The 264,254-nt window shown below is 33.1% G+C and overlaps 5 protein-coding genes across 12 annotated transcripts; all 5 read right to left on the reverse strand.

Annotated features, from left to right (window-relative positions):
• Positions 1-51,372: 51,372 nt before the first annotated feature.
• On the reverse strand, positions 51,373-101,116 carry LOC127723515 (neurocan core protein-like). 7 transcript variants are annotated; one of them, XM_052230149.1, is made up of 9 exons: positions 100,591-101,116; positions 58,037-58,144; positions 57,373-57,480; positions 56,709-56,816; positions 56,049-56,156; positions 55,273-55,361; positions 54,486-54,579; positions 52,617-52,833; positions 51,373-51,899 (listed from the first exon to the last, which is right to left on the reverse strand). In XM_052230149.1, exons 1-9 carry the CDS (start codon positions 101,045-101,047, stop codon positions 51,890-51,892), a joined length of 1,299 nt encoding a protein of 432 aa, XP_052086109.1. In that variant the 5' UTR covers positions 101,048-101,116; the 3' UTR covers positions 51,373-51,889. The 7 variants fall into 7 exon arrangements, with proteins under 7 accessions (XP_052086109.1, XP_052086110.1, XP_052086111.1 ...); XM_052230150.1 differs by lacking the exon at positions 57,373-57,480; XM_052230151.1 differs by lacking the exon at positions 56,709-56,816.
• Positions 101,117-116,014: 14,898 nt separating this feature from the next.
• LOC127723517 (IgGFc-binding protein-like) lies at positions 116,015-132,100 on the reverse strand. The gene is made up of 2 exons (XM_052230156.1): positions 131,451-132,100; positions 116,015-118,606 (listed from the first exon to the last, which is right to left on the reverse strand). The coding sequence occupies exons 1-2, from the start codon at positions 131,959-131,961 to the stop codon at positions 117,366-117,368; spliced, it is 1,752 nt and encodes a 583-aa protein (XP_052086116.1). The 5' UTR covers positions 131,962-132,100; the 3' UTR covers positions 116,015-117,365.
• Positions 132,101-142,224: 10,124 nt separating this feature from the next.
• On the reverse strand, positions 142,225-203,707 carry LOC127723518 (DNA mismatch repair protein Msh6-like). Its single transcript, XM_052230157.1, has 35 exons — positions 203,453-203,707; positions 201,268-201,436; positions 197,818-198,011; positions 197,200-197,276; positions 189,190-189,307; positions 184,054-184,169; positions 183,130-183,282; positions 182,576-182,658; positions 181,573-181,660; positions 177,164-177,223; positions 176,534-176,608; positions 175,831-175,966; positions 174,111-174,253; positions 172,269-172,337; positions 170,013-170,084; positions 168,368-168,572; positions 166,890-166,959; positions 166,542-166,665; positions 164,803-164,911; positions 161,357-161,519; positions 160,409-160,486; positions 159,370-159,465; positions 158,849-158,942; positions 155,612-155,666; positions 154,137-154,237; positions 152,576-152,805; positions 151,632-151,764; positions 150,283-150,381; positions 149,054-149,182; positions 148,440-148,527; positions 147,764-147,853; positions 147,055-147,209; positions 146,290-146,421; positions 144,954-145,021; positions 142,225-143,211 (listed from the first exon to the last, which is right to left on the reverse strand). The coding sequence occupies exons 1-35, from the start codon at positions 203,664-203,666 to the stop codon at positions 143,145-143,147; spliced, it is 4,053 nt and encodes a 1,350-aa protein (XP_052086117.1). The 5' UTR covers positions 203,667-203,707; the 3' UTR covers positions 142,225-143,144.
• An 18,363-nt stretch (positions 203,708-222,070) lies between these two features.
• Positions 222,071-226,414, reverse strand: LOC127723522 (uncharacterized). Of its 2 annotated transcripts, none has more exons than XM_052230161.1 (2): positions 223,587-226,414; positions 222,071-223,452 (listed from the first exon to the last, which is right to left on the reverse strand). In XM_052230161.1, exon 1 carries the CDS (start codon positions 226,333-226,335, stop codon positions 225,265-225,267), a length of 1,071 nt encoding a protein of 356 aa, XP_052086121.1. In that variant the 5' UTR covers positions 226,336-226,414; the 3' UTR covers positions 222,071-223,452; positions 223,587-225,264. The 2 variants fall into 2 exon arrangements, with proteins under 2 accessions (XP_052086121.1, XP_052086120.1); XM_052230160.1 differs by having other exon boundaries at positions 222,071-223,519.
• Positions 226,415-256,620: 30,206 nt separating this feature from the next.
• LOC127723519 (uncharacterized) lies at positions 256,621-259,060 on the reverse strand. The gene is made up of 2 exons (XM_052230158.1): positions 257,546-259,060; positions 256,621-256,824 (listed from the first exon to the last, which is right to left on the reverse strand). Exons 1-2 carry the CDS (start codon positions 258,999-259,001, stop codon positions 256,817-256,819), a joined length of 1,464 nt encoding a protein of 487 aa, XP_052086118.1. The 5' UTR covers positions 259,002-259,060; the 3' UTR covers positions 256,621-256,816.
• Between the last annotated feature and the right edge of the window lie 5,194 nt (positions 259,061-264,254).

The following is a 264,254-nucleotide window of genomic DNA, read 5'->3' on the forward strand; positions in this document are numbered from 1 at the left end:
AATACAGATATGACATTTTGATTGGATAACAATTATTTTGAATTTTACAATATGTCTTAGAAAATATTCAAATATTTCAAATATTCGGCTTTCAGCGCTTCGGACGCATGAAGTAATAAAGTGGTGGTGTTTTCATTTTTTATACTCAGACTTAGAGATTAGAAATAACAAAATGACCTTTAAATTGGAAGATGCAAAAAGAATGAATATATCCAACTTCTATCACGTGACTGTTTCAAAGGCTTAAAATATCCTATCTATCAGATCAGAAGGGTATATTACACTATCAAAAATGAAATCATACCATGACATGAGCTGCAGTCCACAATATATCATTAACACAATAGAAGATACCACAAGAGTTATAATTTTATACATTCCACCCGTATTTAATCGAACTGAAACTTTCAGTTGCCCTTGTTTCGAAAAAGTTAGATGATCAAGTCATTTATGAAGTTGAAAAGCATTGAAAACCAAAATTTACAAAAGTAGCGCCAAATCTGTCAAATGCCATCCCTGCAGGTTTAACATTGTATCGATCAGAACAGTTTGTATCAAGAGATAATGTTTGTTAAATAAAATAACATTATATACATTTGTTGACTTCAATTTAAGGAGTTACTATTTCTGCAGTAGTAGAAAATAATATTAATATGACTGTACATGCTGTACTATTACGTCCTTCTATGTACTTTCAATATTTTCAAGCTATAAATTTATTACTCTCTAAAGATGTACAGTCCAATCCAACAGAATTTAAATACGGATTAAACACATAATTTCATTCTTGAATTACACGTAACATACTCGAATTGATATAAATGTTAAAATTCTGGACGCAAAAATTTCAAAAAGCAGTATTCAAATAATCTTTGCCAACACTTCTATTCGACAAACACAATTTTGTATTTGTATGTTGTGAATGTTAAATTGTAATCTCGCCTATGAGGAGAAAAGTGATCGTTTCAGTCATAACAACGTTTTGTAGATTAATGATTGTTTCGGAAGTTTAAATTATCTAATTTTAAAATTTTGCATATTTTTAAGACAATTGGTTAAACCTTGAAGAGAGCAAAGGATACCAAAGGGACATTTAAATTAAAAAAAAGTCAATTCAAGACGCGCAAGTCAATATTTCTCTAAATGAGCCAACTATTGGTTTCAGTAATTGAATCAGTTTATTCAGGTCTTGTACCGATGATCATTTTTGCTATAAAATAGCTAAATAAATAACGACGTCAACAGTTTCTGGTCATCAATAGTCTCAAAGACAATAAATAAAAAAAGCATTACATGGCAAATACTCCCATAAGGAGACGTCTAATAATTTTGAAGGGTTAAATGGATAGATACTTCGCAAAAAAATGAAAAATTTATATTGTGTTCATTAAATAAAGAAGCACAAATTCATAAATATTAACATGTTTTTCTCCTAAATAAGATATCATCATCGATTTTATATTGAGAATATCAATTCTCTATATGTAGCCACAGCTTCACGTATCCTAAATAAAAAAATTATATTGGACATGGTTGTGATGCCTATCGGCAAACTATTTTTTAACTAACTTGATACGGAACAGTGTTTAAAAAAGGTTTAAGAGTCGGAAAAGTCTGCCGATTGAATATCTATTTTTTTAAATAACTATAGTCTGTTGTTTTTATACTGTTCTTTTAATAAGTTTATGAAACTAGTAAATATAGGAGAATTAGTTTAGAGCGATTACTTTTATGGATTCTCTCATAGTTTAAAGTCAAAACTAACTAGCGGTGTTTCGTGTAAAATTGTTTTCAAAAATCTAATTTGTTCATGACTCTTTTATGTTAAATATTTATTTAATTCGGTCCTTCCCTAATTTGATCATCAGCATGGCTTAAGGAATTATTGCCAGAGGTATTTGAGATGACACGTCCAGGAATTCAAGCGATTTCCTGTCGGGCTTTAAAACTCTTATTACACACTTTCGTAATGCAGGTTCATGCATCGCTTCACTGCTGAGCGTATCGATCAGTGTACACGGCCGGTGATTTGGAACTTTTCATTTAAAAACTATCTTGTGTAATATACATCATGTGTACATTTTTTTGTAGAGTCCGACAGTGATACACTAGACATAACTAAACTCATACGTGTAGTAAATTTTACTACCACTTGTTTATGAATGACATTTCTGGTGTAATAAATGATATTTATGAAAAATTCCAACTAAAGGTTTTATGAAGTAAAAATCTATTTAGATATTTTCCAATGGTAAAATTTGGAAAATGTAAGTATGTACTCGTTGTCACTTATTATGGACATTTTGAAGCATATGAATATTTATTTCACAAAAATGTACGCATTTGTCGATCATTGGTTTATACAGATAGAAAGTTACAGAAAGTTACGGATCTATAAATAGTCAAAATTTAAAATATGTGTATTATAAATAAGAAAGAAACCTCCAGAACCAACCGGATTTAAATTCAGATCTATATCTTACTTGGTTTGCTTCGTCGAAGTTATTAACAGAGTAAAATCAAAGATTTATTTTTCAATTAGATTGTTCTAGAACAGTCAAAGAAATTTGTCATCACAATTGTTAGTTATATTGTATAATAATGTGAACCTTGTGATTTAGCACGTGAAATTCCGACAACGTGTGACTACCATGTAAAAAGAAGGATTCTTTAAAATACCTATTGTCAATTTCAAGTTTCTGTTCCGACATGCATGTAATAAATGTCACTGGACGTTAAAAGTTCCAAACCATTATTATCATCTTCGTCAAATATTGCTGTTGTTTTTTAGATGTACATGTATACATTCCAAGTTATCCCTATACTACCTCATTTACATAAAAGGTTATATATATATATATATAACATAGATATTTTTAAAATGCAAAGGGAATTCTAAAGATGTAAGTCCATAAGGCTGACATAGTTCGGTAATGCTTCGAATTATATACAAACTGAGCATATATAATAACTGCCATATTTCGAATTCCTGTGTTCAGAAGTTCATTTGTGAAATCAAAGAAAAGAGAACCATCGTTATCTGAGTGAATCTACGTCTCGATCAAGCTTCATCAATTGATTACAGAATATTCAAGATTTACGACTTTCTTGATTGAAAAGATGTCGGCTATGATTGCCAATGAGATAAACTATGCAGCAGAGACCAAATCAGCCCAATTAATTTTTGTGTGTACTATAACAACTCAAGCCGTAATTCTGATGTATTGCAAGTCGATCACATCTGTTATAACAGATAGGTGCATGGAAACAATACCACCTAACTAAGTTTAAGAAGATTTAACAACCCTATTTTGTGCATTATTCGCTAGGGAATATACTATTTCGCAAGGATTATAAGCAAATGCTATATTTCAATTCTAGTCCTAAGCAAAAGCGCTTTTTTTTGTCTGACAAGCTTAATTTTTGGTTAAATGATCATACAAGTAAGGGGCAAGGATTTATGATTTACAATTCGGGTAGGCTTTGGCTGACTTCGTGTCATACCCTTGCCCTGTACTCGTTATTTTTCACATAAGTCATTTAAATTTCAGATCCTTCAATTTGCATATAAATATAATTATTCAAATTTCGTTTAAAAACTTACACACCAGAGACGCATAGTCACGTATTTCTTAGTACAACATGCAGGAATTAACCTTTTGTCGACAGAGATATGACAACGAGACATTTTTAGATGGTGACGTTCCCTTGTCACCATCGTATGGTGTTTATATATCTCAACTTGTTCGATTCATTCGTGTAAGTAACAACGTATTTGATTTTAACGTAAGGAATCTCCGTATTACTGAAAAATTATTACACCAGGGTTTTCGATATCACAAACTTTGCCAAAACACTTACTAAATTTTATCATCGGTACGATGACATCATTCGTAAATATGAATCAACGTGCAGACATCTTATACGTTCAGGTATTTCACATCAAATCTTTTATGGTAATATTCTATACAAAGCACACAAATGTCGTCATTCACCTGAAAAGCAAACCAAACCTTTAAAGAGACTTATTCAGAAAGGATCTAGTTACGATGCTGTTGTCAGGTCATTAAAGATGGCATTTTTTTTGGAATTAATATTGATTCACTCATAGGGTCTTTGCATCGGAAATAAACACATTTATTCTAAAACCAGTTGTTGGCATGATACGGGTTATGTTCTTCTCGTATATTTTATGATAGAATGATACTAAACCCCGTACGGGAGGGATTGTGCTTGATTTTCATATGATGAAGACATAATCTTTCAAACAGTTTAATTGTGGTCTGGAGCTGGCATGTCAGTAACTGCTAGTAGTCCTTTGTTAATTTATGTATCATTGTAATTTTCCCTTGTTCCTTCTGTTACCTATTTTGACATCGGACTCGGACTTCTTTTGAACCGAGTTTTACTGTGCGTATCATTTTTAACCCCGCCGCATTTTTGCGCCTGTCCCAAGTCAGGAGCCTCTGGCCTTTTTAAGTCTTGTATGTTTTTTTTTAATTTTGGTTCATTTATTAGTTTTGGAGTTTAGTGTGACGTTTATTTTTGCTGAACTTGTACACATTTTTGTTAAGGGGCCAGCTTAAGCCAGCCTACGGGTGCGGGGTTTTCTCACTGTGTTGAAGACCAATTGGTGGCCTTTGGCTGTTTTTTGCTCTTTGGTCGGGTTGTTGTCTCTTTGACACAATCCCCATTTCCATTCTCAATTTTATTGATACTACAGATTCCCAAAAATCCTTCGGTTTGCATACAAAAATATATTATTATTTGAACAACAATTTTGAATTTACACCCACCAAACCAATAAAAACGTATAGCTGAGCATACTTTGCAGGCATTTAGATATATTGAGGGACCATTTATAACAACTCATATAAAAACAAACACGCTCTTTTCATAAGAAAACAAATATGTGAATAAAAGTTTATTTGATGAGGAAAATTAGTCTCCTTTGACCTCTAATTAACCTGTTAATAAATACTAAAACTAATTGATTAGCTTAATTTTCTAATGAATGCCAATCCTTTGATGTAATAAATGATACTTGACATTCTATTCAAAAAATAATTCCCAGAGAAATTATCTCCAGGTGACTGCTATTTGAATTTTATTGCGTATACATCGACAGAATAAAGAATTCCGGTTTACTAAATTAAACACATGTACAATGGTATCTCTCTAATAATTTGGGGAAAATATAGCATTAAAATGATTATTCTTTTATTCTTTATATCTAAATCTTTATGATAATTGCAAAAAACGTAATCGAAAATTGTTCCTTTTTTTAGTAAAACACTGCTGGAATTAAAAATTTGAATTCTATTTTCAATGAATTCATACAATTATTTTGATGTTCATTGTCATCGGATATTTAATCTTGGTGTACTAAACTCGCCATTCTCTTTCTGTTCATCCATTCAAAATGATAACATTCACACCTGTAACAGTGTACGCTTGAGGCTAAGTTGCTTCCAGGTGAAGTGGAAACGAATTGTTTTACAAAATGCTTATCTATTCGAGAAATAAACAATGCCTTTCCGAAATAATAGCTATTCACACAGACTTTGCGTTGACATGGATGTCGACATTATTAAGGTAAATAAAAACAAAAAAAATATTTTCAGTTCAATATCAGTAAATAATTTGTGTTCAATAAATATTTCCGGAAAAAATCGCAACTGTTACTAAATAAAATTAAATCGAAAATATATACCGAAACCATAGGATACTTTATTTAATCAATGAAAACGTTACAGGTGTGTTTATTTTCTTTCATTCTTATTGTGTCATTATTAGTTACGAGAAACGGTCATCTGCGCGCTTTTAATTACGGAAAAATTCGACAAGCGATTAAGATTTTAACTGATTTTTAATTTCATACCAAGCATTCAAAATCAGGCAAAAACGTCACAACCCGATGACCTATTGGAGGGAAAAGAAATTTAAAACTTTGTGAATGTGTTTTCTAAAAATTATAATGAGTATATTTAGATGATAAGTAAAAATTCGTGAATTTTCTCTTTAACATCCTGACATTCAGAAGATTTTCAACCCTGTAAGATTTCATCTACCAATTGTGTTGTTCAAGACATTTATTGTATTACTTATCGTTCTTTAAAACATCTTAAAAATAAGTCCAAGTGTGGTAGAACGAGATTTTCAAATTGAGCAATCGGTTATACTTTTTATATAGAGAGTATTCCAAACCAAGTTCTTTCAAACTCGGAATGCTTTTGGTAATGTCGATTTTACTGATCATTATTGGTATATATGAATATGTATATTAAACTCAATTATTGATTGATTGATTGATTGAATGGTGTTTAACGCCATTTTCAGCACTGTTGTGCTATTTCGTGGCGGTCAGTTTTTATTCGTGAATAATATTATCCATAATTTACAAAATAAGACATATTCGAACTTATTTCTAAGTATATATGATAAGTACTAGAACACACTCACATTTAGAGCGTGGTTGAAAGTATGTAAACTGTTGGAGGATGAATTTTTGTAAAAGATTTTATGACTGGAGAATTTCAGGAAAGGTATCAAAAGTCACAGGTACTTGTTGACAGGACAATTTTTTTAGCCCTCCCTTTTTTTTTCCAAAGTCTGTTATTTTTTGTTTTCTGTTTTTCTGTATACTATGAACATACATATGGTATGATTAAAGTGTATTTGCTATTTACTACCAATTCCAAGTTTACTATCCACCGCGGTCACTGATATATTATATTTGAATTGATAGTAAATAGCAAATTCACTTTATTTATAGTATATGTATGATCATAGTATACAAAAAAACGCGAATATAATTGTCCTGTCCCCAAGTGCTTATGAAAATTATATGTTATTTTAAAACAGTCCTAAACGGAAGTCTTGTCTATGACTTAAAAGTCTGTCCGATGACGGAAACAATATCCGGACGCCTTTATGTTCGTTTTCCTCCCAAAATAACCCGAACTGAATAATCATAAGCGAGGATGACAAAGGCGACTATGCATGGTACTTATAGGACACAGAGGCATGATGATTCATTTATTGTGGAAGGAAGAGAAGCGACACACAAAATGGGGTCTTCTTATTTAATAGTATAGATGATACCGAAATTTCTAGCAAGAAGTCTAATTCTAGGCACATCACGATCTACTCGCAAAGGGATTTGCGAATAAACGTTTGTAAAGATATATAGTAAAACAGATGAAATCATACTATATTTATAAAACTAAAAAGTACAAATTGAATGTAATCATTTTCTTTTCAAATATATGAAATAGCCAATAATTATCCAAAAAGAAACGGGAAAACCCGTTATTATTACAAAAACATCCACAATAACATACAAAATAAGAAAAACGGACAACTAAAGAATAGAGACAAAACAACGGTTCAAACCTAAACCGACAGGTCTCTACGTTTAACTTGACTGTTTAACTCATTGATCTTAACCATGTTAACCTTGCGTCTTTCAACTTATACTATACGATTGCCTATTATGTATATATAAAGGTACAAGCCATGTGTGTCCGTTGTACCGATGTGTATCATATGTTCATTTATATATATAAAATAGACATCTAAATTGCAACACATTGGTAGCCGAGAGGTAAGTCGATGTGTTGATGTCAGTCACACATAACAGATTTCAAGGAGGGGTTCGATTCCCAGTGAAGGCATATATAATTACAAAAATGGATGTAAGTTTTTAAATTAATTCCATTTGTGAACAGAAATCAGTCAATTTGCCAATTTAAACTTAATGAAATAATACACACATAGGAAACAATTGAATATAATTTGGTGAGCTCATTTCAGCGACAGCTTTAGGGAGTGTTGATTATAGAAAAAGAATCCACGGCAAATGAAAAGGCTGACGTCACGACAATGGTTTAAAGAAAAAGAAACCACGGTAAATGAATAGGCTGACGCCATGGCAATTGTGTAAGTATATTTACTGTAAGATTATTATATTTATTAGGTTATTTGGAAGCATGATTGAAGTTATCTCTTCGTCAGATCTAGAGTAAATATTGTAACAAAATAACCCAACTCACTAGGTTAACTGTATTCCAACAATTTTTCGCGAGCAATTTATCTATGCGACCTTCGCGGGTATAAACAAAATGCGAAAACATATTGTTGCTTATATCTCAAACTTGGATATTCATTAATTTGAATACAACAACAAAGTTTTAAAAATTCGCAAAAGAAATATCCGTCAAAATTGTAAATTAGTTTACAATATGTTTACTCTGCTTGAAATACAGAATTTCGCTATCATAAATGGCCACTATTTTATGTTAAATTAAGGTTGATGAAATCTGATAAACATGAAGGGTGATGTAATAATTGTAAAAGATGCGCACCATGCCGACGCGACTGGTGTCAATATTTTTGGAATTCTTGCGATTGTAGCTTTTTGTGCTCCCTCAATTGCATATTTATATCTGGATTAGCAAATATGATATTTAAACTGGCATTAATAGTATATCATCTTCACTTTTAAACCTCCATTGAGGTATTTTCTTTCAGAACGATAGGTCATTTTTTTAAAGAATCAACCCGGACGATACTAAGTTTCAATGAAAAGTGCTTCAAGGGATAAAATAATTACCTGTGTCAAATAATTATTTAACCCGCTTATAATGCAAACTACAGTTTGCTAAAACATCATTCGATAGTATTTTTTCCGCGATTTTCTATACCATTTTCCTTCTTGAATGTTTCATTGTATTTCTAAAGGTTTTATACAGATAAAATCCTTTACTTCATTTATTAGATTGAAATACTAGTACCAGAACACGGGTTTCACGCACAATTATGGGAGATACAATTATATGATATGAGACGAAATTATATAATGTTCTATCCAGATTCTCAATTTTTAAGAAAAATTATATTGCTAGGAAAAAAAAAGAAGAAAACAACAATCATTCTGAATAAGTACCCTTTAAATTGTTGAAAAAATTATTTGTATTTCGAGGTAAACATGTCATAAAACCAGAAAAAAACAAACCAACTCCTTTTATAAAGTTAATATAATAAATTACCACGACTTGTATTTTCATACTTAATACTTGCTTCGTGCAAAAAAGTAAAATTTTGATTTCACTGGATACTGATTACTAAAGTTTATATCTGAACTAGTGAGTTTTATTTCACATAATAATCGAGCAGTGGGGCGTTGTCTTACCTAAACGCATTAGAAAAGAATATTTCACTTTAATGTGATTGGTAAAAATCGGGGACAATTTCCCGCAAATCTTTATAGAAAATAAGATTTTGTGACGGTATATAAGTCAGATAATGCATATTTTAATCCTGACCACCTTGGTGTGTTATACGAGAAGAAAACCTTAAAATTTTTTGTTATCTTTAACATAAAATTGCATAGCTGAACCGATAAATACTGTAAACGAACTAACTTTCGCGAGTAGAAAAATATCGCGAATGTAAATCGTCTTTAAATAGTAAAACATGAATCTTCCTTATATAAATACACCAAGAAAAAAGAAAATAAGTCGCCGCGAAGTCGGCTAGATAGGACTGATCGCGGAATTAAATATCCTCATAACAAAGTTGGTTGACAGTTAAAAAACATTACAAGAACTCCACAATCTTACAACCTCTTGAAATACTCCATGGACAAATGCATCAATTCTAATTTTTAATTAACAATATCGTGAATAATAATTTGTTAAACACATTATTGTCGTCTAACATTCCTATGCACTAAATTAAACGTAATCCATTACTTGAATTCATAATAGTCATGCCATTGCATTGATGTACAATACAAAGATAGACTTTTTATTGGGCAAGCTAAGGGACTATGTAAGGTTAAATCTTATGCAAAGTTACCTGACCGCTATTTCATATATATGTTTATGAATGCTACATTTCTGCCCACCAAGATTAGCTTCAATAAGCAATACATAACTTATGATAACATAACAGATTTGTTTCTAAAAAAAAACAACTTAACTTCAATTTGAAATATACGACAGAAAACTGTAAAAAAATATATATACCTACGAGATTTGAGTTACTTTTAGTAGTTATTGATTTTGTTCTTTTATTATGCTATGTATATCTTTTAGTATTTCAATTAGTTTGATGTGTTGAAGATATATGAATACGTATAGTAATTATTTACATAAGTAGTTACGACCTTTACCCAATTTTATTTTTTATCATACAAGATTATTTCAATCTTATACATTGTTTCAATATAGGTCAATTGTCTTTCTATTTGCTAATACAAATAATTCATAGGTTTGCACAGGTAAGATACCTTTTTGATTTTGTTCAAGTGTTTAACAAGCAAAACTATACACAGCAATGGAATGATCAAACGTTATTACTAAATTTATTTATCCATCAATTGTCACGAGTGAAGCAGTGTAGCAGGATCAGTTTATCCATCCGGAGCACCTAAGATCACCCTTGTTTTTGGTGGGGTTCGTGTTGCTCAATATTTACTTTTTATGCAATGTTTTGTTGACTTGTTTAATCTTTTATTGTTTTTTTTTTGTGCCATGGATTTGTCAGTTTCTCTTCGACTAAGAAGTTTTGAATGTCCCCTTTATATCTTTCGTCACTTTATATGCCTGTGTCTCTTATAGCTGACTATTTACGTTATGGTTTTTGCTAATTATTCAAAGCAGCACGACCTATAGGCCTCATTTTCATGGAACATTGCATAATGTTAAATTTTCATGGTTTTGTCAGTTAATCAGATACTATAAGCAGTAGGTCAACCATATGTGGTGTATGAAATGATTGTAAGGTGTACATGTCTTTCTGGCATGGTTCATCTTACCTTGACCTCATTTTCATGGTTAATTGGTCAATGTGAATGGTTTTGTCAGTTTATCAGGTATATTAAGCAATGTGTCATCTGAATTTGGGAAATGGAATGATTGTAAAGTGAACATGTCTGTCTAGCAGGGATCATTTGACCATGGCCTTATCATGTTTATTCAATTGTGATTGAAAAATAATCAGGCAAGACATTTCAGCGTGTGCACTCTTGTTTAAAGTTTCTTTTACTATTTTTTAAGTCAAGTTGAAAGAGTTAAACTCAATGCGGCTATCTGAAAGATTATTTCATACTTTGCAATCAGTCTTAAATGAATTAATTGCATTTTCGAAGGTTATTAAATCATATGTTAATGTTAAGCACATAAATTGAAAAGAGTGGTGACATTGGTCTAGATCAGTTATTTAAAAAAAAACAAGCACAAAAACAGTATCATTAAAAAGGAAAGACAAACAGGTCAGATATCTGCCAGACGTATTGATAAATTGTTGGTTACTTTACATTCAGCTCCGTATACTGTTTGCATCTTTAAGTCATAGACAGTGCAAAGTATAATTAACGTTGATATATATAGGTCCGTTGGTTAGAAGTCAACCAGAGATTAAAATCTAGTGCTAAGCCTACATAAAGAAGACGTCCCCTTTTATCAAGGAAGTTACAGGTCAATTTCTGGGTATGGGTTTTTATTGCACAACTCGAATTTTAGGTTTTTAAAAGGCTTCAAGTTTGTAATTGATTTTTCTTTAGGACAAGCGCCACTGTTGAGTCTTTTATAGACACAACACATATACTGCGTAAAATAGTATAGAATCAATCTTTCATCAGTTTTTACAACCATTCTTGAGTTCAGTAATTGTGTGCTGAAATGGAATATCATTGCTTAGGTCTTTTTCTGTTTATGTACAATGCATAAATTGTTTAATTGTTAGATAGATTTGAAACATCTCTTGGGAGTTTTTGTTTTTTTAATGCACAACAAATTTGTAATTGATGTGACCTTCCTATGACCTTTCAACACTGTTCTGGCTCGACCGTCACTGATGAGTATTTTGATATTCAAATAATAATTGGGTTGCATATTTGGAATGAAAGAATATATGTGATATTCATAGTCCCATTATTGATACACGAACCTGGTACAAACGAAAAGAGGGCTTTTTGATGTTATTTTTCTTTTTAAAACTACATTAAATTTTTGAATACGGATAAAAAACACATATCTCACTGCAAGTATGAAATACTGAATAAAGAATGTTCTTTGAGATTGTTAATATACGTGAGGTGCTGCGGTAATCTTTTCAGCGTATAAAAAATGAAAACAACACGTTATAAATTTCATGCGTCCGAGTTGTGTTCAAAACATTCAAGTAATGCAGCATTTGTTCCTTTAATTTCTATTCACAACTCAACACATACGATACGATTTTTCGGAATTGTGAACCATAAGTATTATTTGGCACATTTGAAGGAGTTTTCACCCTTGAGTTGGAATTCATATAAGAGAAATTGAAACATAACTCTATTAAATCATTTCACCTGTAGGCTCAATCAATAATATTCATAAAGATATAATATGCAAAATATTCATTTTCTTTTCCAGTTTATAAGCTGGAATCATATATAACATGACAAGTTTGTTCGTTTTTGTTTTTATTTTTATGCTTCCGCATAACGCTAAATTATTGTTATTGATCCAGTATCAGTATAGCCATTTGATGGAGACTTTTTGTCAGACCATCAAATTATGATATTCGTAATAATTTAAGTTCTATGACTTGCAGTGTCATTACATAATTTGAAAAAGTATGGGATAGTCTGCTTATTTTACTGATTGTTTATTCGTTAAATCAATACAATAATCTTTTCATTGTAAGTTTAGTTTAGTTTGTGAAAGATTACTATAAACGTAATACACAGTCAAATTATTATATAAACATGCATATACAACTAATTACAACATTCTTTTTTTTTTTATATTTTCCAGCACGTTTCTCGCAAATAAACTTGTAAGTTTCATGACAGTTACAATCACCCCAGAATCCACCAGTACCCATTTCTACACAATCTTTTTGTAGATTATTAGATTATGATGAATCCCAGTTGGTATAGACCATGTCTGACTTATCAGACCATCTCAAATGTCCAGTAGAATCTCTTGATAATCCGATCCAGTACGGACCTATTTTAAAAAATAAAAAAAAAAAACACCAAAGAACTGGATGAAATTCAGCATGTGCTCATTGTAATATGATCATTCATATATGCGATTATCTTTTTATTCTTTATTGTCATGTTGAATGAAAATGGAATAGACAGCAAGGGATGTTTTTTCATAAATAAAATTTAGACACCAAATCCCTACACACAATTGAAAAAAGAAACAGCGCATTTATCATTGCAGTTTTTCATCTTAGAGAAGTTTCTTCATTGTATGTGTCTTTTTTATGTTAATATTTTGACACAAAAAAAAAATCGAAAAAAAAATCGTAAATTTCCATTACAAAAAAAAGTAACAAAAATATCGAACTCCAAGCAAATTTCAAATTGGAAAGTCCCTTATCAAATGGCAAAACCAAAAGCTCAAACACATCAAACGAATGGTAAACAACTGTCATATTCCGGACTTTGAACAGGCATTTCCTTATGTAGAAAATGGTACATTTTTGAGAGGGAATGTTTGTTTAAGAGCATTTCGTTAACAAGCTTGTGCTGAAGCATTCACTTTCAGGTACATGAAGTACCATGCTGTATAAATGAAAATCATAATTCTATTCATTTAACAATGAATGTACGTTTGAAAAATTTATCAGAATATACAAGCATTGGGACGAATCGGTTAAGATTACACTCGTGATACTTTCTTAGAAAAATATAAATACAGAAAAAGAAAAGTCCTCCACAGTTATTCTTGGTCCTTTTTGTCGCTGGAATATAAATGTGAATCAAATGTTTAAACTGTGTTTCGAATGACAGAAATCCAATTTTGAAACTTTGTTTATGAATAAGTATTTACAATTGAACATTGGTATGTGACATGGTTTTGCATATAATTTACTTATCAAGTAACAAACATAATTCTAGGATCTTGGTTACTCTACAACGGTTTGAATATTTGAAGTATTTAAATGTTAAGATCCACCAGACGGGAAAAGCGCATCCAACCACTGGCTTAATGCATCTGCTGGTGGATGTTTCATCGACGAATGTATCATCAACCAAGTAGTCAGCATTCACTGTGAAATATCATTTTTAAGGTCTTTGTTGTAAATGTACTGTTCATAAAACGTAAAATGATTGAAAAAACAAAAGTTTTCTACCCCAGGCACAGATGGTCTTAGCTAGATTGGCCACAAGGTTTGGGTTTTGTTTTACAAATGTTTAATGGTCTCAACTTCGTTATTGGTTTGGCCTTCCTATTGTTTTCATCCGTGAGATTAAGACGGCCTCATATTTTGACTAACATCTAGAAATTAAGAATGAGGTTTGATTAAACACTTAACATTACGATAAAAAAGATGCTTTCCTATTGTTAATTTTCATTTCCATCTAATAGTAATAGCATTCCAGAAGTGCTGCATATATAGTATACATCTCCCAGCTGCATATCTCTGTGTTAACGTTTAAAAAACCCTAGCAATTATGTTGATATATTTGTTGTGTTATTGTATGGTTTGATCATTAAATAACATAATTTAAAAAAAAAAAATACCAATAGCGCCTTGTGTTTTCAGCCATTCATTTTCTGTTGCATCTTCCACTTTCACTAAATTACTGTCAGCAGATGAACAAAATTCCTACCAAAATATATAATGTTTTGTCAAGTCTAATGAACGTCTTGTTCTTTAGTATCTTAAGTCGCACACACCTGTGGCTTAAAGATGTTCGCTACTCTGTTTCAAAATAACAAATTTAACTTTTTAAAAGACTGTTTTAAATTAATAGTATATCAATAAAGGAAGTTAAAAAGCAAAAATAAAAACATAGGTCTGTGTTCTTATTTTTGAGATATAATCAATTGAAAATTTGGCGGGAAATGATGTCTCTAGATTTTTCATAAATTTAACATTGGCATCTTTTTTCTTTCAAAAACTATGAAAAAAACAAGGATTCTGTAAGATTTTCAAAAATGACTTTTCAAATTGTATGTAATAAGGTTATGAAAAGAAAAGTAGGGGTTAGTGGGCAAAATTTGTATTGACCCTACATGGATAAAACTAGAGGATTCCAAATATCTGACAAAAAGTCAAAAACAAGAGTAGCGAACATCCTTAACGAACAACAGTAAAAATAGCCGCAACAGATACCAATGCTGATACAGAAGATTTGTAAAGCGACAGAGAATTTGCAAAAAAATGAATCCTAAGTATGAAAATAAAACGTTCAAATTTACATATTTATTAGATGCCACTGGACGATAACAAACAACAATATATCAATCAATTATATCTATTAGAACATCGAGATTCCTTAACGCTTCTGTGGTCTCGTTATAGCGTACGTACTTCAATTGCGGAAGACCCCAACAAGTTCCAACCAAAAGCTTCAACATTAGTGTTTGCCACTTCCCCTTGTGATACAGAGCACTAAGGCGTTAAACCAAAGGCTGGCCACCTCGAAGTGAGAGTAATATGTTCTTCTGTGTAATGTTACATTTTGAACATAGCATAATAGTCCTGCTTAACATGTCGCTGTAGAACATAGCAGATTTATATTCATTTAACATTAACATGTTCCCGTCCTGATATGCTTGTAATATTTGCCACTGGACATTAAACTCCAAAACACCCATCCTTCAAACGCCCTTAAACAAGAAGTACTGGGAAATATCATAAGATATTATAAAGCATCACCTCAGAAATACCAAATGTGAAAATTGTAATAAATGAATATGAATATCCATAAGTAGCTTTGTGTAGCAGGATCTTCTTACCCTTTCGGAGCACTTGGTATTACCCCCGGTTTATGGCGGGTTTCGTGTTGCTCAGTCTTTATTTTTCTATGTTGTGTTTTGTGTACTGTTGTTTTTTCTTGTCGTTTTTTCGTTTTTTGTCATGACATTGTCAATTCGTTTTCCCTTTTTGTATCCTTCGCCTCTCTTTTTGAATTATTCAATAATCATCTTACACCTGGTTAATATAAAAAGTTAGATGTTTAAATATGCAATTATCTTGAAAATAATTTTTAAAAGAGAAGATCGTAAATTTGTTTTCTAGTACTTAAAGTAAAAATTACGTGAAAATAATTTTTTTTCAATTGAAAATTGAAATCGATTGAAATACCCTAGTTAATACACAGAGCAGCTTAATACATTTTGTAATTCGATTTGAGTTTTCTGGTTTAATTGTATTGTTTAAATGACGCATAGTGTAATGTAGAGAACTTTAGGGAGTCATAATGGAAAATTAAACAATTAAATAATAAGATTATGTCAGTACTGGTCCTTGTCAAAACAGGCGATTCCATATGAAAAAAGTTTTAAACTATTATTACCAGGCATAAATGAATCTATTTCCTTAAAATACACTTAAGATTTCAAATTAAAAAAATGTTAGTTATGCTAGCACAATATTTTTTCAATTTTTTTTCCAATTGTACCAGCCATTTGCCGTTGCATCTTTATTTAAAAGACTACCCTGCTAAAGAAACCTAAAGTTTACGCCTTTTCTGTATCAAATTGAATTATGTATATAAACAAACTTCTGATCAAGATTTTTATCTAACATTAAACATTTTTCATTTATTGCATTCATTATCATTTTCACTCATTTTCGTATATATCACATATTTGGTTGTTGTAAATATCTTATTCAGTCAGAGGTAGTGGATCATTAACTGATTTCTACTTCTGAAGCACATGAAATCATCATCCGATTGTTTTGGTTGGATTTGTTTTGTTTTTTGTTTTTATTTTTATTTTTTAGATTTTCTTCTTGTCCATGGAGTTTTCTGAGCGATTTATAATTTTGAACGAACGCTGATTAATATATAATTTATCATCCTACTTAAATAAGTAAATATTGTTATGATTGTTTAGCATTCATCATAAACTGTCTTATGATGTTTAATCGTTTTCGTAATTATTTTCATATTGTGTTTGTAGTTCTGCTGTTTAATAAGATACCTTTGATTCATCCCATGTCTTTTTAGAGACAGAAAATAGACAACAGCTTTCATGATGGTATAGCCAGTCTGTTGGGCATTTGCTATCTATAAGTATATACATATTAAATCGTAAACGTTCTTGTGTAACACTACCTTTGGACTTTTCGGAAGGGAGAAATAATACATTGTAAAAAAAACAATATGAGTAAAAAAAAAAAAAAAATTTAAACCTGACACCATCAAGATGCTTCATATTTTTATTGACAACATATTTGCTACGATGTGAAGACGTGTTAAAAAAGAAAACCAATCGACATCCCTATGGAAACCAACTGTACCCCTAGCACTTTTTGTGGACTTTATTTACACGAGGCAGACTTCAAACAGGAGCTTCGTAGAAAGAATGAAAAGAGCTAGCGTGATTCTCTAACTTCACGTTTCTCTATACAGACGATGTACTTTTGATGAATTATTAAAATTTTGGTGACTATGTGGAACACACCTATCCCATTGAACTCGAAATAAAGGATACCACAGATAAAGTTAAGTCGTCTCCCTCATATCAAAGCTTTTATCTAGAAAATGACAATGTTGGTCGGTTGAAAACAAAACTTCACGGCAGAAAGGATAACTTCTAGTTTCCCAGTTTAAAACTATTTTCCAAAGCTTGCGTTTCCTTTTAAGATTTACCTTGATAGAGGGTTGCTGCTAACACGGACGTTATTGAATCCAGGTTTCCAATGATGAAGTTGAAGTCATCCCTTCGGAAGTTTTACGGACGCCATCACGAGTTGAATGACCGTCATAGAATATATATTTCGCAGATGACGACGTGTATGTTCCAATTGTCGTTACCACAATTCCGACCCCTTTTCCTCGACTATGACATCACCAAATGAGAATTTACACCGAATTTGTACTAACAATGAGCAACATGACAGGTGGCAATAGTGGGGTAGGATCTGCGTACCTTTCCAGAGCGCCTGAAATCACCCGTGTTTTTTGTTTTTTGTGGGGTTCCTGGGGGCTCAGTCTTTAGTTTTTATGTTGTATTTTGTTATATTTTTGTTTTTTCTTCGTCTTTCGTATTTTTTTGCCATGGCGTTGGCAGTCTATCTTCAACCGATTAGTTTAAAATGATCTTTTGGTATCTTCTGTCTCTTTTTAAGGTTCGTTTGGTTCATTTATTTAAAGAAATTTACTATATAATTATACTTGCTTATGTTAAAAAACATGTAGTATATTTTCTTATATTGCTCCTATTTTCTATTTAACATGAGCCAGCTAAGTGAGATATATAGATTCCATCACTGCAACAAATGTGTTACGATATTTCTCCACTCGAGACAGTTAAATTTTAATATGTGAAGCACGAGGCTTGCCGAGCTTTTTAAATAATTAAAATTATCTGTTGAGAGTGGAAAAATATCGTAGTACACGAGTTATAGTGATGGAATCTGTTTCTCTAAGATTTTTATCCTTCCTTTTCAAAGATTTCCAGTAAATTGTGTTCTTTATATGTGACGTCACCAGATATGGTCACAATAGGAGTTTCAGGAGAAATCAAGAAAATGTAACGTCATAGTTAAATTTCGACTAATCATTTGCTGAGAGCAGCTATTTCAATAATGAGGAGAAATATTTTTCTCACACCGCTCAGGAAATGTAAAAATAGCATTTCAGGTGAGATATTAGATAATAAAAACAATATCCTTTCTCCGTGTAATCCAAAATTAAAGTATTCAACGTTTTATGTCGCTTGAGTATAACAATGATACAAAATTATTTAACACGCTATTTTATTCTTCTTGCAATCCAGAATTGAGTAATTTCATTTAGATATTAGACGTTTTGTGTCATTTGAATATAACACTAGTACATACATTTAGTCAAAATGAAACATTAATGATTTCTTTTATCACTGAATAGTTATGTATAATATATCTTACATTATCTTCAAAAGAACAAGTTGCAACATTTAACAAAAAATAACGTGTTGTAATTTTAAAATACACATAGAAACGGGAAGACGGAGAAACATTTCAAAAGAGGAAAAAAAATATGCCACTTATGTCATTGGTAGTGGTACCGAGTATCATTACCTTTTAGTTGTAGGTATATGTTTAAAAAAGGTCGGCGGCGTACGAAATGAATACATCGATATACACAAGACTCGGTATTCTCAAAAATACTAGGCTTATCAACACTATGTAATGTAAAAGTTTAAAAAATATATATCATTGTTTATGAGTATACTCGTAAACATTTTGAAAATTGATTGTAGAATTATGTATTCCTTTTGTCATGCCCATCATTGTATTGTATTGTTTACATTTCATGTAATTGTTCTATTCCTCTTGTTATACATTGTTAAATGCAAGAGTGGTCAATAAAGTTGATTGTTGAAGGTAAATCATTTCACTGCAGGCAGATGACACTTTATGGCCCGGACGGACATTTCCCAAAATATATAGACGGATATTTCCATTTCTGACAGTAAAGAATATACATTGAAAGTCAGTGATGATATTTACGAAATTTTATAACAAGTATAGCGGTTGGTTGTGGAAGTGTGAATCCATTTGCCGGAATGAAATAAAACTCGATATAGCACACTTTTGTGAAGAAAAGTTTTAATAAGTTCACTAAAGCCGATTTTGCTAAGTCGTAATATAACAACGCATAACACGTGTAATTTTTTTTTCAAATATTATATTAAAGAGAGTTTCAGACTCATTGACACATTATTCCAAACAAAGATCCTTTTGCATGCAATATGCATAATTTATGGAAAAGATCTCTAAACACAAGTCTGCAAATAACTGCTCAGACTATGCATTTGCACTTGAGAAATACAAAATTAGGTAATACTGTGATGATATTACCAACAATATATTTATCAACATGAAATACTCAAAATGTATATCTTGTTTCAAACAAACGTGATTAGCATTAAGACCTCCGATAGCGACACATTTCTTTTGTTTTCCACAGGTTTTCTGCTAGCATGGATCGTCTTCCTGCGAGAGAAAAAGAAGCAAGAAAAATAAACACTATCCTATAAAGCTTATTCTAAAAATATACAAAGGTAAACTATAAGTTCAACTGATAAAAACAAACTTTGTATTCAAAATAACACAATTTAAGTAACATTACTTCATCAAGTTGACCTAGTCCGAGTTGTTATCTAAATATATGTTACCATCCTTTTAATTCAGTTTTCTAATTTTTTTTAACTATTCTATCCACACAAATATGTTCATTATTGTAACATAATGTAGCTAGGACCCTGAGCTACGAACTTAAAGCTGTGATTTTATAAATAGTTAAACAATTGTAATAAACTTCAAGGTAAATTCTATTTTCCATATGTGAGGGTCTGGATGGAATCGCAGAATGGAGAATAATGGGCAAAAATAAGCTAATAAAGGGAAAAAAGATAAAGAATACAGAAAAAAATAGGCATACAAAAATCAAGAATAGAGAAGAATGGGTGCTAAAATATAAAGAATAGATAATAATGGTAACAGAGAAATAAAGAATAGAGAAAATTGATCTTTAAAATTAACGAATACAGAAAAGAAGACACCCATCCACCCTCATATGTATACTGGCTATATTTTGGGAAATTCTCTTTAAAAACCATTTTCATAGGAAAAAATTTGAATTTGAATGCCATAGTCCAGAAATACTGCGGGTACTTTCGAGGGAAGTTATTGTTACTTCTTCTTGTTGTGGAAAAGTATAGAGCGCACACAAAAATCAAAATAAATAATAATTATAAAGGAAAATATACGTTTAAGAAAAAAAAAACCCAAACAAATGAACAAATAACACACACAAATAATGTTCAGGTATCAAATTGATCACAGGAAACGCCAGAAATTAAGTATTTGCCAGTTTGAAAACTTGTAATTATGGAAATGTTCATTTCCCAAATAGTGGTTTTGTCATATCTACTGATATTGTACTGTTTATATATGGACAGGGTGGTTATATAGAGCAATTAAATATCGGAGTAACAAGTGTTTTATACATTTTTTGTATTAATTCAAACTCTTTGGCAGATGATTCCTTGTGAAAAATGTAGAAACAACTACTAATATTGATACAATCTTGATGGATAACTTAAAAATCATTTTTCTCTGTTCTTATTTTTTAATAGAAAAGAAAGGATATGGGGTATCCATCCATGACACAAAATCAGTATATGCACAGCAAAAAACACAAAAAGCAAAGGAATCGCTGTTCGTCATCTCAAAGTCACAGTGCGACCTTCAACACGGAACAAAACAAACTCTGACCTCACTGCAAGTTTAAGACAGCTCATAACATTTGTTTGAGCGGAATTCTTTGCAAACTGACGAGCACGTTACAACTGTGAATTGAAGAACAAAGCGATGGAGTAATATCAATAAAATAAATCTGCCAGAGAAATCAAACATGTTCGGTTATAATTTGGCCAGACAATCATACTGAAGCGTGAAAAAAACAATACAAACATTAAGGCAACCACGGGGCACATCGAGATATATGTTAGATAACTTGACAGGAAATACGGTGTGTATAGGGGAAATAATTCGAGAAGACTATGTAAGATATAACACTTGCCCATTTGTCACGATTGTTTATATTTCAGACTCAATTATTAAGTCTTACGTTTGTTTTTAACAGTTTTTATGGACTTCCCCTTTTTGAATTTACCTTGGAGTTTGGTATTTTTGTTAGACTTTTTTTCTTCAATTGTCAATTTTTCTCTCTTCTTATATTCTTTGCAACTTTTGTCTACTATAGTATTCTTTATTTTTCTTTGACCAAATTTTCTCTATTTCTTATCTTTTGACCCATTATTATTCATTCTGTTAAATCAATACCACTCATACCCTCCTTAAAAAGTCGTAAACTATTACTGCATATAATTCAACATCCTAAATAATGAAAATCTACAATAAGCCTATTAGAAAAAAATCGTGCTGAGGAAAGAAAGCATACCATTATCCATGATTTCATATCTGTATATCTGAATCCTGATTTGTCCTCCAGTTGATTGGAAAAGTATGAAACAAGTTCACAAGACAAATGATGAACATCAAAGTTAATAGCATCACATCCACTAAGTACCAAGCACTGTTTTACACATATTTTTGGTCCAATATTAAATTTTTTGCTAAAACTCCTTTCATGTATTTATTAGCAGAAAATGACCCACCATAAACGTTCCCATTTATAACGTCAAAATATGTTACGAATAAACTGTTCAAAATGATTAGAAATGCACTTTGTTTTTGCGCTTGACTTTTTTGTACCATTGTTACCATTGTTATCATACTATCCTTAATATAAGTTTTTTGCCTTTTTTATGACAATCATCTTTCCGTTGTATTCGATAATAACTTTAACGTAAGTCTTATGCTTTCTCAAAATATCATTAAAATTGAAAATTCTGTTAATTACTCTGTTGTTTTTTATTACTGTTATCTATGATTGCATATTTACAACGAGTCCCTTGAGCTACTTGAGTTTAAAGAAACAAACTTCGACCTACTTAGTCTCATTCTAATAATTCAGAAGTGATTATTCATATTGATTTTGCTAATATGATAACCTTTCTTAAGACAAGGCGTGAAAAGTTAACTTGCCGCTTTAATCCGAAATTATAAAAACAACAATGAACAACAATACACTGAACAGAACAATTATTATCACTGATACCACGGCTGAGTAAAGTCCCATGTTACATACAAAGAATTTACAGGTTATCTCCCTTACTACTACTTGTTACGTGTACTTTGTGCTGTAAAAGAGAGGCGATAGATACCAAAAGGACATTCAAACTCATAAGTCAAAAATAACCTGACAACGCCATGGTACTTTTTGTCGGTAGACAATTTTAATAGCTGATGATTGTTCGTTTTGCCTTATTTAGTTTCTTATATGATGATAAAGAATATATTATCAGTACATCAGGTTTATGTATGATATACTACAACTAACTATGTAATTCTGGCAGGTAGACACAGTATAATACAACCAATATATTTTGCAATTAAAAATTGATTATAATTGGCAACATACTCACTCAACTGAGTCCTTGGTTACCAGGATTCAACGTTATGTTACTAAATGAGATTCACTTGACAGGGAATGACTTAAATATCTTTTATGTAACTATAACATGCTCTGTAATATTTGTCAAAGGTACAAAGATGGAAAAAGAAAGAAAAAAAAAACAACAAAAAAGAACAAAGAAAAATAAAGAAAACTAGGAACTCATAAAAAAAATCCAAAAAAAAAACTACAATATGTTTTGTAATTTGTGTAAAGACAGAACAAGAAAAAAAGAAGACAAAGAAAATGAAAAAGCAACAGGAACTCATCCAAATCATGGAGTTGACTACACTGCTAAGGAAGGATCAATGGCTCCTGCTCCACTATGAACACCCGTCTTGTTACTCATCTGACAAAAAGCCATACTCATTGCTAACCATTTTTTTATTGCATACGAGTCCGGTATGAACCAATCATGCTTGTATAATTGATCAAATATCCGTGTCGCTGTTTTTTCATAACAAAAATACAATTTCTGTATAAATGTATTATAAAACATTGACCAATTCTTTCACTTTAATTAATCAATAACTGTCGTTGCATGGTTATTAAAATTGTTTGACAAATCAACAGCTGTGTCTACCTTATCTAGCTCCCTGTAGAAGCGAAAATATTTTGACACTGCTATTTAAATTTTGTGTGATTATTTTGTTTTCTTGGTCCGACTTGTCTTGTTCTACCACTCTGCAGTTTTTATGTTGCGGTTTTTAATTTTACTACACATGGTCTAGAAAACTCATTAAACTCCATTCAATCATGTACATGTACCAAGTAAGGCTGTCTAGACCATGTGTTGTCTTCTTGGTGCTTTTTCTTTGTTTTTCTTGGTGTTATTGATTTTCTTTGAATTATGCTGTTTATTAATCTCTTTCTTTGGTATCGTGACCACATTTTAAAACAAGATGTAAGATTTAAGTAACAAAAAAGACAAGAATACATTGTGTCCATATATTTTGCATAAATGATACTCTAGAATACGGTGAGATGCTACTTACAAATACAAACTCTCCGCTAGGCAACATGATGTAACTGTCAATCTCAAATCGCTCTCTATGCACAGGACTGTCTGTTATTACGTGAAAAATATTTAATAATTATTGTTACACAGGTTTCATTGGTGAATTATTAAATCTCGTTACCACAACATACTTAAAACCTTTACTTAATTCTTTTACATATACTTAGATTTGAACTGGAAGGTCGGCTGTACATTCAGGACATTCACATCTTTATTTATACGGTGATGTTGTTTTTTGAGCTTGCAAATTAATATACTATCCATATACACTCATCGATCCTATGAATAAACTTATTCGCAAAGTTTATCAATTGAATACTGTAAAAAGGTATAAGAAAATTGTATTTAATCAGTCCAATCATTGATTTTGTTATCGAGAAATTGGAACACAACAATATATATATACGTTAGCTAGTGTGGTATCAAATAAGAAGAATATCTTTAGATTATTTTATTTAATCAACGTGTTATTTGTTTGATCTAAGTTCTTCATTGGTCAAAAAACAATTTTGACCTCAATTTTTCTAACTTTCCTTTGAATTTTCTGTTGTGACGTTACGAAACACCAGCAAATGTACAGGGATCTGAAAACGCTAGGTTCTACATTTGTTTTAAAGAACTTTTCGGATAAATACACGCCTTCAAAAATTTGAAGACTGAATTTTCATTGGCCGATGTAATAATAACCAGAATAGAAAGTAAATGAAGTGCTGTCAGATGTCTGTAAGCAAAGAATAAAAACAGGATCTGCAATTTAATCTGAGATTCTGCCCCACCAAATCGCATGTGATACGCTAATTTTCTACTTTCAAAAGTTTAACATATTCATATGTGAAAAATTAACTCTCTCAAGTGGAGAAATATCGTATCACACTCGATGCAGTATATATAGATTTAAAAAAAATGACATTCCATGAGGACCTTATATCATCCCATCCTACATAAATGGATTTGGTGTAGCCTAACGCATGTTTCGTCTTCATTAGTCCATTCAGGGGTACTCGAATTAAAACAATTTGAAGGCTAAACCAACTTCGAAGTTGAAGAGCAAATGTGTAAGCAACTTCACGAAGGCAATTGTGGCCTTGAAAAGTTATCTACAAAGGAAAATTTGGCTGACAAATGTGGAGAGTACCCTTACAAACTTCCTGAGACAATCCTCGGTTAAGTTAGCATTGGTCAATCATTAGTTGTGTTTAAGAAGTATTTTGTAGATGTTCTTGTTTGTCGTCGTTCATTTGTTGGCCATAGTATTGTCAGTTACCTGGAGAATCATTGAAGAAAAATTGATTGTCCAAATGCGCATCTCGACTTACCAGTTTTGAATGTTCTTTGGGTATCTACTTGTTTTTGCTGTTCCAAAATTCATCCCAGAAACAGAAATGTCTTATCACCTTTTTTCAATAGATTGGAGTGACATGGAATGGATGATTGCATCTAGTACATGATGGAAAATTATGAAAATGAAGGTAAGTTGTTTCAATAAATACCTAGGTATCACAATTGGTTCTAATATAACATTATTGACAAGGATCAGCAATAGTTTTTATTGCTTTTGAAATGCATCACAGGCACGGGACTAAAATAATATTTTAGGCACAATCAAAATATTTTTTTACAATACGGGAGCCACAAGTGCATCAGAATCTGCTTACCCTTGAGGAGTGCCTGAGATCAGCTCCAATATTTGGTGGGGCTAGTGTTTCTCAGTCTATAGTTTTTTATGTTGTGTTTTGTATGCTGTTGTTTGTCTTCTTGTCTTTCTTGCCATGGAGATGTCAGTTTATTTTCGATTTATTAGTTTGAATGTCCCTTTTGTATCTTTCGCCTCTCTTTTGCACGAGACACTGAAAAAGCACATGACATTGACTTAAGAAGGCATTACTTTGTACGAAAAAAAATTATATTGTTAAATTGTAAGTCAACACTGCACATACAAGACATATTCATTCCATTAGCATTCAATTCTACAGGAATAGCTGACAATGCAAGGGAAATAACACACATCGTACGAGCATATGATATAGTGTACACTAATATGTGACCATTAATTAGCAGCTGGTCACTAAAACAATAAAATAAATGCACTATAGTTTGTTTAAGAAATGTATGAATTGCTGTATTTTAATGCACACTAACAAATCATAGGATAGTGTTTTTCTAAAAAGGGGAGAGGGTCAAACATCTTAAAAACAAACTGATTCAATTATGAAGCTATGAAGCAAATACTGATTGCTCCTTATAAAAAATGGATCACATGCATGTCGTGAAGCCAAAAAGGGGAAGCATTTCTCTTTTTTGTGATTATATTTTCAAGAATTTGATTTTTTTTCTCACAATTTTAAAAAAATGTATTTTAAATGAAATGATAATACATCCTGAATTGATTTTTGTGTTATTTCAGTTTCAGACTATCGTTCCAGTTTAAGCCAGACGGCAAATAAGAGGTTTTAAAAAAGTTCTCAATTACTGATAAGCATTTTTTGATTTTAAGCAAGCTCTTAATTGTATAATTATGGTATTTATGCAATTAACATTACAGACATTTTAAGTTAAACCATGAGGCAACTGTTGGTTATGTAACACTTCAATCTGTGCTTAGCAGTATTTTAATCAGTTGTTATATGATGACATCTAAATACGTGTGATGTCATCACATTTATTTAAAACCAAATTCGCAATTTTCACTGAAATACATTAAAAACATCGTTTTTAAGTAGAATTGTGTAGAAGGAAAAGATTCATAATTTTCATTTCATTTCGCTTTTAACATGTTTAATTGTATAATACAAATTATATACATAGCTGTTTAGAGTGGTTTATAAGGTTGCAAATACGCGATTTCGCGTGTTGGGGATTTTGATAAAAAAAAAATCTACATTTTTGCAAAACTTCTTTAAAAAAACACTTTTTTACATCGGAAAATGTTATAAAATGCTTATACAAGGTCCGTATATTGTAATTGAAAGTTACTACTAGATGTTTATCCATATTTAGACATAGGAAGGTATACTGTAAGAAATCAATTATACACGCTGTATTCAGAATCAATTGATATAGCAATATTAGGGTCGATGCCTTGTTGTGCTGAAACAGGCTTATTTTCTTAGAGAATTCGACAAAAATAGTACACAGATTTATTCAGAAAGTCATACCAAAGAAGATCACACAAAATATTTGGAAAAATCAGACATTAGGATTTCAATATGTGTCAATATCCTTAATACGCATCGAGGAACACAAGAATGGTACGTAAACAAAAAACTCTGTGCAGGGATATAGGGCATGTTTTATTGTTTAACAAGTGACCGAGCTTAACTATTTGTGGTGATTTGAAGAGCAGATGACCATATAATAAAAGTGTAAAACCTATAGAGTTCAATGAATACAAAGAACTAAATTTTCAAAGAACTTGTGTGAATAAAAAGAGATTGTTTAGGTCAAGACGACTCACAACAAAGGTTTTTTTTTCGGGGTATGCTAAATTACAGGAAAATGAACCATACTTCGTACACTGAAAATATAAACATTTATGTGAAAATGTCTCAAAATGGTTTCAAAACGAGCCATCATACATATCCAAGTTTACGATGTGGGCAGAGGAATTGCAGAAAAGTCTACAATTAACGCCTACCTTAAATAAATTGCACATATTGACCCAATTTCACATTAAAAGTAATTTAAAAACATTCTGACATATTTTGTTTAGGATAAAATTTAGATTTTGAGTTACCTTATGTGTATCATAGAACAACTAGATACATTCTCTTGAATTATGAAAAACAATGCAAGAACAGCTGTTTTCCACTTGCAATTTAAAACTGTTTCTTCAGGCTTTATAGAATATAAGTTTTATAAGTCGGTTCTTGCGTATGTACATTGTATGCATATATATATATATATATATATATACAAGTCTAAATTAAAAACAACGTTCAAACCAATGATTGCGTTGGATAAAAACCGCAATTTTTATACGTGTGCATGCAAAACAAATTTCTAGGTAGAGGGGTCTAAATACAGCACAAACAACATTTTCCAAAAGACCAAATGAGTGAAAAAGTATATTTTAACAAAACGCATTTGACTAGCAGGTCGAACAACTGATGTTCTTAAACCCTGTTGTGACTGCCATTGGCGATTGCCAAATAAACGGATCACCGATGTAATAAATGGATCTTAATTATAAATTTAATACTTAACAGAAAACAGTAAACTTGCGGAAAAGATGGTATACCGCAAACAAAAGGTGCAAAGGTTTTTGTACACCATATCCGGATTTCGACAATTAATGTCTCTTCAGTGATGTTAGGAATCGAAACGGTATTTGGAAGGCCATATAATTTACCTCAATTTAGGATAGACTCTTAAATTTTGAAAGAGTCAAAATAGGATGAACGGATCATATAAACCCGAAGGCAAATATAAAACAAGCCCAAACGAAAAAATATAAACAAGTCTAAATTAAAAACAACGTTCAAACCTATGATTGCGTTGGATAAAAACCGCAATTTTTATACGTGTGCATGCAAAACAAATTTCTAGGTAGAGGGGTCTAAATACAGCACAAACAACATTTTCCAAAAGACCAAATGAGTGAAAAAGTATATTTTAACAAAACGCATTTGACTAGCAGGTCGAACAACTGATGTTCTTAAACCCTGCTGACTGCCATTGGCGATTGCCAAATAAACGGATCACCGATGTAATAAATGGATCTTAATTATAAATTTAATACTAAATAGAAAACAGTAAACTTGCGGAAAAGATGGTATACCGCAAACAAAAGGTGCAAAGGTTTTTGTACACCATATCCGGATTTCGACAATTAATGTCTCTTCAGTGATGTTAGGAATCGAAACGGTATTTGGAAGGCCATTTAATTTACCTCAATTTAGGATAGACTCTTAAATTTTGAAAGAGTCAAAATAGGATGAACGGATCATATAAACCCGAAGGCAAATATAATACAAGCCCAAACGAAAAAATATAAACAAGTCTAAATTGAAAACAACGTTCAAACCTATGATTGCGTTGGATAAAAACCGCAATTTTTATACGTGTGCATGCAAAACAAATTTCTAGGTAGAGGGGTCTAAATACAGCACAAACAACATTTTCCAAAAGACCAAATGAGTGAAAAAGTATATTTTAACAAAACGCATTTGACTAGCAGGTCGAACAACTGATGTTCTTAAACCCTGCTGACTGCCATTGGCGATTGCCAAATAAACGGATCACCGATGTAATAAATGGATCTTAATTATAAATTTAATACTAAACAGAAAACAGTAAACTTGCGGAAAAGATGGTATACCGCTAACAAAAGGTGCAAAGGTTTTTGTACACCATATCCGGATTTCGACAATTAATGTCTCTTCAGTGATGTTAGGAATCGAAACGGTATTTGGAAGGCCATATAATTTATCTCAATTTAGGACAGACTCTTAAATTTTGAAAGAGTCAAAATAGGATGAACGGATCATATAAACCCGAAGGCAAATATAAAACAAGCCCAAACGAAAAAATATAAACAAGTCTAAATTAAAAACAACGTTCAAACCTATGATTGCGTTGGATAAAAACCGCAATTTTTATACGTGTGCATGCAAAACAAATTTCTAGGTAGAGGGGTCTAAATACAGCACAAACAACATTTTCCAAAAGACCAAATGAGTGAAAAAGTATATTTTAACAAAACGCATTTGACTAGCAGGTCGAACAACTGATGTTCTTAAACCCTGCTGACTGCCATTGGCGATTGCCAAATAAACGGATCACCGATGTAATAAATGGATCTTAATTATAAATTTAATACTAAATAGAAAACAGTAAACTTGCGGAAAAGATGGTATACCGCAAACAAAAGGTGCAAAGGTTTTTGTACACCATATCCGGATTTCGACAATTAATGTCTCTTCAGTGATGTTAGGAATCGAAACGGTATTTGGAAGGCCATTTAATTTACCTCAATTTAGGATAGACTCTTAAATTTTGAAAGAGTCAAAATAGGATGAACGGATCATATAAACCCGAAGGCAAATATAATACAAGCCCAAACGAAAAAATATAAACAAGTCTAAATTGAAAACAACGTTCAAACCTATGATTGCGTTGGATAAAAACCGCAATTTTTATACGTGTGCATGCAAAACAAATTTCTAGGTAGAGGGGTCTAAATACAGCACAAACAACATTTTCCAAAAGACCAAAATGAGTGAAAAAGTATATTTTAACAAAACGCATTTGACTAGCAGGTCGAACAACTGATGTTCTTAAACCCTGCTGACTGGCATTGGCGATTGCCAAATAAACGGATCACCGATGTAATAAATGGATCTTAATTATAAATTTAATACTAAACAGAAAACAGTAAACTTGCGGAAAAGATGGTATACCGCAAACAAAAGGTGCAAAGGTTTTTGTACACCATATCCGGATTTCGACAATTAATGTCTCTTCAGTGATGTTAGGAATCGAAACGGTATTTGGAAGGCCATATAATTTACCTCAATTTAGGATAGACTCTTAAATTTTGAAACGAATCAAAATAGGATGAATGGATCATATAAACCCGAAGGCAAATATAATACAAGCCCAAACGAAAAAATATAAGCAAGTCTAAATTGAAAACAACGTTCAAACCTATGATTGCGTTGAATAAAAACCGCAATTTTTATACGTGTGCATGCAAAACAAATTTCTAGGTAGAGGGGTCTAAATACAGCACAAACAACATTTTCCAAAAGACCAAATGAGTATAAAAGTATATTTTAACAAAACGCATTTGACTAGCAGGTCGAATAACTGATGTTCTTAAACCCTGCTGACTGCCATTGGCGATTGTCAAATAAACGGATCACCGATGTAATAAATGGATCTTAATTATAAATTTAATACTAAACAGAAAACAGTAAACTTGTGGAAAAGATGGTATACCGCAAACAAAAGGTGCAAAGGTTTTTGTACACCATATCCGAATTTGGACAATTAATGTCTCTTCAGTGATGTTAGGAATCGAAACGGTATTTGGAAGGCCATATAATTTACCTCAATTTAGGATAGACTCTTAAATTTTGAAAGAGTCAAAATAGGATGAACGGATCATATAAACCCGAAGGCAAATATAATACAAGCCCAAACGAAAAAATATAAACAAGTCTAAATTGAAAACAACGTTCAAACCTATGATTGCGTTGGATAAAAACCGCAATTTTTATACGTGTGCATGCAAAACAAATTTCTAGGTAGAGGGTCTATATACAGCACAAACAACATTTTCCAAAAGACCAAATGAGTGAAAAAGTATATTTTAACAAAACGCATTTGACTAGCAGGTCGAACAACTGATGTTCTTAAACCCTGCTGACTGCCATTGGCGATTGCCAAATAAACGGATCACCGATGTAATAAATGGATCTTAATTATAAATTTAATACTAAACAGAAAAGAGTAAACTTGCGGAAAAGATGGTATACCGCTAACAAAAGGTGCAAAGGTTTTTGTACACCATATCCGGATTTCGACAATTAATGTCTCTTCAGTGATGTTAGGAATCGAAACGGTATTTGGAAGGCCATATAATTTATCTCAATTTAGGACAGACTCTTAAATTTTGAAAGAGTCAAAATAGGATGAACGGATCATATAAACCCGAAGGCAAATATAAAACAAGCCCAAACGAAAAAATATAAACAAGTCTAAATTAAAAACAACGTTCAAACCTATGATTGCGTTGGATAAAAACCGCAATTTTTATACGTGTGCATGCAAAACAAATTTCTAGGTAGAGGGGTCTAAATACAGCACAAACAACATTTTCCAAAAGACCAAATGAGTGAAAAAGTATATTTTAACAAAACGCATTTGACTAGCAGGTCGAACAACTGATGTTCTTAAACCCTGCTGACTGCCATTGGCGATTGCCAAATAAACGGATCACCGATGTAATAAATGGATCTTAATTATAAATTTAATACTAAATAGAAAACAGTAAACTTGCGGAAAAGATGGTATACCGCAAACAAAAGGTGCAAAGGTTTTTGTACACCATATCCGGATTTCGACAATTAATGTCTCTTCAGTGATGTTAGGAATCGAAACGGTATTTGGAAGGCCATTTAATTTACCTCAATTTAGGATAGACTCTTAAATTTTGAAAGAGTCAAAATAGGATGAACGGATCATATAAACCCGAAGGCAAATATAATACAAGCCCAAACGAAAAAATATAAACAAGTCTAAATTGAAAACAACGTTCAAACCTATGATTGCGTTGGATAAAAACCGCAATTTTTATACGTGTGCATGCAAAACAAATTTCTAGGTAGAGGGGTCTAAATACAGCACAAACAACATTTTCCAAAAGACCAAAATGAGTGAAAAAGTATATTTTAACAAAACGCATTTGACTAGCAGGTCGAACAACTGATGTTCTTAAACCCTGCTGACTGCCATTGGCGATTGCCAAATAAACGGATCACCGATGTAATAAATGGATCTTAATTATAAATTTAATACTAAACAGAAAACAGTAAACTTGCGGAAAAGAAGGTATACCGCAAACAAAAGGTGCAAAGGTTTTTGTACACCATATCCGGATTTCGACAATTAATGTCTCTTCAGTGATGTTAGGAATCGAAACGGTATTTGGAAGGCCATATAATTTACCTCAATTTAGGATAGACTCTTAAATTTTGAAACGAATCAAAATAGGATGAATGGATCATATAAACCCGAAGGCAAATATAATACAAGCCCAAACGAAAAAATATAAGCAAGTCTAAATTGAAAACAACGTTCAAACCTATGATTGCGTTGAATAAAAACCGCAATTTTTATACGTGTGCATGCAAAACAAATTTCTAGGTAGAGGGGTCTAAATACAGCACAAACAACATTTTCCAAAAGACCAAATGAGTATAAAAGTATATTTTAACAAAACGCATTTAACTAGCAGGTCGAATAACTGATGTTCTTAAACCCTGCTGACTGCCATTGGCGATTGTCAAATAAACGGATCACCGATGTAATAAATGGATCTTAATTATAAATTTAATACTAAACAGAAAACAGTAAACTTGTGGAAAAGATGGTATACCGCAAACAAAAGGTGCAAAGGTTTTTGTACACCATATCCGAATTTGGACAATTAATGTCTCTTCAGTGATGTTAGGAATCGAAACGGTATTTGGAAGGCCATATAATTTACCTCAATTTAGGATAGACTCTTAAATTTTGAAAGAGTCAAAATAGGATGAACGGATCATATAAACCCGAAGGCAAATATAATACAAGCCCAAACGAAAAAATATAAACAAGTCTAAATTGAAAACAACGTTCAAACCTATGATTGCGTTGGATAAAAACCGCAATTTTTATACGTGTGCATGCAAAACAAATTTCTAGGTAGAGGGTCTATATACAGCACAAACAACATTTTCCAAAAGACCAAATGAGTGAAAAAGTATATTTTAACAAAACGCATTTGACTAGCAGGTCGAACAACTGATGTTCTTAAACCCTGCTGACTGCCATTGGCGATTGCCAAATAAACGGATCACCGATGTAATAAATGGATCTTAATTATAAATTTAATACTAAACAGAAAAGAGTAAACTTGCGGAAAAGATGGTATACCGCTAACAAAAGGTGCAAAGGTTTTTGTACACCATATCCGGATTTCGACAATTAATGTCTCTTCAGTGATGTTAGGAATCGAAACGGTATTTGGAAGGCCATATAATTTATCTTAATTTAGGACAGACTCTTAAATTTTGAAAGAGTCAAAATAGGATGAACGGATCATATAAACCCGAAGGCAAATATAAAACAAGCCCAAACGAAAAAATATAAACAAGTCTAAATTAAAAACAACGTTCAAACCTATGATTGCGTTGGATAAAAACCGCAATTTTTATACGTGTGCATGCAAAACAAATTTCTAGGTAGAGGGGTCTAAATACAGCACAAACAACATTTTCCAAAAGACCAAATGAGTGAAAAAGTATATTTTAACAAAACGCATTTGACTAGCAGGTCGAACAACTGATGTTCTTAAACCCTGCTGACTGCCATTGGCGATTGCCAAATAAACGGATCACCGATGTAATAAATGGATCTTAATTATAAATTTAATACTAAATAGAAAACAGTAAACTTGCGGAAAAGATGGTATACCGCAAACAAAAGGTGCAAAGGTTTTTGTACACCATATCCGGATTTCGACAATTAATGTCTCTTCAGTGATGTTAGGAATCGAAACGGTATTTGGAAGGCCATTTAATTTACCTCAATTTAGGATAGACTCTTAAATTTTGAAAGAGTCAAAATAGGATGAACGGATCATATAAACCCGAAGGCAAATATAATACAAGCCCAAACGAAAAAATATAAACAAGTCTAAATTGAAAACAACGTTCAAACCTATGATTGCGTTGGAAAAAAACCGCAATTTTCATACGTGTGCATGCAAACCAAATTTCTAGGTAGAGGGGTCTAAATACAGCACAAACAACATTTTCCAAAAGACCAAATGAGTGAAAAAGTATATTTTAACAAAACGCATTTGACTAGCAGGTCGAACAACTGATGTTCTTAAACCCTGCTGACTGCCATTGGCGATTGCCAAATAAACGGATCACCGATGTAATAAATGGATCTTAATTATAAATTTAATACTAAACAGAAAACAGTAAATTTGCGGAAAAGACGGTATACCGCAAACAAAAGGTGCAAAGGTTTTTGTACACCATATCCGGATTTCGACAATTAATGTCTCTTCAGTGATGTTAGGAATCGAAACGGTATTTGGAAGGCCATATAATTTATCTCAATTTAGGACAGACTCTTAAATTTTGAAAGAGTCAAAATAGGATGAACGGATCATATAAACCCGAAGGCAAATATAATACAAGCCCAAACGAAAAAATATAAACAAGTCTAAATTGAAACAAACGTTCAAACCTATGATTGCGTTGGATAAAAACCGCAATTTTTATACGTGTGCATGCAAAACAAATTTCTAGGTAGAGGGGTCTAAATACAGCACAAACAACATTTTCCAAAAGACCAAATGAGTGAAAAATTATATTTTAACAAAACGCATTTGACTAGCAGGTCGAACAACTGATGTTCTTAAACCCTGCTGACTGCCATTGGCGATTGCCAAATAAACGGATCACCGATGTAATAAATGGATCTTAATTATAAATTTAATACTAAACAGAAAACAGTAAATTTGCGGAAAAGATGGTATACCGCAAACAAAAGGTGCAAAGGTTTTTGTACACCATATCCGGATTTCGACAATTAATGTCTCTTCAGTGATGTTAGGAATCGAAACGGTATTTGGAAGGCCATATAATTTATCTCAATTTAGGACAGACTCTTAAATTTTGAAAGAGTCAAAATAGGATGAACGGATCATATAAACCCGAAGGCAAATATAAAACAAGCCCAAACGAAAAAATATAAACAAGTCTAAATTGAAAACAACGTTCAAACCTATGATTGCGTTGGATAAAAACCGCAATTTTTATACGTGTGCATGCAAAACAAATTTCTAGGTAGAGGGGTCTAAATACAGCACAAACAACATTTTCCAAAAGACCAAATGAGTGAAAAAGTATATTTTAACAACACGCATTTGACTAGCAGGTCGAACAACTGATGTTCTTAAACCCTGCTGACTGCCATTGGCGATTGCCAAATAAACGGATCACCGATGTAATAAATGGATCTTAATTATAAATTTAATACTAAATAGAAAACAGTAAACTTGCGGAAAAGATGGTATACCGCAAACAAAAGGTGCAAAGGTTTTTGTACACCATATCCGGATTTCGACAATTAATGTCTCTTCAGTGATGTTAGGAATCGAAACGGTATTTAGAAGGCCATTTAATTTACCTCAATTTAGGATAGACTCTTAAATTTTGAAAGAGTCAAAATAGGATGAACGGATCATATAAACCCGAAGGCAAATATAATACAAGCCCAAACGAAAAAATATAAACAAGTCTAAATTGAAAACAACGTTCAAACCTATGATTGCGTTGGATAAAAACCGCAATTTTTATACGTGTGCATGCAAAACAAATTTCTAGGTAGAGGGGTCTAAATACAGCACAAACAACATTTTCCAAAAGACCAAATGAGTGAAAAAGTATATTTTAACAAAACGCATTTGACTAGCAGGTCGAACAACTGATGTTCTTAAACCCTGCTGACTGCCATTGGCGATTGCCAAATAAACGGATCACCGATGTAATAAATGGATCTTAATTATAAATTTAATACTAAACAGAAAAGAGTAAACTTGCGGAAAAGATGGTATACCGCTAACAAAAGGTGCAAAGGTTTTTGTACACCATATCCGGATTTCGACAATTAATGTCTCTTCAGTGATGTTAGGAATCGAAACGGTATTTGGAAGGCCATATAATTTATCTCAATTTAGGACAGACTCTTAAATTTTGAAAGAGTCAAAATAGGATGAACGGATCATATAAACCCGAAGGCAAATATAAAACAAGCCCAAACGAAATAATATAAACAAGTCTAAATTAAAAACAACGTTCAAACCTATGATTGCGTTGGATAAAAACCGCAATTTTTATACGTGTGCATGCAAAACAAATTTCTAGGTAGAGGGGTCTAAATACAGCACAAACAACATTTTCCAAAAGACCAAATGAGTGAAAAAGTATATTTTAACAAAACGCATTTGACTAGCAGGTCGAACAACTGATGTTCTTAAACCCTGCTGACTGCCATTGGCGATTGCCAAATAAACGGATCACCGATGTAATAAATGGATCTTAATTATAAATTTAATACTAAATAGAAAACAGTAAACTTGCGGAAAAGATGGTATACCGCAAACAAAAGGTGCAAAGGTTTTTGTACACCATATCCGGATTTCGACAATTAATGTCTCTTCAGTGATGTTAGGAATCGAAACGGTATTTGGAAGGCCATTTAATTTACCTCAATTTAGGATAGACTCTTAAATTTTGAAAGAGTCAAAATAGGATGAACGGATCATATAAACCCGAAGGCAAATATAATACAAGCCCAAACGAAAAAATATAAACAAGTCTAAATTGAAAACAACGTTCAAACCTATGATTGCGTTGGAAAAAAACCGCAATTTTTATACGTGTGCATGCAAAACAAATTTCTAGGTAGAGGGGTCTAAATACAGCACAAACAACATTTTCCAAAAGACCAAATGAGTGAAAAAGTATATTTTAACAAAACGCATTTGACTAGCAGGTCGAACAACTGATGTTCTTAAACCCTGCTGACTGCCATTGGCGATTGCCAAATAAACGGATCACCGATGTAATAAATGGATCTTAATTATAAATTTAATACTAAACAGAAAACAGTAAATTTGCGGAAAAGATGGTATACCGCAAACAAAAGGTGCAAAGGTTTTTGTACACCATATCCGGATTTCGACAATTAATGTCTCTTCAGTGATGTTAGGAATCGAAACGGTATTTGGAAGGCCATATAATTTATCTCAATTTAGGACAGACTCTTAAATTTTGAAAGAGTCAAAATAGGATGAACGGATCATATAAACCCGAAGGCAAATATAAAACAAGCCCAAACGAAAAAATATAAACAAGTCTAAATTGAAAACAACGTTCAAACCTATGATTGCGTTGGATAAAAACCGCAATTTTTATACGTGTGCATGCAAAACAAATTTCTAGGTAGAGGGGTCTAAATACAGCACAAACAACATTTTCCAAAAGACCAAATGAGTGAAAAAGTATATTTTAACAACACGCATTTGACTAGCAGGTCGAACAACTGATGTTCTTAAACCCTGCTGACTGCCATTGGCGATTGCCAAATAAACGGATCACCGATGTAATAAATGGATCTTAATTATAAATTTAATACTAAATAAAAAACAGTAAACTTGCGGAAAAGATGGTATACCGCAAACAAAAGGTGCAAAGGTTTTTGTACACCATATCCGGATTTCGACAATTAATGTCTCTTCAGTGATGTTAGGAATCGAAACGGTATTTGGAAGGCCATTTAATTTACCTCAATTTAGGATAGACTCTTAAATTTTGAAAGAGTCAAAATAGGATGAACGGATCATATAAACCCGAAGGCAAATATAATACAAGCCCAAACGAAAAAATATAAACAAGTCTAAATTGAAAACAACGTTCAAACCTATGATTGCGTTGGATAAAAACCGCAATTTTTATACGTGTGCATGCAAAACAAATTTCTAGGTAGAGGGGTCTAAATACAGCACAAACAACATTTTCCAAAAGACCAAATGAGTGAAAAAGTATATTTTAACAAAACGCATTTGACTAGCAGGTCGAACAACTGATGTTCTTAAACCCTGCTGACTGCCATTGGCGATTGCCAAATAAACGGATCACCGATGTAATAAATGGATCTTAATTATAAATTTAATACTAAACAGAAAACAGTAAACTTGCAGAAAAGATGGTATACCGCAAACAAAAGGTGCAAAGGTTTTTGTACACCATATCCGGATTTCGACAATTAATGTCTCTTCAGTGATGTTAGGAATCGAAACGGTATTTGGAAGGCCATATAATTTACCTCAATTTAGGATAGACTCTTAAATTTTGAAAGAGTCAAATTAGGATGAACGGATCATATAAACCCGAAGGCAAATATAATACAAGCCCAAACGAAAAAATATAAACAAGTCTAAATTGAAAACAACGTTCAAACCTATGATTGCGTTGGATAAAAACCGCAATTTTTATACGTGTGCATGCAAAACAAATTTCTAGGTAGAGGGGTCTAAATACAGCACAAACAACATTTTCCAAAAGACCAAATGAGTGAAAAAGTATATTTTAACAACACGCATTTGACTAGCAGGTCGAACAACTGATGTTCTTAAACCCTGCTGACTGCCATTGGCGATTGCCAAATAAACGGATCACCGATGTAATAAATGGATCTTAATTATAAATTTAATACTAAATAGAAAACAGTAAACTTGCGGAAAAGATGGTATACCGCAAACAAAAGGTGCAAAGGTTTTTGTACACCATATCCGGATTTCGACAATTAATGTCTCTTCAGTGATGTTAGGAATCGAAACGGTATTTGGAAGGCCATTTAATTTACCTCAATTTAGGATAGACTCTTAAATTTTGAAAGGGTCAAAATAGGATGAACGGATCATATAAACCCGAAGGCAAATATAATACAAGCCCAAACGAAAAAATATAAACAAGTCTAAATTGAAAACAACGTTCAAACCTATGATTGCGTTGGATAAAAACCGCAATTTTTATACGTGTGCATGCAAAACAAATTTCTAGGTAGAGGGGTCTAAATACAGCACAAACAACATTTTCCAAAAGACCAAATGAGTGAAAAAGTATATTTTAACAAAACGCATTTGACTAGCAGGTCGAACAACTGATGTTCTTAAACCCTGCTGACTGCCATTGGCGATTGCCAAATAAACGGATCACCGATGTAATAAATGGATCTTAATTATAAATTTAATACTAAACAGAAAACAGTAAACTTGCAGAAAAGATGGTATACCGCAAACAAAAGGTGCAAAGGTTTTTGTACACCATATCCGGATTTCGACAATTAATGTCTCTTCAGTGATGTTAGGAATCGAAACGGTATTTGGAAGGCCATATAATTTACCTCAATTTAGGATAGACTCTTAAATTTTGAAAGAGTCAAATTAGGATGAACGGATCATATAAACCCGAAGGCAAATATAATACAAGCCCAAACGAAAAAATATAAACAAGTCTAAATTGAAAACAACGTTCAAACCTATGATTGCGTTGGATAAAAACCGCAATTTTTATACGTGTGCATGCAAAACAAATTTCTAGGTAGAGGGGTCTAAATACAGCACAAACAACATTTTCCAAAAGACCAAATGAGTGAAAAGGTATATTTTAACAAAACGCAATTGACTAGCAGGTCGAACAAATGATGTTCTTAAACCCTGCTAACTGCCATTGGCGATTGCCAAATAAACGGATCACCGATGTAATAAATGGATCTTAATTATAAATTTAATACTAAACAGAAAACAGTAAACTTGCGGAAAAGATGGTATACCGCAAACAAAAGGTGCAAAGGTTTTTGTACACCATATCCGGATTTCGACAATTAATGTCTCTTCAGTGATGTTAGGAATCGAAACGGTATTTGGAAGGCCATATAATTCATCTCAATTTAGGACAGACTCTTAAATTTTGAAAGAGTCAAAATAGGATGAACGAATCATATAAACCCGAAGGCAAATATAAAACAAGCCCAAACGAAAAAATATAAACAAGTCTAAATTGAAAACAACGTTCAAACCTATGATTGCGTTGGATAAAAACCGCAATTTTTATACGTTTGCATGCAAAACAAATTTCTAGGTAGAGGGGTCTAAATACAGCACAAACAACATTTTCCAAAAGACCAAATGAGTGAAAAAGTATATTTTAACAAAACGCATTTGACTAGCAGGTCGAACAACTGATGTTCTTAAACCCTGCTGACTGCCATTGGCGATTGCCAAATAAACGGATCACCGATGTAATAAATGGATCTTAATTATAAATTAAATACTAAACAGAAAACAGTAAACTTGCGGAAAAGATGGTATACCGCAAACAAAAGGTGCAAAGGTTTTTGTACACCATATCCGGATTTCGACAATTAATGTCTCTTCAGTGATGTTAGGAATCGAAACGGTATTTGGAAGGCCATATAATTTACCTCAATTTAGGATAGACTCTTAAATTTTGAAAGAGTCAAATTAGGATGAACGGATCATATAAACCCGAAGGCAAATATAATACAAGCCCAAACGAAAAAATATAAACAAGTCTAAATTGAAAACAACGTTCAAACCTATGATTGCGTTGGATAAAAACCGCAATTTTTATACGTGTGCATGCAAAACAAATTTCTAGGTAGAGGGGTCTAAATACAGCACAAACAACATTTTCCAAAAGACCAAATGAGTGAAAAGGTATATTTTAACAAAACGCAATTGACTAGCAGGTCGAACAAATGATGTTCTTAAACCCTGCTAACTGCCATTGGCGATTGCCAAATAAACGGATCACCGATGTAATAAATGGATCTTAATTATAAATTTAATACTAAACAGAAAACAGTAAACTTGCGGAAAAGATGGTATACCGCAAACAAAAGGTGCAAAGGTTTTTGTACACCATATCCGGATTTCGACAATTAATGTCTCTTCAGTGATGTTAGGAATCGAAACGGTATTTGGAAGGCCATATAATTTATCTCAATTTAGGACAGACTCTTAAATTTTGAAAGAGTCAAAACAGGATGAACGGATCATATAAACCCGAAGGCAAATATAAAACAAGCCCAAACGAAAAAATATAAACAAGTCTAAATTGAAAACAACGTTCAAACCTATGATTGCGTTGGATAAAAACCGCAATTTTTATACGTGTGCATGCAAAACAAATTTCTAGGTAGAGGGGTCTAAATACAGCACAAACAACATTTTCCAAAAGACCAAAATGAGTGAAAAAGTATATTTTAACAAAACGCATTTGACTAGCAGGTCGAACAACTGATGTTCTTAAACCCTGCTGACTGCCATTGGGGATTGCCAAATAAACGGATCACCGATGTAATAAATGGATCTTAATTATAAATTTAATACTAAACAGAAAACAGTAAACTTGCGGAAAAGATGGTATACCGCAAACAAAAGGTGCAAAGGTTTTTGTACACCATATCCGGATTTCGACAATTAATGTCTCTTCAGTGATGTTAGGAATCGAAACGGTATTTGGAAGGCCATATAATTTACCTCAATTTAGGATAGACTCTTAAATTTTGAAAGAGTCAAAATAGGATGAACGGATCATATAAACCCGAAGGCAAATATAATACAAGCCCCAACGAAAAAATATAAACAAGTCTAAATTGAAAACAACGTTCAAACCTATGATTGCGTTGGATAAAAACCGCAATTTTTATACGTGTGCATGCAAAACAAATTTCTAGGTAGAGGGGTCTAAATACAGCACAAACAACATTTTCCAAAAGACCAAATGAGTGAAAAAGTATATTTTAACAAAACGCATTTGACTAGCCGGTCGAATAACTGATGTTCTTAAACCCTGCTGACTGCCATTGGCGATTGCCAAATAAACGGATCACCGATGTAATAAATGGATCTTAATTATAAATTTAATACTAAACAGAAAACAGTAAACTTGCGGAAAAGATGGTATACCGCAAACAAAAGGTGCAAAGGTTTTTGTACACCATATCCGGATTTCGATAATTAATGTCTCTTCAGTGATGTTAGGAATCGAAACGGTATTTGGAAGGCCATATAATTTACCTCAATTTAGGATAGACTCTTAAATTTTAAAACGAATCAAAATAGGATGAATGGATCATATAAACCCGAAGGCAAATATAATACAAGCCCAAACGAAAAAATATAAGCAAGTCTAAATTGAAAACAACGTTCAAACCTATGATTGCGTTGAATAAAAACCGCAATTTTTATACGTGTGCATGCAAAACAAATTTCTAGGTAGAGGGGTCTAAATACAGCACAAACAACATTTTCCAAAAGACCAAATGAGTATAAAAGTATATTTTAACAAAACGCATTTGACTAGCAGGTCGAATAACTGATGTTCTTAAACCCTGCTGACTGCCATTGGCGATTGTCAAATAAACGGATCACCGATGTAATAAATGGATCTTAATTATAAATTTAATACTAAACAGAAAACAGTAAACTTGCGGAAAAGATGGTATACCGCAAACAAAAGGTGCAAAGGTTTTTGTACACCATATCCGAATTTGGACAATTAATGTCTCTTCAGTGATGTTAGGAATCGAAACGGTATTTGGAAGGCCATATAATTTACCTCAATTTAGGATAGACTCTTAAATTTTGAAAGAGTCAAAATAGGATGAACGGATCATATAAACCCGAAGGCAAATATAATACAAGCCCAAACGAAAAAATATAAACAAGTCTAAATTGAAAACAACGTTCAAACCTATGATTGCGTTGGATAAAAACCGCAATTTTTATACGTGTGCATGCAAAACAAATTTCTAGGTAGAGGGTCTATATACAGCACAAACAACATTTTTCCAAAAGACCAAATGAGTGAAAAAGTATATTTTAACAAAACGCATTTGACTAGCAGGTCGAACAACTGATGTTCTTAAACCCTGCTGACTGCCATTGGCGATTGCCAAATAAACGGATCACCGATGTAATAAATGGATCTTAATTATAAATTTAATACTAAACAGAAAACAGTAAACTTGCGGAAAAGATGGTATACCGCAAACAAAAGGTGCAAAGGTTTTTGTACACCATATCCGGATTTCGACAAATAATGTCTCTTCAGTGATGTTAGGAATCGAATATATATATATATATATATACTTCTTCACTTTTTTGGTCTTTTGGAAAATGTTGTTTATTTATATATATATATATATATATATATATATATATATATATATATATATATATATATAAATAAACAACATTTTCCAAAAGACCAAAAAAGTGAAAAAGTATATTTAAACAAAACGCATTTGACTAGCACGTCGAACAACTGATGTTCTTAAACCCTGCTGACTGCCATAGGCGATTGGCAAATAAAGGGATCACCAGATGTAACAAAATGGATCTTAACTATAAATTTAATACCAAACAGAAAACAATAAACTTGCGGAAAAGATGGTTTACCGCAAACAAAAGGTGAAAAATTAGTACACCATATCCGGATTTCGACAATTAATGTCTCTTCAGTGATGTTAGGAATCGAAACGGTATTTGGAAGGCCATATAATTTACCTCAATTTAGGATATACTCTTGAATTTTGAAGAGTCGAAATAGGATGAACGGATCATATAAACCCAAAGGCAAAAATAATAGCGTTGGATAAATATATATATAGAATAATGATATTTTTATTTTTGATACTGACTTTATGAGCAAGACTATCAAGCGAGCCCAGTGGGCGAGCTGATATTCGAGTCAAAAAATAAAATGCCATTATTCTTTTTATCGGCAATAGGTCTTAGCTGTAAGTTTTTTGGTTGAAAATATGAAATCAAATGAAATAGTAATTAACACTATTTTTACGCGTACAAAACGTTGTGATAATTGTTCGGTTGTATAAATGAAGTCGCGTGAATTTCACTGATAAGTTGACCCAAATGGACATGAATATGTGAAGTTGCTGCACTGATACATGACGTCATTGCCTAATATTTTCGAGTAAAAAGTCCTGTCTGTGATCTTGAAAATATAAGACAGAAAGATCAAAAGGAAAATATACAAACTGCCGATTGAAACATATATTATACAGTTTACTGTTCTTTTGATAAGTTGTTTGTCTTAAAAATTTACGTACACATAAAATCTAGAAGGCCAGTGTCGATTTACTTTTCATTTGTGCGCATTTTAATCTTGCCACATATCCATAGCCTGAGCCATTGCTTTTATTTGTTTTACTTGTTCGACCATAAACAATAAGTCCAAAGGGAATATCATCCTTCTGAAAAATTTCATGCACACCTTTTGTCATTTCTACCGCCAGTATAGAGTACGTGTCGTTGTCTAAGGTGATATTTGATAGGCCTATAAAACTTATATCCGTAGATTGACTCAAAGTTATACCAGCGACCGCACTTGACTTGATTATTATTGTGATATACAGTTTCGTAATTGAATACCTGTACTTAAATTCTGAAACGACTGGAAATTTATATCTGCTTTTAAACTGATTGACACTTGGAATTGTTACCATGAATGCATCGAACTTAGTAGATTCCAATACATTACAATAGATCTGCACCTGAATTGGAGTTGACGCTTCCAATGTAAATATTTTGTAATTTTCAATTTCCACAAAGTTTCTTGGTTGGACAGTTTTATACCGTACAGATATGTTGTTGTATGTGCGTACGCGGGTTTGTTTTGATGCCAATATTCTCAAATTGCACTGAGAATCATAAAATTTTGGCACAATAAATTTGCGACCAAGTTGGTAATTTGGTAAAATCATTTCTTCCATATGGTTCCTCCAGCCGTTTCGGAGGAAACTTGTACGAACTCCAGACATAACCGCAACTGGACTTGATGCAATTATTATTGTTCCACTTAGATCATTATCATGTGATATGTAATACGTATCTAATCGATTCAAATGCGTACTCAAAATGTCATTATTTCTGTATTGTTTATTTTCATAATTGATACTTCCACCGGTCATCCGAAAATGAATTGTAATATTTGTTTCTTTAAATACCCCGACAATGCCAAAACTACTGTGTTTAGTTGGACTAATGTAATTTGGCCTTGGTGTAAATGATGCAACAATGTAGTCTTTTCCTAAGACTTGAGTAGGCAATACAAGAAATCCATCAACTTCTTTGCCAGTGAAGGTAAGACCATAAAGAGATACAGCTATATCACATTTGACGTGAATGGCATTTCGGTGTTTCCCCTGTTGGTCCATGAACACTACTGGATTGATCTTTTACGAATTCAAATTTCTGCTACCCACTTTCAATGTTGAATTGTGACTCAGTCTAGGGATGTGTATATGGCATACACCATCGGATTGTGACACCATATACAGATATAAGTATCCATCTTTGTTGTGGCTGTTTAGAAATCCAAGATGAAATTCTCTTCCAGTCGTCTCTACAAGTGACAATAGAAAATAATACCAGAAGGTTAAAGTATGATCTTCGTATAAGTTTGATTATCGTATACATTTGTACACCATCAATGTGTTCCCTATACTATTTCCCAATCATTTATGTGACATTGTCTTGTATTAACAAATTGGGGATCACATTTTGATGTTTGAAATCTGCGTCAAATTGTCATTAGTTTTTATAAAACACATAAAATACTTAACGTGAAAATAGGAAACTAGGATACAAAAAAAAATAAAAAAAAGAATACATGTACGTGGATGGGCGATACCATCGAGTTTAAACAATTTTGTAAGCAAACACAGAATGCAGAATGTCAATAAAATGATTTATGTCCTTTAGCATATAACTTGCGGATAACCAAATTGCACCCATTTTGACAGTTTTTTTCACGTACGTTTATTTGTGATTCAGAAAAATGTTTCCATTCTGTATTTATTTTGTAGATGTATCACTATATAGTTCTACCAATTTGATTTTTGAATCCATATTGAATCATAGAAAAATGGGTTTGAACCGACTTCCAAACGACCCATGATTCAGTAATGAAAGTACCCAAATTGCATCCATGATTTAATTCACGTCCGTAATAATAGAATAATTTATGTTTTGTTTTATTTGTCCAAATATTTATAACAATATCTGAATATTCCATGCTTACTATTTATTTTTTAAAAAATGGATGCCTGTGACATATTCTAATTGCTGATTTTTAAAAGTTGACCTTGGTGGACGTCGCATGGCGACGTTTCCGTAGATTTTACTTTTCCTCTGAATACTTCATATGTTGGTACATACTGTGGCCGTTTTGTCTATGTTTAGATATATTGAGCTATGTTAAATGACGTGCATAATGTTAAATCATAAAAATACAAATATCTTAGTCTCTAAGAAAACGTCCGAAAGATTTCCAAAGCTATTTTTGCTAAATGGGTGCAATCTGGGTACTCGGTTCAATATGAGTACTGTTACGTTATACGGGTGTTCAATAAATACTGTGGCAAATAAATACATGCAACAAACCTTTAGCATGGTATTTGCGCTAAATTGTTTCTCTATTTGTCATAAGATTTAATCACGATACCGTATATTTTTTAACACACCTTTTTTTTTATAAAGTATACTATTTTGTTGAGACATTTTCTTAAAAGTGCGAGTAAAAATAACCATTGGTTTTAAATGTTCATTTCAGTTACATTTATATCAAAACAAATATTTTATATAATTCTATTGTCTTTAGAAAAGGCAAACAGAAACCGATTTTCATATCTTTTGGTGAATTTCTTTTCGTGATAACTATTTTGATTGAAGAAAAAAGTGAATATTTGAATTCATGGATTTGGATTTTATACAAAAAAAGTTTTTTTTTAATTAATATTCAACTATAGTTTATTTATACTGACGGAATACACAAATATTTGTACCCAAAAATAAATAATGAATCCTGAATTTACGGAACAATTTCTGTATTTCCGGTATTAATTAATGTACATAAATAAATATATTTAACTAAATAGTTCGCCGTACGAAACATCTAGTTGGTGACATGCTTATTTGGCCGGTTGCATAATTGAACATAACTTGAAGCGTTTCCTTTTTACGGATATACGTTACCTAATAAAAAAAAGAAAAAAAAACTGTCAACCAGAAAATGAATCGACAGCGTGGTAGAAATTAATGCATCACAGCAATTTTGAAAAATCCTTGAAAGAGTAGAACACAAATTTAAAGAATTACTAGACATTTAAAAGACTAGATGACTTAAACTGAGAGTTTTAGAAAATAATTAAATTTTGTAAACATATAAATTCAATATTAAATATAAATTTAAATAAACATAGTGAATAATTGCCATGGCAAAACATAAAATCCATTATAAAATTATTAATAGCATTAACATCGACTATGTGAGTTCAAAAATGCGCTTTAATAAGAAAAAAATCAGGTTCTGAAAATTAATAATATAACTGCCTTTATCTAGATAGTACATAGTTTGAAATTTCGTTGTTTAATTGGAACTCAATATTATAGTTATTATTTGTTTGTAATAACATAAGCAACACGACGGGTGCCACATGTGGAGCAGGATCTGCTTACAATTCCGGAGCTCCTGAGATCACCCCCAGTTTTTGGCGGGGTTTGTGTTGCTTAGTCTTTAGTTTTCTATGTTGTGTCATCTGTACTATTATTTGTCTGTTTGTCTTTTTATTTTTAGCCATGGCGTTGTCAGTTTGTTTTCGATCTGTGAGTTTGACCGTCCCTCTGGTATCTTTCGTCTCTCTTGTATCATTCTTGTTATTAATTTGATCATTATTATTAGTATTAGTAGTAGTAAAATAGGAAGTAGTAGTTACAGTATTTGTCTGTAAAAAATATAAAAAGCTTACCATATCTATCATCAACTTGAACTGTAGTTTCTGCTAAATTTTGCTTCCTCTGCTTTATTAATTCTTCCTTCGCTGTCATTAACGAAAGGTCGTGTAATGTAACATTTCGTATACAATCCATTGTAGAGTTTCCTTCCAAAGTTTCTAAAACGATGTTTTGTATCAGGTCTCTTAAATTGGTCTGTATCATTCCAGACATAAGTGTTTTAATAATTTTCTATTAATCTTAGACGTATCCAGCATATCAACCAGTGGGGCACCACCATCATCTATCAATGGTATTGATAAATCAGTGTCATCTACTTTTATTTCTTTCTCTGAGAACGTTATAACTTCATTTTGCAAAACTGAAAACAATATAACAGTTAACACAAAATTCATTTTGGATTGTTTCTCACACACAAATCTACTACAGACTACACGTTTCTCTTCATCTTAATTCAGTAATTTGTGTATGAATTATTTTGCAAACGAAGGACTCTTTTAAAATTAATTGGCTTTTGAAATACCAAGTATGATACTGTGGAGTATCACTAATTAACCGTATTGAGTGAATTTATTATAAAAGACAGTTAATGAGCTGACGGTTCAATTATTATACAACATTGCATTTGACTTTAAGTAGGAAAAGTAACTTAGGACTAGCATGTATCAAACTTCTTTAAGACTTGCATCCTGTTTCACTAAGTTTCATCTGTTGAATATAACTTTTGGTTATTTTTACAATATTATTATCATATGAATGCTGATATATGCACTTCTGCTTGAGTTTCATTGAACCCTTCCGCGGCACATGTTGATCTAAGCTGAGTCGATACTCTCCATGATTTTACGTTTTACTGTGCGAAAACATCTTTTCCCAAATACATCTTTATAATTGCTTTATCTATTTTCTCTATCCATGTATTGTCTACAAATTTGAATAAGAATTGCCTGTTACTTTTCTTAAAAAGGATATGTGGTAAGATTGCTAATGACTCAACAATCCATCAGAAACCAAAGGGCGTGGATTAAACGGAACTACTGAATTCCGACTGACCTTCATTAACAATACCAATATGGTATAACGGCAGGTAAGCCATAAAAGGGTCCGACATGAAAAATTAAAAAAAAAAATCATACTAGTAAATCAAACGGCTTTATTAATGAAAAAAAAGAACGAAAAAAAAATATATAGCCAGCAACCAACGACAACCACTGAAGTCAGAAATCTGACCTAGGACAGGGATATTAGGAATGTCATGATGTTGAACGTGTAATAAGGACCTTTTTGAGGACATCGATATTAGGCCTTTATTTTTGCGGTAATTCGGGATCGGGCCTTTATTTTCGCGGGAATTCGGGATTTACACTTATCGGGCCTCGGGAATTAATGATTAATTTTCAGGATCCGGGAAATAATGCTTTATTTTGTCGGGAAATCGGGATGACGGCCCTCTGTAAATAACCGCCAGTCTTCTCTTAACCAGGAACAGTGGTTACATCGTCATTTGCTTGTAAAAAAACCTCAGCCTAAAGAGAATAACCATATACAAGCTAAGGTCATCGATAAGCTTATGTGAATCTAATATAAATGATATTGATAATGACACTGAGCAGTATTTTTTTATTATTTAAGTTTAACGTTAACAAAATCTGAATGTCTAAGGGATATAATTCTACATCCAAAATAATTTAACTGTGCCTATAGTTTTCATTATTTGCTTATGACACCCGCCATGGTATGTCAGCTTTTTTTGGAAATTGTATGCGATAATTTATCATATTATAGCAGATTTACATATGTTTCTGGTCTTTATCTTGATATCAGGAAATTCCAAAACCGTCCTAATATTCTCTATCTTAAAACTTTACCAGATTCAAAAGTTTGCAGTGAAAACACTTCAAAAGACAAAATATAAAACTAATTCATAGAAAACCGGAAAAGCAACGTATAGCCTTTTAACAAAAAAAATATAAAAACAGGGGTAGACTCGGGTGTTTAGAATGGACTCACAGTTTCTGCTTAATTCGCCTTCTGAATACTAGTCATGTTCCTCTTTACATTCAATACTCCGACATGCGCATCGCATTTTTGTCAACAATTACCAAGGTATCAATGTTATGTGAATGTTTAAAAAATCAAAATTTGCACAACAGTATTTAAAAATGAATACAAACAATTCATTTCAATTTAATTCAATATTTTATTAAAGTCTCCTCTCTCAACAAGTACAATATATATATAAATAGTAAAACAATACCACATATTTTGAGAGTCATTCTATACAGAATTGTAAGAGATATTTAACATGCATAGATAAACTATATCATACATTATAAAATGAAGTACTATTTATACATATATAAAATGTCTGCGTCTTCTAAAAGTTAGATAGGAGGCTTTGACAAACACAAACGTATCATATACAGGTATACCTATAAATAGACTTATTAAGAAAGGATATAGTTACGATACTGTTGTCAGGTCATTAAAGATTGCATATTTTGGCGTTAATATTGATTCACTTATAGGATCTTTGCATCGGCACTAAACACATTTATTTAAAAACCAGTTGTTGGCATGACACGGGTTATGTTCTTCTCATATATGTTATGATGGTACGATACTAAACCCCTAACGGGAAGGATTGTGCCTGATATTCATATGATGAAGACATAATCTTTCAATCAGTTTAATTGAAGGCTGGAGCTGGCATGTCAGTTAACTGCTAGTAGTCTGATGTTATTTATGTATTATTGTCATTTTGTTTATTTTCTTTGGTTACATCTTCTGACATCAGACTCGGACTTCTCTTGAACTGAATTTTAATGTGCGTATTGTTATGCGTTTACTTTTCTACATTGGCTAGAGGTATAGGGGGAGGGTTGAGATCTCATAAACATGTTTAACCCCGCCGCATTTTTGCGCCTGTCCCAAGTCAGGAGCCTCTAGCCTTTGTTAGTCTTGTATTATTTTTAATTTTAGTTTCTTGTGTACAATTTGGAGTTTAGTATGGCGTTCATTATCACTGAACTAGTATATATATTTGTTTAGGGGCCAGCTGAAGGACGACTCCGGGTGCGGGAATTTCTCGCTGCATTGAAGACCTGTTGGTGACCTTCTGCTGTTGTCTGTTCTATTGTCGGGTTGTTGTCTCTTTGACACATTCCCCATTTCCATTCTCAATTTTATAAGCGTTTTAAAAGATCAATAATCTACGAGGAAACTCAAACCATGTATTTCCGACTTCATAATTTGACTAGTAATTTTATATTGGTTACAGAAATTTAGAAGAACTGGACGACACAATGAACAGAGTGATAAGGCTTTTATTGCTTAGGCTATGAGGGCAAAGGACCACAATTTTATGAACTTATTTTGGTTATCATAAATACAGTCCCATTTGATTATAGTGTAAGTTTTCTTTTTGTTATTTCTCGTGATCATTAATTTATAAATATGTATGGGGATGAAATGAGAAAATGAGACGAACTAATTTTTTGAATATATTATTTCATCTGTTCAATTTGAATGAGTGATTAGGCCAGGTAAAAAAACGTTAACTTTTTCGGAACATCTGTCCATACCAGAGAGGATGTGTACTGGCTTAATCTATCAGTGTCATTTTACCTAAATTTTAGATATATTTTCGGACTTTGTAGTTTTTATATCTAATGTTAGCTAGTGGTCTGTTCTTTCTTTGTTGCAAATCTCACATCAATCTGAAATAGAAATATATACATTTTTTATCTAATCATTTAAACATATATTCTGGTGTTTTCAAGTAAAATTATTATTTGAAAGATTCTAGGAGAGACAGTAGATGCTTTGTGTAAAAACGGTGTTAATGTCATGATGCTACAAAGTGTACCTTCGAATTATTTTGCGAACCAGTGATGTTCAAATGATCAGATATATTGCTCTTGAATGAGAACGAACAATATGCAGCCCAAGTAAAACTCCTTGTAGAAAGAAGCAAAGGAATAGGTAAATGTCATTTTATGCAATGAGATCGACTGACATCTATCTTCCTATAGCGAGAAATCAGATAAACGACCGTCCCCAGAAAATAGAAATTCAATGATAAGCACACACGATACGTGCTTTTCTATCATTAAAAAAAATGGTGTAAACATATCACGCTTACAAAAGCGTAAACACATAGCAAAACGGAAAAAAAACAAATCAAAAACAAAAGACCCTACATTACCTTGTATAAAAACCTGCTCATAAAAAAGGTGGGCCTAGCTTTAGGTTGGATAAAAATAAAATACTGTGTGTCATAACTCCATATACAAATTTTCCGAATTCGTGTTTTAAATTCTATAAAAAATAAAATCTCTAGCTTCTTCTTATTTTGCTCCGCTAAGTCATTACAAACAAATGACGAGAGAACGTTTCCCAATATGATAAGGAATTAGGATTTAGGAAATACTTACGTTTTTTTACATATATACCTATGCCTTGTTAAACAGTTGTCATCATTCCATTCAAAATCATGTTTGTTATATATTTGCAGACAATTCTCGTTTCCGTTCATATTATTTGGTTCTTGTGAAGTACGTGTAAACCAATTAGTAACTGAGAACTTCTGTCCACTACTTGTCCATACCCACACACCCTCTATGGCCCGATCTGATCCATCAAGCCAAAAAGCTGAAACATATTTGAAAAATCTAGAAAGAAGTTTTTTCTATATTTAATTTACAACCTTCCTTTTAATATTATTTGTTTTGACAATTAACAATCGTATATTTTTGTAATCTATATTTTGTATATATTGATTATACATGTACCTATATGTTGTAAAACATTTGTTTAATAAAGAATTAATTATTGAATTATATGATTACCTTAAATAACTGAAATTTGTTTAAATGAAGAAATCGTATTCATCAACTGATTATTCAATATGAAAACGTCTCATTAAAGTCGTGACAATCCGAAACACTGGCTACTATGTGTACAGTACACAAAAGAATTAACAATACACCAGCTTTGGTACCAAACTACTGATAGTGATATCATCATACAATAACGACTACCCAGTGCAAGACATCTTATTCTTGAAGATGTGCGATAATTCTCAACTAGAGGACTGCACTGTATTTGGGAAGAAGAAGAACAACAACAACAACAACAACAACAACAACAACAACAACAACAACAACAAACAAAAGGCGTAAAAACGAAGAAAGTATGAAAAAGGAAATGTTCATGTTCTGTCTAGAATAAAAACAAATGGGATGTTGATTGCTTGGCAACCCATCAGAGAACAATAACGGAATATGTAGACGAGTATAAGGAACTGTACGACCTCCATCAATGAGAAATGCTCCGGCTTGAAAATAAAGAAAACAATTCAAACGAGAAAACAAATACAAAAAACAATAACTAACTACAACCACAGCATCACAAGCTACTGATTTGAGACAAACACTTACTTAATCAGGAGGGGGTTTAGAGGTATATAAACGCTCGATCATCCTTTTCCTTTGGACAAAACGTAATATCAAACTATTAAAATTAGTTTGAAGCCATTGTCTATTCAGATAGTTACAAACCATGCATATATGTACACAGTCATTTTTGATAGTCTTAAAACGCCATAAACAGTCCTAGAAATATTGACCTTGTGCAATCTAACAATATATCGTAGGACAAAAAGTGTCCGTAAATGTATAGTCATACATATTTAGTTATATTCTGATTTGTGAAATAAAATCACATTCAATGTTAGCATAGATAAAAAATATGTTCAAAGATTTGTTTACATGATTGAAAGGGTACCCTCTTAGAATAAGTGAAATCAAGGAATCAATAAATTTGAAACATATCAAATAGAAAAGTGACAAGATTTTGAGGTAGCACCAATGTTACACTATTTTCACTAAACATTATTACATGATTCAAATGTAACAACATTCACGTTATTGTTGTTCTTGCAAAACACTTAAACAATTATGCATATGCAGTTAAACAGGTATTTCAGAGCATGTTTAACGATAGAATTTTATTTCACTCTTGAAAGATAGTTTTATTAACGTCTATAGATTACATAATTTGACAGAAATGAATAAGTACACGGAATGGTGTTACATATAAATAGGCTCAACAATTACCATAAACAATATGTCAATGAAAATAATGGAAGAAACAAAGTTTGAAAAATGGACTTTATTTAAGCTTTATCCTTATCAGAAAATCGAGGTCATGATCTTATATGACTTTGAATTATAAACCCTTATTGATAGGCAAAATATTTCAGTCTTATAACGTAGACAACTTCTTCGGATTCCAATACATACTTTTTTGAAACTTTTTCGCATTTGTTCTAAGAAAATTAATCTCACTCATTGATGTTGCGTCTGTCAGCATGCTATTTTGCATTTTACAAGCTTTCTAAAATAAAATAAAAACTAAAGTACACAAAAGGTAAAATAATAGATCAGATCAAACGACTATACAGTTATCTAGAGACGGCAATAACCTGTCGCTGGTGAGTTAGGACACCGATACATCGTATCAGTCAACAAATTTGTGACGGTGACCGTAAAGCTTATTTAGTGACGATTCCAGTCGTTCTTCCTCATATATCTGTTGGGAGCAAACCCTGTTAACGAAGTCCATATAGTATAAATGTACAGTAGCATACTGTTTTAATTGAGATAATTATATAAACGCCATAGGACGTAGCAGATAGCATGTTACTGTTTATAAATGAGTATTTTACAATAAGAAAGTTGAAATCATCGTGTTTGTCAGAAATTCTAGTTTAAAGAAATGAATACTTTCTTTTTCCTAACCATACATTTTATCTATTTTTTTTTTTGCTGTCCTGACATAATTTAAATTGATTTCTCTTTAAGAAACTTTTAATTTCATACTTTTCAGACCATTGGGAATTGATGAATGTTTTTGTTTAACCTTAAGCACTCTGCTTACGATTGTGTTACATTGACGATAGCAGCTATAACTAATTTTAAGTTGTTTATAATCAACTGAAATAAAGATTTGTTTACCTTAGGCTTCAACATAAGGGTATTTGAGTCAGAGTTAAACAAATAAAGGAAAGGGAACCAGTCTATGTTTTACCTTTGCATCATTCCAATTTTTATCAAGACTGCTGAAGTAGTAACAGTTGTTATCATGCATCTTCCAACCATTGTCACAGGACGGTTTAACTGAAAACAAACATTTCATAAACAAACAAAAAATGCACTTGCATTAATCGCAAGAGGTAAAAACTATCTCTCTATAACCACAATGTAACTGAAAAATTGTTTTTAGGTATATAAAATACTACCAAATGGTTACATGTACGTTAATATTACCGCATTTAAAACGATGATAACGACATCTTCTAGAAATTAAGCAAGACAAACAAACGCACCTTGACATCCCTGGTTTTCAGTAGAGGTTATATAGCTTACCTATGTTTTATGAGTAATATGTTATTGCTGTTGTAATTCTGTTTGTCTTCATTATTGTTTTACCTTGTGTTTTCTGTGTATCTGATATTATAATTGTGTTTGCCGACGTGATATCGTCATTGCTTTTCGTGTTTAATTTTAGAAGAAAAACGGATAGTCTTGAAGTAAGCACTATAGGTCATGCTCTGTTTAATGTTTAATGTGTTCTAACCACTAACATCGGGAAACAGATGTCAAATATGTGTGATATGACCTTTATTAATTTATAATAAATTTCTTTTACACCATGACATGTGTGTAACATTAACACGATTAGCGCTTGTTAAGTTTTGAGTGTTATAAATTTGTTATCCCTATTTTAAGCAATCATTTATTTGTAAAAGCTCAATGCAAACGTTTTAATGCATGAAATATGTAATATTTTAAAACGTTAATAACCTTGACACTGGTTTCCATTATATCCAGTCGGACATACACAAACGTAAATACTTCCAGTAGGTGTGCATGTTCCACCATTTACACAGGGTGAACTGCTGCATGGTGTGACTGGAAAAAAAATAGCATATATATATACAAACATATTGTCATAAATAGAGGCAACAGTAGAAACCGGTGTTCAAAGTCATACATCGATTGAGAGAAAACAAATCCGGGTTACAAACCAAAACTGAGGGAAACACATCAACCATAAGAGGAAAACTGAAGTGCAGCAAACACCAAATAATAAACTCCTGTTTATCTGATATTATAATTTTGTTTTGCAGACGTGATATCGTCATTGCTTTTCGTGTTTAGTTTCAGAAGAAAAAACGGATAGTCTTGAAGTAAGCAGTATCGGTCATGCAATGTTTAATGTTAAATGTGTTCTAACCACACACACGGGGTTCCAGATGTCAAATATGTGTGATATGACCTTTATTAATTCAAAATAAACTTCTTTTACGCTATGACATGTGTGTACAACTAAAATTATTAGGTCTTGTTTAGTTTTGTTTCTTTATAGATTTGTCATTCCTTTTTATGCAATCTTTTATTTGTAAAAGCTCAATGCAAACGTGTTAATGCATGAAATATGTAATATTTTAAAACGTTTATAACCTTGACACTGGTTTCCATCATATCCAGTCGGACATACACAAACGTAAATACTTCCGGTAGGTGTGCATGTTCCACCATTTACACAGGGTGAACTGCTGCATGGTGTGACTGGAAAAAAGATAGCATATATATACAAACATATTGTCATAAATAGAGGCAACAGTAGTATACCGGTGTTCAAAAGTCATACATCGATTGAGAGAAAACAAATCCGGGTTACAAACCAAAACAGAGGGAAACACATCAACCATAAGAGGAAAACTGAAGTGCAACAAACACCAATATAATAAACTCCTGTTTATCTGATATTATAATTGTATTTGCCGACGTGATGTCGTCATTGCATTTCGTGTTTAGTTTCAGAAGAAAAACGAATAGTCTTGAAGTAAGCAGTATCGGTCATGCAATGTTTATTGTTAAATGTGTTCTTACCACAAACATCGTGTTCCAGATGTCAAACATGTGTGATATGACCTTTATTAATTCAAAATAAACTTCTCTTACGCTATGACATGTGTGTTCAACTAAAATTATTAAGGCTTGTTTAGTTTAGTTTTTTTTTTGTATAGATTTGTCATCCCTTTTTATGCAATCTTTTATTTGTAAAAGCTCAATGCAAACTTATTAATGCATGAAATATGTAATATTTTAAAACGTTAATAACCTTGACACTGGTTTCCATTATATCCAGTCGGACATACACAAACGTAAATACTTCCGGTAGGTGTGCATGTTCCACCATTCACACAGGGTGAACTGCTGCATGGTGTGACTGGAAAAAAGATAGCATATATATACAAACATATTGTCATAAATAGAGGCAACAGTAGTATACCGGTGTTCAAAAGTCATACATCGATTGAGAGAAAACAAATCCGGGTTACAAACCAAAACAGAGGGAAACACATCAACTATAAGAGGAAAACTGAAGTGCAACAAACACCAATATAATAAACTCCTGTTTATCTGATATTATAATTGTATTTGCCGACGTGATGTCGTCATTGCTTTTCGTGTTTAGTTTCAGAAGAAAAACGAATAGTCTTGAAGTAAGCAGTATCGGTCATGCAATGTTTATTGTTAAATGTGTTCTTACCACAAACATCGTGTTCCAGATGTCAAACATGTGTGATATGACCTTTATTAATTCAAAATAAACTTCTCTTACGCTATGACATGTGTGTTCAACTAAAATTATTAAGGCTTGTTTAGTTTAGTTTTTTTTTTGTATAGATTTGTCATCCCTTTTTATGCAATCTTTTATTTGTAAAAGCTCAATGCAAACTTATTAATGCATGAAATATGTAATATTTTAAAACGTTAATAACCTTGACACTGGTTTCCATTATATCCAGTCGGACATAAACAAACGTAAATACTTCCGGTAGGTGTGCATGTTCCACCATTTACACAAGGTGAACTGCTGCATGGTGTGACTAAAAAGAAATTAGCATATATATATACAAACATAATGTCATAACACCAAGAAGAGATCTAAAAAGAAAGTCTAAATTGAAAACAACGTTCAAACCTATGATTGCGTTGGAAAAAAACCGCAATTATTATACGTGTGTATGCAAAACAATTTCTTGGTAGAGGGGTCTAAATACAGCACAAACAACATTTTCCAAAAGACCAAAAAAGTGAAAAAGTATATTTTAACAAAACGCATTTGACTAGCAGGTCGAACAACGGATGTGCTTAAACCCTGCTGACTGCCATTTGCAATTGCCAAATAAACGGTTCACCAGATGTAACAAAATGGATCCTAACCATTAATTTAATACCAAACAGAAAACAATAAACTTGCGGAAAAGATGATATACCGCAAACAAAAGGTGTAAAAATTAGTACACCATATCCGGATTTCGACATGTAATGTCGTCAGTGATGTTAGGAATCGAAACGGTATTTGGAAGGCCATATAATTTACTTCAATTTAGGATAGACTCTTGAATTTTGAAGAGTCGAAATAGGATGAACGGATCATATAGACCCGAAGGCAAATATAATACAAGCCCAAACGGAAAAAATATAAACAAGTTTAAATTAAAAACAACGTTCAAACCTATGATTGCGTTGGATAAAAACCGCAATTTTTACACATGTGCATGCAAATTTCTTGGTAGAGGGGTCTAAATACAGCACAAACAACATTTTCCAAAAGACCAAAAAAGTGTATATATATACGTATTTGCGCCTGGCTTTCGGTCTACAATAAAAGCGAAAGATTTCGAAAGCCTATTAAAGTCAAAAACAAACTGACAATGTGATGGCAAAAACGACAAACGATCAAAAGACAAAAAGCAGTACACAAAACACAACTTAAAACACTAAAGCCTGAGCAACAAAAACCTCACCAAAAATCGAGGTAGTATTTTCTTTGTACTCGTTGTACAAAAATTTGCCTCGAAACACTTAAACAGAGATTTTGGATAGTTGATTTCTAAGTCTGAATTCGATCATAGTACTAAACAATTGTTTGACTGAGAGGCCTGTGATTTTTCAATAGAAAGAAAAACCCAAGGTGAAAGGACATAAGATATGTCAACGATTCGTTTGTAGCGAAACATAATTCAGAAATGGGCGTTAAATCCAAGATACACCTTAAAAGAATATTATGATGTTTGCTGAATAAAAGAAAACAAACATTTTGGGGAGTTTCCATGGTTGAATTCTTGAAGCTGATTAATATTAAATTATCTGTGTATTATCCAGGTCATTCCATTTTTTACCATTTCATTTATTCTATTTTCACCTGAAATATGCAGAAAACTTTTCCCCACTGTAGGTTAAACAAACAATCAACAATCACAATTCCGCGCATATATACATGTAGAGACATTCAAAACTAGGTAATCCATCAGAAGGAGTTAATTCATGGTATTTTCATTTGAAGGGTATGCAGTCAGGAATAAAAACTAAACATTGATGGTTGACATAAATTGTACTAATTTCTTTATCATACAGCTAAAAGCTCTTGATGATTGCAATTATAAATAGTTTTCAGGGAGTATGTTCGTCAGGTAGGAATGTCTACATTATTAGAAAGAATGTCTGTCAGAATATACATGTATATAATATGTTTTCCGTCTGATTTGTGCCATCTTTTATCAGCATACAATGCATATGAATCAACAAATAACTAAAACGTTCATAATCCGTTACGCGTGACTGAATTTCAACGTATCCAGTCGGACATGAAAAATTGATATGAACACCATACTGTCTGTGTTAAAACACAATCAGTCCGATCGAATTCATAATACAATCATGCATTGTTGCACTGTATCTTAATATAAAACAGAATACTCTATAGTTACCTTACTACTGCAATCATTTTTACTTTAGGCAGACGTTATATCGAAAACAAAAATAAGATACTGGTTGTTGCCAAAAAAAAATACCTGTTACCTCGGTGTTATCTATAAATAAACATTTACATGTTCAATATTTTGGTTGTCATATATTTGGTAAAATAAATGGAGCATTTTTGTTGGCAAGTAAAACTTAGATATTGGTAAAACAAATGTTCCGAAAGCATGGTAAGGTAGCATAAACAATCTGAGTAATAACTTCTTTTACAAACTATTAAGTTCAAATTTAAATGTGAAAATTATACAAAAAAGAAAGTTGACTCCAAAAATAATAACAAAATAATTCGTTGAATAATTGTTTGTTGATTTATGCACCCAGCAGCTAATTGTTGAACATGTAAATATCTCGAATGATATATTTATTGTGTAGTTTCAATACGAACAAAAAGAATTAGTTCCGGTAAATAAAAATGTTTACAACCTTCACATCTTAATCCGTTATAGCCATCTTCACATGCACAATTGATTGAACTTTCAAACACTGTACACGTTCCATTGTGGTAACAAGGGTACTGAGAACACAGTGTTTCTTAAAAATAAAATATTTAAGTGTTTCATTTGATAATAAACATGATAAACGCTTTCATAAGAAAAATACAAGCATATCAAAAGATACTTCAGCAAAGAGTATGTTTTGCTCGAATATGCTGTAGTTTCCTCGCGGACATATTTCTTTGCACGTTTCCTATTAGCAGAACCGGGTATTTTCATTTGAGTGTAATATGTGCTTAGGAATATTTCAGAAGTTTTTACTACTTCTTTACTACGTGTCCGTCTGTCAAATTAAAGCTGAACTCGAAGTGACTTGAAAAAATCATTTTACAAAAAATTGGTTCATTGATAGTTTTTCTATTTTTTTTACGGATCGGCAACTTGTCATTTTAAATATATTAAATACAAATATTTATATCAAACATTTATATACAATTTCGGTCGTCTAAGTATTCAAAACCTTCATTCTACAGGTAATCATGTAACAAATAGTTAACCCATATTCGTTCTACAAAAAGTGCTACAGAGTGTGTTCGTCATATAAACCATATTATTTACTTTACAGGGGGACAATAGGTGGGCATCCATCTTGACGTCACTTTACCAGCAGGACAACTGTATCAAAATATTTTATTATATATTTTTCATCCCTCATTATGTGTCTACCACAACATTTGAAATCCGTATGATAAGCAAGACAACCGCAGTAAAGAGAGGCAAAATGCACCAAAGGAATATTCACACTCATGTCGGAAAAAAGAAGAAAAAACGACAAACTGACAAACAACAGTATACAAAACACAACATATAAAACTAAAGACCGGAATTACGAACCCCACCAAAAACCGGGAACAATCTCAGGTGCTCCGGAAGGATGAGCAGATCATGCTTCACATTTGGCACCCGTCAAGTTGCCTATGTAAGTACAACCCAATAAGTCTAATTCGGTAGGTCACTTTCGAGAAGAGGACGGGATTGTGGTTACAACAATTGGAACATATTCGTCGTCATCTGTGAAACAGATATTTTATAACGGTCAACCAACTTGTGATTGCGTTACTTGTAACTGTTGGTTTGCTAGCTTCCTTGTTAGCATCAATCCTCTATCAGGGATTCCATGATAGTAATTCCAAGCTCTAGAATATCGTGTCAACAGGGATATATATACTCTATGTGTAGGCGCAGCTAGATTTTTGCTACAAAGTAATGAAAAGTTTGCAATCGGGAAGATGAAATGATCTCTTTTTTCGTGAAGTATTGTTCTCAAAATACCTTTTATTGTGAATTTCCAGAAGTAAGTCAAGATATGAGTAAGACTTAACTGTATCTGTTGTGTTTTTTTCATTCACCATTGTCTTGAATTGTTTAGTAAGAGGTCATCAGAGAGGAACGTAAAGTTAAGGATAATGTTAGCACAGTTGGTTCCTTTTGGGATGCCAATTGTTTGTTGACAAGCACATCCTCAAAACATAAAAAAAGCATGAAATATGTTGTCAATCAAGATATCTAGCAAGTGAGTTTCAGAGAATATTTTGTTTGAATCAGAGTGATTTTTTACGATTTATCCCTACCTAAAACAAGATATTTGTTTCTATGTTGGCCATATCTATTTAATGAAACGCAGCAGAAACAGTTCTTTCAATTTGTCTTTTAATTTGGAATAAGGAAAACTTATGTAAAAGGTAGAAAAGTCACATGTTTTAATATTATTGCTAGAGGAAATAAACTTAGATTGGACGCTAACATATCTTTGGATTTGGTTTCCGCATCTGATTCAAGCCACCCCTAGAATAGATGATTTCAAAATAACTTTGAAGTCCGGCTTTGATTAATGATGAGACATTTAGAAAGTGATTTCCTGGCGCACCTTGAAGACCAGCAATATAACTTTTTTGTACAGACACTAATGTGATTTAGGTATCCATTACAGTGAATGAAGATAAATTTCTTCATCTTTTGTTGAAATTCCAATGGAACATACAATAGATGTCGGATTATGCAGGATTTCCTTCTTAATAAGTTTTGCGGGTGTATATGTACTTAATCAAGCAGTTTCTGTGATGTAATTAACGCACAAAAACGATGTTGTTTGGAGCGTAATCTGCAGGGACAACAACATACTTGTCATGGCGATAGGACCGTGCTTAGCAACATTTGGGTCTGTAACAATCGATGCAGTATGTGTATTCATAGACCCATTCAGTTTGTTTTAATTTTAATTTGTATGAATTACCTCACAGCCCAGCCTTTACGGAAAGAGCATCAACGTCTTTTTTTCGTGTTTGCCTGGCATAATCCTCGACTGTATCCATCAGCATTTTGAAGTTGTGATTCCAATTGATGACTCAACACATTTTGCATATGAGTTTTATTGATAATGTTCATGTCACTAGTGGCAAACCGGATTATATATGAACGGGGATCATGCACAGGTGCAACGAGGAGGTTTAAACTTGAAGTTTTCAATATTTAGATCATGCAACACGTTTTTGAAGATTTTGATTGCAACGTTCTGTATGAAATATGATGTTGCTTTACAATAAAAGGTTTTTTTTATTTTTTATGCTACCTTTTGATATACCCAAAACCTACTTTGATATCAAAATTATATAAAATAAACAGAATGATTATCTATTTGCAATCCCTTAATTGGTCCACAGTTGGAGATTCATTGGAAGAATCGTTTCCTTAGAAAGCGTATACATTTTTATTGCCAAAAAAGAGCGAACAAAAAAAGCAAATTAAATTGGTCTCATCGTGTGTAATTCTAAGTTTTTCAATCCTTTTACCTACATTTAATCTTTTATTAAGAATTTTGTTTTTCACATTAACAATTATTTAAAAAAAATAGATTATTAGACTTATTTATCACTTTAAACTTCACAGTTTTGCACGGGATGCTTTCCAGGTTGTCGGTTTAGAAATAGTTTACAATTTTTTATAAAGAAACGTTTGTTAAAAACATTTAAGAACAAAATAAAATTGGTAATTTGCAAATGAACTTCTTCGGGCCTTTGGATAACACATTTCGCAGAGAAGTGTTATTTGCAATGGTCATAAGTAATAACATAGACAACCGGATTATATATGTATTGGGAACTCTAGCACAGGTGCAAATAAGTATTATGTTAGATCTTCTTAATTTCATGCATTTTATGCTATAGGGCAAATGATGTCCTGGGCATAAAATGTCCACGTGCAGAGACATCGAGCAATTAGTTGCAAACGAGAGGCGAAAGACACCAAAGGTGTATACAATAATATAGGATTATTGAAGGAATATTAATGTATATTTTTTCAAAAAATATATATTCCAGGAAGGACAAATATTCACCAATTTTTAGTCAGTAATCCTTAATTGTAAAACCAAGCCTTGACACTGTTAAGACATATATTTGTAACTGATGACGTCACTCACTAATTTGAAGATTTGTATGTTATGGACATATATTCCTTGCATAAGTGTAAACAATGTTTACGAAAGCCTAAAATTAATTTTAGAAATGTTGTTATATAACAATAAAAAAATTGTGGTAAAACTACTAATAAGACAACACTCCACTAGAAACCAAATGACATAGAATTTAACAGCTACAGGTCACCGTATGGCCTTGAACAGTTAGCAAAACCCATACGTATGCACAGTTTCAGAGTAAATGACAGCCATTTCAAGTAAAAGAAAAAGATACGATTACAAAGATTGATTTATTGCCGCAAGCTAACTTCTGGTAACGTTCTGTGTGAAACATGTGAAATATGATGTTGCTATACAATTCAAGGTTTCATTTTTATTTTTCCTTTCGATATACCCAAAAATACTTTGATTTTTGAATTATATAAAATAAACAGGATCATTCTTTATTTGCAATTCCGTAATTGATCCTCTAATAAGACATTCATTGAAGGTTGCTCTTCTGTAAATATAGACAATGCAATTTCCCATAGGAACTCGATCCTTTTACGGCTAAAGCTGTGCCACTTTTACTATGAAGTTTCGTAAAAAATTATATCCTAAAATGGGGAGTTCATATGTGCTACATTTTTCTCAAAGGTCAAAATATAGGTCTGTGCGGCATATTTTCAACATGTATATGCCCCGAACTTCTAAGAGTTTAAACTTATACTAAAATTCTGTACTACCCCTGCCTTCACTTTTAGTCCTCCTCAGAATTCAATTTCGCCGCTATACATGTGTATTTATACTGGTAACATTCCCAAGTTATGGCTCTATGAGATGAAACATAGAGATCATATCTGGGAACCAGTACGTAAACAAAACAAAATAACTATGATTTTTATATATCTCCCCAAAAGAGGAGTGGTTTGTGAAACAGCTGTATTTATAAAGTGTAACCTATACCAACATTTATTCTAATAGAAAAATTTTGAAAAACTTTTTTTCTCACAACAACATTTATTTATCAGAATAATAGCATAAAAGAAATCACTGCATATACTCTAACTTTTCTTTTACAGTACATTTTATACCCCCACCCCTGTTTCAATTTTTAAAGATATTGAAAACAAGACTTTGATTATTGTCAGCTTATCCTATGTGCATGTTTTCTGACAAGAATTGCTTAAACCTGTATAAAATCATTCTGATATCAAATTGAAATCCTTTCAGAATACTAATGTTAATTTTAGTAGTTAATCATTCTAACATTCAAAATTATATAAAGTATCCAATCCTGCCTCTTTCTCCAGTCCACATCTTACTGTATGCCTATTTATTTGTAAAAGTATACAATTTCTGCCTCAAATGGTCAGTTTAGTTTAGAAATTTTATCGCAATAATATCATCTCTAACCATATATCTAAGATAGTTTGGCTAATATATGAACTAGAAGTGTTTAAACAAAGCCATATTTGCAAAAGTTGTATGTATGTAGTTACCAGTCTGATATATAAATTCACTAAAAGTTTTATAGAACTGACTGCTAAAATCTGTTTTTTGCTTAACTTCAAAGCACAGTTATCATGGTTATTGTTTTCTATACACAAGACCTTTATAATAATAAAATCAAAGCCTTTATAAGTTAAATTATCTGTTTTATGACGCGGGAGTCAGGGATTTTTCTTTTTTGTTTTGCCACTGGGGCCTCAAATTTGCTAAATAATTCTGCTGTTTCTGTAAATATGGAATATCTAGTACATTTTTAGGATAGAACACACTATTGCTACTTTTATTGAGAAATATTTGTATTTGTAGCTTGTATTTTTTTTATGCCGCTGTCACAAGAAAGCATATTCAGGTGTTACGGCTTACTTATGGGTTTTCGACAGGACAAAACACCCCAACAACAATATTTATCAAGAATCTATGAGTTTCAATGACAGCGAAGAGTTAACATAGGCACTTCTTAACAATTGAAAATACAATTATGCAAATATTATGAATTTACCTTGCATATAGGGCTTTAGGTAAACTATATATACTGTAAACTGTTAATTTATGCTGAGTTATCACAGTTAAGGCCCAGGATTTTCTCAATCTTTATGAAATATTTATAAAACTTTATATTTGAGTTAATTTCATTTAAACTCTCTGAAGATAAACTAGAATTGGTGAAATTCTACATGTTCTCTTTATTCACCCAATAAAGGTCGCACATCTGTAAATATAGACAATGCAATTTCCCATAGGAACTCGATCCGTTTACGGCTAAAACTTTTACAATGAAGATTCGTAAAAAATTATATCCTAGAATGGAAAGTTCATATGAGCCACAATGTTTTTGAACGGTCAAAATATAGGGTTGTGCGGCATATTTTCAACATGTATATGCCCCGAACTCCTAAGAGTTTAGACTTATACTAAAATACTAAAATTCTGTACTACTCCTGCCTTCACTTTTGGTCCTCCTCAGAATTCAATTTCGCCGCTATACATGTGTATTTATACTGATAACATTCCCAAGTTACGTCTATGAGATGAAACATAGAGATCATATCTGGGAACCAGTACGCTAACAAAACAAAATATATACGAATATCATATATCTCCCCAAAAGAGGCGTGGTTTGTCAAACAGCTGTATTTACATGTGCAACCTGTACAAGTTGTTTACCTTAGAAGGGATATACATTTTTATTGCAAATGAAGAGCAAGCGAAACGAGCAAATTTAACTTGTCTTATTGTTTGCAAGTTTTTTTAAACCTTTTAATTACGTTTAATCTTTTGTTACGCTAATAAATTTTGATATCAATAAGTATATTAAAACAAATTTGTTATTAGACCTATATATAACTTTCAACTTCTCAGTTTATCGATTTAGAACCAATGCACAATTTTCAGAAAGAAAATTTGTTAATTGAATGTAAGAACAAATCAAATTGGTAATTTACAGATATACTATTAAAGTACCATATTTCATTGTGTTTGTACCTTGACACTCCGATCCAAAATAGCCAGCAGGACAATCGCAGTTATATGTATCATTTTGTATATTACATTCTCCGTTGTTTATACAGGGTGAACTGGTGCATGGTGTCACTGCAATCTTAACATAAACTATTGTAGAATTCTAATGAAATCCAGTCGTCTGGAATATGATTGCGTTGAAATTTCAAGGGGCATTAGATGTCAAATTCATGTTCACCGACTCTAATCGCCGATTGGTAACATACTAAACTATATATCCATAGGGGGGGGGGCGGAGTGTTAATTTACCAAATTCCGCTTTTTTGGTAATGTTTCTCTACTTCCTACCCTTTTTCCTTCTTTTTCCAAGATCCCATTTTTTTAATCTCCTAATATTCATCCTAACCTTCATTTACCCCCGATATCCCACATATATATCTATAGAAGAATGTTTATTATGGCCGAATCAGTCAAAGTAATGTTTCTTTTCTGTTGCCTCTCATATTCAGTTGATTTTAAACGTTGACATTTTTTTTTCTTTTTAATTCTAGTAACTGAACAAGCTAATCACTATCGCAACCCATATCTAACTAGACATCAAACTAAAGGGCGTATGGAAATGGATTCAAATGAGGTTAAATTATTGACTTGAAAGTCAATAATACTGTCACGTACTCGGTGTAGTGACTTATGGGTATCGTACCAGAGTTTATCACTGGATATTGGAAGATGCACCGTTTCTTAGATATCTATCGCGAACTTGTTATTGTGGCCTCTGTCACCCGCTAGCAATGTGTGGGACGTGTTGCTGTCTTTGTACAGCCCGTATGTGTCAGCAGTAACCAGTGCACTTTCTAACCTGTGCACTATCAGAACTTTTATGTGTTCTACCTATGCACTGCTATTCCTGTGCACATCTGGCTATTCCACCTGTGCACTGCTTAAACAGTGCACTCTCTGGTTTATGCTTTACTTGTGCACTTATATATCTGTGCACTATATCCGCAGTCGCCTATGCACCTATTACCCGGTGCGTATGTTCAGCTTATATACTCCTGCAACCTTATTCAGGTACGCAGATAGATTCTTATTCAGAATCTATTTAATTTATCACAAAGTGTAAATAATTACTTTTTGCTTCTTCTAGACGTCTTGACTATCCACTAAGAGAACCTTTTTCTGACAGCGCATCAGGTTTTATACTAAGTATTGGACCATACCATTTACTTTGTACGATACCAAATATCCTATTCCTATGAGTGTTTCTAGAATACACAAACCCCTTATTGCTAAAACATTTGAATGACGGCCCTTATCTTTACAACTACCGATCGGAATATTTCCGGGGTTACAAACCATAACCTGTCCGTTTCTGATTCTAAATATTATAAATTTCCATAGTAATGCATAAACAAACCAAAACACAAAGTAGACAAACGTTCACGATTTCATATAACAATGTTTTAACTTGATAAAAGAATAATAAGTTAAACCCTAGTAAAATAAAACATCACAATACACAAGCGATGCAAAATGACTGCAAATATTGAAATATTATTTCAATAATCCACCTTTATAAATGTTAAAAAGTTTAAAAACAAATAAATCAAATTGTAATTTTGTGATGCCACTTTAATGAATGTCAGATGAATGCAATTTGGTTGTGACGAACTGCGTAGCTTTCTGAAAAGCATGTAGATAAATTCATCTTGGTCCTTCTGTACATCCAAACCCATTGTTGAAAAATTGGACATTGGAACAAACTCGAAGGGAACCGATTACCCTTCAAATTAACTTTCCGGATGTCAAACATTTGATAATCACTAATAAATTAAAATTTCTTTCTGTCATTGTATTATAAGACAATTAATAGCACAGTTTCAAGAATTAATCATTTTCAAATGGTAAAATTATCATTATTACAATTTTAAAAAAAATAAATAGTTGATGTTTTATATTTATCGTAAAGTTATGATAAATTACGTCTTAATTGTACAAAATTATATTGGCACAGTAAAATGAAAAAATTCTTTAGTTACAAATAAGCTTAGTTTTTAATAATTTCTATATGTTATGATTGCTAAATCTACTCTCTTCAAAGTAATAATCCTTACACATCCTATGACGAACTCGCAAGAAGTTAAAAGCTGAACTTTTTATAAAGGGGTCAATTGATCCATGAACTGACAAATTTCAATTCATCATCAGCTTTGTAAATTTTGTAATGAATCTGCCTGTAGGGTACACTGTATTGCATATGCAATATCGTTAGAATGCCAGGTTAGGAGCCTGTAATTCATTTTGTTGTTGAATGTCATATTTGATTTTCGTTTATTGTTTTGTACATAAATCGGACCGTTAGTTTTCTTGTTTAAATTGCTTTGCATTTGTCATTTTTGGGCCTTTTATAGCTTGTTATGCGGTATGGATTTAACCTATTGTTGAAGGCCGTACGATTACATTTAGTTGCTAACTACATTTTTTCTATGGTGGAGATATTTTTCATTGGCAATCATACCACATCTTCTTTTTTATATTATACAGACGGAGATGAGGTATGATTGCCAAAGAGACAACCATTCATCAAAGACACAGGTAGCGGATTGAATAATTGTAGAGCAATGTAAACTTTAATCCGATTTAGTCCGACGGAAGATTAATAATTCCCTTTTGAATTATGTCAACAAATGGTTGGAAAATAAAAACAATTCAACTGACGATGTTTAAACCTATGTGTATGAACGTTAACAAAAAAAACAACCCTCATTTGTTTACAGCATTCAATACAAAGTGAACCCGGATGGATTGTTCCAGTTATTCAATTTGATATATTGGACCCACAAAGTGAAACGAACCAGACTATATCTTTGGCTAACAAGTTATATGCAGACCCTGTGCAAATTTAAAATATTATTTTAGACGAATAAACTACATCTGAAATTCATGTGATAAGAAAAAAAGGTCGGTCTTTGTTACTAGGCCTATGCCGTGAAAGGAAGTATTTAATGAGAAAAATCAAAACAAAAAAGGTGGAACGAAAGGAAACGGAGCTCGAGAGAAGTCAACAAGAAAAGCCTTTCTGACTGAAATAACAAAATGCTATCAAGACTTCGTATATATATATTTGAAAATGATATATATAAAAAAACATGCAAATCTCATTTAAATAAACTGTGAAAAAAATCGGAATAAGCATTATATAATTAGGTAGGAAGCTTTTAAGTATGTGAACTCCTCTGTTTCAAACCAACAAGCTTTTGAAAAAAAACTGTTATAGATAGATAGTATATAAATGAGGTAAGTTAAACAGAAGAAAAAAATTGCAGGTCCGTGTCCTTGTTTTTGAGATATAATCAATTGATAATTTGGCTGGAAATGATTCTCTCTAGATTTTTCAAACATTTAACATTGGCACCTTTTTCCTATGAAACAATTATAAGGATTTTATGAATTTTACAAAATGGCCTTTTAAACTATATGTAATAAAATTATTAAAAAGAAAAGTAGGGGTAACCGGGCAAAATTTGTACTGGCACTACATGGATAAAACTAGAGGATTCCAAATGTCTCAAAAAAAGTCCAAAACAAGATATTTTTTTCTTGCTTTTATGTATACTATTTTCTAGCATTTTAAATTTTTTGATAACCCTTCTAATTACATTTCAGGATAGCAAACACTTGAAATGCACAAACAAATTAAAGATAAGCGGTCTTTCTATTATTGTAATATAAGACAATTAATTTTACAGTTTCAAGAATAAATTATTTTCAAATAGTAGAACTATGTTTATTAAAACTTAAAAAAAAAGAATTATTTGATGTTTTGAATTAAACGTTAAGTTATGATAAATCACGTCTGAGCAAATAAATTTGAATAAAATTATATTGACACAGATAAATAAAAAATACTCTTAAAAATTCATTAATTTTATAAAACAGATATTTGATTTTGTTCGTAAGTTACAAATTAATTGTTTTTTTATAATTTCTATCTGTAATGAGTGTTAAATCCCCTTTGGTAAATATTTCTTTCAAAAGATATCCTTTTCTTGTTATTATATATAACTTCTTTTAGTATTTAAAATTTTCCGTTTCACTCTATTTCTATTTTGGCGTAAGTTCCGTTTGTTATTCTGCAGTAGCTTTTCTACACAAGAAAATGCCTGTAGACGTACCAAGTAAGGAATGCGACAGTTGTTTTTCATTCGTTTGATGTGTTTGAACTTTTAATTTTTCCATTTGATAAGAAACTTTCAGTTTTGAATTTTCCTTGGAGTTCGATATTTTTGTTATTTTACTTTTTTTTAATCTCTTCACAAGACGAACTTTAAATTTGTATGTCAAATCAGTGCCTGGATGGCTTCAATCTAATTAAAAATTGATCTCACACGCTCCAATTTTTGTTATTGTCACATGGGAACCTAAGCGGTACGGGATTGTTTTGTTTTTATTAGATTGACATGGCTTTCACTCACTATTTGTTTATGCATTATACATTTCTTTATTCAGTTTTAAATTCCTTTTTAAAGCCTTCGAATCCTTGTTGATTTTAGTCCTTGAATATTTTTAATTAATATCTAGCATTATGTCCCAAATAAAAGGCTCAATTATTTAAGACTGTTTGTTAATGTATTATATCAAGGTGCTTGTAGATGAAGATTAAATTTTCAATAGTTTTATAATTAGTGTCTTTCTTGATGATAACTAAGTTTCGAGACAAAGCTTATTCAGACCAAATACTTATCATTTCTTAAATTCTTTATTCTTGGACTATAATTCAACAGGAAGTTGACCAAAACTTTATAATTTTTTTACTATGAATGACACAGCTTGAAGAAAGGGTATCACGATTTTTTTAAAATCATGTTATGCTTTAAAAGAATAAGAACAAGTTCTTTTTGACTAAAACATCGATACTATCACTTAGTTCATGTACCGTTTGGTTGAATGAAGTCCAAGAGTGAATAAACTCAAATTTTGATTCATTAAGTGCTTGCTGATTCTTTATAGTAATACCTAGTAACACTTCAATTTCGAATAAGAATTGTCGTCTTGTGCTTTGGGTGTCGTGTCTCAAATATTGTGTATCTCTTTTAAGTGATGAAATTTCGTTTTCGTTCTACATAACTTTTAAGAAGATCATGGTAATTGCTTTTCAGTGCGTCAACGTCCGATTCGATGTCTAAGATTTCCGTCACCTTTAAATCAGTATTCACATGACTTGGTGTAATGACACCAAACGCATAACTGTTGCAGAAACACAACAGAAAAGATAAAAGCATAAATGAGCACATTTCATTTAAATCCTATTGTACATCCGTATGCTAAAATTTTAAAAATAGAAATAAAATCATATGTGTCCAATGAAGAACACATAAGTGAATCCCATTGATTTAGCATTAGTAGTGTCAATAGGCCGATTCTGCGGCACTTGCCATTTTAAGCACAGATTCAGCATAGGAACCCCAACCCCAAACATAAAATGCAAACGCAATACGTTTCAATTAGTCTAAGGGTAAAAACAAGAATGTCTTTCAGTTTAGCACAAAACCCAAACACCTTAGAAGGATGTAATCCTAGGGTAGAAACAAAATATGGCTTTCGTACAAAAGATGGAGGAACTCAGAAGTCCACAAATCGTAGACAACGATTTTATCAACGATAATGTTTTTGAGGAAAAGGCAAAGGATCAGAGCCTGGAAACCCTGAAATGGAAGGAACTCCCAATCGGAGTGATTTATAAAATCCTGGAAGTGGTAAAAGTAGATGGGAAGTTTGGGAGGAGTAAGATTCTCACCTTGAAAAACAGAGAAGGAGAAACGACAAGGGTGTGGGCTTGCAGTATACTGAACAGAGAGAAGGAACTCTTGGAAGGAGCCTTTGTGAGAAGTACAGGCTTAGAAGTCAGCAAAAAGACCAAACAGGAGTACTTTTCTTGCAACCTTGTGAGAAAGTAAGTCCAAAAAAAAAAAAAAAATAATGGGCCGGTTGGGGTACAAAAATTTTTCCGATCCGACATTTCTGCCGGATTGGAAAAGTTTTTTTTTTTATGCTTGAAACGGAGCACATCATGAAGTGAAGCGGAATGGAGCACATCGTGAAACGATGTGTGGAGTGAAGTGTAACGGAATGATGTGTGACGTTTTTTACGGCGCATGCGCATTAAGGTCCTCACTAAAAGTGGTGGAAGGTTGTCGGAGCTTATCTTTTTCATCGTAGTAGTTTTTGAGGCAGGTGGTGATTTTCCCAAACTCAGCATCATCAATTTGTTCATCATCAGCCAAAGCAGTACTAATACATTGTTCAACCAAAAATTTTGTGGACTGTGCCAATTGCAAGGTGTCGCGGTGTTTTTTCTTCTTTTTCATGATACGCCTTGAGATTAGTGTGAGTACCATCACGCCAGTGGCACTCAAGCACGCAAGGGATCCTAGGGGAAGGGAGGCTATAATACCTATACCGGTCAAAGCTGAACCCATGGTGCAGCTGGTTAACACCAAACTGCCCACAGAACAAACACCCAGTGCTACAGATACAACTTTGTCCAGACGTTTGTAGATCTTCAAGGTATGTTGATACTTATGTATATCCGCGTTGAGTTGATCTTCCATACATTCGACTCTGGTCTGTCGGTATCTAGAATCTAAATCATCCATTTATTTATAGGAGCATACCGAGGAGGGGAATATTTTTGAAGGGGCTGTTAGCACCTAAGATCAGACCAGCTCCGTCGTGGAATTGCTGACCACGCTTCAAGTAGAGTCCATCACCATAGGTGATCCGGGCGTTTGAAGGTTTGAGGTAGAGACCGTTGCCACTAGGTTTCACGGTGCAAACGCATTCACATACAGGTACAATCCAGACCCTAAGGCCTTGTTGACGGCTACACCACCAAGACCACTCAAGGCTCCAACACCCAAGGCGGGTAGAATGGTTTTTGCTAACATGGGGAGTGCCCTCATTGCCAGCCCCGCCAACATGGGTAGGAAGCCACCCACCTTCTGCATGTTTTCCTTCAATTGGGTCGCACTCAACTCTAGGACCATACCACCAGTACCCTTTTGTAGGAGCTTGGCGATCTTTTGAACCTGGCGGGTGGTGAGCCACATCTTGTGTTCACCTTGCAGGTTTGCGTGGGACAAACGAATGGAGACCGGACAACCTTTTTTGGCAGCCCGTTGTAGTTTATCAGCTTGACCTTTTGTCAAACTCAAACCATGTTCGTGATAAGTCATTTATTTATACCTCACGAAGATGAAAGCGGATGGTGAGATGTTCACCCCTGAAATCGATGGGCCTACCATCTTGATCGGTGAGATACGTTTGCATGCGATTGATGGTTCGCAAGGTCACCGGCAAGTATACTAGATTCTTTGGGGTTTGAATGATCTTCATACCAGGACCGTCTGCGGGAAAGAAGCTGTAGATGGTAGACTGCTGTGTACCATTCACATAACTTCCATGGATGATATCACTATTCACCAGAATGCTGTTGATGCTGATGATATTTACAATATGTTCCCCTTCCGTATAGCCGTTTGTGATCATATCGAATGTGTAAATCTGCCGCTCGAATCCCAAGACGGCGTTGATGCTATTGACAACGTTGAAGTCTACTTGATAGTGTCTGGCGAGGGTCAGCGTTGCTCTTAGGGTCGCCCGGTTGGCATCGATGATGATCTTCGTTTTGTGTTTGTTGAGCCGTAGCCGCCGCTGGATCTCATTGATGATGTCTTCGATGTCATAGGAACCTGTGCTTAGTGCGATGGGAAACCAGTTGGCACCATCGTCGGGGGAGTAGCGGAAGGAATTGTTACCTGCGTGAATGTTGGGGATGGAGTTATAGGTTTCCAGGTTTACCAATGCCATCTCGTAGGCCTTGGATTCCTTGAGTTGTAGTGGGGGGTTGAATCGGGTAAGGATTTGGCTATCGTTTCCAGAGACAATGAAGGAAAACCCATGCATTGGGTCGGTGTTATTAGCAATTTGCTGCAACAATGTGTTATCCATTTATTTATGGTAGACCATTGTCACATATTTTTGCTTCCACTCTTCGATACCGTCATACTGCTCCTTGAGCTGTTTTCCAGCTTTCACCACGATTGCGTAGACCTCGGCGGGACGACTGGCAAAGAGGAGTTGTAGGCGAATTTTATCCATTTACTTTTAGTACACAACGTTCATCTTCTGACCGTCGGATTCAAACTGTAGGATTCTGTCGGAAATGACAAGTGCAAACGCCTCGGTGTTGGCTGGAACATTACGGGCGAATTCGGCTCTGATCTGAATATCCACCGTGGATTCTTTGAGACGCTCAGACTGATGACTCACATCAATCACAAACAAGGGGTACAAGTCGATGAAATCGGAGGGATTAATCCCACCATTACTGAGGAGACTGTCCATGTTATGGAATTTCTTTCTGAAGTCGGAGGCCTCTTTGAACACTCTGGCGATCCTATTTTCGTTGAAAGCTGCATTATAGTCGACTGCTGGATAACGTTCAGCGTTGAGGGTGACATGGATATTTCGCAATCGACAGTGATCGAACACGGCAGCATTATGGGTTTGGTCACCACTTCTGTTAGTTTGGAAGGCAACGATGATATATCTAGGCTTTTCGCGACCACTCTTGGCAGCTAGGCGCCAGTTAAACTGTGAGGCTTGGGGAACGGCTATGGAATCACACTGTCTCATGCGAAATCCACAGTGGATCTTGGATTTACTTTGGATGGTTTTGTACAGTTGCATCTTATTTTCGTCTGAGGGGGTGATGTGAGGGACGAACCACGATAGTTTACTCAGGACGATCTTTGCCGGATCGTTGACGGCAGCTGCTCTCAAAATGGCATTAGCATTTGAATCGCGAACGAGTGAGAGTTCGTGTCTGAACCCGTACACTATTTTGTTGTAATCATCTGCGAATCCAAAAATATGTTTTAGGGGGATGGCAAACGAAAACGATCCTTTGTTGGTGGGCTTGGTGATAATGTATCCATGGCGGGCTGCAAATCCAGTGTTCTCAGCCTCAGCATCGATGGAAGAATCCTTATACCACAGTTGGTTGAGACCCTGCGATTTGGAGAAGTCGTCGGGGTAGGTTAACATTCCAAGCATAGTGGTGGCGATGCCGGGGTCGTTAATATGTTCGATCTGCTGACCGGAAAGCCTGTAACTGATGCTCTTGAAGAGATACATGATACCATTATGGGTGAGCGACACAAGATCGCCATCGGCATATGCTGTGTCATCATTCTTGAGAAGTCGACCTTCTACCACGAGATAACTTTCGGCGGGGTGTAGGAACAAATCATGGGTTTCGATATTGATTCGGATTTCAGCACCGGGATTGTTCAGCTGGGCACCGGCTTGTGGTTCGTATTCTCGAACCTGATATTCCTGGAGACTTTCGTCGAAGGTCAACCCTTCGGTGATTGTAAGGATGTTAGACATAATGTATTTATTTATAGCGTTGGACGAAGTCGTGGATGGTTTTGATACCAGAGCCGGAGATTAGATTGTTTAACCGAACTTGCTCTGGCTTCTTGCGTTGAATACTAGGCTGTTGAGGGGTTTTAATACGTTTCCTGGGGCGGGTCACTTTATCAACCACATGGTCGACGGCTTTGGAAGCCCCTTTTTCAACACCTTTCAAGGCTGCATTGGTGGCAGCGTTCATGGCCTTACTTCCTAGGGTTTGGGCGGCAGAGGAAGTAAACATGCGTCCAGCCAAACAGGCGATTGTGTCAAACAGTCCTTTACCACCGTAGGCGTACTTTCGAGCGTAACCTTTCTTGATTTGCAACATTTATTTATAGGATGCTACGATGCAGTGCCTTATATTCCTCGATGCTGATATGTCTACCCCTTTTCATAGCATCGATAATCGACACAATTTCGTTGCGCACACCATTGTTTCCTGCTCGGTATGCTGCAGCACACAGTTCCAAGCGATCGAGAAGCTGCTTGAAGTTGGAAGGTAGAAACACGGTTTGCAGCCCACTGCCAAACTTATCCTTCTTGTAGATGTGGGATACGATTTCCTTCCACTTGTAACTCTTATTCGCCTTCGGGGTTCTCGAGAGGGTGGAATTGCCTTGATACATGGCACCGGAACTTTTCAGGATCTCTGCATAGTCGTAAAGGTCGTCGGGCTCAAACGATTCTGGTTTCTTATTCACCATGAGTTCCCAGAGGCCAAGGGTTCCTTTGTACCTCACACCATCCACGAAAATATCATCATCGTCAAAAGTAACTGGTGAGTTTCCGATGAAGATACCATCGTTTTCAGATCGCAATCCAAAGGTGTGGTCGGCGGAAGGAGTCATACTGAGTTGCAAATACTGCTGTGCTCGAGGTCCGATGACGGTGTCTGTAGGTGGTGCGATGGGTAGTGGATCAGCAAACTCGGGCGGTGGAGGAGGGAGGGCTGGCACTGCTGCAGGTAAATCTTCGATTGTTTTGGTGATTTTTAAAGCTGCTTCCCGCTGAGCCTCAACCACAGGCTTGAACACCCTGGAAAGGTCTCGGCTGAGTCCAATCTTGTCGAGACGATGTTGCATGTTGCTAGCTTGAATGCTCCGCTTAGTTTCATGCAACTCCTTTGCGAGCGCCTCACGCTGCTTAGGGTCGGTAATCTTGATAAACGTCATTTATTTATAAGATCGAACGCTGTTGAACGCCCCTAAGCGTTGGTTCGAACGCCCCTAAGCGTTGGTGCGAACGCCCCTAAGCGTTGGTGCGAACGCCCCATAGCGTTGGTGCGAACGCCCCATAGCGTTGGTGCGAACGCCCCATAGCGTTGGTGCGAACGCCCCATAGCGTTGGTGCGAACGCCCCTAAGCGTTGGTTCGAACGTCCATACGCGATAAATTGCACATGAAGGTATTACACAGCTGATACGGATCCCTTTTCTTCGAAAGATTCAAGTGTCTTAGGCAGAGGTCTTTACGCGGTTGGCATGGGTGTGTGCACTGGTGGCCTCGAATCGTCTTGGCAGGGCATTGGGGTTGTGGGGGACGCTGCACCTTACCATACAGACGGCCAGAGTTCCATGCGTCGAAATCACCTCTACTGCTATCGATCGGGCGGATGATCGTGCGACTGCATTTCCAACACATACTTGTCATATCGACCGAGTCCCACTCGTGCTTGCATTCAGGGGGTGGTCGTGAGGGCTTGGGAGCATTCTCAAACTCCCGATCCAAGTCCCGTTGATTCTCCAGGAAAAATTCCTGCAAGTGATTCATTTTTTTATTTTATACCTCATAAAACTCTTCTAATTTACATCGGTATTTCCCTGCTGACTTGGGGCTTGTGAGATCGATGGTTACAAATCCATAAGGTTGGCACCAGCAATGCTTACACAGAGCGTCAAATTGTTCCTTGGTAAGATCGTTGCAGTGATCGCGCCGAATATGGTCGAGATTCTTTGCTTCCTGCTGGAAGAGGCAGAGGAAGTTTGCATTTTCTCGGATCGATTGTCGGGGTAGTTTGAAGTAGTTCTGACACAGGTAGAAACAATCGACGTTGTTGTGGCGACCGCGCACGTAGTAGTCTTCACACGTGTTCTGTTTGCTCAGCATCAAGTCGTCGAACACCATGAGGTTTTTGCGGCTGGGATCGAGTTCCCTGGGGTCTGGTACATCGCTCCCTTGCTCGAAGAAAAAAGTGGCGATACCACTCGGGTGTCGTGGTGGTGGTAAGGCGTTTACCACATCGATCAACGAGTAGGGTGAATTGCTCTTACACTGTAGGAGGTCTCGGATATCTTCCTTAGGGAAGCCTTTTCCCAGCGCTTGCTGCAACAGCTGGTAGATGGGCTGGTGAAGCGATTTTCCGAAGACGTACAATCGATCGTAGTCGAGCCATCCATCGCGCAGGAGTAGGTTGTTCAACAGCGTTGTTTTACCACAGTCCGACTTCCCAATGATCAACCCTCTGATTGACCGCTGCGGTAGGAAGTAGTGATTGCTCCTCTTGGGAGCGTTGGCACTGTAGGAAATGTCTTCGACGTTCATTTATTTAAATAAAATAACGATGATCTTCTGCGTAAAATGTCGTAGGAAGACGGACACAGTTAACCCTGGTGAAACAATTACCAGCAACGGGCGACGTAGGAAGGTTGGCAACTGCAAGGTGTGCGGTGCCAAGAAGTCTCAGTTTGTTGCTACAACCGGTGCAGGGTTCATGAACAAACTAATCAAACGATTACCCATGGAAATGCATCTCCCCGGACACAACTTCACCGGGCCAGGGACTAAACTTAGCAAGCGACTACTCCCCGATGGCACCCCGAAGGCTTGGTCAAAACCCATTAATCGAGTGGACCAGGCTGCATATCACCACGATCTTTGTTATGCCCAGCACAAGGATACAACCGCACGCAACTCCATCTGTGACAAAGCTATGCTAGCCTCGCTTAACACCATTCCCAACCCTACCACACGCGAACGCATGGACCGCAGCATCGTCGGACCCATCATCAGTACCAAAGCTCGATTCGGTCTGGGTATTAAAAAAAAAGTTCGCTGGACCGATGATTTAGCTGAGGAGAAGACAAACCAGTTCGACGTAAGTTTCAAAAACGCCGTGTGGTAGTGGGTGGTGTGGATGAGACCTGGGCGGCCGACCTTGTTGATATGAGTGCCTTTTCTAGGGACAACAAGGGAAATAAGTTCATCCTGAGCATCATCGATGTCTTCTCCAAATATGGCTGGTTGATACCACTCAAAAACAAGAAGGGGGTGACGGTGCGGGATGCCTTTCAAGCGGTGTTCAAGGAGCGTATGCCCAAGAAGCTTTGGACAGACAAAGGCACTGAGTTTTACAACAAGGATGTAAATCAGCTGCTTCAAAAGCATGATATTGAGCTCTACTCCACCGAAAATGAGGAGAAGTCGAGTGTGGTTGAGCGCTGGAATCGCACCATGAAAGAGAACATGTTCAAATATTTCTCGGCCAACTCTACACGCACCTACATCAATGTTTTGGATAATCTTGTTCGCCAGTACAATACCACCAAGCACCGATCTATCAAGATGACCCCAGTCGCCGCAAGTCACAAGGAGCATGAAAACAAAGTGTATTGGAACCTTTACGGCAGCATACCTCCCATGAAACCACCGCGATTTCGTGCTGGCGACAAAGTCCGAATTACCAAGAAGAAAGGTACATTCGAGAAGGGATACACACCCCGCTGGACCGAGGAAGTATTCACCATTTCCCTAGTGTTGAACACTCAGCCGCCCACCTATCGCCTCAAGGATTTTAGTGGTGAGGAAATTCAGGGATCCTTCTATGAGCCCAAACTTCAAAAAACTGATCAAAACATCTACCGCATAGAGAAGATCCTCCGCAGGCGAACCGAAAACGGGATTAATGAGGTGTTTGTGAAGTGGAAGGGTTATCCTAAGAATTTTAACTCGTGGGTCCTGCAATCAGATCTACAATAATCCTCAACAACCTTTCCGGTCTCAACCTTGAGACTGGAAAGATTTGGAAAACTAAGCATGCTTCAATTCGACAAAAACCCTCAATGCATCCAAATCCGACTGTAGACGATCGTAAAGGGCTTTGGTGATGGGTTCGTTGTCAGTTCGTGGGAGATGGAGATTCAGCACATGAAACTTTTGCATGTCCAAGTCTGTTTCCATCTTACCACCGTTGGTTGAGACGCATTCTGACTTGTCGACTTTACTATCTTTTAGAGTCATCACCTTTTTTGTGAGTTCTCTGATTGATGAGTCATACTCCTTTTGCATTCGCTTGATGGTCCTCTGCATCTGTTTACACTCAGAATCTAATTTATCAATATCTTTCATACCATCTTTCAACTCTTGGGTTACCCACCGTTTTGTCACAGCATCCGAGCTGTCCTTAGGATGTCCTAGGCTAGTAATGCGATTGTCGTTCATATCCAAATCCTGCAGCATTCGCCAAAGGGATGCGCGCTTTCTTGCATGAGATCCAAACTTATCCATTTATTTATAGAGTGAAAAGATTGTATCTTCCAGCGATTTTCCAGTCGCCAACACTTTCAAAACGAACAGGCAAAAGTGACCACACACCATCGAGCCTCGCTGCTGTAATTCATCGGTGCTATATCGAATTTCAGGCTGTAAGTAGTTCACCATCTCGTCAGGCGGTGGCAATCCATAGGAGTCAAAGTAATACTTTACCGACCCACGTTTATACCAGCAAGTCCAATGCGTTCCAGGACCTTCCCAGTTATCGTGATTCAAGATTCCACATTCGATGCGGCGCGGGCTGGGTGGTAGGGTATCTCGCATGAACACCCCTCTGAAACATGGGATTCCTAGGTCCTTGGTGGCTTTCACAAGGTCTACATTCGAAAGAGGTTTATTGGGAAGGGTTATGTTGTGCACACGTATGCTGCTCAATTATTTAATCCTAGCTTGCTGAGGTGTTGTAAAATCCTGTAATAATTTTTGGTAAATTCCATCATCGCTAAGATCTTTTCAGCTTCTTGTTCTTTAATCTCTTCAGCCTTTCTCTTCTCCAAACGGTCTCTGAGTTTATCTTGTTTTTCATAGAGTTCCATCTTCTGACGATATTCATTAATACATTCTTGACCCGAACCAGCATACCTGGTGAATTTTGTATAATTGTTGCGTTTACTTTTACCCATTACTTTATTTATATGAATCAAAAGTGACCTTTAGATATCCTTTTCGATTTTGTAATGTCCATGGGCAAGAGTACTGATCCCATCCTCCAGAATATGTCGCTTGTCATCCTTGGCCGAGAGTGCTATTTTGTTGATTTCCTCGGTGTAGATCTGGTGAAGGCGGCTGCGGATGATGTTCATCGGCTTACATATTTCCAGCTGAGTGTCTAGGCATTGTTTGTACTCATCAAAGGTGATGTTTTGTTTGATGACAGACTTTGTTACTCCTTTTGCTCTCTTGGTGGTAGTGTGGTCGTTCATCTTGTAGGAGTATAACTTTGCCCGGAGACCTACAAACTCTGTCATCACTTTACCACCACACTCGTCCTTAAACATTCCAACTACCTTTTTGTTTACACCGGTGGGAATGCCTGAAGGATGTTCGGTAAGGTAGCTGGAGGTATCGAATTTTTCTTGGACGTGTGGTGTAATGTCCTTGTAAAAGTCCTCGGTCTTAATCTCATAGGCCAAGCTGTCAGTGTCGGTAAAGAGCAGCTGGGCGTTGTCACAGTACATCTTCCTGATGAAACCGTAGTGAAAGTCATACATCAGGGTCTTTGAGATGTCCAGAATGCAGGCTCCCAAATACACAGGCTTATCAAACTTAAGCTTGGTCTTTTTCATGTGGACGGCTGCTAAGTTGTTGGTAAAGACGACCCGACGATCGAAGTTGGGTTTGGCCACAAGCTTAAGTGCCTGCTTTTCACTATTGACTAGTTTGACGTCCACCCTCTTGCGGATGTTCTCCATGGTCTTTCCGAAAACTGAGACATTCATAAGTTTGAAAAAGTCTTTCTCAGAATCGGTCTTAGCTTTGGTGCGGAGAGCGGTGTTAAGATCGATGTAGTGTTTGAGCCATGGGGATTGTCTAAACCTGATAATCCGACGTGTTTTGGTGAGTTTCTTGCCCATCGTCAGGTACATTTTGAGATTTCCGTAGTGGAGAGTATACTTTTCGCGCTTACCTAGGTGAGGCACTAGCTTTCGCACCTTATTTATCTCCACATTCTCTGGAGCTAGTGGATAGTCATTGTGAGCATCATGAAGCTTTTCGGGGTACTCCAAATCACACTCTACCATGGCACCATATTCATGGTCATCGGGGTACTCTAGGATCTCCTCAATCTCCTCTGGCTCTACCCACTCAAAGTCTCCCGTGGGCAGAGATTGTACCATCGCCCATCCGTAGAGGTTGTTGGCGTCAAGATAGGTCAAATACTTAGTTGGCTGGGAGCTATCAAAATTCTTCATGTAGGGATTGTTAGCCTTGCCATGTCGATGAGAGATCATGGCGACACCTCCTCTGGTTGCATTCTCAAACATCATCAGCATATCAGGGTCCGAGAGGAGTTCTAGTCTCACTCCTGTACATTTTAGCATTGCATCGTAGGATAGTCCTGGAGATGTGAAATAGTGTGCAGGGTCGAGTTTATAGTTAGCCATACATATATTCCTGAAGTCCTCAAAAATATCCTCCAATATGGCTACATCACTTTCCAGGTATAGATTGTGGTAGTCCCGCAAAGTCTTACACCTAAATTCCTTAAACACCTGCTGAGCATGTGCACAGTCCTCGTCGCTGATGTGTGTGCCATAGAGTTTGCTGAAGAATTCCTCCTTGGGTGGTAGTTGTGTTTCCTCTAGCTTGGCAGGTCCATCCATGTAATCATAGGGATATACTCCCTTCCTGATCATCAGTTCATATCGATCGCCAAAGCACTTCTTTATTGCCCCGAATTGTTCCTTTGTAAGATTCCCTGCCAAGGTTTCCAGGGAGTTCGGTAGAAACCTGTATGAATCTATGAATCTCATCTCCAATGCTCCATCTACTTCTTTCGAGAAGTTGATGTATTTCTCATCGGTGTTAGGGATGCAGTTTATCTTACCTTCTCCAACTCCTAATTCGCTCACAAAAAGATGGGCGTCGTATCCACTCAAGTTGTGGAAAACAATGGGTACATGTCTTGGAAGTTGGAAGTCCAAGTTGCACTGGTTGTGTGCTGCGCCGCGATACTTACCTGTGAGGTGATCGTGGTCGCGAACCTTGTCACCAGCTAATTCACCACCGCAAATGTGACAGTTTGTGGTTGCTTCAAAAATCTCCTTATCAGCGTCGGTCATCTCTATAGGTTTGTTTTCCTTGTAAAGCTTAGCAATCTCCCTAACTTCCTGCTCCATGCACTGTACAAACTTTTTAGCTGCATCCTCTCCACAGTAGATGACTGAGTCTTTGTAATCACCGTGAGCATATTTCACCCTATAGCAAAAACCTGATGGTCGATGTTGTTGATATGCCTTTGTGTAGGCCTGTGATGGATCTGGCTGGCAAGTGTCGACCTTCTCCGTAAAACACTCGAAATCCGCATAAATGACGAATGGAACCCTCATCAACTTTTTGTGGTTATGGAAGGCTATGTGGGTTCCTTCCTCTGTCATCTCGATCCTTACTGCATCCTTCTGACTGCAATACTCCATATGCTCATCCAGGATATCCTGTCTTGAGAAGTGAGACAAACACCTGCGGCAAAAGAACAGTTCATGACCATGCTCTGAGATTTGACAGCTCAAAAGTCGAGATAGGCTCTTAATCCAGCAATAGTGCTGCTTGCTCTTATTGGTCAGGAACAGAAGATCCACATGTCTTGAACCTGTATTCTTAGATATTCTGAGGGGATATATTTGGAGGTCCTCTTCTTCATCTTCACCCTTCTTTACACCGTCAAAGCCAAAGACGTTAATGTTTAGGTCGGTATTCTGCCTCTCGAATTTGTCAATGGCCTTTAGCGAGACTGGAAACTCAATGCCATCAAAATTGAACTCATCAGCCCACTTTTTGTACTGACCCACCCGTTTGGTACAGTTTTTGTCAACTTCTTCATGATGTAGGGCTGAAAGAATGGCCCAGCGTAAGCATTCCTGATCAGTATTCTGCACATTGATGATAGCTTTCTTTTGAGCGAGCGGTTTTGGCAATGCTATGTAGGAACTGCCCTTGAGAGGTTTAAACTTGTTTCAGTGAATGTCTAGCTGTTCAATATGACCAAATGTCCACCCACTACCTTCACGCATGTATTTAGCCATATTTTCTTTGACCTTCTCGACCATAAATGCTATTTCCAACTCAAGGTCTGTGGATTCGGTGATGGTGGTAAGGGTTGATCTAAAGTGGGGAATGACGTAGATATTTTCTCCGGTCGCTGGGTTTGTTTTTACCATCTCCACCTGTAGTACTAATTGCACTTTTAGGGCCTTCTTTTTGGTGAGTGCATCTGAAATTGTGCTGGCGATAGTGCTTTGACTTACATTAAAAAACGTTAGCATATCATGCTGTTTCAAGGGTTCAATGGTGATTGTGCCAAATACACCTTTCAATGCATCGCGTCGGTTAACAATTTTGATTTCCTCTTCAACGGGGGCATTTTCAATGTTCTTTTTCACCAGTTCGGTCAGGTCAGCTCTCCCTAGTCGGGAATAGTTGGTAATTCCCCGTCTTTTGGCAATGGTCTTCAGTTCCTTTTTGGTAAAAACCTCTTCGCGAGTAAATTTGTGGGCAGTATTGGTCTCAATTAACTTAACCAATTCCCCCTTGGGTTTCCTACTATATCCCTTAAGACCCTCCTTCTTTGCGATTTTTCGAAGTTCTTTCATGGTGGTTTTCACCACAATATTCCCTACAACTGGGGTATCCTCCTGCTGGCGTGGTTCTTTACTGTGTCTCCAGCAAAGCCCATCTTTCCCTGGTTTACTCTTACAAAACTGCCCCTTCTTTCTTTTGAGTGGAGCACCACAAGTTTTGAGTTCTTCATTCTCTTTGAACTGATCCATATTCATATCAACACTATTGGATGCCATCCCTTCATGTATATCAATTTGGGGAATGCTTCCTTCTAAGGTATTTGGGGCTGGGGTATCTCTGACGTTTTGTGTAAAAGACATATTTGTATTTACCCTAGGATTACATCCTTCTAAGGTGTTTGGGTTTTGTGTAAAAGACATATTTGTATTTACCCTAGGATTACATCCTTCTAAGGTGTTTGGGTTTTGTGCTAAACTGAAAGACATTCTTGTTTTTACCCTTAGACTAATTGAAACGTATTGCGTTTGCATTTTATGTTTGGGGTTGGGGTTCCTATGCTGAATCTGTGCTTAAAATGGCAAGTGCCGCAGAATCGGCCTATTGACACTACTAGCATTCAAAGAAATTTGTGTTCAAGGCCCAAAACAATTAACTGTGGCGGGAGATATAGTATAACGTAAAAAATACTTATAATTTGATGTACCTAAATTCCACTTTGATATACAAAGTACTATTCTAAAATTTACATACACTTAGGTAATTTAAAAGTTTGTTTTTGTGTCCGATGAACGAAAGTTTTTACATCTGCAAGGAGAAAAATTAATATGTTGTTATACACATAGCATATGTAGTTGACTGCAATATTTTGCAAGAAAGCACCTTCATAAAACGTGTACACACTCGTTATAAGTATCATGCAACACGTTGTACGAAACTAACTCCTCGTTCCCCTCTTAAGATCAATGATATAATAAAGCTGATATTTCATCAGGATTATTTCATAGTGTGTCCTCGATTGCAGAAAGACCTATAAACATGTCAATATTTTTTTTTTTTTTTTTGTTTCCGTTGTAACGAAAATTTCATGTGAGAAACTATACCTCTCACAATCAATAAATATAAAAATAAGAATATGTTATATGATTGCCAATGAATACAATGTCCACCAGATATCAAACGACAAAGATATTACAAACAACAGGTTACCGTACGGCATTCGACAATGAGCAAAACCCATACCGCATAGCAAGCTATAAATGACAATTGTCAATCATTTCAAACGAGAAAAACGAACGGCCTGATTTATGTACACAAAATGAACGAACAACAAATATGATAAACAGCAACAAACGACAACCACTGAATTGCAGGTTCCCTACTTGGGACAGACACACACAGAATGCTGCGTGGTTAACGTCAGCCGAATCCTCTCCCTGAGGAAAAACGCAACATCAGAACAAATTATAAAATCATTTGACTCATCAGATCGACACAAATCGCACAAAAGTATCTAACAGCAGAATTTAACGGCATACGATACAGCTACAAGGAAGGTATTAGCGTCGCTAATGTAAAATTTTATTATGACATAATCGGAAAAAGATGTATTTTTCGAGTGATTTTAATCAATAGCTTGAAAACGAGTACATGGACCTTCTTTTTTAACTGACATTTGACTTGATACTGTATGAAGATTATTTGTTACATTTAATATGAATATTTTATCACCGATATTTTTTTTTAAAGAAGATAAATATTCAGCAAAAATGCAGTTTTCTTTTTTCCAAAAACATGCAAATTGAATAAAAATTAATTATCTACAAAGAATTTTTACACAAACTAAGAGCATACTTTTGTAAAGAAGACATTCCTAATCTTTTTACAAAAATCCGCATGCGTTTATTTTTTGGCCAAAAACATTTAAGTATATCTGTTCAAAGGATAAAAATATCCAAGAAAAAAATAAATTTGAGTAAATGTCTAAAATTTATACCCTATTTATCTCTGAATCTAGCACATGAAGGTATGTTTAGTTACATAATGATTAATTGATTTTGTGAAACATAGCTTGTATGCAAAATTTTCGTAAAAAAAATCACCGTGGTATCAAACTGTATCGTAAGCTCTTAAGACACAAAATACAGTTCTAAGAGTGCTTGCAGTAACTGAAGGCTATTTCAAAGCTAAAAACAACAAAAAATGTATATAAGACTAAAAAATCAATCAGTAAGCATATAATGGATTTAGTGTATGTATGACCATAAGTGTGCATAGCTGAATAATGATACTAGTTTTTCTATGATTCTATTGATAATAAAATCAATGTTAACGTTTGTACCGATAACATCAATATTCAAAAATTTTATTGCAGGTTAAATTGATAACTTTTTCAGATAAGTTTATTTAAAGATCGATACTTTATACGAATCTACATATTAATCACCGAACAAATCAAGATGTGATATCCAGTTGGTAGAACGTTTTCTACCGGCACAGCCAAATTTGATATGGGCATAATTATAGAGAAACTGTTAACAAACCTTTGAATGTTCGAAATTCTTAGGATTTTCTATTCCAGGAATAAAGCTAAAGCTTTTAGAATTTTGCGTCTTTAATGCTCTTCAACTTCGTACTTTATTTTGCCCTTTTAACGTTTTTTATTTGAGCATCATTGCTGAGTCTTTTGTAGCCGAAACACGCGTCTGGCGTACAACATTTTTAGCCTTGTATCTCCGGTGAGTTTGTTTGGAAGACATTTTGTATAAATGAAAGAATTTAGTAATGGTTTTAAAAGAGGGACGAAAGATACCATAGGGACACTCAAACTCATAGATCGAAAACGACCTGACAATGCCATGGCCAAAATAAAAAGACAAACAGACAAAAAATAGTACAGATGACACAACATAGACCACTAAAGTCTAAGCAACACGAACCCCACCAAAAACTGTGGGTGATCTCAAGTAATTTGTAGTAACGAAATCCCTGACTTAATGATTTACCAATGATATATGTACATAGATTACGTTCATCGAAATTTGTAAAAACGTCACAACAAACATGGGCATGGCGAACTGCCTGCTGTAAAAATTGGTTAAACGTGAAAAATCTGATAAAACATCTCTAGACAGCTATTTGAATAAAATCATGAATACTGTTGATATTCGTATATCTTATTTGAAAACAATTCTGAAATTAATAATAGCGTCCATTATATACCCATTTCTAGAATAAAAAATAAACTCCAAGTACTCGCAAAGCGGTTTGTGTTCGTACCGGTAGACAAAGCAGCCAATAATAAAGTGGTGGTGTGACGCATATAGTACACGGAAGTTCTCCAAAACGAAATTATCAATTCTTTTACATTCAGGTCCGTCTGTTCCACAGAGAGTCAAATTGTAAACAAGCATATCACTGCCACTACCCAGCTTAAAGCCTCTTCCGAACATTTGAAAGTCCTGACTATGTACTGGTTACCTAAATAACACAAACAACTATTTAAATTCCGTTTCATCTCCTCATCTAGTAAGTGTTCTACTCCTAATCTGTCAGTGCTTCTAACTACCTCCCTTACTACTATCAAAGAACTTGTTATTAACTTTTGTAATAAAGCTTATGAAAATAATGGTATTAATTATTTTTGGAGTGTTAAAAATTCATTAGAGGTTTTAAATAAAATACGTGCTTTTGATGGTCCTTTTAATTCTGTTGAAGTAATGATTTTTGTACTCTCTACACTACACTTCCACACAATCTTATCAAAAAAAAGTTTTCATATATAATTTAATGGTCTTTTGAAAAATCTCGTTGCAAATTTATTTGCTGTAACTCGTTTAAAGCCTTTTTCTGTAACGAAAAAAGAAAGTATGCTAGATACAATGACTGGAAATATGAAGATATGATTGAAGCTTTAAATTTTCTACTGGAAAACATATATGTACGTTTTAGCGATAAAATGTATCGACAGGTAGTAGGTATTCCTATGGGCACTAACTACGCCCCTTTAATAGCAGATTTATTCCTGTATTGCTATGAATCTCAGTTTATGACCAAACTCAGTAAAAACACGTCATTGTAACATTTGGTTGATACATTCAACAATACCTACCGTTATCCTGATGATATTTTTTCGTTAAATAATCCAGAGTTCCCATAGTATACTACCGAAATTTACCCAAAGGAACTTACTTTAAATAAATCTAAGATAAACAGTAGTAGTTGTCCTTTTCTAGATTTAGACATTTCAATTTTTAAAGGGAAACTCCATACTAAATTTTACGACAAAAGAGACGATTCTTCATTCCCTATTGTTAATTTTCCCTTTTTGGACGGCGATGTTCCTTTGGTTCCATCATACGGTGTTTATATATCCCAACTCGTTCGTTATGCCCGTATGTGTAGTGATGTCATATATTTTAACGAACGTAATCAATGCATCACTAGTAAATTATTAAGTCAAGGATTTCGTTACCATAAATTGCTTAAAACTTTTACTAAATTCTTTCATAGATATAAAGATTTGATTAGTAAATTTGGCTGTACCTGTAGAAAACGTATTAAAAACGGTATTTCACATCCTAAATTTTACGGTAATATTGTACTAAAAGCGCGGAAATCACTATGTGATGCGTGTAAACTCATCGAACCTTTATACAAACTTATTAGTAAAGGTTATCTTACCAATGTTGTAATTAGATTTTAAATGGTTTTTAGGGATGTATAAATACACATCCACGTTCAATTTCTATATAGAGATTACTCTATCTATATATTACATTATACATATTTATTATTTATTAACGGGTTAACTCCTAACTATCCTACTGCCTGTCGATACTTTTATTTTGGCATTGCACAAGTCATGTCTTCTTTAAATGTCAATGACGTTAAATCCTTGGGAAGTATTTTAGTTGATTTTAGTCTCTGATGCATGATTTTTTATTATTAATTGTTATTGCCTTTTAACTAGCTTTCAGTAACTGCAAGTACTCTCAAATCGTACTTTCGTGATTATTTGACCTGTTGATACAATTTGTAATGCATTTTTGTAATTTAATGATTACTTATTCAGTGTTATATCTAGTCTCACTATTTTTAATATATACCACCTTTGCTAAGTGTTTAGTATGACGATATTTTCACTTTTGTTCTCGTACTAGGAACAATAAAAATTATTTATTTTGTAAAAATTATTTCCGTACTGCATGTATACCTTACAAATAAAATCTAACCCCTTGTTTTATTAATTTTGTATTTACATTGCGTCATAGATCAAATTTATTCGTTCAGTGTATGTTCACTTGTTTTGTTAATATGTCTTTTGATTGAGTTAAGCCATTTCAATTGATATTTTATAGTGTGTCGTACTATGTTGTGATGTTACACTATTGTTTCAGGTAGGGTGAAAGTTGGCGCCTATTAAAACGTTAAAACCCGCTGCATTTGTTTGCACCTGTCCTAAGTCAGGAACCTGATGTTCAGTGGTTGTCGTTTGTTGATGTGGTTTATAAGTGTTTCTCGTTTCTCGTTTTTTATGTAGAGTAGACAGTTGGTTTTCCTGTTTGAATGGTTTTACACTAATCATTTTTGGGGCCCTTTATAGCTTGCTGTTCGGTGTGAGCCAAGGCTCCGTTTTGAAGGCCGTATTTTGACCGATAATGGTTTACTTTTACAAATTGTGACTTGGATGGAGAGTTGTCTCATTGGCACTCAAACCACATCTTCTTATATCTAGTTGTATATATTATTACCGTAAGATGGGACCAAAGGAACAACATTGTCCCAAAAAAAAAAAAAAATCCTGCCTTTTTAGTTTATGATTTCTCTTTCAAAGCTGAAATATCTAAATCTGAAAAAGGACATTTATTGCTGTTGATATCTGATTTATTTGAAGTAAGTTCCTTTGGGTAAATTTTGGCAGAACATTTTGAGAAATCTTGATTATTTTACGAAACAATATCATCAAGTCAGATATCGGTGATCTTGAATTTACAAATAAACTAGACTGGTCTCAAATAAGTTTGCAAACATACCGTTACAGGAATTTTGCCGGGACTTGGGAACATATATAATATAAAGACAATGTGGTATGATTGTCAATGAGACAACTATCTACCAGAGACGAACTGACATAGAAGTTAACAACTATAGGTCACCGTACGGCCTTTAGAAATGAACAAAAGACATACCACATGCATTATTTTAATCTAAAACTCAGTTTCTATATGAAGTTTATTTAAAAGGCATATATATGTTTAAAACAAATTTTTTTAGTCAGTATTGATAGTATGATATCCTGTAGTTTTAACTTTCCAATATGTCGAACTAGAACTTGGTTTGCCTTAATCACCCTACAGCATCATTCGCATAAAGATAAATAAATTCAACCCCCTTCTACATGACAGCAAATAACGAGGATGATTACAAAAGTTTTATAAACGCAATTGAAGGAAGATGTTGATGATTAATCGAAATCAATTTCAAGGGCCTCTCTAGTGGTAACCTATAGCTAAAGAAGAAATAAGAGAATAAGTGGAAGATTGTATGTCAATCACTTCACTGATAATAATTCGGTGTTTCCCCCTGTAAGTTGTCTCTTGATTTCCTTTTTCTACTTCCTTGTTGTGATCAAAGTTAAGAATACAAATAAATCGAAAGTGATACCTCTGGACATGGTCCTTAAGTGCATAGATATAGAAAAATGTACATCTCTAGTGTATTTACTTTTTCATATTTGTATGTGTTGTTAGAATCAAGGTGGCTAGTTTGATAGCATGTATTCGACCTCCCCTCATTTTTTTCGGAAAAAGTAAATTGATATAGCAGACAATGAATCCGTTAAGAAATACAATTATATATCAATTGTCTTATAAAAAAAAACAATAAAACTAGATTAACATCGTTGCAACTTATTCTCAAAAACAAGATTAAAAACGTGTCAATCGACAGTAAAAATAGTCCACGTGATATCTTAATCAAACTACGGTATGTCAAACAATTACTGACAATATAATTTTGACCAACTTCTTAAGATGAAGTAAAACACAGGCAACAGTAGAGTACTTATGTTCAAGTATCATATATTGATTAAGTAGGAAAAAAAAGATGACACACACTCTTTGAGGGGCTTTTATGAACTCTATAAGAAGCAAGACCGGGTACGTCGGCATGGGTGACGTCTCTTGCTACATGTGCTATGCATGCATCACCCGCAACTCAGTTAAAATGCTAGAATCGGGAATATGACACAATTTGTAAAAGTGCAGATTGAACGACTATTATAGTATCTTAAGAACTAAGACTGCGAAAACATGTTGCTATTGGGTTGAGACAGTAAGAATGAGAATAGAATTTCATCCACTAATGTTTATCCAGATAAAATACCTTTGAAAGTTAGTTTTATTAGTTCTATTAGAGGGTGAACATCTTTTTAACATCTTTTTTAGCATCTTTGTTTAAATAATTTTTATAGAAATCTGATGAAGTAATAACTACTGGGTTGGCGGTTACCTTAGCATTCTAAAGTTAAGCATCTCTGTAAAAATTGATTGCAAATCCACCAAAATATGTCAAACGTTAAGGAAAATGTTTTTGCCATTAATTGCAACTCACTTACAGAAGAATATTTGCTCTATTGGTGACAGTCATTTTAAAGTATTTGGAGTGATACAATCTGTTTGAGTGAAATATTTCCCGTAGTTGGTTATGTGTTATTTTTGTCAACCTTCGATTTTGTCACTTCTTTAGTAGAATATTTTGAATAAAGAAATTGAGGGTAATTGTCTATGCTTATGGTAGAAGAACCATCACTGTGCAAACCGAATCCATTTTGTTCATCAATTCAGCGGAACTTGACCTCTTATAAATTGCTGGCTGGTGGATCGCGTAATAACTGTGTTAACATTAATCAAATATGAGATAAACCGTTTTTAATACCTTTATGCAATTTTATTGTCGTCCCCGAATATTTCCAATTAAAAAATGGATTGATAAATAAAAAAAAAAAAGAACGAATACAAACGTCAATAGATTTGAATTAATAAATAAAAACATGTGTTTAGAAACGTTATATCAATAGTAGCTGTTAACTTTCTTGGTCTTTGGTGAATATGTGTTTTATTCGAAGTCATTCCTCATTTCCATATTTTTTTATATTTTGTGTTGTTACATGGTCTTTACACAGTACAGTCTGAATAAAATTATGGAAAGCATTAGATAAGACAAAACGTTTATTTGTACGACATTCATTTGTCATTTCGAGGCCTTTTATAGCTGACTATGCGGTATGGGTTTTGTTCATTGTTGAAGGCCGTACGGTGACCTACAGTTGTTAACTTCTATTTCATTTGGTCTCTGGTGGAGAGTTGTCTCATTGGCAATGATACCACCTCTTCTTATTCTTACACAATAAAATTTTTTGATTACACTTGCTTGGAAATTGCTAAGTATCAATCACTTGCATCCCTATACCATTGAAAGGGGCATAACACGATTGGAACGGATGTATAAATGTACACACCTTTTCTTTCTTTTCTATCTTTAGTTATTACAGAATTTGGGAGATCAAATCCCTTTAATAACGGAATCGATTCATACCTATTTCTATGTAATGAGAATATTGTCGTAGTTCCTCCCTATGTAGAAAACATGTACAGCCGTGGAGTATCCTTCGGCAGAAATGACATAGTATTCGTGGTACCCAGTGTTTTCAAAAATATATGCAACGGGGTTACTAAACATAAAAAATATAAGAAATATGATGTTTTCCTTAAGACGTCCAACGTACAGTCTAAATCAAAAGACATATGTTTAATAAGATGTATCTGAATAGCCTCGTATCTTAAAACGTTGTGAATGAACTTAACAGATACTATCAAAGATTGCAATAAACTACAATTTTCCACATTTGAAGCAAACAAAATAGATATAATAAAAAACATTCATCAACCAAGTTCTTTACATTAGGAAGGCAAATAACAGGTTAAACTATTTGGGGGAAAATCTTAAACCTCTCTCTTGTAATCGTTAAGTGGACTAACAAAAATACAAAACAATACTAATCAACGTTTTAATAAGTAACAAACAAAAATAAAGAGTAAAAAAAAAACCATCGCAATTACTGAAAAGCATGCGTACTTTTGAAAGTCATGAAAGACGTTTTGAATATGTAGTTTATCGTTATAAAAAATTAACAAATTTGTTGTTTTCACATCCAATTGCAAATATTGATGTCATGTAACATGAGACAAACCAAGTTAGAAATTAAATGATAACTTGTTAATCTAGCAGTTGTTTTAAGCTAGTTGGACATTTTTTCTCATCTCATTTTCAATATGTTTTTCATCATACCAACTCATGTTAGACATACATAAGCCGTACGGTGACCTATAGTTGTTAATTTCTGTGTCATTTGGTCACTGTGGAGAGGTTATTTTCGACTTATGAGTTTGAATGTCTCTTTGGTATCTTTCGCCTCTCTTTAACAAGTTTACCTGATCGTACAATGCATTGCGTGTGCATATATGATTTTGGTACTATGAACTATGCTTATCTTCTTATTTCTATAATGAAAAACATAACTATACGCCTTTAAAAGTTCAAAACTGCTACGATGACTATGACATTTGAAATGGTAGAATTACTTAATATGAAGAAATCTTGATGTCTGTAAAAGATGTGGATAAAAGAATGGCCCACTGGCTTTCACATTGTTGTCAAAAGATATATACATGTATCAATTTTACAAATAACTTATTTCACCATTATATAACTATTTTTCAAAATCTAATATACAGTTGCTATTCAAGAAATTCAGACAACTCATAAAAAAAGTATACCGCCTTAATACCTGAATTAAATAAGAGAACAAATTTATAAATCGTCCGTGCGTTAATTCTTCCGTACAACGTTTACACTGCATATCACAAATTATAAGCCCGGAATCTTTGATGAGTTTCCATCAATACCGGAAATTGTGTACCATTATGTACTAGCGTCCGGACAGTTAAATGACAATGTTGGATTTTCTGACTTCTGTTGAATTTTTCATGCTGATGCTGACCAGTACTATACCATTGACGAAGGTCAAATTGTTGGACAAGCACATCCGTATTTAATACTCATTCTCTGTAACCACTTAAACTTTTTCGGCACACATAGTCACCGATCTTTCTGAAAATTGGCTGATATGTATATCCTATTAGCCTAGTCAGAAAAATAATGCCAACCGATATATATATATATTGGTTAGTTACCATGGTAACAGCGGAGAAAGTTGGGAATTTTGAGATAAATACAATATTTTGGTGTAGTGTTGTGAAATTATGCGGCTACATCTATTAAAAAGAAACACAAAAACAATTAATTTCAGCCTTGTTTTTATCAAAAATCAAAAAAAGTTATGGGGAATCTTCCTAGAAACATCTGAAATTAATTTCTAAAAAATGGTCATTGTGCAATATTCCTCACAATACGAATTATCTCCCTTTGACGGGTTACACTAATGACTGGACCAAAACGAAAATGCTAATAACTTTTTTTATTTCTTAAAAAATTTGTCAAATTTGAATTGCTATAAATTAAGTCCATTTAATACATAAATATAAGAAAAAATATGGAAAACTTTTAAATCTTCATAAAACGTGACCTGACCAACGCTGACAATGACAGGACCAAATGAAAATGTTCGTTACTTTTTTATTTCTTAAAGGATTTATGTTAAATTTGAAATATAATAAAATTTGATCATCTAATATATAACTATATGAAAAAATATACAAAAAAATATACAAAAATTCCGAAAAATTCGGAAAACGTGACCCTTCTAACGTTAACAATGACCTGACCAACAACAGCAATGACCTAACCGATGAAAATTTCTGTGTTATTTTATATCATTAAAAAAAGGGGGGAAAATATATGTTTTTGGGTAAAAAAAAATTGACCTACCAACGTTGACTGTGTCCTGATCGTTGTACTACCTAATACTTATTTATATCTTATAGGATTTGCTTAAAATTTATATAAAAAAAACATTAAGATTGAATGGTAAAGTCTTTATCAAATAATAAAAAAAAACTGGGAAAAACAGTTTAGGGTACTGTGACGGGCACCAGGTTATTTAAACTGTTTATGGTATTGAGTAGTATATTGTATTTTACTGTGTTGTAAATTATGTTGTATATTACCGGTTATAATTTAACACGTTTGATCACAAATATAAAGTAACACACAAAAGGTGTGAAGTAGGCCAAAAATACATGTAAGTTCATAAATCCAATATAATTGTTTTTTAATATTTTCATAACAGTAAATAATTATTTCCACGTACAACTTAAGGCATGCCCTAGACTTGTGTAGGATATCTTGGATGTTTTAAATATTTTCATAAAAAAATTAAACATTTCGCGGACTACTTGAGGTATGCCCGAGCCCCTGCATGCACGATATCTTGGTAGTTTAAAATATTTTAATAAAATATAAGTAAACATATTCAACGACTTAACTTGAGGTATGCCAAATGTTCTCGAAAGTCAATACATTTATCGTTTGCTAATATGTTTGAAAAGCATTTTATATTTTCTTATTTGATAAAATTAATGGTTCAATCTAAGTGTTTCTATAAATTTGATGCAAAACCTATTACATATAAATAGGTATAAAGTCATTTTTCCTGGTCATGATAACGGTCCGAATATAGGACAGAAAGTCACAGACAAAAAGACAAGGACAAAAAGTCACATGTATTATATGTTATAAACATTGAGTCCTGTTTCAAAGTAAAATCTAATTTTTTTTTTGTTAAAAGAAAGACAATATTCTAATTTTGAGAAACATCTTTCTGTAATGGGCTTTCAACATGTTCAGTGAAAATCAAATTATATGTAAATGTATATAATTCTTTTAAAGTTACCCTTTCACAGTAAAGAGTTATCATAATTTATCGTCAATATTTTTTAATTTGCTGCTAAAAATCCATAAAGATAATTGTTATTTTCTCAAATTTCAATAATCCAATGCCTAATACTAATGTTAAGATAGTGCTACCATAGGCGGACCCAGGGGCCCTGAGGGCCCGTCCCCTCCTTATTTATTGGAAATATTTGGTTGATTTCATATGGAATCACTGAAGCATAAATGTAGCGGGCCATCACTTGAGGCATTCAGTGGGTCCCCTTATATGAAAATTGTCCAGATGGTATACTTCCCCCCACTGCTCGTTTTAAGACCCGCAGCCACCATCTGACAGATTTTCCGCGGGTCCTCGTATGGAAACGAATCTTTTTGGAAAATCTCGAAAATTCCTCCCGGCCAGATAGGCAAACAAGAAATGTGTCGGATGGATAGCAGGGACCATCGGGTCAACGGCCGACAGTACCCGCCATTGTTGGTTACGCCCTTTGTTTGCTAAAGAACCCTTGTGTTAATTCTTTTTAGGGATACCCAAGTTGACCTATTGAAATTTCTGTCCTTGTCCAATTGATCCCGATTTCCAGTGATATTTCAAATTGTCCGCCTTCATCCCAGCCTACCGATATTGCCGGACCTTTTTGAAATTGTCTATTTTTTTCAACTTCACCTCAAAAATGATCTTCATGTAGATACTCATCATCCAATAATACAACATTATTCAAAACGTATAGCGTTACATGCTTTGCCATTTCAACATTGAGTTTAATAATGAATAAGAAAAATAAACAGCTCGTATTATATGTATTTTTCCTTTATAGAAAGAAAAGTTAGATTGTCAATTATCATTTACTTAGAGGACCAACGTCTGTCTCTTTTTGTTCTACATTATTATTGTATTTTAGTGTATCAAATTATTGCCTTTAAATAATTTTGGGTCAGTAAACTAGCACTGGACCAACAATGTTCCTATTAAATTTATTGATTTTGTTCTCTTCTGAAATATGCATGAGATATTTGACACTGGACACAAAGCAAACCATAACTAATCGATCATTTCATTTTTACAAAATCTTTGGCCTTTCTTGAACTTTCAATGTTCTGATTGTATCTTCTTAATCTTATGTATAAATAGTTAGCAGCTAGTAGCTAAAATTCCAAACTGTCAACACCAAGTGGCACTTTGATCTTTAATCTTCACTACAGCATTTGAATACTAGTTGATGGCCTGACTTGTAAAAGCCATCATTCTTTGACACTGCATTAAATTGAAAATTTACAGAAGAGAGTTTTTGTATGAGAGATTTAGTCTATTTTCAAGTGTTTTCCAAGTTTATGCATATACATGTAATTTGTTGTTTCTATGGCAACACTATCACTAATAATGCCTGGAATATTTTTGATCTTTCTCAAATACAAGAAAACCTGCTTATGTAAGCAAAACTGTATACATTCATTGTTATATGTATCGAAGTTCATTAAAACGCATTTGTAAAAAATAGTACTTATCCGTATTTTTGCAAATGAACTACTTGTTTCCATGACAACACATTCAATGGCAAATATTGTACATTTGAATATGTAATTTTTTAAATGATTTTATTTGTTTTTTTCTAGATTGAGTAATTGTTTTTTTTTTGTATATTTTTCATGATCATGAAAACAGACGCAAATTTCTTTATAATCAGCACTTTTATCCAGAATAGAGAAATTGTGTTTGTTTCCTTCAAGTGGTAACACCATTATCGAAATACTATACTAGCAAAATCATTTATATATACACATGTTTGTATACAGTGAAACTTAATAAGTGTTTTAGTTTTCCTACTTTTGTGCACATTTAAGAAACTAACTGAAACTTTTTCAAAATTGTTTTAAACTTGTGTATCAAAATGAAATTGTTTCCATAGCAATAGAGTTAAAACTATAATACCGTTATATATGAATATGTTGAAAATTTTGATGATTACAATAATTTCTACATATTGTATATTTATTTATTTTTTTCTGACTGCAGAATTATGTTTTAAAACATTTTTTTTTTTAATTTTCAAAAAAAAAACAAATTTCTGAAAAAATGAAAACTAAGCATTTTGTATCCATGGTAACAAAATATTGAGACATACTTCCCCATTACTTTTTCGCATCATTGATAAGATAAGACTATGATATTTATGAATTCATGGTTGACTTTAACTCAGGTGTCCGCAAACAATTATGGTGAGCATTCAAAAATGACCTTAAAAGGGTATTTTTTACCTAATGCAAACCACATAAAAAGGGGGGTATATGTGATTATGATTGAAATGAAATATCAAAATATCAGTTATTAAATTACATTAATAAAATGCATATATTTAATAAAATCATAAAACAATATTCATTCTCTTAATTATTTATCAGGAAAAATTATGCTGAAAATAGCCTTTTTCAGCTTAAAATCATAGATATTCAGAAGAGGTAAAACTGGTCGTCGGTTGCTATGGCAACCGATATGCTTAGCAACCAAAATTTTGCCATTTTTTGTTTGTTTCATCAAGACTAGTAAGTGTGTGAAGTTTGAAGAAATTCCATGACCATGCGTGCCACACTCCCTATATAAGAGTTTAAATTGTTACAGAGAACCAGTATTAAATGCTTATATCTGCAAACTTGTATTATTTCTTTAATCGTCCTTGTCTTGATTGTGTAGCATTATGAATGATATAAAAAAAGGCAGCTTTTAAGACCATAATTGCTTAGAATTTCCTTGCAGAAACATCCAAACAAGCTTACAAAAATAATAATATACGGATCTAATAGATTTAATACAAAACAATTGCCATTTTGAAAATAATTTCTTAATTTAAATGTTAAAATGTAAAAATATTTCCTACTAGGGCCAAAGGTGTGTCCTTGCTTGAAAATACTCCATATATTTGAAACTCATGAAGTGCATGTTAAAAAATAAAACCTTTTTTTATCTCCTGAACAACGCCGCACGTGAAAATTTACTTAGTAAGGCAAACCGTCCCTGCTGCATGCTGATTTTTGTTATTTATGCAATACTTTTTCGTAATAGCTTTTGACCCTTGTCTAATCTCTGCTTGGTGTCGATCAGAGATTAGGATCCAAGCCTTTTCACGAATACTCCAAAAAGACTCAGCACTGACAGAAAAACGTATTAATTTAAGATTGTAATGTATAGCAAATCAATTATGATTCTATGCGGAAAACACTTATTATTTTGTTTATAAGAATGAAAGTTGTCAAATACATTTCTTAAAACGCAGACCAATTTGATAAATAACGCTGGTTGGTTGAAATGGCAGTTTTTATTGCAATCTAGATCTACGCTAGTAGTTTTATTATATGTGGATTCAGATTGTTATGTCCTATCTAAGTATGTCTTGTTTTTTACTTTATGAATGATTATTTAAAGCTCTCCATTTTATCATGCTAGCCTACAAATTTATAACATGTATAACGATGCATACCTGATTTGTCAATACATTCTGTAATGTTTTCCTCAGACCTTTGCCTTTCTAACTCTTCTAACTTATCGACACCATTCCACAGTTTTTCTATTGTTTCATTAAATGAAGACAAAAGGTGATTAATCTCCGTGTTAGTGTTGTTCAAGGCTCGTTGATGCTCGTTAGTGTTTTCATGTAACACGTTGATTTCGCATGAAAATTGCCGCCTTTTGTTTTCAAGTTCATTTGTCAGATACTGATTTTCTCTTTTAAGTAATGAAATGTCGTTTTCGTTACTAAATACTCTTTTAACTAGTTCATGCATATCTTCTTTCAAAACATTAATGTCCGATTGTATGCATGTGATTCCCGTCTCCTTTTTGTCCGCCTCCACAGAACTGTGTGTACTAGGACCAAACACATTACCGTTGCAGATACATGACAGAAAAGGTAATATCACTATTACCTTAAATTCCATTTCAAAAACGTCTGCTTGTAAATAAGTATTCTAAATTTCAAAAACACGTAGAAAACAAAACTGCCTGGGTCAAAATGAACCGGAGATAAGATTATGACTATAAAGGAGAAAATATACCATACGATTGGCTAACAAGTTGCATGAATCTGAACACTCGACACCCTCTAATAATCAAATTAAAATTAAGTAGAAATTACTTAACAATTATTGAAGGACGTCTCTATTGTTAAAGATCATCCTTGAAACACTCGCACGTACTGAGAACACTTAAAATTATCATTAAAGTTATGGCGATGTTAAATAAAATAACAGTTAAAATGGGTTTGTTTCAACAAATACCTTTATAAAAGTAAAATATAGATTTCTGTTTACCATGGTTACACTACACCAAGTAGCAATGTGTAAGATGCTATAAATACGAACAATCCACCTTTTTTTTTTCTAATTTGTATAATGGATTATAATTAGCGCACAGTAAAACTCACCCTTCCAGAGCATCTGAGATCACCCTTTGTTTCTGTTGTGGTTAATCTTGCTCAGTCTTTAGTTTTCTATGTTGTGATTTGTATATTGCTATTGAAAAACAAAGGATATGTGGCAACCATCCATGACACAAAATCAGTATATGAACATCAAAAACACACAAAATCAAAGGAACAGCGCTTTTATTGCTATTCTTTATCTCAAAGTCACAGTGAGGCCTTCGACAATAAGCAAAACAACTTTCGTCTCACTGCGAGTTTAAGACGGCCCTTAGCACACGCATTTATTCCATTGAAAATGAGACAACAGATACAGTTAAGTCTGCCTCATAGCTTGACTTACATCTAAAAATTGACAATGAGAGTCTGTTGAAAACAAAACTTGACGACAAAAGAGATGATTTCATCTTCCCAGTTGTGAACTTTCCACTTCTATGTAGCAACATTCCAGCAGCACCTGCATGCGGAGTATATATCTCTAAGTTTGAGCTTTTGATTTTGTCATTTGATTAGGGACTTTCCTTTTTGAATTTTCCTCGGAGTTCAGTATTTTTGTGATTTTACTTCTTGATACACTATTCCAGGGTTTGTATTATCTATCACGATTTTCCTGATTTCTGCTCACAAGGAAGCTATTAAACCAAGAGTTCCAAGTGGTGAGTTTGAAATCATCACTTCGTAGATTTTACGGACGCCATCACCAGTTCGTTTATCGTTATGAAATAACTGTTTCACAGATGACGACAGATATGTTCCTAATGTCGTAAATACAATTCTGTCCACTTTTCCAGGAATGTGACCTACCGAATTAGACTTATCACCAGGTTTGTACTTACAATGTACATAAGCAACACGACAAGTGTCACATGTGGAGCAGGATCTGCTTACCATTCCGGAGCACCTGAGATCACCCCCATTTTTTTGGTGGCGTTCGTGTTGCTAATTCGTTGTTGTGTTTTTTGTACTATTGTTTGTCTGGTTTTTTTTTTTTCTTTTTAAGCCATGGCGTTGTCAGTATATTTTCGACTAATGAGTTTGAATATCCCTTTGGTATCTTTTGCCTTTCTTTTGAGCAGAATTATTTGCAAAATAATTCGGGTAGACTTTGTAATATGTAACAAAACCAAATCAGGCCCGGTCAAATAGAACATACTGGAAAGTAGTACAAATTTAAAACAAAATAGTTCCTTCGCATAGGTGTAAACATCAAACTATGTAGAATATATTTTGGTCACCTTTTGACTGATAATTTTGAAAAATACAAAAATGTATGAATCATTAAAAAGGAGGACATACATGTATTATGACCGTTTCTCAGATACCAGATTTGATATATCCAAAGTAATGGTCACCAGTACCGTCTGATGTGTAGATAACGGCAAATAGACCGCTCCATCCAATAAATGCTTGAAAATAGAAACAATTGACATATAAAATGATGGGGGCCTAAAATATAATGGTGTGCGTCCTACAAAATTTTAGTACAAAAACTTGTCTTAAAGTGAAAGAAGGATGTGGCACACATAAGAGAAGTAATTTCAAGAATAAATACACCATAACTTAAAAAAAATAAACAGAAAAGCATACACCTTAAGGGCATATGATACAGTTTTGATTTTTGACCTAGTGAATTCAAATATGTAGCAAAAAATATAACTTCATGTGATACTTTTAGAGATAAATGGGGTCGAAATTTAAGACATTTACTCAAAATTTCGGTTTCTCGGATATTCCTATCCATTGGATAGACATATGTAACTTTTTTGTTTCAAAAGATTAACACAAAAGAATTGTTGTAAAACATTTGGAATATCTTTTTACACAACTATGCTCTAAATTTGTGCAACAATTCTTAGAAAATAATTTATTTTCATTAATTTTTCATAATTTTAGACAAATATCAGCATGTTTTGTTGCATATTAATCTATTTGAAAAAAATTCCATCGGTGATATCTTTCATAAACATTGGTACAAATAATCTTCATACATAATCAAGACACGTGTTAATTTAAAAAATAGGGTTCAATGCACTTGTTTTCAAGCTTATCATTAGAAATGCATTTTCTTCCCGAATGTCACAGTTTGACGTCGCGAAAAAAAACATTTAACGTTAGCGATGTCAGTATCTCCCCTGTAACTGTATTGTGTGCCCTTCAGCAAGTGGAAACTTTCTATGGCCTCCACACAACACGAGAGACACACTCCGTTAATATAATAGAAAAACAAAGGTTATCGGGTATCCATCCATGACACAAATTCAGTACATACACAACATAAAACACACAACAAGCAAATTTAAAGGAACAGCGCTTTAATTGCTGTTGTTTGTCTTTTGATCGTAATTCGTTTTTTTGCCATGGAATCATGTGATTGATTATCCATTGGGTATCATTCGCCTTTCTTTTAAAAAAATACTTAAAACAATTATAATATATTAAAAGGTAAATTGCAAAGCAGCTGAATAATATACTATTACTACAAAAAACAAAATCAAGAATGCACACTTAGAATGTATTGGCTGCTCTAATTAATATTGAAAAGGGGAACAGATACCAAGAGGAAATCAAAACCAATTAGTTAAAGACAACAGAAAAAAGAGAACAACAGGAAAACCGACAAAAGGACAAACAAGAGTACACAAAAAGAAAACAGATAATTACGAAAATCGAAGACCACCAATAGATTATTGAGAAACTACATGTATCAAGAAAATATAAGGTTGACCAATGAAACATGAGATTAAGGTTAATGTAATAAAACACTTGTCAAAAGGACATGCACAGCTAACAATTATTCTACATCATTAATGAACTACTCTGTTATTGGACTTTATATTTAATAAAAAAAACTGCCAGTGCAATATGAGAAAGTCTACTCGGTCAATACAGAATTACCCTGCCAAAATTTTTTTTTTGTATTGGCCGCGTTCTGGTCCGGTCAATACAGGAATTTTGGAATGTTTTTGGTTTTTAGATCGGAAGTCATGATAAACACTAACATATGTGAACTTTCGTCTGGAAGACGCTGATTTATTTACACACCTTTAACATGCCAAAACGTTCAATGAGACAAACATTTCAGGCTGAAAAATTTAAAGAAGCCTTTTGTTAGCAGACGATTTATTTTTTTTCAGGTTTGAGCAACGAGTCTGTCGAATATCACCAAGCTCATTTCATTCCGACCTCATACCGATTTACTGTTTACTTTCGCTTCTGATGTTGTTGTAAGAAAACTATCATGTTTTTGTGAACCCGGACCAGACATATGAATCGCTGAACCTATTATTGTTCACTGTTGGTTTTCTATGGATAGTTGTCTAATTGGATATCATATGCAACTCTAATTTGGTTTCTGCATCTCTCGTGCATTGACAGTAACTTTCTAATTACTATTCTTGTGGTGCGTCTAAATATGAATTGTAACACTTTATAGTGATTGAAAGGGGTGAATAAATCATTAGTCTCAAGAAACGGAAAATGTAGACAACGTCTCTAAACGGCACCACATCAATACAACATTGAACCTTATAAAAGGCAACTCAGATTGGAATAATTTCAGTTCAAGGTACTTGTGAAAAGAAATAAATCACAAAAAAAACCCAGATAAACAGAGCATTTCAATAACAAATAGAGAATTACTCGGTCTCAGATCAATACAGCAAGCGTCGAACTGATAACAAGGCTAATACAGAAATAATCACGTGATTATATCATAGACAAAATGGTTAGAAACTTAACTTAGCCGTAAATCTTATGCTTCTCACTGAAAAGAGGCTAAGGGCTGACGGATATATATCTTACAATGAAACTCAAGATCAAATATGTAGTTTAAGCGTTAGGAAAGTGACAACTACAGCATATTGAATTATAAATATTATTTTAATATTTGTTCATATATGCCATTTAAACGAACGACGACGAAAAGACAAGCAACAGCACGCAAATTCAACATCTAAAACTAAAGACTGAGCAATACGAACCTCACCAAACCGTGGATAACATTGAGAGAGATTGAAGGGTATGGAAAAGTCATCAAAATACTATTCTGATGCTTTGGCATGACCTTTTTGTGTGCCCTTTTTGTTTGCATTAGACTAACCTATGGCGATAAGAACATAGCAGCTGAAAGGAAAATCAAATACAAATTGGAAAGTACCCCACATTTTAAAATTAAAAAAAAAAGATATACACCTTAAAGTATCTTGTCTTGGGTAGGGATAAATCCTACTTTGTAAAGAATCACTCTGATTCAAACAAAAAATTCTCTAAAACTGACATTATCAAGATGCTTGATTTCTTGATTGACAACATATTTGTTACGTTTGGAGGACGTGTTTTTCAACAGACTGTCGGAATTCCAATGGGAACCAATTGTGCCTCTCTTCTTGCCGACTTGTTTCTTTATTATTATGAGGCTGATTTCATACAGGAACTTCTTAGGAAGAAAGATAGGAAGTTAGCAATATCCTTTGACTTTACGTTCCGCTATATAGATGATGTTCTCTCACTAAATAACACAAAATTTAGTGACTATGTTGAACGAATCTATCCCATCGAACTAGAGATAAAGGATACTACAGATACAGTTAAGTCTGCCTCATATCTTGACTCACATCTAGAAATTGACAATGAGGGTCGGTTGAAAACAAAACTTTACGACAAAAGAGATGATTTCAGCTTCCCAATTGTGAACTTTCCATTTCTATGTAGCAACATTCCAGCAGCGCCTGCATACGGAGTATATATCTCCCAATTGAAACGATATTCCCGGGCTTGTGTTTCATATCATGATTTACTTGATAGAGGATTGCTGCTCACAAGGAAGCTATTAAAACCAAGAGTTCCAAATGGTGAAGTTGAAGTCATCCCATCGTACATTTTACGGACGCCATCACGAGTTGGTTGACCGTTATGGATTAACCGTTTCACAGATATATCGGATATGTTCCTAATGTCGTAACTACAATACCCTCCCTTTTCACGAATGTGAATTACCGAATTAGACTATTTACCGGATTTGCAATAACATAAGAAACACGACGGGTGCCACATGTGGAGCAGGATCTGCTTACCCTTCCGGAGCACCTGGATCACCCCCAGTTTTTGATGGGGTTCGTGTTGCTTAGTCTTTGGTTTTCTATGTTGTGTCATCTGTACTATTATTTGTCTGTTTGTCTTTTTATTTTTGGCCATGGCGTTGTCAGTTTGTTTGCGATCTATGAGTTTGACTGTCCCTCTGGTATCTTTCGTCCCTCTTTTTTAAAGAAAATTTTAAAAAGTTTATTGTTGAATGGTAATAAGTATATAGATGTAGGATTCAGAAAAACGTAAGAAGATTGACAAAATTGTTTCGGAAGAGACTTTACAATTCCAGTTAAATTTTTACAGAATAAAACATAGCATTTATCATAAAGTATTAGCTTGAACTGTTATATGATCATTTCAAATAATAGCTCCATTTTTTTTTTATTTTTAGGAAAGATGACATGGATCAGTTTATCAACACTTGTTCATATACGATCTTAAAATATTAGAATGTAAGAACTGACAGTATATTTATTTTCAAGTATACGTGAACACAACGGAATAAATATGCAATTTGAAGACATTTTATTTTCTCTTTCATTTTTTTTTTTTTCATGTATGGTTTATTCATACATGTATATATGAATGTGAATAAAAAGAGATGTTGCGATTATTTGCAAACTATGTAACATAATATTGTCGAGTCAACAAATAACAATACATGAAGCATTGGCAATGTCCTATACATACGTGTTCCTACACTGTAATGTTATGAAATACAAGGATAAATATCACATGTCTTATTAATTACACATTTATACACTGTACAGCCGTTATAATATTAGGAGTTGATATTTGTTTTAGTGCTTTTATAAAAATGTTCTCCAAATAATTTCGGAACATTCCATATTAAAAATTTCAAACGCAGTCTTGAATATTTTCAAATGTTTGAGGATGTAAATGAGAAAATACGGTTTTGATTTTTTGTTTCCGAAGAGCTTTCATGGATTTACCTTCGCCAGACAGCAAAAACTTTTGTAAACAAGGAATGTTAGATACTTTAAAACGTTGGGAGGGAGCTATAAGACCAAAAGACACTTGAACAGAATAGCGGAATTCGTTTTTTTTTATTGCCGTATTGTTTATGGACAGCTTGAATCCAAGTATTTACTGGAACGATAGTTTAAGATATAATCGTCTCACTGGTTACACGTTACAGAACCGAATCGACCCTTCTACAATGTGTGCTCCGTTTGAGCTTTTTTTCATACTGTTTTATTTAACAAATATTTAAGATGCCAATGAGACGAATATTCATAAAAAAAAATCAGGACTAAGATGTACATGTCAGTGTATAGCCTTAAATAATGAGTAAAAACGATTTGGTATAGTAGACTTACGGAAGCCCATTTAGGACCTCCCAATATATTCGATATCACGAATTAAAATCGTTATCACGAATTCATTAACTAAGTTATAAATTTTTTTGTAATTCGTTAAAACGGATATAATTTATTTATTCGTGATAATGGATTAAAAACCTTATAACGAATTGCATAATTTTTTATCACGAATTGTATAATTTTTTATCACAAATTTTTTATCACGAAAAAACAGTTCTTTTTTGTAATTCGTTATTACTGATTAAATTCGTTATCAAAGATTTTTGAAATTCGTAATAACGGTTTAAAATCTTTATAATAAACTGTAAAAACGAATTCAATGTAATTGATATTACGATTTATATAATTCGTTAATAGGAATTTAATTCGCAATTACGAATTACAAAAACTGTTCTAACTAATTCCAGAAATCCGTAATAACTCATTCTGGAAATGCATTATCACGAATTCAATTTGTGATTTCAAATGTAAGTATATATTTTTGGTAGGTCCTAAATTGGCTTCCGTAGTAAGCTATAATCAGTCGAAGAATGACAAAATGTGAAACAATTCAAAAGAGAAAGGCAGGATTTAATTATCAGTAAGACCCCGTTCACACTAGGACATTTAGATCGATTTAAACCAGATCGGTTCACTTTAGATCGATTTAAAGGCCAATGTGAACGCGTTGAATCGATCTTCAATCGGTCTAAACTAAAACACCAAAAGAGGTAGTTTTGTTTGAATCGATCTAAAGTGAACCGATCTTACTTTAAATGTGAACGCAGAGATCGGTTTAAACTAGCACGATTGAATCGAAAATAATGTATGCGCATGCATAGCAGCACAACTATATCAATATATGGTTCGTTGTTTAACCCATATTTCACAGTTAACAAACCTTTGTGTTCATGCACGTAAAAACAAACTGAAAACATGTTGTCTTCGCCGTAGCATAAATTTGCGAAATCTGTGTCTTCTTTTTTTAGTTGATTTCTTCTTTTCAGGAACCGCAGTATTTCGTCATGTTGTAACACCAGTATCAAAATTCGAACTTGTGATTCAAGAGAAACAAACACTTCATCCAATTTTTTTTTCAAGTGTTTGTATCAGTGTATCAACACATCAATTTGATAAATTAGTTCTATTTATACACAATGTTTACAGTTTTACGAGTAATAAGGTCAGATCAATTGCATTTTTAATTGTAGTGTGAACGCACTGGTCACAAGTTCAGATTAGACCGATAGAGATAGTTATGATTAAAGATAATGTGAACGCTAACTGGTTTTATTTAGATCGATTCAAATTAGATCGATTAAAGAAAAATGCTAGTGTGAACGGGGTCTTATACGACAACAATGAAGGAAAAACAAACTTTACTGGCAAGTATCAACTGGATACACTGGAATACAGGGGCTTGTCTTAGGAGAGGTACATAAAGTAATAAAAGGGGCACGTGTGTTTATGTTTGTCGGCTAGTACACAAATGTTAACAAATTTTATTTAAACTTTGTTATTTTTCGCCTATGCACACTAGTCGCAACAACTTTTCGTTATTGTTTAGATAGTTTTAGAAAAACTTTTGTTCTGTATTTTATCTACCATGGCCTTGTTTGGAGATATCTTCAGCTATTCTTGTAGGTATTTGAAGAAAATTAGAAGGTCTTCTTTTCTTTTTTAACGACTTATTCAGAAAAGGGTATACATGTAATTGAAGCGCATACATTTTGAAACTGATGACAAATATCAGGATTTCAATTTTCTGATGATAAATGTTTGGAGGCCAGTGCAGCCTCTGAATATTACCCCTAGCCTGAGGGCAATTAAAATTGGCTTCCTGCATTTCCAGCAGTGTTAGAATGGCATGGAACAATGAGTTTCTCGCTGCATTGAAGACCCATTGGTGGCCTTCGGCTGTTGTCTGCTCTATGGTCGGGTTGTTGTCTCTTTGACACATTCCCCATTTCCATTCTCAGTTTTAGTCAATCTCAAGATATCTATTTTAATCTTACAAGCAATGCAATTTTAACAATGGGGTACACATTTTCTTCCTATACATCAGAAAATAAATTTGAACCTTGTATATATGATTTTCTGTACCTCACCATGGTACGCACTTTTAAGACATAAAAGAACTTTTCCTTATTAATATAAATAGACTATTCTTTATTATTGATTATATTAGCATAATCAATGACTTCCATCCTATGCAAAGTAGTTCATAATGATTGCTTAGTCACTGTATTGTGTGTATTGCAAGAACACCAAGTAACCCAATGTTAAATGTACATTGCAACATGTCAACTCTTTCGATGACAATACTTTTTCTATAAACTATATGTAACTCCAAAGCAAAATTATTTCCAAGTATAAAGTAATTTATGAATGAAAAAAGGAGTTCTTAATAAAGAAAAAAATGACATCTTGAAGACTCGTTGTTTGGTCACTGTCATAATAGTTGTCTCAATATATATATATAGCATTTTAACCACCTCTCCATATTTGTAAGACAATAGAAGAAAATAATTCAACCCAAAAACAAAAGGTGTAAGATCTCTGAAATTCTCTACACGGTATGAGTTTTTCTCATTGTTGGAGATTGTACGGTTACAGTAACACCTGTAACTGCTTAAACTCATTTCTTATGCACTTTGGTTTAATAAACTCACTGAATATCATACCACTGTGAGCACATCTCCTTATTTTTATTTATGCATAACAATTTACATGTACATGTAATTGTAAATATATATGTAACACTCCCAAACGTGTCCATCCCCTCAAACGTGTCCGTTTCCCCAAACATGTCTATTTCCCCCAAACGTGTCCTTAAAAGTTGACATCGCCCAAACGTGCCCGATTTCATAACCCCCAAACATGTCCGATAATTGTCATTCGCCAAAACGTGTCCACTTTAAAACGACTGAACGTCTCAAAACTTGTTCTCAGTGACGTCAATAACATTTACGGCAGACACAATTGAAGAAGTCGGGTTTTGGTTGGATTCTAAATAAGATAAAAGCAGCATTCAAAAGACATAAATCTAGAAGTATTTTCGGCACAATTACCAGAAATTAAAAAAGGAACAGAGTTGAAAGAAGAAATTAAAAATGTATTTGCATTAGTTTGTTCAACGCCAGTTGTTTATATTTAGCATAATTGCAAGATTGATAAGCAACATATAAATAACTCTTGACTGTTGCTTGTTAAATGTCTTGTGGCAAATATTTCATGCATATTTAGAGCGAACATAAAAATTAGTTTAGTACAGTTAAATTAATCGTTTACTAAATAAATATTTTGTACTACTACTAATAAAACTGCGGTGATGCCTTACTAAATTAATCATGTATGAGGATAGTGCACGGCCGCTTCCTGCATAGGTGTTTTCCAATTTTTTCAACAGTTCTGCTTTTTTAAAAGCTCTTGAAATTATAAACTGGTGTTTAGGTTTTATATTATAAATTTTGGGTTTCGAGCATCACTTAAAGACTCACAAACAAGAAACATTACGTCCAGTGGCAAATATTTCATGCATTATCAGGACAACAACATATTAACAATAAATACTATAGGTAAGTTCTATAATGAGAGACGGAAGAATATTGTCAGGGACTTTGGGATTGTACCTTTATCATGTTTATTATTTCGGGAATTTGGGATTGGGCCTAAATGTGTACGGTTACTAGGAATTTACACTAATCGGGAATCGGAATTAAATAATAATGTTTTTGGGAGAGGGGAAAGACCGCTTTATTTTTCGAGACTTCAGTATGACACTCCTTCATTCCCCCATATATAATAGAGGCCGTTTGAAATTAAAGTTGGGGAAATTTTAACTGCCACTAGGTGATAAGGGTATATGTATTGGGACAAAAATGTTGCCTTGCAACATACCACAGACGGCACCCTGAAAGAGTTGTTACGAGTATTTTTTGATGTGTAGAGAGTTAACATTCTCCCTACAGAAGGTATCTGATTTATTATCCACATCATAACATGACATTGCTGCGTACTTTTACATACCGCACAGCCGAACGGAGGCCCCACTTTGGCACGGGTTATACTGTTAGTTTGATAAAGACCTAAAGGATTGTATTTCAATTTGCAATGAAAAAGTAAGAGGAGTATACATCAATGAAAGAGCAATAACCAAATAACGGGGGACACGTTTTGGGCTTTTTTATGATATGGACACGATTGAGCTTTCAGAGAAAGGACAAAAGTTAGGCTTCATATGGACACGTGGACACGTTTGTGAGATTGGACACGTTTGGGCGGTTTTATAAAAATGAACACGCTTGGGCGTTTATAAAAATGACACACGTTAGCGCCCTTTTACAACTAGACATGTTTTGGAGTTCGGTGACGTCATATGGACACGTTTGGGGGAAGGACACGTTTCTGAGTATTACATATATATCAGAACAAAATTTATTGCATCACTTTCATTTATGCATCCTTTTGCACAATACAAGTTCTAAAATTACAGAACATAATTAAAACAACTAAATGTTATTTTAGATGAAAGTTTTGTTTCAGTTCCATTCATAGGATTTGTTAGAATTTTGTATGTTTTGCCTAGTCCAATAGTTCGCTCTACATGCACACATTTATTGGAGACTTTTCTATCCCGTATAAGAGTTTTCGGACTAATTCTGTTTCTCTTTTTGAAAAAAAGTTAAAATATTGACGGCAACATCCATTTTAGCAAACCATTCTTGCGCATTAAAACCTTTATCTGCCATCACACTGTCACCTGGATCACATAATTGAAGTATTCTACATGCATTGTTCAACTATTTGACGGTCACTGGTACAACCAACATATGCATTAGAGACATAGTTGATTAAACCACCAGGTGTCAAACATACAAGTATTTCAGTATTTCTGTTTTTATAGGATGAAAAGGTTGCCTGTTGAGCTCTAGGAGCTTAACCAAGCTTTAGGTTTTTTCACGGAACATTCTGTGCTGTCATTAATAATCCTAGTTGTAGGAAACATTAATTTGAAGTCAGATGGCGAAAAATACCTGACTAAACCACTAGATGACCAAGTGTTAGCTATAGCCTCTCGCCACTGTTTAGACATAAAAACAATCCATGTACATACAAAATATTCTTAACACTAGATTCAGATATTGTTTTACAGTTTAGTTCTTTTGTTTTCACGGGAAACTGCCCTGATTTTTCTTTTTTGTGGACGATTCAGTCTCTTGCTCATTTTGCTTGGTCCAGGAAAATAGACTGGGAATGGCAGTAGACATAAGTCTCTGTATGGTGGGTTTGCCCCCTGAAAATGGTTATAAAACATTAGTTTTTTGAAAATTAAATGAACTTCCATTAGCAATGTATACTTTGTACTACCTGGCAAAATATTAACTTGATTTATTCATTACAATGTGGATACAACTATGTTTGCCTGATTCAATGTATATTTATGTAAATCCAAAGCCTAAAAGGACAAATATTGAAAGACTTATGCAACACACGAACCTAAATAACTATAATATAGATGAGAGCATGTCATTGTTTTGTTCCTGTTAACATTCAGATTGTCATTGATATTTTTCAAGAAAGGCTATGAGGCATAGCTTATGCATTCCTGTCATTACTACATTAGCATAATAACTGCTAAAATAATTCTCAGTATGATATACCTCTTGTAAGAAATCATTATAATAGTAGCATTCACTAAAAAATCTCAAACAGATCACATTGAATCGTAATCAAAAAATTATGACTTCTTGAATTAACCACCCCCATTTTATTCTAAAACGATAATTGGGGTTGTAAGCAGACTTTGTGGTCACAGTGGTATCATACTTTAACTTTGTTTGAACCTGTTTATTTACTTTTGACCTTAATTATTTATCCCTTATAATTTTTGTTAACTATGTATTTGCATTCAGGTATCACAGATCAAATTTATTGTTCATTTTGTTTTAAATTACGTTTTTTGATTAAGTTAAGCCTTCCAATTGATATTTTATAGTGTGTCTTTCTATGTTGTGATGTTATACTATTGTTTCAGAAAAGGGAGAAGGTTTGGTACCATTAACACGTTTACTCCCGCTGCAAATGTTTGCACCTGTCCTAAGTCAGGAATCTGATGTACAGTAGTTGTCGTCTGTTTATGTAGTTCATACGTGTTTCTCGTTTCTCGTTTTTATATAGATTAGACCGTTGGTTTTCCCGTTTGAATGGTTTTACACTAGTAATATTTGGGCCCCTTTATAGCTTGCTGTTCGGTGTGAGCCAATGCTCCGTGTTGAAGGCCATACCTTGACCTATAATGGTTAACTTTTATAAATTGTTACTTGGATGGAGAGTTGTCTCATTGGCACTCATACCACATCTTCCTATATCTATTTGGTTTATTCGCATGACGATTATATATATAACTGTATATATATCTCAAAAAGAAAATAAAGTTTTACCATGAATAGTTTCCTGCACGTAGTCGTTTTCAGTCAAATGATGTGCCTTGCAAACAACAGCTGATTGAAATGTTCTCGTCCAATCTGCGTACATGGACAATGGTGTTGATCCAACTTTTCCTTCTTTTTAAGTCATTTGGAAATGCATGTCCTCCTCATAAATGACATCCAGGTACACAACAACAAGTACTAGATATATAGGCATCGTTAATTAAAAATGTCATTGCAAATTTGCCCAGTGCAGAAACCGGAAGTTAAGGAACAGGACCGGCTACCACGGCGCTACCTATTCAGGAACGATTATTTGCCACTTTTTATAACTGATACCGAAACAACAATAACGTCATACGGCTTCACATGCATAAACAGAAATGCGCTTTCAATTGTATAATATGCATTATAATTCATGATCAGTCGACCTTTAATTGTTATATCAACGACTGAAATGATTTAAAAACATCTAGATTGCAGATAAAACTCGCATTAACCCGACCTCTTTCCACACGGAATTCAAATAATTCTAGTTTGTCAATCGGTTGACTGCTTATAATGCAAAATACAAATATATCAAAAACTAACAAAACACAATGATCGTTTCTTTATTTTCCAATGTAAATGAAACGAAACAAAAAACATTTTATATCACAAAATAAAGAGGAGAGAATTCAACATTTCCGGATCTACTTATGGCCAAATGACCCCCTACGTAGATATGTCGGATATCGCGGAAGGAAATATTAACCCGGCAACCAGAAAGGCATTTATGCACTGCATTTAAAAATGACCTCATAATCATAGAAAACTGGCGTTCAGTGACAATAAATTTATCAAAAATTTAACGAGTTTTATACTAACATAGTTTTGATTTTTTTCAGAAAATTTACTTAATAAAATGTTTTAGAAAAGCGTACTTTGAATGCAAAATGTAACACGAAATTCATAAAGAGTCTTTTGACTGAAGCCGGCCTCCGATTGCGGGATTTTCTCGCTGTGTTGAAGACCAATTGGTTACCTTGGGGTGTTTTCTGCCCTTTGGTCGGGTTGTTGTCTCTTTGACACATTCCCCATTTCCATTCTTAATTTTATTTAAAAGCAAAAAACTTCAATAAGTTGTTGACTGACGATTTAAATTATGATTGGTTTTTTATTGTTAAAATATCTGTCTATCTTTTCGAAATAATAGGCAAAAATTTTAAAAAAAAAGAAAAATTCGTTGTTGAAGGGCTATAAACTCCTATCAGAAGTCGTCTGACAGTTTTAATGTCATTAGACATTATGTAGATCTCACCATTTTGAATATTTTCGTTCCGTTATATGTTTTTTTATCTACATCAGTTCTCAAGATAATAGACCAAAATTGCATTTTTCCCCTATATTCATTTTTTTGCCATGTCGGCCATGTTTGTCGGCAGGCGGGTCATCGGACACATTTAAAAAAAAGCAGGTACACCATTGATCAATGCGGTTAATATAAAAATAAAAAGATGTGGTAGGATTGCTATGCAATATAACAACTTCCCACAAGAGACCAAATGACACAGAAATTAACAATTAAAGGTCACGGTACGGCCTTCAACAAAGCCCATACCGCATAGTCAGCTATAAAGGGCCACGAAATGACAAATGTAAAACAAATCAAAACGGCCTAATTTATGTACACAATAGTAAACGAAAAACAAATATGATACACAGCAACAAACGACAACCACTGAATTACAGGCTCCTAACTTGGAACAGGCTCATAAAGAATGTGGCGGGATTAAACTGGAACAGTGGTGTATCAATTAAAATTAAGAACAACTATAAAAATCAGTTAAAAAAGTTTGGTTAAGTTTGGCCCAGTAATTTAACAAGATGAAATGATATTTGTAATAGTTAACGGACGACGGACGACGACGACGACTGCAGACGACGAACGACAGACGACGGACGCCAAATCATGGCAAATGCTCACATTTGCCCTTTGGACCAGATGACTTAATAGATATAACTTTTTAATACTAATCTACTTAACTATCGATTTGAACTGTATATTGACCTTTTTAGTTTTGTTTGTCGTTGTTTTTTTTCTATTTGCCAAGTACCCCACATTTTCTTATATTCATTTCAAATATGTTTAACCACTGCACCATGAAAATAAGTAAATGGTTCTGTACATTATATAACAGACGAACATAAACCTTCTTGGTTGTTAAACTTTAGTTCGTTTTTAAAGGTGTGAATGACAAACGTTTATTGTAACAGTGTTCCAAAATTTTCATAGAAAGTGCATATTTGTCGGTATCCATTTTCCTGCATTGCGGAAACATTTATTTTCAATGATATTTGATTTCAAGGTTTTGCCAGTCAGCATACAAGCATATAGAAAATACTTAATTCGTTGAAAATTTAAATTCATACCGAATAATCAAATAAAAATTTCTATCCCACAAATGATAATGACTCTACAGTATGTAAACGTTCTGTGCCTGTACCAAGTGATGCTATCTGAACATAAGTAGTAATATTATTGCATTATAAAAGTAAGGAGATTTTATGTGTTTGCAAAGAAGATAACTATCTACTAGAAAGCGAATGTAAAGATTTAAGCAATTACAGTTCACCATTAGTATATATTCAAATTAAAACTGGCATTTTGCTGTTTTTAAATATTCTAAATATAAAATTTTGAATATAAAAATCCTGTAACAAATCGTAGTTTAACGTATATATAGACCTTCATTCCTCAACATTCGATCCCTAACACAATTAAGAGTTGCCAAAATAATTTAATCTGATCGTTTTTGCATACATCGATTATTTTTTGTATGTAGTAATGATTTAGGTCTTTGGATTACATTTGTATGGATAATGTATATTTAACGCTTTGTACTATATTTTTTGATAACACTCTAGTAAAAAAATGATAAATGAAAGATGAATTAAACCATTCATTGATGTTTAGCAAAATAAGATTAAAATAAATGGCCATTCCTCTTGTTTTCGTTCACGGCTTACTCATTGTAGCAAAACCAGCTGGAAAGCCGTAACCTGACGAAGTCGTACGTCCGTACACTAAGAGTCCAAATGGTATTTCATTTTGTTGTTTAATTTCATGTGGACCGACACTTAGTTCTACGGCGAGGACAGAGTATGGTGTGGAATCAAATGTAATATTTGTAGTTCCTTTATAATTAGAAATAACCTCATCATCTAAACATAATCCCGCCTTCGCGTACGATTGAATAATGATAGTGATGTAAAAGTGCTGAGGTGGATAGGCGCTTTTAAAGTCATTCACAACCGGAAACTTGTAACTGCTTTTGAATTGTTGAATACTTGGAAGTGTAACCATGAAAGCATCATAACTAGAAGATGCTCCATTGCAGTATAGCTGAACTTGAACTGGTGCAGATGATTGTAAAGTATATATGATATAATTTTCGTATTCTTTGAAGCCACGTTTGATGTTAATATAATCCACTAAACTGCTGTCGTACGCACGTACTCGGGTTTGTTCTTGTGCAAATATTCTAAAATTGCACTGTGAATCATACAACTTTGGAACGATGAAATTGCGTCCTAGTTTGTCATTTGGTAAGATCATTTCTTCCATATGATTTCCATATCCGTTCCTTAGATAACTAGTACGGACACCAGACATGACTGCAACCGGATTTGATGCAGAAATCAATGTTCCACTCATATCATAATCATGAGACAAATAAAATGTATCAAACTGAGACAAATGTATGTGAAGTGTGTCATCATTTCCATAGCGGCTATCTTTGTAGTTTATAATTCCACCTTCCATCCGAAAAGTTATAGTAATATTTGTTGATTTAGAGATTGCAATAATTCCAAAATTACTGTTTGAGAGATTACTGTCTCTAGGTGTCTTTAGTGTGAATGAAGTAATTATGTAATCTTTTCCAAGGAACTCGTATGGCAGAACTAGAAATCCATCTACTTCCACACTCAAAAATGTCAATCCATAAACAGATACAGGAACATCACATTTGACAAAGACAGCTTTCCGTTGTATTCCAATTTGATCCATACAGGTATCAGGGTTGATTCTATATGAATTAACACTTGTGCTTGCTACTGCAATTGTAGTGTTTATATCTGTGTTTGGGATCAAAATCTGACATGATCCATCAGATCTTGAAAGTATATATAGAAACAGGTTTCCACGCTTCCCGTTGCTTTCTAAAAATCCTAGGTAAAAAGTTTCTCCAATCGTTTCTGAAAAAAAAAACAGTAAAAGATTTAATGCAAAGGATGAGAACGTATGAGTGAAATCTTTTTTGTACCCCTGAAAGTGCAACACAAACAAACGACCAACCTTCTCAAAATTGCGTTTCTTATTGGGTTGATAAATATAATGATGATAATGTCAGGATTTCTGGCTGAAATAAATGTCCTTTCTTAAGTCTCTATGAAATTAAAAAAAAAATAATATTATATTTGATCAATTAGGGCAAGGTTTCAATTAAACTCAATCAAATATTTCACTCAAGAGATAATTTTTGTATTATATATTGTATCATGTAATGCCTTCTTAGATACATTTAATGTTTAAGATTTAAAAAACAATCTTGTGCTGCGATTCAAGAAATCCCAATGTTTGGTTTGAAAGCACAGAGCAATTTTGTAATAAAAGACACAATGGAAATTAGTAGGTTATGTCTGATATCAACTTATGTCTCTGTATCTGATGGACTACATTGTATATATGACTCCATTATATTTATAGTACTTGAGTTAAACGTTCTTTTTCATTTTGCAATTCATTACAAAAAGTTAGAATACTAAAGTTTTTCAATTACCGTTAAATCAAGATCAAAAGTGGATCTTGTTATGCTATTATGATATTTGTTTGTGCGTTTCTCTGTTATGAATGTTCTTGCGTGTGTTTGTGCTGTATTTCTGTTACATAGTGTTTTAGCGATATTTTTTTAACATTGTCATACAGTGGGAGGTTTGGCATGCCATGAAACCAGGTTCAACCCACCATTTGTTTCTTAAAATGTCATGTACCAAGACAGGAATTTGGCAGTTGTTATCAAATAGTTCGTTTCTGTGTGTATTAGCGTTTGTTTTTGTTGCACTTCGGTGTTCCTCTTATAGTTGATGTGTTTCCCTCGGTTTTGGTTTGTAACCCGGATTTGATTTCTCTCAATCGATTTATGACTTTTAAACAGCGGTATACTATTAAAATTGAGAATGGAAATGGGGAATGTGTCAAAGAGACAACAACCCGACCATAGAGCAGACAACAGCCGAAGGCCACCAATGGGTCTTCAATGCAGCGAGAAACTCCCGCACCCCGAGGCGTCCTTCAGCTGGCCCCTAAACAAATATGTATACTAGCTCAGTGATAATGGACGTCAAACTAAACTCCAAATTATACACAAGAAACTTAAATTAAAAATGATACAAGACTAACAAAGGCCAGAGGCTCCTGACTTGGGACAGGCGCAAAAATGCGGCGGGGTTAAACATGTTTTTTGTGATCTCAACCCTCCCCCTATACCTCTAGCCAATGTAAAAAAACAAACGTACAACAGTACGCACAGTAAAACTCAGTTTAAGAGAAGTCCGAGTCCGATGTCAGAATTGGAAACAAAAGAAAATAAACAAAATGACAATAATACATAAATAACAACAGACTACTAGCAGTTACTGACATGCCAGCTCCAGACCTCAATTAAACTGATTAAAAGATTATGTCTTCATTATATGAATATCAGGCACAACCCCTCCTGTTAGGGGTTTAGTATTATACCATCATAAAATATATGAGAAAAACATAACCCGTGTCATGCCAACAACTGGTTTTAGAATAAATATGTTTAATTCCGATGCAAATACCCTATAAGTGAATCAATATTAAAGCCAAAATATGCAATCTTTAATGACCTGACTACAGTATCGTAACTATATCCCTTCTTAATAAGTCTGTTTAAAGGTTTTGTTAGCTTTTGAGGTGAATACTGACATTTTTGTGCTTTGTAAAGAATATTACCATAAAAGATTGGTTGTGAAATACCCGAACGTATAAGATGTCTGCATGTTGAGTTATATTTAAGAATGATGCCTTTATTTGTGCTCTGAATGAATTAAAACAGAATGATACTTTATGACTCTTGTAGAATCAAATGATATTTACAGAATAACTAATCGAAGAATTCAAATATAGAAAAATATTCAACGAGTGACCGAACACCACATTTATTCACGAATGCGTGTAGCGCATGAGTTAATTATCAGTGTTGTTCGATCACGAGTTGAATATTTTTCGATATTTGAATTCATTGATTAGTTATCCTTTTTATTATATTGACAGAGGGCTTTTTAATGGAAATAAATTAGAAAATGTAAGGAACTATATCTTTTTCTACGCATTCACAATTTGCTTTGATGCGACGTCATCGACAACGTCTTGATAACACCTATTGTTGTATGACGTCACAGGAGTGAAATAACAGTTTATTTCACATGTCAAATTATCGGTTTTTATTTCAATGGGAAATCACGATAATTCAGAGCAACCAATGTAATAATGAAATTTATTTTCTGTTTTTCTATTTCAAACTATAATATGCATTTATTGTGACGGAAGGGGTATACATAGACAGTGAACATGGTGAACGTATCTTCTCGAGCATATGCTGGAAATATACTGCTTTGTCGCTATTGGCCATAATATAATTTGATACTTTCTTTTGCAAAAACTAAATAAGAATATCACATTATACATCACAAGTGAGCAACAAACTATACAATTATAAAGCTTCTATTTTATGTACAATGGTGTAAGATTTCAATTTCAAAATTCTAATGAATGCAATTATGAGCAACATTCTCTTTAATCAATCACAGCTATAAGGAAACGTTATATTTTACTCATCGGAAAGCTACTTTTTCATTTGTTATGATGATGACAAAAGATTGACATTATCAGGAGAAGTTGAAATAAAATAAGAAAGAAAACATACAAAACAAAACGAGGTCGAAAATTTAAGGCATTTATTTCAATTGTTCATGTTGAATGTTTAACGAATAAAGGCAACAGTAGTATACCGCTGTTTAATAGTCATAAATCGATTGAACGAAAACAAATCCGGATCACAAACCAAAACCGAGGGGAAACACATCAAATATAAGAGGAAAACAACGGAACAACAGGAATACTGAACTGCAACAAAAACAAACGCCAACATACATAGAAACGGACATTTTGATAACAACTGCCATATTCATCAGAAGCGAAACTTATGTATCTTTCTGACATTTTGGAAAATGTTGAATTGTTTATGCTTGACGTTTAGCCTGATTTGTTAAGAATTACAATGCAATTAGCGATCGTGCAAGTATTTGCGATTTAAAATTCAATGTCCGTGTGCATGTTTACATAATTGAGTTCTAGGTAGAAAAAGAAACAGGATAAACCAAGGATTATTGAAATTTCATTCTTTTTTGAAATCTTGTACAAAGAATTGAATTGTAATTACCCTACGGCATCTTGTTTCAAAAATGAACGACAGGCAGCCCGGTTTGACAAAACAAACAAGAGTGCACGCACTGAAGTGTCTCGCCTGTTTTACTTATAATTAAATCCATAAAGAAAGTCTATAAAATGAAGGTTTTACTACAAGTATCACACAAACTCAACATCATCAATGTTCTATGAAAATGAAGTCACGGTCAGATGAACAATACCACACAGAAATGAACATCATCTTGGAATCATTCCATACACAAAATATAGTGGTCCTATCGCTAAAAGTACCTGAGAAACAGAAAATTGACCAATGAACCTTGAAAATGAGGTCAAGTTCATATGAACCCTGTCAGACAGACATGTTCAACTTACAATCATTCAATATCACAAACATAGTTGGCCAATTGCTCATAGTATCTGATTAACTTACAAAATTACGAAAACTTATTATTGACCAATGAACCATGAAAATCAGGCCAAGGTGTATGAACCCGACGAGACAGATATGTACACCTTACAATTGTTTCATATTCCAAATGTAATTGACCTATTGCTAATAATATATGAGAAATAGACCAAACCAGAAAAACTAAACATAGTCCAATAAACCATGAAACTGAGGTCAAGGTCAGATGAAATCTGGCAGTCTGACATGTACATCTAACAATCATTCCATACACCAAATATACTTGATATATTGCAAATAGTATCTGAGATACGGATTTGATCATGTAATTTTACCCTTGATCAAACTGATCCATGGAATGAGGTCGAGGTCAGGTGAACCTTACCTGACATACATGTAGTAATTGAACCATGAAAATAAGGTCAAGGACAATGGACATATGACAGACAGAATTTTCGTAACATAAGGTACGCAACATCCAGGTCTTCTACCTTCTCAAATATAAAGCTTTAAACAAATAGTTTACGCCGCCGCCGGATTGTAATACATATGTGTCGCATGTGAAAAACTCGACTGAAATAAGGAAACCTGCTCGCTGTTGGTCATCCTATTATATATTTATATATAATAGAGTCTCATAAATCATGATGAATGATAACTGCAAAATACATTAACAAATATAAAAGCTATTAAACAAGCAGTTCAATATAAAGTGTGGACACGAGTTTAGCATGTCTATAAGTAAAACAAAGTGGCAAAAACAGCAAAGCTAAATCTTTATCATGTCTATGATAAAGCAAGTATTAATAATGGCAAGTATGATATGACCATATATTCTATAAAACATATAGACTATCAAACAATAAGCCTTAGAGGAATTTCGCTCATATTGCACTGTGATATTGTTTATAATCATGCAAATCGTTAAAGTTGCAATAGTAAGAAAGACAATAATAGTGCTTTGGATGGCAAAATTTACAAATTTAGTGTTATTTTGTTTTTCAAAATATTTTGTTTGCTAGATTTCTGAAGAATTTCGCTTTACAAGTTTCTTCTAATCTAATATTGTTTTAATTTGTTAATAAGCAAAAACATAAAAAAACAATGCAAACATCGTCATTTAAGGGCAAAAACTCATTAAGGAGTCATTTGATAATTTTGGTGCAAACAGAGGTATTTAGATCTTAACAGTTTGAGCATTTTTGCCTGTCAGATTTTCTCTTTCTTTTATTGTTTTCAATGTATGAGACAAGTAATGCATCTACCCGTATGGTCTATCTTTAGTCATGGCCACCATGTTTGTTGACTGACTGGTAGAAACACAAACTTCGTTGCAACAAAGGTTCGCTAATGAGCATTTCCCTCAAGTGGGGCTCAAAAAGGTTAATGAATTCAGAAAAGAGGTTTGAAAACGTTTACGATGACGGACGACGACAAAGATGGACACAAAGTGATGGCAATAGCTCAACTAAGCTGTAAACAAGAGTGTACACGCTGAAATGTCACGTCTATTTTACTTATATTTAAATTTATGTTAAAAGTCTGTAACATGAAGGTTTTACCACAAGTATCACATAAACATAACATTATCAATGTTCTATGATAATGAGGTCATGGTCAGATGAACCAGGCAAGACAGACATGTTCACCTTATAATCATTCAATACACCAAATATAGTTGACCTGTTGCTTATAGTATCTGATAGACTGACAAAATTACGAAAATTGACCAATTAACCATGGCAATGAGGCCAAGGTCATATGGTTCTGGCTAGAACGACATGTATACCTTACAATCATTTCATACACTAAATATAGTTGACCTCTTATTGCTTATAGTACTTGAAAAACTGACCAAAACATAAAAACTTAGCATTGACCAATGAACCATGAGAATGAAGCCGAGGTCAGATGAAACCTGTCAGACTGATATGTACCTCTTACAATCATTCCTTACACCAAATAAACTGCTTCGCTGAGCGCAGCTGGATACGCCCGCAGAGGTCCAACACTGAACAGTTGGGGCAAAAATGGACACAATATTCAAGCTTGATACAGGTCTGAATTTGGATTGTAATTAAATATTTGACATATTATAGGTTTCTGAATAAATGTAGTCAAAGAACTTGAAATTGGTTATATGAATTGAATTTATCTTCAATTAAAGATTTCTTGCTGTTGTGCAATACTTAGTAAATCTGTTAGTCAGACTATAAACAAATAAAGTTCAATTTCTTCTCAATGTCATATTTGAAATTTATGAAAATCAATAGAGAGATTACATCAATAGCTATAAATAATTCACCAAAGTTTCATGAGAACTGCTGAAAGCATTTTTGAGTTATTGTCCAAAAACTGGACCCCCCCCCTTTTTAATGAATAAAACCCCATAACTCAGAAATGTAGAATCTAAAATTTATAAAATGCTAAAGGAAGCTTACATCAACAGATATAAACAATTAACCAAAGTTTCATGAGAACTGCTGAAAGCATTTTTTAGTTATTGTCCGAAAACTGGAAAATCACCCTTTTTATAAGAATAAAACCCTGAAACTCGGAAACGTAACATCTAAAATTTTAAAAAATCGAGCGGGAGCTCATGTCAATAGATATAAACAATTCACCAAAATTCCTTGCAAGTTGGTGAAAGCATTCTTGAGTTATTGTCGGAAAACTGGAAAATCCCCCCTTTTTTAATGAATAAAACCCCAAAACTCGGAAACGGTAAATCTGAAGTTTATAAAAAACGAAAGGGAGCTCACGTCATTAGATTGAAACAATTCACCAAAGTTTAATGCATATTAGTAAAAGCTTTTTTGAGTTAATGTCCGACATGTTGACGACGGACGGATTGGCAGAAGGACGGACGGACGGACGGTCAACGGTATACCAATAATACGTCCCGTAAACGGGCGTATAAAAATAGTTGACCTATTGCTTATAGTGCTTGAAAAACTGACCAAAACACAAAAACGTTGACCAATGAACCTTGAGAACGAGGTCAAGGTCAGTTGATACCTGCCAGACAGTCATATACACCTTACAATCATTCTATACACCAAATATAGTTGACCTATTGCTTATAGTACTTTAAAAACAGACCAAAACACAAAAACTTAATATTGACCAATGTACAATGAAAATGAGGTCAAGGTCAGATGAAACCTGCCAGACTGACATGTACCCACTACAGTCATTCCATTCACCACATATAGTTATCGACGCATGAAATTTATATAACGTGCTGTTTTCATTTTTTATCCTACTGCTTATAGTATTTGAGAAACGGACCTAATCATGTAACTTTAACCTTGATCACTGATCCATGAAATGAGATCGAGGTCAGGTGAATCCTGTCTGACGGACATGTTGACGCTGCAAAGAACCCATATACCAAATATAGTTGACCTCTTATTGCTTATAGTACTTGAAAAACTGACCAAAACATAAAAACTTAGCATTGACCAATGAACCATGAGAATGAAGCCGAGGTCAGATGAAACCTGTCAGACTGATATGTACCTCTTACAATCATTCCTTACACCAAATAAACTGCTTCGCTGAGCGCAGCTGGATACGCCCGCAGAGGTCCAACACTGAACAGTTTGGGCAAAAATGGACACAATATTCAAGCTTGATACAGGTCTGAATTTGGATTGTAATTAAATATTTGACATATTATAGGTTTCTGAATAAATGTAGTCAAAGAACTTGAAATTGGTTATATGAATTGAATTTATCTTCAATTAAAGATTTCTTGCTGTTGTGCAATACTTAGTAAATCTGTTAGTCAGACTATAAACAAATAAAGTTCAATTTCTTCCCAATGTCATATTTGAAATTTATGAAAATCAATAGAGAGATTACATCAATAGCTATAAATAATTCACCAAAGTTTCATGAGAGCTGCTGAAAGCATTTTTGAGTTATTGTCCAAAAACTGGACCCCCCCCCCCCCTTTTAATGAATAAAACCCCATAACTCAGAAATGTAGAATCTAAAATTTATAAAATGCTAAAGGAAGCTTACATCAACAGATATAAACAATTAACCAAAGTTTCATGAGAACTGCTGAAAGCATTTTTTAGTTATTGTCCGAAAACTGGAAAATCACCCTTTTTTTAAGAATAAAACCCTGAAACTCGGAAACGTAACATCTAAAATTTTAAAAAATCGAGCGGGAGCTCATGTCAATAGATATAAACAATTCACCAAAATTCCTTGCAAGTTGGTGAAAGCATTCTTGAGTTATTGTCGGAAAACTGGAAAATTCCCCCTTTTTTAATGAATAAGACCCCAAAACTCGGAAACGGTAAATCTGAAGTTTATAAAAAACGAAAGGGAGCTCACGTCATTAGATTGAAACAATTCACTAAAGTTTCATGCATATTGGTAAAAGCTTTTTTGAGTTAATGTCCGACATGTTGACGACGGACGGATTGGCAGAAGGACGGACGGACGGTCAACGGTATACCAATAATACGTCCCGTAAACGGGCGTATAAAAATAGTTGACCTATTGCTTTTAGTGCTTGAAAAACTGACCAAAACACAAAAACGTTGAACAATGAACCTTGAGAACGAGGTCAAGGTCAGTTGATACCTGCCAGACAGTCATATACACCTTACAATCATTCTATACACCAAATATAGTTGACCTATTGCTTAAAGTACTTTAAAAATAGACCAAAACATAAAAACTTAATATTGACCAATGTACAATGAAAATGAGGTCAAGGTCAGATGAAACCTGCCAGACTGACATGTACCCATTACAGTCATTCCATTCACCACATATAGTTATCGACGCATGAAATTAATATAACGTGCTGTTTTCATTTTTTATCCTACTGCTTATAGTATTTGAGAAACGGACCTAATCATGTAACTTTAACCTTGATCACTGATCCATGAAATGAGACCGAGGTCAGGTGAATCCTGTCTGACGGACATGTTGACGCTGCAAAGAACCCATATACTAAATATAGTTATCCTTTTACTCATAATAAGTGAGAAATTGACATTACAAAAAAAATCTATTTTTTTCAAGCAGTCGCTGAACCATGAAAATGAGGGCATGGTAGGCGAGTGACTTATTTCAAAAAGACGCTTAGTTAACGACTTTAATGCACCCACCTAACACACGGCTGTATTATATATCATTCGAAAGCTAATAATCTGTACTTTTTGTTTTGTCCGGTCGTAAAAAAATCGTACGGTGCATTTTCTGTTAAATCAAGGTCAAAGGTCATGAAAAAAACATTCCAATTTTTGCGATTACTAAACAAAAAGCCATTTTCTAATTCTTGTACCATAAAATTTTTTCAAAAGATCATATGAACTTTATATAACATAATACATTATTTCCAAATCAAACAAAAAATAAGAGGTTATATGCGCAATATTTCCCGAAAATTGAAATTCATCACAAATCTTAAAAAAATGTAAATTGTTCCAAAAGCAAAATATATCTTGGGGGATCGATATTTGTATTCTAAAAAAATAGATAAATAATATGTTTTAGGTCAAGGAATATTTGTTTTGTAGTTTTAAGATGCAAATATTAATTATTGTTCATAGAACAGCCTTCTATTGAAGTGTTTGCAGTTGCCCAAAAATCTGCCATCTGCAAATAGCGATCATTTTGTTATTCTATGTTAAGATAGCACATCGCTAATTGTCAATATCAGGGAGGAGAATGATTTTCCATAATAAAAGAAGGGATATTTAAAGTTCGAAAAGAATATATACGAGCTAATTGAGGTAAAAATATGTTTTTTACGAAGTCAAACTTAATATTTATTTTTTTTAATCATGTTTAAATGCAAACATGACTTTGCGACTAAATCGTAGGCAACATTGAAATAAGTAACCTTGTTTAGAAACACTTGGTTGTCTAAAGCGGGATGTAAACGAACAACATATAATGCTGCTGCTTCTTATTTAGTTTAAAATCGTGTTACACATATAAAATGTGTTTAGAAGTTTAATCTCTTTAATTATTTGAATAAAAGATGCTTCTATATATCTTTATTCTCACAAACCAAATTTCAAAGGTATAGAGATAGGATTGAGTATATTCAACATAAGCTTTTAAAATACAAATGCAGGTCATTGTGTATGTAAAACACTATAAGCAGTTGTGAAATAAAAAAATGAAAAAGTTGAATACCTTCTTGACCTCATAAAATCATTCGCTGTTTTAGGCAGTGATCGTTTCCATGCTGTGCTGTGTTTTGTTGACTGTTGTTCGTCTCTTGGACTTTAACTTTATTTTGTTCATGGCTTTAATTAAGTTTATTTGATTCATGGTTTGAGATGTTGATTGTCCCTTTGGTATTATTTCACTTTAAAGATATTAACTTGCAGTAATGAAAATCGGCAAAAAATCGCCTCAAAGTAAAGTGAAGAAGATTAACGCAATAAGACAAATATCCGCGAAAATAACTTAATTTGCTCACGGTGATATATATATAGAACCAAATCGTTATCAAGGGACATCAAACTCATAATTGAAAACGAACTGACAAAGCCGATCAAAAAACGAACAAGACAAGCAACAGTATACAAAACACAACATATAAAAGTACAGATTGAGTAACACAAACCCCCCAAAAATATTTGGGGTGAACTCAGGGGCTCCAAAAGGGTGAGCAGATCATGTTCCACATGTGACACCCGTCTTGTGGCTCGTGTAATTCCTACCTCGGTGCCAAGCCTTATTCGTAGGTGACATTCAAGGCAGAAATGACGGTATTTTGGTTACGTCGATTGGAACTTATCAGTCGTCATCTGGCAAAACAGATATTTCATAATTGTCAACCAACTCGTAGTGGCGTCCATAAAATTTTATAAGGGATGATTTCAACTTTGCATTTGAACTCTGGTTTAAAACCATGTTCAAACCACTATTTTTCTTCAAATGTCCTGTACCAAGTTAGGCATATGGCAGTTGGTATCGAATAATCTGTTTCTTTGTATGTTAATGTTTGGTTTTGTAGTAGTTCAGTGTTTCTGTTATTCCGTTGTGTTCCTCTTATAGTTGATGCGTTTCCCACGGTTTTGGTTTGTGACCCGGATTTGTTTCAGTTACTAGTAAATCGATTGATGACTATTGAATAGCGGTATACTATAGTTGCCTTTATTTAATATCTTCATTGTGAGCAGTTACGCACTATCAAGACAATCGTGAAAGTAAATGCAAGCTCTGGAATATTGTATCAACTTGGAGATATATACTCCACAAGAAGATGCCGCGAAATCGTGTTACAATTGGGCAAGTGTTTAAATAGAGTTTTATTTAATTTTGCGGGCAGTACGTCGACTGAGCATGCAAAGACAAATTTAGGAAATGCAAAACCCTACATTTATACGTCATATCATAAATATTCCGACTTATTGGAAATAATATTGTTTCAGAGGAGTTGAGGCTCAATGAAATCGGTCTCCTCCTTTAATAGTATAGATATGCAGGTGTTGCTATAATGTTGCTACATAGAAATGAAAAGTTTATAATTGGTTAGTAAGGAGTGTTTTTATTGGTTGATTTATATTCATCTCTTTTGTCGTAAAAATTGTTCTCAACCAACCCTCATCGTCGATTTCAAGATAAGTGGTAGAGTAAACTATATCTGTTGAGTCTTTTTTTTAATTTCAATGGAAAATACATTGTGACAAATTTGGCACTATTCAGCGAGATGACATCATCTATATAGTGGAAAGTGAAGTTTCAAGATAATTGTAGCTTCTTTTCAGTCGTCATCAGAAGCTCTTGCATGAAGTCATCCGCGTATGAAAAATAAACTAGTCATTCAAGCTATTCAGAAAGTCTAGTTGTAACTAGAAACGTTGCGTATTAATGGATTTTTTTCTTCAAAATTATTCTTATTTGATGAATTAATGCATTTAAACAATGAACAACGCAATTAAAGCAATCAAGAAGTCAAGTTTTATAATGTGTTTACTGGTTTTTAAATTCTTTTAAATTTCAATTTTCATCAATTTATTTTTTATTTATTTTTGTCTAAATTTTCAATTTATTTTTTATGGTTCACATTAAATAAATAAAAGGTCTTTTCACTACATCAATATTTATAATGATGCTACAAATCAAACAATTAGATGTTTATTTCAGTGTGGTAGTTACAATGCAGATTGCAATCTCTTAGTTTCGCCCCCTTTATTTCAAGCAATAGTATGATTCGCACACATATTTTTTTACTTAAAATTTTTCAGATTCTTAAGAATTTGTTTATTTAATCTTATATTGACTATGGCTATTGTTTACTGTACAATTTTATTCTGCATTCTAAGTTGAAAAAAACACCCAAGTCTAGTCTTTAAACGATCTTTCAAAATTAAAATAAAAACTTATGCATTTATATTCATCTTTATTATTAAGTGGGCGAAATCCCTATCATTGTTTGCTGTTTGACTAGAAGTAAGCATAATTTTAGGAAATTTATGATGTCAAAAACTTCTTTGATAGTTATTACAAGGTTTGACTTAGTTTTAAGTGATTAGCAGTTGCATCAGAAAGAAAAATTTGGGTTTTTACACATTTTGTTAACTTTTACTCGAATTTCAGGAAACATGTGCTGTCTATCAAAAACACGTTTTAAATATTTTAAAATGCATTTGATTAATGACCGTTAATCTCTCTGCTAAAAGTTTAAATGGTTTGCATATGTGAATTTAGTATATAAAAGTCATATTATGCAATCAAGCTGAAATCTTAGAAAATATGCACTTATTCGTCCTTAGACTTTGATCTTGATTTGACGGAAATTGCACCGTACGATTTTTTTACGACCGGGCAAAACAGATAGTACAGATGTGTAGCTTTCAAATGATATATAATTTAGCCGTGTCTTAGGTGGGTGCATTAAAAATTTTATTTTATGGTTAAAGTCACTCGCCTATGGGACAAATGACACTCGGAAACGTCGTAACATAAGGTATCTGCATACAAGATATGAAACATCCAGGTCTTCCACCTTCTGAAATATAAAGCTTTATACAAATATTTTACGCCGGCGCCTCCGCCGCCGGATAGTAATACCTATGTTTCGCATACTGCGACTTTCGTCGCAGGCGAGACAAAAACAATCACTAGGGCGTAATTATAAATACACACTATTCTTTCAGATACAAACAAGACAGAGCATATTTACTTACCAGTAACCGCAATAGGCCGTAATATGTTGTCGACCTTTACATCTTGATCGGAATCACTGATAACTTTCTCTTCAGACTGATTTCTTCGTATAAGTTGTCCATCCAGTTCCTGTACAATAATATTCCTAATGAGGTCAAAAGTGGAGTTTTGTTTCAGTGTTTCCTTAACAATGTTCTGTATTTGTTCTCTAAACGACACGTGTGTAATAACAACATTCACAAGTTCCTCATTTAATTCCTGTTTTGTTATGTTTCTGATAATGTCAGTTGTAGAATCTTCTGTCAAAGATTCCTCAATCATTTTTCCCATTAACGTTTTGATAAAGCTTTTTATCCTCATATTCATTGAAGATGTATCTAACATTGCTACCAGTGGTGCACCGCCATTATCTATTAATGGTATAGATAAAGGGTCTCCTTGTTTACTTTTAACTGTATCTATTTTAACTGCATTTCCTTCTACTCTCTCGTGAGCAAGCGAGAGGAATAGTAACACAAAACAGATATTCATGCTAAAAAGAAACCAGTGCGCTAGCTCTACTGACTATTGTTGGTTTGTCTTCAGAATGAATTTGAACTTTTAAGTGCTAGTTAAACGTGCTAGTTTTCATCTACAACGATCTTAAACATACTTTGTAATGATGTTTATCACATACAGACATTGGACCATTCTCAAAATGTCAATTACATAATATATTAAACACAAGAAGTTATGATGATATCTTTTCCTCATTATTATTATTAACATACTCCAGTGTAATTAACTGGTAACTGTTTGAATCGCTATTTGATGATGATTCTAATACAATAAAGATGGTTGTTCATCAAGTAAACAAGTTTTAGTCTTAACAAATCATCTGATAATTATAAACACTAAACATTATTACATAGTATGTAATATTGTCGCCTTCTAAAACAGCAGCAATTGTAATTGCATACAGCATTGTAACACGACTAATTCCATTTCCAATCTCTTATGCTACCAATAGCAATTACGTAAATAATGCAATTTGATGTTTTGTTTATGATTCCGGCTATTGTTTACTGTACAATTTTATTCTGCATTCTAAGTTGAAAAAAACACCCAAGTCTAGTCTTTAAACGATCTTTCAAAATTAAAATAAAAACTTATGCATTTATATTCATCTTTATTATCAAGTGGGCGAAATCCCCATCATTGTTCAGAAAATAAGGATTCCAAAAAATATGCATATGCGGAATGCATCATAACGCTGGAAGTTTTGATTGACAGCTTATTAGTTTGGTTAGAGGCAATACTATTTCAAGACAGTTGACATTCCTTTTTGAAATTTGTAAGAGCAAGAATTTAGTTTTAGTTATTTTTTTTAATTATTTTGACCTCGAGCATTCATGAAAGGACAATATTTAAAGAAATGCGAATCATGTACAAAAAGAATTGGTACAGTTCATGTCATCAACATTATACTGTAAATGTTGGTTAATTCATTCAATATTTGTACCGTTAATGTTGGTTCACTCATTCAATATTGGTACCATTAATGTTGATTCACTCATTCAATATTGGTACCATTAATGTTGATTCACTCATTCAACATTGGTACCATTAATGTTGGTTAACTCATCCAACATTGATACCTTTAATGTTAATAAACTCATTCAATATTAGTACCATTAATATTAGTTCACTCATTCAATATTGGTACTATTAATGTGTGATCGCTCATTCAATATTGATACCTTTAATGTTTGTTCGCTCATTCAATATTAGTACTATTAATATTTGTTCGCTCATTCAATAGAATTATAGTCATTTCGTACCCTAACCATTTCGTACCCTGACCATATCGTACCTCATGGAATATCTACATGTATACCATTTCGTACCTCATGGAAGTTTACATGTATGCCATTTCGTACCTCATGTAAGATTCATATGTATACCATTTCGTACCTCATGGAAGATATATATGTATGCCATTTCGTACCTCATGATAGATTTGTATGTATACCATTTCGTACCTTATGGAAGATTTGTATGTATGTATACCATTTTGTACCTCATAAAAGGTTCGTATGTATACCATTTTGTACCTCATGGAAGATTTGTATCCATACCATTTCGTACCTCATGGAAGATTTGTATGTACACCATTTCGTACCTCATGGAAAGTTTGTATTATACCATTTCGTGAGATATTATATAGGAATAAAGTCAATAAACGAACTTTTGTTTTAAATATGTAAAACTTTGTATTTAAGATATTTGTTTCAAATATTAGCTAGCGCTTTAGTAACAGTTCACATTTCTGCCAATAACATTGATTTTGTTACTTTGATGTAAACTTGTAACTGAAGACACGCGCTGTACTAGCGTATTGTTTTAAAAAGGTAGCATTCTATTTAATTGGATTAAAAATGTTTATTGAATACACGTGCCATTTGAAATTGCGACATGTGCCTAAATATTGAGATATATTCAATTGATTATCGTTAGGTGTATCTGAACTTAAATGTATATATCATATGCATGGACTTGTTTAGAAATAATACTTTTACAAAATATGTAATACACACTAAATAAAGATATCTACCAAAAGTTTTTTTTTAAATTCAGAAGGTTAGATATAAGGATACAAAATAAATGAACTTTTAATTTCTGAAATTGAAAAAAAAGTCATAGAAAGTTCTTTCATTGGTCACATAAGGTGCAAGTAGGTGCAAATTCTTTTGCAAACATTTTTATTCATGGCTTCCTTCTTGGATGAATATCAGCTTGTGTCCCTTTTCACTGCATTTCCTGACAAAAACAACTGTTAATAACTATAAAAACAGTTGTAGATATTCATTCCTTTGTTGGTTAATTAACCTCTTATTTTCAGAGTTCAAAATTTAATTAAGGATAAATCCTGCAAACAAACAACGTGTCATTAAAACTATTGTAGTTTCTAAGTGCTGCTTAATCAAATTAATCATCGGTCTTTATAAAATTTCTATTGGTACCGTTACGAAAATCTGCTACAGGAAAAGTTGCACGGTAGACGTAACGTTGCTGCCGTTAATGTTTTTTACTTAACACTGGTACCGTTTGTGTTTTTCACTCAATATCGGTACTGTTTATGTATTTTACTCAATATTGGTACGGTTAATATTTTCAATCAACATTGGTATCGTTAATGGTTTTTTTTTCACTCATAATTGGAACCTTTTATGTGCTAAACTTAACATTGGTACCGTTTACGTTTAACCTCAACATTTAGGTTCAGCTACACCTAACGATAATCAATTAACATTGGTACCATTAATGTTTTTGTTAAACATTGGTACTGTTTATGTATTTGACTCAACATTGATACCGTTAAATATTTTCAGTCAACATTGGTATCGTTTATGTTTTTCACTCGTAATTGGTACCGTTTATGTAAACCTCAACATTGTTACCATTAATGGTTTTTATTCAACATTGGTACCGTTTATATATTTGACTCAACATTGATACCGTTAATTTATTTCACTCGACATTTATACCGTTAATGTTTTTCACTCAACATTGATACTGTTTATGTGTCTCACTTAACATTGGTGCCGTTAATGTTTTTCACTTAAAATTGGTACCGTTAATTTTCCTTACTCAACATTGGTACCATTAATGTTTTTTAATCAACATTGGTACCGTTAATGTTTTTCAATTAAAATTGGTGCAGTTAATGTTCTTTTCTCAAAATTCGTACCATTATGTTTTTTGCTCAATATTGAAACCGTTAATTTCGGTTTTCCCAGAGCAGTTTTTTAATGAGTATGATACTTAGCAAACACGACGATTTCGGTTGTCATTTTCTAAACTTATTTTGTTTGTAACATACCAAAACGACTGCTTACACATTTTTTTCTACATCCTGCCTTTTTTTTTTAAACAAGAAGAAAAACATATTTGAAATTTTGAACAAATTTATAGCTAACTGAGTTTCTATTTGATTATTATAGTTTTCAAATTAAAAGGAAATAAAGAGCTTGCTACATGAGCCCGTGATACGCCCGTCGCTTTTTCACCAAATAATATTCTTTAACTCCTCAATGTCATATCAGAAATTTATATAAAAAAAAATAGAGGGAGCTTAATTTAATAGATATAAACCATTCACCAAAGCTTCATGAAAACTGCTCAAAGCATTTTTGAGTTATTGTCCGAAAACTGGAAAGACCCCCTTTCTTATGAATAAAGTCCCAATACTCCAAATGTAAATAAGAAATTTAAAAAAATCGAAAGGGGTTTAACATAAAACGTACTTTAAACAGGCGTTTAAAAATGAAAGGTGTTGTCTTGCTGCTCATTTATAAAGCTCGTCTCTATCTGAGGTATCAAGATAATAGGCAAAAATTAAAAAAATGGTAAAATTCGTCATTTAAGGGAAACAACCCCTTGAAAAAAGAACCTGACAATGTTCATAAATATTCCGTATGTAGAATATAAAATTCTGAACATTTTAGACCTGTCAAATTTCTCTATCTTCAACGGTTTTCAAGATAATAGACAAAACATGCATTTTACCCCTATGTACTATTTTGTTATCCATGTAGTCTATGTTGCTTGGCAGAAGGGATCATCATCAAGCGTTTTGTGTAAAAGGCACTTGAACAAAATATTAGTACTGACACAAATTAAGCATAACCAAATTATTGTGAAGAGAGAAACTAGGATATGTTTGTAATAGCAAAAATAATTTCTCCAGATTTCATCCCAGTGATATAAACAACCTACATTTTTAATGTTATTAAAAGTAAAATTGTTTGGTAACATAAAAGTAGCCGTTTTAAAAATTGGGTTCATCAGATATTTCCTTAATTGGAATGGAGGAATAACATTTGACACCAGAAATCAAATCATGAAATCATATTCTACCTAAATATGAGTTTTTTGTTGAATTCCAAGCAGTGCCAATTGCATCGATAAATGTATTATAACAGCCATTTTAAAAATGGCTATTCACCAAGAAATGTTGACATCACATGTTAATTTACAAAATCGTGCATGTTTACAGCAGATTCCATTGAGTGTGTAGCCAAAGGTAATATCTTTGGTTAGCTTGCTTGTTAGCTGAACCGTGAAGTCATTGTTAGGTTAGGTCAACTACCCTACTTTAAGAATAGACTAGTCCGACAGAAAACTAATCGATCTGTCTGTTGGATTATGCTACTTTGAAAGGAGGGTAGTATACCACCTGACCCAATAATGACTTCACGGTTCAGCTAACAAGCAAGCTAACCAAAGTTATTAACTTTCCCTACACACTAAATGGAATCTGCTGTAACCCCGACCCATTCTTTATGTGCCTGTCCAAAGTCAGGAGCCTGTAGTTCAGTGGTTGTCGTTGGTTCATGTCTGTCATATTTATTTCTCTTAAATTGTTTTGTTATAAATTAGGCAGTTAGTTTTCTCAATTGAATTGTTTCATATTTTTCATGTCGGGTCTTTTTATAGCCAACCACACAGTTATGGTTTTTCTCATTGTCGAAGGCCGCACGGTTGCCTATAATTGCTTACATCCACCTCATTTGGACTTTCTTGGATTGTTGTCTCATTGGCAATCATACCACATCTCCTTATTTTTATATGTATATCAATTTTTGTTAAAATCTCAGCACTACTAATTTGTCTTTGGTATGTCTTCAATATTTTGAACATGGTGGCAAGAGAATCATTTACTAAACATTTCAATTTGAAACAGCATATTATATTAAGTAACCTTATATATTTTCTTGTACATCATATTATGTCTAATGTTAGGCTTTGAGCTTAATAAACTATCGACACAAAGATATGTCTCCCCTGTCAGCATAAAATCAAGAAAAATACAATCTGACGGACTACAGCATTTCTAATAATTCAAAGTTGCTGCACCATGCCATAGAGGGCAGAGTGTCAAACTGTGATATATTGACAGTGTAGCAATTTCATTGAAAATATGATTCCCTATCACAAGTAATTCCTATCAAACTAACTTTAGCAGAAAACTTTACATTGAAAATTGATAATTAATCTTAAGTCGCTGGACCATGACCTAGGGGGCAGGGTCTTGGAATAGTCGTCAAACTTATATGTACTGAGAGTAATGGAACTTTATAAAAGGTAGCATTGATCCATCATAAGTAGTTCCTATCAAACTGACTTAAGAAGAAAACTTAACACTGAAAATTGCTAATAAATTCAAAGTCACTGGACCATGACCTAGGTAGGGGACTCGAAATAGTGGTCAAACTAATATGAACTGATAATAATGCAATTTAATAGAAAATATCATTCATCTATGACAAGTTGTTCAATTCTACAGTCAGAAAACTTAACAATTGTTGACAACCCTAATGGCGACGACTCTGGAAAATCAATATCTATGTCTCACCTTCCGCGACAGGTGTGACAAGTATTGTGAGCTTCTAACAAAGTAATTGCATAAGTAAAAATATTGACCATTTTCAAAGGAACAAAGTACCAATTCTCCATAACAACAATAGAAAACCAATATGTCTCCAAAATTACAAATTCTTCCGCTACATTCAGGTCCGTACACTCCACAGAGAGTCAACCTGTAAACAAGCATATCACATCCACTACCCAGCTTAAAGCCTCTTCCGAACTTTTGAATGTCCCTTCTATGTACTGGTTACCTAAATTGCACAAAAAAAAAACCCTTTAAATTCCGTTTCATCTCCGCGTCTAGTAAGTGCTCTACTACCAATCTATCAGTGCTTCTAACTACCTTCCTTACTACTATCAAAGAACTTGTTATTAACTTTTGTAATAAAGCTTATGAAAATAATGGTATTAATTATTTTTGGAGTGTAAAAAATTCTTTAGAGGTTTTAGATAAAATACATGCTTTTGATGGTCCTTTTAATTTTGTTGACAGTTATGATTTTTCTACTCTCTATACTACACTTCCACACAATCTTATCAAGAAAAAGTTTTCATATTTAATTAAATGGTCTTTTGAAAAATCTCATTATAAATTTATTTGCTATAACTCGTTTAAAGCCTTTTTCTGTATCGAAAAAGGAAAGTATGCTAGATACACTTACCTGCTTACGGGAAATGTATGATATGGTTGAAGCTTTAAATTTTCTCCTGGACAACATATATGTACGTTTCGGCGATAAAGTGTATCGACAAGTAGTAGGTATTCATATGGGCACTCACTGCTCCCCTTTAATAGCAGATTTATTCCTGTATTGCTATGAATCTCAGTTTATGACCAAACTCAGTAAAGACACGTCATTGTTTCATTTGGTTGATACATTCAACAATACCTTCCGTTATCTGGTTATCTGGATGAGATTTTTTCGTTAAATAATCCAGAGTTCTCTAAATATACTACCGAAATTTACCCAAAAGAACTTACTTTAACTAAATCTAACATAAACATCAGTAGTTGTCCTTTTCTAGATTTGGACATTTCAATCTCTAAAGGAAAACTCCATACTAAAATTTACGACAAAAGAGACGACTTCTCATTTCCTATTGTTAATTTTCCTTTTTTAGACGGCGATGTTCCTTTGGCTCCATCATACGGTGTTTATATATCCAAACTCGTTCGTTATGCCCGTGTGTGTAGTGATTTAAATGAACGTAATCAATGCATCACTGGTAAATTATTAAGTCAGTGATTTCGTTACCATAAATTACGTAAAACTTTTACAAAATTCTTTCATAGATACAAAGATTTGATTAGTAAATTTGGCTGTACCTGTAGAAAACTGATTAAAAACGGTATTTCACATCCTAAATTTTACGGTAATATTGTACTTAAAGCACGGAAATCACTATGTGATCCGTGTAAACTCATCGAACCTTTAAACAAACTTATTAGTAAAGGTTATCTTACCAATGTTGTAATTAGATCTTTGAATATAGTTTACATTGGCACTAGTATCGATTTTGTCATCAGCAAATTAAAACATAACTAAATTTGTATTCTTTTCAAACGGGATGTATAAATACACACCCACATTCATTTTGATCTATAAAGAGGTTAACTCCTAACTATCCTACTGCCTGTCGATACATTTAATTTTGGCATTGCGCAAGTCATGTCTTCTTTGACTGTCTATGACGTTAAAATACTAAATCCCTGGGATGTGTTTTAGTTGATTTTAGTCATTGATGCGTGATTTTTTATTATTAATTGTTTTTGGCTTTTAACTAGCTGTCAGTAACTGTGAGTACTCTCAAATCGTACTTTTTTGTTTATTTGACCTGTTGATACTAATTGTCATGCCTTTTTTGTTATTTAATGTTTACTTATTCAGAGTTATATCTGGTCTATATACCAGCTTTGATAAGTGTTTGGTATTACTATAAATTTTCACTTCTTCGTACTATCAACATCAAAATTATTTATTTTGTAAAAATATTTCCTTTCTCCATTTGAACTGTACACGTATACCTAACAACAAAATTATTTTCATTTACCCGTGTTTAAAGTAATTGCAAATGGCTGATATTTTTGTTCAAGCATATTGTTTTTCTTAAATTGTTTAACATTTCACAGTAGTATAACATTTACTCTAATTATTTTTCCCTCAGTTTATTTATTTTGTATTTACATTGTATCATAGATCAAATTTATTTGTTCAGTGTATGTTCACTGGTGTTAATATGTCTTTTGATTAAGTTAAGTCATTTCAATTGATATTTTATAGTGTGTCTTTCTATGTTGTGATGTTACACTATTGTTTCAGATAAGGGTGAAGGTTTGGTACCATTAAAACGTTTAAACCCGCTGCAATTGTTTGCACCTGTCCTAAGTCAGGAATCTGATGTTCAATAGTAGTCGTTTGTTGATGTGGTTCATAAAGTGTTTCTAGTTTTTTATATAGATTAGACCATTGGTTTTCCTGTTTGAATGGTTTTACACTAGTAATTTTTGGGGCCCTTTATAGCTTGCTGTTCGGTGTGAGCCAAGGCTCCGTGTTGAAGACCTTACTTTGACCTATAATGGTTTACTTTTATAAATTTTGACTTGGATGGAGAGTTGTCTCATTGGCACTCATACCACATGTTATTATATCTATAGGACACCATGCTCCACTGCCACTATATTTATATGTGCTGTAAACCCTGAAATCAGAGTTGAAACCCTGAAATGGCACACCATAAATTGATCATGTATACTAAATTTCATGTATATGCTGTATATGTGATCATATATGCATGGTGGACTACATGAACCAAAGGCCTTACCCTGATATGGGTATGACGGACAAACAAACTGAGGAACATATAGACCAGTAAAATCCTCATGAGAGGAGCATACCAATTGTCTATCTCAAAAGGTAACACTTTTTCAAAGATAATAACACTAGAGATTCTAAAGATAACGTGTTCGCTCACCTAGGTCTATGTACATATTCAACAAAGGACACTTTCATTGTAGACAAAAATAGAATTAATGACAAATATCTATTTTATGTTGATCTTGTATTGCTGATCGTTTGCCTGTTTAGTTTCTCTATCTTCATTAGTTTCTGCAAAAAACACAAAAGAGGGTAAAAAAAATCCTCATTTAAGGGCAATCAGTCAAATAGAGAGTGGCAGTCTACTAACTATTTTGGCAAAATTTGACTTGTTTGTAGATCTTGCCTTGTTGATCATTTTTGTTATTTAAAGTTTCTATTTACGATTTATCTATTTTAATTTTTATCATATAAGGCAAAACACAAAAAAAAATGGTGAAAATCGTCATCGACAATAACTCCAATAAAGAGTCCTCTGACAATTTCCTCCATAATTGTCTTAATAGTAGATCTTGTCTTCCTGATTATTTTTGCTCAATTAAGTTTCTATCTATCTATTATAATTTTTGAGAAATAAGGCAAAAACGCAAAAAAATAGTAAAAAACATCATCAAACGGCAATAACTCTAATAAAGAGTCGACTGGTGATTTCGATCAGCTAACTTATTTGTAAATCTTGTCATTGCTAATCATTTTTGCCATTTAAAGTTTCTCTAAATCTATTATAGTTTTCAAGATAATAGGCAAAAATTAAAAAAATGGTAAAATATGTCATTAAAGGGCAGTAACGCCTTCCTATAAGAAGTCAACTAACAGTTTTGATGTAATAAGACAATTGGTAGCGAGCAACAAACTGAACATTTTCTTTATTTATTACGGTTTTCAAAATACTGTAAATTCAGAAATTATTGCGAGGTTATTATTAATGCGAATAATGGGACTGGGTGAGTATCGCAATAATAAGAACTCGCATTATGATATCTGATGCATATATATGTATGCAGATTTTTCTGAAATTGCAATAATTAATCTCGCATTGGTGTCCATTCTTTAAAAATCGCAATAATAAATGCATGCAATAATTTCTGAATTTACAGTATATGACAAAACTTGCATTTTACCTATAAGTTCTATTTTTAGCCATGTCAGCCATCTTGGTTTGCAGGCGGGGTTGCATCGGACACATTTTTAAAACTAGATACCCTAATGGTTGTGGCCAAGTTTGGTCCAGTAGTTTCAGAGAAGCCTTTCATAAAAGGAGACGAAAACGACGACAACGATGGAAGAAGGACACAGAAGACGAAGGCCAAGTGATGAGAACAGCTCACTTGGTCCTTTGGGGCAGGTGAGCTAAAAGCTTGATAGAGGAAATCTTGAATTAACAAATGACATAGAAAGTGTAATTGACAGACAAACATAGTTATTACTATATAGGACACCGCAAACGTTTTGGTAGGACCATAATAACTACATCTGAAACAGCAAGGCCACAATAAAAAGTGCAAAATGATTTCATATTGGTTTAATGTTAACATGATATAACATATAAGCACTATGTGAAATTTAATGAAAATAAAAGCACTATGGGAAATTAAATGAATATATAAGCACTATGGGATATTAAATGAACATGTATATTGACAATATAAGACATATTTGTAGAATACAAACATCAATATATCCCTCAATTTAAGTGAACTTTTCAGTGTATCAGCACAAACTAACTTCTAATCCATCAAACTAATTAAATTCATCATTTAACTAAATGATTGCTGTTTGTCCTATGTCCAGAGACAAATATTACATGACATTTAGAAGAATACAAAATCAACAAATTAATGAGATATGTTTGTTTATACCTGAGTGAAGAGCAGGACATTGGGACTGACATTGGAGCAGAGGATATGTTCAGTATTATCTGACATTTTGCCATTCAATTTTGATCCTTTAAAGATTTTTTTACATGCAGGTAAAATAAAACAGACAGATGTCAATATTCTTCATTCACAGTCATAACAATTTATATCAACAAACCGATGAGATGATATCACTTTATACAGTTGAAACCAGTTAACACAACATAGCTAATTCTTCTCATTGGTCACTTTACATCAACAAACTGTGAAATGATATTAGTACATACAGTAGAACCTAGTCAATGTGAACACAATGGTGGAGTTAGTTCTTCTAATGGGTCACTAAACTCTTCTTTACATTTGATCAAATCTAAGTCTCTCACAATTTTTTGATGATGGTATATCTACCATCAAACATCACTAATATTAAATAACTCATTTCATTGAAGAGAAACTTTCCAATTAGATATTTCAAATCTGTACAAATGTCACTGACTGCACTAAAAATACAATTCATCTTCCTGAAACTTTTTTTAGATAGACCATCACTTCTTTCTTTGACAGGGTTAATTCAGGATACCCTGCTTTGATTCTGCAGGAGTATTAATGATTCTTTCTTTCCATTGTTCCATACAGACCTTAAAATTAAAAAAAAATTCTTTACAGTCATATTTAAGAACTTCTATTTATAGCTGACGTAATTTTCCCGAAATTAAAAATAAAATGTTTTGTTTAATGAAAATAATTGATTGATTGTTGGTCAGTCAGGGGTACTTCTTATACAAGTAATCTTTGTTTACTTGAAGAAGTCAATAATAATATACTTATATAAGTAAATTATAATGTTTGAATAATCTCCCTTTAATTTTCTCAAAAAATTTACTTGTATAAGTAATTTTTTTTTTACAATCCCGAAAAAAATTCTCAAGTTTTGAGATGTAAAAGCATGCCTTTAACAATTTTTCTCAGGTTAGCTCATAATTTTTTATTAGAGTTCAATGTTTCATCTCATTAATTCAACAAAGAAACAAATTGCGCAAAGATCTTAAGAATTTGCGCAAGGCCTTCAAAAATTGCCCCTTGGGGGCTTGTAAATGAGCAGTGTTCTGAAGATAACAGACAAATGAGATTTTCATTTTTTTACTTGTATAAGTAAAAAAATCTGAATGTCTAAGGGACATAACTAAGCCAAAAAATAATTTCAAGTAAATAAAATATACTTGTATAAGTATCCTACAAATTTACTTATATAAGTATATTAATATTTACTTCTTCAAGTAAATAAAAATTACTTGTACAAGTAGTACCCCTGACTGTTGGTGTTAAAGCCACTTTCACTGATATTGGCTATATATTGTTTCAGCGTTTTTATATTGGTGCAGAAAGCTCTGGAGTGCCCTGGTGAAAATGTTAGGATACAAGGCCCCTAAATGCACTTAATCAAATTAAGAATGGTATGTTCATTGCAGTTCTCAATCTCAAAGCAACAATTGCGGCCTTCAAACCAAAATAAGGCATACATCTCACTATTAGTTTTTTTCTTCTTTTTTTTATGTAAATTTTTTGAAATACGATGTTCTTCTTTTCCTTTGGAAACAAAGCCATGTTCTGATTGCAATAGAACATGGACTGCACATGATTGATGTCACAATTGAATTTGCAACTTCAGTTATATTTTGAACAATACCGGAGAATAAAATGGACATTAATGTTGGTGTTGCTCAATAGGAAATTAAACAAAATCATTCTAAAAGTAAGTTTACATGTATCTGTTCATTTTTTATCGTGAAAAGGTTGATTTTTTATTTTGTTTTGGCTTCAGAAAATCAAAATGGTTGCGTTTTGAACGTGTTTTATAGGCCCTCTTCGAAGTACAAAAGTTCTAAATTTTCCTATTAGAATCAAATAATTTTATCATGACATGCTCTATGCTCAATTTAACATTGAAAGGCATTATATTCTTAAACAAACTTTATTCACATTCTGCTGTTTGAACAAATTCATTATTAGTCCTTGTAATGTAAAACAACTAATTTGAGTTGAAAAATTAAAAAAATATAAATTTTCACAAAAAATTACAAACTTGGATCTCCTCTCATGAGAATACACCTGTAAGCTGAAAAATTGGGAAAAAAGAAATTGCGTTTAATGCCTTAACACCAAAAGTATCCAACAAAATAAGTTAAGTAAACTGAAAGTGATCTCTTTCAGTGAAACAAGGGTGACCTGAAATGAATTCCAAGAGCACTTAGAGCCTCAATTTGAGTAGGACTTTGAAAAACTTTGAAAAAGTCCAAAACAAAGTCATGTTTAAACTTATCCTAACCTTTTTTTTTCGAACCTCCCTATTGTTTGACCACAAGATGGTCATTATATTTACCTGATCATTCTCAATCTCTCTATTGACTCCTCAAACTCCCTGGACTTCTTTACTGCTATTCTAATGATCTGTAATGGCAAATAAGTCATACAATGTATTAGGTCATATCTATGAAGGTAAAGATGTGAGCAGGCCAGATAGACTTATGCAAGTGTCTTTATACATGCACATGTATAAAACTTTGATTGATTTTGGAACAATCAAATACGAAATAAAAATGAATTTTGGTCTGCTTTGTAGGGTTCCTATATCAACACAATTTTCAAACAGCTACAGACTTTGCATAGAGATTTTTTTCAACCCGATATAAGTTAACACATGTATTGATATTCATTTACATAAGGTCGATTTTTATCTGACGCAGCTTATGTGTAAAGTAAGCCTATATAGGGCATTTCTCAAGGTCATTGGCAATCTACCTGCCATTTTGGCAGTACCATAATTAAATTTCAGATTTTTCTACAGTATTTTTCAAACTCCCCTGCTACTTAAATAGCTACTATTTTTTCAATTTATATACCAACTATTACATCCCTATCTCAAGAAAGGCTTTCAAAGGAGGAACAAAGAAGAACATTTTTTTTTGTTGATTTTCACAAATTTGTTTAAATCTATCACTTTCATGTGCAAAGTGCTGGTTCCATGTCAGGGTCATGATCTGGATCAAACAATGCAAATAAATTTCAATGATAATCAACTCAAGATAGTTTTCTCTTAAGTGACCAGTATATATGGACATAAGTTTTTTCTTAAATTTACTTTGAGGTTTATTCTTTCTTATTTCTTATTTTTCTCACTATAAAATATTTAATACATCTTATTGCTAGTTCATTTTTGGATATCACAGATGTCCTGGTAAAAGTTTGATGTCAAAGGGAAACTGTCTGAAGCTATAGAGCAAAGATGATTGTTGCATGACTTCACTAGGTCAAGGGATTCCAAAAATAGAGTTTAAGTGTCGTAGAACACAATAGCTATAACGTCTAGTGGGTCAAATTAATTCAACTAGAAACCCCAATGAAATGTATGTTATAACTTCTTCCAACATCACTCAATGCAAAAGATCAGTGGCTCTTTTCACAAAAAGTCTTATGATTTAAAACCATTGTCAGTTAAACTGAAATGTTCATAAGTATTTTTCTCTTAAGATTTTTTTGTAAAATGAGTCACTGCTTATTATTTACAGCAATTGCCATTAAAAACACAATTTTGCCTATTTCTCCTGGATTTTTAAAAAAACTTACATCAGCCATATTGACTTGTTGGTAGCATCATCAGAAGTAATTAATAACTTTTTGTTTATCTTCAGATGAAAGCAAACAAAACTTTTACTAACCTCATCTGGAATGTTTGCCAATTTAGCAGCATTGAAGCCATAACTTTTTGGACAGGCCCCTTTTGTGAACTTGTACAGGAATGTAATGGTCTCATGTGTTGGATCCTTATCCTCATTTTCTACCATACAAGACTAAATAAAGATAAATAAAGACAAACTAAAAGCTCAAGAGTACTGAATTCTGGGTAATCATCTGTATAAACAGACATCAGATCTCAATATAAAATGATTAATGATTTATTAAACAGGTTAATTCCACTTAACACATATCACACCTGATTTTTTGGTGGGGTTTGTGTTGCTCTGTCTTTAGTTTTCTATACTGTGTTTTGTATACTGTTGTTTGTCTTTTCATAGTTTTTCATTTTTTGCCAAGGTATTGTCAGTTTTTTTTTTCGACTTGTGAGTTTGAATATCCGTTTGGTATCTTTCACCTCTCTTTTATCACTAGATTTTTTCCAGAAATTAGCAACAGTAGTGGAGCAGAAACCCTTTACTTTTCCGAGGTTGGTGGGGTACATATTGCTAGTCCTTTTTGTGTTTTGTGTACTATTGTTTGTCTAATTACTTCTTTTTTTCCCCACTGGATATCTTCTGCCTATTTCATAATTTCAGGGATTGCTAAGATTCAATCATTTTCCACAAATCATATATGTCTCAGATTTGCTTTGGTCCATGTACCTTTTTGGAGATAGCTGCTTATGCCAGTCAATAAACTGCTAAATGGCCATGAGTGCCATAAATAATCTGTCAAGTTTAACCTACCATATGACCAAGTCTGATATTAGGATCATGTGAAAATTCCTCAACCAATGAATGATAGTGGGTAGAAAATAATGTCCGACAAGCTATATTTCTGGAAAGTTCTTGTACTACAGAACAAGCAATGGCTGTACCATCATAAGTAGCTGTTCCTCTTCCTAAAAAAAAAAAACACATTTACATTTTTATTAACATAACAATTTATACTATTTCAACACATTCAATGATTCAAAAGTTCATTAATTAGGATGATGATTGATGGCTGTTTAACATCCAGTGGCAAATTAAATTGATATTCAGGATGAGAACATGTTAATGTGAAATGAATATGAACCCACGTTTTGTAATACACTGACAAGCTGAGCCAAATTTTTAACATGCTAATTCACTAGGTAACAGTCTAGACATATTATTCTAACTGAGACGACAGGTCTTTGTTCTTACTCCTTAATGGTGCGTGCTTGATTTAGAAGCAGCAAACACCAATTTTAAAGTCTTTGTGTTGATTTGAATTATTAAGATGTCACTATTATTTTTCAGCGACAAATGTTTTATCATTCAAAGTGTTCATAAGTACCATTTATATAATATAGTATCGTAGACTTTTTTGGTCTTTACATTAAGTCTTCATAGCAAAAACCAAAGTTAAACAGTTAATCCATTAGTAGCTAAAAATGTTTGATAGCATGCTGTTGAAGAATTGCTGTCTTACCTAATTCATCCATTAATACTAAGGAATGTTTGGTAGCATGCTGCAGAATGGCAGCTGTCTCACTCAACTCAACAAAGAATGTACTTTCACCTGTAAAAAGAAGATTGTTTAATATTATGCAGGACTATAAAAACACAACACAAAATCTACATTACATTCAAACACATCCCCATCATTTGTATTAAAATATTAACATTTAGAACATAAAAGTCTTTTATTTTCAACCTGCAAAAAAAAATCATTTTTAATTGACTGATTGGTGTTTAACACCACTTTCAGCATTACTGGCTATTTTGATGTGGTCAGTCTTTATTGATAGAGGAAGCCAGAGTGCCCAGAGATTACTAATGAATAGCGGGCAGGGGTAAAAATTGCAAACTCAATTTATTTTTATGTAAGATTCATTAAGTCATAACCACAGCTATACTTTGATAAGCATATGATGCGGTTACATTTGGGAACCAACAGTCTACCTACAGTTGTAATGACCATTGAATCTAAGTAAAATATAGCATTTAAGCTGTGCATGGTTTGGAACAATGATCTCAATTATCTATAGAAGTATAACACTGTGCTAAAGAAATTAACGCAGTAAAATTCATAAAGGAGTGAAATAAGATTTAACATTTGGTCTCAGCTATTATTGTTAATTTGAAAACCTGCTAAAATAACTAACCTGCCATAATTCTGTCACTAGCACCAAGCCTTGTGAACACCCTATCCACTGGTGTCATACGACATTTCTCTGCCGGTACATAGCAACCCTGAAAGATATGGACCAAAGTTCATTATCCAGAATTGAATGCATATTTATTTAAGAAGACTATATTTTTTTTCCTTCAACTAGCTGATTACATATGAACTGTATTTAGATATTCAAAATTGGTATAGACGTCAATGTGCAATATTTTTGATAAACTTCACTTTAAACCTTTCATGTAACTTGAATATTTCAAAATGTTTTCAAATCAGAATTCTAATAGGTTATATAAAAAGATCAAAGATTTTCAAAGCTGTCACCATTTATATCACAATCATTTTCAATAACTTTTGGTAACTCTTCCCCAATGGAGGGTGTCACATTCATCTATATGACCCTCACAACATTATTAGGCAAAACAACACTGAACCGTTGAGAAATCTAAAATTTCAGAATTTACAATAAATCCATAGCCTCAGGATTTGAATGAAGTGAAACAGATGGTAAGCAATGTTTGATTAAACTCAAAGAGAGGATAAGCATTGTGGGAACGAACACAAAGAAGGGCTAAGTAATGAAAATAAATTTACCATCTGTGCTATTATAGTGATCAGTCCTACTTGTCTCATCAATGTGGACTTTCCTCCCATATTGGGCCCCGTTACCAAGACAACCTTACTACTTGAATGATCTTCTGCATCTGTCTCCATATCATTTTCCTGTAAATTCAGAAATTATTGTGTGGTTTTAATTATTGCGAATAATTAAGAGCGAGTAATTAGTTCAACTATTTAAGTGTGTATGTTATGCTTAAATTTTAAGTTTGCTTGTTGGTTAAATGACCAAAGAATTTGTACTATCCTTGTATTATGGGTTTCATGCTATTAAGAATGCATTGTGACGTCACAATTTTCATTAAAATAGCATGCATAGTACGAATTCATATGACGTTCGAAAACATATGATCTGACCATAGATGTTGTAAGAGGGTGTGGATGGGAGTTTACAGAATAGAGAATAATGGGCAAAAAAAAATAAAGAATAGAGAACAATGGACAAAAAGTATAAAGAATAGAGAAAAATGGCATATAAAACAATTAAAGAATACAGAAATAAAGGACCCTCATCCAAACCCTCTTGTAAACATAGAACAACTTGTCAAACAATCTTTTAACCTTATTGATGTATTTCTCAAGGAACACCTGATTTCACCCCCCCCCCCCCTTTTTGGTGGGGTTTGTGTTGCTCAAATATTAGTTTTCTATGTTGTGTTTTGTACACTGTTATTTGTCTTTTGTTCCTTTTTTTCATTTTTTGCCTTGACATTACCAGTTTGTTTTTTGACTTACGAGTTTGACTAACTTTTTGGTATCTTCTGCCTCTCTTTTGTAAAATATTAATCTGAATTCATTATAAACACAAAAGTGTTTATATCCCTAACAATGTCAGACTTTCAAATTATTATCATTAATCTTTATATCCTATCAAAAATCCTTCTAGATTCCCTGTAAAATCATTTCTACAATAGCATGAACTCAATGTCAAAAAGGTTTTTATAAACTGTAAATTCAGAAATTATTGCGAGGTTTTTATTAATGTGAATAATTCGACTGGTTGGTTGAGTTTCCCAGAGTTGATAAGAGCTCGCATTCTGATATGTGATACATATATCTGTGTTCAGATTTTCCTGAAATCGTAATAATTAATCTTGCATTTCTGTCCATTCTTTAAAATTCACAATAATAAATGCATGCAATAATTTCTGAATTTACATTAGTAACAGATTCAAATAGATTTTCTAAACATTTGTACAACTTACATCTGCAATACCTATAATTGTATCGTTAGGTATAAAATCCCCGCCACCAAACGTTCTAACAACACAGGGATGTCTGGCTTCTCGGATTTCTATATAAGGCTAAAAATAAATCAAAAATAACAACTAATCAAAATGCTTGAAAGGTTCTCTCTTTTCTATAATTATTATTTTTAGAAAATGTGTTTGCAACTATATATGTTAGTGTAATGCTTCTGTTCTGTCTCATTTCTAGTGACTAAAAATTCGTAAGGGTTCTGCGGAACCCAGTGTCTCGCCTACTTTTTCTGTTAATCACAGGCTCAACAAAAATGAGGAAGTAAATCAATAAAAATATTCCTCTTGATACTATCTTTTGATTGTAGGAAGGTTCTGTCCAAGTTTGGTTAACTGGAAGAAAACAAAATTTCCTTCTAGATACAAGCATTTGATCATAAACAAGCTCCTGTCCAAGTTTGGTACAAATCCAAAATAGTATAAGAAAGTTATTAAAATTTTAAAAACTTTAACCACAGAGTGAATGTGTTGTTTCCTAGCAGAAAATCTAAGTCCATTTAAAAGTAAAATACGGAAAAAATGGATTTATTTTTTTACAAAATTTCCTTCTAGATACTAGCTTTTGATCATAAACAAGCTTCTGTCCAAGTTTGGTACAAATCCAAAATAGTATAAGAAAGTTATTTAAATTTTAAAAACTTTAACCACAGAGTGAATGTGTTGTTTCCTGGCAGAAAATCTAAGTCCATTTAAAAGTAAAATAAGGAAAAAATGGATTTATTTTTTTACCAAATTTACTTCTGGATAATATCTTATGATTATAAACAAGCTTCTGTCCAAGTTTGGTACAAACCCAGGATAGTTTAAGAAAGTTATTAAAATTTTAAAAACTTTAACCACAGAGTGAATGTAATATTTCCCAGCAGAAAAACTAAGTCCATTTATAAGTAAAATACGGAAAAAATGGAATTTTATTTTTACAAAATTTACTTCTGGATACTATCTTATGATCATAAACAAGCTTCTGTCCAAGTTTGGTAGAAATCCAGGATAGTTTAAGAAAGTTATTAAAATTTCAAAAACTTTAACCACAGAGTGAATATTTGTGGACGCCGCCGACAACTACGACGACGCCGACGGAATGTAGGATCGCTTTGTCTCGCTTTTTCGACTAAAGTCGAAGGCTCGACAAAAATGAATTAACCACATTTACTTTTTTTTTTAAGATAAATAATAGTTGTTTTAAGTATCACATATTGATCTATAATAAAATTTAAAATGACTACAGAATTGGGTTTAAAGGCAATAAAATCATTGCACTGTACAAGGAGGTCAAAGGTGAAAATAAAACTTACTTCTCGATTTGATTCTATGGCAATGACCTCTGGCCTACACATGATTCCATCGCCACACCTACTATACTGTGCCATGGCAACCAAAACATCTAATACTGCCACACATTGTACTGTTGTATCCCATATTTTATATCTGAAAATAAAATTCATTAAAAATTTTATGTTGCCACTTATGAAATCTGATATAAAAACTTTATATCTTCTGGATATCTCTGTCTTCCTTATATTTAAGAATTTATAATGTTTCAACATAATATTTAAGATAGTCAACTTTTAAGTATTGAATTTTTTAAGTATTGAATTTTTTTTTTTTAACTGCCATTTGACCCAAGAAGTCCATTACACACATAAATCTTTCATAAAACAAAAATTTATAAAAACAAGAAAATTCAGATCAAGTATTTTCATGACATCATAGTTTACAGAAAAGTTAATTTTTTGTTAAAATTTATAAATACTTTTCTGTAAAGCTATACATCTAAATATGAATTTCACTATAAAAAGACTTATCAAAGATACCAGGATTAAAAATTGATACAAGAGACACAGGTTTCGTCTAGATAACGCTCATCAGTAGCACTCTTATCAAAAGTTCACTATCAATACATCCCTAAATAAGAAGGTAATAATATTTCACAATGTCCTGCTAACCGTACCCACCATAAGTAATTCAAAGTATCTAAAAACAGGTAATAGGTGTCTGACAGATCCAACAAAACATGCAAGATACAACAAATCACTGTTGATCTTCTGACCAAATATGAAATCATTCTGTTCCGTAAGATGGGAGAAATGTGAGATAAAACATTTCAAAGTTCATCAAATATAGTGAAAAATCTCAAAGTATCCTAGATTTTGTCAGGTTTTGTGGACTTCACCCTTTTTGAATTTACCTTTGAGTCGGTGTTTTTTTTTAACAACGTATCTAAAGCTAGAAACCTCACCTCTCATCAAAACTCTCAAAAATTCTTCTCATACAATCCCTTTGAGCTACATCCTTCCTGTCTTCTGCTTCTACAAGCTCGGCTAACATGTCCTGAATGTCTGACGTCCAGTATCTTTTCCAACCCTTTTTAGAGGACTTCAAGTCATATTCATCTGGCACTCGCTTCAGAGCACTCTCTGGAATTTCCAATTGATATCTGTTCTTACCTGATCCCCAAAACACCATTTGCTGAAGAAAAAATTGTATTATATTTAGTTTTCCTTATATGTAATTGAGCCCAGTACAGATTTTGTGTTATTAAAAATTTGCTGTTACAAAATTTCAGAAATGATTTTAAATTAAGGAATATACAGTTAATCCTGTATTAAGCAGTCGCTCATGGAAAAATATCAAAAGTGACTGCTAAAGTGAGGTTAACTTTTTAAAAGAGGTTCTGGAAAAAACCAAATTTCGACATCGCACGTGGCCAGGATCCGGCAAATTGTCTTAGGGTTTTCAAGCAGTAGAGTTATTGCTCGTGGCTCTAAATTTGAAGAAAACGTTTGAAATAGCTAATATGCATGGAGAAATAAGTCGATGATAAGGTTTTCAATAGGAACTGAAAGGAGTGGAACATGAAAAATTCACAAATTAACCTCCTAATGCGCTATCTCAGTTACAAACAGGTTATGATGACTTGTTAAAAGTTGAAATGACGATTTCATGGGAAAATTAGTGACCGCAGACCGCGTTAGACAGGTGACCGCTGAAATGAGTTAAATTATATAGAGAAAACATTTGGGAGGGTCAGAAAGTGACCATTAGAGGCAGGTGACCACTGAAACGAGGTGACCGTAAAAGCAGCTTTGACTATAAACTTCACTCATGCAAAACTCTTATTCCTTGCCCGACTTTGGCTATACTTTTTTGTTTTTTTTGGTTTATAAGCTCTTTATTCATTTTTTTTTTTTAATAAGCTTTGGATTTTCAAATATTTTTGCCTTGAGTATCTCTGAAGAGACATTTATTGTTGTAATGTGTATCTGGTGCACAAAAAAAATTGGTACTGTAAATGTCATTTTGTGCCAGTCTTTGTAAGAATCAGGCAATTTAGAAAAAATTCAAAACATGGCAGCAAAACACTTACCGACGTAACCACCGTGTTTTGAAGCTACCCTCATCCCGAGTTTGAAATGGGAGGTATGCGTGTCTGGTAATTTGAGAAATATCTAGATAAATTTTGGTTAGAATGATACAAAATTACAGAGTTATCTCTAATTTCTAGTGCATTTCAACCAAAATATATCTTGAATTACCAGAACAGAGAGAGTAAACGAATGTTATATTCATGCACCATTATACATTCTGAACTAAAATTAACGTAAAGCTGAGTGGGTTTTCGTTTGTCATGTTTCCACCAGTGCCCGATTCTTAGGCAGATTGGCATTACGACACAATCGTCAAACATGATTCATCCATAGTTTTTGTCAAATCAGTCATGCAACTGTCCTGAGCCATTCTTTTACAAAAGACACTCAATTGACATAAACCTTACAGGTAAGTCTGACTGGATAACTTACCCTGCAACTAATTCTGTCTCTCTGTTCATCAAGGTATTTATCAAATTTTCTCTCCGTCATTTTGATATCAAGCTTAGCTTTGTCATAATCAGGATCAACACCTACAATTAAAAGTACCACATATAATTCAAGCTGAATAAATATTTTGTAGGATTAAAAAAGAAAAGGAAGATACTAAAACACAAAACAAGCATGTTTAAACCCGCTACATTCTTTGTGTGCCTGTCTCAAATCTAAAGTTCAGCAGTTGTCATAAGCCCATGTCTGTCATATTAGTTATTTGTAAATTATTTTGTTATAAATAAGCTGCAAGTTTTCTCATTTGAATTGATTTATATTTTTTTCGTGTCTGGCTTTTATAGATGACTATTGGTTTTTCTCATTGTTGAAGGTCATACAGTTGTTGGTGGCCTAATACTTGCTTAATAACACTTCATTTCAACTCTGAAGGATAGATGTCTCTTTGGTAGTCATACCACATCCCTCATTTTTATACAAAATAGAAAACAAATGACTGAGCAACACAAACCCCTCAAAACTAGGGCTTGAACTCAAGTGTTCTCAAAGTAAAGCAGTTCCTGTTAGAAATGGATTTTAGTAATACAAGAGTGCACAATAAAATTGAGAATGTAAATGGGGAATGTGTCAAAGAGACAACAACCCGACCATAGAGCAGACAACAGCCGAAGGCCACCAATGGGTCTACAAGCTTGTCTGCTTTACTGATCATCATCAAAGCTATTTTTTGAAAGTCTTTTAAGATAAGATTTTTACTACAAGTATCACATAAACTAAACATTATCACTGATCTATGTAAACTATGTCAAGGTTAGATGAACAGCAAGACAAACGTAAACATCTTACAATCATCCCTTACACCAAAAATAGTTAAACCTTTTGCTTATAGTATTTGAGAAACAGACCTAATGAAAAAAACTGAATAAGTATTGTGTATAAGTTTCATAAGGTATGGTTGAGGCAAACTGAAGTAAGAGAAAAGAAACGAAAAATTCAGCAATTGTTCCATATATAAAGGGGCATTACTCTAGAACGGTATAAGTGATACCATCCAAATTCAAACTTGATCTGAGTTTTGTGGTAATAAGCATAAATTTTATAACATTAGGTGGAGGCAAACTAAAATTAGATAACGAAAATGAAAAATTCAGCAATTTTCCATTATTAATGAGGTTTAACTCTAGAATGATAAAAGTGACGCCACCCAAATTCAAACTTGATCTGTGTTCTGAGGTAATAAGCATTGTGTATAAGTTTCATAACATTTGGTTGAGGCAAACTAAAGTTAGAGAACGAAAACTAATTTTGGGACAGACGTACAGACGGACAAGGGTAACACTTAATGCCCCCTCAACCAAGTGATAGTTGGGTAGGTTTGATTGTACTTACATCAAAATAATGTATTTGTATAAAGAAGACAGCTATACCATAATAAAACAATGTTTAGAATTACAAACCTTTATTGGGTACTATTACACCATCTTTCTTGGCTTTGTTATGATCAAAGGCATTCTAAAATTAAATAAAATATTGTAAGTACATTTTATATTTGAGCATTCAAAATTGAGAGATAAATTGTGTCTATTTTATTTCAAAATCAAATGCATCTAATTTGGAGTTGTTACAATTGAGGATCTAACAATGGACTCTCTCCAACATAGTAGACAAAAATAGACTTCATGACAAAAATCTCTATTTTGTTGATCTTGTATTACTGATCTTTTAGTCTGTTTAGTTTCTCTCTATCTTCTTTAGTTTTTGTTCAAAACACAAAAGAGGGTAAAAAAAATCCTTATTTAAGAGCAATTACTCGTATGAAGAGTGACAGTCTACTAACTATATCGGCAAAATTTGACTTCTTAATAGATGTTGCCTTGCTGATCATTTTTGTGATTTAAGGTGTCTATTTATCTATTATAATTTAAATCATATAAGGTAACGGAAAAAAAAATGTTTCTCTCTAAATATCATAGTTTTCATAATAGGCAAAAATGAAAAAAAAAGGTAAAATTTGTCATTTATGGGCAATAAATCCTATAAGAAATTGTCTGACAGTTTTGACTTATATGGATAATTGGTAGAGCTCATTATTTTGAACATTTTTGCTCCCTTCAAATTTTCTCTATTTATAATGGTTCACAAAATAATAGACAAAACTTGCATTTTACCCCCATGTTCTATTTTTAGCCATGTCGGCCATGTTGGTTGATGGGCGGGGTCATCGGATAATTTTTTAAACTAAATACCCTAAGGATGATTTAGGCCAAGTTTGGTTTAATTTGGCCTAGTAGTTTCAGAGGAGAAGATTTTTGTAAAAGATTACAAAAATTTATGAAAAATTGTTAAAAATTTACTTTAAAGGGCAATAACTCCTTATGGGGTCAATTGAAAATGTTGGTCATGTTGACTTATTTGTAGATCTCACTTTGCTGAACGATTTTGCTGTTTTCAGTTTATCTCTATCTATTATAATATTCAAGATAATAATCAAAAAGTGCAAAATTTCCTTAAAATTACCAATTCAGGGGCAGCAACCCAACAACGGGTTGTCTGATGCGTCTGAAAATTTTATGGCAGATAGATCTTGACCTGATGAACATTTTTACCCCGTCAGATTTGCTCTAAATGCTTTAGTTTCCAAGATACAAGCCAAAAGCTGCATTTTACCCCCATGTTCTATTTTTAGCCATGGCGGCCATCTTGGTTGATGGGCGGGGTCATCAGTATATTTTTAAAACTAGATACCCTAAGGATGATTTAGGCCAAGTTTGGTTTTTTTTGGCCCAGTAGTTTCGGAGAAGAAGATTTTTGTAAAAGTAAACGAACGACGATGGACGCCAAGTGATGAGAAAAGCTCACTTGGCCCTTTTGGGCCAGGTGAGCTATAAAAAGGTCAGAGGTCATGTTCAAAATAAAATCAAATTAAAGAATTTGTCACCAACTCTAAGAAATATAGATCTCCTTTTTTGACATTACTATGCTGTTAAAGTCAATTTTATTTATGTCTACACAAAGTTCTCTTTTTATTAGATTTGCTTCCAAAATATGATAAAATTCAAACATATCGATACAATTAGTTAGTACACAGGGGGTTCATTATTTTTTTAGACTGGAGGTACCTTTGAGATTATAGGGGGAACCAAACCTAAACGGCGAGGGGTCTGGGGCCGCTTAAGGCCCCCAGTGGGTCCAGGGCTAGCCCTGGTAGGGGAGCAGGGGGGCGAAGCCACCCGGAAGCTCATGGATTTTAGGGATTTCAGCCTTAATTTTTTACTTAAAAAAATAGGGTAAAGTCTGTAATATTTGCTTCAATTTTGGGTAAGTTAACATTGAATTGTTTTTTTTTCTAGACATGCTAGAGTAATCATCTGAAAATACATTGCTTATAATTATTTTGTAATCAGTTATAAAATATGTATGACCATGGAAGTATTATATTGTCAATATAATACTTCCACATTATGACCTATAATGCAGGGGTTACATGTGAAATGTTGTTTAAATGTTTTGTTTGTTTTTATACTTTTATTAAATGTTTTGCATTTGTTCAATTTTGTGAATGAAATTTCATAAGTTACATAGTATATTATTAAAAAAAATTGATAATAAAACTTGTTGTAACTTTTTTTTATTGCTTTGTTATAATCATAACTGTGTCAATTGTTTGTGTAAGTAATTTAACAGTGTCATGCAAACAATTAAACAACATGAACAATAAACATGCTCTCATGCAAAACAGCAAACAAACATTTTTGATATATGCTAAGTATTGTGATGGTTGTTCTTGTCAGAAAAAAACATGTATTCAACTTTCACTTAACTTTAATATTTATAGAAAGGGGTGATTGTGAAAAAGGGGGGGGGGGGGGGGGGGGGGCAAATTAATCTTGACTATAGTAAGTAAAAATTTTTTTTTTTTCACTCTTCAGAGCTGTCTTTTTTTTTAAGTTTAGAAGTCTTAAATCTCGTCAGATATCATATTTTGTAAACGTAACAGTTATGTTAGTTCAGATTGTTTCACAAAGTCTTACACTAAAAAATTCAATCACAACATAGAAAACATATAGAGTAAACGGAGATCAGTGACAACATCCAACGGAAAACGAACTGATTGGATACGATTAACGATTTTCTGAATTTCATAGAATGTTCACCTTTATTAAACCTTTTAATCATAAAATAATCTGTGATACAAGCTGCTTTCCTTTTATTCGTTATTAGACATAATATTGCTGTTGTTGTTTAAATTCATCAACAATTTGCCGCTTGAAAATATACTGCTAAATCGTCGCTTTTTAAAGTGCTCTTACGATACAGATACAGACACATGGTTTATAATTATCACTTCTCCTACTTTGGAGGTGTGCCTAAATTGGCAGAAGACAGATCTATACTTTAAGGTGGACCTCGACGAAGACACCTATAAACATACACATGAACGGCGTAGAACGGAGATTATCAAGGAATGAAAGAAATTAGATTTGAACGATCTTCAAAAAAATTTTACATATTTTTTTTTTGTATTTTTATTTTTTCTGCCGGTACCAGACGCTTCCGTAGGTGGGTAAAAGTACCGGGTACCGGGTCTTAATGAATGCACTGAGTACATACCTCAAAGAATACTAAATACATACCTCAAAGAATACTAAGAACATACCTCAAAGAATACTAAGTACAGAATACTAAGTACATACCTCAAAGAATACTATTTCATCTTTTAAATCTGGGAAGACACCGTTTTGTCCTTGAACACTGACCAAAGTCAAAGTTTTCTGTAACAGCTTAGACCTAAAATGCATCATTATATATTATGTATCATTGTGGATTCAATTATATTTGTAACTTGTAAACAAAAATTGTTGAATCAAGTAAATTTAATACTAACAACTACTGTCGATACTTTCGTTTTATGGGAACATATTTTCATTGATTAAGTAAAACTGAGGTTCAAACTCACAACCTCAGTGTTGACAGACCAAATACTGATCTTTTGACTATAAAACTTTGTTTTATGGACAATCTTCATTTGTTCAAGCCTTGTATAAATCATCACTATGATCTAGTAAGGATTTCTCTAACCTGCTTGTAGCACAGTTAATTTGGTAAGCCTGATAAAAAGATCAATAATTTTGACCTCCATGGAAATCACTCTAACAAACTATCCATACATTACAATGACAATAAAACAATTCACAAATGTTATAAATATACTTACTTAAATGATTTGACTCTTTCTTTGAACTTTAATGCAATATTATATGATGTTTTGAAACCTTCCAATGTGGAAAGGAACTCTTCAATCTTTTTCTTACTGAAACAGGAAATAATAAAAAGTAGATTTGTAAGCTTTTGCTGACTATTGATACCCCCATTTTTAGTATTCAGTAAAAATATTTATGAGCAATGAAAATGCATTACACAGTCTAACATGCTTACATAAATCCTAATACCAAATATTAGATCTGATGTGTAGTTACCGACAAAATTGTGATTCAAGGCCTAGGCCTTTTATAGCTGACTATGCAGTATGATTTTTTCGTTTTGAAGGCCGTACAGTGACCTATAGTTGTTAACTTCTGTATCATTTGATCTCTGGTGGAGAGTTGTCTCATTGGCAATCATACCACATCTTCTTATTTTCATAGGTTTGATAAGGTCCTAAAATGACCCCTATTTTAAAATAGGATTTATTGACCAATATCACAATAAATTATAGCTAATACACCGACTAAATAGGAAATATGTCTTTTTGTTAATATTTTATGTACATGCATTCTATTCATGACTTCACAAATACCACCTTTTTTGATTTTCCACGAAAATTAAATGAAATTTTCCAGAGGAAATAATTGTTGGCATTGTCATCTTAATCACAAACTAAGCTAAAAATCAACCCTTTGCCATTATTTCCTACTTTCAGTTTTATTCAAATATTTGTTCTCACTCCTGAGTTTTACCTGTACATACCTTTGTATAACAGTTTTACAGGTTACTAGCAAATAAACTCATCATAGATACCAGGATTAAAATTTTGTTGGGCAGACGCATGTTTGTCTATAAAAGACTCATCAGTAATGCTCAAATCAAAAAGTAACAAAGGTCAAATAAATTTCAAATTGAAGAGCAATGAGTATCAATAATTACGACCGGACAATATTTGTGTTACACACCTGAGTTTTATCTGTACAAACCTGTGTATAACAGGTTACCAGAAATATTAGTATCAAACACACCTGAGTTTTACCTCTACATACCTGTATTTAGCTTCATCAAAAAAGATAGCTCTACTATCAGGATGATTCTTCTTCTTAGATAAACCTAAACTGTGGATTCTGTAACAAAAACAAACAATAAACAAGATAAACAAGTGCCAGCAAACATGTTTACCACTGCCACATTCTGTGTGTGCCTGTCCCAAGTCAGGAGCCTGTAATTCAGTAGTTGTCACTGTTGCTATATATTTATTTGTTTTTTGTTTATTGTTTTGTAAATAAATCAGGCCATTAGTTTTTCTGTTTGAATTGATTTAAATTTATCATCTTTGGGTCTATTATAGCTTTCTATGTGGTAAGGGTTTTTCTCATTGTTGAAGCCATACAGTAACCTATAGTTGTTCACCTGTACATCATTTGGTCTCTGGTGGAGAGTTGTCCGACTCTTTATTTCAACAAATGTGCACATGTTGTGTTAGGCATACACCCACTCACAAATATGAAGTCATTACTGGTCTGAGAAAAATTTGTAATTTCATTCAACATTTGGCAACTAGTAAGTAGGTTTATACTGCAACTAGTTGAGTTTATTTCCTAAATATAGTAACACAGCTATATTATGTGCAATGTCAATTTCATCATGAAACACTTTTTTCTACAATCAGGGGTTCATTAAGGGATGAAAATAATTTTGAAATTTCTGTTACATTTAAATAGCTATCATTGTATTTATTTAAGTTGCAGTATAAAAACAATATTAGGTCAATGTAATGAAAATATAAACTTTTTTGTACTCAGCACAAAACTAGGGAAGGGCTCGGTAAAACCTCGCCCTTACCCAGTTTCTCAGCCTCATACAAAAAAGTTTATATTTTTCTGACATTGACCAAATATTGTATATATACTTCCCATGAAAACTATAGACACAACTTTCCCATTTCATAACAGGGCATTGGGCGAGTTTGTAAAATATTTGAATGGGTCCATTACCTATTTAATATTCTTTCCAGATCAGGAATTTTCTTCATCATTTCTACAACTTCTGCTACAATATCTTGAGATTCCATTAAATCTTCAACACCATTTAATCTGTCATTGATCGATTCAGGATTACACAAAGGAGCACACAGCCACTGCTTTAGTAATCTTCTCCCTAGAAATACATGTAAATTAATTTCTCTCTAGAAACATCAGAAATACATGTAAATTAATTTCTCCTTAAAAATACATAAAAATTGATTTCTCCCTAGAAATACATGTAAATTAATTTCTCCCTAGAAATACATGTAAATTGATTTCTCTCTAAAAATACATGTAAATTATTTACTCCCTAGAAATAAATGTCAATTAAACTCTCCATGTCAGCAAGTTCAGTGCAATATCACAACTACTGGCAATGGGGATCCTCTCACTAGTGTTGTTCTGATGATCAGAATAAGTTGGAAATCAGTTGGTTGGGATTGGCGATGTCGATAATCATTTGGGATTTTGTTCAATCGATTGTCGTTATAGTTGCCAGACTTTAGCATATCAACAGCCGGTCCATTTCCGGTTACCATTTTACATGCGCAATAAAACAAAATATAACGAAAAATATCAGTTAAAAATCCTTTAATCAAAGAATTTCTTTCTTTATAAACGTGGTAAACAGCATTGCCTTTACAGATTGATCGTATGTTATTTTAAATAAATAACTTTTTATGAAATACTTTTTTTCACTTCCAGTACTTGTTACTAGAGAGCGTACATCAAATCATTTTGATTTTTGACAAAATAAATTTGTTAAAACATTAGAATGTGGTGCAAATTGCCTTTTATTAATGTTTCATCCATTTATTGCCTTAAAAAAACGTCATATTCCTTTCCATATTGCTTGTCAAACATCGTTTATTTTTGTAAATTTTCCCGGTTTGTCCCCCATTGAATATACAACTCATGGATCTTATACGGACCAACTATGAAAGATTTCCATATTCTTACAATAATAAGTACAGAGGCACGAATGACACAGTTGACAGAAGAATAATGATCAAAAGAGTGAAAAAAACGCATTCCACAAGAATTAACAGGCATTGGTAGAATCCCCCAAGTTAAATGCATATATTTCAATGCAAATGCATTGTTTTATTTATTGATTAATTTTAAATTGCTTAAAGTTAAATACTTTATACATGTTATATATCTTTTAATGAAAAGCATTCAAATTTTGTTACAGCTATGTATTTGAAATTATAATGTGAGTAATACCATTGAAATTTAGAAATTTAAGTGTCATTGTTGGTAATAAATGTTGTAATTATATGACAAAATATGTTCAATCTGAATCTGGATTCTAATTGATTCACTGTTTTAATTGCTAAATAAAATATGAAAAATAAACAAAAGATCAAACATGAACATATAGAACTCTGCAATGATATGGAATATATGCAATGTGGCTGAATGCATGAATTCATATAAGAAAAAGGGCAAGGTATAATGATGCGATTATAACCAATAGTCGGTTGGTTGCCATCAACAAATAGTAATAGATAATCGGTTGGTAATTTCAACCGATTATCCAACACTACCTCTCACCAAACCAAGAAGGATTTTTTTTTAATTCCCATATATAAGGCAGACTAAGCATCGCTGAGATCTTGTTTCTAATTTAGAAATATAACTTGAAACCACACAAAATTATTATCAAAGTAAAAATAATTAAAGAACCTTAGTGAGCGCGCTCACATACCCCACGTCCCCACATTGTCACTGGAGAAATAAAATAACTGTAAGAAAAAAAAATTGTATAAGAAAAAAAAATTGAATCATAATTTCCTGTTGATATGCACATTTACATAGTATTTCCTTATTATGTACAAAGTTTCATGAAATTCTGTTGTGTGGGTTCAGAGGAGTTGCGATGACAAACTGTTGCAGAGGTATATTGAAGCAAATAAGTTCAAAGGGGCGTAACTCCTAGAAAAAAGATTGAATCATAATTTCCTGTGGATATGCACATCTACGTAATATGTCCTTATTATCTGAAAAGGTATCATGAAATTCTATTGTGTGGTTTGAGAGGAGTTGAGATGACAAAAGGTTGCAGTAGTATATTTGGCAAATAAGTTCAAAGGGACGTAACTCCTGGAAAAAAAATTGAATCGTAATTTCCTGTCAATATGCACATCTACGTAGTATGGCCTTATTATCTACAAAGTTTCATGAAATTTTGTTGTGTGGTTTCAGAGGAGTTGAGATGACAAACTGTTGCAGTAGTACATTAAAGTAAATAAGTTCAAAGGGGCGTAACTCCTAGAAAAAAAATTGAATCATAATTTCCTGTCGATATGCACATCTACCTAGTATGTCCTTATTATCTACAAAGTTTCATGAAATTCTGTTGTGTGGTTTGAGAGGAGTTGCGATGACAAACTGTTGCAGTAGTACATTAAAGTAAATAAGTTCAAAGGGGCGTAACTCCTAGAAAAAAAATTGAATCGCAATTTCCTGTCGATATGCACATCTACGTAGTATGTCTTTATTATCTGAAAAGGTTTCATGAAATTCTGTTGTGTGGTTTGAGAGGAGTTGCGATGACAAACTGTTGCAGTAGTACATTAAAGTAAATAAGTTCAAAGGGGCGTAACTCCTAGAAAAAAAATTGAATCCCAATTTCCTGTCGATATGCACATCTACGTAGTATGTCTTTATTATCTGAAAAGGTTTCATGAAATTCTGTTGTGTGGTTTGAGAGGAGTTGCGATGACAAACTGTTGCAGTAGTACATTAAAGTAAATAAGTTCAAAGGGGCGTAACTCCTAGAAAAAAAATTGAATCCCAATTTCCTGTCGATATGCACATCTACGTAGTATGTCCTTATTACCTGAAAAGGTTTCATGAAATTCTGTTGTGTGGTTTGAGAGGAGTTGCGATGACAAGAAACAGGACTGACGGACTGACGGACTGACAGACGGACGGACGGACGGGTCAAAAACATTATACCCTCCGCAACCCGTTGCGTGGGGTATAATAATTGAACGTCATAGCCTAACTTCTGACTTTAATCTATTATAAAACTGAGAATGGAAATGGGGAATTAGTAAAAGAGACAACATTATGCCTTTTTCATGGAAAAAGTTAGTTGTATACAATTACAAGGGGATTTTTAAAATATATTGAGACTTGTCATGTGGTCAATTTTTATAATTGTGACACTAGTTGAGCAGTAACTGTTATCTATCCTGTACACCAAGTTCATCCCCTGTTTTTGGTTGGGTCAGAGTTAGTGTGTATTGTTTTGTTGCTTTTTGTTTTCAATTAATCATTTTATTTTTGGTCAAGTTGTTGTCAGTCTATGTCTGAATATTTTGTTATTGTTCATTTGTCATCTTCTAACTTTTTTTAAATGTTACACGAGCCAATGCAAATAAAAGTTAATAAAACCACAAATTTACCAAATGGTGTAGAACACTGATCCAGTCTTTGTAAAAGTGTGCCTTCAAGGGTTCCATTAGACGAGTTCTCTGTTACATCTAGATTGGCCAATGTTACACCATCTAAAACCTGGAAAAACAATTATCTTAGATGTTAGTAATATAGTATTCTTTAAAATCACAGAAATCTTAGAAGTTTGTAAAGGACCTAAGACAGATAAATCTTCTCACAATACAGAAATCTACTCAATTCCTGATTAAAGTAAATCCAGAAAAGCACTGCAAATGCATACAATTCATATAACTTTGCCACTCTTTCAGAAGTTGGGAGATTTCCTTTACATTTTGATATCACCAAATCTATGATCAGATACTGGCACCGGCTCGAAAATTTGGGTTCATCCTTTCCATTACTAAAAGATGCATATTTAGAGTCAAAGCTATTATTTGAATCAAAAATTCCCTCTTGGTATGGATCTTTAAACTATTTGTAAAAAAAAAATAATGGGGTTGAAAGTCTAGCCTTTGCAAGCAACTTTAGATTCAAAATTTTATTTAAAAAGTTTTTTTATCAGCACTATGAAATACAGTGGAGAAAACAAATGCACAATTGTGCTGATGGGAAGCTTTGTAGCTATAGCACTTTTAAGACTCATTTTGGTCTTGAAAGATATCTTACTATATTACAATCACCTGAGCAGAGGAGAAATTTCACTCGATTGCGTATTTCTTCTCACAGACTAAGAATTGAACAAGGTTGCTATCAGGGTACTCTCCGACAAGACAGAATATGTCTCAGGTGCACCTCAAATGAAGTTGATGATGAAAAACATTTTTTATTTTCATGTACATCATCTCAAGATAAGAGAAATTGTTTAAATTCCACTATTAACACACTATGCCCAAACTTTACGCATTTGATTCCTAGCCAAAAACTGATATGGCTTCTTAATGTAGAGAATCTGGATATCTTGATATCTGTCTGTGAGTTAGTTGATGAAGACAAAATATAACTTAAAGATAAATATTTAAATCAGGCTTTCTGCACTAGGCACAAGGTTGGCATGGTGGGGTAAAGGACACATCATATAAGCTCTATTACCTTTCTGTTTGTGATATTTCTTGATTAAACTGGTAATATTTTATCTTTTCGTAATATGTGCACTTTGGCATGTCAATTAGCATTGTCCCTTGGTGCCTCTTGCAGTTGTGTCACTTTAAATAGTACTGACTCCTCTGCACCAGGCACGAGGATGACATACCAGTTATGTGCAACTTCTTACAATATCTTACCATTTCATTAATCATGTTAATGTCCCAATACACATTTTAATATGCACCCACCATGCCATATAGCACCGTCCCTTGGTGCCTCCTGCAGTTAAGCTAGATATATCTAGCCTACTCACAGAATTCTTTTTTTTTTTTTGTTACTTTCTAGAGGTGTGCCTGAGACGAAGGTTTTTATATATACTCCTATATATGTACGAATATGTGAAAACTGTTGTTTCTTATTTGTGTTTGTAACTATGGATACTGTATTGTTCATTATATTTGTAAAAATAATATTATCATGATATTATATTATGCTCCTTGTGAGCCCATTTGATGGAAATAAAGCATCTTCTTCTTCTTCTTCTTCTTCTTCTTCTATAGTTTCATTTCCCAAAGAACAAAAAAACAAAAATCATAATAAAACTGAATATTTAAAAATCTTATCTTTGTTTCTTTTTTTCACTCAATGAATGAATATAACTTACCATGTGCTGTTTGCCAGTAAAAATAGTTGATCTGGTTTTTATCACATTGTCATCAAGGGGAGTGTACTCTTCAAAATTCTTCATTGTCAACAAATCAGTATCAAGTAAACAAAACTGTAAATACCTAAAATATAGTAAATAAATTGGCTTTGAATGCCTCTCGTCTGCTTTAATAGTGCGCATGGCATATGGTTGAATTTGATGTTGAAAGTCTTTAAGATCAAGGTTTTTGCTGGAAAAAAAACCACTTTTAGAGTCTGGGTATAATTATTGTCAAAGTACAGAAATATTGATCTCTTTTCATGATTCAAAATTACCAATAAAACCTTCAAAGTATAAAATACATACCATGTGACTGAACCAAGAGCTCTGACGGCAAGGTTATATTCATCTGCGGCAGTTAAACCTAAACTATCACCTATAAAAGATTTAAATATTCATAAACAGAAATATTTCATTTTCAATTTATACTGTAAACCAACTTATTTTCGCAGATACTTTATTTCGCGTTTAGGCAAAGACAACTTGTGCAGCGATTTATTTTCGTGATTTTTAAATTATTAGGATGTATTTATATAAAGGAAGATAAAAGTTTAACAAATTCACAAAGATTTATATTTGCGTTATTTTGCAACTCTCAAAAGTTCCGAAAATAAATCGCTCACGAAAATAAGTTGGTTTACAGTACATATAAAAAATAAGGAAGTTTTTATCAAAGGTATAGAGGCACAGAATAGTTAATGACTTGCTATGGAAATTATTTAAAGGAAAATCAATCTAAACTATAACCTATAAAAGATTAAAATACATGTAAACAGAAATATTTCATTTTCAATTACAGTCCCTTACATATACAAGATAAGGAAATGTTGGTCAAAGTTACAATACAGTTAATGTTCAGTAAACATCCCATAACAAGAATGTGTCCATAGTACACCGATGCCCCAATCGCACTATCATTTTCTATGTTCAGTGGACCGTGAAATTGGGGTAAAAACTCTAATTTGGCATTAAAATTTATAGAAAGATCATATCATAGGGAACATGTGTACTAAGTTTCAAGTTGATTGGACTTCAACTTCATCAAAAACTACCTCGACCAAAAACGTTAACCTGAAGTGGGACAGATGAACGAACGGATGGATGAATGGACGGACGGACAAACGGGCGCACAGAGCGAAAAACATAATGCCCCTAGGTGGGGCATAACTAGGTGGGGGCATAAAAATATTGTACACAGCAATAATAATTTTTTATACAAACAAATCTTCAAATTGTTCTAAATTGTTAAAAAAATATACCTGTAAACTGTTTATTTTGGAACATACAGACAAGGGTAACACTTAATGCCTCCTCTGGTGAAGGCAGGGGAATAAAAATGCTCAAATGTAACAACTCATTTGATCAGATAAGAGCTCAAATGAAAACAACTCATTACTGTCAAGCTGCTGACTAAATATGAAGTCATTCGGTTCAGTAGTACTGGTGAAAAGTGTGACAAAAATTTGTTGGATGTATGCCAGCTGAAGCCCGCCTCCGGGTGGGGGTTTTTCTAGCTGTACTGAAGACCTTGGTGACCTTGGGCTGTTTTCTGCTCTTTGGTCAGGTTGTTGTCTCTTTGACACATTCCCCATTTCCATTCTCAATTTTATTTTTTACGGACAGACATGGTGAATGCAAAATAGCAACAACTCCTAGAGTGGGGTGTTCAATAATATTGTGTTTAATTACTGCACATTACAATACAAGTGAATAACTTTTTAACAGGAAACTGATGCATTCTTTTATTATAACTCATCCATTCCTATGGATACACTTTAACTTACTGTCTGAGATCATTTTCTTTATTGTATCAGGCCATACTAATTCATCCTCTGAACTAAAATAATCTTCCTCAGCTAAACGTTTCAATGTCTTGCCACTCTCCCAGAATTCTGATCCTGGTGCCAAAAACTCTTTAGTGACAGAAATTAGATTGTTGTTGATCAGTTGATTGGTTTTCTGTGAACTTTTCCCTCTTTCCAACAATACCTTTAGAAAATAATAAAAAACATTTAAGTGCATATGTAATTTTTGAAGTAATTGTTGGCAAAGTGGGTGTACCAGGATAAAGAGAAAGAAGTTTTATCTCCCATTAGAACAAAAGAGGCTCCAATGAGCCTGAATTGCTCATCTGGTAAAAAATATGCCATTTTGATATTTATTATTTTTCCTTTCTTGCAAGGATGAAGGAGGCAAAGTGATGGCAAAATTTCACATGGCCTTAAAAGGCCAGGTAAGCTAAAAATTATGTGCTTGGTAGGGGCAGAAATACTGCCTTGCAATTGGCCACTTACTGTCCATTCAAAGAGTTATTGCGAGAGTTCTTAGACTCTCAATACAAGACGTTGAATTCAATGTTTGAATTCTGTGTAGACATAGCTGCATATCTGTCACTCCTTGAACAGAAGAGCAAAGTTAAGGTGATCATTTTTCTATAACCTAGTTAATCCATAAGGAATATTAGTTGTCAAAATAAAGGGAAAGCTTCGAAAGGCATTAATTCATATTACCTGGACATTTTATGATTTAACATGAAAAAAGGTTGTCTATAAAGAAAGCTTGCTTCCAAAAGACTATCAAGGTTATAAAAGGTCAAACAAAACCTCATTGGGTTCCATTTCATATGTAAAACAAATTCCAGAAATAAAATTCATTTGAAATTGTTACTAAAAAAATTCTAAACAATAACAAACTATTTTCAAAGTAAAGTAATTATTAAAAGGACACCACCATTTTCATCTGAATCTATAGTTTATCAATAAGATTGCAGATCTTTGGTGGTCTCTCTTGAACTAATTCACATTTTTTTTTACTGTAGATGATTTCAAGCTGGATATGTTGTATAAACATCTGACTCTTGTTGAAGACCATGTGTTGACCTCTAGATGACTTTTGATTTTCAGTGTTGTTAATTTGCTGTCTCAAGGACACATACAGCACATAGAGTTATCAAAATTCATTGTAAAAGAAATCCTTTTCACAGATGACAGCGGATACTTTCCAATTGTCGTAACTACAATCCCTTCCCCTTTTCCCCAAATGAGACCTACCGAATTAAGACTTATTACCGGGTTTGTACTACCATGAGCAACATGACCGGTGCCACATGTGGAGCAGGATCTGCTTACCCTTCCAGAGCACCTGAGATCAACCCAAGTGTTTAGTGCGGTTCCTGTCGCTCAGTCTTTAGTTTTCTATGTTGTGTTTTGTGTACTGATGTCTGTTGTCTGTTGATCTTATTCTTCTTTTAGCCATGGCATTGTCAGTTTATTTTCTACTTGTTTGAATGTCCCTTTGGTATCTTTTGCCTCTCACTTATAAATTCTATAAATCAAATTTTACCACCAACTTAAATTTGGAATATCCTATTTTCAAAAACAAAAATTCCTTCCAAAATATATTCATTGAGAAATCTTTTAACAAATTTACCTGAACAGGTGTATAATGAGCAATCAATGTCCTGAGTCTTGAGGAATATCTATCATCTGTAAACTGTCCTACCTAGATAAATAGTTCAAATTCACAATCAGAAAATTTATCTTCGATTCTGTTCACAATATCAAAAATAAATTTATTTTACAAATTGTTTAAGGTTTATGACCCCTTCTGTGACCATGTGAATTACGAAATTTTCAAACTGCAATAGTATCAAAACAGCAAAAATAATGAATAATAGAGATGGGCCATTTTGTACATATACCAAGGGGAAACTTCGTGCAAAGCATTATTATTTAGTGTTTCATTGCATTTAATAGAAAATGGGGATTTTGTGTCAAATAAAACCAAGATTTTTGTAGAAAATCCACAGACTTTAATGCAGAGATTTTTGTTATGAAATTTTAAACATAGATTACTCACTTGTTTTTCTATGATGTGCTAGCGTTTATTTTTAACAAAAAGTCCTAAACAACCTTTTAATTCCAAAAACATCGTGCTGAGTCACTAAAGTCGAGCGCACCCTAGAAGGTGTACTTGAATTGGCCCATATTTATACTTGTTTAAATCAAGATCTAAATTAATAAACTTGTTTTAAGGAAATAATTGCTAGCACTGCATGCACTAATCCTCTATTTATCAAGCACCAAATTGCCAAATATGAGAGTACAAGGGGAAAGGCTGTGGATTTTCTATAAAATTTGCATATGTTTCGCATTGAATCAACAAAAGGGTACATAATCCTTAAATTAGTAATTCGTATATCAATTTATTTTATAATTACTTGCTAACATCAGTTTGTGAATTTATTGATATAAATAAAGTATCTACACATAGCATAAATAAATTGGACATTGAATCATTTAAAATATCTCATGTCTGAAACTGAAACTAAACTCATAGAATATAAAACTTAACTTAGAAAACGAACAAAAATTGGGACAAAAATCAGGACAATTAAGAGCTAGACACATTTTAAAAGACACCTGTTTATTGTTGAAAGGTGGTTTGTTGCCCTCTAGATGTTTTTGGTTATTTTTGTCTTTGGGTTGCTGATTAATTAATGTATACTACACATCTCCTTTTATTTGTAAAGAACTTAATTTGTGTAAACATTTTTATGTTATATAAGTCGAAGTTAAATCAAGCCACTTGAGTTTACTGAATATGCATTAAAGATGTAAAATATTTGAAATAGTCTTTAAGGGGGACATTTCACATCACAATAAATATTTCCCATAATATGAAAAAAATTTAATGATTTTTTGTGTGAAAAATCTACATCAGTCAAAGACTTCTACATATTATGCATAAAATTTAAGTTGCTCTTAAGACTCTTTTAGTTAACAATAACTTTGGCACAATCAAATATTCTACCACTATCCAATTTCACTTCAGTTAACAAACAAATAAATTACAGTATGGAAAATTGATTTCAGATGCATCAGGTTCCATTTTCAAAAGTTTGTCTTTAATAGTGACTTTCATTCTTGTATTTTAAATATCTGTAAAAGAAATATGGCCTCTTGCAGTTTAATTGCAATTGACAACATAGAAGTTACATTTTCATCAAACCTTGTAATCAGTAAAGTTCCCAGCCAATTTTTTTTTAAATTAGGCTATCGAACTTTGCCCACATAAGGCCATGGAAAAGTGAATGTTGGTTTCCCCTCACATGTGAAAATTATTAAGGCCTGGCAGGCCTGAATTTTTTTTATTTTATTTTATTTTTTTGTGAAAAAACAGTTTCGCTCTTCAGAGAATGTTGTTGTTAACTTGGCAGTAAATTCTTGTTTTACATTCTATATTGTTGCATAAGCTATGTGAAACTAAAGGAATGTTATTTGAGCAATGTTGAATCATATTTAAAATATTATCAGAGAATTTCAAAAAGCATCATTGAAAAATTGTCAATAGAAACCAAAGCAACTCTTTTTTTTCATCTGGAAAAAAAAGAAAGAAGAAAAACAAATTGACCCAGAGGTTAAAAAGAGACCCGGCAAGATTAGGGGAAGGAAACAATCATTTTTGCATGGCCTAATGGAAAATTACAACATAATTGACAAAAATGTAAACTGTGCAATAGGCAGTGCATTTTAGATCTAAGGCTATAAAATCAACGACACCTTCTGATTTACATTGAGAGAGGGGGTTTCATGCTGTTTGGATAGCAATGCAAGTGAGGTAACCTAACACAGTGAAATAACTTAGTGAAAAATTTTCATAGCTATAGACTAGGTAAATACTTGCATGAAATTTGCCTATAGAAGTGTCAACAAAACAAACACCATATGTACTGCAACCTTCAGAGGAATCTTCCTACAATATAAATTATACATTGTTCACAATTATACACTAAAGTGTCAACAAAACAAACACTATGTGTACTGCAACCTTCAGAGGAATCTTCCTATACAATATAAATTATACAATATTCCCAATTATACACTAAAGTGAATATGTTATCTAACCTTTCACACTGATGTGTGCGTCATCTGAATTTTCACAATGAAGTGTATATCTTACGTGTCATCTGACGGTCACACTGAAGTTTACAATTTACATGTTATCTAACTTTTCCCACCAAAGAGAACATGTTATCAGACTTTTAACACTGAAGTGTACATCCTACATGTTATCAGACTTTTAACACTGAAGTGTACATCCTACATGTTATCATACTTTTCGCACTGAAGTGTACATCCTACATGTTATCAGACTTTTCACACTGAAGTGAACATCCTACATGTTATCAGACTTTTAACACTGAAGTGAACATCCTACATGTTATCAGACTTTTAACACTGAAGTGTACATCCTACAAGTTATCAGACTTTTAACACTGAAGTGTACATCCTACATGTTATCAGACTTTTAACACTGAAGTGTACATCCTACATGTTATCAGACTTTTCACACTGAAGTGTACATCCTACATGTTATCAGACTTTTCACACTGAAGTGTACATCCTACATGTTATCAGACTTTTCACACTGAAATGTACATCCTACAAGTTATCAGACTTTTCACAATGAAATGCATCATTCAATATCAACTTCTAAGTTGTTTTGCAATTCATCCTACTTGGCTTATTTACTTTTTTTAAGCAATGGTATAAATAAATACTGCAACAAAGTTGGGAAACTTATTAATATATTTGAATATCCTGTATTTCAGTGGCTGAAGTTGGTTGGTCTGGGTCATATTTGGGTTTTTTTCTATGTTGTTTTAGCATATATATATATCAGGTCTTTGTTTTTTTCTTGTTTTTTTAATAGTTTTACATCATGTACATATTGTCAAGACAAGGACTGTTATAGCTAACTATACTGTATGGGTTTTCTAATTGATTATCTCATCAAGGGGAGGCTTGAGGTTTTTCATATGATGAAGACATAATCTTTCAATCAGTTTAATTGAGGTCTGGAGCTGGCATGTCAGTAACTGCTAGTAGTCTGTTGTTATTTATGTATTATTGTCATTTTGTTTATTTTCTTTTGTTTCCTATTCTGACATCGGACTTGGACTTCTCTTGAACTGAGTTTTACTGTGCGTACTGTTGTACGTTTGTTTTTTCTACATTGGCTAGAGGTATAGGGGGAGGGTTGAGATCTCAAAAAACATGTTTAACCTTGCCGCATTTTTGCACCTGTCCCAAGTCAGGAGCCTCTGGCCTTTGTTAGTCTTGTATCATTTTTAATTTTAGTTTCTTGTGTTTAATTTGGAGTTTAGTATGGTGTCCATTATCACTGAACTAATATACATATTTGTTTAGGGGCCGGCTGAAGGACGCCTCCGGGTGCAGGAGTTTCTCACTGCATTGAAGACCCATTAGTGGCCTTCTGCTGTTGTCTGATCTATGGCCGGGTTTTTGTCTCTTTGACACATTCCCCATTTCCATTCTCAATTTTATTGTAATATCTTTTTAGTAAAACAGTTCTTTTGCTTTTGTGAACTGCTTTTTTTCTTTTTTTTTTTGTGTTTATGCTTTTTTTCTTCAACCATTAACCTTTTCCCAAGTAATCAGATATATGGAGGTGATACAAAAATCAGATTCTAAATTCCATTGTGAGTTATGTCCCTTTTCTTACCTTTTCAGCAATACCAAGTAAGAAGTTACTTTTAGCCTCTGTTGCATCACCATCCAGAAAACTAAATGTCTGTGTTCCTTTAGTGGTCACACGGCATACTTCACGCCTTACTACTTTGTCAAACTTTGTGGCCATTCTAGACACTGCAAGATGAATATTGTTTTCTATCAGGCTTTTAAAGTCAATTATTAACAGGTTACACACAAAAAATATTAACTGTTGAATGTTAAGGACCTCTGTATGTGAGCTAAATTCAAGAAAGATCATGTGACCATTGTATCCTCATGGAATGAAATATATGATCAGCTAAATATTGTGATCTCTGTATCTAAGCCAAATTCAGGAGAGATCCCCTAGATAGTGATACCTCTGTATAAGAGCAAATTTTTAAAAAGACAATAAAAGAATGGTTGAGGTCAATGGTACAGCAACCAAATAACACATAAAACAGTATACATATAGATCTATATATATATAGCTTTTTCAATTTACAACTGTAAATTTTTTTATTTTGGCAATGTTTATATCATTGTGAAAATTGTGATAGCAGCGTTTCACAAATCTTTATAATGAATCTCACATTTACAGTGATATTGTTGTCTTTTTTCAAAACTACCTCTACCGTTTTTTATTGGGAAAAATGCATATTTTTTATTGAAATTGGGAAATTTGTATATTTTATTCTAAACACATTTCCGATTTTTTGCCGACCTTTGCAGTCTTTTTTGCACTGTTTTTTCATGTATATTTTGGTTGTCAGACATTTTCAACCTGAAAGGTACTTTTCTAAGAGGGGAAAGAAACAGAAGCAATGATGGTACTTAATGCATTGAAAACCACATGTGTTACAAACACCATGATGATTCTGATCAGAAAACCGGATCTCAAAAGTGCTTTCTAATAGCAAAATAATAACATGAATACGATATTTACAATCATTACTACCAATGCCATCACTGTTTGGGGAAAATGTAAAACTTTTTGGGAGGAATTTTAAGCCATTTTTTTAAGTAATTGGGAATTTTCTCTAGGGGAAAAAGCCGAATTTCGGCTGTAATTTGAGGCAAACAATATCACTGATTTATGTCCCATTTTTCATCAATCCCAATAATAAAAGCATGCAGAATTTTCTGAACTTACAAATAATTCTTTCTTATTAATGTAAATTTTTTTTCAACATGTAAATAAAATCTTAAATGCAAATATGAGATTGAAACTTTTTTTCGTAACATGAAACTATTAAATCAAAATTCTTACTCGTATCACACAATGACACATTGTATCATAGAGAATGAAGTCCTCATTTCAGCAGAAAAAGTCAATATAATAATCAATATCCTAGTGAATCCAAAATTGTTAACTTTCTATTTTATCTCTTTCCCATATATATGTGCCAGTCATTTTGTTGCAAGGGAGGTAATTTTAACAGTTTCAGAATCAAATTTTGAAATCCTTTTTAATTCATTTCTCATGAATAATTGGCACAAAAATTTAATTAATTTGGTTTTTTTTAATTACAAAAAATAATATAAATGACAATGCACGAGTTATACAGTCTTCGTCCTCTTTCAAAAGTTATACCAGCCTATTATTAAAGTTGATCAATATATTGAGGAATATTGTGCAAATATGATATACAGCTCTGGACAAAATTCCTCAATACCAGTGCAATAATCCTATAGTATAAAAACTTCAATGTGCTTCTAATAAATGATCTTACTGGTTTTCAGTCTATCATTCATCATATCCGGTGTTTCAGTTTGTTCTATTCTAGCAACCTTGTATCCTTTCTGAAGCAAAGTAGAGGCATATCTTGTGTATGCTATTTCTGGAAAGCCTGAATGAGCTTGTTCACCCTATAATAAGTCAAACTATTGTTTTATCAAATTATTTCTTATACTCATCAAATAAACTTCTGTATTTTACAGTATGAATTTTTCAGCAATTTATGGCAGTATTTGTTAGGTCTCTTTATCAGATATAATTAATAGTTTGTTGATTATAAAAATACATATACTGTTTGTCAATTTTATCCCCAAAATAACCAATACACTAAAACCTAATTTTCAACAACAATAAAAAACTAACTTTCGATGTTATATTTTCATTTATAAATGTCTGCGCAACATAGAATTTCTCTAAAAATCTATCAACATTAATTTAACTGATGAATTTCAAATGTTCATATAATATAAACTTCAGAAGAAAAAATTTAACAGGAATCATAAGCTATTTTAACATGCGATTCATATTCAGTGTGAATTTCCGTAATTCATATTAAAAGAACGGAAACCAATTTTGAGAAGTAAGGATGGACAAGGGTAACACTTAATGCCCCCACTGTTGACTGGGACATAAAAATATAGAATATTTCATGTGAAGATAATGCAAGCTTACAAACTAAAACAGTTAATAGTATTTACCTTCATGTATATTATTCCAAGTTCATTAACTCCAACTACAGCATCCATGTGGAACAATTCATAAAATTTACCCATCTGTAATAAAAAAGATTTTACAATAAATTTTCAGTATTTTTCTTAATGTTTTGTACTTTCTCAATATGAGACTGATTATAAATGAGCAGAGTAAGAAATCTAGCTACATCAGCACCCTCATACTTTTTCTTTTTTTCTTTTATTTCATTTTGTTTTCATTTTGAGACAAAAGTCATCCTGTGATTTCAGTTATTAGTGCTCTGCTTGTTTATTCTGGTAGCAGTTAGTAATTTTGGCAAAAATAATTTGAGCATAAAGTGATTCTTTTACGTTTTGTCATGCTGGGGCCCATTATAGCTTGCTAAGTGGTATGGGTTTTGTTCATTGTTGAAGGCCATACAGTGATCCAAAGTTGCTCACTTCTATGTCATTTGGTCTCTGGTGGAACCTTTTCTCATTGCAATTTGGCAATCATACCACATCTTCTTATTTTTATATAGAACTGGCTAAAGTGAAACAAGGCTGACAGACACTTCTCTGTGTTGCAGTTGGGAACATTCAAACTTTAAGATAAATTCTTTCAGAGTTTAACCCCACTATTGTAGACATACTTACTTTAAAAAATAGAATGGTATCATAATATTTAGATTTCATCTCCCACCACTGTCTCATACCCTGTGAATAAATAAAAACAGTTGTAGGCTTTTTAAGTTTTTTTGTACAAGCAATTGACGGCCCTGTAGTAAAAATAAAATGCTTCGCTGGGCGCAGCTTGATACGACCGCAGAGGTCGAACCCTGAACAGTTGGGGCAAGTATGGACACAACATTCAAGCTTGATACAGCTCTGAATTTGGATTGTGATTAAATAGTTGACATAGCATAGGTTTCTGACACAGAAAGAATGTGGTCTAAGAACTTGAATTTTTTTAATTTACCTATTATGGTCCAATGTCCAAAATCAAAATACATGGTTAGATTCAGCATATCAAAGAACCCCATATATTCAATTTTTGTTGAAATCAAACAAAGTTTAATTTTGGACCCCAACTTGGACAAACTTGCAAACTGGGCCCATAATCAAAAATCTAAACACATGTTTAGATTCAGCATATCAAAGAACCCCAAGAATTCAATTTTTGTTAAAATCAAACTAAGTTTAATTTTGGACCCTTTGGACCTTAATGTAGACCAATTTAAAAAACAGGACCCAAAATTAAAAATATAAATACACGGTTAGGTTTGGAATATCAAAGAACCCCAATAATTCAATTTTTGATGAAATGAAACAAAGTTTAATTTTGGACCCTTTTGACCTCAATATGAACCAAATTGATAGCGGGCCCTCAAATAAAAAATCTGAATACATGGTTAGATTCAGCATATCAAAGAACCCCATATATTCTATTTTTGTTGAAATAAAACAAAGTTTAATTTTGGACCCCAACTTGGACCAACTTGCAAACTGGGCCCATAATCAAAAATCTAAACACCATGTTTAGATTCAGCATATCAAAGAACCCCAAGAATTCCATTTTTGATAAAATCAAACTAAGTTTAATTTTGGACCCTTTGGACCTTAATGTAGACCAATTTAAACAAGAGTGCACATGCTGAAATGTCTCGCCTTCTTTACTAATCATTGATATTATGTTGATAGTCCTAAATATAAAGCTTTATTACAACTGTCACATAAACTTAACATTAACCAAGTAAACTAAACATTGACCAATGAACCATGAAAATGAGGTCAAGGTCAGATGAACCATGCTAGGCAGGCATGTACAGCTAACAATTCTTCCATACAACAAATATAGTTGACCTATTGCTTATAGTTTAAGAAAAACAGACGAAAACACAAAAACTTAACACTGAGCAATGAACATTGAAAATGAGGTCAAGGTCAAATAAAACCTGCGTAACTGACATATAGATCATAAAATATTTCCATACACCAAATATAGTTGAACTATTGCATATAGTATTAGAAAAAAAGACCAAAACTCAAAAACTTAACTTTGACCACTGAACCATGAAAATGAGGTCAAGGTAAGATGACACCTGCCAGCTAGACATGTACACCTTACAATCATTCCATACACCAAATATAGCTGACCTATTGCATGCAGTATTAGAAAGAAAGACCAAACCTCAAAAACTTAACTTTGACCACTGAACCATGAAAATGAGGTCAAGGTCAGATGACACCTGCCAGCTAGACATGTACACCTTACAATCATTCCATACACCAAATATAGTAGACCTATTGCATACAGTATAAGAAAAACAGACCAAAACACAAAAACTTAACTATAACCACTGAACCATGAAAATGAGGTCAAGGTCAGATGACACCTGCCAGTTGGACATGTACACCTTACAGTCCTTCCATACACCGAATATACTAGACCTATTGCTTATAGTATCTGAGATATGGACTTGACCACGAAAACTTAACCTTGTTCACTGATCCATGAAATGAGGTCGAGGTCAAGTGAAAACTGTCTGACGGGCATGAGGACCTTGCAAGGTACGCACATACCAAATATAGTTATCCTATTACTTATAATAAGAGAGAATTTAACATTACAAAAAATCTGAACTTTTTTTTCAAGTGGTCACTGAACCATGAAAATGAGGTCAAGGACATTGGACATGTGACTGACGGAAACTTCCTAACATGAGGCATCCATATACAAAGTATGAAGCATCCAGGTCTTCCATCTTCTAAAATATAAAGCTTTTAAGAAGTTAGCTAACGCCGCCGCCGCCGCCGCCGCCGCCGTAGCCGCCGCCGCCGGATCGCTATCCCTATGTCGAGCTTTCTGCGACAAAAGTCGCAGGCTCGACAAAAACGGGACACAAAAATTAAAAATCTAAATACACGGTTAGATTTGGCATATCAAAGAACCCCAATAATTCAATTTTTGATGAAATCAAACAAAGTTTAATTTTGGATCCTTTTAACCTCAATATGAACCAATTTGATAGTGGGGCCCACAAATAAAAAATCTAAATACAAGGTTAGATTCAGCATATCAAAGAACCCCATGTATTCAATTTTTGTTGAAATCAAACAAAGTTTAATTTTGGACCCCAATTTGGACCAACTTGAAAACTGGGCCAAAAATCAAAAATTTAAATACATGTTTAGATTCAGCATATCAAAAAACCCCATATATTTAATTTTTGTTAAAATCAAACAAAGTTTAATTTTGGACCCTTTGGACCTTAATGTAGACCAATTTGAAAACTGGACCCAAAATTAAAAATCTAAATACACGGTTAGATTCGGCATAACACATAAATAAATGTGGTCAAATTTACAAATCTAATGCGCCATACTGTGCAATTACAGATAACTTCTTGAAATTTTCAATATTTGAAATTTGAAAAAAAAATAATATTTGAAGAATAATTCTTTTTAATTTCTGAAATCTGAAATGAGAAAAAATTGACCCCCCACAATTTCTTTTTACCCCCTCCCCCTTTTTTCCCCCCCAAAAATCTTTCCCTCAAGATATGGTCATAATCTCAATTCAAATTTCCAATGGAGTTTGCAACCATAATTACCCATTTAAATTTACCATAGTGCTAACTTAATCTATTTTATAATAGAATTTAAAATATAGTGTCAAATCTTTCATATGGATTTTTTTGTAAAAAAAAAAGATGCAATATTTGCAGATATTTTTACTGGTCTTCCTTTATAAATATGCATTTCTTTAAACATAATTTAAAAGCAGTGTAAGGGAAGTAACCAAAACGTTGTATTTGGATTACCTCCCTTACACTGATTTAAATTATTTTAATTGTTCATTAACCATTACTTTATACATATTTTAAAAGCAGTGTAAGGGAGGTAATTTCAATGATGTATTTGATTTATCTCCCTTACACTGCTTTAAATTATGTTTTGTACAAGTATTTGTCCATTAACCAGGACAACCTTGTTTTTCCCCCTTTTTTGCCCCTAATTCCTAAACGGTTTGAGCCATAACCCCCCAAAGCAAATCCTAACCATCCCTTTGTGGTATGGAAACTTGTAGTATAATTTCAGAGAGATCCATACACCGTTCCACAGTTATTGTCTGGAAACTAGAAAATGCTTATTTTTGGCCCCTTTTTGGCCCCTAATTCCTTAACTGTTGGTACCATAACCCCCAAAATCAATCCCAACCTTCCTTTTGTGGTATTTAACCTTATGGTAAAATTTCAAAGAGATCCATTCACTTAAACTAAAGTTGGAGTGCGAAAACCAATGTGTCTTCGGACAACGACGACGACGACAACGCCAACGCCATACCAATATACGACTGCAAAAATTTTTTGTGGTCGTATAAAAATTGGACTGGTTTGTGATTGTTGTTTTTGTTGAACTTTTGAGTACATGTTTAACATACTAAATTCTTGAACTGCCCTATTTCAAATTGGTTTCAAACTATATAAGAAATTCAAATTTTTGTTATACAAAAGGCTGCATGTTTGATAGCTAGGGTCATTAGGTCCTTGTCTAAAGTGTGTGGTGAAAATTAGTGACCGATTTTTAACATGATGACTGCATTGTTTAATCAACAATGATTTGTGATCAATGCTTCATGTTATGCCGAGTCTCTGACAAGTTTGTTACTATACATACAGATGTTTCTTTGCAAAGGAATTGTTCTTTTAAACATTTGCAGTTTTCAAACTTATCCTCCACATGATTTGTACCATGTTAAAATTGCATACTATAGATTAGTTTTTCATGGATAACAATTTCAGTGGATTGAGGAAAATTTTATATTTTTGTGGATATATAGTATCATGGTTTTGCCAAAGTCTTTATACAAGTCTATGAAAATATGCACTTTGCTAAACATTTAAATTCGTGGTTTACCTATCCCCACTAGATCCACAAAAAATTGGTATCCCAAGAATAACAATTAATCCACAGCATGCTACTGATGACCTGATGACCTATGATTCTCTATTTTTCAAAAAAATGTAATGTTAGAATTTATTAATGAGTGAAATAGTACTTACTGGTGTTTGTTGTTTCAGAAAAGTATCTGGTATAGAAACTGTTCTAGGATCATAATCTGGGTCAGATTCTGGGTGACCCTTAATGTCTCTGTACATAAGATACAAGAGTTTAGTTAGACAACAATAATTCAAATATCTTCAAATCAGTCACGATCATAATTCAATGTGATTGAAATACTGATTCTGTGTTCACACTTTAAATAGATCTGACAACACTCTGTTCTACTTTCTGTTTTGAAAACCTTTTGGGATTCTCTGGTTTTGTCCTGATAATACACACCTTCAAATATTTGAAGGCTGAAATTTCATTGGCTGATGAAATAATTACCCAAACAGATCCTTGTAAGCAAAGCAAGGACACAGAATTTGTATTTCAATGAGATTGAATTATACAGTAGGTGTTAAGCAAAATAAAAGATAACGTGTTCTTATATTTATGTTTATATTTATGTTTCCATTCATTTTGCAATGGAAATTCCAGGGTTTTCCACTGGACATTCATTTATTTTCAAGAATTGTTGAAGAAGGCACTGATGAAGAAATCATAATATATGTTTGACTATACATAAGTTATTGTACAAAAATTCCATTTCAATCAAAACTCAAGTAATAACCATTAGCTGCTATAATCATGGCAAAAAATACTGTTTTATACATAATAAAAATATAAGTTTAAAAGACTATAACAGTAATTCTAAAGAGAGGAAAGGAAATAAATATGCAACTGAAACCTTGGCACAAAAACTGGATTGAGCTATTTTTGTTTAACAGAAATTTAGACTGGTGAATGGCCAATGTTTGTCTGACCTCATTGTTGGATTTGTTCTTAGTCAAGCATGTTTCCAGAAGTCTGACATCAATTATTGGGTTATTCATTCAATCGTGTATTACTTTAAATACTTTAAACTAGTTTTTTAAAAGAGTGTCTTATAATTTGCCAAGAAAGAATGTTTGTCATTAAATTATGAGAATATAGAAAGTAATGTTTTACAGTTTTACTTACAAAATTTTGCCTGGTTGTAAGAAAGGTAATTTTACATGTGGAAAGTTGGCTTCTTGTTCTGATGATCCAGTAACACTCGGACCCTGAAACAATTTAATGTATATGATACAGATTTATCTGGACCCTGAAACAATGTAATGTATATGATACAGATTTACCTGGACCATGAAATAATTTAATATATATATAAGATCCAGTAACAATCAGACCCTGTAACAATAAAGTTTATAACTCATACAGTTTAATTCAATGAACATGATGAATAACAAACGTAAGCCTGTATTATATAAGTCTGACCATTGGACCAATACCTACAAAGAAAGTACAATCATTACATGCATAAAGATTCTTTTTCTTCCTATGACTAGGTTAAGTCTTGACATGGTTTAGCCATATCCAGAAAGTCCCTTTCAGTTAATAGGTTGTGTTTGACTTGGTAAAGCCATACTCACAGAGTTTCAAAAGATGAAAAGTAGGCTAATATTGATTTGATTTAGGCATGCATACAAAGTTTTGGTAGTAAAATAGCATCTGTTTCATTTAACTATACTTACCGAATCACTGGCAGAAAACATTGATAGCCTTGACTTGGTTTTGTCTCCAACACTTGGCGTAAATGAATTTCTATTGGCAGATGGAGTTAAGCTTGAAGGAGTATCACTGATCTTTTGTTTAGGTGGAGGACGCTTACGTTTCCTGTTTTCATTCTGAAAGAAATGGACACTTTAAAAACAAGAATGTGTCCATAGTACACGGATGCCCCACTCGCACCATCATTTTCTATGCTCAGTAGACCGTGAAATTGGGGTCAAAACTCTAATTTGGCATTTGAATTAGAAAGATCATATCATAGGGAACATGTGTATTATGTTTCAAGTTGATTGGACTTCAACTTCATCAAAAACTACCATGACCAAAAACTTTTACCTGAAGCGGGACAGACGGACAAACGGACAGACGCACAGACCGAAAAAACATAATGCCCCTAGGTGGGGCATAAAAAAACTTCTATAAGTACAATTCATTAAACCAAATGTTGGTTTGCGGTCTCATTAAAAGATATACTCTGCATTTGGTTTCATTCATAATAAATATGAACAAGCATTCTGATAGTATTGCATGGCAATACATAGTCCCCTACCGGTTAAAAATTCATTGTATAGGAACAAAATTCTAACTTGATATGTAACTTGTCATGATGAAACTATATACCAAATACCAAATCAATATCTTCAAGAACGAAGAAAAAGTGTGGAAAACTGATTTGCTAGACTGACGGATAGACAGACGGACAGACAGACGGACAGACAGACAGACAGACGGAGTGCAAACCTAAAGTCCCAATCGACTTCGTCAGTAGGGGACTCATAATTACTTACTGCAAGGAATCATCAAAAATTATAAAACTAATATATTTTCACAAATGGCAATGTTTAAAAACTTCTGAATGGTATTAGTGTGGATATAGAGGGACAGACCTTGACAGGAGAATCTATTTCCGATTCGTGGTCAATATCAGATACATCATTTTCATCGACACCACTGCTGTCATCTTCTTCACCACTACTGTCTGAACCTGGTTTAAACTCATCTCCTGTAAAAAGTTAAAAAACCAAACCATAAACTAGAGGCTCTAAAGAGCCTGTGTCGCTCACCTTGGTATATGTGCATATTAAACAAAGGACACAGATGGATTCATGACAAAATTGTGTTTTGGTGATGATGATGTGTTTGTAGATCTTACTTTACTGAACATTCTTGCTGCTTACAATTATCTCTATCTATAATGAACTTGGCCCAGTAGTTACAGTGGAAAATATTTTGTAAAAATTTACAAAAATTTACAAAATTTATGAAAATTGTAAAAAATTTACTATGAAAGGCAATAACTCCTTAAGGGGTCAATTGACAATTTTGGTCATGTTGACTTATTTGTAGATCTTACTTTCCTGTACTTTATTGCTGTTTACAGTTTATCTCTATCTATAATAATATTCAAGATAATAACCAAAAACGGCAAAATTACCTTAAAATTACCAATTCAGGGGCAGCAACCCAACAATGGGTTGTCAGATTCATCTGAAAATTTCAGGGCAGATAGATCTTGACCTGATAAACAATTTCACCCCATGTCAGATTTGCTCTAAATGCTTTGGTTTCAGAGATATAAGCCAAAATCTACATTTTACCCCTATGTTCTATTTTTAGCCATGGCGGCCATCTTGGTTGGTTGCTGGGTCACCGGACACAATTTTTAAACTAGATACCCCAATGATGATTGTGGCCAAGTTTGGTTTAATTTGTCTTAGTAGTTTCAGAGGAAAAGATTACAAAAATTTACGAAAAATGGTTAAAAATTGACTATAAAGGGCAATAACTCCTTAAGGGGTCAACTGACCATTTTGGTCAAGTTGACTTAATTGTAGATCTTATCTTGCTGAACATTATTGCTGTTTACAGATTATCTCTATCTATAATAATATTCAAGATAATAACCAAAAACGGCAAAATTTCCTTAAAATTACCAATTCAGAGGCAGCAACCCAACAACAGGTTGTCAGATTCATCTGAAAATTTCAGGGCAGATAGATCTTGACCTGATAAACAATTTCACCCCATGTCAGATTTGCTCTAAATGCTTTGGTTTCAGAGATATAAGCCAAAATCTACATTTTACCCCTATGTTCTATTTTTAGCCATGGCGGCCATCTTGGTTGGTTGGCCGGGTCACTGGACACATTTTTAAACTAGATACCCCAATGATGATTGTGGCCAAGTTTGGTTTAATTTGGCCAAGTAGTTTCAGAGGAGGAGATTTTTGTAAAAGTTAACGACGACGGATGCCAAGTGATGAGAAAAGCTCACTTGGCCCTTTGGACCAGGTGAGCTAAAAATGTGGACACAGATGATGCCCCCGCTTGCATATCATATAATTAAAAAGGGACATAACTGAAGAACAGTAAAAGTGATGCTATCCAAATTTGAACTTGATCTGAGTTTTGTGGTAATAAGCATTGTGTGTAAGTCTCATAACATTTGGTTGAGGCTAACTTAAGTAGAGAACAGAAACTAAAAATTCGGCAATTTTTCTATTTGTAAACACGCATAACTCTAGAACAGTTTTGTAGAAGTTTTATAACATTTGGTTGAGACAAACTAAAAAATTCTGCAATTTTTATGTTTATAAAGGGACATAACTCAAGAATGGTAAAAGTGTCACCACCAAATTTCATACTTAATCTGTATTATGTAGTAATAAGCATTGTGTATAAGTTTCATAACATTTGGTTGAGGCAAACTAAAGTTAGAAAACGGAAACAAAAAATTTGTACTTGATCTTAGTTTTGTGGTAATGAATATTGTGCATAGGTTTCATAATGTTTGGTGCAAACTTAAGTTACAGAATGGAAACTAAAAATTTTGCAATCTTTCCATTTATAAAGAGGAATAACTCAATAATGGTTAAAGTGACACTACCCAAATTCAACTCGATCTGTGCTTTATCAGTGGAAGTCAAAATTAAACATTGCATTGTATAAAGCATTGATTGTAGTAGATTCAACTATAATCATGGACAAAGGAAGATAACTCCAATTTTAAACTAGAGGCTCTCAAGAGCCTGTGTCGCTCACCTGTATTTACTGATGCTTTGGAAATCATGTAAAATAAGGTTAAAATCATAATTAATAGTATTAGATATTAGATATTATAATGATATCTAAGATAATAATAAAAAACTGCAAAATTTTTGTAAAATTACTAACTCAGGGGCAGCAACCCAACAACAGGTTGTTGGATTCGTCTGGAAATTTCAGGGCAGAAATCTAAATCTGATGAACATTTTTGCCACCTGTCTGATTTGCTCTAAATGCTTTAGTTTCAGAGATATAAACCAAAAACTGCATTTTACCCCTATGTTCTATTTTTAACCAAGTTGGCCATGATGGTTGGAAGGCAGGGTCATCGGACACATTTTTAAAACAAGATACCCTAATAATGATTATGGCCAAGTATGGTTAAATTTGTCTCAGTAGTTTCAGAGAAGAAGATTTTTGTAAAAGATAACAAAAATTTACGAAAAATTGTTAAAAATTGACTATTAAGGGCAATAATTCCTAAAGGGGTCGACTGACAATTTTGGTCATGACAACTTATTTGTAGATCTTACTTTGCTGAACATTATTGCTGTTTACAGTTTATCTCTATCTATAATAATATTCAAGATAATAACCAAAAACAGAAAATTTCCTAAAAATTACCAATTCAGGGGCAGCAACCCAACAACTGGTTGTCAGATTTTTCTGAAAATTTCAGGGCAGATAGATCTTGACCTGATAATCAGTTTTACCCTAGTCAGATTTACTCTAAATGCTTTGGTTTCAGAGATATCAGCCAAAATCTACATTTTACCCCTATGTTCTATTTTTAGCCATGGCGGCCATCTTGGTTGGTTGGCGGGGTCATCCGACACATTTTTTAAACTAGATACCCTAATGATGATTGTGACAAAGTTTGGTTAAATTTGGCCTAGTGGTTTCAGAGGAGAAGATTTTTGTAAAAAGCTAATGACGACGACAACGCCGACGGACGACGGACACCAAGTGATGAGAAAAGCTCACTTGGCCCTTTGGGCCAGGTGAGCTAAAAATACTTGATATTCAAAAGAAAATAAAAATTTTGCAATTTTTCCATTTATAAAGGGGCATAACTCTAGAACGGTTAAAGTGGCGCCACCAAAATTCAATCTTGATCTGTGTTTTGTGGTAAGAAGCATTGTGTATAAGTTTCATAACATTTGGTTGAGGCAAACTTAAGTTAGATTGATTGATTGATTGTTGATTGCTTAACGTCCAGTGGCAAATATTTCATGCATATTCAGGACGAGAACAAATTAACAATAAATACAATAGGTAGGTTCTGTAATAGGGACGTCCGGGATTAAGGTCCGAGAAATTTAGACTGCCACGGGAAATGAGGGTATATTGGATAGGCACAGAAATTTAGCCTTGCAACAGGTCACCTACGGACCCCTCAAAGAGTTGTTGCAAGGGTTCTTAACGTGCAAAGAATGTGGCACTCTCTTTACACGAGGCATCGGATTTAACGTCCCCATTCTGACCGGACGTGGCTGCAAATTTGTACATCCCGCACAGCCTAACGGACGCCCCACTTTAGCAAGGGTTTTACTGCCAGTCGGAGGAAGACCAATGGTGACCATACTTCTATTCCCCAGTCACCCTTGGGGGTACTTAAGTTAGAGAACAGAAACTAAAAATTATGCAATTTTTCCGTTCATAAAGGGGCATAACTCTAGAACAATTAAAGTGACGCCACATAATTCAAACTTGATCTGTCTTTTGTGGTAATAAGCATTGTGTATAATTTCATAACATTTGGTTGAGGCAAACTCAAGTTAGAGAACAGAAACCAATTTCGGGACGTACGGACGGACGGACGTACGGACGGACGGACGTACGTACGTACAGACGGACAAGGGTAAAACTTAATGCCCCCACCGCTACGGTGGGGGCATAAATATGTTCTTATTTTTCAAAATTCTGCAAAAACATTTTTGGAGATGTAGGTAGCATTATATCTTTTTAAGTTAAAAATAATCTTGTACTGTTTTTTTTTTTTTAGAAAGTGATAAACAGTGCCAATTTGATTAAATTAGTTCAGAATATGTGAATCAACCAGTTTTATCATGACTTTTAACTGTATAAGAATGTCTACCATGTAGATACGAAGGAAAATAAAGAAACTGAAGAAGGTCAGTGGCCGAAACGTCTTAAAAATTGGTTTACTTCTACATTAATGTATAAGAAGCTTCAAAATATCAAGTTAAGACAATTTGATGATTCGACTGTTGCCTACTTAATTTGTTACTCAAAACATCTGTATTCATTCTTTTCAATTTAAAGCAATCTAAATTTTCCATGTTTCTTCAGAATAAATGAAACCAATTAAAACTTTGTATTATTTATTCTCAATGTCAACCAATCTAAACTTGACAATTATTCATTTTCAATCTCAACCAATCCAAACTTTGCAATTATTAATGGTAAATTTCAACTAATCCAAACTTGACAATTATTCATTTTCAATCTCATGCAACCAATCCAAACTTTGCAATTATTAATGGTAAATTTCAACTAATCCAAACTTGACAATTATTCATTTTCAATCTCAACCAATCCAAACTTGGCAATTATTAATGGTAAATTTCAACTAATCCAAACTTGACAGTTATTAATTTTCAATCTCAACCAATCCAAACTTGACAATTATTCATTCTCAATTTCAACCAATTCAAACTGAATAATTATCAATATTAAATCTAAAGCAATCTAAACTTTGCAATTATAAATGTAAAATTTCAATCAATCCAAACTTGACCATTATTCATTTTTGATCTCAACCAATCCAGACATTCCATTCATGTTGGACATACAGTGATCTATAATTGTTATCATCCATGTCCTTTGGTCTCTGGTAGTCAGTTGTCTCAATAACAATTTAACCACAATTCCTTCTTTTTATATTACTATTTTTCATTCTTCTCAATTTTAATCATTCAGAGTTTCTCCAATCATCCCTAATTTTACTTCACCCACCTGAATCTTCATCAGAACTATTTTTACTTTCTATTATCCTTCGTCTTTTAAGTTTTGGTTGTCTAGCAGACCGTCTGCCTTTGCGTGGAGATTTCTTTGGCGTTTTCTTAGGTGTAGTCTGTAATCAGATGAAAGAATGAAGCAATATTTAAAAGCCAATCCTTTTTTAGCCAGGGTTATTCCAGAACTACTTGTTAACTCTTTCAACACTGCATAACTTTCAATGTATTATACCCTTCAACACTAAGTAACTTTGAGAATTTTCATTTATTTAGGGTAGGTACTTTTAAACTGATGTATATTTGTACTCAAGTCATCCAATTCCATCATATGAGGTATCAAAATAATCAGCATACTTTGTACTTGCTGTACCTGTTGTCTTATTGTCACTTATGGTGACATACAGGTGAGATACAGGTAAAAATACAGGTAAATCAGGTAATTTTAACTATGACATCACTTTTATTTTGTTTGAGTTTATATTGATTTGATAGTTTATGATTATTAAAAAAAAAAAAAAAGTGATATTGTCTCAATTGACAAAGTATTTGTACTTCATTAGCACAGGTAAATGTGTAAACTTTCATGTATGATTTTCGGGTTGCGTTCAAATTAGTTAAGTTGACAATAGAAGTGACAACTTCTTCAGTATAAAAACATTGAAAATAGTTCAGGGCAGATGCTGAAGTGTCAAAATTTCTAACTGGGCCAATCTGTTCCCTAAATTCACAAATGTTTCTTTGAGTTTCCATGTGTCAAAATTTTTGTCAACATGTCCGCGGCTTCAAACCCCTCAAAGTCATCTTCATCATCACTGTCCCCTACTATATTTCTCCATTGCCTTTCTAATTCACTTTTTTCAGCTTGATTAACATTTATTAAGTCAAATTGGCCAACATAATCAATAATTTCGTCTCCTGACCATTCGTTATCAATATCGCTATCCGCCATTTTGTGTACAAAATTTCCAAAAATTTATATAATGACAGACCAATATTTACTTTATTTTCCGTTAAAAGTACGGAAAAAGCCAAAGAACTCGAATGAATGTATATGATGCTAGTATTTTACTTTAGAGGGATTTTCTTACGACTGACCAATGGAAATCTCGAATTAAAAAAAGTAGCATGTGCAGCCCGGTATAGCTGGTTATAGTGTTTACGGAAGTAAAATTGATTTCTCGGTAAACCGGGTCATAGTGCTGAAAGAGTGAATGAAGAGGGTGGGGGGTCAGAAGGCACTTCTATTAAAATTTTATAAATGGTGAAGAAAGATGGCATGAAGAATAAAGAATAATCAACTAAAATTTTAATTAAAATATATATTTTTTTCTCAATTCACTTACAACTATTATGTGTAAATCCACTTTCATCACAAAGTCAGAGCTGACACATTACATCTACTGAACAGTATGCCATTAAGTAATTTTGGTTTTATTATTGTCTTATAATTTAGTTCCTGTGACACCATAATATTTAATTGGTTGCTTGTCAAAAGTGCATTTAAAGAAAAGACCTCTGAAATGAAAACAGAATAGAAATCGGATTTAAAATTTGAAAAATAAAATGAACAAAGGTCACCATGACTTGCTCACATATCATTTTCGGGTGAATTGAGATTTACATCAATCTCATGTGATGGACAAAAAAAACAATGGACATGGACCAGAAAACATATTGCACCATACTATCATAGATTGGGCATAATGAAAAATATTGTGATATTGATAAATTTAAATTGTGGTAGATTGTTTTCCCATAATATCAACTAAGAACTGTCAAAACATTTATCGGGTGGGAGAAAGGGAGGCAATCATATTAATCAAATATTGATGGTTGCATTTTCCTTAGAATTAAGAATTGTAAGTAAATGGACAATTTTGGTTTTAAGGCCAGGATTTTTTAATTTGTTGGTTTACAGATTTTTTTATGTGAACAAGTCAGGTCGGACGGTCGAAAAACTATTGGAATTAAAAACAAGAGGCTCTCAAGAGCCTGAATCGCTCACCTGTATTTCAGAGCAGTAGATTTTTAAATGTTAGCAAACTTGATGAACAAATTGTGTAAAATTGTTTTTAAAGGGCAATAACTCCTTAAGGGGTCAATTGACAATTATGGTCATATAAACTTTTTTGTAGATCTTACTTTGCTGAACATTATTGCTGCTTACAGTTTATATATATCTATAATAATATTCAAAATAATAACAAAAAAACTGCAAAATTTTGTTAAAACTACCAATTTGGTGGCAGCAACCCAACAATGGGTTGTTAGATTCGTCTGAAAATTTCAGGGCCGATAGATCTTGACCAATTAAACAATTTTACATATATCTATAATAATATTCAAAATAATAACAAATAAAATGCTCCGCAGGGCGCAGCTTGATACGACCGCAGAGGTCGAACCCTGAACAGTTGGGGAAAGTATGGACACAACATTCAAGCTTGATACAGCTTTGCATTTGGATTGTGATTAAATATTTGACACAGCATAGGTTTCTAACACAGAATGAATGTGGTCTAAGAACTTAAAAATTTTAAATTGGACATTCACCTATAATGGTCCAATATCCAAAATCTAAATACATGGTTAGATTCAGCATATCAAAGAACCCCAAGAATTCAATTTTTGATGAAATCAAACAAAGTTTAATTTTGGACCCTTTTGACCTCAATGTGGACCAATTTAAAAACAGGGCCCAAAATCCAAAAACTAAATACACGGTTAGATTCAGCATATTAAAGAACCCCATATCTTCAATTTTTGTTGAAATCAAACAAAGTTTAATTTTGGACCCCAATTTGGACAAACTTGAAAACTGGGCCCATAATAAAAAATCTAAATACATGTTTAGATTCAGCATATCAAAGAATCCTAAGAATTCAATTTTTGTTAAAATCAAACTAAGTTTAATTTTGGATCCTTTGGACCTTAATGTAGACCAATTTGAAAACGGAACCAAAAATTAAGAATCTAAAAACACGGTTAGATTCGGCACATCAAAGAACCCCAATAATTCAATTTTTGATGAAATCAAACAAAGTTTAATTTTGGACCCTTTGGACCTCAATGTGGACCAATTTAAAAACGGGCCCAAAATCCAAAAACTAAATACACGGTTAGATTCAGCATATTAAAGAACCCCAAGAATTCAAGAATAAAACCCCATTGAAATTGGTCAAGAAATAAGCAATTTATACGAAGTATCTTCTTTTGCACAATACTGTGCAATTAAATATTTCTTGCTATTGCGCAATACTGTACAATTGACAATTTCTTGCTATTGTGCAATATTGTGCTATTGGATATTTCTTGCTATTGCGCAATACTGTGCAATTGAAGATTTCTTGCTATTGCGCAATACTGTGCAATTGAAGATTTCTTGCTATTGTGCAATTGAAAATTTCTTGCTATTGCACAATACTTATTATATAATAATTTACACATCCTGTTTGGTGTGTATCTCCTACCATATCATTATTATTTGCTTTTAAATATAAATCAGAAATAACCAACTTAAAATGGAAAATTTTAAAAGAAAAAAAAAAGGAAAAAAAGAAAACTAGAGGCTCTAAAGAGCCTGTGTCGCTCACCTTGGTCTATGTGCATATTAAACAAAGGACACAGATGGATTCATGACAAAATTGTGTTTTGGTGATGGTGATGTGTTTGTAGATCTTACTTTACTGAACATTCTTGCTCCTTACTACTATCTCTATCTATAATGAACTTGGCCCGGTAATTACAGTGGAAAATACTTTGTAAAAATTTACAAAAATTTACAAAATTTATGAAAATTGTAAAAAATTGACTATAAAGGGCAATAACTCCTTAAGGGGTCAATTGACAATTTTGGTCATGTTGCCTTATTTGTAGATCTAACTTTGCTGTACATTATTGCTGTTTACAGTTTATCTCTATCTATAATAATATTCAAGATAATAACCAAAAGCTGCAAAATTTTCTTAAAATTACCAATTCAGGGGCAGCAACCCAACAACGGGTTGCCTGATTGGTCTGAAAATTTCAGGGCAGATAGATCTTGACCTAATGAACAATTTTATCCTCATCAGATTTGCTCTAAATGCTTTGGTTTCAGAGATATGAGCCAAAAACAGCATTTTACCCTATGTACTATTTTTTAGCCATGTCGGCCATCTTGGTTCGCGAGCGGGGTCATCGGACACATTTTTTAAACTAGATACCCTAATGATGATTGTGGACAAGTTTGGTTAAATTTGTCTTAGTAGTTTCAGAGGAGAAGATTTTTGTAAAAAATTACAAAAATTTACGAAAAATGGTTAAAAATTGACTATAAAGGGCAATAACTCCTTAAGGGGTCAACTGACCATTTTGGTCATGTTGACTTATTTGTAGATCTTACTTTGCTGAACATTATTGCTGTTTACAGTTTATCTCTATCTATAATAATATTTAAGATAATAACCAAAAACGGCAAAATTTCCTTAAAATTACCAATTCAGGGGCAGCAACCCAACAACTGGTTGCCTGATTGGTCTGAAAATTTCAGGGCAGATAGATCTTGACCTAATGAATAATTTTATCCTCATCAGATTTGCTCTAAATGCTTTGGTTTCAGAGATAGAGCCAAAAACTGCATTTTACCCTATGTACTATTTTTTAGCCATGTCGGCCATCTTGGTTCGCGGGCGGGGTCATTGGACACATTTTTTAAACTAAATACCCTAATGATGATTGTGGACAAGTTTGGTTAAATTTGTCTTAGTAGTTTCAGAGGAGAAGATTTTTGTAAAAGATTACAAAAATTTACGAAAAATGGTTAAAAATTGACTATAAAGGGCAATAACTCCTTAAGGGGTCAACTGACCATTTTGGTCATGTTGACTTATTTGTAGATCTTACTCTGCTGAACATTATTGCTGTTTACAGTTTATCTCTATCTATAATAATATTCAAGCTAATAACCAAAAACGGCAAAATTTCCTTAAAATTACCAATTCAGGGGCAGCAACCCAACAACGGGTTGCCTGATTGGTCTGAAAATTTCAGGGCAGATAGATCTTGACCTGATTAACAATTTTACCCCATGTCAGATTTGCTCTAAATGCTTTGGTTTCAGAGATATGAGCCAAAAACTGCATTTTACCCTATGTACTATTTTTTAGCCATGTCGGCCATCTTGGTTCGCGGGCAGGGTCATCGGACACATTTTTTAAACTAGATACTCTAATGATGATTGTGGACAAGTTTGGTTAAATTTGTCTTAGTAGTTTCAGAGGAGAAGATTTTTGTAAAAGATTACAAAAATTTACGAAAAATGGTTAAAAATTGACTATAAAGGGCAATAACTCCTTAAGGGGTCAACTGACCATTTTGGTCATGTTGACTTATTTGTAGATCTTACTTTGCTGAACATTATTGCTGTTTACAGTTTATCTCTATCTATAATAATATTCAAGATAATAACCAAAAACGACAAAATTTCCTTAAAATTACCAATTCAGGGGCAGCAACCCAACAACGGGTTGTCCGATTCATCTGAAAATTTCAGGGCAGATAGATCTTGACCTGATTAACAATTTTACCCCATGTCAGATTTGCTCTAAATGCTTTGGTTTCAGAGATATATGCCAAAATCTACATTTTACCCCTATGTTCTATTTTTAGCCATGGCGGCCATCTTGGTTGGTTGGCCGAGTCACGGGACACATTTTTTAAACTAGATACCCCAATGATGATTGTGGCCAAGTTTGGTCAAATTTGGCCCAGTAGTTTCAGAGGAGAAGATTTTTGTAAAAGTTTACGGACGACGGACGACGGACGCAGGACGACGGACGACGGACGCAAAGTGATGAGAAAAGCTCACTTGACCTTTCAGGTCAGGTGAGCTAAAAATAAATGGGGAATGTGTCCATGGGACACAGATGATGCCCCCGCTTGCATATAATCTTATAAAGGGACATAACTCAACTTGATCTGGGTTTTGTGGTAGTTAGCATTGTGCATAAGTTTCATAACATTTGGTAAAGGCAAACTGAAGTAAGAGAATGGAAACGAAAAATTTAGCAATATTTCCATTTGTAAAGGGGCACAACTCTAGAACGGTAAAGGTGACACCACCAAAGCTCAAACCTGATTTGTGCTTTAAGGTAATAAGCATTGTGTATAAGTTTCATAACATTTGGTTGAGGCAAACTAATGTTAGAGAACAGAAACGAAAAATTTAGCAATTCTTCCATTTGTAAAGGGGCATAACTCTAGAACGGTACAAGTGACGCCTTCAAAGTTCAAACTTGATCTGTGTTTTGAGGTAATAAGCATTGTGTATAAGTTTCATAACATTCGGTTGAGGCAAACTTAAGATAGAGAACGGAAACCAATTTTGAAACGTACGGAGGGACAAGGGTAAAACTTAATGCCCCCTCCGCTACTGCGGGGGCATAAAAATTAAAAGACACTTCTTGCAATGGGCTTTGAACATCGGTTTTTGTTCCGCAAAAATATTTGCATAAACATCATTTTAAGGACAATTTTGATTGTTTATTTTAAGGAACACACTTCGGATTAATTTTAGATTTTTAATCTTTTTGAAAATAATTTAACATGCTAAATTAATCCACTTAATATCAGGAAAAAGTTGCTACATAGATACTTTTATTTATATTTTAGGGAAAATGTATTTGTGAGGGACAGCGGGAATAAAAAGGCATGAAATGTCAATTTATTTTTTAATGAAAATTGGGAAAATAGGGTTGACGGATCTGTAAACCAACAAATTGAACAAGAGTGCACACGCTGAAATGTCTCGCCTTCTTTACTAACCATTGATATTATGTTGATAGTCCTAAATGTAAAGCTTTACTACAACTATCACATAAACTTAACATGATCCAAAAAAATGAGGTCAAGGTCTTATAAACCAATCGAGAAATACATGTACACCTTACAATCATTCAATACACTAAATATAGTTGACCTATTGCTTATAGTTTCTAAGAAACAGACTTAACCAAGAAAACTAAACATTGACCAATAAACCATGAAAATGAGTTCAAGGTCAGATGACACCTGCCAGCTAGACATGTACACCTTACAATCATTCCATACACCAAATATAGTAGACCTATTGCATACAGTATAAGAAAAACAGACCAAAACACAAAAACTTAACTATAACCACTGAACCATGAAAATGAGGTCAAGGTCAGATGAACCATGCCAGGCAGACATGTACAGCTTACAATCCTTCCATACAACAAATATAGTTGACCTATTACTTATCAGTTTAAGAAAAACAGACCAAAACACAAAAACTTAACACTGAGCAATGAACCGTGAAAATGAGGTCAAGGTCAAATAAAACATGCGAGACTGACATGTACATCATAAAATATTTCCATACACCAAATATAGTTGACCTATTGCATACAGTATAAGAAAAACAGACAAAAACTTAACTATAACCACTGAACCATGAAAATGAGGTCAAGGTCAGATGACACCAGCTAGTTGGACATGTACACCTTACAATCCTTCCATACATCAAATATACTAGACCTATTGGTTACAGTATCTGAGATATGGACTTGACCACCAAAACTTAACCTTGTTAACTGATCCATGAAATGAGGTTGAGGTCAAGTGAAGCCTGTCTGACGGGCATGAGGACCTTGCAAGGTATGCACATACCAAATATAGTTATCCTATTACTCATAATAAGAGAGAAATTAACATTACAAAAAAATCTTAACTTTTTTTTATAAGCAGTCACTGAACCATGAAAATGAGGTCAAGGACAATGGACATGTGACAGACAGAAACTTCGTAACATAAGGCATCTATATACAAAGTATGAAGCATCCAGGTCTTCCACCTTCTAAAATATAAAGCTTTTAAGAAGTTAGTTAACGCTGTCGCCGCCGGATCATAGGCTCGACAAAAACCCTGGCCTTAGGTTTGTTCGGGTCTTAAAAAAGTGCCTCCTATGCCCCCCATGCATTTATTTTGGAACAGCCCTAATAATTACTTTAGACTGTTCTATATCTTTGTTTTCTTTACTGTTGTTAGATTCTCCTTCTTCCATTTCTGCATCAAATATGTCCGCTGAAAAAAAAGGGTTGGTTCTTTATAAAAGACATGAAAATATTGTTATCCATAAGTTATATTATATATATATTAAGTTATGTTTTGTCTAAAGGGTCTTCAAAACCCTTAAATTTGACAGTCATGACAATTAAATTGAAGGGCCATAATTCAACCAATTGGTTGTCAACCTGAACGAAAAACACTTTATCAATAAGTCAACATAATATTATAATGTACCAAACATCACTTAATGATCTGCACACTTAAGAGAAAAAAGAAGAATGTGTCTGAGGACACGAATGCCCCCGCTCAAGCTTTGCAACGAAAATGGGACGAGCAGATTACTAGCCTGTCAACTCCAAGGTTGTGAGTTGAAACCAGGAATAGCCAGTTTTTTTTGCAAAAGGTTGGTTGTTCTCTCTTGGTACTTCTGCTGCCTCCACCAATAAATACTGGTCGCAATGAACTTTATATGGTCGCTGGACGTGCTTGTAGTGCCGTTTAAAACCAACAAACAAACAAAACACATTTTCAATTATTAAATCTTTAGGCAACTTACGATCAAAATCCATCTCATCGTCCTCATTATCTGATGGTAATAAATTCACAACTAGTTTTAGACGATCTTCCACATTCATTTTCATTGCTTTGTCTGCCTCGTCTCCAGCCTTTCTTACCAACATGTTCATGGAAAAGAAAGTTCCCCCCTTTTGGCATTCCTTGTCATCTGATCCTATGTATGAACGAACATTTCTAAAAAGACAAAGAACAAAATTGTATTAATTAAACTCATTATAGATACCAGGCTAAAAATTTTGTACCACAGACATTTTATTTTTCTAATGAAAAAATTATCAGAGTCACTTCTACATAAGTTTCAAAAGGTGGTCAGTTTTCGAACATTTTTAGCATTGAGTATATCAGTATATATAATGAGTAATTCTATGGTTGGTTAGGGTAACCAGGGGCTTCCAAAATTTGTCATTAAAGATAGTCCATTAAATTTTTCAGGAACAGCTCTCAGTTTCACAATTTTGGGTCCTCAATGCTCTTCAACTTTGTACTTTATTTGCCCTTTTTAACATTTTTGATTCAAGCGCCACTGATGAGTCTTTTTGTAGACGAAATTTGCGTATGGTGTACAAATTTTTAATTCTGGTATCTGTTATGAATTAGTTTGATACATATGGGACAGTGGCTATTTCAATGAGGAGGATGTAAAAGTTATATCACAGACATTTTTCTATGCATCTGCCTTGTCATGAGAGAATTGAGCAGAATGATTGTAAACAAATTTCAACTTTGACCCCTTTATTCTTCAAAAAAAACCCAGGAATCACAAATTACATGCTGATAACATGTTGTTGATCCCAACCATTATAACATAAGGAGATGTGGTATAATTGCCCATGAGACAACTACCTACAGTACAACCTGTGACTTCCTCTTAGTTATGTCCACCCTCTTGTATGGTCACCATCGAATGGTGGCCATTTATTGGGGTATTCAATCTTGAGATGTTGGCCATTTATTAGGGTCATAAAACATAGGTTGATGTTTTATCTAATTATGTTACCTGTTGAAATCAATCAGGGTTGAAGTTTTCAGCTTGTATGTTTCATTAAAATTTACCTGTACAGGTAACTCAGGTTTCTTCTCAAATTGACATTTCACCTTTTCTTGAAAATGTAGAATAGAATTTTTGTTTTAGTCTTTGTTAATTCATATCATTTGTTGATTTTTCTGTCTTTAAATTTACTTATTTTCCTTTTTTTCTAATGTTTTTATTTTTTTATGTTATTATTATTTTTTATTTGTTTTTTTTTATTCTTATTTTTTTAATTTCTTCTTGGAAAGAATCTTGAGTAGAAATGACAAAAAATCAAAGATAAGTTATTGACTAGCATTTGAAAGCAAGAGAGAATCCTTTAAATAATTATTTTTTCAGTTAAAAAAAAAGTTATTGTACATGATGTACATGGTATTCTATTGTTCGTTTGCATTATTAAATGAATTATTATTAATTATAACTTATAATCACTTTTTGTTGTGTATTATATCGTCGAAACTGCAGGACTGGCATATGCATCATACATATTCTTGGTATACATTTGCAAAGAATATTTCACTCAACTTAGGCCTTTTAGATAAAGTTGATAATTGTGGGGACTTGAACGAATTAGATTCTTTAAAGCCCTTGATTAAAAATAAATTTTAAGAAAAAAAATAAGAATATTTTTGAAAATAAAATAAAAACTTATAATGAAAACAGTAAACTCAAATGCTTCACTAAGTAAAGAATTAGTGATCATAATTTAGAAATAGAAAATGGTGAATAAAAATTCCTATAAAGGATAGAATTGTTTGTAAAATTAACATAACAACTTAGAAACAATCTATTTGAAAATTGTTTACATTCTCATAATAATGTCTCTGACCAGTTTATGAATAAAATCTTGAATCTTATGAATAAAATCTTAACCAAGAACAAAAAGTAAAAGAAATGCTAAACCTCTACATGCTCTATAACATGGAACATGTTTAAAATATTGGCTCCTTTATAAAAGAAAGTCATTAGAACTGAGGGCAGAAACCTAATAATTTTTTTCCATGTGTTTTGATTTCTTATAGAATTGTTATTTCTTTGCATTATAATGTTTGTTTTGGTTTTTTTTTGTCAGAAACTTGATTAAATTGTAATATGTAATGAACATTTTGAATATACATGTATTTATTCAATAGAGAAATAATGAATTGCCTAAATTTTATTTAGAATAAGTCCTAAAGATAATCTTAAACATTTGTTAAACAATGTTAAATGCAGTAAGTATAAACAATTTTGATTTTAGAAAATTAATTTGAGAAACACCTTTTCAATGAGAAAAGGCAGGCATTGTGAAAGTTTGCATTATATTAGAAGATGATATTCATTTATTATTCACTTGCCAAAAAAAAACATGTAAAAAATAACTTAAATTGATAGAATTATTTAAAAGTTATAACATCAAAACAAACATTTGCAAATAGTCATGAGAAAATTTTTACAAAAAAAAAGTTAGGAAGCTATATGTTCAACTAGTTTTATTATTTCATTTTATTTTAGAATTTTCTTGTCATAATCACAGTTATTAAATTTGACAAACACAAAAAGTCATATATTTTCCCTGAGACACTTTACCTGTAAGTTATGTAATTTTAACACTTCAATGCAGTCATGATTTCTCTTTATCCTTGACTAGTTTTTGATTAATACCTTGTGTATTAAGCAGCAGGGGGTATAATGATGGACATTTAGGGCCATCATGGTGACCATATTTTTTATGGCCACCATTAATAAGATTATGTCACAGGTAGTACTGTATGTCTATAACAACTAAAGGAGAAAGTCCAGGAAGGGCTAGTTTTGGCCTAAAACTAGAAGTACATCTGATGAAAGATTTTTGACATTTTTTAAACACTTAAGTGTCTACTTCAGTCGATTGTATTAGTTTGTGTAAAAGATTTGAACTCATTTGGTCACTAAAGGCGCTCAAATTTAAGCTGAAATATGAAAAACCTATCAAATATGCAATAAAACGTCACTTTTTAGACGTTTTTTGTCTAAAATGGAAGTGGTCGCATTTGTGCTCAGTCTCAACCTTTATATAGTGTTATGTATTATCATCAAATACAATATATATTTAAATATTAAGACAAAACACAAATGCAGCCACTTCCATTTTAGACAAAAACTGTCTTAAAATTAGCACAAATGCTACAATTGGGAACAATTTCGCATGAATTTACGATGCTATTACCTGATGCATGTACATTGTATGGTCAAAACAGTCCATATTTATGGAACAAAAGTATTTTACTTCAAAGAGATAAAAGTTAAAATTTCAACAAATTCTTAAAATGCTATATTTTGGGGCTAAAAAGAGGTTTTACCGGGCCTACTCCTTTGTTCAATATTCATCTTCAGTACTTGACTCTGTTTCACCTGATTAATTATGCCATAAGAACTTACTTAACCTTCACCCAGGACCTTGACACAGGGTCATCAAAAAACTGTACATGCACTTGAGCATTTTTTCCTCCTTTGACATGCGTGTTCTCTGTTGGATGGTTACAAACCAGGCTTGGCCACCATGGATAGCCCTCAAGTTTAGACCAAAGCAAATCTCCTAACTCATATTCTGTAAGAAACAAAATGAATCATTTAGCTATGCTATGCTACCCAAGGGGGTTCATAGAATCAAAGTGATAAAAGGTAGTTATGACTGGAAACTTATTTGGAACAGTCCATTTTTTTCAAACAATAGAGTAGGGTATACTAGATTTTATATTTGTCCTGTGAACATTGTTCCTACCTCTAAATATGCTAAAGTGAGGTTTCTTTTTGCATTTATTTGTATGGCAAAATTTGTTGGCTATTATAAGAAATATGTTTTATTTCTATCAAGTGATGTTAAACTCAACAAATTCTTCTACATGTACATAATGTACATTATCTTAATTCACTGAAATACTGCAATTGAGGATTCTTTAAACAAACTCAACCATTTCCAATATAAAATGTATTTCTCTCAGAATACAGACAATTTTTTTGTAAACTTGGTATAAGAGAAGAAGGGATACAAATGTATGGTGTACAAATTCTTAACACACAATCTCTAAACCAAAGTAAAGTACAGCTCTTTTACAGCTGTTGGTCTTTCACACAGTGCATCTTTGTTGGTCTCCTTAACCCTTTCACCGATAGCTGCCCAGACAGAAGCTACTCTGAGACGATGGCTTCCCTGGCTACTATTACTCAAGTGGGAGATCTTCATAATAAATGTCAATAAAAATGGAAGCGCCATGTTTACACTTTCATCCGGGTATTCAACAAAGAAAGATAACTTGTGTTTGCACTGTTTTGAGTGGGAAATGTAAAAGAGGTATTCCTATCCCTGTAAAACGGGACTCATCGTCAGCTGTCTGAAACGTGAATCCCGGTAAACCGGGTCTCATCGGCGAAAGGGTTAAGGGTTTCAAAACTGGTAAATAATTCCAAAATATGGGAATGATTTCCAAATGTTCTGCTTCTGCCAAATAATCCTGATAATGGCCACAATCAACAAACTGGTTACTGCCATGGATTTGGTGTGCACACTGAACTACACCCTCCCCCAAAATTTGAATTTAATTCAGCTTTGTCATCGACAGTGCATATACAACCCCAGGAGGAAAAGCCTTCCAATCCTGGATCGATGGTTCTTGGGAAGAATGAGTGTTCGCGGTATTCACAAAATGGAAGCATTTGTCATGCATATTTCCCAAAATCATTTCAGTGGTATTAGACCACCTTCCTGTGATATATATGGCCACTTTGTTCTAGTGATGTCCATTTTAGGTGTTGGACTACTTCAGAATCATAGGGAGAAGTGACTTCTCTTTTTGAAACTGACAGGGAGAAGTGGTGAGACTCAAAAGAGAAGTGCTTGATCACTGGCGGCACTACAATGTTTGGTTTTTACAATAATATGAATTATTCTTTAATAACTTCATAAATCGGGATAGTTGGCAGGTCTGCTTTATATTGTTCAATACATACCTGAGAATACAATTAAAGTAACAGTGGTTTCAGTTTATGTCTTAAATATTCATTTATAGTTATACAATTATCATGATTATATTTTTCCTTTTGTCAAAAACTACCAGCAAAATATCTAGCACAAAAAAGAAACTTTTTTTATATCAAAAAGGAAAAGATCAGGCTTGGTTTAAGTTTTGTCATAAATGTCTACTTGGTGTGTTCATATCAGATGTTATCACCCAAAGGGCAATTAACACCTATTTAATTACTCTTAATTACCTCTATTGTCTGACTTCAAGGAAATACAATTAAAGGTGATATAAGTTTTATGATCATAACGGTAATTAGACATGTTAGATGAAAGTTCAAAAATTCGGGCATCGATCGATTTTGCAGTAATGTATCATGTGTATTGAGACAAGAAAATAAGATCTTCAAAATAATTATAGCATGTATAGTGTCAGGGAAAATATTATAGCCGCAACACTAAAACGACCTGGGGAGTTAACTGTCAGTGTCATTGCATAATTTGTATATATGTCCCTTGAATTCTACAAGTCCCAGACCTCTATCACTGTAATGCAACCATGCTATTAAGAGACCACTAAGACCAATAAGGCCAAAAAAACTGTACCTTTAACTAGCTCATCATTCGATTTTGATGACTTCGCAGTTTGTTTTGGAGTTGAGTTGGCATTAGCTTTGTCCTTCAAATTCGGCGATCGCTTCGGTGACAATATTTCACTTGTATCGCTTACAGATCCACTACTCTTATTAATGCTTGGGCTTTTGCTAAAATAGGAGAAAAGCGTGTTTCCTTGCTTGGAAGGGGTTGGTTTTGGTCCCATGCCTTACGCGATTGTTTTGGCTAACTCCCGCGCTTTCGCACTTCCGGTAGAACTGGTTTCTGAAATAATTCTGACGATCCCGTACGAGGTTTTTTAATTTAAGTACAAAATGGAGTAAATTAAATTTTACATTAAAAATAAAGACTTTGTAGAGAAATTTCATTATGTTACTAGATCTTATCTTATATACCGCCTACAAATTATATGAATTTTCATGTTTATAATACCTGTTACCTGTTACCTATTCTGTACATTCCACCTTTTCCACATGAACCACCTCAGTTGGTAATTCCTCTTGAAGTGTAGAATCCCTTATCCTATATTTATTGAATATGCAGCATTAATGTTAAAAACTTCTTCTTTATACACTTATATACACCACCACCACACTTATTTATAAATATTCATACTGGTATATACAGTCATATAATAAAATCTAAAACTTGATAGATTCATCAACCGTCATTTTGTCCTTTATCTCACTTGTGCCTTTTTCCTCGTCAATAATATATATATATATATAAATATATATATATATCCACAATGCAAATTGACTGTAAAACTTACTCGTCTCAGCAAATGTCTGTTTCTCCTTTCTCATACTTATGACTACTCTTAGGATACACATTAAAGTCCTAAATCTTAGTCGTAGTATACCCCTATCATGAAAACCTTATTAACATTACAGACTTATTTATACTTATACTTAAGGTATTTAAATCCTTTATCACACTTACGTGATACTTTAGTCCTAGCCTCGAGAATTAAACTGTTTTGCCAAAAGTCATTCACTGCGTTATAAACCAATTTTTTCCAAATATGTTTTTCTGGAACTAAATCCAATACCTCTATAGGAGATGGCAATTCATACAGTTCTGTTAATTTTAAAATTTGAAGAAACCAACTTTTCGGAGTCCCTTGTTTTCAAAGCAAGCTGTCTTACAGCAATGCTGCGTTCAACAGATCCATGATTTTGAGCAATGTTCCGGTATAGGGAAAGCATTTTCTTGTGTATTTCGGATTCAATAGGTAGCTGACCAGTGAGAATTAAAACAGCAGAATTAGCAGTACGAGACGGCAGGTGCTGGATTTGTTTCAGCAATTGAAAATATCAGTTTTAGGTAATCGAATAACATCCAGGCCATACAGTAGCCTTGGTATGACAAAGCACTTTATCATGTGAACTGAGACCATTGGATTAATCCCATTCAAGCCATAGAGACCTGTACCCATCAACGCATATACTGTTTTACGGGCAGTTTGTATTTTATTTGGTATTACTTCTTTAACTCAAAATTTAGAACTTATGTCCCTTTTTTATTCCTAAGTGAGTAGCATTAATCGGAGTATTCAACTTTTGATCATTCATATACCAGGTATGTTCAGACTTGTCTCCTATTTTCAAGACACATGATTTCTGGTCACTTATAATATATCTAAACTTGTTTGCATGGGCCATTTGAATATCTATCATAGTTTGAAGATCATATGGATCGTTAGCTATCAATGTAACGTCGTCAGCTACAGTTGGAACACCACATTATATTTATCATATGCACGATCCTATTTTATTTTCCTCATAGATTTTAAGTAAAGAGTTAATAAAAACTTTATACGCAGTTGGAGACCATACACCTCCTTGACGGGCGCCTTGCTTTTCTTTAAAGCCACGTGAAAAGTTCCCTTCCCATTTTGCTTTTGTATTTAAGTCTTCATACCAAGCCCTGAATAATAACCAATTATCTCCTGAAATGTTCATTTTATGCATTTCTCTAAATAGTCAAGCATGCCATACTATATCGAACGCTTTTTTAGCATCAGTTAATCCAATATATATCGGTAAACGCTTTTCCTTAGCCTCTATTCTTAGTTCAGTTACTATCAACCCCGCTACAGTAGGAGATTCCCCTTCAGTAAATCCCTTTTGTAACCTACTTTGTTTACTAGTATTTTTAATGGAGCTTTTGTTCCAAGATAAATGTAATTTTTCTATAGTTTTTCCAACAGCACTAGTTATAGTTATACGTCTGTAAGAATTCGGATCTTCTTTTGGTTTTCCACCGTTTTTAAACAGAGGGCATCCTATCCCAATTTTTAGATTATTTGGGACTACAACAGTTTTAAAAATCAAGTTTATCAATTTTATCGGTATATTTATAACAGTATATCCCCCATATTTCAAGTGTTCTATGGTGAATTTATCAACATCTGGAGCTTTACCATTTTTAAAAGATAAAATATATTTATTCAATTCATACTCGGTCACTTCCTGAATCGGTTCTCTTGTACTTAATGTCTGTAAGCGTTTCAATATCATTATTAACCATGTTAAAGAATTTACTATCAATTCTATCTTGCTCAGATGGTGAAGCCAAATCTTCAAATTAATCAGCCCAAGCCCCCAAAATAGAGGCTGGATTATTATACAGTCTATTATTAACTTTTGAAATTGAAGTAGTGGATGACCTTGAATTTCTCTGCTTATTTACTAATGCAAAAAAATGTTTATCATTATTCTCATTTAATTCCATAATTTTGGTAAACGTATTTTCTCTCTTCTCAGCAGCCAATCTTCTTTGAGCAGATCGGAGTTTTTTTTTCTTTTGCTCTTTCATTCGAATATAGTTAATGCTAAATTTATTGTTTTTATTTCCATCATTTTTTCATTTCCAATAGTGAATTGTACCCACCTTAACAATTTCAGTCATTTCTGGTGTCCACTCCTTTTTTCTCTTAAATCGCTTTTTCCTTTTTGGACAAAGGCTTTCAGCGGTTGTCACAATAATGTTAGAAAAATTTGTTAAAATGTTCTCAATATTTTCCACTGATTCAAAAACAGACACTTCTTTAAAATCTTTTAATCTCTCTTGTTATAAAGTTTCATATTTTTGTTTATCAATATTATCCCATTTTATACGTAAAGGTCTAGGATTTTTAGTGCTTATATCCATCCTTTCAAGACAACAGTTAATGGAAATCATAATTGGATCATGAGTCGATAGATTTTGAAATTCACGGTTAAATGACATGTATTTCTTGGCCAACATCCTAGTTTCCACAAAATAGTCAATTTGAGATTCAAATGAAAAATGAAAAAAGGTGCTTAGCTTTTTACAAGCTGGTGGTATTGACAGTCCATTTGATTTCAAAAACTCATCAAAAACAGTGTCGCGAGGTATTTTACGCTCATTTCTATGTAGTGATGCATTCTAGCACCTCCTATGATTATGTCAGTAGTCGGCAGATATTTTTCTATCATTTCACTAAGCTCATCTAATATAGTTTTAAAGTCATCAATAGTGATATTACCACCTCTAGTTGGCATGTAGACACATATTAACACCAACGGTTGTTTTATACTAAAACGGATAGCTATTACTCTATTACATCCACCCGGTAAAAGTTCAACTTTTGTAATTTTTTGTTAACACCTATCGCAACACCAGCATGCCCCCTCCTCCTTTCTATTGGGTCATTTGTCTTATCGTCGTCAAAACATGTTGATAAGCCGTGTAATTCTAATTATAGCTTTGATTTGCATCTTTACTGGGACTATTATACTAATAATATAATAGTCCCAGATCTTTAGCACTGCTAACATGGCTAAGAAAAAAGCAAGAATATATTTATCATGTTTTTATAAGAGTAATGAAATTAATTATTTCAAAAAGACAGAAAATAAAATAAAGAACAGTATAACCAAGAGAAAACAATATCCTTAAAGGGGCATTAGCTGTCAAATTCATGAAAAATGTTATATTTAACATTGCCATAAAAGCGGGAGGTTTGGCTAGCCACAAAACCAGGTTCAACCCACCATTTTTTTCTTAAAATGTCCTGTACCAAGTCAGGAAAATGGCCATTGTTATATCATAGTTTGTTTCCGTATGTGTTACATTTTAATGTTATGTTTCTGTTGTGTTGTATTTCTCCTCTTATATTTGATGTGTTTTCCTCATTTTTGGTTTGTAACCCGGATTTGTTTTTTTTCTCAATCGATTTATGAATTTCGAACAGCGGTATACTACTGTTGCCTTTATTTATTCATGATCACAGATTTGACTTAAATTCTCAGATTTGATTCACAACATACTAAAACGAAAACTAAATTACAATAGTCAAAAAGAAACAATGAACAATGCATGGGTTCGTTATACTATATCAGCATTTCGTGTGTGTTTCAGACTAGACGCCATCTAATTAACCAACGAGATTATCTCCGAAGACTGCCGATACTCTTTCGACACGATATAAACATAACATATAAATATAAATAGACAGATAGGCCTAAGCAAGTGGAGTTGTGTAATTAAGATTTTTCCAGGTCTACAAGTTTGATTTCATGTCATAAATTTTAAAAAATGTAACATTATGAAGGATTTCTTATGGGCCGAATTGGTCAAAGAAATGTTTATTCTTATTGTGACTCTCTTGATTCAATTTTCAATGTTGACATTCTATTCTTTTAATAACTCAGCACGCTTATGGCATGCGTAACCCATCTTTAGCTACAGGTCAAGTATGGGTTATATGAATACGGGTTCAACTAAGGTTGAATTATTGACTTGCAAGTCAATGATACATTTTCGATGTTTTCGATCTGATTTTGACCAAATTGAACCAAACTGACTGCTAATAGCGAGATTTTATTCTGTTATTCCGCTTTAATAAACGTTTGAAACAAAACAAATGGTATTTTGATAATTATAAATAAAAAGATGTGGCATGAGTGCCAATGCGACAACTCTCCATCCAAGTCACAATGTAAAAAAAGTAAACAATTATAGGTCAAAGTACGATCTTCAACACGGAGCCTTGGCTAACACCGAACAGCAATTAACAGATAATTTCCTTTTAAAAGCAATGTGTCTTAACTTCATATGAAACGAGTTTCTTATAATTCTAATGTTATCGAAATTATTGAAAAAATGCATGCATATATACTAAACTAAGTAATCTATGCACGTTTTTTTTATATTTGTAAGAATATAGCTGAAACCCGATGGTACTCCGAACCGCGATGGTCACGCTGCAGTGCGATGGTTTGACGCTAAAGTGAGTTTTTGATGACGCTGAAGTGCGATGGTGGATTATGGCTCTATCTTGTTGATGGCTACGCCGAAGTGCGATGGTGGTAACGATGAAGTGCGATGGATTTCATAAATCAATGTTCACATGTCAATTTAATAGTCAATTTAGTAGTCAATACGTTGTTGGAAGTAGCTTTTCAGTTTTTTTAAGGTAAGACATCGAGAGTATAACCTGTTTAATTTAAAACAGTCTTGATGAATAGTCATTGCCTTTCCAGTGCTAACTGTAAAGTTGTAGTGTACTTTGTAAATAGCTTCAGACAAAAAAACAATTATTTATTATATATTGTTCATACAATCGTTTAGATATTGACCACTATAAATAAAGGCAACAGTAGTATACCGCTGTTCGAAATTCATATATCGATTGAGAAAAAAACAAATCCGGGTTACAAACTAAAACTGAGGGAAACACATCAAATATAAGAGGAGAACTACGACACAACAGAAACACAACATTAAAATGTAACACACACAGAAACGAACTATACTATAACAATGGCCATTTTCCTGACTTGGTACAGGACATTTTAAAGAAACAAATGGTGGGTTGAACCTGGTTGTGTGGCTAACCAAACCTCCCGCTTTTATGGCAATGTTAAATATATCATTAAAATGACAACATTACATGACAGGACTACAATACAAATAAATTGGAGAACATATAGGACAGAGAAACATACGAATAATAGCTAACAAAAGGAACCAGGTTTAAAATTTAATACGCAAGACGCGCGTTTCGTCCACACAAGACTAACCAGTGACGCTCAGATCAAAAAAGTACGAAAGCCAAAACAAGTACAAAGTTGAAGAGCATTGAGGACCAAAAGTTCCAAAAAGTTGTGCCAAATACGGGTAAGGTTATATGTCTGGGATAAGACAATCCTTAGTATTTAGAATAATTCATACTTTAGCAAACAGTAAATTTATAAAAAAAATTACTATATAATAGATATACATGATAACACCGAAGTGGTGACTAACTACAGAATAAAAACGGATACATAAAACAACATAAACCAGCACATAAAAATTCACAGCCGAGTTAGTCAAAGAGATCAACGCTAAAAAAAGGTGACGTCACATTTGAATTTCTGAAATTTCCCCAAAATAGGATAGAATTAGGATAGAATTCAAGATTTGGTTTATAATACTCATATAACATTTATCAATAACAATGAAAATTACAATACTAATTAATATAAAATGTGGTAGTAATAAGATAATTAAAGATGTCGGTGTTTGACCCAAACTAAAATCTAATTAACGAACTGGGTGATTAATAATCTTTACCATAACACACGAATACAACAGAAAAAAATACGATTTACAACTACAAACGATAAGACATTTGACAAAATCCGATGAGAATAACAAATATAACATTAAAACTAAATACATGAATTTTGGATAGAAAGGTACAGTGACACGTCTTTTAGCAATGCGAATTCACACTCAGCAAAACAGTCACAATCGGGAATAAGTCACGTTCGGTAATTAAAAGATCAGACGACGTAATGTCAAACCACAATCTAACACGTGGTAAAAATGTCCTTAGTTAGTTTGGACAAAGACACATGGTATGGATCGACCAATTCGTGATGGTGTCCGTAAAATTTACGGAGTGTCATTTTTAATCTGTTCTCCTCATACTTTTGTTGGAATACCGACTGTCTGTTGAAATATAAATCCTCCAAACTCAACAAATATATTGTCGATCAAAAAGTCCAACATTTTGATAATATCATCTCCAGTATATTTTCTGGTAGATTCAGTGTGGTTCTTTGCAAAATATGAATTATTGTAACCCAAAACAAGAAATTTGTATCTACGATTCTCATTTTTATAGAAAAAGCTCTGTTTAATGAGATGGTGAAGTCGATCTTTCAACTGAGCATGGGGAATAGTAGTGTAAAGCGTAGAAAAATCTAAAGTCTTTATGTTGCTGCAAAATTGCAAAGATTGTGATCGAAGATTAAGCAGTAGATCTTTCGAATTTTTGAGAATCCACATCTGGTTAACACCACTGGTAGAATATATCTCATCACAATATTTGGAAGCCCATCTTTAACTGTAGAAAGAATAGTAGTCAGTACTTTAGAAAGATGTTTAGTCGAACATTTTGATGACCCAGCTATGTATCGTTCTTTATATGGAGTTTTGTGAAGTTTTGGTATCCAGTATAATGATGGTAAATTTTCTTCGTTTTCTTTGATGTTGATACCAAAAGAAAGAAGGACAGATTTGTGATTTTGTAAAATTTCGTCCTTGGTAAAGAATATGTAGGATTACCAGTTGTTCTATTTATTCCAAGCTCTGTTGTGAGACATTGCAAATAATGGTTTTTACATATGAAGACAATATTTATCTTCTGGAACAACGACATATTTGTCATGCAAAGAGGATAAAGCATCCACAACATCCGGATTCTTGAAAGGTTAGTAACTCTTGTGCTCATAGTACATCGTAGTTTTTGAATGCGCTTCTGAATGCATGATCGAATAGCTTTGATCCATTCAGACAAAGTGTCCAGTTCTGGTTCGTCTGGTTCGCGCTTAGCCCATTTTCTTGCATAGTCCTCAACTGCATCCATCAGTAACCTGAAGTTGCTTTTCCAGTTGATGGGCTGGGGAATTCTATATTTTGGTCCCTTGGCTAACAACTCTCTTAGTTGTTCATTGGTAACGATGCCAAGGTCGCCAGTAATAACATGACCAGCTGGACTATAATTGTATTGAGACGATGCACATGAGCAATCCGGAGGCTTGGATTTCACATCTTTGAGGTTAAAGGCCTCTAAAACCCTCTTGTGGTTGAAAATCTTGGATGCAATAGACTTGGTGTAAGTATAAGAAATAACAGGTGTAGCTTTATGTTTGAAGTAATCAGGTATAGTTTTTTGTACAGATTTCTGGTGGAAAATATTGCTAATATTTACAGCATCTAAACCTTTATTGGCGAATTCTACCTTAAAAAAATTACGTTTTCCTCATTTTTGGATGTAGTCGATACGGGTTTGAATAGTCTATGGTTAGCAATGTCTATGATTATTGCAACTAATCTATACAGAACAGAACGAGAATCAGTAACGGAATTATTTTGGGCCTCTTGAAATAGTAAAAAAAGTTTTGACAATGGAATGGAGTATAATTTAGTTCTGATATGATGAATTCCGAAAGGTTTTTGAACAAACGTTAACAGACTATCAATTGTCATGGTGTGCACAGCAGGTGGTATATATTTTCTGTGACCATGAATTCTATTTCGTCGAGCAGAAGTGTTAAATAATTGTAATGTATTGACAGTACTACAACTGGGACTAGACAAAATACCTACACCATCAATTTTGTCATTACATAAACGGTACATAACAGGTTTTTTTCTTTCTTAAAAACCAGTACTTATTGCAATGACTGAAAGACGTAATAGTTATTTGAAATGCAAATCCTACGTCAAGTTGATTAGTCAGAACAGAACAAAATACGTTTTTTCACAATGCAATCGTAACTACTCGGCCAATCTCGCTTCGCCTACAATAACTAGGAAAAGTTACGAGAAAGTTGCGATTGTTCACAATGGAGAGTGTAAATAAGGGGAGATAACTCATAGAACACATGTGACTGTTTTTCCCTATTTAAGTGATTTTTGTGCAATTATTCATCAAAATAATGACAAAATGTATGTAAATTGTGTTCACCCATAATTGTTTGTTATTCAGATCTTAGGTGAATTTATAGCTTAGTTTTACAGGGTTATTTATTATTAGAATCTAAAAGAAATCAGAAATTATCAAAATATAGGAAAGTTGGATGTAAAATTCACTATCTTACAATTATCTGCCAAAATTGGATTTTTGATATTTTTTACAATACCCATTGGTCTTTTCACTGAAATTTATTCCATGAAAACATTTATGCCACTTTAGGAGATTTATGAACTCAAATTTCTTCGAAATGCACTGTGGCTTACAAGGCCTTATATGATATCCCAGTCCGAAGAATCCGTCGACACAAACAATTCCAGATATGATTAATCGTTATCTAAGAAGGTTATTTGCAGCAAATATAAGTTTAAATGGCCAGTCAAACTGTTAAGAAATAGATTTTACTGTGTTTAAAATATACATATTTTTCACTAACAATTAAGTGATTTTTAGGGCATTATGCAAATAAGGCTGTTGCTAAAAAATACTTTACTAAAAAAAATATGTCTAAGATGTATTTTTCTTTTTCCTTTATACCTGAGATTTCAAAAATAAAAAAAGTTTAGAAGAGTTCTGACTCCCATTTGGCCTTTTTTTATATTTTGAATGGTTTTCTGGCAGACTGGCTCTTAACAAAAATATAAAAATTCTACATTGGTCGAAAGTACTTTAATATTTTCTTAAACATATTCAACATTACATGAACATTACATTAACACATCTATAGTAATCAGCAGAAACTTGACTTGAATTTCAGATACTCATAAATGTCAATAAAAAAAAGAAAACATTCATGAAAAGTTTTAAGCGTTTATATCATTCGTTTATGTTATGCAGATTGCTTTATTTGAATATTGACGATCTGTTAAACAGTTCGTCGCTTTTCTATTCTTTATACTCACACGTATAGTGCTGACTAAACCTCTAACATGTTCATTGCATATGGATGGTTCAATGGATAAATATTATTTTTTCTACACACTATCTTTTTAATCTGGTCACGAAAGTCTTTAAGGCAAAACACATATATGACTGGATCCAACAATGGATTAAGTAGAATCAAAGTATTACAGTAATATATCCATTTTATGATGTCTTCACTTTGTCCAAAGAATACAGAATAAATGCCAACAAAACAGCTTGGAACATTAGCAGTAAGTGTAACTAAAACTACTATACCTACTGTTTTGAAAGCGTTTTTTGTCGTATTTGCTAATATGTTGTCGCTTAAATGCGCAGGGTTATTGTGCTGTTTCTTATAGATCCTCACCAGTGTAATCGTATAGATAACGACGATCAACGTACACAGTATTCCAGCAGGCATGCTCATAATTAAATCTACATAGTCGGTTGTTGTGCCAATATTGCACCATGAGACATGGTTATTGATGCGCAAAACATCAATTACAATTTGCAGAACTGAAACTAAATGGCAGGCAATACATCCACAAATAATTCCTATGTTTGACGTTAGTCTTCTTAAACTTTGCCTTTCTGTAATAAATGTTGCATTGAGACGCTCTAAGCACACAAGGAAACATTGATATAGAGAGAACATATATGTCCCTGATGTTATACCTGTTAAAAAAAGACACGCATAGTTAAGTGATTCGTCAAATCCGGAATCATATGCATTCAATCTATTGTAAATGATGATTTCAGTAAGAAAAAGAGTATTACTTATGCTCAAATTTAGAACCAACTTATGAAATCTCGAAGCTCGTAATTTTGGTGATTTAACAAACATGACAAGACAAAATATGTGTAAAAGCAGATCACAAGAGAGAACTACGAGAAATGCAATTGCTCGAAGCATTTTCACTTTGTCAAATACAATCCGTTCATATACATTTACAGATAAACCCGTCTCGACTGCAGGTTATTTATTTGTATGCTTATTTGTAGGTTATTATTTATTATATAAACTTTCCCTGGTGAAAAGGTGATCTTCCCCGGAAGTTTGTATGTTTGTATGATTTCTGATTGGTAGCTTATCTACAGAACGTATATAATTGGATGCTACTTTTTCTGTAAATAAATTGGCCTTATATATCGTTGATGAGTTTAATTGGAAATATGTCAATCTCACCGGAATGGATATGATTTATATTGGTCAGAAATGTACCAGTAATATGGAATAATCTTAAATATTTCATCTTATTTTCATTTATTTAATGTGTACTTGCTCTTATTTATACAATATTCTCAAGGTTTGAAATAAACGCTCGGATGTAAAATGTTCTTCAAATTATTTATTATAGAGTGAAAGCTTACAAATGTTTAATGATTATATATGTTTTTCTATGAATATTCCGAATGAAATCCCATAACGATCAGTTACTAAAGGCAGTCTAATTATAAATAATTATTGACCCCGAAGTGAACTATTGATTCGGTCAGTATCATTTCTTTGATTTGAAAATTGCTTCAATTTCAGATTCATCAGTGGCACAAACAAAAATCAAAATAGTTTAACGAACCTTATGCATGTTATAGTACGGGAAAATTTATTTTTAACCTAACAAACCTGTCTCATGATAAGGATGATATGAGATAATAGAGGGATGAATCGCAGGAATTTCAGTTGAATATCATTTATTTTGTGTTTTCATGAGGTCATTACATTTTCCCTAAATATATGGTTACAAGATGACTTTTTTAATTTTCTTTGTTGTGAGTTTTCCTGGAAATGGGAATCATATTCATTCCAAACATACATGATTTCTAGGAAATTTTCAAACCGTTATTGTCATTTGAGTCTGATAGGAAATTTAACAAAATTGGAATCACATTTTTTAAATCTAATTCTCCGAGATCAAATTATAGGTCACAACGTTTCAAAAAATTATTGTTTTCAGAAATCTTTCCAAATCGTTATTGTTCTGGGAGATATTTATGAGATTGAACAATATTGGAATTACATCCTTTTGGCAATCTGTATCTGTATCTATACGTAATCTTCATCTCTAATAAAGGTGATTGTGGGAATCCTCAATTTATCCATACCTCACATAAAATAACACAATACTGTACATTTAACTTAAAAATATTTACAGTTAAACGTATATGCAGAAATTCGTCAGTCGTGTCAGTCCTATGAAAATTGTGTCAAGGACCAGAAAAAAGAGTCTAGAGTACTACACAACTACATAATCGGATGAATACGACACAAGGACTGACAAATTCATAATACATCTCAACAACTCTGTTTAAACGGTGAAAAAATAAATAAAAGGGAAAAAAGAGGACAAGAAAAACTAAGAAAAATGCATCAATATATTACTTACATGTCTGTATTTCGATTACAACATTTCCTTAAATATATCGTTGCTTGGTGATTTTCCCAATTATCATTCTTTTCAGAAACTTTCATTATAAAATTAACCAGCATTTGAATTACTTTCTAGGAAATTCAATTGTTCAAAATAAATACGTTTATGCAAAATTCAGTTTCGAAGTTCAATCTGTTTATTTTTAAAATTTGGAATTAAAAGAGAAATTGTACTATTTGATTTACGTTGTAATCTATCAAGTATTAGTCAGCGATGGCAATTTATGAACACTTATTAATTTGTATAACATGTTATGCAAAGTCTTAACATTTTCTCGTATTTCTGTAATATATCAAAATCCGTTTGATCCCATAAACATATACCTTTAAATGGTTACTTTCAAACGAAACCTATAGCGAGAAAAATTAAGAATGGTGAATTATTCATAGATCTATCGACAAAGATACCAGGCATATAATTTAAACATCAGACAAAAGACACATCAATGCTACTGGTATAAATAGTTTAAAAGCCAAATAAATTTCAAGAGGATTGAGGACCCAATAGATCTTTTATTAGTAGTTTGTTTAAAAAAAAAACTGTTTTAGAGGAGTGATTTGAATGGGAATAATTCCTAAACGTGTTTATATATGTTTACACATGGTTATGAAAAAAAGGATTGTAATCGAAACCACACTTGTTTCACGGTTACCTTTAAGCATTTGTTGACAAATACGACGTTTTTGTGTCTCAATTTACTATCGACATGATTTCGCAGACTTAGATCCTTGATATATAATTAATTCATTCAAAGTTTTGTAAATTCGATTTAAAAGATTTGAATGTCTGTGAATGGAATAGTTCCAATGGTGTAATATTGTTTCATTGGAAAAAGCAGAAATATTTTGAGATTGTGAGAATTTGTGAATACATTGATCATGTTGATAGTCATGTAAGGAATTTAACGTGACCTTTGTTTTTGATATACGTTACTACAATACTATGAAGTGTGAAAATTCAAAATATAATTTGCCTCCAGATATGTTCGCGAAATATGAATTTTCTAAAATATAAGCTTTATTGGAGATTAAGCAAAATAAACAATAAGAATCTTTAACTAAATTATATATGAAATAGTGTGATATTTTATGATTGCTAATTAGACAACTATCGACCATAAAACCACATGACCTAGATGTTGGCAACTATTGATCACCGTGTTGTCTTCAACAATAAACAAAGCTAATACCGCATAGCAAACTGTAAACGTCCTCGGTTTTATATATGTTCAAATTAATAAAAGAAAACCAAATTTGATTTACAGCAAGACACGACAACCCCTGAATTGTAGGCTCCAGACTTTGGATTTAGCGGGGTTAAACTTGTTTGCGGGTGCTCTTCCTTTCACCTGTCCAGGGAGAGTCGTGTAAGTGACAACACAACATAAGAACAAACTGGTAAACTTCATTTTGTGTAACGCTTTTGAATAGAGCAATATCTGTACACAGTTATTTATACTAAGGACATTTCATAAGTAAACAATAACAAAACATTTCCTACGAATTCCATTTCCTGCTTCAGATTTTTTGGTTGTTAAACGTTGTCTAGGCTCTTCAAAACGTTCTTTATAGCTCCGTTCTTTAGAAATAAAATTCAATGTTAAAGTGTAAAATGTGAAATGCTTATTGATGAGACAGCATACAAACGACATAAAAAAACAAAAGACATCTTGAGGTCAACATAAACATAAAGTATACCAGCCCTGTTATCAACACTACCTTGCTGACATTGAATACTACTAATGCGAAAATTTTCTGTTTGTGAAATGTTTCAGTCATTGAAAAAACTAAGGTTTTCTACGTCGAGGCATAGCTGGCCTAAGTCAGATTTTGGGACAAATTACTTCATATTGTATACCTTTAGTTTGCAATGCTCTTCGTTAATTGGACCTTCCAATTATATTGATTCGATTCAACTGTGTAATCTTATATAAACGACATGCATATATGAAAAAATTAAAAACCTGGTATATTTAGTGAATTTATTCCACGTTACTTAACCTAAACAATGTAAATGACAATGGATGACATACAAAATTTGAAATAACGAAACTTATGAGCTATTCTAAAGAACAAATTAAAAATTACATACTATAGATAAGAAGATGTGGTATGAGTGCCAATGAGACAATATATAATGTCTTGACATAAAATTCTATTGAAATTAAAAATTGGAAAAAAAAGCGTAACATTGCACAACACGTTTGTGGTGATGGGAGGTTTGCTGTTGTCGGACGGAAAAAAGGTTTAAAACAAATCAATACTATATTATTTTGTACTACTCTAAATAGCATGCAAAAACACTAGAGTTAATGTTTAATTGAACAGACAATTCGTATAGGGTTTTCAAAAGGTGATGTTTCTGTTATACTGATGGGCTGTTAGTCTCCGATGATGTCATTTATTTATACAGTACGGTTAAAACACCCGAGTTAAACTACACCTTATACTATAGCTATTCCTTTGGGATACATTTTGTTCATGTAGTTCCTCCACGTGTTAAGATATTTTTACATCCTTGGCTTTGATTTTTGGGGGATTTGAACTTTCGTGATGAAACGTGTTTTTTTCATTTTGTATACACAAAAGTGGTTTAAAAGAAAACAAGGCTATAACGAGCACGTAATTCAGTAATAGTGCACTTTGAAAGGTTTATGTCAAAATCGTTAATGTAAACTATTAATATCAATTTGCAAATGTATATTCAGTTTCTCTTAATATTATTTCTCGAGATCAAAATAGGTCTAACAAAGATCTCCAACCAATACAAAAGAGGGACGAAAGATACCAGAGGGACAGTCAAACTCATAGATCGAAAACAAACTGACAACGCCATGGCCAAAAATAAAAAGACAAACAGACAAATAATAGTACAGATGACACAACATAGAAAACCAAAGACTTAGCAACACGAATCCCACCAAAAACTGGGGGTGATCTCAGGTGCTCCGGAAGGGTAAGCAGATCCTGCTCCACATGTGGCACCCGTCGTGTTGCTTATGTTATTACAAATCCGGTAAATAGTCTAATAAATGTCGAGGTAAATACTGGAAATATACATACTTGAAAAAAAGAGCAGCTATAAAAGCGTTGATCCTTTGCTTTTTTGTGTGGTTTTTTTTCTGTGCATATACAGATTTTGTGTTATCAATGGATTCCCCTTATCCTTTGTTTTTCTATTGAATCTATAGTAGCCACATACATATAACTAAACTGTCTATTCTACTTACTAGTACACTTAGTACAATAAAAAAAACTGGTAATAAATTGTTAAAATAAGGCTTTTGAAAATAGTGGCATTAATTACTTTTTGGAGTGTTAAAAATTGGAAGTACTTGATAAATTGCATGCTTATTTATTTTAATCATAAAAAACAGTTTATTAAAATAAAGTATGTCAATAAAGGTTTTGATTTTGTAAATATTGCCGGTATTTTTAACGACCATTCTGTTAAAGAACAAATTCCGGGATATTTTGATAATACTGAGCTCCCTCTTATTTGTTATATTTACAAGAAATCTACCTGGAAATTTGTGTTTAATTATAGCCAATTGTGTAAAGATGTTAATATCAGTGAAAATACACCTACTTCATGTAATTGCAGTAATTCCGAATACATTTATGGACCCATTTCCCATGTTATAACAGGAGATCTTAACATCGTTCAAGACCGAGAGTTAAAATCATTCCTCAGTAAAGGACCTAAATATCGTCCCCCGTCAATTATTAATTGGAATGAGTGTCGTAATATCATCCACGACTCACTCCATACTTACTGTTTGAAATGGATAAAACGGGAAAAAGCTGACAAAAAATCTTTGGACTCTTTTTTTAATTCAGTAATGAACATAGTTGATATACGTATTCAACATTTTAAAGAACATTTTACTCTTATCAATAACCACAATAAACCTATTTCTCGTATCAAACATAAACTAAAAGAACTAGCCAAGGAATTTGTTTTTGTCCCGGCCGATAAAGCTGCTAATAATATTATTATTGTTTGACGTAAATTTTACATTGAGGTTCTGAAAAAAGAAATCACCAATTCACCAACATTCCAACTGACTCCATTTTCAGAAAACGACATTTGTAACAAACATAAAATTTTAGCTACCGCTTTACAAGCAGAACCAAATACAATGAAAGTCCCAACTTTGTATTGGCTTCCGAAGCTACACAAAACACCTTACACATATAGATTCATTTCGTCTTCAAGCCATTGTTCCACTACTAAATTGTCTATTCTTCCTACCAGTACACTTGGTACAATCAAAAACCTGATAATAAATTGTTCAAATAAGGCCTTCGAAAATAGTGGAATTAATTACTTTTGGAGTGTCAAGAACTCGTTGGAAGTACTTGATAAATTGCATGCATATATTGGTGATTTTGAATCTGTTCAAAGTTTTGATTTTTCTACCCTATATACCACATTGCCTCACATTCTCATTAAGAAAAAATTCACACACCTAATTAAATGGGCATTTAAAAAGTCAGAATGTGAATATATATGTTCAAACTCTTTTATGTCATTTTTTAGTAGCAATAAACAAAAAACTATGTCAATTGGACATGCTTTGATACTATATATGCCCTTGAATTTTTACTAGATAACATTTTTGTTCGATTTGGAGATTCCGTATATCGTCAGGTTATCGGAATTCCAATGGGGACTAACTGTGCACCACTTATTGCGGACCTTTTTTGTATTGCTATGAGTTACAATTTATGACAAAAATCAGCAAAGACCCATCGAAACAACATCTGATACACAAATTCAATAATACTTTTAGATATTTGAATGATATTTTGGCTCTCAATAATGGCGACTTCAGTATGTATACTAAAGAAATTTATCCTGTTGAACTTACTTTAAATAAAGCTAATACTAACAATGACCACTGCCCTTTCCTCGATCTTGATATCTATATCATTAACGGAAAGCTTAATACTAAAATATATGATAAAAGAGATGATTTTTCATTTCCTATCGTTAATTATCCATTTTTAGATGGTGACGTTCCCTTGTCACCATCTTACGGTGTTTATATATCTCAACTTGTTCGATTCGCTCGTGTATGTAACAATGTTTTAGATTTTAACGAGAGAAATTTATGTATTACTGAAAAATTATTACACCAGGGTTTTTGATATCACAAACTAGTCAAAACATTTACTAAATTTTATCATCGGTATAAGGAAATCATTCGTAAATATAGCTCAACATGCAGACTTCTTATACGTTCAGGTATTTCACATCCAATTTTTTATGGAAATATTCTTTATAAAGCACAACAATGTCAGTATTCACCTCTGAAGCTAACAAAACCTTTAAATAGACTTATTAAGAAGGGATATAGTTACGATACTGTTGTCAGGTCATAAAAGATTGCATATTTTGGCGTTAATATTGATTCACTTATAGGGTCTTTACATCGGAACTAAACACATTTATTTAAAAACCAGTTGTTGGCATGACACGGGTTATGTTCTTCTCATATATGTTATGATGGTATGATACTAAACCCCTAACGGGACGGATTGTGCCTGATATTCATATGATGAAGACATAATCTTTCAATCAGTTTAATTGAAGTCTGGAGCTGGCATGTCAGTTAACTGCTAGTAGTCTGTTGTTATTTATGTATTATTGTCATTTTTTTTATTTTCTTTGGTTACATCTTCTGACATCAGACTCGGACTTTTCTTGAACTGAATTTTAATGTGCGTATTGTTATGCGTTTACTTTTCTACATTGGCTAGAGGTATAGGGAGAGGGTTGAGATCTCATAAACATGTTTAACCCCACCGCATTTTTGCGCCTGTCCCAAGTCAGGAGCCTCTGGCCTTTACTAGTTTTGTTTGTTTTTTAATTTTAGTTCATTTATATGTTTTGGAGTTTAGTGTGACGTCCATTTGCATTGAACTATTACACATTTTTGTTTAAGGACCAGCTGAAAGCCGCCTCCGGGTGCAGGATTTTCTCGGTGTGTTGAAGACCAATTGGTGGCCTTCGGCTGTTTTCAGCTCTTTGGTCGGGTTGTTGTCTCTTTGGCACATTCTCCATTTCCATTCTCAATTTTAAACTTTAAGCAAAGTAAAATAAACTTACTCAAAGAGCAAATTCCATGTATAGATACCTATCCATTGTTTATGAATCCATCTTGCCTATGGATTTTTGGGGTTATTTATGTCATTGGGGTGCTGTCTCGTTGACGTACACGCTTTATCTACTATCTTTATGGTCCGCTAAAGTCAAAATAAAAACTAACACATGTTATGATGATGCAGGCCACAGATGTGACAGTTTATGTTTCAAAATCAATCATATCAAAAGATACATGCATAAAATTTGCATACACTACAATTATAAGTACCAATTGTGAATTTAAATATACAATACTTTCATTACAATCTGAACCAATAAGCATATTATGTAATAAGTGAAAAGACAAATGTCATCAATTATTAAAATTGAAATTTTTGAAAAGTCAATCAATTTAGAGTTATCTCCCCTTGACTATAAATTTGTTAATAATAGTGTAACATCTCAACTTTTGGGAGCAGATACCGCCTCGTTTCGTCACCTTTTAACAATGAAAGAAACTCTTTTCAAGGTGGAAGTAGGGGAAGGAGGAGGGGATTAAAATATTTTATGAAATTGAGTGTCACCAAATTTCTGTACGTGTTCTTCCTTCGGCAGCTATTTGAAAAAGAGGCTGCATATTAAAACATGTGCTTGAAGTAGCGCCCCCATATCAATTACAAAATTCCTAAGAGTTTCAAGTCAGATAAACACCTATGTACTGTACAAAACTATTTTCTACATATTTCTAATATTTCTAACATTTACAAAACATGATATCAAAAGACTTAATACAATTAAAAGTTACAATCTTTCATTGTACCATAAAGTCACTTATGCTGCACATAAGTGTATTTATGGTCCGCTAAAGTCAAAATAAAAACTAACACATGTTATGATGATGCAGGCCACAGATGTGACAGTTTATTTTTCAAAATCAATCATATCAAAAGATACATGTATAAAATTTGCATACACTACAATTATAAGTACCAATTGTGAATTTAAATATACAATACTTTCATTACAATCTGAACCAATAAGCATATTATGTAATAAGTGAAAAGACAAATGTCATCAATTATTAAAATTGAAATTTTTGAAAAGTCAATCAATTTAGAGTTATCTCCCCTTGACTATAAATTTGTTAATAATAGTGTAACATCTCAACTTTTGGGAGCAGATACCGCCATGACGTATGAAGCTCTTATGGAGCTGAAAACGCTGCCCTAAAGTAAACCTGCATCACCCATCATCCTACTTATGCAAATGATAAAACTTACGATTCTATGTACTGTTTATAAACAAGTAAAAAATTATGCAACAAATGTATATACTAAAAATACACAATATACAGACATTGAGTCCCACGAATGTCCTTTATCCTAAAAGACACAATTTACAGACATTGTGTCCTACCTACGTATCTACTTTATACAACCAATCATAAACTAAAGAGACACAATTTACAGACATTGTGTCCTAACCATGTATCTACTTGATACAAACCAAATATACTAAAAAGACACAATTTACAGACATTGTGTCCTATCAATGTATCTACTTGATACAAACTAAAATATACTAAAAAGACACAATTTACAGACATTGTGTCCTATCAATGTATCTACTTGATACAAACTAAAATATACTAAAAGACACAATTTACAGACATTGTGTCCTATCAATGTATCTACTTGATACAAACCAAAATATACTAAAAAGACACAATTTACAGACATTGTGTCCTATCAATGTATCTACTTGATACAAACCAAAATATACTAAGAAGACACAATTTACAGACATTGTGTCCTATCAATGTATCTACTTGATGCAAACTAAAATATACTAAAAAGACACAATTTACAGACATTGTGTCCTATCAATGTATCTACTTGATACAAACCAAAATATACTAAAAAGACACAATTTACAGACATTGTGTCCTAACCATGTATCTACTTGATACAAACCAAAATATACTAAAAAGACACAATTTACAGACATTGTGTCAAACAAATATTTTTACTTGATGCAATAACAGACCAAGTTTGTTTACTATTGACTAAATTCTTACAGCAAAAACATGCATTCAATAATTGTATTAATACCTATTTTCCCTTTCAGATAACTGTATTTCCTTAAATATTGTTATAAGTTTACTGATAAATATTACTACATGTAAATGGGGGATTTTAAGATTCCAGTCCTGGCAAGCTGTTTTCTGTCAATTACTTCTCAGTAAAATTTGGTCATTTCAATGGTAAACGGATGAATTCCTGGTTTTAGGTTGTCCTTGTATCAGCTTAAATAAGCGTCATAATTCACCTTTCCCAATTGTCCACCGTTTCCATATAATATGAACTGTTATTCTGTTTGTGATATGTAATGAGCTGTGACCCACAAGCCCTGTACAAAATATAAAATAATAAACGGCAGTAATTCATTCACAAATTACGTCATTACATGATCAGTTGTGAGACAGATAAACATGACTAAAGGTTAGAAATTTGACCTGATTGTCTAATATATAATTTGAATGCATCGGATTTCCATCTACCTAAATTTCTTATGGTTTCTGTGGACAATCCTTTTGCACTTGCGTCGGTAGCAAAGCCTATCCTGAAACTATGAGGTTTGTAATATGCTCTGCTGAGCCCACAAAAGTTCAAAGCACCATTCAGAGCATGTTGGAATAATTGTCTAGAAACAGCTTCTCCACTGGAGTTGAGGAATAGTGGACCCGTTGTGTTTGTTCTCAAAGTTAAGTAACTAGTAAGTGCCGTTACTGCACAAATATTGTTATTTTTATTCTTAGCTATTTCTAAATGGAATTGTTTTCCATTTGAATGTTTGAAGTCCATGAAACTGATACTTAATTTTTCGTGTAACACAACAGTTTGACTTAAACTAATAACATGATTGTAATTTTTGTTGTTGACTGTCATCTCACCAATTCTTAAAAGAGCATGGTATGCTAGGGTGAACATTGCTTTGAATAGAATTTGATCATATCTATTAGATATTGTCTGTTTTAATGCATCAATTAATTGATTCAAAATTGTACTAGTAATTGGAAGTCTCATATCTTGATTTCTTCCCTTATGCACTGATTTCAGTACCTTATCAATAATGAATGAATCAGTTGGATCAGGCCAATTATTAATTTTGTGTGTAAAACCAATTGCTGAAATGTATGTTGAGATAGAACTTGATGCAAGATCTTTGTATTTCAAATGTGCTATAAATAGTATGAGATCTGAACTAGTAAGTGGTAACTGAAATCTAATGCCATATTCTTCAGCAAAACTCTTATAGTGGATAATTGCTCTTCTATAAGTTTTTTTGTGAGGATTCAGATAAGATGTTGTTAAAAATTTTATTTAAGGGTTTCTGTAGCTTGGCAAATCTGGTAGATTGGGAACTGGTTTGGGAACAGTGTCTGCCCATGGTGCTAACCGATGAAATTTCTGTACCTGTTGACGAGAAAGTGCATCTGCCAAAACATTTTTTGAACCATATATGTGTTTTGCCTTAAATTTCACATTGTTTCTCAAGCAGTGTAGAACTAGTCTCCTTATTAGGAACATAATTAACGCATCTTTAGATGTTTGTTTATTAATTACAGACACTAAAGCTATATTGTCTGTATGAAAATATATGCACTGGTTTTCAAATCGGTGGCCCCATATTTCAACTGCCAAGACTATGGGATATAGCTCTAAAAAGGCAATATTTTGTTTTTGCCATTTTGTGTCCCATTTGCCTAAGAACCACTGTGAACCAAACAAAGCACCATAACCGTATGTACCAGAGGCATCTGTAAACAAATGTAGCTGATCAGATGTTAACCAACGGTCTGATAAAATCAATGACTTCCCATTAAAATTCTTTAAAAAATTTTGCCATGTATTTAGATCTTGCTTAACTGATTTTGTCATTTGTATTCTATGAAAGGATTTTTTGACCCCAATTGTTAAGTCTATTAGTCTTCTCAGAAATGCCCTTCCTGGGATGACAACTGCACAAGCAAAGTTGAGTGTACCAATGATAGATTGAAGTTCCCTCAATGTAATTTTTTCTTTTTGTAACACTACGGTTAAAAGATTGTGACATTTATCAAGCTTATCAATTGGAAGTCTAACTTCCATCAACCTAGTGTCTATTTCGTAACCAACAAAACTCATAACCTGGGATGGCTGGAATGTTTTTTCCTTAGAAATTGGTATACCCATATCTTTACAAATTGCAAGAAAACGTTCTAATTTTTTCTTACACCCATCTTCGGTTTTGTCTACTATCATAAAATCATCTAAAATATGCACTATGTTTGGAATAAGTACTTTATTTTTTGCGATCCATTCAATGGCTGTGCTAAAATTTTCAAAAATTTGACAACTAGAACTACAACCCATTTGCAGATTTTTATCGTAATAGTATTTCCCCTCCCACATGAAGCCAAATAGTTTGTATTGTGATTCTTTTATGTTTATAATTCGAAATGCACTGGATATGTCGGTTTTTGCACAAAAACTTTTTATGAAATTGAGTGTCACCAAATTTCTGTACGTGTTCTTCCTTCGGCAGCTATTTGAAAAAGAGGCTGCATATTAAAACATGTGCTTGAAGTAGCGCCCCCATATCAATTACAAAATTCCTAAGAGTTTCAAGTCAGATAAACACCTATGTACTGTACAAAACTATTTTCTACATATTTCTAACATTTACAAAACATGATATCAAAAGACTTAATACAATTAAAAGTTACAATCTTTCATTGTACAATAAAGTCACTTATGCTGCACATAAGTGTATTTATATGTAAACGCTCTGTCGGCAATCTTTGAACAACTGTGTAGTCACACAAAAAGGCAACATATACGTCATTTGGTCTCTGGTGGATAGTTGTCTCATTTGCAATTATAACTTATCTCCTTGTTTTTATGCTATTGCCACCATTCATTTTTTTTTACAGCTTCCATGTTTAGCATAAAACCATTCCTGACAAGATATGTCCATTGCAAACAAAAACAATAAAATTCAAAGAATATGATATATTAATTTCTTTCGAACTGATGACAATTGCATAAATGTGTAGATAATATTTGAACAAAATAATATCTATTATTTTTTGTTCATAATTCCACACGAGATCTATAATCGCTCGAATTTATCGCATGACTATCTGCGCTTATATTGCGCTAATCATTGTTTTGAGCATTATGTCCACATAATGAATATATAAAATAATCTAATTAATGCAGATTTATTATGATCTTTAGTGGGAAGAAATTATATGCTTAAGTTTGTAACAAATCCGTTAAAATGACCATTTGTTTTGGACAAATGATTTTAAATAATGAACTATAAATCAAAATCGTATTATAGTTTTAAGACGACATTTAAAACTAACTTTTAATAAGGAGAGCAATATATACATTTATGCGGATCACTTGAAAAGGTTAAATATTTTCAATGTTGAGAAAAAAAGTATAACTAAAATATCAAACTCCAAGGTAAATTTAAAGGGGAAGTCAACAAAATCTAACAAAATCAAACATTATGAAACGGAACTCGTGGAAAATAAGAGTCAAATTCCTGACTTGATACAGTAATTTTCCGAAGTGAAAGTAGTGGGTTAAACCTGGTTTTACATCTAGCTAAACCGCCCACTTGTATGTTTCTAGTTCCGTTATATTGACAAAATGGGGTGAGCAATCAAAACAAACATAATAAGTTAATGTAATGAAACCGATTTCACTAAGTTTTGTTTAGTATGATTAGAAGATGTGGTATGAGTGCCAATGAGACAACTATCCATCCAAGTCACAATGTGTAAATCGTAAACAATTATATGTCAAAGTACGGCCTTCAACACGGAGCCTTGGCTCACACTGAACAGCAAGCTATAAAGGGCCCCAAAAATACTTGTATAAAACAATTCAAACAGGAAAGCCAACGGTCTTATCTATATAAAAAAACTAGAAACGAGAAACACTTATTCAGCCAGTCAAATAGGCTTAGAATGCACTGGTATGAGATAATACGCAGTACGTTTTAATTTTATTTGTATATGATATCGAATTAACCAAACTAAAGTTATACGTTAAATGTGATATTTAATCCTTTTATTAGACTTGTTAGATAAATGATTACAATTGACAATTGACAGTCACAAGTCTATAGTTGAGACATATGCATAAAGAATCATCGCTAAAGTATTAATGTCATTACTGATTTACTCGGTACACCAATAGTTTTTTTAACATGAATATAATAATCATGTTAGTGAAGTCTTTCCACCCAAAGATGATTATTTTTTGAATGGTTGGTGATAAAATTTTCCATAACATCAAATAAAGGTTTTACATACGAATTAGTTGGTTGGTACAATTTTGGTAGGTTAATTGAATAATTTTGCATTATGTCATATATGACGAGTTTTCGTTCATTAATCGATTGAGTGGCTTGGTTCGTTTGCTAGGTGAATGATTTATTGATTAAATGATAGTTGCAAAATGCTTAGAAAAGTTTCTGTTGTGCCGAGTTTTCCTCTTATAGTTGATATGTTTCCCTCGGTTTTCGTTTGTTACCCGGTTTTGTTTTTCTTAATCGAATTATGACTATTGAACAGCAGTATACTACTGTTGCCTTTATTTATTCAATAATGATGGTTTTATTCAATGATTGTTACTGTGATGTCCAGTGCCAAATATAAAACGCATATTATATACTCGAAGAATGGTAAATGTCCCTCCTCTAAATAAAGAGACATGCCAGAAACCAATTAATCTAAACAAACTATACGGCATTGGGTTCCTAGGAACAAACGAGAAAATAAGGAGGACTCGGTACTCCTGAAATTATAGGTTTTCAGATCAGTGCAAGATGTTTATTTGTATCTATTACATGGCATTTCTAGGAACATACAACAACTAAACACTCCTTTCCTCTCCCCTTTCATAAATTTTCTTTTTTCTAGGGATCATCGGAATTTATGTTTTGTTTATGTGTTGTGTGTCTATTTTGTTTTCATTGTAATTAGAATCCGACCTTGATCTGAACTTTCGTTTTTGGTTGTTCAACGGGTCTATATTTATCTGATCATTCTATCGTCTTTTCTTTTTCGTTTGTTCTTTAAAGAGAGGCCTGTATTTAAAAAGAGAGGCGGAAGATACCAAAATGATATTGAAACTAATAAGTGGACGAAAAATTTACAACGCCAAGGAAAAAAAAAAGAAGAAAGAATAAAAACACACTACGTCAAACAAAAGTATACTAAAAACAGCATAGAAAACTAAAGACTGAGCAACAGGAACCCCAAACAGAAACCGGAAGTGATCTCAGATGCTCAGAAATACAGAGGAAGTTAACGTTGTCCCCGTTTTATCTCTCTGTTGTAGGAGAGGGAGCATTTAATATGGTGACATGTATCTGAGTAAAGAATGCTTGTTAGATATTCGTTATTAGACGTCATACAAAAAGTCAATTAATGAATGAGTCAATATGAAATATGTTTCTCTTTACGTTATGCAAACTGTCAACAAATCAATCAATAAATCATTCCATTAATCAATCAACTAATACACCCAGCGACCAACCAACCCATCGATATGTAGAACTTGTCACTTGATATACGCAAATGCAAACATTTAATCAACCAACCAAGCAAATAAACACAAATCATGTTTACTTAGAAAATACGGAATGATATTAATAACCAATTGTTTGCTAACACCTATTAGCTATTACAATTATTATATAAGCTGGTAATGTACTGCTAATTATAAAATTCATACTTTTGGGATGATCCTTTATTTAAGTGTCTCAATTTTAGACTCTCGACTCTCAATTGTCAATTGTAAACATTTATCTAATATGTCTGATAAAACGGATAGTAAGCCACATTATCAATTGACCATGTATTGTCTAATAGCAAAACAGTTCAAATTTTAAATTATAATATGTATAAATCTACATAATCATTTGTTTGCAGTTAATCATATCTATTTTTAAAACATATATAATTTATAGAAAGTATTTAACTGAAGTATGGCGTCTAGTGACAAGCTGTACAATCAAGTTATACTACAAACAATTGATTACATATAAATAACATCAATTAGATAACAATTAAACATTTAAAGTGAAGTAAATCTTCGGTATTTTTGTTATACTTTTTTCTATGGCATACAAAGAAAAACGAATTTTAAAAATGTTGTAAGAACCTGAAACTTATATCAACAAACATATATCATATGTAAAAAATTCTGCACGAAATTTAATATATCAGTATGCTTTTATATCACGTGACTATTTGTGCTGAGATTTCGCAAATCATTGGTTTTCACATGAGAAATATGCCTGTAATATTAACAATTTAAATTTATTGATATTTTTAAGTGGAATTAACTGATATAATTATGTAACAAATCCGTTAACTGACCATTTATTCTGGACCGGTGATTTAAAAGAATGACCTATAAATTAGAAATTATAGAATCGTATTATAGTTTTAAAAGGTTATCAAAGACGCTTAAAACTAACTTTTGATTAGGAAAGCCATATGTGTATTGGGATAATTGAGAATGTTTTAAAATTTTCACTGTCAACATGGCTTCACGTAAGTTCTGTTTCGTACTAATGTTTTGGTAGATTGGCGGTCTAAATTAAAATCAATTGAACTTTTTCTTTATTTGTCAAAATGTAGTTTGATTATATTATACTTTTTTCTTAAATATATACAAAAGCAGTGGTCACGAAGCATTTTTCAGGTTAAAGGTTGCTATATAAAATTATGTAAATTTACTACATATCATTTCATAAAAGTTTGATCATCTGAGTTTTAAACACTTATTCTCTTGTTGTTTTGACATGTTATCTATTTTTTTGCATGACGAGATTTGACTCGTATCAAACTGTACGGAGTGTGATACGAAAAAGGGATACTAAAACTGCGTTAATCTGATTAGCTTATCTAGCATCATGAGACAATATCACGACATTTCCATTGGCTATTCGTTAGGTTATTGAAGACTTTCAAAGGTTAAGACGATGTACATTTCGTCCATTTCAACAGACATATGTAGATTTTTTCAATAACATACTAAACACTCACACTTTTCACCTGAAAATCTTATTTTTGTCTAATTTTATTACATTCTGAAGCGTGCAAACATTTTTAAGATGTCTGATGTTAAAATTAGACGCCGGAACAGAACATTTGACGTCAAACTGTTATGTTCAAGAGAATAGATCAACGATTCGCGGAATTCTTAATTTAACACAAAGAGTGTGTGGACCATAAGAGAAATAGGTTTCAAAATCTCGTGAGAATGTGATATCGCTTGATATAAAACCTCGTTATTTGATTTAAATAATAATAATAAACTCGCCGATGGCTCGTTTGTCATGATATTGAAATTAATTAACTCGAATTGATATCAAGCGATATCCAATTCTCACTAGTTATGAAACCTATAAATAATCATTTATAGTAAAAGTCTTTATATAATAAGATAAAAGACATAATTTTTTTCAATGAGAAGTCTTAAGAATAAATTACACTTCTTCATCTAAATTTTTATATTTTATTAAAGATCTACGCCGATTGCTTTTTCTATTTTACAATCCAATATGGCGGTAGACACTCTACCTCTTTTAAAAATAGAGAGAGAAACAATTTCTGGAAAGAAAAGTATGTGAGGACGATAAGAGCATATCATGTTAATTGTTTATTGATTACAACAATAAAGGAACAAATTTGATAAACGAATATTTTATATAATTTTGCATGTCTTAAACAATTATTAAATAATAAGAAACATAAAAAGGCCTTTCAGGTTATTTGTAATAAAATCGCAAGTTTCGTAGTATTTTAAACACTAAGTTCATCCGAATTGTAAAAGGTTGTATATTATACATAGTTAAAGATTTAGATTAAAACATATTTAATTGTTACGTTATAAAAACAAGGATTAAACACAAGTAATTACACTTAATAGGTATTCCCATTACACTAAATATATGTATAATTTTGTATGGGTATGCATCTGATGTTAAACCTTTATATTGAATAAAAAATATGCAATACATTTTATACAAAAAAAAAAAGATTTAAAGAAAGCGAAAACAAAGATTATAATGTCATTGTAAATGAATCGTTTGTATTCATAAATGATCAAACCGTTTTATTCTACCATGCATAATTGTTTATAGTATACATCAGGTCGTTGGCTTTTTTATTTATGAAAGTTGCACATTTTGTCAATCCTATTTTGTTTTTGCCTACAATACGCTAATTTTTTTCATTGTTGAAGGCCCTACGGTTACCTTTAGTTATTCACAATCCTTTTTTTTTTTGTAGATAGTTTATTCCATATGGCCTCATTATATATTATTGTCAACTGTAGTAAATCATTTTTCTTCATGAATTCTGTGTGACATAGTATAATAAAACAACCTCCAAAATAAAAACAATTGTTATGAAAGGCAATTGGGAACACAGTTCTTATTGTATCTGCCGTAATGATTGCCGGTGAAAGCGCGTGTAGTTTTCTTCAGTTATTCATTCTTTGAAAACGCCCATGACACTTTTAAATCGGTAAAAAAGATAAGAACCTTGAAAAAGAGCAAAATTATTATTATAGAACTAGAATTCTAAAGATTTTACATCAGATCATTTAAACTTTGTCTTACTTTAATTTGCGATAACAATATTGTTGCCAATTATTCAAATTCATGAAAACTCATCTACGGAAGTTATCTTTCTTATGCATGCTAAAACAGATTAGACACAGAAAAAACAACTAGTCTTATTCCTGTGACCGAAAGTAATTAAAATGCACTTTTCAAGCACTGAAAAGGACTCAAATCAAGTCTGATATAATTTGACTATACGTATTTGATGTGCTTAGTATTGGTCACTCTTTGAACATATTAACTGTTCCAGGTATTCTGTACATTGTAAAACGACAATGTATGACGTAAGGGCAAAGCATAACAAAAATCGTAGTATATATAATAGGAAACATATTTTGTTTAAACAGGATTGACTTTCAGTCCCAGCACAAATCTTCAGCCTTAGAAGTCATTACTGATTTACTTATCATAAATTTGTTGCAATTTGAATGAACTATAACAATCTCAGACAAGCCGGCAATGAGTGATCCAAAGCCGAACTTACGTCTGGAGCCAATTAAAGAAGATGACATTGTTGATTTTACCGCATCTCCAAACTCCAAACAAAAATCCTCACTTCTTGGGACAATAAGTCCAAAACTGAACTTCAAATTCTTTCCTAAGTCGACTTCATTGTTCCGATTGAAATGCACCACATCAAAATTAGGCTTAGATAGCAGGAGACCCAGTATTGAAGCATGGAAGGAAAAATATAAAGGAAGAAAATCATTAGATGGTGACTTTGAACATGTTGAAACAGATGACAATTCAGAAAATAATGGTGAATTTCCGAATGGAAAGATAAAATCTATTAACTCCTCCTTGGAATGGCTGAAAACAGAACTTGTAAGCATAAAATTCATATTTCTATGAACATTTATTATTTAAGTATAGATATGTATATACGGCCAAGTGTAAAAACAGAATTTATATGTACAAACTAGTTTATTTACTTAGTAGAAATTATATGTATACAATGTAATAAATGATTGCCAAGTAGACAACGATCAATGAAGACACAAGGGCAAAACTATGAATAATTACAGGGGATCAAACAGCCTTCAACAATGCAAATCCATATCATAGAGGATGGTATGAATGGCTTCGGGGAGAATAAGTTTGAATCAATTTGTATAAGAACAACGCACACAAAAGGCCAGAATTAAATTACAACAATAAACGAAAAACAAGACAATTAATGGATTAACGGTTCTTGACTTGGAACAGACACATAAATAATGAGTCAGGGTTTAAAATACAAATTGTATCTGATGTTTTTCAAAGTGGCAAGTTAACGATATCTATCCAGCTATGGTTAAAACAGAGACCTGAGATACCAAAGAGAGAATAAACTCAAAAGACTGAGAGATACCGACAAAATCATCGCAAAAACGAAAAACATCAAAAAGACAAACAACAGTCTACAAAACACTACATACAACACTAAAGACTAAACAACACACACCCAGCCAAAAACATGGGGTAATATCAGGTGCTCCTGAAGGGTAAGCTGATCCTACTTAAATGGAGTATTCGAAATCAACATTTAAAGGACAATGCACATCACGATAAATGAAAGCAACGAAAAATCGCATATCAATTGACGACTTGACGTATAAGGATTCCAATGAGGGAAGGGTGAGTTCTCCATTTCTGTATTCTTTAATTTTTAGGCAATTTGTCTATATTCGAATTTAATTTGCCCATCATACTCTGTTCTTTATTTTTTTGCCAATTTTTCACAATTCTTTTTTTTTTGTACCTCTACATGCTTTACTCTCTTTTTCCCCATAGTTCTCTTTATTGTAAAAATATCTAAACTCCTAGATAAATTAAAAATGAGGAAGTTCATGAAACCTGCAAAAGTCAAACGCTCGTCTATATCAATCCTCGGAACAATTGGAAAACACTGTCACACTCCTGAGTTGGTACAGGCATTCCTTAAAGAAAATTATTTGATCAATCTGGTTTTATTGCTAGCTAAAAATCCGATTGTATGTCAGTTGTTTATAGTTCCGGTATCTTGAAACAAATCAAGAGAAACTCAAATAGATATAATTGATTAACAAGTCAAAAGTAGAGATCCACTAGCCAACATTATGGAAACATACATCACAGTTTATATCCTTCTGCGTCATTTGGTCTCAGGTGGCGAGTTGTCTCATTGCCAATCATACCACATCTTCTTATTTGTATATCTTAGATATAAAGCACAACTCACTCAAAGTGTTAAAACAAATATACTTTGGGCTGGACAAAAATAGTCTGGCACATTTATCACGTGTCTTAGAATTAACAGTTCTTCTCAGAACTGAATGTGCATTCAACCATTCAGCAAAGCCAAATGAGATTATTTACTAAAAGCCAATATTGTCAACCCCCATTACAATTAACTGTGTAAGAACATGCACCAAATACAGTGCAACTTCATATTAATATTGCCCTTGGACTGAACTTATGTTTAGTTGAAAAGTCTTGAGCACTTCATCGTGTTTCTTCGAATTAACTCAAACAAAAAGCGAATGCACATTCATCCATCCAGCACATACAATGTTGTTTTTCAGCGTATAGAAATTTATAGCATATTATTAACAATGGACATCTGACTTTACTTTCGTTGTCTGTATGTTTCACAACCAAACAAAGCATTATAGAGGTAGTTTCGTTAGTCTCGTTAGTCACGTTAGCCTCGTTAGCCACGAAAAGCATAAAACTCAAAACAGATTGTATAACAAATCATGTGCAAAAATACGACTCGAAAAAGAATATATGTTTTAACGGAATGATAATACTGTCAACTTTACATAAAACTCATAATACTAATGAATCATACAATTTTTGTGCACAGTGTATAACCTTTAATTTTTGTTTACGTTTTCTTGAAAAGTTTTATGTATTTTTGTATTTTAAACAGACAAAACCATTTCTAACAGAAAAATTGATAGTTTAAATGAATTATAACCTCCACAACTTGTGCACCACATTTACAATATTGCAGTGGTGTTTGGTGACTATGTGGGAGCGACCTATACGAGTATACCATGGCATCATTCTATATACAAGCAGATTTGGACATAAGTCAATGAGACAGCAACCTTAACAACATATAAAAAACGATAAGACATCAAGAGAGCAACAATAGATTCTTGAAAGCGTCATATTGATATTCAAGTTTACAAAGTTATTTGATGGTCACCTTCAGAATAACTGCAATCACACTTTCAATATGGTACCTGTATATGCTTACAATAAATTTTTAACTGCGAAATAAATTGTGTTTGGTAGGGTATACGTCATTTGAGATTATATGTGAAACGCATGGAGACGAGAAGCGATAAATATTCAAACTTTGTTCAATACACAATGGAGGTATCGTTTTTCAATGAAAAGAGGTGCGAGGGGAGGGGGCAATACATTTACTCCATGAAAATTCTAGTTGCAACTATTCTAAAGGGTAATCTTCGTTATCATAGCAATAAGAAACATTACCATCAATGGCCATGCCTTTTTAAGAAAAATTCAATATTTGAGATACTTATATTACAGACTCAAATGAAGAAGCAGGACCAAGCACTGGCATCACAATTTCTAAAAATAAAAAAAGCAATATACAAACTTAAGCTTGAATGGAGTTGCCTTGATCACCAGTGTATGATTGAAGACGCAGAAACAGATATAGACGCATTAGAGGAACTGAGAAGAGTTACCGATCTACCACTTCAGTCCGAAATTGATCTTTCTTTGAAAGAGAAAGGATTTACTAAATTCAATGTGTCAACTAGAAGATATTCTATGGCATAATAATATTTAATCAGGTCTCTCACTCTATCATATGTTGTAGGCATCGTCATTTTGTAACAATAAAGATTAATTTATTTCACAGTAGATTATGTGTGCTAGACACATTTTCCGTTTTTGATGTAAAACTCCTGTTTCTACGATTCTTTTCCAATCAATTCTTGATGTATAAGTTATGGTTTCCAAATTATGTCTTTCCAATCGTTTTTGCATTCATTTTGCCAAAAGATTATGTAAGGAAATTTTAGCTTTCTCGTGGTTAATGTTTAAAAAAAGGGGTTCGTGATTTTGTTTTCAATTTTCTATTCTATTTGAAGTATTACACATCATTTCAAAAAAGATCTTTCTACTTGCGATTATTCAACGCCAAATATCACACATGTCACAATTCAGCAGTCAAAGAAAACATACAAAACCATGGCCAATTAAAAAATTCGGAAAGATCAACAAAAGTGTACAAAACATTACACAGAAAACTAAAGACATGGCAACACAAATAAAGGGTCATACAGAAGCTTCTGAAAGGTAGGCAGACCCTGTTTCACAAGTGTCAACTGTCCTACTTGTCGCTCATGTCCATTTGAAGTTCGGTAATAAATCTCATTCGGTGATGTCACTATCAAATGAAGAGGTTGGAGTTTTGGCTACGACAATAAGGTATCCATGGTCATTTGTGATGCGGATATCCCACTAAGATCATAATGACATCGGATTCCCTAAAGAATTGACTTTAAAACTAAATAAAAATAACACTGTATAAATGTTATGCGTCCGAAGGTTTTTTTCTGGATTAACTTTCGTCCGGAAGCCGAATATTTTAAAAGTCAAGGATACTGTAAACCAACTTATTTTCGCGAATACTTCATTTCGCGTTTAGCCCTTTCTAGCCCATTTCGCGATTCTCAAATTTTACTTGATGTAGATAAATAAGGAAAAATCCAAGTTTTACATATTCGCAACGATTTATATTCGCGTTATTTTTCTGCACGCGAAAGTCGCGAAAATTAGTTGGTTTACAGTATATAAGAACCGAAACTACACTAATTGAAGAGCTTCATGACCATAAAAGACATATTTTAAACAATTATTAACCCTTGCTTTATAGTTAAATATTTTGACAAGACGATTAACTGTCTTGGTAATATCGTTCCACAACATTGTGTATATTTATAAGCACATATTTACCAATCATATAGTAAGCCATGAATAGAAGTTGATACTCACCAATTTAGAATACAATAGGAAGAGATGGTCAATTAAGTATAAATATGAGGTACTGGAAGAGTTTACATAAAAAGATAATGATGGCTCAAACACTATTTGCTAGAGAGAAATGGTCTAAGATATTCAAGAATACATAATCGAGGACTCCATTTAGATCCTCTTGTGCGAATAATGTTGGTGCGAAACGGATATCACTGTTATAATTGTATCTGTAGATATCTAAGAAATACTTACTGATATTCGTCTGCAGTGTAATCATTTCTCGACATAAACACATTTATTAGCAAAAATTAGTCAATGCGTGGTCGTAACATTGTCAGTTTTTAGTTCTCAAGTGGCATAAGTATTCTAATAGACACCTGAAGACAATGGGTAGGCCGAGGTTTTAGTCTGGTTCCAAAGAGTGGATTGTGTTATTTATTTGATTTGAATTGACCCATAGGAACTTATTTTAAAAAGCATAAATATGTACAGCAATAACTGTCCTTTCATAGATTTATATATTGCAGTTTCAACTCTGTACGAATATTAAAAAAATATCAAAAACCACATCTCCTTGTTTATAAGTAAATACATTGTATTTTATCAAGACTTGATAAAATTACCTCCATCTGTACGCGTGCAGTGACATTTTGATGTGCATTTGTTTTTTGTTCAGACATATCCTGTAAATACAATGTATTTACTTATATACAAGAAGATGTAGTATGATTGCAAATGAGACAACTCTTCACAAGGGACAAAATGCAACAGAAATTAAAAACTATGGTTTTTAAAACAATTCAGCTACATATGAGTACCGGAAACTGAAATTATCAAAGATGCTTTGTTTCTTGATTGTTACTTTCACAGGTTCAACAAACAATCAGCATTCACACGAAAACCAACGGTGCTCCTCTTCTTGTCAACTTGTTTCTTTATTTATATGAGGCTGACTTCATACAGGAACCTCTAAAGGAAAAACAAGAAGTTAACAGAAAAATGAAGATGTGGTATGAGTGCCAATGAAACAACTCTCCATCCAACTCACAATGTGTCAAAAGTAAACAGTTATAGGTCATAGCACGGCCTTCAATACGGAGCCTTGGCTAACACATAAAGTGCCACAAAATAACCAGTGTAAAACAATTCAATCAGAAAAACCAACGATCTTATCTATATAAAAACGAGAAACGAGAAACACTTATGAACCACATCAACAAACGACAACCACTTAACAACAGGTTCCTGATTAAAAATAGGTGCAAACAATGCAGCGGGCTTGAATGATTTTACATGCGCCAACCTTCACCCAAACCTGAAATAGTAATGTAACATTACAACATAGACACACTATAAAATATCAATTGAAATGGCTTAACTCAATCAAAAGAAGTATTAACAAAATCAAGTAAACATACACTGAACGAATAAATTTGATATGTGACACAATGTAAATACAATATTAATAAAAAAACGGGGAGATGTAAAACAATATCAGAAAGACAACTATAACCTTGGACAAAATGGCTTTAAATAAATAACGTACACAGGTTAAATATAATTATTTTGTTGTAAGGAGAACATGGAGTACGGAAATATTTTTTACAAAAAAAAATAAATTTGTTGTTCATAGTACGAGCACAATATCCTTTAACATCATTTTCCGCTATATAAATGATGTTCTCTCACTAAATGATTCAAGATTTAATGGTCATTTTAAACTCGTCTACCCTTCGAACTTAAGATAAAGAATACAACAAATACAGTTAAGTCTGCCTCATAGCCTGACTTACATACAGAAATTGACATCTAGGGTCGGTTGAAAACAAAACTTTACGAAAAAAAAGAGATTATTTAAGCTTCCCAATTGTGAACTTTACATTTCTGTGTAGAAATATTTCAGCAGCCCCCTCATACGGAAAATATATCTCCCAGTCGATACGATATTCTAGGGCTTGTATTTCATATCAGAAATTTGCTGCTATTAAGGAAGCTTTTGAACCAAGAGATCCAAATGATGAAGTTTAAGTCATCCCTTCGTTAATTTTATGAGTTGGTTGACCGTTATGGAATATCAGTTTCAAAGATAACAACGGATATGTCCCCTGTTTCTCTAATGTGACGAACCGAATAAGATTTATCACCGGGTTTGTACTAACATGAGCAACACAACAGGATCTGCTCACCCCCCGGAACATCTTAGATCACCCACAGTATTTGGTAGGGCTCGTGTTGCTCAATCTTAATTTTCTATGTTGTGTTTCATGTACTTTTTTTTTTGTTTTCTTATTTTTTTGTTTTTTTTGCAAAGCGTTGACACTTTATTTTCGACTTATGCGTTTCAATTTTCTTTTGGAATCTTTGGCCTCTCTTTTAAATAGCATAATTTCACAAAATATAAAATATGCACATGTACAATTTAAGCACAACTGTGCATAATATCATTAGCCTTCTATCCATATTTTTCCGTTTACAAAAGATGTTTTGTAAGTTTTAAAAATGAATCAAGTTTCACCAAACATAATATGCACATCTACATATTATGCGGTATAGGTGTTCCAAAGATACCAGGATTATCATTTGGTACGCAAAAGCTCGTTTCATTTTTATAAACCAAACGGTAGCATTCGAAAACAAACATTTGGAGGGCGAAGTTTATTATGAATTTGATAAGCAATGCATACAAACAAATAACTGAATGTACATACTGTATATACACTTAATATCAACATATCTTTTATAATCATATTAAAAAGTATCTGGTGGATTTGGATCAGCAACTTGATATCAATTTCACCTGGATATTTTTCGTGTTTATAGCAAACACTATATATTTGTGTGTGCATAATTATACTTTCAAGCAACCGTTGCAAGTAACCGGTTTCTGACTGATTTATTTCCTGAAATTGCTAAAGCAAAAAGAGGCTAAAATATAAGGCACATTTATATTTTATCTGATTTTCGCCTGTTATATTATAATAACAGTAAAAATGGATAGGTTGGAATTTGTTTGGGTAGGCTTTAGAAACATATAAATCGTAAGAGCCATTTTTACATGCAAAATTAACTTCTTTAGTAGTATTAATGATTAAATAGGTATAAAAACTGTAATAGGTCGCGCCTGGCCGGACACCGAAATTGATAAACCAATTGTGCCAGTCTCACTATAAAAATAAATATAAAAAATAACGACTGTGCAAGTCTCTAAAAGAATGTCAGAGCTACACATAAACCATATAGGTGATAATAGTATCAATTCTTTGCATTCTATAAAACGATGAATTATTAAATGATATGAGCAAATCAGCCCTAAATCAGCATGTGTAGTACTGATGACGTTGCCCTGTTAATATAAATCATGAATTAATATTGCTTTTCGGACCGGTCCAATACGAAAAAAGCCTATTAGCTCATGGGCTAATAATGGACGTCCATTTCCGGTTGCATTTTTTAACCGTATCGAACTATGGGCTAATACGGGACGTTCACTTCCGGTTTTATTTTTTCACGCCTTACTTAATTTTGGACGTATCGTTTTTTTCATAAGATACATTTTCATATTATAAAATTGAGAATGGAAATGGGGAATGTGTCAAAGAAACAACAACCCGACCACAGAGCAGACAACAACTGAAGGCCACCAATGGGTCTTCAATGCAGCGAGAAACTCCCGCACCCGGAGGCGTCCTTCAGCTGGCCCCTAAACAAATATGTATACTAGTTCAGTGATAATGGACGTCATACTAAACTCCAAATTATACACAAGAAACCAAAATTAAAAATGATACAAGACCAACAAAGGCCAGAGGCTCCTGACTTGGGACAGGCGCAAAAATGCGGCGGGGTTAAACATGTTTTTGAGATCTCAACCCTCCACCTATACCTCCAGCCAATGTAGAAAAAACAAACACACAACAGTACGCACAGTAAAACTCAGTTCAAGAGAAGTCCGAGTCCGCTGTCAGAGTAGGAAACAAAAGAAAATAAACAAAATGACAATAATACATAAATAACAACAGACTACTAGCAGTTACTGACATGCCAGCTCCAGACCTCAATTAAACTGAGTGAAAGATTATGTCTTCATCATATGAATATCAGGCACAATCCCTCCTATTAGGGGTTTAGTATTATACCATCATAAAATATATGAGAAGAACATAACCCGTGTCATGCCAACAACTGGTTTTAGAATAAATATGTTTAATTCCGATGTAATTTTTTAACTCTATACAACAGTATAGACTGCACAACACACCCAACCAAAAACATGGGGTAATATCAGATGCTCCTGAAGGGTAAGCAGATCCTACTTAAATGGAGTATCAAAAATCTAAATTTAAAGGACAATACACAAGATAAATAAAAGCAACGAAAAATCGCATATCAATTGACGACTTGAGTTCTCCATTTCTGTATTCTTTAATTTTTTAGGCAATTTTTCTATATTCGATATTAGTTTGCCCATTATACTCTGTTTTTTTTTTTTTGCCAATTTTTCACAATTTTTTTTTTTACCTTTACATGCCATACTCTCTTTTTTCCCCATAATTCTTTTTATTGTAAAAAAATCTAAACTCCTAGATAAATTTAAAAATGAAGAAGTTCATGAAACCTGCCAAAGCAAAAAGTCTATATCAATCCTCGGAACAACTGGAAAACACTGTCACACTCCTGAGTTGGTACAGGCATTCTTTATAGAAAATATTTGATCAATCTGGTTTTCTTGCTAGCTAAAAGTCCGATTGTATGTCACTTGTTTATAGTTCCGTTATCTTGAAAAAATCAAGAGCAACTCAAATAGATATAATTGGTTAACAAGTCAAAAGTAGAGATCCAGTGGCCAACATTATGCAAACATACACATCACAGTTTATAACCTTCTGCGTCATTTGGTCTCAGGTTGCGAGTTGTCTCTTTGACAATCATACCACATTTTCTTATTTTTATATCTTAGATATAAAGCACAACTCACTCAAAGTATTAAAACAAATATACTTTGGACTGGACTTATGTTTGACCAAAGATAGTCTGGCACATTTAACGCAGAAACAGATATAGACGCATTAGAGGAACTGAGAAGAGTTACCGATCTACCACTTCAGTCCGAAATTGATCTTTCTTTGAAAGAGAAAGGATTTACTAAATTTAATGTGTCAACTAGAAGATATTCTATGGGATAGTAATATTTAATCAGGTCTCTCACTCTATCATATGATGTAGGCATCGTCATTTTGTAACAATCAAGATTAATTTATTTCACAGTAGATTATGTGTGCTAGACAAATTTTCCGTTTTTGATGTAAAACTTCTGTTTCTGTGATTCTTTTCCAATCAATTCATGATGTATAAGTTATGGTTTCCAAATTATGTCTTTCCAATCGATTCTGCATTCATTTTGCCAAAAGATTATGTAAGGAAATTTTAGCTTTCTCATGGTTAATGTTTAAAAAGGGGTTCGTGATTTTGTTTTCAATTTTCTTTTCTATTTGAAGTATTACACATCATTTCAAAAAGGTCTTTCTACATGCGAGTATTCAACGCCAAATATCACACATGTCACTGTTCGGGAGTCGAAGAAAACATACAAAACCATGGCCAAATAAAAAATTCGGAAAGATAAACAAAAGTGTACAAAACATTACACAGAAAACTAAAGACATGGCAACACAAATAAAGGGTCATACAGAAGCTTCTGAAAGGTAGGCAGACCCTGTTTCACAAGTGTCAACTGTGTCATGTCCATTTGAAATTCGGTGATAAATCTCATTCGGTGATGTCACTATCAAATGAAAAGGGTGGAGTTTTGGCTACGACAATAAGGCATCCATGGTCATTTGTGATGTGGATATCCCTTTAAGATCATAATGACATCCCTACAGAAATGACTTTGAAAAACATGAAAATAACACTGTATAAATGTTATGCGTCCGAAGGTTTTTTTCTGGATTAACCTCCGTCCGGAAGCCGAATATTTGAAAAGTCAAGGGTACTGTAAACCAACTTATGTTCGCGGATACTTCATTTAGCCCTTTCTAGCCCATTTTGCGATTCTCAAATTTACTTGATGTAGATAAATAAGGAAAAATCCAAGTTTTACATATTCGCAACAATTTATATTCGCGTTATTTTTCTGCTCGCGAAAGTCGCGAAAATAAATCGCTCGCAAAAATTAGTTGGTTTACAGTATACAAGAACCGAAACTATACTAGTTGAAGAGCTTCATGACCAAAAAAGACATTTCAAACAATTATTAACCCTTGCTTAATAGTTAAATATTTTGACAAGACGATTAACTGTCTTGGTAATATCGTTCCACAACATTGTGTATATTTATAAGCACATATTAACCAATGACATAGTAAGCCATGAATAGAAGTTGATACTCACCAATTTAGAATACAATAGAAAGAGATGGTCAATTAAGTATAAGTATGAGGTATTGGAAAAGTTTACAGAAAAGATAATGATTTCCCAAACACTATTGGCTAGAGAGAAATGGTCTAAGATATTCAAGAATACATAATTGAGGACTCCATTTAGATCCTCTTGTGCGAATAGTGTTGGTGCGATTCGGATGTCACGATTATAATTGTATCTGTAGATATCTAAGAAATACTCACTAGTATTCGTCTGCAGTGTAATCATTTCTCGACATAAACACATTTGTTAGCAAAAAATAATCAATGCGTGGTCGTAACATTGTCAGTTTTTAGTTCTCAAGTGGCAGAAGTATTCTAATAGACACCTGAAGACAATGGGTGGGCCGAGGTTTAGTCTGGTTCTTAAGAGTGGATTGTGTTATTTATTTGATTTGAATTGACCCAACGTAACTTATTTTAAAAAACATCAATATGTACAGCAATAACTGTCCTTTAATAGATTTATATATTGCAGTTTTAACTCTGAACGAAAATAAAAAAAATATTAAAAACCACATCTCCTTGTTTATAAGTAAATACATTCTATTGTATCAAGACTTGATAAATTTACCTCCATCTTTACGCGTGCAGTGACATTTTGATGTGCATTTTTTTTTGTTCAGACATGTCCCGTAAATACAATGTATTTACTTATATGCAAGAAGATGTAGTGTGATTGCAAATGAGACAACTCTTCGTAAGAGACCAAATGACACAGAAATTAAAAAACTACGGTTTTTAAAACATTCAGCTACATATGAGTACCGGAAACTAACATTATCAGAGATGCTTTGTTTCTTGATTGTTACGTTCACAGGTTCAACAAATAATCAGCATTCACATGAAAACCAACTCTTCTTGTCAACTTGTTTCTTTATTCATATGAGGCTGACTTCATACAGGAACCTCTTAAGAAAAAAAAAGAAGTTAACAGAAAAATGAAGATATGGTATGAGTGCCAATGAGACAACTCTCCATCCAACTCACAATGTGTAAAAAGTAAACAATTATAGGTCATAGCACGGCCTTCAATACGGAGCCTTGGCTCACACATACAGTGCGTCAAAATAACTAGTGTAAAACAATTCAATCAGGAAAACCAACGATCTTATTTATATAAAAAACGAGAAACGAGAAACACTTATGAACCACATCAACAAACGACAACCACTTAGCAACAGATTCCTGATTAAAAATAGGTGCAAAATATGCAGCGGGTTTGAATGTTTTAACAGGCGCCAATCCATCACCCTAACCTGAAAGAGTAGTGTAACATTACAACATAGACACACTATAAAATATCAATTGAAATGGTTTAACTGAATCAAAAGAAGTATTAATAAAATCAAGTAACCATACACTGAACGATAAAATCTAAAATTTCTTATTTGTCTTAGATTTTGTTTCATTGAGGGGAAACAATGACTAACACATTAACAATTCTATTTAACATTGATAAAATAAAGTGAATAGTTAAAACTTCTAAAATAATTTATTTGTCTTAGATTTAAATCCTTAAGTTGGATAATTTTAAATGTTGATGAATATCCATTTTATGTTCAAAGTTAACACTTTTAGACTTGGACTCAGATTAACCATTGTCTAAATTATTTTTATAGTACAAGCACAATACCCTTTAACTTCACTTTCCGCTATATAGATGATGTTCTATCACTAGATGATTCAAGATTTAATGATTATTTTAAACGCGTCTACCTTCGAATTTGAGATAAAGGATACAACAGATACAGTTAAGTCTGCTTATAGCCTGACTTACATACAGAAAGTGACAATTAGGGTCGGTTGAAAACAAAACTTTACGAAAAAAAAGAGATTGTTTCAGCTTCCCAATTGTGAACTTTACATTTCTGTGTAGAAACATTTCAGCAGTACCCTCATACGGAGAATATATCTCCCAGTCGATACGATATTCTAGGGCTTGTATTTCATATCATAATTTCCTTGATAGAGAGTTGCTGCTATTAAGGAAGCTTTTGAACCAAGAGATCCAAATGATGAAGTTTAAGTCATCCCGTCGTTAATTTTACGGACACCATCACGAGTTTGTTGACCGTTATGGCATATCCGTTTCACAGATGACAACGGATATGTCCCTCTACCTCTAATGTGACGAACAATAGAGCATGATCTGCTTACTCTCCCGGAACATCTTAGATCACCCCCAGTTGTTGGTAGGGCTCGTGTTGCTCAATCTTATTTTTCTATGTTGTGTTTCATGTACTTTTTTTGTTTGTTTTGTCTTGTTTTCTTTGCAAAGCGTTGTCATTTTATTTTCGACTTATGCGTTTGAAAGTCCTTTTGGTATCTTTCGCCTCTCTTTTAAATAGCTTAATTTCACAAATATAAAATATGCACATGTACAATTTAAGCACAACTGTGCGTAATATCATTGGTCTTCTATCTATACTTTTGCGTTTACAAAAGATATTTCTTTCGTTTTAGTTTGAACAACCGTAAATTCGTATACGCTGTATATTCATATCTTATTGTATACAAAGTAAAGGTATTTGGGAAATTTACTTTTCCTCGAGCAATACTATTCAATGGTTTGAAAAAATATTTAATACCGGTAGCTCTGATGAGTTTATACCAATGAAATAAAGGTATTGCATTGAACACATACACTCAGTATGTATCCGATCAACACTTATAATATTGATCGGGTAAATACTGAGTGTATTTGTTTAAGCCGATACTCCCTAACCCCTCAAAGAAATATTTTATTAGTATAAACTCATCATAGATACCAGCCTAAAAATATTTTCATTTATCCGATCAGCCCATATAATAATATAATTACAGTGATATCCATCATAATTCATGAGACTTGATCACATATTAGAGCTTTCCCGATAACTACCATACCAACCGCAATACGCAATTGGAGCCGTCATTGAATTTTTAAAAGTATTTGATATATACACTTAATATCAACATATCTTTTATGAATCATAATAAAAAGTATCTGTTGGATTTGTATCTGCAACTTGATATCAATTTCATCTGGATATTTTTCGTGTTTATAGCAAACACTATATATTTGTGTGTGCATGATTATTCTTCAAGCAAATAAACTCTTCATAGATACCAGGATTGAAATTTTGTACCGTTGCAAGTAACCATGGTAACCGTTGCACGACCGGTTTCTGACTGATTTATTTTCTCCAATTGCTAAAGCAAAAGGAAGCTAAAATATAAGGCACATTTATATTTAGCTGATTTGCGCCTGTTATATTATTATAACAGTAGACATGGATAGGTTGGAATTTGTTTGGTTAGCTTTGGAAATATATAAATCATAGGAGCCATTTTTACATTCACAATTAACTTCATTAGTAGTATTAATCATGTTAATGATTAAATAGGTATAAAACTATAATGTGTCGCCCCTGGCCGGACACCGAAATTGATAAAACCAATTGTGCAAGTCGTTCTATAAAAATAAATATAAAAAATAAGGACTGTGCAAGTCTCTAAAAGAATGTCAGAGCTACACATATACCATATAGGTGATAATAGTATCAATTCTTTGCATTCTATAATACGATAGATTATTAAATGATATGAGCAAGTCAGCCCTAAATCAGCATGTGTAGTACTGATGACGTTGCCCTGTTATATAAATCATGAGTTAATATTGCTTTTCGGACCGGTCCAATACAGGACAAGCCTATTGGCCGAAGGGCTAATTCGGGACGTCCACTTCCAGTTTCATTTTTTAGCCGTATCGAACCATGGGCTAATACGGGACGTTCACGTCCGGTTTTATTTTTATACGCCTTACTTAACTTTGAACAATCGTTTTTTCATAAGATACATTTTCATATTATGTAATTTTAAATAACATTCAAAAAAATTTCCGTGTTTTGTAAACGATATGAAACGGCCTTTTCGAGAAAAAGTTTCGATTATTATCACTATTTAATTTCAATCATCATCAGAACGCAGATGATTCAAGAATAAGAATGGGTGAAATGTCTGAATTATTATGCCTAGCTACTTTATACTTTCTAGATAAAATTAATTGAAATAGCAAATATTAAGTATTTGGACGAGAAATCAGAAATTTCATAATGTATCGTAACTGCGAAAAGACAAGTTCAAATATGAATCCCTATACATGTATCTTTATTACAGTAAGCTTCTTTGTTTAATCGAAGAATTGAAAATTATTTAATAAAAGTGTTATGAACTGGCTGTTTCTGTACGACTCTACGCATCTCATGGCTCATACTGCTAACTTCGAATCTATAAAAGGGCCAATATAGAACAGCCAGTTAATAACACTATAATATAGTCAATTGCACGTTCAAAATTTTAAATATTTATTGTTTTTACCATTTCTATACTTTTCTGCATTTTCAAAAAAATCGTCTTACACATGTATGAGAAAGTTTACCAATAATAAAGAACTATGTCGAAGAAAGGATCAAATTATATGAAACGCTAATAAAGTATCTAAAAACACGAGAGTCAGGGCAGGTTACTGTAATTTTAAGATGATGATAATGATGGACTGGTGTTTAACGTTCAGCGGCAAATTAAATGCATAAACAGGCCGAGAACATGCTTCTGTGATATGAATATCAATCCCTGCGTTGAACTTTATCGACAAGCTGAGCCGCATTTTTAACGTGCATTATCACATGGCAGTAGTCCGCAAGAAGACATGTCACCGTACTCAGAAATATTCTTCTTGCTCCAAGCCGACCATTCTTTGCTCTTACTCCTCAAAACAGCGTGCTTAGTGGAAAAGCAGCAAATCTTTAAGTTTTTTGTTTGACCTGTCAGGGGTTCTTAACCAACATCTCCAACACTCGATGCAAAAATGCTACAATGAGATCACCGAAAATTGTTCTTGTTTGTTTTTAATTCAATGATTCTAACCATTGGTGTTTTTTTTTCATAGGCAACATAATAGTGAATATTATTTTTTCAGTATTTTTTTTCATTTTTTTTTAGAATGGTTTTCTTCAGTTGTTAATTTAAAAAAAATGAGAATAGTGGCCCTTTCACTCAAATGGTCTGCTGTAATGATCGAAACAGACTTTTTAAATAATATTTTTAGTCACCAATTTCAAAATCATGTTAACGTATGTAACGTATATAACCTTCGAAAGTCGTTCATAGATAGTATTCCAAATTCTGCTTATACATAAGAAAATATTATCTTTTATTGAAACAATGCCTATAACAAACAGAAACACAAATCTATATTTAGAATCTAAAGGCCATTTCAACTCGTTCGTGTAAGGTCTGTTTGATTTATGCACGTGTGCACTAACTAAATAAAATTATATAGAATCATACACAAAGTGTTCTAGAAACGATGAAATCGTTATCAAATAAAACGTTATGCTTGATTTTGATGATATGCAATTCGATTACTTCAAATACAAATAGTTGACATCAGTGGTTGAGTGGTATAAGTATATAATTTACAGCAATTACTACTCTAACGTGGCAGGTTCGTTCGACTCCTATCCTAATTATCAGTAGAAAACTAAAGATTGAATAAAACGTACCCCATCAAAAACAGGCGACTGATTTGTTACTTAAGAGTCGACATTCATGTGATACTAGTTGCATCTATTCTGCTACTGATCAAAATGTTAAATAAAAACAGGTTGTCACCGTGAAGTCATGCTTACAAAGTGTGTATCCATGATTGATGATTATACAATGTATTCAACAAATCAAGTTTCTCAACCTTACCTTTTATCCCTCTATATGTATATTTGCATATGGTGTACTTATATTTTTATCTATTTTTTTTTTTTTACTTTGGAAACGGAATTTTGCTTATATAGTTTTTTTTTACTAATAGATGGACAGATTGCATCATGATTATAAATATCTAGTATGTTAACCTGAATGTTTTAAGTACGGATTTTGTAGGTTTCCTTCTGTTTATATTTTCACTTCATGATAATTTCAGCCTTTGGTTATAGTCATATCAAATGAAATGATATCGTAATGTTGGGTTATTTTTTTTTAAAAAGTCTTGCAGTTGATATAAAAAAAAGTATCACAAACTACCGAACTCCAGGTTAAAATTTGAAAAGGGGATGTCCATAAAAACTGACAAAATCAAATGTTATCAACCAACAAAACGAGTAGAATTCAACTGTGATATTCCTGACTTGGTACAGACATTTTCAGAAGGAAACGATGGATATAACTTGGTTGTATAGATAGCCGAACCTCCTACTTCTATGACAGTTGTTTATAGTTCCGTTATATTAACACAATTTGGTGCGCAATCCAAACAGACATGATATGTTAGTATGACAAAAAGTGGAATCCAGCATCCAAAACTGCTTAAAAATACATCACAGACATACGACACAACTGACTAAAAAGGTCTTTCGAAAAGGGTTTTATGAACTATGGTAAAAGAAAAGTAGGGTTTGGCGAGCACAATTTTTATGGCACTGCATGGATTAAACTATAGGATTCCAAATACCAAATTACAACATCGATTGTTCTGAATAGGACTGAGGTTTTTTTTGCCGAAATTAACGAAAATCCAAATGTAACATCGCAATTTTTATCAAATATGGCCTATTTCTGAGTTCGCAGAAAGTTAAATAAAAAAAGGACCATTATTTCTAAAGGAAACCAGGACTTTATTATCATCATATTCATAAATTTATTCAAACTCGTAATTTTGAGGTGTACAAGTAATCGCAATATCACACATTTTTTGCCAATATAATTACATAATCATTAATTATTTTTTAAACAAGATAATCAAATAATCTAAAATACAATCCTAGATTAACAAATAATCAAATAAGCATGAAATATTTAGTCTGGTTATCAAATAATCACTATAAAAACAGCAGTGAAATAGAATCAAAAACCATATGAGAAGGCTCAATTTTGATAGGGTTGATACTTTTAATACACACTTTCAGGGGAGGACTAAGAGTTTTATCCATACATCCTTCTTCTTAAATTCATATCAAATCTTATACAATTTTTTCAGAAACGATTGGAAAAAACTTTTTACCTAGGATTTTTAGAAAGTGATAGTACTGGTGGACATCTGTATCTCTATATACTTTCAAGATCGGACGGGTCTTGTCAAATTTTTATCCCAAGTAGACGTATTAACACTACATTTGCAGTAGTAAGCACACGTGTTAGTTCATATAAAATTAACTGTATGATCGACATGGGAAAGACCGAAAAGCTGTTTGTCAAATGTGATATTCCTGTCTCTGTTTATGGATTGACATTTTTAAATGATTAAGTTGATGGATTTCTAGCTCTTCCGTATGAGTTTCTTCAAAAAGATTACATTGTTTCTTCATTCATATTAAAACGACCAAAGGACACTCCATAAAGCAACAGTAATTTTTGAATTATATGGATCTCTAAATCAACAAATATAACTATTACGTTTCGGATATCAGATGGAAAAATAAACAACAAAATGTATAAAAATAGTCGTTATGGATATCATAACACACTTAACATACATTTGGGACGGTTTGGGACGTTGTATTACTCTCGTGATTATGATTTGAGCGGAATATTGATTACTGCATCAAGTCCGGTTGCCGTTATGTCTGGTGTTCGCACTAGTTACCTACGAAACGGGTTGGGAAATTACATGGAGGAGATGATCTTTCCAAATGACAAATTGGGAGGCGATCTCATCGTTCCCAAGTTGTATGATTCACAGTGCAATTTTAGAATATTTGCACAAGAGTAAACCCTTGTACGTATATACAACAACAGTTCAGTAAATTACAAAGATATCACACGTAGTAGATTCAAGGAATATAAAAAATATAACCTTTATATGTTAAATCATCTGCTCAAGTCCAAGTGCAACTTTACTGTAATTGTGCATCTTCTAGATTTGATGCATTCACTCTTCCAAGTATTCAACATAAGCAGTTACAACTTTCCAATTGTGAACGATTTTAGAGAAAGAAGTCCACCTCAAAAGTTTTACATTACTGTCATTATACAATCGTACGCGAAGGCTAGATTACGTTTAGATAATGAGGTGATATCTAATTATAAAGGAACTTCAACGATAACTTTGGATTCTACATCCATGTCATCGCCATAGAACTAGGTGTCGGTCTTCACGAAATTAAGCAACAAAATGATATACCGTTTGGACTTCTAGTCTACGGGCGTACGAAAAATGCAGGCTACGGTTTTCTAGCTGGTTTTGCCATAAAGATAAAGCCGTGATGTTAAGGAATTGAATGGATACATTTGCTTTCAAGTTTCGCGAAACATCATTTAGTTGTTTATTTATCACAACCTTAATATTCAACTAAATAGTAATAGTTAAATATTGAAAACACTTCTAAGAGTTTAACATTTTAAAAGCAGTTACACGTTTCTAATTCATTCTGAATGATTTTGCAGATAGTAGCACACTTCATCAATTTAACTTTTCAATCTTAGTACAATCGATCGCAAAAGCAGGGTCGCGATTTCACGACATATGGATGAAGCGATTTCAAACATTAAATTTGCATCTACATAGAACTCAGTAATCACAATAAAACAAGCTGGCGGTCTTCCCAAAATGGAACGAGATAATTTTCCATTTGGAATTATAGTATATGTGCCCACAAAATGTGCAGGTTACGAATTCCCTGCATGTTTTGTTGAATGGATAAAGGAAAGGATGTATATTTTTTTCAATTTTATTGAAAGTGATTTAATTATATATTTCTACATAAAATAAACATGTAAACTAAATTGTAATGCAATAAAGGTCTATAGCGTTTCCAATGCGTATTTCTAATAAAATAAATAGAATACACTTACAGTGTACATCCTTAATGTGTGAAGTGCATACAAAAAGGTACGATCTGCTACCCAAAAACAGATATACATGCAAACCCCGTTCTATTTATTGGTTTAAACAAAATCATGTTTCTTCCTTAGTTTATCATGTCGTTCATATTTTTTTTTTCGTTGATTGTTTTGTCATAAATCAGAGCGTTGTTTTTTGTGTTTGGTTTGTTTCACGTTTTGTCATTTTGTAGCCTTTATAACCAACTATACGATATTGGACTTTCATTGTTCAATGCCGTATAGTGACCTATAGGTGCTTATATCCGCTTCATTCAGACATTTGTTGGTAGTTGTCTCATCGCTTATCATGCCACATCCCTAGATTCTTCAATGAAGATATATTATTTAGCTAAGCTGCTGAATGAATTTTAAAGAGCATATGCAATTCAAAGGCAGATGTAAAAAGGAAAGGCAATGAAACAGCAAATAATTATAATAATTAATTTAGGAATACTTCTAACAACGGAGATATGGTTAGTCGTCAGGGTCAGCGCCTTCTGCATCACCGACATTGTGAATCCACACACAGTCAACAGGTCACAATCAGCAATAGGACACAACTGATAAATTAACAGAACAGAAAACTATCCCCGTATTTAAAGATCTAAAACCGCGAAAAACGATTTTCAACACAGACAAATCGTATCAGTCAATCAATTCGTGATGAATGGCCGTTAAACTTATGAAATGTCTATTTCAGTTTTTCTTTCGTGTGAATCTGTTGGAGCAGTTTTAGTGTCAGGAACACACCGCTGTTAATTAAGTCCGTACACAGCTGTGAACATTCATCAGCGTAACGTACCAACGAGATATGCAAACGCCATGGGATGTTTTTTGTACTTCAGAACTTCCGTTAGCCAGTGCGCTCCTGATTAAAGGTATGTTGATTGTTTCTTCGGCCAAAGCCAGAATAGGATCTTGTTTATATGAAATGACATTCACTTTGTTAAAATTTCAGACAAAAGAGCTCTGAATGCTTCAAATTGCAGCGAAATTGAATCCAGAAAGCAATTATGTGGTATGTAAATAACAACTGTAAGAGATCAAATAGCGTAGGATTTATTTGTTGGGGTATCTGGACTACGATAAAGATCTAAAAAAACTTAGTCTTCTTCCGTACTTTATAAAAAATATACTATATGACTGGTTTCCAACAGGAAGCATTGACATTTTAATGAGTATTATAAATTCTGTCTTTATTATATCAAATCACCCATTGTACAAAACACGTTAGTTGATAAATAAACAGTGAGTAAAATAACATCAGTATGATCAATTTACAATCATTTCCTAGATCGATCAAGGCAAAATTGGACCATTATCTTAAACAAATAGCTATCCAGAAAAAAGAATCGATTTCAAACTGGCATATAAGGTACTGTTTAGGGTGAGAAAATGTCGTACCGATGGTTTATTATGTGTTACTGTCTCGTTGGTTGAGACAAAAGGGACTTAATTAATTGGTCGTTTCAGAATCTAAATGTCTTTGTACCGATGGTTTATTATGTGCTACTGTCTCGTTGGTTGAGACAACAGGGACTTTATTAATTGGCCGTTTCAGAATCTAAATGTCCTTGTACCGATGGTTTATTATGTGCTACTGTCTCGTTGGTTGAGACAACAGGGACTTTATTAATTGGCCGTTTCAGAATCTAAATGTCCTTGTACCGATGGTTTATTATGTGCTACTGTCTCGTTGGTTGAGACAACAGGGACTTTATTAATTGGCCGTCAGAATCTAAATGTCTTTGTACCGATGGTTTATTATGTGCTACTGTCTCGTTGGTTGAGACAAAAGGGACTTTATTAATTGGCCGTTTCAGAATCTAAATGTCCTTGTACCGATGGTTTATTATGTGCTACTGTCTCGTTGGTTGAGACAACAGGGACTTTATTAATTGGCCGTTTCAGAATCTAAATGTCCTTGTACCGATGGTTTATTATGTGCTACTATCTCGTTGGTTGAGACAACAGGGACTTTATTAATTGGCCGTTTCAGAATCTAAATGTCCTTGTACCGATGGTTTATTATGTGCTACTGTCTCGTTGGTTGAGACAACAGGGACTTTATTAATTGGCCGTTTCAGAATCTAAATGTCCTTGTACCGGTGGTTTATTATGTGCTACTGTCTCGTTGGTTGAGACAACAGGGACTTTATTAATTGGCCGTTTCAGAATCTAAATGTCCTTGTACCGATGGTTTATTATGTGCTACTGTCTCGTTGGTTAAGACAACAGGGACTTTATTAATTGGCCGTCAGAATCTAAATGTACTTGTACCGATGGTTTATTATGTGCTACTGTCTCGTTGGTTGAGACAACAGGGACTTTATTAATTGGCCCTTTCAGAATCTAAATGTCCTTGTACCGATGGTTTATTATGTGCTACTGTCTCGTTGGTTTAGACAACAGGGACTTTATTAATTGGCCCTTTCAGAATCTAAATGTCCTTGTACCGATGGTTTATTATGTGCTACTGTCTCGTTGGTTCAGACAACAGGGACTTTATTAATTGGCCGTTTCAGAATCTAAATGTCCTTGTACCGATGGTTTATTATGTGCTACTGTCTCGTTGGTTGAGACAACAGGGACTTTATTAATTGGCCCTTTCAGAATCTAAATGTCCTTGTACCGATGGTTTATTATGTGCTACTGTCTCGTTGGTTGAGACAACAGGGACTTTATTAATTGTACCGATGGTTTATCATGTGCTACTGTCTCGTTGGTTGAGACAAAAGGGACTTTATTAATTGTACCGATGGTTTATTATGTGCTACTGTCTCGTTGGTTGAGACAACAGGGACTTTATTAATTGTACCGATGGTTTATCATGTGCTACTGTCTCGTTGGTTGAGACAAAAGGGACTTTATTAATTGTACCGATGGTTTATTATGTGCTACTGTCTCGTTGATTGAAACAAAAGGGACTTATTTCTTTGTACCGATGGTTTATTATGTGCTACTGTCCCGTTGGTTGAGACAAAAGGGACTTATTTCCTTGTACCGATGGTTTATTATGTGCTACTGTCTCGTTGGTTGAGACAACAGGGACTTTATTAATTGGCCGTTTCAGAATCTAAATGTCCTTGTACCGATGGTTTATTATGTGTTACTGTCTCGTTGGTTGAGACAAAAGGGACTTTATTAATTGTACCGATGGTTTATTATGTGCTACTGTCTCGTTGGTTGAGACAAAAGGGACTTTATTAATTGGCCGTTTCAGAATCTAAATGTCCTTGTACCGATGGTTTATTATGTGCTACTGTCTCGTTGGTTGAGACAAAAGGGACTTTATTAATTGGCCCTTTCAGAGTCTAAAGGACTATGGGTAATTTTATTTTTCGTACCCCAAAATAAAACTTACATCACTTGATTCGCTGAATTTCCATTGTTTAGGACGTTTATTACCAATCACGACGTGTTGGTGTACACTTTGAAAATATTACCTAGAATGCATTAGATTCTGAAACGGCGAATTCGCTGTAATGTTATGTCTGACCAACGGATGTTTAATTGAAGGATTTTAACAAGAGTACAAAAATGGATGTGACAAAGAACCTGAATTTTGCCCCGATTTTTTAGCGATTCATGTGGCTCAATCTTTAATTTTCCGGGAAGAATTTTAATGACTGTTGTTTACACAGGTAACTGTTTAGTCTGTGCATCTTGTTTCCTGTGTTTCTTCGGATTTTTGTTACTTCATTGGAGCCGTCTCTCCTTTTTATGTTTATCATATTCAGGCCCATATTTTTTCAGTCTCATAGTAATTCATAGATATTATTTCGAAAATTTATTTTAGAAAAATGACAGCAGCTCATATTTACGAATCTGTAATAAAAAAAAAACTCAATATATATATACACAGCGTTACATGTAGTATCCAATCCACCTGAAAACATTGACAGGTACACATCTGGTATAAGTTTCCATGAATACACTTGAACATAAATAAGGTTCATCCTTAGCGCAGATTTTAAAAAGCTGAAACGAAAAACACCTAATTAATTATCAAAATTGTGTTTAGGAGAGAAATAATCAATCCTGGATATAGACAGGGTACAGATCATTGAATATTTTTATTTGATTCTTTTCGTTAATCACTTTTACTTTTACAAAGACGAAATCCTAAATGGTGATTAGTCTTAAGTTTTCTATGTTGTGTTTTGCAGACTGCTGTTTGTCTTTTTGTCGTTTTTCTTTTTTTTTCCATGGCGTTTTCAGTTTGGCTTCGTCTTATGAGTTTGAAAATTCCGTTGGTTTCTTCACCTCTCTTTCACAACTATTTTGACACAATTGGTGCAGGAACTTGTTTTCTTTTTTTAGTAACCGTGTCCGTCCGAACGTTTTTGTGGGGTTCGTGTTGCACAATCGTTAGTTTTCTGTATTGTGTTTTATGGCGTGTTTTTATCAGTTCGACGTTGCTTTTTTTACCACGGTGAGATCTTCTGCTTGTATTTTTTTTATTGCTCCTGTAGGCGTGGCGATTTAGAGTTTGTCATATTGTATAGGCACGTCCATTGTTCAAAAGCGTATTCTGACCTCCAAACACACTAACAATCATTGAAAAAAAAACAAAAAACTGAGTACAGAAAATGGAAGAGTTAGAAGAATTGATATAACCCGGAGTGCTAGCTCCGAAGTAGATCTCGGAATTAAATGACCGATGTGGAATCTTATTTCCATATTACAGAATGATACTCACGTATAATTTTCCTGTAAGACATCGCTTTCACCTTTAATTTTCTATCTTTAGAACTTTTTTGTCGTTCTTGAAAGGAATTCATTTTAAGCAATTTTTCTTTTTCAATTAAATTGTGTATTCCAAGTGACCTTGACATCTTAATTCGTTCAGCCTTTTCTTTTCGGAAAGGTCTCACAATCTGTGGATTTTCTGATCTAGTAATATTTCTTGGAGGTTCATTAAAATCCGATAAAAATGTACCAAATGTGTCCAAATAGTAAGGATTATAGAATGGTTGTTGATAGAAAGGACTCGTATCTTCATCTCTAAAGAAAAAAGTGCTCGGTGGTGGAACAAGCGAACTTGACTGAATGCTAGGTGGCGTTGTTATAATATCACGAAATCGTGATTGAAAAGGAGTTGATGTTGGAAATGATCGTGATCTAGATCGAAACGGAAGGCTGTTTCGTCTCCTTGGAAACGGTATGATTACTCCTCTGCTAAAAGGAGAAATAGGTACAGTTCCGAATCTTGTTCGCATAAATTGGGAAAATTGAGAGAAGTGTGGTCGTTGAGGAAATGAATTAGGTAATAAAAAATTGTCTGTATCAATATCAAAATTTTCCGCTAAACGTAAATTATCCGCATAATGTAAGTATGGTAAGTAATTCAACGAAAGTGGTACAGTTGGCATAATTGGAGGCAATCGTCTAAGAGTTGATCCAAAGAAGTTCAGAGGACTTAACTGTGGTCGTCTTGGTGATGGAAATGAACCAAAAGATTGTCGCCTTACCGTTAGTTGTGTGGGAAAGACATTTTGGTCCGGTTCTAAAAAGCCGGACTGGAGTCCTTCTGGACGATTTACTGGTAGGGGCCATTCTGGTTCGAAAAGATTATCCGTAGTTCCTTGAAAATTTGCGTTTCGTACGTTCGCATGTTGTCCTCTTCTGTCCTGATTTTGGGACTGCTGCATAGGTGGTGTGTTCATAAATCTAGACTCTCCCGGTATATTCATTCTCGCATTATTAGACTGCGTCGGGAATGAAGGTCCAATGTTGTTATTTTGTTGTGGTAACACTTTTTGAGTAAGAACATTACTTTCCAGTGTGCGATCGAGCCTAATTCGGCTTTCCGGTACCGGATTCTCTATACTAACACTGGTTGGTAAAATTCCGAGTGTCCTGAAAGATAGTGGAAGTACGCGTTGTTGTTGTAGAGTGACATCCTTACGTAAAATCGGAATCGGCCCTTCTACTACTTTCCTCCTCTTCGAAAGATTTCTTTTCTCTGTTTCTCTCGACTTTACAACTTTTGTCAAATTCTTTTTTCGGTTTCTTTTTTTCTTTTGTCTCTGTTGTACGTTTGTATTGAATCCTCTTAGTTTTTCAAAGCGATTTTGATTTGAAAATGGTACTTTCCGCAAATCTCTATTCCTTAAGATAGGAGATCTTCTGTTGTTAGCAAAAGCGTTCGGCATGATATTAGGGGGTAACGAAATATCTTTATTAATAATTTGAAATAACTCATGTCTGAATCGTGGTTTTGGTATGAGGTTTGACATTCTATTTTCTTTTCCTCTTGATTTCCTATCTGCAAGTAAAATAAAAGAGTCAATGACGAATGACATTCCAAATAGCAATTGGGCAAACCACGGCAGATTCTGGTACCCTTAATTGTTAAATATTTCGAAGTGCGCCGAATTTGCCAAATCGTCCCGATTTAAGGATGTTCGCTAGTCATGTTTTGAATTTTTGTCAGATTTTCGGAATCCTCTAGTTTTATCCATATTTATGTATATCTATTTGAATGGCATAAAATATTTTCCCTGCTAACACTCATTTTTCTTTTCATAAATCTTTAACATGCAAGATAAGAAGCTATCTGTAAAATCTTTTAAAATGCTTGTTATTTTCTAATATGTTTTGAGAAATAAAACTTGTAATTTTTAAAGCTATGAAAAGTCAAGAGAGAGTATTTTCCCCGCCATATTTTCAATAGCTTATATCTAAAAAAACAAGCACACGGACCTATAATTGTGTTTCGCTCTTTTGGTTTCTTTATTAATTCCCTATCAATATTTATCAGTGTTATGAAAAGCTTGTTATTTTGAAACTGAGTAGCGAACATCCTTAAAAATTTGTATTCAGATAATTTGATTCCAGCATTAAAAATCTTTCCCCTAGAAAAATTCAAATTTGGAACACGATAGAAATCGAAAAGAAGCAAAATATTCAGATTGTTTTTAAAATTTTATTTGAACACTCAGACACGTTGTCAGAACGTAATTACCGTCCATTTCCATCAAATAAGTATAACTAACCTTCAATTACCATTTTTACCTATCATTTGTATATATATATATTTCAAAGATCTTCATCTCTGAAACAATCGAAACAGTTTAGACAACGAAGGTCATTTTTTAAATGAAATCATGGCTTACAAAGTATTTACTAAATTTACCAAATTATTTAATAAAAGCACTATGTAATTTTAGATGTCTTTATCATCGGCTCCTTATTGAAAGGGATCGCTTTTGGGTAGAAAACGTGACGAAAGAGTTTTTAGGTGATGAATACCATCATTTATTTGATTGTACATTTTTTTTATAATAATTAAAGTTATTGATACCTTTACAAAATTGATTGATTGATCGATTGATTATGGGTGTTTAACGTAACTTTCAGCACTCATGGCAATATCGGGCCAGTCTGTTTTTAAAAGTGGAGGAGTTAACCACCAATCTTTGGCAGGAAAACAGCCTATCTATTCAATTGAGATCGGGGTCGAACGCACCTTTTCACTCTTATTGCCAAACACAACTCATCATTTCTTTAATTACTACAACATTGTTTATAAAATTTTGTAAAATTATATCAGTAGTTGTAAACTTATATGCTCATTTCGATTTGGCCATATACCTTAATACATAAAACTTCGTGTATATATTTAAGTTATGAAAGTTATTAAGTTAGACTTACAAGGGGGTCTGGATGGGGTTTACAAAATAGAGAATAATGGGCAAAATGTGCAGAATAAAGGGCTAAAAAATAACGAATAAAGAAAAATAGGCAAAAAAAAAAGTAAACAGTAAAAAATCGAGAAAAATGGCTTTAAAAAATGAAGAATACAGAAATGAAGGACCTCCATCCACATCCTCTTAAATCTTGTCCTTTGGTCTCTGGTGAAAATATGGCAGTCATTCCATTTCTTTTATTTTTATATTAAATATTAAAATTTGTCTTTGTATCAATTTATAGAAAACTCAATGGGAGCTCTAAAGTCCATCGTATCCCGTTGAGATAAACCAACAGTTTCACAGTTGAGGAAGACATGTCACCTTACATCTGATTAAAATCAATATAGTAGAATAGAGAATGGAAACGGGGAATGTGTTAAAGAGACAACAACCCCACCAAAGAACAGAAAACAGCCCGGGCCACCAATGGGTCCTCAACGCAGCGATACAATCCTCCACCTGGAGGCGGACGTCAGCTTGCCTCTAAACAATAATGTATAGTAGTTCATCGAAGTGGACGCCACACTGAACTCGAAAACATGCATACAAATGAACCAAAATTTAAGAAAAACACGCTAGACTAACATATACCACAGAGACATATAATATATATATATATATGTATAACGTTAATTTTATTCAACTAGACAAATTTGCTGACATTTGCATTTCTCAGACAGAAACAATAAAAATTGTTGAAAATTTATTAAGATACATGTTTAAATCATGTAATGATTTTATGTCATAGATTTGTACATTGTTTTTTGTCTATGTGGTAAATGTATGTCTTGTTTCTGAAATAGCTTTCTATTTTTAATCCGCTTTTGTTGGCATTTGTTAATACATGAGGTCACTTTTTTTTGGTAACTGGCTGGCTGCTTTGTAAATTTAAAAGAAAAAAAATAATGGAGTACAATACAAAATTACAAGATACCGAGTTTGACGTTAATCCTCAGCGTTAATTCCACAATTCCTTTTATTCATATCAAATAAGAATTGAACTTTTATATGACGATAGGATGTTTGGAAGCTGGTAATGAAATACTTGTGTGAAGCTAGCCGGCGTTAATATTTATGAGGCTAGCCTTCAATGATATTCATAACAAAATACGCCGAAAACGACAAAATTGTGAAAAAATAAAACAAAAACGACAATCCAAACTGTACTTACGTAAGTCACAAACATGAACATTCAAAGACAAACAAAAATTAAGTTGCCCTCTAAAACAAGACATTTAACATGTTTAAGTAAAAACTTTACCTGTTAGTTGTGCTGTAATAGCATAAGCTTGAAATACGCCACAAAGAATGACTACGTTCATATACATTTTACTCTGAAAGCAAAAAAAGAACACGTTATATAACGATCCGTTTACGGTTAATAAAAGCATCTTATTAAAAAATGTTATACATTTGACATACTTATTAACGTGTGCTATTTCGATTGTGTATAGTTTACAGATAGGCGGGTACAGCAGCTGTGTAAAGTAAGATGAATAAAATGAAACACAGGATACACTAGTTTAAATGAATCAAATACAAAAGTTGAATAAGACAAAGAACATAAAAAGTCAACTAAACAGAAAACATACGCGAGGGTCTGGATGGGGTCCTTCATTTCATTATTCTTTAATTTTTTTAGGTCATTTTTTTTGATTTCTTTATATTTTTTGCCCATTATTCTCTATTCTTTATATTTTAGCACCCCATTATTCTCTATTTTTTATTTGTTTGCCCTATTTTACTCTATTCTTTATTTATTTTGCCATTTCATGATTATGCACATTTTGCCTATTATTCTCTACTCTATAAAACCCATCCAGAACCTCATACGTTATACAAATCCGGACAAGACTTTTTAAATAGATACCCGCAAACATGTTTAACCCCGCCACATTCTGTATGTGCCTGTCCGAATTCATTGCAGGAACCTGTAATTCAGTGGTTGTCGTTTGTTGCTGTATATATATCATATATGTTTTTCGTTTATTGTTTTGTGCATAAATCAGGCCGTTAGTTATCTCGTTTGAATTGTTTTACATTTGTCATTTCGGGGCCTTTTATAGCTGACTATGCGGTATAGGCTTTGCTCATTGTTGAAGGCCGTACGATGACCTATTGTTGCTAACGTCTACTTCATTTGGTATCTAGTGGAGAGATTTATCATTAGCAATCATACCACATCTTCTTATTTTTTACATTAAATGGATTTTTTGGTATAAACAATATATCGGGTAAGCCAAGCCCGGTCTCACTGTCTATATGACGTTTACTTTTTGACCAGCTTAGCAAACAGTTTAAAGTACATTTTGTAGGTTTAATATGACATAGCTTATTGTGTGTCCTGGTTTTCAGCGGACACTTGTACCATAAATTGTACAAATAGTAGGCAACTTGTGATGACTAATATAAAATTATAAAAATCATAAACTTTGGCAAGGCGTTCAGTATGAGTTCGTGATGATAAAAATCTTAGGAAATATCTCCCTTTCAGACCAATTTCAGTAGTAAAGAGCAATTAATACATTTTTTTTGTTTTTTTTGTTTTTGTTTTGTTTTTTTGTTTAAAATTCCATTTAATCATAACCATTAACATATTATTTCATTATAACTTTTTCATTTAAACAAAATATGCATAAAAACACGTGTTATTATATCATTTTATTCTGTAGATTAAAAGTAACCAGATATATAATAAAGGTATCATTCTATTCAAATTGAATTTCTTACCTTAACAAAGAATTCTCCTAAATGTAAAGTCTCCCGGAAGAAAAAGAAAAGACTTTTTTTTTACAAATATAATATCATGTAGGATCAAATCGTACTAACACGTTTTTGCAATCACTTTATGACCGGGAAATTGATGGGCGATGTTTGACATGGTTTTGTACTTGTTTCGACGACTACGGAAATTAGTTACCTGTTTTAATCTACGATTTTCTACCTATATTTTCTAGTAAAAAGATAAATAACTTTTCAAATTCTTATTTAAGTAGGTTTGAAATGTTCTTGTTCGGAGGTTAACAAATGAAGGAAATTGTAATGAATGAAATGTACTAATTGCTCGACTGTAGGTCTGAAGTGTTTCTTATGGACATTTGACCTCACAAGTAAGAATAGTGTATACGATCCCACATAAGGATTGTGGATCAAATAGTATTGATTGGTCTTACATGTGTGTGTTTTATATGCAAAAGTTACATTCTTACGTTTGTATTCCAACAGAGTTCTCTCTTCAACTTCGTTAAACACTAACACTAACATCATCATATCCCTGTAACTGTAAATTGCCGGAACCCGAAGACCACCCACCCCTTTATGTTTTGAATGGTGATTTTGAAAGGCTTGACTAGTTTTTTGAACTGTATTTGTTGATGACCATGTAAAGAGTGTCATTGAATTACTGTTGTAGTATGGTGGTATATTCCCATATCTCCTTTTAATCAAATACGTATGATTGATTGAATGATTGGTGTTAGACGCCACGTTCCGCAATATTGGATATTTCATGGCGGTCAGTTTTTATTGATGGAGTAAGCCGGTATGCCAGGAGAGAACCACCGACGTTCAAAAAAAAAAAAACGCTGACAATCCTAGTCAATCTAAGATTAGAGTCGAACGCACCTGCCAAGTGCAGGATTCGAACTCACGACCTCAGTGTTGAGGCTAGTGATATGGGTCCCTCAAATGCGTTACTTTCTTGTTAATTGAACC

The sequence above is a fragment of the Mytilus californianus genome, unplaced genomic scaffold (genome assembly GCF_021869535.1).
Source record: "Mytilus californianus isolate M0D057914Y unplaced genomic scaffold, xbMytCali1.0.p SCAF_13, whole genome shotgun sequence".
Classification (NCBI taxonomy): domain Eukaryota; kingdom Metazoa; phylum Mollusca; class Bivalvia; order Mytilida; family Mytilidae; genus Mytilus; species Mytilus californianus.

What these genes read in the sequence shown, in the direction of transcription:
- LOC127723515 (XM_052230149.1), bottom strand. Translation starts at nt 101,047, where the DNA reads ATGGAATTTAAGGTAATAGTGATATTACCTTTTCTGTCATGTATCTGC. An exon ending in TAATGGAAACCAGTGTCAAG is followed by an intron (nt 56,817 to 57,372) that starts GTTATTAACGTT and finishes TCTTTTTTCCAG; the next exon opens with TCACACCATGCAGCAGTTCA. An exon ending in TGATGGAAACCAGTGTCAAG is followed by an intron (nt 56,157 to 56,708) that starts GTTATAAACGTT and finishes TTTTTTTTCCAG; the next exon opens with TCACACCATGCAGCAGTTCA.
- LOC127723517 (XM_052230156.1), bottom strand. Translation starts at nt 131,961, where the DNA reads ATGAATATCTGTTTTGTGTTACTATTCCTCTCGCTTGCTCACGAGAGA. An exon ending in ACGGCCTATTGCGGTTACTG is followed by an intron (nt 118,607 to 131,450) that starts GTAAGTAAATAT and finishes TTTTTTTTTCAG; the next exon opens with AAACGATTGGAGAAACTTTT.
- LOC127723518 (XM_052230157.1), bottom strand. Translation starts at nt 203,666, where the DNA reads ATGGGACCAAAACCAACCCCTTCCAAGCAAGGAAACACGCTTTTCTCC. An exon ending in CTGGAAAGAATATTAAATAG is followed by an intron (nt 160,487 to 161,356) that starts GTAATGGACCCA and finishes TTTTTGTTACAG; the next exon opens with AATCCACAGTTTAGGTTTAT. An exon ending in ATATCAGACTTGGTCATATG is followed by an intron (nt 146,422 to 147,054) that starts GTAGGTTAAACT and finishes ATCTTTATTTAG; the next exon opens with TCTTGTATGGTAGAAAATGA.
- LOC127723522 (XM_052230161.1), bottom strand. Translation starts at nt 226,335, where the DNA reads ATGTGGGAGGGGAAATACTATTACGATAAAAATCTGCAAATGGGTTGT.
- LOC127723519 (XM_052230158.1), bottom strand. Translation starts at nt 259,001, where the DNA reads ATGCCGAACGCTTTTGCTAACAACAGAAGATCTCCTATCTTAAGGAAT.